Below are 286,722 nucleotides of genomic sequence, written 5' to 3'. Positions count from 1 at the left end.
CCAATGGATGGGCAGAAATAGGCCATGTGTGACAACAGAGAAGCAGGCACGTAGCAGAACCATCAATAGATAACTGAAGCCGCAGGAAGCAGTCAGCATTCAACTCTCCTCTCTGTACTGTGTTTCACGAACTCACCCTCATCACCCCCAGAATTCAGCTCGTGCCAAACCAAACCAACACAGCTTTCACCACCTGCCCATAAGGTACTCTGGAATGCAGCTCCTCAGAGGCCTCACAGAGTCTGGTCAAGGTGAGTTTATGATCAACGTCCATTGACTTTGTGCTAGTAATACCTCTATATATTCTCTCTCTAAGTGCTTCCTCCCTCACTTCCCATCGCTCTCCGCCTCAGTTTTTAAGACATTACCAATTTCTCATCGGTAGGTTCTCCCCATTACAGTAGATTCTCATCTTCACCCATTTACATTTATCTTCAGTTCAAAGCAGTAATCATTCCAGATACCTCCAGCTCTACGTGAAGCAACCAATCTTCTATACTCTGATATCTTCCTAACCTCAGCCAAGAACAAATCATTTAACACCTCCTGAAGTCATGTCTGTTTTTTCAGGTTTGCAACACCTTTGACTGCTCATGGTAGCTCAGTACACTCTATGATCTCCAATTAAAAACAGTTACATAAAATGAAACAACTGCAGCTAGAAAAACTTAGCAAGAGACACGAAAGAATAACAAAACAGTTAATTTTAATTAGGGCACTCACCTGGAATATTCAAAGGATTTAAGGCCTTTCTGAAACGAACAGAATATGGACTCTGTTAATCACGAAACTGCAGCGATGAGTCCTGGGAGAAGGACACCCAAACCAGGTCAGCCATAGCTCCAGGGAGTACTTCCCCACTAAGAATCCCCAGGTGGAAGCACCTCCCTCCATCTTTTAAATAATGAACGAACCATCTCGTTAGCACATTGCACAACCTGGACAGCTCCCTGCTCAGTGTGCTGCCTTCTGTCCATCCCACTCCCCAGACCCAATGCTCCCTGAGCACAGAAGCACAGGTGGCTCATGGGGAGGAACAGCAGGTGAGGTTTTATCCAAACATCACAAATAAAGCACTTTTGTCTCAACAGATCTGAGTTCTCCATCTAAACTGTTTTGGTAGAAAAGTCACGACTACTTCCAGGCACATTGCTGTTAGGAGTCAGATGTTTTAATAAATCTTATTGCAGAGAGAAAGGTCCAGCTTCAAAGGTACTTGACAGGTAATTTGGACTGAAAAAGATCCCCCTCTGTGATTTGCCCAGGCTCTCTTCCAGCTGCCACGAAAAGGTGAAATCCAGGCCCCAGGCCAGTAACAGCTGAGCCAGCTTCTTGCTGAGCACCTTGGTCCAACTCCACCTTTCCCCATTGCCCTCACTATGCGTGCATTGACCCAACTGGCATTGCCTGCCCTAGTTTCCACCAAACCCCAGCTCACCATAACTAGGAACAAGCAGCGCTAATTAAAGCAGAAAGAAGATCCTCTAAGGACTGAAGCATACCCCTCTTCCTAATTATTTAGACAAGCTCGGTAAAGAGAAATCCATTAGAGGCTGTTAATTCTAGGATGCTATCCCTGGCTCAGGCTGTCGATAAATCAGAAGTTATTAAGGGCCCCAAGAGCATTCTGGCAGAGCGGCACCGTACAATTGCCCAATGCTTAAATCTTCCCCCAGTCCCTTGGTTTTTGTCACTGATAGAAGTAGTGTAGGAGATGAAGCAGAGCTTTTATCCAACTAGATACGCATTTACATGGTTTTGATTTTTTGTTTTTCAACTTGGCTAGCATTCTGCACAGATGTTTTGCAAAGAAGATGAAAGAAAAGCTGTGGATGCCCCATCCCTGGAGGCACTCAAAGTCAGGCTGGATGGGGCCCTGGGCAGCCAGATGTGGTGAGGGCAGCTCTGCCCACGGCATGGGGTTGGGTGGGCTTTGAGGTCCCTTCCAGCCCGAGCTGTTCTGCAATTCCATGATTCTAAATATGCAGATCTAAGGAAGACAAGGAGTAGCCATAGGCAGAGCCTTCCTCGCTGTTTCCACTCCCTAGAGCTCTGTTTGTGCTGTGGTGAGAACGAGAGAAATGGTGGTGATGTGCCCTGGCTTTTTGTTTGCTTAAGGAGCTCCTGAAGACCTGGAAAGCCTTTCCCTCAGTGCACAAGCAGCACTACAAATAAGTTGATCTACTTCATGGCACTGAGAGGCTTTTAAAGCAACAGTTAACAAAGCAGATAGTTGACTTTTTTGTAAACTAAAAAGCAATTAATAATAGCAATTTACCCACATCCCTGTCTCTTTGGAGCCTAATACTTCAACGCTCCTGCAATTACTCCTCTAGATGAGTTCTATGGGCCTTGGCAATTGCTGCTGCCTCACTTCTGTGCCCTAGGAGCATCAGCTCAGCTGTGCAAACTCCATCTGAGTCCATTTAACGAACTGCATGAATCAGAGCCCTGCAATAAAGCCCAATTAGCAATGAGACTGAAGGGAATATTGATCCACTTAAAACCTTTTAGATGTTTCCCAGCTCTCAGAATCTGCTTGGTCACTCATAGCTGCAGCAGGCACCGTACACCCCTGCTATCTCCCTTTCATTGGCTTGCTAGGATTATGGTCCAGTTGAGCTCTGATTGCAGAGATCAGCTGACTTAGGCCTCAGGGTATGAGGAGTGCCCCCAGATAACCCTTGCCACACATGCTCACAGCCTCTGGGATTGCTTTTATCTAATTCAGTGAAAACATCTACAGCAGCTCTTGCTACTCCTCTGAGCAATGCTTTGAGGTTATCCAGGCCATTCTATAAATGCTCTGTGGGGTACCAGGCTTTGCAGAAGCTGGACAACAGCATCACCATGTGCAGCACACCCATGGAAGGATCTCCTGAACTCTGCTAACTCCAGATGTTCATAGTACATTACAAGATAAAGAGCCCCTGTGGTAATGAAGCACGCATTATTCAAATGAGGCATTTGATTAAGACTTTCAAGAAGCATGCATTAAGATATAAGAGGAATATAATGGCATCCTATCCAAAACACAGGGCTCAGTACTAGATGATCTCTCAATTCCATCACCATGAGAAAGAGAGCTCTCCCCCCACAGATTGCCCCATTTCACCCTGTTACACAGCTGCTCTGGGGCTGGTGGGAGGGATTAGGGTGTGAAACAACAAATGTCCTCCTGAGGCTCTTCTGAAATATTTTGCATGAAATATCTTCAGTTGACCTGCACCAGAGGGAAAGCAAATGGGAGGTGTTTCCCAGCAACTCAGAGCCCCTCTCTCATAGGGTGAAGGATCTGTGCTTCAGCTGAGGTCCAGCACTTGCATACAGCTGACAAATGCCTGTCAAGAAAGCTTAGAGCAAGCTGAGGTGACATCTGACAGGTTAAATATTGCTAATGAGCATCAGGTGTTTGCAGGGGAAAACTGCTCCTCATCTCAGATATGGTAATTACTGTAAAGATCTATTTAGCATTTAGATTGCTGAGGGGAAAAGGAGCTTGGAGCAGCTGATTCCCTTGGAAAGTGCTCCAGTGCTAAGTGGGGCTCCTTGAGCACTGCTTTTATCTGCAGAGACAGAAAGCAGACATGGAGCTTCAGCTCGGGATAATGAGAAGGACTTTGACATCATTTGGTTGTCCTTGTCAACAGCATTATTGCCTGCAGCCTCTCGCTAAAAAACACACACAACAAACCTCACAAAACAGCGTTTAAGGGAATCAGAACCCCAAAAGAATGGGCCATACTGCAGTGAAGCCTTGAGAGGAGCCATGGATGCCATCCCAAGCATCCGCATCATACCCTCACCCAAGGAATAGAGCCCTTTGCCCTCTTGCAGACCCAGCCACTTTGCTGAGCACATTCTCCCCAGTGGATATCTATGGCTACAGTACTCTGTGAGTGCAAGGGGTTGTTAGGGCCAGCAACCCCACAGCGTTTGGTTCACGCTCATAAATCCAAGTGTCCCTGGGCAGCTCTCTGCCCAGCATGCTGTGGTAGCAGCAGCTGCCAAGCACGGCCCTGCCGTGGGCAGTGGTGAGCAGCTCTGCTCTATCAGTTTCCATGGAAATGGCAGCCAGAGCAGCTGGTTTCCTCCAAAATCGTATTAAAACACAATTTTGTCCCAAGTGGATTATTTTGTTATCTTTTCTCTCATTTTTTCCTTTTTGTACTACACACTACATGGATGAGGTTGGACTTATTTTAATGACTTGGATCTCTTAAGCAGAATTTCTGCCGAGACATCAAGCAGAAGCTGCTGTTTCCATGTTCTCTGACTCAGAGAACACTCACCCAGTGCCATTTGTGCCATTTCCAGCACTCCCCGGCTCTGCCCTGCTTTCAATCACTGTTCAGTCACCAGTGGGATCTAAGCAGAAGGGGCAGCACCCCCAACCACGCACAGGCAGAGATCTCCACAGTTCTCCAAGACTCCTTTGCTGCTGTGCAAAAATGCTCAGAAGTCATAAGAAAGGCACTAAGCCCCTTGCAGGAGAGGGAGGAGATACACAAACTCATTCGCTGAGAGCTTCTAAATTGGCTGTTTTTGTCCATTTGTTTCAGGTGTGGGCAGGTTTTACCAGCCCACTCACAGTCACAGCATCTGAGCCCAGCAGAACAGTGCCAGCAAGCTCTGCTGTTCCCTGCCCCGGAGCTGTAGGCAACAGCAAGGCCTTTGGGAATTATATAAGGAGCAGGAAAGCCAATAGCATGGAGAGATCATGGAAGGGGATAAGAGAAGAATTAACAACCCCCACACAAAGGGCTGGGGAACTGCTGGGAACATAAACCTGGTGAGGGACAGGGACCAGGCATGGGAAGGGGAGCTCTTCTTCAACAGGAAGCCAGGGGAGCAAGAACAGGCTGACGCATACTTGTCTCAAAGTGGGTTTTATTCCAGGCATTAGACAGATTCTGGAACATGCTTTCTTCAAGAAAAGGGAAAAACAAATCTTTATCCACATAAATTACATCTGGCAAAGTGCAACTTACAACTGAGTGGGGGAAAATAAACCTTCTGAATTGATTTCTGTACAACAGCAGCTTCAGCTCCTCTTAAATAAACCACTGGTTGGTAGCACATGAAGTCACGCTGGGTGATCTGAAACAGTACCAGCTTTCTTATTATCAATGCAAACCTCTGTCTTCACAGTCTTGGGCCCATTTAGAAGAAACAGAAAAACAAGGGCAAGCAGCTGCTGATCTGAGTGTCTGAGACATAAACCACCAGGCTAAACCTGAGGGCTCCATTGGTTTTCTTTCAGAAACCCTACTGGAGTCATTCCAAACTGCTGGACCTTGGAAAAGCACAATGACATTCCTCCTCCTCCTCCTCCTCTTCCCTGCTAGGGAAGTGTAAGGCATGCCAGCAATGAGTTTGGATGGACTTTGTTTATTGTGAGAAGTTTAGTTGGCCGCCTTTAAAAGCAGCCTTTTGTACTGCATCTACCTCTCAGCAATTGCTAAAGTCCATTGACTTGGAGAAGGTGACATGGGAGAAGCCGACAGGAAGGCCCTTTGTGCTTCACCTCAGCTGGCAGTGGGGAGGTAACCTTCAGATAATATGTCCAAAACCTGGTAGATCTGAGGTGCTGGGAGCCTCAAAGTCCAGGTACAATTTGAGTTAGTGGTATCTAGCATCTGCCAAGCTCTTCCCTTTTCTTCCCCAGGCCAGAGCACTTGAATGAAAGCATCCAATCTTCTCCTGCCCAGCCCACAGTCCCACATGGAAGCCAGCTCACTCAGCCAGGTGGTGAGTGGCAGTGAGAGGCACAAACCAACACAGCCAGCCCAAGAACTGCTGCCCTGGGAGCTATCAGGAACCTGGACCAGCACTGGGGCCAAGCACAAAGTCAGGGCAGCAGCCAGGATGCCTTTGTCTCAATCTAACCAAAGCTGTTTGAACCAGGGCTGGCCCAGAGCTTGCAGGCTGTACATAAGCAGAGTTCTGTGGTCTGCAGCAGAACTGTTTGCCAAGGAGCTGGGTCCTGGTCCCAGTCTGGTTATGAAGAAGGAACTGCAAGAAAGCTGCACACATACAGTGGGATAAAGAAAGGAGGAAACAGTACCTGGTGGAGAAGTGAACACAGTTAGCTGCAACCCATAAGCTACCAGAGAGTGAGATGGGGGAAGCTCAAACAGTTCACTTAGGATACAATTGATGAAAATAACTAATCATTTAACACTTCATTGTACACAGAGCTTACATACGATACCCGCTCAATAGCTTTTCATCTGTCTTGCATCCTTTTTTTCAAGCCAGGTGTCTGAGAACTTGACCATTACTGTCTCCTACTCCTTAATGATACCTTCTAGAAGTAGCATAGTTCTTGTTTAAAATGCAGTTGTTAGCAGGATAGCTTTTCTTCCCCTAGTGGGTCTGTGAGCTTTTCCTCTTTCCTCGTTTGCTCTTTCCTGCTTCTTAAAGTTTCAGCCTCAATGGTTTGGGCCCAAAAGCATCTCTACAGGGAAAGAGAAGTCTCTGCAGCCAGTATCCCTGATCACAAACACAAGTGCAGCTGCAGCATGCTGCAAGCTCGGGGCCAAAGGGAACTGCCTCCTGAGGCAGGTCATTCAGCCAGCTAACTGGTGTCAAGATAGTGACGTGATGTCACAGTGTAGGTGGAAATGGAAAGAACACTCCTGGCACCCGAATAACTTCATTTCTTAAATAAAAAAACAACTGTGAAGAGAAAAAAAATCCTCCAGTTCTCATACAAGCACTTCTGAGCCCATGCAAACATATGTATGAAGAACAGTATCTGTTCTTTCGTCAACTATTTGGGGTAATATCAAGCTACAAGAAAGAATTAGAAAGGGATACAAACATGATCAAATGCAGTTGTTGTTCAGAACACAAACAATCTTCCTCTTCTTCTTTTATACCTGGCTAGAAAGGACACCAACAAACAAACGTATTCTGAAAATGGCCCCTGTATGGACCTTGGAGGATAGGGGGGTTGGCTTATAAAACTGAACTCCAAAGCAATGTTGTGGAGATTTATTTATTTGTATCCCTTTCTTTGCATTGGTAGGCATCCCAGCTGAGCAGTAACTGGGAACAGGACTGGGATGTGAGCTAGAGACACCACTGCCATCAGTATTTCCAGCATACAGATAAGTGACCTCACAGGGTAAGACCTACACTGTGGCAGGGGTGCAGTTCAGCTTCATCAACTCCCACAGTGTACCTCCTGGGAAGAAAGCCAGGCCTTGCAAGTGGAACAGGTCCAGGTCTTTTCACCTCCTCTTCCAGAGAGAGGGGGAAAAGCAAGCCGACAAAGGAGCTGGATCACTTGTCACACTGGGCCATCCCCAGAGGACCACTGCCTTTGGAGCGAGGTACTGTGGGCAGAAAAAGCAGTCAGGGAACAGCCCTGGCTTGCCTGGTATCCCAGAGTACCAGTACACAGAGACCATCAAGGGGCAGCTCCCCAGGAATGTGGTGCCCTAAACCCAGGTCCTGCTGGGCTCAGTGTGGCATGGTTGGTCTGCCACCCATAAAAAAACCAGAAGCAGGAATTCAACAGGGAACAGTCCCCTCCAAAATCCTTGGTTATGCTGCTAAAACAGGCTGGCCCTTTTCCAGTTGGCCAGTTAGCCTTGTGCCCCATTTCCCAGGCTCAGCTCATCTGGCTGTAGGGCAGCTGCTAATGGCAGAGGAAGGTGCAGACCTCCCACAGAGATGTTACAAACCTCCCCTAGGACTTGCTTGTTCCTTCCCTGCACCTCCACTCATCATGATGGCTCCTCTTCTGGCTAGTCCTCACTGCAGCACACATGCATGAATGATGCATGATGTTAAAGTGAAATGCCAGGGAAGACAAAGGGCTACCCACATTTGTAGAAGCATCGTCCAAGCTGTCAGACTGAAGGTCATGGTCTGGATGCAGAGAAAGGACCAGAAAGGAGGAGAGCTGCAAGGCAGTTCTGGTCACTTCGAGTATTAGGTTAGGTGCTCTCCCATCTCTAGGTGCTGTTGTGCATGGACATCAGCTACAAAGGAGAACTTAAAACAACAGATGGCTGATTTCAACATCTCTCCTCATTCCTCTCTCACCCACAGCTTCTTCTCCGAAAGCTCAAAAACACCAAGTGCTCAGCTGAAATGGTGGCTTGCTGATGGGCACAATGAAAACATTTAGTGTCAGACAAACAAAACCATTCCTCTCTGTTCCCAAAGTCTCATGCACAAAGAAACAAGGAGATCTCTGTGCTATACCATCATGTTGCTTGCAGCAGCTCCCACTGTTGGCCAGCTGCATCTCCTTGGCAAGGGTTGGTCACCACTCTCCCAGTCTGGTTTTCCAGGCAGAGACCGCTGACGAAGTGCTGAATGAAACTGCCTTTCATCTTCCACTTCTGTAAGGAGAGAAGTACACTGTTACTTCCACTTCATTAGGTAACTGTGCCTTCATGCTCGAAGAGAAATGCTGAGCATAAACCTCAAATACACCTCAACAAGTGCGGAAACTGGAAATTATGGGTATTGGCAGCATCTCCAAAGCACTGTTTTCTTGTATTAATAATATTTCAAGTTCGAGTTCATCTGGTTTATAGGGACAGATGTTCAGAAGTATGTAGAAGGCAGACAACACAAAATAATCAACTAGCGGCATTTTCAAAAGCATATTATATTTATAATTTCCCTGCTGTTCTTTGCCCTGTATCTCTAGGCACTGAGATCACTTTGAAAACCTGAAACTCTTACATTGTTTCTTTCCAATGGCATCTTCATCTGCTCATTCTTCATAATCTTATCTGCCCTACAAACATTTTTGCTTGTAAGTGCCCATCCTACAGCTACTCAGCACGTATCACTTTGCTTTCTGCAGTGCTGTCCTCTGGGTTTGCTCCCACAGGAACATTTCCACGTGGCCCCCACACAACCCTTTCCTGAAGACCTACTTTTTTGTGACACTTTCCAAGAAACAAAACATATCTCCTATCCTTGCGCTGCAAATTCTGCTGGGAAAAGGCAGTACCCTCCATCTCTGCTGGGAGAATTGGGACCATATATGGCATAGAGAAAAAAAGAAATGAGGCTGTGGATTTGGGATCTCTCAAGTGAGGCTGTGCCATTTCCCTCCAGTGGGGCACAGCTAGGACCAGCAGGTTTGGATTGAGTGCTACAGGCTCCTGGCATTTTTCCCATCACAAGTGACTCCATCAGACAAAAGTTGAGGGGTTCTGAGAGGATGTTTTGGCTAACAACTGTGACTGATGAGGAAAAAGAAACACCTTGGCAGCATTCATAGACCTGAAGTCTGTTGGAGAAATGCTACACAAAAAAAGAATAAAAAATACCCTGTGATATACAGACGATGTCAAAACCTCCTGACATTTTAATCCTTGACTAAGTAATGCAGCAAGCAGCTTAGATTGCCACATGCTATGTGTTCTAAGACAACCAGGTGCAGACATATATCGCTGGCAGCTTTCCTTCAGATCTACATGCTGGTCCAGCTTCTTGCAGGGCAGGGCAGGGCAATTCCAAATCCTCGAGTAATGTCACACTTTTGTACCATATAATCCTTCTTCAAGATTAAAAATAGGTGGAAGATCACTTTGCAAAGGCTGCTAGCCCTGAATGATGGGACACTACTAAAGGAGAGCTGTTTGTACAGCAGGAAGAAGCTGATTTTAACAGGCATATGGAGAAAGGTAGTGATGATGCAAAGGAAGACCCAAAACAGTCTGTGCTCACAGAGGAGCCTGCAATACCCTCACCAGCTGCTGCATCCCAATGTCTACACAGATCCCAGAGCCATCTGGTTGTCATCTGGCAGAAGTTTCCCGGCAAGAAGCTGAGGAAGAGTTAATACCATAAAGCAACACACTGCCTAGTGAGTGTTATCTTTGCACAATGTCCCCCTGTCCATCACCATTTCCCAGGGTCACAGACACCTCTGCAAAGAGCCTTTTGCCCTTCTCCAACTCTCTGCTTCAAAGCATACTTAATGAGCCAAGGGAAACTCTTCCTTGCCCTCCATCCTCATCCCTGCCTCTGCAGTCTTGCAAGAGACACTTTTTCTTCTTTCTTCCAGCCACTCAGAGTAAAACTGGCAGCAGTGGGAGACTTTCACATGATATTCCTCCAGATCAGAGACCCACTGCTGTGTAATCTCTCCACGATGAGCAGGCACCCACTGTGCTGCCTGCAGGAAGAGTCTACAGCAACAGACACAGCAAGACACCAGCAAATACTCAACGGAGCACAATTTCTGCTGCTAATGAACTATACCAAATCAATGAGCTTCCAGTGAGCAGCACAGTTTCAGTCATTCTAGGTTCCTCTGTTTCAGCAGAACGTGGTTAAGGACAGGGAAGAGGGGACAAACACTGAGAAGGTGGCAGAGTTAAAGGTGAGCCTCATCCAGGCTCTGGCAAGTGCCATGCACAAAGCTATTATAAAGCATACTGACAGTCAAAGCTAAAATAGGGCTCCTTCATTTCTCATAGGTGGTATTTTCAAAATGATGGGCTATGTCCATCCTGCATAGAAACTGTTTTGCTGCTCACCATGATATACCCAATAAGCTCACCTGAGCCTTTCATAAGACCTCGCTGCATGACTGTCATAGAATTGCCAGTGACAGACCAAGAGCTGACCCTACAGGGACATATTCCACCTCACATCCTTAAGGAAGATGGACAGTAGGAATGAGTGGAAACAGGAGATCAGGTGTTTGTCTCTCACCGTCAGTCCCCTCAAAGCTGGGCACCAAAGCCTAAATTACTCAGCTATATACTTATGGAGAGGCCCAAAGCACAAACACCTTCTGGGAGGGCTCAGTTTTCTGCAAAGACCACAAATAGAGCCTGGACAGGAAGCTAATAAATTGCAGTGATGGTCCCCATCTTTAGGAAAAATGGAAAGATGTATAAGCAATAGCTAATGCCTGCATACACAGACAAACTTTACAGGGAATCTTCTCCTCTCTTATCCACAGATGGCTTTGACTGGCCTGTACTTGGACCAAGGGAAGCTCTTGGAAGAGCTGGGAAAAGTTTTGGCTTGAAAATCTTCCTCTGTCTCCCTTCCATGTGCACATGGAGCCAATATAGTTTACTGCTTACAGCAGGTTTGGAGTGGAGACGGAAAAAGGAAACAATATTTTGACTGAAATACTGTCCCTCTCTCTACTCTCCTCACTTTTTGTAAAGGCTGTTGGACAGAAGCACTCGATGTGCAGTCAGTAAGAGAAAAGCCAGAAACAGCAAGTTCTCATCCACCAGTTAGTGAAATGTAGCCCAATATATGGAGATGAAAGTGTTTACAGTAGTATAATTTCTCAGAATAATCAAAAGGTTTTTTTAACCCACAGCAACCCAATCAGTCCAAAGTTTATTTCAAATTCCTGACAACAATCATGTAACCCTGGAAATGTACTGGAATTGACCAAGCTCAGGAAACACATCTGGGAAGAGCAGATGTTGTTGATTAGGACTGAGATGTCTCAGACAGAGACTTAAAGAGAACTGATAACTGAGCATATCTGCATAGCCCTGAGCAACCCGAAGCCGGTGTTGAAGATGACAAACTGATTTTTAAACAAGAGAGCAGAGAGAGTATGATAGAAAAGTTCATGCCAGCATCCAGTATGTTTTATCTCCTACTCTGAGCTCTTAAATTTGCATAACTAAGAACTGATAGAAAAATCTTGTTTCCTGAAAATTGCTTTCATGCTATGACATATTGCAAGGAACGTTTTATCTGCTTATTATCCTGAAGTTGCTGAGTAAGTTCTTCCAGAACGGACAGATCTTCACTCCTCTTCTCTGAAAGTCTGTATAAAGCTGCATTTGTTTGCACCCAGGTAATAGGAGGCACTGAGAAGCAAGGTGAGAAAAATTTCCCAATCGTGTCAAAAGGCACACAGCACTTCACATACTCATACATGCCTCACTGGAAAACCCAGTGTCCTTATTTTTCAGGCAGGGGTCACATTACTTCAGCACATTTTCATGAGATATTGCTGTTAATAAGATTTCTCAGAGCGCTTCTTGTTCTGTTGGGAAATACCATGCCAATGTTTCCGATCTTTATTCTGTTGTTTTAGTGTCTGACTCTCACTTTGCCTTCTATTTGTCCTCACTATAATACAAATTAAAATACCACTCCCACCATCAGTCAGAGCCAAAACAAAAGCTAAAGGCAATAATTTACTGTGCATCCAAGTAAAAAATGCTATTCTCCAAGTAACATTATGGATGACATCCATCTGCTTTGAAATCTAGTTCTGATTACGCACAACAGCTCTTGGCTGGTCTTATGCTAGCAGTGCTGGCTGTTGCTGTTGAATGATCAACAGGATCATGGCGCCAAATAGGTTTTGTTGCTGGTTCCCTTCAGCCCAAGGAAGAAGACTAACAGAATCAAAAATCATCTACATTTAAAGCACTGTCTATAGCATCATTCTGCCTGCAAGGCTCTCGAGTTATTTTGAGGTAATACTCTATGGATACAGTTCATAATACTTTAAAGCCTCTGCTAGAGTATTATATATGTCAGATGGACATGAAATTGTTGTTAGCACTCAAGAAAAAACAAAATTCTTTTCCCTGTGGACAGGCTTAATGTACACCAGCTGTGTATCATGGGCACAGATTCAGTACGCTCAAAAGCAGAAAGCAGCATTAGGAGCTCTATGGTGCTGTTGTAAAGATCTAAACAACTTGCTATGGTGACACCAACAAACAAAGCCATCACCTGTCTCACCTTTTGTCACAGATCTTGGCTATTGAGTGACTCAGCCATAAACGTGATATCTAAATCCAGGAAAGCCTGAACCCCTTCCACCGAAGACCTCTAGTGGCAGTGACACCAGAGATGATCAGATTTGAGCTTTCATCATGCTGCCACCTCCTCCTGGGATAAACACAAATGTGTTCACTCTCTTCCACTCAGGTTTCTCACTTGCCACTTGCCACTTATCTGAGGTAGCTCAACTCCCTTCCTTCATCCACAATCAGCCCCTCTGATTTTCCGAGAAGCTCAATTGAACTGAGGAATGGCTACGCCCATGTGTGGCTTGAAAAGACTGCTATGCTCCCAACACAGACACCTCACACACACCCATGGAGAGACAGCCACATAGTAAACTGGGGGAATTTGTTTCCCCCAACTTTGCTGTTTCATTTAGCACTTCAAAGTTTCCATAACGGTTGATATCATCCTGAAATTCAACTTTGTAAACACTGCGAGCTGGGCTTGGGTGACATGCTAGGTGGGGTTTTGCAAGTTGCCAGCTCAGGAAGGACAAACTCCCTCTCCGTCTTGTCTCTTTGTTGCCAGAATCCTACTTGCTAACCCAGATGACCCCTGTAAAAGCCTTTAGTTTCACCTCACACTGTAGATGGCAGTTAGCAAAGAAAGTCAGTTCCCAAAATGAGCGTGTAGTCCTCCCAGAAATGAGGCAGAGGAGAGAGAATGCATCAGTTTGCAAAGATGACTGACTTCTAACTAATTAAAATCCAATACCAGTATTAACAGTTATTACTGTTGTGTTTAAGGAAGGAAGATACCATAGCAACATTCCCCAAGAATGCAAAAAACTTGAGCACTGTATGTGGATCTCAATTTCTGAGTAGAATTCTAAAATGGGATTTTCTGACTTCTAAAGCAACCCCAAAATTTCAGAGCACGTTAACCCTAATTAGATTAAAAATTCACATGCTGTTCTTTCACTTCATCCCTACCTCGTCCATTCAGCCACAGCAAGATTTGGAATGGCAGCTGTGATTCAAATCAGTCTCTAATTGTTTGAAATGCTTAAACAAAATCCTCGCTTACAGTCAGTTGGCTAAATCATCTTCTAGGTCAAGTCCTTGATTTAAATGCAGTTTATTCACATAAAGTAATGGAAAACAAATCACATCCTTAAGCATGCATGCATGTCTTTATAATGAACCTGTATATAATCAACACATCGAGGCTCAATAAATCCTACACTCCAGCAGTAGAACGAACCTGCATGTGTTAATGTGGCTTAATGTCTCTTCTGGCTAATAGGGCCTGTACTCCACACCCCTCCAGGGGGCTCTTGTCCTTCCATGACACAGGAGGTGGGGAAAGAGATGATTTTGGCAGCTGCTAGAGTCCTCTTTGCTGCCAGGGAGGAAAATGCTGCAAGGCACCTAAGAGGAAGCTAAGTGACCTAGTTACATAGCAAGAGGATGAATGGTTACCAACAAGAAAAAAGGAGTAAGGAGCAGGCAAGCACAGCCCACCTTGGATATCCTTGCAAGGCTAATCCAAACTAAGAGTCTTCCCATTATATTCATGGTGACAATTCTCCAAGACTTTTCTGTATTAACCAGACCTCCAGGGGAAAGTTTACACAGGCATCCCACACATGGGCAAGACTGAATTTCAGTGCTTTCTTTCAGGAAGAATTAAAACCAGAGATAGATACAGCATTAAAAAAGTACTGACAAAAGAGGTGTTGAAGGAGACTAGAGTAGCAAGCTGAGCCTTCTCCTATCTTTGGGCTACCAAAACAATAGATGTGTTGGAAAACACAGAGCCAGAATAACCCTATATGATGGATAATTTGTTCCCTCTTGGTGTAAAGGGAAGCATAAAACTAGGGATGAATCAAGTCGTGTCCATTCACTGTCTGCCAGTGCAGTGTTGTCACATATTGTGTTTTGACCAGTCCTGATAAAAAGGCATATCACATATCTGCGAGAGCAACACGTCCTTCTCTTACTGAGAATACATCCAACATGTCCTTCTCTTACTGGCAATATACACTAAGTGTCCTGACAGATCAAAGATATACGTCTGCATTTTGATGGGAATACTGCAAAGCCAACACTGCTGCTGTGTATTTTTCCAGAACATACATTGTTCTATGCTAGCTGATATTTCTCAAATGAGTTGCGCAAACTCAGTTTTAAATGTCTGTTCACACATCCAAAGAAAGCATAAAGAACACAGTTCTCTCACTTCTAAATGGATAAAGCCCTCATTAATACACTTTAACTTTTGATCATCCCTGAAGTAGCTGGGCAGTTGGACCAGACCATTTTTGAAGGGCACTTCCAGCTAAACTATTCTATTAAGTAAACTAACAAATGATAGCACACACTGCTATTATGATACTCTTTTCTCAGGTCTCTCTAAGTATTTGCTGCTTATCTAACCCACCCTGATGCCGTGCTTCATCCATGCACTGAGCTGCCTGAATGTGAATGTATCCACAGAGTGAGGTGGATGCCACTGGGGTGGAGCTAACCACAGTGCAGATAGCCTGGGCAGGGCAGAAACCCACACACTAGTGTAGTCTGCAGTCTCTTTGGTCACAGTTAATTGCATATATCTACACTTATGAAGCACACCAGAGAGGGAAATGCAGGGATGGCAGGGACTCTGACACGCTTTGATAGTACTGGGTTTGCACCTGCAGGATGCGCTGCTGTAGGAACACTGGTACGTGACAATGAAGTGATTAACAAAGGTGCACAATTACCTGTCTGCCATCTTTTTGATTGCAGGCTTCCAGTGTGATTTGAGAGCCAGTAGAAAAGGAGGTAATGGAAAGACACTTGTCCTGCTGTCTAATTAGAGGGTCACTGAATACCCATTCCTTTGGAATAAGAAAAAAGAAAGGTTCCATTATGATCACAGTGGTGACAAAATGAGGGAGAAGTTTTTTTCTGTTAGTACAAATATCTGAATAGTTACTTCAACACTTATCAAAGGCTCCCTGGGAAGACTGCGGCTGAAGTCCTCACCTGATTAGAAGTTTATGCTCTGGCTTGACACACCATGACTATTTCAAAACCTACAGCGGGCTTCTCTGACCTTTTGAGCTACTTGATTAACCTTGGATACCTTGCAACTCCACGCTCTGCAGCTTTGAGTCAGGACTACACTGCATAGAGGACACCATACTCCTGATTTACATGATGTGCAACTGCTTCTGTGTATTTTACATAACGAACATATTCTATAACAGGTAACTGAGACCCATACATTATCAAACGAAGTAAAATGCATGCAACCATATTCATGGGCTAATAAATATCACCAGCACACACAAAGCTCAGACATCTTCTCTCATTTGATGGTTGCGTGACCAAATCAAATATTCTTATATATTCCCCAAAGAAGAAACACAAAATGCAGAACACTTTGGAGATTTTAAACAGTAATGACATGGAACAATGAGTAAGATTAAATGGCATGTTGAACACTGGCTGCAAACTGGTTTCCAACAGTTAACAGATGTGAATATGTATTTTCTGGCATAAAATATCCTGCTGTGACACTTATCTCTCTCAAGCTGCTTCTCTGCTGCTTAGACTACCAAAAGAAGAGACTGAGCATAAATCCTCAGCTGATATATACCAGCACAGCTCCACTGTTAGAGGAGCTGCACCAAATTACTGCAGCTGAGGTATTGTCTATTTAAATTCTGCTTGGGCATAACACTCAAACACATCTGCAGAATGGCACAGTTCAAACCATCTGCAGCTACAGCTCAAGTGGTGGACTAAGGAATGTTTCTGACCCTGGGGAAATCTCCTAGCCTGCATGCCTGGGTACCAGCCAAGTACACCCCAGGACTGGTTCTCATAGGAAAGTCACAGCCCCAAAGGCTGGAGATGAAGCAGAGCCCACCATGCCATGGCCTGAGCAGTGACTGCCATGTGATTCAAACCCTGGCCATGAGTTTACTGCACAGACTAGTCAAGCCACTGAACATTCAAGTGTTATCTTTTGCTTCTGTCTGGGTGATGAAATCCTTCCTACCCTGTACCTAACTTTTGGTATGTTGAGACAGCAGAGCTCTGAGATGGACACAACTTATTTTCTTGTTTACTACTAAAACCACTAACAGAAAACCACAAATTCTTCCTTTATTCACCACTGTACAAATCCAAAAAGGCCAGAGATATCTTTTCAGTCACTGGTAGGTAATAAGCAGAACAGAAGAAGAAGCAAAGCAACAAGCTGAAGCCCACCTTACCTGAGTGACAGGTGGATTGTTCAATGTCCCTTTACAGCTTCCGATGCCAGCCAATGTATTCCCTGTGGTATCCTGTGCCCAAGACTCCAGACAATTTCCTCCTTGTCTAATTATCCCTGGAATCAAGTCTTTTTCAGGAACCCTTTAAGTAAGAACAGTTGTAAGGCACTTTAGAAACAGAGAAGTCGAAAGCTCTTAGAAGAGCACAACTGGCCCCTATTTGAAATACAGCCCCCTCTAACCACAAAGAGAACAGAGGAAGACCTTTTCCAAGCATGTCATCTTTTTGTTTTGTTTTGTTTTTTCTTTGCCTGCTGCTGCCACAGTTCAGTTTGTCGTTGTAAGCCACCCCCCAAATCTTCCAGGGAATTTTAGGAACTGAGAACTGACTCACTTCAGCTCAGGGTAGACTTTCTCCAGATACCACTGGAAGGATTTACAGTTCAGTTTGCGGCGCTGCTCCACTCGGTCTGCAACACTGGAAGCACAGACAGGTTGTTGCAGATAATGTAGTGAACAGGAGGAAAGGGGACAATAAAGAGCATTCAAGAAGTTTGAAGGGAGACTATATAGTTTTCCCCCTTGTTTATTCTCCCACTTAGCTGTTACTCGGTTTAGAGCACTAACAGTGTCCTGAAGTGAAGAAGAATAGACAGGCAAGAGGGAAAAATAAAGAAATAAATGCCTTTGGAGAGCAATTCTTGCACATGGTTCAGAAAGATGCCAGGGTCAAGGTTCTACAATGTTAAAATAACACAGTGCACCTAAAAGGTACTGTAAGACCAAGAAAGCACATCAGCCTCTGGGTGCTCCTGCAGAAGCTTCCCATGAAACTTAGACAACCATCAGCTCCTGAAAAGGCCTAGAAAGCATTTACCCTATGGTATACACGAATGGTTCATCTCTTTGATTGGTGCCCATTGATTTTTGGGTCACAAAGAACTCTAAAAAGCCTATAACAGTGTGTCTTATGTGGCCTGCAGATAGCTTTATCTAGGGTGCTGGAAGAAACAGTTCTTATAGAAGTGGGCTTAGAAGTTGCTGGAGACCAGTTACAACCAGATTATGTTTCAGCACAAGGTGTTTCATCATTGATCAGCCTTATAAAATGAGCAAACCACCTCACACACCCATCAGCAAAGAGGGGAGCACACCAGATAGCAACCTGCTCTGTCTGCCAGCTAGTTCTGTTGGGCCCTGGATTCTGCATGTGCATCAAGGTCTAGTTACTGCATAGCTCTCATTTCCAGAGCTCATACATTCTGTATTAGAAAATATTCTTATCCCCTTAAAGATGTCTGACATTTTAATTTCATTATAGATCACTTTGGCCTTTCCCTCATAAATGATTAATGCAGGGCTACTGGGGGAAAAATGAAGTGAATTAGAAGCAAACCTGTTAGTCAGACACTTGAGCTGTAACACTCCTGGCAAGTCAACAATTCAGAGCATCTCTGTTTCTTTTTCCCATATTTAGAGCCAGAGAAGATCCAATAACTACTTCTTGCTAGTAGCTGGCTATTTCTAGAGTCCTCCTAATGAGGTCTGGGAGCAGCTTACCTTCCATATGACTTGCCAATGGCTGATGGCCGGGCTTCATAGTAATACTGCTTGTACTCATCCATCCACACCTCTGCTGTGCGCTTAGTGTTCCTACATGGGAACAAGGGGATGCTTTGCTAAGTGCTGCTGGAGAACCTGCCCTCCTGACAAATAAGCACAAGGTGGGCCTGTCTGCCAGGAGGGAATTGGCAATAACACCAGACATGAAACCAAATGGGCACCACTGCCAGATTCAGACTGAACGCGTTAACTCTACAAAACCTTGTGGAGATGCTACTGCTCAGAAGATAAAAATAATAATACACATAAAAACCACAACAAAACAGACAGAGTTTACCATGGACTCGATGATCTTTAAGGTCTTTTCCAACCTGAGCGATTCTATGATTTCTTTCACATATAACCCTACTGCAGAAGTAACTGGTCTGACTCTCACCACCACCCTGCTCTCTTTCTCCAGACTAGAATGTTACCATGGAATAAGTCAGCTTGGAATGCAGCTCCAGTTATGACCTGATCTAACTCTCCTGCAGAAAACAGGACTAACTTCAGGCTAGGTCATGCTGCTCAAAACCTTGCCTGAATGAGTTCTGAAATTTCCAAATATAGAGATTTCACTACTTGTCTGGGGCTCTTACACCAGTACTTAACTGGTCCCGTCTTCTTTCTCTTCCTCTCTTCCCTGCAGTGGAAATTGTCCACAGGGCTTATCTCAGCATACACACAGCTCAGTAGGATCTCTGGACTCAAAAGCAGCTCAGAGACAACAGAGACATGTAAGGACTGCTGATACCCAGGCATGTGTCATTGGGCTGTATCCAGGAATGGCCAGGGTCTCTCCCTGGGGCACTGCTCACCATCTCCATTGTAGAGTGAGAAAAAGCAAGATGCAGCAACACAAACAACAGAGAAGGGAACACTGTGCATAGACCAACAGCAACTCATCTTCTCCTTGAGAACAGATAATCAGCCATAAGTTGTTCTCTGTCATCAGGGAGAAAGACAATAAAGAATTCTGCCCACCATCAAGGTCACCTGTTACTACCTACTTGATGTAAGTTAGTGCATTGCCTTCAGGGAAGTCATAGGGATGCCGTTTCCTGAACACATGTCCCACTCTACTGCAGGGAACAATCTCCAAGCTGCCACCACACATCCACACTCGGAAAGAGAGCTCTGAAAGAAACCCAAGAGTCATACAGTTGAAGCCAGATCATCAGCATTTCCAAAAAAGTAACCTCAGCAGTGTGCCTCTCTTGCCCCTCTTCTCTAGATGCAATTACTACAAAGTAAAACCAGAAAAAGTGATGCCACAGTAAGAGAGGCAACTCTCTTACTCTCTCTGCCCTTTGATAAAACAGAGGCAACTCCAGTCCTTTTGGTCCCCCTAAGCATTTCAGTGAGACACCTTTCCATTTGACCAGATCCTAGTGGCTCCTTTCAGGACAGCATTCAGTAACAGATCAAGATCATCCCCACACCCACTTTGCTTTGGACTTCTGTAACTCACCTACTCTGCATACAGATGGAAGAAAAATAAATTAAGAACTCAGTATACAAAGCAAATCACATGAGGAAGAAAATGAGTTTAGGAGACAAAGGAGAAAGAAGAGAACAAGATGAAGGCAAAGAAACAAGTCCTATCCCCCAAAACCTCCAGCTGTATCACTTGGAGTACCACCTGAAAGCAGAGTACCTTAAATACTGCTTGAACATGAACTGCAGTTGTCCTCTCCACACCAGATAAGATGCTAAGAGTACAGCTGAGGAGACTAGCATAAGTACAGGCAAACACATCACCCGAACCTGCAGCCCAGAGCTCCCTGCACACTGAATGCCATAAGCCAAGAAGCTCCTCTACTTCTGCCACTGGCCTCCACCCAGTATCCAGCAATGGTAGTGTATCATGATTATCCACCCTACAATATTACATTGCTCTTGTTCTGCTTGACTATGTCAAAAATAAAAATTGGATGACAAAGCTTTACTCACTTGGGGTCTCCCTGCTTGAATTACGGAGCTCTGATGTTAAGAAATTAAAAAAAGAAACAGTGCATCCAGATCTGTTTCTAAGCGTGCACACATTAACACCATCCCACCCTTCATCTTTCTCCACTGCTTTCCTCCACAGCTCCTGAGAAAGTTGTTTAAACAGCGTGGTGGTTTTCTCATCCAGTTTGATGGTTGGTTGGCTTGTGGGATTGTTTTGGAGGGGAGGAGGAGATGGTGCGTTTAATCTAAGTAACTAGACTGCAGTTTGTGCCATTCCTTACTAGCTGCAGTTTGTCTCTCAATCTTTCCTACAGCTTTGAAGAGAGGAAGGACTCAGAAACAAACGAACAAAAAAGAACAATAACAACACACACACACACACATACACAAAAAGTTAAAAAAAAAAAAGACATAAGTTTCTATCTGGTGCAGTGTCCAGCTGGCATTTGGTCTCCTCGAATGAGGTTCTTATTCATTCTGGCCCGTAACAAAAACAAAATTCTCAAGTTAGCATGCTTTATTTAAAGCAACAGCATGTCTTACTTAAAGCAATGTCCATTTTCCAAGAAGAATCCTCATGCTGTATTCATATCTTAGGCACGCAGACAGACTCTGCATGACCAGGTTTGCAAATGACAATTCTTTAACAAAGGGGTGAAAGGATGCAGACTTTTGGCACAAAATAGAAAATGGAGATCAAGCATACCATTTTAAGGAGTTTCATCCGTTTTTTGATGAAAAACATACAAGAATTTTTTTTGCTATGCATTTTCCAGCACCTGACCTTGCCCATATATGCTTTAAATGATTTTATTGCTGTGGCTTTTCCCCTTAATATTTGAAAAAATTCTTACCTACTCACATCCAGCTAGAAGAATACTTCAGCAGCTGATAATCACTACCTGACCATTCCTATGTACCTGCTCCTCCAGCTCTGTGCCCTTTAAAACCTTCTCTTACATTGTTTCCTCACAGGAAAAAAAGTTTCAAAGAAAAAGTTTATTGAAAATGGCCTCTGTGGCCATTCTCACCCATCCAGATTGTTAAGGGCTACTCTCTCAGCTCACTCAACAAAAGGTGACCTTATCCAAACAATTGCTTTTCACTCAAAATTGTAATGTGCAGTAAAAGGTGCTTCAGAACACAATCAATGGATTTCCTTGATCACAAAAACAACATTTCAGTTAAGTATGGAAAACATTTCTTTAAGAGTGGAACCTGAACACTCTAAATACTTTTTTTCAAGGAAAACAAACTGTTTTGTTGCGAAACTGTTGGTTTCTGCTCATCTGCTACAGAAGAGAAACAAGCTAAATGTAGAAGCCCCTGATGAAATCACTGCTTCATATTATGCTGAAGAAATGTTAGCTTTGGGGAAAGAAAAAGTAAAATATTTTCCCATTGCTATTATCACACTGTCATTGTAGCAATGCATGTCAGGAAAGGACCCCTGTTATACAGAGCACTGTGCACTTAGCTTTGCTTTTGTCAAAGAAGAGTCAAGGTGCAGGATGAGACAAGTGCATGAGAAAACATAAGAAACTTAATGGAAACTGCACAAGACACAACCAGCAAGCCTCAGCCCAATCCTACACAGCCTCGCCCATCCATTGCCAGGCTTTATAAGAGCTGTTTGAAGGAGGAAAATGAAGCAGTTCTGCAGAGGTTTTCATAATCTCTACGTGCAAGAAAAGTTGTGGGTGTGCTGGTAATTTACTGCCACTATAAAGCAGAGAGCTCTGCTTTAGCATCAGCTATGGCCACAGACAAAACGACAGTGCTAGGCTCCCTGATGGGCAGCAGCAGACAATGAAAAGCCTAAATAAGTATTCTTTCACCATCTTTGGGGTTTTCAGCTTTTACACAGGTGAAGCTCAGAGGCTGGCTCTGCAGCTGGAACAGGGCTGGTGATGGCAGGGAGATGAGTCAGGCCATACAGAGGAGTCCAAGGAACAAAGGAAAGGGGACTGTCAAGCCTAGGTAAATGCTTCCTCTTACTTCCACCTACAGTCCTTAGTTGATGTAATTAGAACTGCTGAGATCCTAATGCATCTGAGTCCTAATCCTAAATTCCCGGGGCTGAGCATCTCCTTTTAGTATCATGACTGCCATGAGATTGAAGCAGGGCCTCAGCAAAGTGAGAAGACAAGCACTCACTATTAGATATTTTGTTTAAAAAACTAGTACCTTGATATTGTTACCACCAAACATCTTATTTACGGGTCTCAGAGAACATTTCAGAAAAAAAAGGCAGCTGCCCTTGTTGTTTTCAGAGAAATAAGTTCTTCATCCTATTTCTTTCTTCCTAACTGGCCCTTCAGGTGCTAGAAGATAGCATATGAATTCTTCTTTAAAGGAATTTATTTCCAAATATGCAGTATTTATGGAAGCTGTAGAAACAGAAAACCTGTTTTGTCAGCATTAGCAAGAGAAAAATCTATGTGACTGAAGGGTAGAGTAAGGCTTTTGAGACTTCGGATCCACCTACATCATTTATATCAAATACCCCAAATGCTCAAGGACTCCATGAACTTCTTTTCAATGTTGTTCTTCCTCTTGTCACTAATCCCCAGTGACACAGACTGTCATGTGAAGGACTGGAGGAATATTATCCAAAAGTAAGCAACAATTTAAATATCAGGAGAGGCTTTTATTGTTATTATTCTCTTAACTTGTTTGTACTGTAGAAGCACTCATACAATATTGCATATGTATATAAGACAGCAATAGCCCTGGTAGTCTCCATTTACTTAGCACAAAGCTGACATAAAATTCTGTCCCGTGTGGCAATAGCTTGACCATGTCTGCAATCTTATATCAACATGCAGATCTTGAAAGAAGAGCTCTGCTAAATGATGAATACTGGGAAATGGTTTTGCATTAGTGTGTCATTCCCTTGACACCATAAGCTTACCAAAGTTTTCTCCTCCCCAGATGTCCATTTGAGTATCATATTTTCCCAGGTGGTTAAACCAGGATTTGTTAATCACAAAGATGCCTCCTGCTATGACAGGGGTTCTGGAAAAGAAAGCACAAGCCCATTTTATATAAGCTCACATACGTGTGTGCATACAGCACCGTCATTACCATCACCTTCATTTTAGAGGGGAGACAATTTGTCCAGGGCTGAGAAATCATCTCTCATTCAAAACAGGAAAACAGAAGTCTGCCGATCACATTCCTGCTCTGCTGAGATGCCCTCACTAGATCCTCCCCCATCTTTCTTTAGATGGTGCTGCAAGCATTACATGAATAATGCTGTGTCTTTTGAATTTACACAAATACACACAGTGTGAAGGAATGACAGAGGCATTGTCTGATGGCAGCATTCACCAACTAGACATGGTAGGCTTTGCTGCATGTACTGCTGGCTACTTGAGTTCAAAACAGAGACTCACAAATTATGTAAAGGAACAAAATGACACTTCTGTTATAAACAGGGAGCTGTCTGCCTATTCAGACAAGCACTGTGACTTTTTATACCAGGACTTTTCATGTTCTACATTACTCAGAACCACATACACAGCAGCAAGGCTGGCAATAACCACTGCAGCCAACACTATCTGTCCATGCGTGGACACACTTGCTTAGGAGAGAAGGTTAATTCTGTTCTCAAATTACTAGGTGAGACTAAGCTCCAAGCTCTGCTTTACATTTCCTGAGCTGATTGTTTAGCTGCTGCTTTCCTTAATTCCTCACCTAGAAGACAGAGGTAATTAAAAACCTCCAGAAAGATTTCTGAAAGCATTCAGAATGTTAAGGGAAACTAAAATCGAATACAGAACAGGAAGAAAGAGCTTGTTGAGATAGCATAGCTGCAAGCCAATTACCATATATAGTTGCTATTAATATAATATTCAGGGAGCAATACTTGAAGAATTAGGGATCACTGCATTACAAGATTTCTTCAAAAATAACATGAAAAGTTTCCCTTTATTAAGTAAAAAACATGATATCTTATTCTCAGCAAGACAACCCTTTGTGCTCCTTGCCATAATGGCAAAGGCTCAGTAAAGGCATTTGGAGGACTGCAGACAGTCTGTCAGAGATAGGTACCTTATAGACTGTGTTGGGTCTGTTCTGGACATCTTCTGCTCTATAGGAATCTGCTCCCACTTAAAGTGAAGGCTCCAGTCAAATCCTGAGAAGAAAAGAAACATGCCAGATTTGTTCTGTTCTTGGCTTTCTACTAGCTTCAGCCCCCACCTTTACATCACAAGCTACATCTACTTTCCTTCCTCAACACCCCTTGCAGTCTAGCCAAAATGGGAAGAGTTTATCTTAATGTAGCCAAGAAATTGCCAATTTTGTCTTGGCATCCTCTTCCCTCAGCAGCACAGGTCTCTGCTTAATTCCACATCCTCAGGAGAGCGTTGTCAGAGTGACACACACTAATTAGGGTTGTTGCATTTTGGCCAGTCTATTTTACACCTCTCCATCTGCCAGAGTTATTCAGCTTTAATCAAAGCACTCTGTGGAATGAAATGTTTTCTGGGAACAAAGGCTTGCAGATCATTTTAACCATTTTAACATCCGAGCCTGCTGTTTATTTATAATTGGCCTGTGGTGGAAAGCTGAGCACATCACAGCACTATACCACTACACCACTGCTGAGGTTAGCCACAGATGAGTAGCCTTCAGTGAACAAGCAATGCAGCAGTGAAACATGGCTACCTACATTTCCTCTTGCCACAGCAGAAGGAGGAGGGCAGAAGACACTACAGGCAACCACAGGAATACCCACAAGAGGGTTCAGCTGCTAGGAGAGTGGTAGTTTTCAGGAGAGGCCTGGCAGACAGAAGCAAGCAGCTGAAGTGGCTGTCAGACTCCAATATACATACAGTGTAGGGACCGGTTACAAACCAGACTCACACAAGGTAGGAGCTTCGTCTCTGGACTCTAAGCTGAAAGCAACCCCTGCCTGGGAAAGGTAGGATGAGCCCTAGGCAGTGAGTATGTGCTACCTGAATCACTACCAGGAGGTGAATTGCTCTCAGGTCTGAAAACATGCACACAGAATTTCAGGAGCCCTCTGAATCCTCATCTGTGGTAACATGCATGCACATGTAGCTTCCAAGGGAATGCAAAGGTTCATATTCACACGCTGTCCAAAAACATGCAGTCCATGTGATGCTGCAGAACCAGAACACTGCCATAGTACTTAAATATCATGCAGAGCAGACAAAGCATGGCAATGATGTGTGTCCATGCAGAATTTAATCTCCTCCTCATTGTTTTAGTGGTTATTTCCCAAGGTGCAAACTACATTAGACAGAAACAGCCCAAGATGCCAGACAGACCTCAAGGAATTTGAGAAGAGAGAAGAGTTCGTAGAAGTGGCTTTCACCTATTTTATTTGCTATCACCCTTCTTCCCTTACTGGAAACTGTAAAGAGTTCAACTCCTTGGTTTATGAACATGTGAAAGCACATGAGGAGTGTGTTTCACACTGCTTGGCCTGAGTGCCAGAGCCCAAAAATCCTGCTGTTCACTTGCTGATAGGAGGTGAATTGGCCAGAGGATACACTCATATTCTTCATCAGTTAGCTGAGCCCTGAAACTGCAAAATACTGATGCAAGCTCAAGAACAAAACAGTATTTGAGTTTTATTTCAACTCTGCAAAATATCTGACTTAGCAATTTGCAGAAAAAGGAGGACAGAAAACCCATCAGGAGAGAGCATCACTATTTTTTTTTTAAGCTGAAGTAGACATCAATTATTCCTTAAGCACCATCTCTCAGGCCTAGCTATCACAAGCCATTCATTATACCCACCTCCCCTCAGATCTGCTGATGCTGCCAGGTAGGCAAAATTATCCAGGCTGATAACATCAATGATTGGACTCACCACTCGAGTATAATCCTGAAAGGGAGAAAAGGGAATAAAAAAACAAAACAGTCAGGTCTGGAAAAGCTGCCAGGGATCGTAAAAAACAAAGCTGCACATGTAGCATGCAAATTTTTATTTGGCTTTTCCAGTATAGTTTTGACAGCTTAGCAGTGATCGATGTACACTATGTCCAAATGGAGAAGGTTGGGTATTAGCCAAGTGTACACCATGGATAAACGGAATGAGGCAAGGGACCCACATACCCAGAAGTGCTGCCAAGAAACAGCTCTATTTCCTGTCCAAGACACCGGACATGAATCACTGCCCCAAAGGTTTTGTGCTTGTTTTTGATATCTATTGATTTCTGCTCAACCATCCTTGAATTAACTCATTGTAATCAGACCAGAAACAATTGCAAGCTGAAATAAATATAATATCTTAAGGAACTAGGATACTTCACTGGCTGTAAGGGTAGTTTTACTTTGCAATCTTTTTAATAAACAGAACTTGAGATTGTAACAAATTATCACCACAGCACTGAAGACAAGTCTTTTGGCAGCTGAAATCTAAGATGAAACAGCTGGTAATGCCAAAACCAGCATCATGCTGCCACATAACAGCCTCCACAACCTTCCAACCAAACCTCCATATTGTGCCTTGCAGAGCTCTTTCTGCTCAGCCAGCATTACACAACCAGCAAAAGCCTGTTGTTCATGCATATTCCACTTGACATACATATTCCACATTGACAATTGCACAAAAAGTATATCAGTAAGGCCTGAGCCCTGCCCTTGAACCTACTCTAGCAGCACAGTGCTCCAGCCATTGCTCCAACCAGCCAGGACAAAGACTGGGATAGGGAAGACTGAAATGTAAACAAGTACTCAGATCAGCAAGGTAGGAAGCCTGCAATAGGCCCGAGGGCACAGGATTCATCCGTCTCAGACATGCTCAGCTCAGAGGGGGGAGATGGCACACACCTCTTTCACTCTCTGAAGCATGGGCTGTAGCCACTCACTGTTAACTTCACAGTGACTGTCTAAGAAGGTGAGAATGTCAGCAGTGGCCACTTCAGCTCCTCGCACCCGAGAACGAATCAGTCCTGTGATGGGAAAGGACAGCAGAAAAAGAGAAGGTTAGAAAGGTGAACAGCTGAGCCTCCTTCAGGAATTAAAATACTTCATGTGGACAAAACATGAGAAGACCAGGAGCTTCTCCAATACAACACCACTGGCAGGAGCGGAGAGCAGCTTTGGTAGGGCATCTCCTGGGGGCCACATCAAATCGAGCTCTCCCAATACACAAAGAATGACTTCATCTGCTGCTTCTGTTCATGCCACTGAAGTCTCACCTGGTTCCTGCCTTGACAACACTTCTCTTCCCCTCCAGCCCTTCCCACAGGTACCTTGCTGCTGCCTGGGCCATACTTGCTTGTTATATCTTACCAGAGCACCCTGCTGCCTCTCACCACTTCCATAGGAACACACTATTCTTTAACTGCCTTTCTTCCTTCTCATCTGTTTTCTTCTTTACTCTGCCCTGTGGTTAAAGGTGCTGCTTTGGCTCTCAAGTATCTCCATACTTTCTTACAGACCACCCCAAAACCTGGGATAACTTTCATGCACTGAACAGTGGCTCCAATCTCCCCTTTCAGATCTTTGCTCCAGGCCCACTGTACACTGACAGCTTTAGAAGTTAACCTGAAGACAGGACTTCCATCTGTGCCTATATCATAAAAATCTTAAAATGCTGTCCTTGTTCTAGCCAGGGCCTCTGGATAGCACTCATTTCATTTAAACTATGAATTGAGAGCTCTGAAGTCTGAGAGTTGATAAGCCACGTCCTCCATTCACAGGGCCTCCACATTAGGACACCAAGCCCTTAAACTGACAAAAACGAACCACAATGTTAAGAACACAAATGCAGCTGGCAGACAAACAGGGCCGCGTGGGCAAATCCGTTAAATCTTTATACCTACACTCACCTTCTCTACGGATGTTTCGTAGACACTTGACTTTAGGGATCTTGGTAAGGAGCTGGCAGTCCTCAGCTTAAGGAAGACAAAAAAAGAAAACATTTGGTACACATACACAAATTATCTGACTTCAGTAGAGAACTTCAATTAACTGTTCTCATATTTCCATGGGAGGGGAATTTCTGCTTCCACTTAATAGCAGCCTGACAGCCCCAGTTCTCCTGTTTGAAGTATACAAACAAGCACTGCTTGCCCACTGCCCACCTCCGACAGCTGAGCCTGTGCCTCACGACACTCCAGTAGGCCAGACCTCCATCCTCCTGCACTTAGCATTTCACAAGAATAATGGGGCATGTGCTGGCAACATGGCACTGAATGGATGGTTTTGATGAAACAGAGGGACTACAGGGAGCCAGAGCTGCAAAGTGCAGAAGTGCCAAGAGAGAATCCCATCACATAAAATGATTTCATCCATTTTCTTTGCCCTCAGCGGCTCATTTGGGCATTTCCCAACATTTGTTCTTAGGGCAGTTTCCTGCTTGATTTTATTTAATGTAAGCCAGAGAGTGTTGATCTGCTTCCCTGGAGGCACCATTACACTAATGCGAGGATGTCTACTGAGGGCTTTGCTGGTGGCTTGCCAGGAGCTTGTGCCATCCTTCATTTCCTTCGCTCAGGGAACACGACAGTGAACAACAGCTATCAGGTCCAGCCCAGCCATGTGAATGAGCACCAGGTCATGCAGGATGCCATCGGCTAGGCTGCCTACAAACTGCACTCTCTTTATTCCATATTCCTCTTTGTCTCACATCCTCTCTTTCCCACTGTCATCCTTCCACAGGTGTGGTGCTCTAAGGAGAATGCAAAAGCCAGCAGCCAAAGGGCATCTCCTGGCACGGTCCTGCAGGAGCATTTCCATTCTCCAGGATACATCTGCCACAAGGGAAAGCATCACACAACTTGGCTAAGCCACGATTTGAACTAAGTCCTCAAACAGGTACTGAAGTAGCTCTGTTCAGATGCCTCAGTAGAGTAACTAAAGAACCACAGATATCTGTTTGCCAGCAAGAAAAAATAAGAACTGGTAAAGGACGGGGCTTTGTGAAAATTCTTCTACCTATGGAAGAATTCTTCTACCTATGGAGCCTAAATGGAAGTTTGTGGCTGAGCCCTGTGCAATACTGGCACCAGAGATCCATTAGTGTTGATCTGGAACACTTTGGCCACTGACACGGTATTGGAATTTTCAGGTGCTGAATGTGAGACACTTACTACTCTGTCAGAGGTGCTCAAAAAACATCCAGCTCCAATAGTTGGCTGCAGCTCAATCCTTATGCAAATGAGACTCTGAAACCCTCACAGGCTTTAATACCTAATTTCACCATCCACCTCTACCATGCGTATTTGAATTATGCATAGAAATACCACCTCCCTTTTCCTTCTCCCTTGAAAAGAGACGTGATGGCATCTCTGTGAAAAAGAGAATAAACAAAGCAACCAAAAAGAGGGAGAACAGAAGGAAAAATAACAAATGCAAGGTCCATACTTACGATCTGAGCTGAAGTCATCTACCAAAATAATTTCCTGGATGAGGTTGGGAGGGGTACGGTTCAGGACACTGCAGGGATCCAGAGAAGAAAAACAATCTTTGTGAGTTGCCATATTAATGACAACGGTAGGACTGACACAAGTCTGCTGTGCTATGCTTCACAGCAGGAATACCAAACTCAGTAATGTGGAAGAGGTAACACAGCTCTTTGCACAAGGGTCCATCAGAAGCTGAACTGAAAGCAGAAACATCGCAGAAAGCTATGGTATCTTAATCAAACCTGAGAAGGACCCCATAACTAGATAGATGGTTACAGGGCCTTCCTAGAAGCACCTAGCCAAGGATGCTGAAGCATGCTCTCTGCCTCCTCAGAGTCAAAGAAGAGGATTGCCAGCCCTGAGGCAGCCAGGAAGCTATTTCTATCTGCCAGACTCTGGGCAAAGCTCATCACTGCTGGGAAGTAGAAAGAGAGGTGACACTTCCCAACAAGGAGTGCTCTCAGTCTTTTCTCACAGATTTTCTTCCTTAGGAAGAAAGCAATTTTCTCTGTCAATACTCTGGACTTCTTTTGGTTTGGGTTTTTTCCCCTTCACTTGATTGTTGTCTTTCTCTCAAACTAGCCATGACATTTGCTGAGGGCACAGACTTTTCCTTGAGCTGGGACCCCACTGTAGCCTGCAATGCCTCCAGAGCTGCAATTGGCTTGCGTCCACAACACCCAGGCTTTCACATACAAGGAAGGAAGATAAGAGCTTACACTCTCCACAGTGGTCAATACATTTTGGCACTAGAGTCACAGCAGCTTCATTCTGACCTCTTTGTTCCACTCATTTGTTTTAAAATACTTGAATTAACTGTTCATAAACTTTGGGCTTTGCACACAATGTCCAAGTTTCCTTGGATTTCTGCTGTCCCACTCTGTAAAATCACGTCTGCTCTGCTGTCTGGCTTCACATCCTACTCTATTTCAGATTTATGCTACTTCATACATCTCAAGAGTATTTGTATTTTGAGCTAACACATCCCTAGATGACAGAAGTTACATTTTTTCAAAGCTGAATCTCATTTGCTGCTCTTGCCTCATACTCCTTTGGATACTTCAGCATTGCATAGTGGGGTGGAAGGCAGGTCTAAATTCCCTCTTGCATTTATGATTGCCTCTGCTCCAAGAATAGCCATTATCCACATATTTTACAGACAAAGTTGCCCTGCACTGAAATTCTTGTTCATGCAGACTTAATGCAAAACATTAACAATCCTGACTGTCCACATCTTACAGCTTAACTACTGTAAAATGCTATTCTATACATTCTCTGGCTACCCTATTAGTAATACTCACATTTTCTCCGCAAGTTTTGGGTCTTCCAACTCAACATAACTGGGAAAAAGGCAATATAATTTGTTCTCTCTCCCTCAGTTGTTCACTCAGTCTCCCAGCAGAGAAGAAATATTCTTGAGGAGTTCACTACTTACTGTTCGACACCTAGTTCTGCTCTCAGCTCTGCAATAATTCGTTGTGGATCCTCGGAAAAGATACTTAATCTTCTTTGTACTTCGTCTTCCTTGTCTTTTTAACAAGGAACACAGCAGTCCTAGTATTTCAGTTCAGTGAGGTGCACAGATTGGCACGCTTGATTACTCTTAGGCACAAAATCATGAGGATTCCAAAATCCCAATGATAATCCCTCTTTTACAGCAGAAACAGAAACTGTTCCCCTCATCTCAAGGGCACCTTACCCTCCTTTTTCTTTTCTTACAACTTTCTTCTTTCAGTGTCAATGTCCCTACTTTGTTCCATGACACTAGTTCAACACTGCCAAGTTTCCCTTCTCTGCTGATTTGTCCATCTCCCAACAGACCATGGATGCCATCTCTTTTTCTTTTTTTCTCTGAAATTATCTCTGCTTAAGATTCTCAAACCTCTTCTGCTTTAAAGTAAAGGCTACTAGCCAGTGTTTGGCTGTGCGCCACTGCAAATGCCATAGAACCCAAGAATTCAGCCTTTGGGACCCCTCACCAAACAGGGATGTATCAGGAACATTTCTGACATTTCATGTAAGCAAGGAGTTAATCAGATGCACTGACTGTAAACCTCTGGCAGTAAAGACTCCAGTCACAGACAGAGGTCTGGTAGGAACTAAATGACCTTCAAAGTCTCTTCCAAGCCAAGCCATTCTAAAAGCCATCCAGCTGACCTGTTTTGTTTTTGTTTTTTTCTTTTTGAAGTTATAGTTCCTTATTAGAGGGCTGCTTCAGTAGCAGCAGAACTGCAGGTGAACAGCTAGATTCACTTTTCAGGGTCTTTGCTGGGGACTCTGGGATGCAGAACATCACATTCAAGAGACTGGTGAGACCACTTCTTGAGTGTTGTGTTCAGTTTTGGGCTTCCCAGGACAAGGAAAACAAGAATATGCTCAAGCACAGTTAGCGAAGGACAGCTAAGATGAGTAGAGGACTCAAGCACCACATGTATGAGATGAGGTTGCAAGAGCTGAGAATATTTAGCCTTAAGAAGAGAAGGCTTAGAGATATTGCAGTCACTATCCCTGGAGATACTCAAAACAAACTGGACATAGATGCCAGCAGTCATCTATGAAGTCATCTGAAGCTGATCTTACTTTCAGCAAGCCTGGCACTATGCACTGGCAACACTCATCTGCCCATTGGTACACATAACCAGCAGAGGTTTTGGATATCAGTTCCTCTCCTCATGGGTTACGGCTGTTTTGAATGTCATCTTCTCTACATTTTATTATCATAGCATCATCTGTTTGACTGGCTGCCTTGAGATTTTCTTAAGGATCACACTACCACAGCTTCTAAGCACCTAACCATTTATTGTCTGACCTATGATATAATCAGCAGAAATCTCCTGCTTTCATCCTACTAACAGCACTGTAGTTCCAAATAAATCTGCTAATTTTCTGAGCAGTGGCTCTATTTTATGGTTCAAATGAAAAGAAAACAATAAGGAGTAAAAAGGCAAAATGGGTTAATGCAAAATATTGGAAACACAGTAGCACCAGAGCTGTCAGACTGAAACCCAGCCTTCTAACCATGAGGGCAACTTGGAAAAGCCTGTTATTTATTCACAAAGTACATTTCTCTAAGCCCACAGGACTTGACAGGAGAAGAAGTGATGATGATGAATAATACATTCCTGTTAGTGATACCATGAGTTCAACCTTCTACCTGAACAATTCAATCTCCTTTCAGCCTTCACAAGCTGTTCCTGAACTTGCTTGCAGGCTTAAGGGACCATTTGAACAAAGGCTTGGTAACTCAGAGGGCAAAGGGCATTTCTTATGTAAAAAGGAAAAGGAAAAGAGCCTCCCCAGGGATGATGGGGAGGGGAAGGAGCAGCTGAGCACTGCTTTGTGGTACAGATAATTTCTTCTGCCTGGAGACAAGACCCTGTGTCACTATTTACCTGATAGATCTGGCTACTGCTAATACTCAGACATAAGGAGCTACTGGCACAAGATAGCAAGTGTCCTGTACATACAGCAGGGTCTGCGTGCAAAGCCTCAGGGGAGACCTAGTGGGCCATTAGGTTCAGATGCTTTTTTATAAGCTTTCTGCTCGAAAAACTGCACATTCTGCTCTCACCAGGATAGCCCCACCTCCTGAAACACATACCCTAGCAAAAGACTGGCTGCATATTTCTATTTAAAAAACACCCCTTCCCATAATCCTTCCCTCAGCTACATCTAGAAGCCCACACTGTCCCCCTCTGGTTCCTTCAATCTTCCAAACCAAGCCCACACTGACTATTCCCCACCTGTGGAGTCAGGCCCTGTAGCCCCTTTCCTACTGCTAATGATCCCATCACAATTACTATCCAGCAGCTACCTGCAGATACTCTCTTTGAAAATTGACCCAAGTCCCAGACCCATCTCTAGGACAGACACAAAGCATATAGGGGAGGTCCACCCACCTTGCTTGCCTAACCACTGGCAAATGTCTAATTCTGCAACAGTGCCCCCCCAGGGGTCAGCCCTCCTTGCTGAACTCACCTCTTCACCGTGCGAAGCAGTGTGGAGCGAGCCTCGTTGTGGAAGGTGATGATGAGGCTGGTAGCTGGCAGGTCTGTATCATAGCGTACAGAGGTGCACCTGCAACACAGAACAGCAGAAGTATGAGCCAAACACTTTCCACCAGCAGCTGCTGAAGCAGTATGTCTACAACTTCCAGAGGAGAAAAGAACTAATCGACCAAAAAACAGAAACAGCACAGTGGAGCTGCAGGAAGGGAAGCCTGAGCTTCCCTTTGAGCTTGAAAAGAACTGTGGCTGCTAAAAGTCAAAAGCATTGAGGCTCTGTTACCTAAACTCATCTCGCTGCATGCATTATAGATGAGAACACATGATTTTCCTGGGGAACAAATGCTCAACCCTGTGGATTCCATGAATTTGCCTGTGTTTCATGTAAACACCAGTTTCTTCATGCATAGGATGTGCACATGCTAAAGATGCATGAAGCTAGTAGATCCAGGCATCGATTCAAATTCTCTGGACACTGGGCATAACAGAAAGGGGAAACACTATCTAGCACTGTGATCTGCCTCAGGGAGCTGCTGAGGTTCCTCAGCTTTTCTTCTGAACATTAATACCTCACATAGCAACAGAAAGTAATTCTTCCTGTCTCCCCATCTCACTTTGAAATGTTAGGTATGTATATTCATCCACATACTCAGAATGAAGAATCAAGTTGCACCAAGACTGCTTAAACTCTGTGGACAACAAACACTCTGGAGAACAACTCACAGCTATGAATCTTGCTCTTGCATGTGCAAGAAATGGCAGATTTGGACTGACGTGTTCCCCTAGAATTGTGGCTCATTTTTATTTTTAACTGCTCAAGGCCATGCTTCGACTAGATACATCACTGGACAGAACACAATTTATTTCTTAAAGCCTCTTGTTTTACTTTATATTTACTGATCACTCTTCTATGGCTTTTACTAAACTGTAACTATTTTTATCATCATGCTCAATTCTGCTAGTTTAAAGCTACCAGTATTTTTCATTGCAATGTTTCTTTAAGGAGACAATTACATCTTACATCAATTTTCAAGCATACAGAGAAACCCTGACAAAAACTGAAGTGAAAAGCTTGAGACCAGACATGAGACATACCACATTTATTATTGTTTCAAAATAACTCCATGATTTAATGAATGTAAAATGTATTAAGTCACCAGCAAGTAGAAAAACAAGATACTGGTGTACATGTTATTTTAGAAAGATTTTCCAAGATCTCACTATTATTAGAGCATCACAAAACAAAGATGAAGTTTGTGCTTGTAAGCTGGGTCTACCTTTGCTTGGAATCAAAAGCCAGCTAGCTACATGGTCAGAATTAGCTTGACGGATGTAGACTCAAGTAAGTCCCACCTGTGCTTTGGTGCCTGAGGAAAATACAACAGTGACCTAGCCATCCTTGACTCCTTGAACTGAGCCACAGCCATTTTTGACAGAAGGAAGGGATTTCTCAAACTACATCTCATTTGTATCACTAGAAATAAGTCCTTACATTAAGACATCAGCACAGCAACCATTCTAATATTGCTATGTGACATGGTACTGAAAAACGACACCCTCATTCTCAAATTGAACCCCCCGCAAATAGGAGGAACATGATAACAGGTCTATCTACTCTGATTATATACTGCTTAGGGAGTCCCTATTACTCAAGGGAATTTTTGTAAAGCTGAGGCTTGAATTGGCCACACATTTCCGGGGAACAGTATGTATATATATATATATATGTCTTGAGACTGAAGTGCATAGGTAGGGTTTTCCACAGAAAGCATCCTCTGCACACTATCACAGATCATAGATCCAGTCAAATAACTTATCTTTGAAGGGAGTTGGTTTTAGGCTGGAACATGACAGCAGATTAACAATAACAAAGGACATGCACCACTGACTCTGAGTCACTAGTGAGCCAATCCTGAATACTATGCTGGGGAACAGGAACAGAAGACTTTCACCTCTCAACCAAGGTCCCAACCACTTCCATTCACAAAGCACCCTGATGGCTGTCAGTGCTGGCAGGTTCACAAAGCTTCATGACTCCTGACAACCTTTTGCAGTTTCAATCAAGTTAGATGTCTGGTTTCCCCTTCCCAGGAGTTAAGAGGTGTATCTACAACACTAGATCTGGGTTTCAAACAGACACCAGTGCTTCAGACATGCTTACTTTGCTTCTATTTTTTCTTCTTTGAAGTAGCTGCCTTGCACTATTCTATTACTATCAAACCTATCATCTTCAAGGTACAGTGTTATCTTTCTGTACCACAGAAAGAACAAAATAATTACCTGGGCACTGGTAGTAACTTATAGATGAGCTCAGTCAGCAGAATAAATTCACCCCCAGTGAAACAAGGACAGAACAAAGAGCACTTTGCAAGCCATGAAATATTCACTGTCTGAACATGAAAAACTCATTATTTTCATCCCCATCTCTGCAGTGTTCATCCAAACCATAACACTCAGCCTGGAAAGAACACACCAAATGAAATTTAGACAGCCAGTTCACAGCAGGTGAGAAACACCAAAGTGAAGCAATGCTGCAACAGCTGAGTACCTTGCAGATAGGATAGAGGCTCACTGAGAAAGCCTGAGGATGGGGTATTTTATGCAAAAAAACAGCTTCCAGTCAAGCAATTTGAGCTGCAACAGAAGGGCTCTGCTGAAACCCAAACACTGAAGTAATAGGATGGTGTCCAGACCTGAGAGAAGACATGCTAGAAGAGCAACAAATTGGGACTGAATTACCTAGGGGTCTCTGTGCATTTAAGACCTTTCCAGATTAACCACGAAACAAAGTAATAGACCTTGGAGAATCAAAACTAAAACTCCTTGGAGAACCAAAACTCCTTTGTTAACAGGGCAGAACACAGGAAGGCCCTGGACTCCCCACAGCAAGCAGCAGCTATGGTTCAGAGCAAGGGCTGCACAGTACCTGTAGTGCCTGGTGTCCCGTATGGGCCGGTCGCTGCTGAGTTTGTCACTCTCCAGCTGATTGAAAGCATGCTGGCGGTAGGGGTCTTCTCCAGCCTTCAGCAGCTTTGAGGACAGATAAGCCTTCTCATCAAAAGCCCTCTTGCTGTTCTTCTCTCCTTGGGGAGCCCTTGTCATCTAGAGAAGAGATAAGCATCAGGGAGAGCAGCTGATTGATGTTTCAACACCGGAAATGCATTTAGATGTATACACTAAGGGAAGGGAGGCCATTTGTGACATATTTGGAAGTGGGTCAGGTATGGGGGAAGGCAGAAATCTTGCAAATGTAATGTTACAATTGCCTTCACTGAGGAAAACTGCAGGCCTTGTTATCCTTGCAGACTTGAGTAGTTTGGGTTGAAAGTTGCTTTTCTGATGGCCCAGGCAGAGCCAAATTCTCTGCAGCGCTTGTTACACAGAACATGAGACTGCAGGCATTTGGAAGCTCTTCCAGACAGCACGGGTTTGACAGCAGCCTCCAGCCAATGTGGCTAAAACAATATTTTGAGAAAAAACATCTTCAGCTTTTCATCAGTCACTATTGCGTACAAACACTGTCACAGCTGATTCAGCAGGTTCCCCTCCGTGCCTGCAGTTTCACAGAGGTCCAGAATAAAACTGAAAATTGCATACGACTGTCCCCAGTCCCACACACAAACTAAAACTAATGGGTATCCCTCTCCACTCTCCAAAGACTTCTTAACTTTCCCTTCTCAGGTCACAGAGCCAGTGCAATGCCAGCCCTTGAGGACAATTGAGGGACACTGGTAGGGAAACTGGAATAATTTACACAATACAAGTTGTTTAACAAACTATCTGTGGGAGCAGTTTGAGAGATAAAATCATAAAGAAGCCAAAAAATGCTTCCAGCTTCGTATGAAGGCATGCTGCAGCTCCATAGAACTGTTGGAAGAGGCAAATTCTGGCATATCTGCAACTTGTAGAAAGTGGCAGACAATCCCCAGATCTCAAGATCTCTCTATGTAAAACAGTTTAGTTGTCTTCTAATATTAGGTTTGATCGTGCTTCTCTCTCTGCTTCAAGAGTCTTAGAGGGTGAGAGACCACAGATTGGTCACCAATATCACACAGCAGTTCACTTTAATCCATCTTAATAGGGTAGGAAACTACTCAAGAGACCCAGCACATGGCAAATTCCCAAAGCAGCAGGGAGTTTTGAGGTAAAAATGTCTCTGCATTCGTCTCTGAGTGCTGTTCTTCAGTTCAGACATGGACAATTGAATAAGATGATGGAAAATGGAATTCAGTGTAGGCAAGTGCAAGGTAATGCACATTAGAAGAAACAAATTCAACTACTTATGCACACTGATGAACTGCAAACTGACTGTGACCACTCATGTTACAAATCTGAGCAACTCCGTGGACAGCTCAGCAAAACCCCAGCTATCAGGCTGCAGAGGTGGAAGACAGGACAAACAGAGCGGACTAAAAACAGGATGGAGAAAACAATCATGAACGTTGCTATACAAAACCACTGACAGCTCAGAACTTGTGGCCAGAGCACAGATTTTTGTCAAGCCAGTCTCTGGCAAGAAATTATTAGGGGATGAAGAGAAACTGTAAGTTAGGACTATTCAGTTTGGAGAGAAGATAAATAAAGTGAGGGGGGATAAAGGATAGATAGTCCATAAAACTATTCCTACTATAGCCAAGGTCAACCTGATGCTCAGATTTCCCTTCCATATCATGAAAGAATGAAGAAAATGTCCCGGCACAGGAAACAAAGCTGCACTACTTTCAGCACCAAGCAAGCTAATCACTGCACAATCAAGATGCTGCATATGGATTTACTCTGTTTTAGGATCACACATGCTTTAGCAGACAACATGCCTCTCTTCCACTGCTGCAGGCACCTCACTGTGTACCTGACCCCAGCCTCCCCTGCCTCTTGGACTCTCCTTTCAGATTGTGTTTTCAGCACAAACAGGAAGATAATTACTTTGGTTCTTTCAAAAGCTGAAATGTTCTCATCCTTCAATTTACACTAAAAATCATGTCAAACATAACTTCCATTTCTCTTTTTCAACCCAGAAAACAACACTGACATGAAGCAAAAGCCCAGCTAACCCTGTGACTTTAAATGTTTTTGCGGTCACTCACTGGACCTTTACTACTTATCTCTGTCTCCCCAGGCCCCAGAAAAGCAACAGCTGGGTTTGGTTTATATTGCCATGAGCGCTGAACAAAACGCTGGCAACAGCTGCAAGCCTTCAGAAGCCTTGCCCTGCTCCCCAGGGCAGCCCCAAGCACCTCCCCTGAGTGGGGGCCATGGCCATGCCATGCTGCAGGCCCACAGGGGAAGAAGGAAGATGTAGGGAATGATAGCTTGGACAGCCTAGCTTCACTGCCCAGAAAGACACTGCAATGAGTAATCAAACAGACAATCTGTGGGCACCAAAAAGATAACAGGGCGACAAACAACAGCATACTGAGATTTGGCAGGACCACATCATGTCAGACCAATCTTACTTTATCCTGTAATGGAGTAATTAGTCTTAAAGGTGTGAATAAGAAGTAGATATGATGCATCATGACTTTGGTAAGGATTTTGATATGATCTTATAAGATAAAATTAGCAAGCTAGAGAAAAACAGCCTTGATGGAAGCCATCATCAGAGCTGAATTGCCAGCTGTTCATTGCCAGAGCTGGGGGCAATGGTGTGCACAGCTGTCAGGGGTTTGCTCTGGATCTAGGGTGATCAAAAATTTTCATGAATGGCTTGGGTCTTGAGACTGAATAGGCTTATCAAACCCAAGGGAAATTCAGCACAAGTGTCAGACACACTGGGAAGTCAGATTAGAACAGAAAATTAGCTTATGTTTCTCAGAAAACAACACATAAAATTCAATAAAGGCCAACTTGTATAGTTCAGCAGGACAAAACACAGAGGAAACGGCAAGTAAGAGTTATCAGAAATTACAACTCATTATTAACAAAGCAAAAGTAAACTTCAATAAGGAGAGGACAGCAAACGCTATCCTAAAGCAAATATGAAGCTTATCTTTAAAGGACTGACTTGCTTTCCTTCCCTAGAATATAGATGCTTGACTGCAAGACATTTATCGCTATTAATTCAAAACACACTTGACAGAAGCAGCACAGGTTCTCCATGAAATAGTAGACTGCCCTTTGCAAATTCCTCTAAGGTGGGCAGACTGACATCAACCCCCCTGCTTCCTCTCCCTTCACATTAACTTCTCTCACTTCTGGAAAACATTAATGTGAGCATACATGAGCTTTAGGTGTGTTAAAGGCAGGCTATGAACAGCTGAGTGCTGACTTAAGATTTTTACAAAATCAATGGGACAGCTCATTGCCACAAGCTATAAGGCTACGCACCCTAGATCCCCATGCTTGAGGCTGAAACTGCAAAAGGGAGTTATGGGAGCAGGAGAGCCCACTTCCTTCTGACTGATGCTCTGTGACAGACCAAAAGAAAAAAAATATCACTACATTAATGCAGAAGATTAACAGGCACTGGAAAATTGAGTGTCTAGACTAGGGATTAACAAAGTAGCTTGCACAAACTAAGGTTTGACCCAAACATTGCTGTGACCTCCAACACAGCTCACATACCAAAATTTCAGGAAACAGTGTAAACATTCTAGTCTCATTTCACTGTTTCTCTTTGGCACATACACATTTTCTATCAGTGACAGAACAGATCCAGTTGCTCTTCTGATGCTGAAAGCACGTTGTTATTTGTGTTTTGAGATGGTTTGGGGGGACCAGCAACTGTTTAAGCAGTGAAATGAATACCATAAGTAGGGTATTAAGGGAGAGGAATTAATGGCATGCACATCTGCAACAATTTGAGGGCCTCATTTCTCAACTAGCACAGTGATACACCTGTAGGCCTATCAGTTCTAAGACAGTAAGATTCTAATACAGACAGCACCATACACTTATGTGAATTGTTGCTGTCTGCCTCCATGTAGAAGCACACCAATTCCAACACTGAGAAAACAGCCACTAAAACTACAGCAGTTTGGGAACTCAGGGTCCTAAGATTTTTATTTTATTTTTATTATTCTGCAACAGTAGGCTTTGCCAAATTCAAAAAGGGTAACCATATTCCATGGGCCAAGAGGAATCATTACTCACCAGGAATAAGATTTGCAAACCTCTCAGAACTAACTATAATTAATCACTTTACAGTTACTGTGAAGTTAGCCTAACAGCAGCATTATATGACAGGATGTGCACTTTGCATCTCTTACATGTCTTTCTGGAATTATTTAGTCTAGAGAAGAGAAAGCTCCAGGGAGATGTTATGGCAGCTTTCCAGCATTTAAAGAAGACCTACAAAAAAAGATGGGAGACGTTTGTTTTAGAGCAGACAGGAAAGCATGGCACTGCTACCAGCAACCTGAGGAGTGCAGCAGAACTTGGAGATGACACAGATGGACTCTGAACGACACAGCGTTCAGAAAGGGCATGACTAGCAGCTGCAGCAGCTCCCAAGAAATTCCCCAGAGATCATACCTGCTAGGGAGCAAGCTACTGTTGATGGGCTGAATCTACAAGATGTCTCAAATGTCTATTGCCAGAGGCAGTTGTTTTAGAGGGGGTGCTGCATTCCCAGAGGGGGTTTATGAAACCCAGCATGCACACGGCTGTTATGCCTCATGGAATAGCCCATATACTCCTCTGAAAAATTGCACAAAATACTTCAAGAGAAGAGGCTGTGCCTAGCAGCAGTAAGGCCTATTTTATTCATGCCTGGTTTAACTGTGTAAAGCATTTAAAATGCGGTTTGGGAACCACGCTCTTAAAGAACTTCTGTTATGAAACATTAACAGAAGTGACCACAATTAAATAGAACCATCTTTTTTTTTTTTAGAAGTACAAGTGGTGACAAAGGAGCTCAGAAATTGATTTGAACGTTTTGTTTGTATACTACACAAACCGGAATAACAGAATGGAAGAAGTAAAACATTTTGAGTTCATCAGCTCCCACACCAGAAAACTGGTCACAAGAGATTTTCTACTGGCATCAGCCCTGGACTATCTTGAGGCCTGCTGCCTTTTCTAAACTAGGCTGGAGGACTGCTGGCGGGTCCCCAGCAGAATGCTTTCTTTAAAGAAGCTGTGGCCAATAAGCTGCAGTTGCCAGCTCCACGTCCTTCAGTACTGTGACAAACAGAGCTGTAGCCTCTTAGTAGTCTAACCCAAGGGACAGTGGGAGTAAGAAGCATGGAAAGCCTGCTGGGGCTTCCTTTTCAATGCTGCAATTTGCCCAAGATGCCTCTGCACTCCCTATTCTTTTCCACTGCTTCCTGGTGTTTATTCCTTTTGTACACACAGAGCCCATACCATGCTCTACTCATGTTTTAGCCCTGAGAAGCTCTTTCTTTGTCCCTGCTTCCACAGCCAGAAAGTCATGGGATTCTACCAAGCATTTCTGACTTTGTTTTTCTCTCCTTCCTTCAGCTTCACCAGACATTGAGCAGTTGACATAGAAAGCATCCTCAACCGTCTGGCTTGAAAAGGTGGAAATCCTGTATGGGGCCAGAAAGGAGAAATAAATATTTTTCTGTGTTTGGTTTCCACAGCAACCTTCTCCTCACACCCATCACTTCTTGGACACCACTCTCACAGCTCCCTCCAAGAGAAGCACAAGATGGCACAGTGTTTTCCATGTTTTTACCTTCAGTCTGTAAGCAGCAATCATCACAACCTCACATGGTGTCTATCACAAGTAGCTGGATGTTTTAAGTTACTGGTGTAAAGGATTTAGAAATGGGATGACACTGACTTGCAGGTCACAGCAGTGGGTTGATAGAAAAGGACTGACCAGTATGTTTCGAACAGACTTGCCATGGTTTGTCCTACCACAGTCTTTGCTTTCATGTCCAAGAACAGAGAACCTTTCTTTTAAGGCAGCTATGTGACCTCTACCTAGTGATCCCATTAGGCATCTTGTCACTGACTCTGAAAAGGAACATTCTTGTGATATTTCATCCTGACCTTGCCTGTCCTTATCGACAGAAGAGCGAAATGCTTCCAGAAAGAACATTTGATTGCCTCGCCTAAGTCCGAACAGGTATGCAAAGCAGCATGAAATAGCACCTGGATGACTGCCAGAAGTAACACAGCACACTAACAACAGCACTAAAGCACACAGTCTACATTCATTTTGCAGACAGCAGCCAAAAGAGTGCAAGGTACTTACTGCCATGCTGGTTATGAGCTCAGCATTACATCGTACATAAACAAGTCATTTCCACATGTAGGGACTGGCCTCAGTATGACCTAAACTAACTGCATCCCCATGAAAATTAAAGTCCATGCATAAATCACAATACCATGGCTTTCCTTCTGGATACAGTCCACAGTTTGCATTTGCCCTGATGTTATATTCATTGTAAAATGGAAACCTGAGAAGATGGAACTTATTTTACCCTCACATGACAAGTACATGATACTGATAGTTATGGTCTACTGCTGGCCAAGACAGATTTTTCCCTACGTTTAATAGGAAGTGACCTTTATAAAGCACATCCATCATTGACCCAGCTATGTAATCCTTGAACAGGTCTTGAACCAGTTAGCATAGGCTGGATCCTGCAAAGCTTTCTGGCCCAGCTAACCAGAAGCAAGAATACATTGCCCATAACTGGAGAGAGGGGACTTGATGCCCTGGGGCATCCTCCGGGCCTTTTGGTTTTAGTGTTACATAAAGCAACAGTGGAAGCCAAAAGCACTTCAAAGAAAGATGCCTCAGGGCACTCCCTTCCAAACAGCTCTGAGGAAATAAAGCTCTACAGAACCACGGAAATCCAGACCCCAGATGACAGTGAAACAGTTGCCAGTGCCTATTTCTTCTCTGAGGCTGAAGTCTAATGCACACAGATGTCCATTATGCAAAACTGAAAACATTATGCGAAAATGTTTAGTTTTAATATATTTATGGCATTCACATATATATAAACACCCACATGTCCAGACACACATACATCTGGCTCAGTATCCACTTGATCTTCATCTCATTCCCTGGAGTAGAGCCATTATTTTCTCAATTTGGTTAATTTTGTTGTAACATGAACACCACCATTTTGGCTGACAGAAATTCTTTACTCTTCTATGTTTCTCTCTAGGAAAAGAACAATACAAAGAAAACCCTGAATAACTGAGTGAAGAAAAAACCTTCAAAATGACTGAGAACCAGTATGAGAGAGGTGAGTGATATTTGTGAGGTTGTTTTTCCCAGGAAACAGCTCTAGTTTCCCAAACACACCTATTTCCATCCATAAATATCTATGATAACATCTGGTGTCAGAGAAAAGACAGACATGACAGCACACTCTCTGAATACATAAAGATCTAGGCAGTTGAAGCTGGCACCCCTACCACAACAACAGTAGTGTCAGAGATCCCAGTGGATAATTGGGGACATGGTGCCTCTGGGAATGAAGGTTTTCTACAGAAAAGTAATGGTCACACAGATACAAAGCTGTCTGCTTTCTTACATCTGTTTAGCATAACCCCCTTAGCAAATACCATCTGGGCTTCCCATTGTATATAGAGTTTGTAAAAAAGGTACTACAGGTTGTTGCACTTGTTCTTCCCAAAAAGTATCCCCGACTTTGTAGACATGTAAACACCTTAAGAATGCGCTGGTAATTTTGAACTATTAAAAGAAAGAAGTAGAAGCATTTTGCTATTTGTGTAAGTCTTAGATGCCCTGAGGACACTTAGTACCTGAACTCAAATTTATAGCACCTCATTCTATATCTATATCTTGATAATGCCCTCTTGGTTACCTGCTAGCACCTATGAGGCCAATAAGTCAGTTCAAATGGGAGTGGGCTAGGTCTGCATTAAATGCTTCAGCCAAATGAATCCTGCCCCTGTGTATACTCCCCCACCTATACTGTCTGCACAGACATGCGTGCCTCCTGTGCTGATGCACTAATCTATTCCCTTTGAACTCAAGTGACCTACATTCAGCCTTTTCCTTCCTGTGAATCACAGCCATCTAAAGTGACAGATGCAGCCACAGATATTTTTCACAGTGGAGAAAGAAACTTTAGACCTGGCTAAGCTGGCGATGAGGGGCAGTGCTGTGCTATTCCCCAGGCCAACAGAAGGCAGAAGTCAAGTGGCATAGAGAACAGGAGGCTGAGAAAAGGCAGCTGAAATGATAATGAAAACTGACCTCCCCCAGATGAAGCCAAGATAATATTTTTTTATTACTTTTTATTTTTTTATTTAATTATTACTGCTGCATACCTCAAGACAGAGGGGAAATGAAGCTACAGTAGCCCCTAGCCTTCTACAAAGAACATACAGCACAGAATATGGACAACATTTAAGAATACATCCTACATTTAAATACTATTTTTTTCTGAAAAGCTGTGTGAAAAGGTTTCCCCAACATTAGTGAAACCAAGGATTTAACTATTAAAAAATAAACAAACATCAGAAAGCCTCAACAGTTAAGCAAACAACACTGCTTCCCTGAAACATCTTAGTCTCATCTCCTGCAGTTGCTGCTTGCTTCTTGCTAATGTAGATAGCAGTGAACTAATTACTTAAGAGATGAGCAGAAGTCAGTGAGCACTGCTCACCCAAAGCATTAAAAGATTTAATTATATTAAGCTTGGGGCTCATTCTCTTTGCCTTCAAGATCACACTGTAAAACCTTTTTGCTAAAGCTAGAGAAAGAAAGTTGAAGTACTTCTTTAATCATTCATCCTTACTAAAGAGTCACAGATTTAAAACTGGAATCGGAAGATTAAGAATAAAATAGAGTGGCTTTGCAACTGGCCAACATTCACACTCCAGAGAAGTGCTGTATCATGTACAACTGAGACAGGAAGACAAGGGGACAGTTTGATAACCAGTCTCACAGCAAGAGATAGAAACTTCTACTGCATTTCTGTCAGTTCATCTTGCTCATTCACAGTTCTGAACATTATCCAGTTCAGAATCAACTCCCCCCACTTTAAATCAGCTTTGAGGGAGACCTTGTGATGTGCAGTCACTGAGATAGCTGCAGTTCAACGGACTCAGTCAGGTGGAGTCTGGCCTCATGGAGCAGCTCTCCTGCCTTTGTGCTGGCTGAGGTACCAACGCAGTCCCGTAGGCTGGCCCTCAGCCCAACTCCATTCAGTTAGAAATTGCACGGAACTCATCTTCCCAGGAAATAATGTCTGGGTAGGACACAACCTTGAGGAATTGAGTAATTTACCATAATGCTCCACGCAGCTCCTCATATTAGCTTTTGAGCATCACACAGAAAGGCTTTTGGCAGGACCTGATGGCTGGGAGCTAGCCAAGCCCAATATTAAAATGCAGCTTGTCTGAAAACCAACAACACAACTGGCGTTTTACAGAGTCACTTAGTATAACTTTGCATACCACTGCTGAAGCCTGGACTGGTTTCTTAGGGAAGTTCACAAATTACCTTCAGCTCACAAAGACTTGTATTTTGGAGGTTTGAATGTAAGACCTGTCCTCAGGAACAAGTACTAACGCTCTTTATACAGTGACAGTGTAGATGGTGTATATGCATCCATGATTTATTAGAAAAATTAGTGTTCCTGCACAAGGCAGTTCACTCGGATGCGCTCCCTACCATATATTCAGCTCTGTAGCATGCAAGAGTCTTCTAATAATGAAAAAACTCATTCTCTGTCAGTGAAGATTTGAGAGCATCAGGTCAAAGACATTTTGTTTAGAAGCCAGAAGAAATCCAATTTAATTGATTGATTAATTTTTCAGACACTGCATTACCCCAATTCCAGGGCTCAGCAATCAGTCTGAGCTGACAAGACCCTCGCAGCCGTGCTCTGCTCCTGCGTGGGTCTCCACCTGCAAAGACATTAAATTCACCTCCTCAACAGCAAATTTAATCAAGGATGGTGCATTCCAATGGAAAATCATGCAATGGGCCCAAATATGCCTGTCAAATATGAAAAACCCCCATGTCACACACTCCAGGCCTCTGTCACTCTACACTTCCATCACATTACTAATACCAGCCTCCTCAGCAGCCTGCTTTTTAATCACTGTCAACCAGGAAAGAGTTGGGTATATAAGGAAGAGCTGAGCCACAGAAGCAGGCACCACAAAAATACACACATCTGAGTCTCAAAATACTCTGGACAGTTTATGGCCAAACCATCATTCATGGAAACCCACAGCTCCCGCTGTACATCAAGTCCCACAGTCTCACATGGCCACTTGCCACATTCTGCAGGTGCAAACTGCATCCAAAAAACCTCAGTGATTGCTATGTGACCAGTCAGGGTCTTTAAAATCCATTACTGCATCAATCCCCATCCAATATAAACAGCTCTCTCTAATCTTGTTATGTCTGAATGTTTGTGGTCAGCAAAAACACAGCTACACAGAAATCTTGGCCCACAGCTGGTTTTCGGGTTGGCTAAATTATAGGTTTGATTAGGCAGATTTTAAGAGCTGTTAATTTTTGAGTTTGTTTATTAAAAAGTTTAGTCTAACATTTTTCTCCACTTACTCCACTAGGGAGTTTTTGCCCAAATGTCATTTGCAGCAGGTTCTCAGGAAGCCTACAGTCAGGTGCCACTTCCTCCACACAGCCAAGAGCATTCCTGTGAGCCCCCCCTGCTATGGCTGTTGAGCTCCATTCACTTCTTTGGAGAATATGCTCTAGCTCTAGCTACCTCCCATTGCCTAGAAGCACAGGGAGGTGTGCTTTTCACCACTCAAATTTATTTCACCAAGGAAATAAATGGCTCCAACAAGACATCAGCACTGCAACAGTCTAAGCATCTTGCTGAGGTTTTCAGCAGCCTTCCTGAATATGAAGGGAAAAGAAGCATATACATATAATCCTATCATCCATTCCATGAAAATCACAGGGTTACTTATGAGGATGAGCTCTGCTTTCTCCTCACTATTTTTATTAGAAGGCAGCACAAAGCACAAATGCTTAGTTCACACTCTGAAGAATGCAGCATAAGATGTCATAAATTACCAGTGAAATCTTGGTGACAAAATCCCCAGTCACATCAGCAGGACGGGATTTCAGCCACAATACAATATATAAACAGAGAGAAACACACAGACGCACTATTAATCAAGGCACTACTTTTCTGCTACATCTGCCCTGGAAAGGGATTGTGTTTAGAAAAAAATCCTAAATAATGTGTTGTTAAATAGCCTTCATTACAGAGATGACATGTACAAAAGTCTAGCTGGAGATTGTGGAGGTAAGCTCAAGGATAAATGCAAAACTGTTTGTTAGATACACAGAGCCTTCTAACACAACTCATTTTTTCCCAGATAGAAGAGGACAGAAATAATCTTCACAGGTCTGGATTGCTCCTGTTGGGTTTTAGTTTTTTTTTGGCTCCAAAAGGGATTGTGGAGATAAACAAACATGAACAAAAGAAACTTGCTGACAAGTTTGTTCAAAGCAAGTTCAAACAAATAATTCATAAAGCAAACAGTTGATCTGTGGTTACAAGCGTAGAGATACACAGCACTAAAGTTTTCACATTAAAAAAAAAACAAAAAAAAACAGAAAACCAACCACCACAATACTTGAAAGAACTGTTAGAGAGGGAACAAGATGAGAGAGGTCTATCCTTTAACAAGAAAAGAAGTGCAAGAAAAGGATTAGATTGCAAATCTGCGTTACAGACTGCAATAAGCATTCCTTACCACACTTGATTGTGTGTAAAAGGCACTCAGAAAAATAACTGGAACATAGCAGGATGATGTACCAACAGCACCCAGCCCATCCATTCACCCACTCAGCCTAGCTCAGGTAGTCTAGGGCGAACGCAGCTGAAGAGGTCTGAATAGCAACATACACTCCAACAGAGAACAGAACTCCTTAGCAGAGCAGCACCTACTGAATAAAGCAGGTTGGTGGTTCAAAATGAGATTTTTGATCTTTTTATTTTTGTACGTGATTTCTGATCTGCACAAAGGGTAGCTGCCACTCAGATGGCTGCAGCTGCAGGGTGTGAGCCAGAGCACACACAGCAGCTCTCATACCCACCAAGTGACACACACACTAGTCAGGATTCAGCTAAGGGCCAGGATAGGATTTCTCAGTTTTTCCTCCCTGATCAACAAGAGCTGCTCTGTCTGTGACGCCAGTGGTGAGAAATGTACTGAAATTCTACAGGAGCAGATCTTTCAGCATCTACCTACCTCACATGAAGGGCACTTCACTGTCTGTCAACATACACACTACTTACTGTAGCTCTCTCCCTTACCCCCTCTCCTTCTCGAACCTATATTAAAAGGGATATTGGAAGTTGCAGAGTCAAGAGCTCAGCTCAAAGGGCAATCCTGAATTACAAGCCTCAGCACAAAGCTACTTCTGATGTGCACATCCAATATAAGCATGAAGTGGCATGGCTGAACATAATATGCCAACTTGTGCCCTGATGCACAAGGCAAAGCTCCCTGGAGTTCAGTTACCAAGATCCCTTTTCTCCACAACCGCGTGCAAGTTATAATGGAAACATGCAGCAAGGCAAAAGCATCCAGACCACTTCCCTGGTGACTTAGTAGTTCCTATTCATTCAACACTAGAGATGGTATTTGAGAGGAACCAGCCTGCGACATGTGCCCCGAGGGAGCTGGAGCAGCAGCAGGCACAGAACTCACTGAACGACAAGAGGCAGAATCCCTCCACACACACACTGCACCATGCTCCTTTCAGAAGCATCCCCCAGGGAGGGCTGAGGAAATGAGACCTGCTTTCCAAGGCAGCACTTTGAAGCTGTACCACTGCTTGGCTAGTGCTTCTTCTTCAAAAGTCAGGCCTTCTCAGACAGATTTTCCTCTCCTAACATCAGCCTCCACAAATACAGTGGGGCTGTCATGCACCACCATAATTGCCCAGTATAAATACTGCTTATTTCTCTCCCGTCCTATTGCCTGGTCCTGATGTGCTTCTTGGTGACGTTTGTGGAGGGGAAGAGCTACCACAGTGGCAAATGCACTAGGGGTTCTTTGGAAGAATTCGCTCCACTGCAGTGAGAAACTCAAACCTCCTCTCCTGTTTCGCCAATGCTAAAGTGATAAATGATGCACATAACTATGAAAACAGAAAACAAAGTATGAAAACAAAGCAAAACCCAGAACCACACCATGCCAGGAAAGAAGCTGAGCTCCCTTTGCATTCTCTTAGGCCTTGAAGCCAGGCTTGCCACCGAATTTAGTGCAAACCAAATCTAGGTATTCACAAATCTGACGAGGTCAAGGTGTTTCTAAACTCAAGGCAGGACATTCCATCTCTTGATTAACCATTTCTGCTGTGAAATGCATTTTTCCCATTATTGCCTAGATGGGTACTGAACGTGCAGCCACAGACATGCACCAACTGCTCCCAACCTGCCTCAGGTGTGGAAAACAGTAGCTCTCCTATCTGGAAAGATCCCAAGGTACCATAAGCCTGCTGCTGTTTTCCTTCACAGCATCATTTTCTGCCTCTGGTTGAGTATGCAACCACCAGGGCAGAGGCTATAAAGCCCAAGCTCATAACTGATACAGGCCTGCTTTTCAGATGTTTGTTACCATAGCAATACCATTGGAATTTTTAGTTTGTTTTGCTGCCTTTGTTCATTGTTTGTTGTTTTGGTGTCTTATTTTTTTAAGCTATGTTCTCATCCACAGCAAACGAGCAGTTCCCAGTTGTGAGAAGGGAATTAACACTGGCAGAGTGCTGCAGACATGGCACAGCCTGCTCATGGGAGCAGGGCACATCCCATGGTGACTGCAGACCACTGCCCACATTGCTCACCCAGAACCTGTGCCCAGCTCAGCATCATGGCCTGCCCATGCTGCCATGCCTCCTCACTGAGCTTACGCCAGGACGATCAACAAACTGCTCTGAGATCACAGCTTCTCCTCTAAAACAGCTTGGTCAAAACCAGCTTACAGAACCAGCACAAATAAAGTAGAAACTACTTCTCCTTCATTCATAGGTTCATAGGTTACAGTCTACTTCAAAAGTATGGAGTGAACTACAGAACCTGACATACAAGTGCAATAAGAGTGTTTTCCAGAATCACCATTCCAATATACATCGTTTACCAGCATGGTTTTCAATGTATTATTTGTGGGCTACTCCAAAAAACCCACCAAAGTTTAAATAAGCTGATTGCCAGAAATCCACCCCTGACCCTCCTAGTAAGTATGACTGTGGTCATGTTCAGATTCAGGGAAACCCAAGGGAGAACTCTTCCACAAGTAAATAAATAAATAAATAAATAAATAAATAGATAAATAAATAAATAAATAAATAAATGAATGAATAAAAATAAATAAAATAAAATAAAATAAAATGAAATAAAATAAAATAAAATAAAATAAAGTAAAAAAATCCAAACTCTTGGTCCATTCAGGCAATTCTGGAAAGCTACCCCTTCAGCAAACAATGCCTTGAGTTCAGTGGAGCAGAAGAGCTAAACTGCTATTCTCTAATGAAGAGTATGCTGCTAAGCTAAACAACAGAAAACCATCTCACAGGATCAGGTCTTTGTAATGTGCATTCATTATAAAAAGTAGCAATTTTTGAACAGCTGTCCCTGTGATTTGCTAGAGCTCACCAGCTCTGCATGCTGGTTTGCTGTGGATAAATGCCTGGCACTCTTCTTGCAAATGAAGAGTCAGTCCTTAAACACAACACTGCAATGCTAGAGGTCAGGAGTTGATATAGGTCTGTCAGTCATGCAGAACAATAAAATAATTACATTAAACAAGAGTAGGAGGGTATCCTTCAAAAGCCTGCTGATCTTTAATCACAGATTAGTGAAGAAATCATGTTTCCCTCTGCAGAAATGGATCTTCCTACCAAAAGTGTAATTGTTAGTGTGCAATATAGTGTGCTCCAAAAGTGGCTGCCTTGCAGAGAAATAATTGACACAGGCCACGCACCACAACAAGGGTAATGCAACAGCAGTTTCTCTCCTCTGCATTAACCAGTGTTACACAGTTCAAACCCTACTGTGTGAAGTCTGAGATGTGAGAGGTTCTCTTTCCTCTTGACATCTCAGAGAGGCTCATTAACTGGGGAACATCTAACAATCTCATGGGTTCAGGTACTACAATTTGTGTTAGCTGTCACAAGCACACGTTCACTTACTGCAGTTTTAATCTGCAATGGAGTTGAAAGTACTTCTCTGTTTTTTGCTGGTGGAGCATCTGCTCAGATCTGAGCTGTTGGTGGGGACATTCAACTGCTCCATGGGGTGGCTAAAGGCCAGCAGTTGTGAGGGTACCAGCCCACATACTCCATGGCTCTAGGGAATAGGGCCTATGCAACTACAGAAGCCATGATACTCAGCTTGCAGCCAAGTAGGAATAAAACCCTTTGGCTCCAACTCCTGGTCCCTCCAACTCAACCATGACAGTGCTCTTCCATCTTTGTTTCCCCAGACCTATGGAGATAGCATCAAGACAGCCATTCAATCACACTGCAGCATGCCAAGCAGTTCAGGGATTTACCAACAATGATCCAATTTCAGATTTGCCTGTAGGCTTGTATCAAGCAGTTCCAAAGCTTAAGCACACTCTATATGCATAAGATGACACAGGGGGATGCAGAACTGAATCCTGAACATCTGGCCTGCCTTTTGACTTCTGGAAATGAATGGCAAAAAAAGCCAGGGCAGTTTGTTCCACCAAAGCAGCCTTGAAAGAGGTAGCAGATAGTGAAAGTTTCTTCTGAGTAGCTGTACAAATTCAGAATCCAACACTTGGATGTGTTACCAGCTCAGACATTATCTCCCATTAAAGAGGGCTCTACCTACTGCAAGTCAATGCTGCCCTGCTGATTTCAACAGATGCTATCCCCTTTTGGACAATCTTCGCATGGAAAGGGACTGTAACCTGGCCTGGTTTGATTTCTGTAACACTCTCAGATAAGGAGAAACCTAAGAGTAAGGAAAACAACTTGGTCCCAGGAGCCACCAATGACCTGCCCTTTCTAAAGGACTCTGGGGCTCGTACAGTAAGAGCATCCAAGGTGATCCTCTGCTCAACGAGGAGGGAATAGTGCCAACAAACCTCCCATGTCAGACAGACTGATCTAGTTTGGTCTCTTAGTTCAGACAGTTATTTCTATTTCCTTGGTAAGTACCATGAGGATTCTCTCTAACCTGTGGTTTTGCTCAGGAAGTCAAACAGCTTGTCACTTCTTCTGTACCACTCCATAGAGCAATAAGAGAAACATAAGGTCTCTCTGGATCACTACCTGAAATAAACCAGGAAAACATTTATTTTCAGAGATGATGGAAATCCTCTGTACTGAAAAAAGTCCTCAGAAGTTGCCACAATTAAAATATCATTACAGAATGCACTCACATCTGGGCTGCAACATGAACCTCAAGCCTGCCAATATACACACATACAAATCTCCCAGATGAATTGTTCAGAAACTGCACGTAGTTTCTGCATGAGAGGACACAAAAATGAGAGGAGTAACAGATGAAAAAGATGGCAGTAGCCTATTGCCCGTAGCATACGCACAGGCATTTTTAACATCTCACCTACACTCACTCTAAAGGTGGATAATTTTAATATTTTTATTTTTAAAATCTTCTTCCTTTTAAAGAGATATCCTTTCCTGGCACATTCCACTTTGCTGCTGCTTTTTATAAAAGGCCTGGATTTTATATCACTAACCAGCAATACTGTACAATTCTTCTGCTATAGACATATGATTTCTGGCAAGAAGTCGTCAAACTCGGCTAGTATGATGCCCATACAAAAATGGGCTGAAAAAGTTTTGGGATTTCATAGGTTAACAAAGCAGTCGACTTTCAGACAAAGCAGCAGTGCTTGTAGATCACAGGAAGGGTCAGCCTGTACTACCTACTGCCAGCAAATGGAGATGTGCTTCCAGACAACACTTCCTGAAATTACCACAAAGCAATTAATTGCCCCTGCCCCTTTGTGCTCCATGTTCTCAACCTCTAGATTTGGAGCCGTGGTGCTGACATGAAGCTGCAAGGTTAAGTCTTCAGTGGCTTCTGCAGCGTTCAGCAATATTAAACAACTTCTCTAAGATGCTACCAACAAAAAGAAGGATCACAACACTGAAGTCTTGCAGAATTACTACATTTAATTATTTACATTTTTTTATAGCAGGGTAGCATTACTCAGGCTGCAGATGCCAGCAGTTTGCCATGCACACAAGCCTGGGATCTTTTGGGGACTGCATCCTCCTGACTGTCCCTTCTCTTCTTCTGACTAAGACCAGTTGTACTTTTGGCCATCATCCCTGTGCTTTGCAAACAGAGGAAATCTCTTCTGGCCACCAGGACTCAACTAGTCAAAGACTAATTGATACCTTGGGAGATGTACCCAGGGACAAGAAAATGCAAGCATCACTGGTGGACAGATGAAGGGCATATCCCAAGAGCCAACCCATGTTTCCTGACATCTCAGGCACCACCCCTGTTGGCAGCTACAAAAATCTGGAGGAATAGCACAGCTTATGTTAACCAGCAGAGCAAAAGATAACAATAGCACATTCATACAGCAAAAGCAGCAGTAAGCAATGTCCCCAGGCTTTTAAATAAAACATTCTTGCTTCTCTCAGCAAGCTATAAGAACTGTCCATCCTTTCTTCCAGCGGAATGGCCCAAGAAGGATCTTTCAGAGGATGCAGTGATATTCACAGGACTGCATCAATGTCTTGCAGAGCTCTTGAGAAGTGATTAGCACCTCCTTTCCACCCCAGTTCAAAGGGAGCTGCAGAGAAGGACACAGCTGCAGGCAGATCTGGAAGAAGGTGCTTTCATGAGCACCCATATAAGACCTGCAAACCTCAAACCCCAAGCACCTATTTTAATTAACAGCTTCCATTCACTATAAGGACACAAAAGACCTTTTAAAAATGAAAATATTGTCCTATAGTTAAAAGTAGATAACAGTGTTCTCTGCCCAGCAACAGTCATTTTAAACTCATTTTTATCCTTTTTAAAGCCAGTAAAACAATTTTACATTGCTCAGGTCTCACAAAAGAAGCTTTGCTAGACAGGAGTTCTATCGATCAGTCATCAGTGCTGTACATGAGATTTCAGAGAGGAGTACAATAAGCTAGAGACTGTCAGAAGTTCTTGTCCATTCCAAACTGCTAGGCTGCAACTCTTGTCCTCAGACACGTGGCAGGTGGGAAAGACCAACCTGTCTGGGTACTCAAACTACAAGCTGGACACACAGAAAACTGCACAGAAACTGTTCCAGGGACTTTTCTGGACAGAAAAGGTACCACAGCCCACCAAACCTTAAAAACTTCAGAGTCTTTCCTCTTCTGATTTCTTGGCACCACAGACTTGAGAACAAGGAGAGGCAGAAACTCTTATTCTACCCTCCCTCATTCAGAGATATTGCTTTAAATTTCAACTTAACATCCACTAAACCTGAGAAATCTCACACTCAGTAAAACATTTCACAATCACCCAGAGAACAAAAAAGCTGAAGATCACAGCCTTTGCTTTCAGGAAGAGTCTAGGAGACCTGGAATACACTACAGTGGCACTCAGAGTCTTGTGGTTGCGCAAAGTTAAAAGAAGTCTTAGGAGCTGTTTCTATGAGAAGGTTTGTGCGCTGCTCCTTGCTGGGAGGCAGGGGAAAAAAGCAGCTCTCCTTAGCAAGCTTTTTACACCACGGCAGGTACCAGGGGAGGAAGAAAGCTAAAACAAACCTTCCACTGAGAAGATGGATGTTGTTACTGGCAATAAATAAATCAATAAACAAAAGTCCAACCCTCCCCTCCAGTGATTTAACTGTACTGGCTAGCTAGGAGAGGAGACCTGCTGCTCCCACTGTCAAGGATTTCAAATCACCCTTATGTGCTGTGGAGCCAGTGACCTGCTCCTGCATTACTTGCTGTGAAAGACACGTGCCCTTCAAAACCTGAACGTAAGTTAGTAATCCTTGGCACTGGAAGCTGCATTTCACACAGAAGAATCCAATAAGCAATTTTAATCTCTGATTCCTTAGCTCTGTGAACAACTTTCAGAGCCTCCTCTTCTCCAGGCAGCTGGAAGGGCATCACCTGGCCAGGTGAGCCAGAGGAAACGGGGACAGAAGCAGGGCACAAGATCCACTTGTGACACAAACTATGCTGTTAATTGTGAAATCGACATAGTAAATCTCTTCACCCTATCCTTTCCTTCACTAGCAGCAGTATGGGAGATGAGAACACAGACTGTTTTGGAGAGAGCTGTTATTAAGAATTTAAACGTGGCACGGTTTTCTGCTTTTATCACTGCAGATCTAGAAGCTTTGGAATATATAAGCTTTAAGCAGAAAGCTCTCAGCAGAGAGCAAGCCTTCCTTAGCTACCTCAATGCAAAGTCAGCAATTCATTAAGTAATTAAGAACACAATAGTGACAGCACAGCAATATCACATGGAACTCGATCCCTGTCTGCAGACATTTCACATGAACAGTAAACAACAACAGACATTTCTGCTGATGTAATTAATCTATCCCCTGCTCTATTAATGAGTGAGAGATGTGCATGTTTATGATGAATTCTTCTAATTAAGAACCCCATGCAAATGGAGTGCATCACCGCAGGGAGTTTATCTTAGCCAAGAACCCAGCTCAAGGATAGAACTCAGCTGCGTGGCCAGGTGAGCACAAATCACAGTGACATGTCCTTCTGCGAGGCAGAAGCCAATGAACCATCTCTGGACAGCTCTTTGCTGCTTGCCTCATTCAAGTCACTCGTTAGGAGGGCTTTCACCTCACAGCATGCAAGCTGTCACACTGAAGACCTGAGCACTGTTGATGCTGCATTCCAAAGACATCAGGAAGCACCATCCCCACAGGTGGAAGTATCCTGGCACTGCATATTGGTTGGGTACATTTGTCTGTTTCCCTTAATCCACCGCCCCTTCCCACAAGTGATCCTTCGCTATTCACATGTTCCCTGAAGCCACAGGGAAAGGGATGTCAGTCAAGCATCCAGTGTGAAAGACATCCACAGTGCAAGTCGGAGCCTGAGCAATCAGTGTAAATCAAGACTTTAACCTTTCCGAGCCTCACATTCTTGATCTGTAAAACATGCTCAAGGGTTTTCCAGAAATGTGTTAAGTGATGCGCACCAGACAGATATGTCAATACAAAAAAATATTTATTACAAAAAAAAGCAAAACAAAAGTGAAGCATCTTGGTCTTATTGTCTCTGGAATGTTTTCCTGAAAATAAATAAATAAATACATAAATACATACATACATGGTAAAACAGATGCTGCTACAATCTATCTAATATAGAAATACGCATTTGCTTTCAGCCTGTATGTCCCTATTAGATAGATCCTTGGGTTCATGCAATATCTAACTCTCAACTACTGTGACATTATACATTAAGACATAAGTGCAGCAGCCAGTATCCCAGCTCCTAGTGCAGAAAGCAGCTCTTGCTGTTTACTGACCTGCAGAAAGAAATCTGGCTGCCTAGCAGCTGAATCAGATGGCAAGAGCCTCTTTCCCAGGCAACAAAGAATATCTTCAAGAAAAATCATCCTCTACCCACTACTCTCTGCAAGACTACCATTAGGCCATGACATGCAGTCAGGTCTGTTGGTCATTTACCTCAACAGGAAGAGCTCCATTGACCACGATTCCCCTGCCTGACTGGGGACAGCCTGTTGGGTTAGCTCTGGAGGAGCAGACAGCAGTCCTCTCCTCCCAAATCTCACATCTTCCAATGAAGGAATGTGCAAAAGCAGACAACTCCAGCCCAGTGAACTTGGACCCTGCTCAATGATCCCAGCACCTTTAGGTTTCAGAGCATTCAGTCTGGCACAGTACAAACACTGGAGTGTTGCAAAACCAGCACATTACACTGTCAATCCCTGTGAAAGGATTCCAGAGAGCAGACTCTGTTGGCCTCAATCCAGCACTGTTGCCATCCTTTCTCTCTCCCCCAGCAACTGAAGACCCTTGGTTGAAGTTTGCAGCACATAAACTATAGATGCTGAGAGCTGAGCATTGGTTTCTCCTAAACACTGCACACGGAACTGCTGGTGGCTATGAGCACCCTTTGTGGGGTGGCACCTTGCTGCTGCCACACAGGGCAGATCATCCAGCTCACAGCAGAGCTCAGGGCTGGCACTGCTCAGCATTACCCACAGACACCACAGGGGAAAATGCCTGCTCACCCATCTCTGACTTCCAATCACCCAGCAGACTTTGTCCACTCTGCCCAGTTGATGTTAGTTACAAACCCCTCAGACAGGAGTATGCATACAGGAGTCACAGTGCTGTTACTGATCTGCTTACAGCAGAAAAAAACAAACAAACAAAAAAGAGACCCACAAGTGCCAGGAGCATGTTCCCGGATGAACGCGCTTTTTCTGCAGTGAGCCACTGGTCTGAGGCACTGGTTACAGATGTCACTTTACATTAAAGCCAACAAAAGATGAGGAGCCTCACTTTATGAGGGCAAAGCACAGGATTTAACTCTCTGAAGGTGGAGCTGGGAGTGTGGTAGGAGCCCCACGGCAGAGGCAGCCCCGAAGCCATGTGCCAGCTGAGCCGCCATGGTGCAGGGTGAGCTGAGCCAGCACTCAGTTTAACTATTAACATTGTTACACAGAAGAACCATTTATAAGCTTTCCAGCCTGTCTTTCCACTTCAACAGCTTATTCTCAAATGCTCCTTCCCTCAGATGATCAGCAGAGAGAAACACAACCTGAGTTGGCACGTGGAATAATTGAGGGGGGTAGTACATCCCTGACTCATCCCCTGTCACAGGGGGAATTTGTTCCTACCAAGCTGCCACAGCCCCGGCAGGATACAGATCACAGAATCATTAAGGTTGGAAAAGACCACTAAGACCATCTAGTCCAACCGCCAACCCACCACCACCATACACCACTTAATGATGTCCCCAAGTACCCCATCTCTCTCCATGGTTCTTGAATAAGGCCACCACCACCTCCCTGGGCAGCCTGTTCCAATCACACCAGGCTTTAGGTGGCCAGGTTGTATCTGGCCACAGAAATGACAGAGGCAAGTCCTGATATGCTGCCAAGACAAAAGGTGAAGCCCAAGCAAGAGCAAGGTGCCAGCAGCTACAACAGCAGGACAACCTGAATATTAATTGCCTCTGGGTAGCAGCCTGAATCCACCACCGAGATCCTTCAGTTCACGTTAGCACGCAAGATATTATCCAAGCTCTCTTGACTTCACTAGTATTTTATCTGGAGTTAATTACCAGAGGCTAGCAGATTTGAATAATGAATGTAATCTTTCTTTCCCTTCTTTCAGCAAAGTCTGAGGCTTAACCTTAACTCTACATCAGGTAATTTTATCTCCCAAGTCTCTCACCTCCCACCTGCGTGAGTCTTCTCCATCTCCTGCTGCGCAGTCCCACTGTGACCTGCCCCACAGCAGGTGTGATCCCTCATTGCAGGGTGCTGACCACCTGGCTCCCAAAAGACCCATCACCAGCTGATGGGCAGCAACTAAAATCCATCTCAATGTAGCTACATCACATACTCCCACTGACAGTGACATGGGAATTTTCTTTCGGAAGAAGAATACTTAACTGATAACTTACAGCAAGTCCTCATCTGACAGAAGCGTCTGCCATTCAGATTCAAAACTGGAAAGCTAAGAATTCCCTCTAATGATTCAACACAACCTTCTGGCAGCACACTTGCTGACAGTCCTTTGCCACGGTGCAGTGACAACCACAATTAACGCTTCACACAGGGCTGGCAAGTTAAATATAGCAGCAGGAGGTGTGTTTCTGGAGGAATTATAACCGTGGTAGTGGAAAGTGAGATAAAAAGATTAATGATGGAAGGCGGATCCCCAAAGCTTACTTACTCTTAATGAATGTGTCACAAGACTCGGTTGAGCAAATTCCTGGACATTTAACAAATTCTGTGTGCTGCATTATTTCCTGGTTTCTCAGATTTGCTGCTATGTAAACACAGGAGTTCAAACAGTCACCCTGCACGTCTGCTCACTAGCTCTGTTTCATTTACAATTCAGATGTTACAGCTTTAGATTCTGCTGAAGTGCAGCTGAAGGAACCAGGCACATCTGCGCACCGCGTTTTCTGAACATGCAACACAGAGCAGCTCCTCCAAGTGTCTCTGGCACGCTCATGAGTGCAAGTAATGCCTTACAGGAGTCTCAGGGTAATGGAAGCACAAAACAGCAGCAAGGGGACCCTTCTTACCTCACAGCTGCTGGTCCTGCCAGCCGCCCTTCCAGGAGCTCCTAGTCCTCCACGCATGATATGGGGACACAGTGCCAGGGAGCTGACACATCCAAGCAGGTCCTAGAGCAACCCCTGCAGATCCCACAAGGACAGGGGCACGAGAGCTGAGGGAGAGTTTCCTAACCCTTCTTCAGTGCTGTAGCAATGCTAACACCTGTTAATCCAACCCTGGCCCTTTGTTAGGGTGCCCTTTAGGAGAGACAAGGCAGAAGCAGAAAACAGACACAGGGTATCCTGATTCTCTTTAAACTCAATGCCACAGTTATAATCCTCTAACTAAGAAGAAAGAAGAGGAAAAATGAGACGGGCTGTGACAGGTCAGGACTAAATCCCTGTTATCTAGGACACCAAGATAGATAGGTCTCAGCTGCACACACATCCCACGCCTGTGGTGATGCCCCTGCACAAAAGCATCCCTACCAGTCTCCCCACAGGAGAGTGACAGCTGGTGAGCCAGCTGCCCAGGGCTGCCAGCAGCAGCAAGAGGGCTCTGCTGCAGGGGCACTGCCACACTGAGACCAATGTGCTACAAACCCCACGGTGCAGGGGGCAGCAGGGCAGGAGAGGTGCTTGCCAGGAAGCAGAACTGTGCAGCCCAGCAGCTAAACAGCTGCAGAGAGAATGTCACACTGCCTGCATGCCATTCGCTCTGCCAGGCAGTCATTTCCTTCTTTTTGCCAGGTTTCCCTTCAACTCCAGCACATCTGTACTGAAGGAGAACCTCAAAAAATTAAAAATAATTTACAATTAACATTTTTAATAACGCTAGATGCTAAGTGATGCAAGGTGATCAGTAGATTTTCCCTACTACCTGACATGACTCAATCCATGTCCTTCACTGCAAAGACAGCTTTGTTCATTGCCTCTTGAATCACCTCCTCCTGGCTCACCTGACGTTGCTGCATGAGATATATGCTTGTTCCAGAACCTGACATGAGCCAGCAGGTCTGTCTTTGCATCTCTTCCACACGCTGCCAAAAGCAGCTTTTGGTACGTGCTGGGGAAACCCTCCGAGGCGAGACCTTGCTCTGAGCATCTCATCCTCTCCCAACGAATTTTCCATGCTGACTACAGCCAATTCAGGAGGAGCACTAATTTTCCTGCCCTTTCCCATGTTACTCAGCCAGTACAGTCTGAAAGACTGGGAGTGCTTACTCAGCAGGCACAGCACAGCCGTTGGGCATCCCAGGGCACAGCACGGCCACACTTGGACCACCCAAACACAGAGTGGATGCAGACAGGCACAGCTTTGCTCAGATCTGCCCCAACAGGTGCTGAGGCTCAGTACCCCAGTGCCGGGCAAATGAGGATACTCTCTTTGTACCACGAGCCCATCACTGAGCACCGAAAGCCTGCAGTCAGCACTTGAGAAATTCACATTTTCCAACTTTGACCTGAGAAATTACTTTGGAAGACTACCTGGGGAACATTTTTAAGACTTAATTCTGTGGGTTTGATGGCTCCCACTTGCACTGCCATGTGTCACTGTTCCCAGACTCAAGAGACAAACTCAGCAGCTACCCCCAGGAGCTGCACAAAGGCATTACTGAGCAGCATGCTCTGGCACCAGATCCTTCGTTCAGGGCATCCATTGGTGAGACGGCTGGTGCTGGAGCTGCCATGCTGCCCATCAGCAATTAGCTCTGCCAGCTAGGTTATATTAACAGTATTACCACAAACCATTTATTTTATTTCACTTTTTAATGCCCCGCAAGGGCCCACAGGGACAAGTTAAATACAATTGTTTGCTGCCGTTCAGGCAAATGGCATTCCCACATTTCTGAGATAAATATAATAAATAAAATATGAGGCTGCTGAACTGTCACTGAGCATTACTCCAGCAGTGACATCCCCAGGGGAGCAGTCACGCAGCGATCCCTTTCCAGGGCGCCCACCCGCTGCCATAGCCGAGATCCCACAGAGAAGCACCGCAGGGCCTGAAGTGATATTTCATTCTTTGCATCAGGAGAGAATAATTAAGAGAACCACATCTCACTTCGAGCCCCAAAAGTAATTCAGCTTTTTAAAACTACGCAATTCACTGTAATTTGCCCAGGATCTGAAATGCCACGGTACAGACGCGAGAACAGAACTCATGGACTCACTCATCCAAGAGATGCGATTAATTTTTTCCCCCAGAAAGAGAAGCAGCCAATTGCAGAAAATTGCAGAAATCGTTTTCCAGAGAGCCCTAAGTCACATGAGTCAGCCCTACTCACAGGGAGCCCAGACGTGGGCTCCAGATCGTCACTCACGGGGAGCAGAGGAAACTGGGAGCCAGCTAAAGGCTGCAGAAGGCCAAGGGATGTGCACGCTCCTCTTACACAACTCTGCCATCGTTTATTAGCTCAAGTCGCTTGGCTTCCCGGGGGACCAGGGCCTTGCACAGGACAGCCGTCGGGAGCGGCATATACTCCCTGGGCTGGATGGGAGCAGAAGGCAGATGGGGGAGAATTTCTCCCCCGCTAAACGGTTCCAGAGCGGGCCCAGGCGGGATGCAGGATGGGATGTGGAGCTCTGCTATCCCGGCGCTGCATCTCGCACGGTGCCGAGCCGCCAGCACGCAGCGCCTGCCCGGGCAGCGCGGCACCGCGTCCTGCCCCACGGGGAGGGAGGGCACCGCAGCCCTGTGACAGCGAGTGGGGCACGTGCAACAGAACACACACACACAAGAAGCCAAACAACTGAAGGGGAAGCGGAGAAATAAAGGTGCCGGAGCAGCACGCTCCGCTAGAGCGGGGCTAGGGGCAGTGCCCGGCACGCAGAGGCGCTCAGCCCTGCGCTCGCTCAGCTTCGCCCGGCAGCGGGACAGTGCTCTGCTCGCGGCCCGGCCCGGCAGGCTGCAGGGAGCAGAGGGCACCGCGGGCATCCGCACGGCTGCTCCGAGCAGCATCGCGCGGCGGATAACACACGCGTCGGCTCAGGGAGACTTAGGAGTTTCCGCATCGGCCGGGAACGGCTCTACCGGGCCGTATTCTGCCCCAGGGCAACGCGAGCCCGGAGCTCCCGGCCGCCCCAGCCGGGGGAGCAACCCGCGCCGCTCCGCGAGCACCGCTCGTCCCGCTCCCCGCTGCCATGGTTACGGCGAGGAAGCCGGAATCAACCCGAAGAGCCCCAACTGCCCCCACCCGCCCCGCTCAGCTCAGCTCAGTCACTCACGCCGATGGGCACGGCGCTCTCGTCCCGCCGCACCTCCGGCCGCCCCGCAGCCCGCTGCCCTCCGCGGCCGCTACCGCCGCCGGCCGCCGAGCGCGGCTTGCTGTCCTGCCATAAGTAGTAGAAAGTGCCCAGGATCCAGGCGGCCGTCAGGATGGCGATGGCATTGGCCCTGATCCTCCTCATGCCGAGCGCCCCGCAGGAGCCGGGCTGCACCGCCACGCCGGGCAAGGGCGGCTGCGGGCGAAGGAAGGCGGCAGCGGCGGCGCGAAGCTCCCCCGTGCGCTGCGATGGAGCCGCCCCGGCCCGCCGGGTCCTAGCGCCGCGCCCCGCCCTCCCGCGCCCGCCCCGCCCCGCGCGGAGTTGTGCGCTTCCTCCGCGGTGCTGTGGGCTCCGTGAGGAAATGCGGTCGCCCCGCAGTGCCTGCGCAGAGGAAGCCCCCGGCCGGCGGTCTGCCAAAGCAGGGCCCCACCTCGAGCGTGGCCGTGCTGTAAGCGGCGACGCCGCCTGCGGAGAGCGGAGGCGGCCGTGCCCGCAGCAGCCCCGAGGAGATCTCGGTGCCGCCTCTGACGCAAGGCGTACGATGTGTATCGACGGCGAGAACGTTGCGCTGCTGACTTTCGCTAAAGCATGGGCTAATTCAATAAACGCCTCGTTCCCTGACACGGGTGACCCGGGAAACGTAGCTATAATGAACGAAATGAATCAAAACTCGCGGCAGCGCTGCCGTGCCATTACCGCCGGGCTCGGCTGTTAGTCCCGTGCTGGAGATGTTCAGCCTCATTTCGTGACGGACGAGGCAGAGTGGGCAGTGCGATGACACGTCCACATGTGTCTGAACCGTGAAGCATAAGGTCTGTCTGGACTCCGGTTTAAAGAAGGTCGCTCAGAGTTCAGGTAACACTGTTTAAAGAAATCCCAGCACAGGGGCTCGGGGCATCTGAACCGGGCAGATTCCTCAACTGCCCCTGACATTCTCCTCATCTGAAACAGCTTTCTCATGCTGATCGGAGGGTGTGCGTTTCCGACAACCGTGCCCTGCATCACCTGTCCCCTGCACATCCATGGCCTCAGCCACCACCACAAGGCACAGCTCCTCTTAAACGCGGCCTGGAGCCGCTCCGCTCCGCAGGCACCTCAAACAGCCCAGACAAACTGTGCCCCGGGGTGCGGCTCCGTCCTTAATTTATTCTATGGCCCAGTCAGAAGCAGCACAGGAGATGGATGATTTCTGCATTTAACAGAAAATGTGCTGCCTAGGATGGCACACATGCCAGTGAAGTACAGAAATACCTCCTGGCCTTCGGCTTCTGGCTGTTGTCCAAGCAGCACAGTGGCAGAGGGCAATGACCCAGGGGAAAGTGAAGGCAAAGAGCATACAGTTAGCTGGGAACTGGGATTTGAACTGCTTTGTATTAAATTGCACCATTAAGCATTCTTTTAAGCGCTATTTAAGGTCACCATGACCTTAGTTATCTTCACAAACCTTTTTCTTTTTAATTAAAATGAGAACAGAGGAATTCCCAATAAGATGTAATTAACAGTTCTCCAATGCACTTGTGCTTCTCAAGAGAAACGTCTGCAGAAGGCTAACCTTAGCCAGAGCATCTCCTCTGGCAGCCTGAAGGAGCCTGGCAAGTATTCAGAGGTGGTGACCTAGGAGTCGGTGCTGTTAACCCTCTCTGAGCTGAGTGACCCATCTGCTTACCACTGCAGGACCCACACAGCTGCAGGGCTGGGCACAGCTGCTGAGAGGACAGGGGTGTTATCTTCACCATCGTTCCTCAAGGCTGCTTTAGCAGAGTCAGGGCAGAACGAGGCGCAGAAAAACGCCATAGAGTCAGACACACATAGTGAGAACTTGACAGTGTAGAAAGAATAAATATTTAAGTAGAAATAGTTATATATTAATACAGGTCATTAAACTGGAAGATCCACTAACTGTCAGCCTGACGGGCTTTACAAGTGACCTAAGGTTCCATTCTCCCTTCTACCGTTCTTATCATCTTTTCTCATCCCTGACCACGTGCTTCTCTTACTTGCTGTATTACTATCTGATTTTTTTCTAGGACAGGGATTTATTTCCCACCTTTATGGTAAAGCACGTAACACTTCTATTGCGCTCAGAATCAATTAGCAATGAAATCCTTTTATCACCGTCTGATGACTATTTGCTCTCCTTTATTGGCAGCACATCATTGCTTTGACTGTGACCTGAACAGCAATTTAATCCTCATAGAAATTCTAAGCTTTTAAGGCTCAATACAGCTATCAGGTTGGTGTTCCTAACAGCCCTTTTAGCCACAGAGCACGGGCAGCTTGCAGAGCTCATCTGGCAAAGTGATGAAGTTCCAGTCTCCCCCTACAGAAGAATTCCAGACAAAAACACTGCAGTCTGGGAAGTAACCCATGAAAAATATCCTACCCAGTTTCTCACACATCCCATAAGAGTGGCTTCTACCAGACACAGCAGACTGGGTTCAAGTCAAGTGCACTGAAATATGCTTCATTTTCCTTAGAGCCACAGCAACATACTTATTTTTGAAGCTCCATCACTAGAAATAACATAGACAATTAACAGAAAACATTTCAAAACATTTCTGGCACTGAGCATGAGAAAGCCCGGGCTGAGGAGAGGCCAGGGATGGGAGCTGAGGACCTGGCAGCTCAAGAGGCACCACAGTGCCCTAGTCTGCCTCCTTGTCCAGCCAGGGTCCAGACCACATCCAGGGGGGAACTGGAGAATGAAAAAGCCAAGAAAAACGTTGGAATCTAAAGGACATCAGGAGCAATTGCCCTTCAGGGGCAGAGAAGCTTTCTTCTGAAGCTCTCCAAGTGCTGGAGTCTGAGGAGACAGTGCCATTGGGAGCACACCTGACATTAGGAGGTACCCATTACAAAACATCTCAAAGGGCTGCTAGAAGTAGTAGCATTTCTACCTGCTATTCCCTGTGAGATCTGTTAATGGACCTGCAGTCTATAACCTTCTGCATCTGTTGGCAGCAGAAAGAAACTGCATTAAAAAAAAATGACCCCTTGTTTTTGCTCATAATTACCTCCAGTATCTGAATGTAAGGGTTGGCAACAGGGAGCTGCCACTGTGGGAGCACAGCAGCCAGAAACAGTGAGAAATGGGGGAACTGCTTAAGCTACCACATACAGAAGTGATACTATTTCATTTGAGAGCCTGTGTGTCTGCAGAGATGCTCAGCACATCAGGGCAGCTTTTTCAGATGCAGAGATACATCATCACTCGTGCAAATGCGTTTCACACACTCAGATCCATTTTTCAGGCTAATTGGAGCTTACAGCAGACACTGACTGCATCTTCTGCTGCTGGCTGAGGACAAGGAGACTTCTCTCACAGGAGCTCAGAACCAGCATGAGCCTGACCGTTTCTGTTTGAAGGTCACAGCAAGATTAAAGGAATGTGCCATCTCCAGCAAATATGTATAATCACTTGTGTGTGCAATTCCCCTACAAATGTGTACCACGTTGCTACTTTTCTCCATGGGACAAAGATGGAAGAGGTTGTATGTGACAGTCATAGTCATGCTGCTCACTGGAACACTGAACACTGAACATATAACACTTATATGTTATTTCATCACAACAAAGCCCACACAGACAAAACCAGCCATATCAGCAGCCCCCAGTCCCAGGTTTTACAACTCCATGCAGAGCTCTGTGCAGCCTCAGCCTCCCAGGAGGCACACTGCCATCCATCAGCGTGACACCAACCTTTAACGCTCCATAGCCTTGCTCTTACTGCTTCAAGCTTATACTCCACTGTCACAGCACCTCAGCCACACACCGAGCTCTCACACACCGTGTCCTTGCTTAGCAGCCCCGATTCCTTTCCTGCATGGATGGGAGGAGCTCATCCCTACCCAGCACCTCTGTGCAGGGACACACAGCCGCAGGGAGCTGTGACTGCCTGAAGGGAGGTTGTAGCAAGGAGGGGATCAGACTCTTTTCCCAGGTGATGGGATGAGAGGTGATGACATGAAGTTGAGCCAGGGGAAGTTCAGGTAGGACCTTAGAAAAAATTTCTTCACAGAAAGAGTGGTAACGCACTGGCACAGGCTGCCCAGGGAGGTGGAGGTGTCACTGTCCCTGGAGGTGCTCAAGAAATGGGTAAACGTGGCACTGAGGGACATGGTTAATGGCATGGTGAGAATGACTGATGGTTAGGCTAGAAAATTGTAGAGGTCTTTTCCAGCCTTAATGATTCTGTGGAAAGGCTGATACCACGGGCACAAAGGAAACAGCAGAAGGAAAGCAAAGCTCCAAGGGCAAGCTAAGGAGAGCAGTCACAGAAGGGGAGGGGACACCAGGTTGTCTTTATGTCTTCCTAAAGGTTGGAGTTCTATAGGAAGCAGCTGTGGCTGAGGATAGGTGTCTTGTAGGGGGCATTTGGGTTCTGCTGAACTTTCAGTTTCCAGCCCTCAGAGTCTGATGCATCTCCATAAAGATAACCTAGGGCAAAATGTATTTCATCTGGCTTGGTTCTGTTCTGTTCTGTTCTCTCCCAGCATCACATCCACATCCATCTCCAAAGACTGTCATGAAGTTCCTCTGCACTGGGGCTGGCTCTGTCTGAAGATGGGCAGCTGTTCAGACCGTGGTTGTGGCGCCTCTACTTTCCCAGCTCTATTCCCCTCGAGGCCACCCTCACCCCATCCCTGAAAGAGGGCTTTGAAGCTTAACTCCAAAATCCAATTCCCATGTGCAGGTTTTCCAGATGTCCCTCCTCTCTGTGTCAACCCCAGAGCATTCCTTCTTCTTCCAGTGTTTGGAGTTTTGGATTTGGTTTGTTGTACAAGAGGGAGATCTGATTTCACTGAACTCTTCTCTGGAATGGGATAAAAGGAGAGAGCCAGGTTTCACCTCTCCCAGCTGGGGCAGAAGACACTGCAGCTAACAGTTTTCAGGGAATGACCTGAGACTAAGCAAGCCCTTCTGATGCTTGCAAGGGAAAACCTTCTTCTTCTTAGAGGATATAAATAACAATGTTTGTCAGAAAGGAGACATGGAAAAATATGGAGAAAAAAATGAAACGTGGATATTTCTGATGAGTGAGAAAGGAGATCTGTTTTGCTTTTCAGAAACTCCCAGCTGCCTTCTAGGGATCCAGGCTTTCAGGAAAGAGTCTTGGGACACTCTGCAGAATCAGTATTCCTCACGGGAGCTATATGAAGGAGCAGCAAAGCATTTCTTATATTGATAGCATGAGGTTAGGGTTTCCATGATGGGAAAGCCACAGGAAGCAGGAGCAAAAGGCTGAACCATGAAGACAGTGGTGACTGCAGCAAAGAGGAGGAGAAGCTCAGCCTCAAGGTCTGTCCTCCTGCTCCTTGGTTCCTGAGGCCCACCCAGGTGGGGTGGCATTCCAGCATCCAGTTCCTCTGCAGGTTCCTGTGTCTGAGGCTGTTGGGTACAGCAGGGCTCCAGGCTGCCAGCAGTGCATAAATGCATCCTGCCAAGAGCCCGTGGCAGGGATGTAGATTTAATGCCTTTTATTCCCTGTTTTCAGAAAATAAACGTATTTACTCACTGTATGTTTTCACTGCTGACAGAAAGAGGAGCTTGTTGATACACAAGCAGCCCTGCTTTAATATACCGACAGCATTAAAGCAGTACAAGTCCCCCAGGATGGACACAGCTGCTGGATATGAGGTGTTTATAGCACTGCAGTGCCAGGGGAATGAGCTATAACCACATAACAGCCTCTGTACCCACCCCCCACACCCTCAACAGCATCAAATCTCATTCTGGTTAGATAAACCAAAAAAAAAAAGACTATCAAAAATATCCAGCCCCGATCAAAGCAATAATTAGAAGTGTGCAAGCAAGATCTAAGCACGGTTTCAGCAGAGGCGATAAGGACCTTGGATTCCTTGTGTGTCCCCTCTACATCATTTCTGCAGGGCAGCAAGGCCAGCACATGTGGAGAGGGAGCTTCTGTCCCTCTACTTCACACTGTAACTGAAATTGAGATCACATCTCTCTGACACCATTCCCCAACACCTTTGGTTGTCATTGTCACCACAGTTTACCAGCAAATATAGGAATGAGGACAGAGAAGCAAGCTAGAGCTGAAAAGTGAGATTCTACATCTAAATGTCAGCATAGGTCATTCCTGTAACTCTGAAGATGCATTCACATCCTTTTGCCAAAATCATTCATCTCAGATCTGCCAAAAGTTTGGCTGCATTTCCCAGTGATAAGAGACTTGCTTAAAAGCACACCTCTCCCCAGCTCCTGTCAAGCTCACACAAGTAATAGCACTCAATTTTCTGCCATCCTTGAAAACACAAGGTGTGAAACACAAACTGTCTAGAGAGAAGTGAGCTCTCACAACTGACTAACGGACAGAGAAATTACCCTGAACCAACCAGATTGAGGCTTCCATCCACCACAGCACTCCTATAGCCCTGTCCTTGCCCTCATGGATAATTCGGGGCTCCATCCCTGTGTGCCTTGTACGCAGCACCGTGGGGCTTTGGAAACCTCCTTTCATCATGTTCTCCAGGCTTCTCCATCTTTCTTCTAGGTAAGAGCACAGTGTTGGAGGGACAGAAGTGGAAATGTCACCCTGGCCTTACTGGTATCTATTTCCTATCTTTATTCTGGCACTATTCCTTGCTCCATTGTTGTGTTTCATTTTCAAGTTAAAAAATAAACATATATATAAAAATATATATACACATACATATACCAGTGATGGGAATTTGTAGGAGAATAAGGCTGTTGAGGTTACTTAGTCCATGTTCTCTTCTAAATAAAGTTTTGAGGTTTAAAAGTTGAGCATTTATTTAGCAAGAGAAAGGTCGCCAGGGCTGAAGGTCCAGTTTCTTCTCAAGGGAGTGGGATTTTTGGAAAGGCACTAAGCTGCATGTTTCAAAGAACTCATTTGGCTCAGAGTTTTTTTCTTATTTATTTATTTAGGCAGCATCTGTCTGGAGGAGCAAAGCTTGGTGCTAAAACACAGTGTGAGGAGTGATGGGGAAGAGCACGTGCCAAGGTCACACCCGCAGCAGCAGTGATGGCAGCTGCACAACAGTGATATTAAACCTCCCTCAGATACAGGATATAAACACAGACACTTCTTAAGAGCAACAGCTCACAGAGAACTGCGTGGCCATCGTGGCAGTGGGTGACTGAAGGACACACACTGAGTGTGGGAGCATGGTGCCTGTCTATAGCAGAAATATTCTCAGCTTTATCACCCCAGGTTTGGCAGTGGGCAGTGCAGATGGTTTGCAGCTGCGGAGCTGCTCAGCTCACTGCTTGCAAGGAAGCAGTGCGACCCGTGCCAAGAAACAACGAGCACCAGGAGGACTAAAGATGATTATTTCAAGTGAGTGAAATGAAGATAATCTACTTTTATTGCTGTTTTTAAAGCATGATAGTTGGCATCAGCCCTACCACTTCTCTACTGATACTCACCACACCTCCTGGCTTCTCTGTCCAAAGCCGCTGCAGCATTTATACACTGCTGGGGGAAAGGGCACCTTCCAGCACCTCCCTACGAGGAGAAACCTCAAAAGGAGCAGAGCAGAACTGTAACACGAGGAGATGATGGAGCTAGAGCCTACTCACGAGGCAGAGAACAAAACTACTCGGCTTTCTGTGAGGGTCGAATGCTCAGCACCATCTAGTGGTCATCACCTGTGGCCGTCGCACACGGAGCACCACAAACGGGGTCTGTTTAATTTATGGCACTTTTCTTCTCCGTAACTTATTCGTCAAGAGACATGCAGCCCAGCCTGACATTTTCCAGGGCTCTATAAGGATTGCTCAAGCTGTAATCTCATTTCTTGGGCTGAGTTTCTTCCTCGTGAGGAGATGTTTTTCCTAAGGGATAATATCTGTAAAATGGAGACAGTCTTTTAAGATATCAGCAGAGCGATTAGAGATGCACAGCTGAACGACATCTAGTATTGCTGCCATTTATCACAGGGGAGCCAGAGGGGGAAAAAGAGAGTGTAATGCTGTAAAACATATGGAAAACATTATCCAAATAGCACAAATACGACATAAAGCTGCATACACAAACAAAGCTCAGATTTGGGCTCTCCATAGCCCTCGCTAGACAAACCAGAATTATGAGCTTTTATGCTCAGTGCATTTAAAGGAAGTCCCACTCTCATTTTCTCAGCCTGCCATCAGCAGAGACGCTCTGCTTTTATTTACAGCTGAACGTCCTGGATGGAGCCAGAGAACAAATTAAAAAGGGAGAGCAAGACAGATCTTCACCAATGCAGAGTATCACTCAGCATTTCCCAAAGAACGATCCATCAGAAAGGACATGTTAATCAGCATGAAACAGGTACATGTCAGATCCCCACAGAGCACACCACAATGAGAACGACTTCTTAGAGAAACACTTTTTGCAGAGGAGGCCTGGATACACAGCTCTTCCCTTAAGCCTACAGGTCCACCTCAGCCTTTCTCCCAAGTCTGCCACATCGGTGCTAAGATGCATAATTGTCTTCTTTCTTTTGCTCCTTAATCACCACACAATCTTCAAATTTTTAAGCAAATAAAGATAGAAGTCCTATTTTATATCATCTATAGCTGAAGCTGGAGTTCTGTACAAGGAAATGGTTTCTTGTTATCAGAAGATGACATCATTACTTTACAGTAAAAGCCTCAGCCTTATTTTATGGGGTTTTTTTTTCAGTCTTCTTTTCTTCCCACATCTTGGAAACAGAAAGTGGGATAAGTCTTTGCATTTCCCTCAAAATGCCTCTCCCTCCTCCAAAGCAACATACAAGAGTGGGGAAAAGCCCTTCTATCAACTTACATAAGGCAACATAAATGTGAGAAAGGGCTTTAAATATCCCTTATTCCCAAAGAAACAAAGGATATTGGGGAGGGGGGGCAAGAGGGGTGGGAAGAAAGTGGGAGATGGGACAGTCTGCAACAGACCAAGGGAATGAGCAAGGCCATTAGGGACAGGTGTGAACTACTGTAGTATTACCCCATATAAAAATACACCAGCCTGCTCATCTGTGAAGTCACCTTTTAGGACTGTTGTTTTCCTGCTTGGAAAGCAGTCTTCCTGGAGTCCTGAAAGAAGATTGAAGAGCAGCACTGGAGCCTGACACAGACAACAGGTGCCACTCCATCGGCACACTGCATGCTGCTGAGGGCAGTGGTGGCTCCTTGTCCTCTGCCTGTGCAAAGTCCCAGTCCCCAGAGGCATTTAGACCCAGGACCAGAGCAGTGAGGTACTTCTCAGGGGTTATCATATGGCCTTTACAAAGGAGGAAAAAAAAACACACTAAAATCTATAAAATGAAGAAAAACAAAACAAAACAATAATACTGTTATTGAGAGTGCAGAGTTCAGATTCTCTCTGGGGAGGCAGAGCAAGAGAAATACAACAGGAAGACAGCTTCCATCCCCAGCAGTAATGAGCAATGAACAGAAGAAATGCAAGGAGCCCACAGGGATATGCTGCCTTAGCCCTGTCAGTCACGGAGGGTGTCAGCTGAGACCTTTAAAAGCTGTCGCAGGAAATCGAGGCCCTCCAAATGCCAAGCTTGTCAGCAGCATAATTAACATGTCATGTGTGGTCTGTTTGTAAGCGTAGCACTTAGTGCAGCTCCAGCTCCAGGCTGTGGAAAACGCTGCTCTTCCTGGCACTTCCTGCCCCATGGAATTATGCCAAAGGCAATACACAACCAAGAAGAGGAAAACTGTAGCGTTTGGGAAGATGGAGATCAGTTTGCATCTGCTACAGAAAGGCAAACCAACACACCAAAGGTACTGGTGTTCCTGCAGCTCCAGAGGAGCATTTCTGGAAACAGAATCCAGTGACATGCCCAGAAAAGTGCTGAGTAAGCTGTAAGTGCCAGAGCAGCAAGAAAGACCACACGGTTTTCCAGCAGCATTACAAACATTGAAGTTATTTTGTTGTTATCCCCTGGAGTGGCAAGATTTCTGGGGTAAGCCCACTGGATTTTAAGAATAAAAGGAAGAAGGCTGTAGCCTGATGGGTCCTCTTCCTTGTCATTCCCCTTCCCCATGGCACAGCCCTCTGGTCAGATTGGTATGGCACAGACCAGCTTCAAGCCTAGAAGGTTTGCACTTAAAACTCTCCAATAGGTCTTGGGGAAAGGGCTTCTAGAAGGTTCTTAGCACAGTTTTGGCATCCCAGGTTGCCTGTCAGTTTACAACAGCAGCAGATCTCATCCAACAGAATCTGCATAGCTTCAAATGCTTTTTATCTCAAACAGGCTCTGCTACAGGGGTGGTTTTCACCCCTGATCTATGAAATTTCTTGAATTATCTGATAGTGTAGAATTTCCACCATAAACACAGCAAAGCCCATGATTCTGTCCAAAAGTTATTACGAAACATGTATCAACTGTACTCACAGCACGAAGTATGGCAAGGGTCTCATTGAAATTTCTTTATAGAGGCTTGCAGAAATCAAGCACAGTCTCATTCAGAAGTACAATCATCTCATGCAATCAAAACCATCAAAACTGATTTCAAAGAAAGGGGTATTTATTTTTATAAAGTTGTATTTTAACTAAGGTCTAACCCCAGGCGAAAACCACAAATACTTAAGAAAGTCAAGACAGCAGCACATTTTTAATAACAACAGTAATAATTAGCACACACTGCCTTAAGTTTTCAAAGATTTTTACAAAAACCTTAATTAATGAATCCTCACAACACCCTTGTGAGATAGGTAAGTACTATTAGTCCCATTTCAGAGACAGGGAAACAGGCATGGAGAGAGTATGACCGATCATCACCACAAATCAAATCCAAGCAGAGAACACCTGAATTTCTATTTTCCTGCCGCACATGATCTGACTTCTTAAAAAAAAAAAAAAAGCTGGTCTGTAAATAGACTTTGTTTCTTATTCTGTTTAAGACACTTGGTTGAGTTTCACTCCAATGTGAAATGGTACCTGCCAAGAGCTACTCATGATAAAAAAAGTGGGATTGGAAAAAACAAAAAAAAACACTTTTTACAGACTGTGCTGCTGGAAGCTGTTTTAGAGAATTACTCAACTTAGATGCTTCCACACTGCCAGTGTCAAACAGTATCACTTCTTCTCAGGCAACAGGAAACTCACTGAGGCCTATTGCAATGCTGCAAAAACCTTGCAGAATCTCAAAAAAAAAATATATGTATAAAAAGTAAGGTTTCTTTGCTGCTTCCAAACAAGGAATCTCTCTAGTGGGGTATCTTCTCCAGGAAGAACGCATGTGAGTACAACTGCACTGAAAGCAAAGAAAGATCTGTTATCAGGAGATGCTGGTGGTGCAGCCAAGGTGCACATCTATTTCTTGAAAACACGTTCACATATTGTACTCTATGTTAAAAGAGAGGGTCTGGAGGCACCAGACATCTCAGGGATAGAAAATAATTCCCAGTAATCAATTAGAACAGAAAAATTCCCTTAGCATATCATTCCTGCACTGAACTATCCAGTGACAGCCCAGGATTAAAAATTTCAAACCACCCGATAAAATTCAAGTCGCTGGATCGACTCTTTGTAAAATGCCAGCTCTCGCAGACCCACCACTGCCTGTTCACAAAGCCAGGCTCTGATGTTAGTGGAGAAACAGAAATAAAAATAACCTTTCCACCTTCAGTTACATATGTCCATTAGACACAATCTTAAGTCCAGGAAGTTAGTTTCACGACAGCTCGATCTGAAGATCCTCCCCGTACTTTCGGATCAGCTTTGTGTGGTTGTGGTCCACCGACCACTGCTCTGGGAGGTGTTTGGGCTGCATGCTGTCCAAGAAATGCTGCCGCCAGCGTCTCTCCAACTCCATGAGGGAGCGTAGGCCTCCTTTAGCACAACACTGTACCACCTTCAGTCCATGTGGCACGTAGCTCTCATTACAGATCCTGCCAGGACAAAAGCAGAGTTTATTTTCACACAAGCCCACTGTCAGAGAACAGTCTCAACTAAACGGAGCGGCAAGATGCTGAAGATGCCCTCAGCTGCAGGGTTTAATTACAGCCACGTGGCAAGCTAACCAGGAGGGAACCCAGGAGGGAGAATTAAACCTTGCTTCAGTGCCAGACTGCTTTCTGGAACACAGCTACAGTGGGAAGCCCAGTTCTTTGAAATGAGAAAGTGTTATTCTTTTATAGCAATACTAAATAAAGCTCTCAAAGCCCATTACATGCTCCTCAGGAGACAGACTGCAAATTTCCAAGGCAAGAACAATATGCTGCTCCAGAGCCTTGATCCTGCCCGTTGGATTCCCTGCTTGGATATGTACTGAGATGTAACATTGGCACATTACAAACAACAGTGAGCTTAACAAGGCGAAAATATCTTTGTGCAGTGAGAGAACAGATATTAGTTAAAGGATATTTGGGGATGCTGAGAGAAAGAGAGGGAGAGGAGACTTGTGGTATGCTTTGTCTTTCAGTCTCCCACTCCGATTTGCCCTTCAAAAGGAGTATAAAATAGTGGAAGGGAGGAGGGGTGAGTAAGAATGGATGGAGATGTCTGGAAAATAAATGGAAAGGGGAAAAAAAAAATCAACAAGGGCTGCAGTCCACATACCACTGCCAGAGTTGCAGGGCAGAAAAGACAGTAAGACAAAAACACAAATAAATCCAGGATGTATCTGTCTGCTTAGAGACTCACAATACAGCACAGACAATTACTTTCTTTCTCTCCTTGATTTCCAGTTAAGTTTATCAGAGTACTATAAATCCAGACTCTGCAGGTTTATGTAAGTGATAAAGTTTTGTTTATAGAGGCTTATTTTTCCTGTGTAGAACAACTCCTAGTCTCAAATTCAGAAATTCTTTAACTTGACATTATTTTATGGAAGGTACTTCATATCCCAAGGAGACCAGCAATGGGTCTCATCTTTTTTTCATTTACAAGGCTTAGATGTCATCATGTATGAACCTCGGCTCTGCAAATGCTGCTGGATTTTAATTTGTTTTGCTTTATTCATATTTACCCAAGGCTCTTTGTGCAGACTCTCTTTCCCTGAATTTGCCTGCTAACATAAATGACTAAAATGTTACATCTACAGTTGGGTTTGCTGTACCTGGTTTCCAGACCAGCTGCTTCCTGCAGCATCTCTGGGGTCACTGCTTCCACGTTAAAGAAGTCCTTGATGCCTTGCAGGAGTTCTGCCTTCCGAGGGTCTGGCAGGCTGTCTGCATTCAGCAGAGCTCGGGCCCCCGAGCGCACCTGCCTGCGCAGAGGGTCCTCCAGCAGACGCACTCCTTCCTCAGAGCCAATAGGAGCACCAAACTCCTCAGCCAGTTGCTGCTTGAGATGGTTGTCGTAGTAATTGGAGATGGCGTGGCAGGAGGTGCAAAGCAGAAGCACGTCATGGGAGTTGTGGTCCTTCATCTGAATGGGGAAGTGCCTTCGGTACTCATGAGGAACGATGTTCTTCCTGGAGAAGAAGAAGACAGTTCACTACATTTGCCTGGAGCTGCTACTCTCCAGCTCCTCCTCTGGCCCACAAAACTAATGACACTGTAGTACTAAAGGACAACTAATACTATAGGTCCAGGAAAGCAAAGAACACTAGGGTCAAGACTCTCAATGCACTAGGAGGATCTGCAACTCCTCACCTGTATTTCTCTCCATGGGTTTTCTACGTATCTCTTTTTTTCCCCCATGGTGACCTCACAGACTTCAGGTCACATAAATCTTTCAAAAAAATCTAAGAACTGAATACTGGAAGGAATAGTGCATTTATTTTCAGAAGACGATGCCATGGGAACAGCATGTGTTCACAGACTGCTGCCCACTGCAATTAAAATTGCAAGACTTACATGTTCTCTCTGTGGGCCAATTCCTCCCTCAGTAAGAAGAGGGAAGGTTAGCCTGTTCAGTGCCAAACTTACCCAGAGGCAATTGATCATGGAGCATTCAAACAACAACAGACCATCCAGGATGTGAACAAACACCATGTTTCAAGCAACTAACTTCTTGATACCCAACTAGATGTGGACTTCAGTCCTGTTTTAAAAGATGTATTTTTCACTTATCCCACTAAACAACTCACCGGATATAGGACTCCCGTTTGCCACATACAACACACAGGTTCTCTTTAACCATCAGATAATAATCAACTTCAGACTCAGGACGTCCAGAAGGCTCAAACCGCAGCTTCACAACAAACGGGTCTGTGCTAACCAGATCTGAAAGGGGAAAGGCAAAGAGAGAATATTCAAGACAAATTGGTATTTAAATCTAGGATAGAGATGCTAGAATGAAAGAGACATTTAGGACAGCATTTCCAATAAAAAGGATACCAAAAATTCACACCCTGTGAAAGAAACACAGTACAAAAGAGCTGTATTTCAAGCACCAACTGGAAAAACTGTATGCTTACCTCCAATCCCCTTGTCCAGATACCACTGAGCTTTCTTGCGATCACAAGTGCACAAGGGCTGTCCATCTGGTGCATGCAGGAAGCAGTTGTCATACAGAGGAGATTTTCTGTAAACAAGAACAACATTGCAGAAACTGTAATAGCACAGCAGAGTTCTCTATAGTGATGTGCTCCATACTGAAACTCAAGCAGCCACCTCCAAATCAAGCATCAGCTACCCAAGCCCATACTTCAGTGTGTGAATAAGATGACTTGTCTAAAACTCAGTTTGAACACCAATTACTTCATTCTTCCAAGAGCAATGTAAAAACCAGCCAGCCAACCAACCAACACTGTTGGAGCACTGGGAATTCATGCAGCATTTGTTCAGCTCACTGTACATTCACTCAGTGGAGCTCGATCAACTAAAAAATAAATTGATATGCAGTCTAGCTGAAGGATTTCTGCTTCTGTCCATGATTGTGGGTAGAAAAAAAACCACACAATAATGATATGGGAGGAATCTTTCCACCACACATCAATGATTCAGCTCAAACACCATCATAATGAGAGCACATTCAAACTAAACATTCTTATAGAAATGAAGAGAAGAAAATGACTTTTGAAATCACATCCAATCTTACTACAGAACCAGTGTGCTGGAGATACTATAAAAACCAATGAGTCTACAGATTTATCATGAAATCAAGCATGGTTAAAAACAATAAATAAATAAACAAGCAAACACAGCAAGATCTCTGTCTAGCTTGGAATGCAATTTTGTTTAAATTTTAATCTTTCCCTGAGGTGTAGCCCTTGTGTTTTCTGTGACACAGGTTCCAAGTTTGAAAAAAAAAAAAACACTCTGAAGGGACCTTCATACAGCACAATGTTGTTGATGACCAATAAAGAAATCACTATTATTGACTACATTACGATGTCTCCATTGCCAATCCAATAAACTTGAAAAGGAGAGAACAAATACTGAAATGAATGTTTTTTTCTTCCCAAATAAAGTTAGTCACAAAAAAATTCAGTTCCTATATCCACGTGATTCATTTTATTAGAGTGCATCTAAACAAAACCAACCTGCTAGTTCTCCTGTCTCCTACTGCACTAAAAGACCTTGAAGAACCTCTCCTGCTTTAAAAACCTCTCCTGCTTTAAAAAAAAAAACAAAAAACAAAAAAAAAACCAACTGAACTTGCAATAGCAAAAGGCCATAGGAATTTAGGATTTGTCCTACAAAACAGCTTGCTGGTTGGAGATCATAAATGCAGCAACAGCTACCTCTGCAAGGACAAAGTGGAACCATCCCCTCCTCTCTCCCTGGCCCACGCACAAGTGCAGAGTTCTGACACTGCTACAGATGGTTCTTCCTGCACTGCCTGGCACCTCGCATCATCTTTCTGTTCTGTTCATTCCTGACACCTCTGAACTATAGCAGCTCATGAGGCAGACCCTGTTCACAAGATCTGCTCTACCCAGTTGCCACCTTCTCCCTGGAGGAAACAAGGCACAGCTGTTGGGCAATAAATGTCACTTGAGCAGCCAACTCCCTCTCCTGCTGAGACTGTTCCCCAGCTAATGCCTTCCTATTATAAAGGAAGGAAAAAACCAAAGATATCCTCTCAGTCTTCTCACAACCTAATACAGATCTGAGTACTCCTGTCAACTTCCAATAGAGGGAAGCTGAGAAAACAGAAATAGGATCTGGTTCTCGTGACTGTTGGAACCTGTGTCTCCCTCCCTAGCTTGGATTGTCCTCTTTACTTCCTGCTCCGCTCATTAAATATCAATCAGTTTTCAGCTGTGGTTCAAGAAGTAAAATTTACTTGGAGACTTACCTTGCAGAATATCCCACACCCAGAGGCTTTCGCTTCTGCCTCCGAGGATCTCTCACTTGCTGACTGCCAGAGGAATGGATGTTCGACAAAGATTTCCGATTCTTTGCTTTCTGAGGAGAGCGAGCCTCTCCACCCTTCTCCTCTCCTGTGCTGCCAATTTTTCTTCCTTTAAATGGGATATCCACCAAGCCTTGGCATTTACTCAATACTTTTTCCCAAATAGAAGCAGAGTTTTCACCTTCAGACATAGCAGGAAGGCAGGCAAATCCCAGCAAATGGAGGAACAGAGCCACTGAAATCTGGGCATCCCTAGCAGCATAGAGAACCTGCCAAAAAACATAGACATTGACATACTGGCAAATGGCAAACGCTCCCAAGCACCATCAGTCTTTAATACTAGACCCCACAAAGCCAGGAGCTGGCTTTTTTTCCCTTCAAAACTCACACAAAGCTCTGGCAGTTAAGTGATACTTCTCATACCACCACACATGACACATTTTAAGGTCAGTCAGACCTGAAATGCCCACAGGTGGCCCCACACACTGCCTAAGATTCAACGTAATTATTTGTCCTGTCACTCCCTCTACTGGTCACTGATTTTATAGACATTTGCAGCATGACTGAAGAACGTGGGCAATTAGGGAAACCACAATAGCATGAAGATGGTGAACATGGCTTTGGCTTTCAGCATTTCTCTGGTATTGTACTGACTGCTATATATACCAGAGGGAAAAAAATAAAGCAAGGATTTGGATGCACTTCAGGGATCTTGCCTTAAAGATCTTCAAGAATTGAAAGAAAGCAGGGGTCAAGAATTCAGTGAGAATTACAGAAAATCACCCTCCTGGAAAGGAAGGGAAACTCAAGCACAGAGTCCATAACTGACTTCAGATCACAGATGCACATGAAGCTATTGAGGCAGAACTCAAAGAAAGCACAGATCTCCATATTACAATGCCTTTCCTCTCACAAAAAAAGGTTCCTTTCCCTCCCAAAACACTAAGTCAAAGTGGAAGACACACCTGATCTCGTGTCAGCTCTTCTGCCTCCCAGTTGCTGCAACGCATACGAGGAGACTTGTCAAGCGGGCAGTTCAGGACTTTTTCAGCTAAAGACTTAAGGCTAAGGCAGTTGTGAAGTAGATCCTTCCTTCAATTTTAACATAGAAAGTGAAACAAACATATTAAAAACATAACTAAACACTCATGCAAATTCAGATGGCCTCGTACAGCCTGATTCTGCCAGAACACAGTGCACTTGATGCATGACTCCCACTCAAGCAGCGTATAACTAGCTGCCTGTCAGCTTCACAAGCCCTCTCCCTCCCCTCCACAAAAACGTCCACCTTAGATTTGGCAATAATCTAGTGCCTGCAATAGGCAACACAGGCAAGGTTAGGAGCTGGTAACAGTCAAGGTTGAAGTATTCTGCTCTGAACTACCTGCTTCCTTATAGAGAGATCTAGCACTGAGCAATGGACTGTCTGCCCCACGGATTCATAGGCTGCTAAGCAAACAGGTGGGCCAGGAGACATTTTTTGAGGAGTGCAAGAGCCAGGAATGACTCAAGAGGAACCCTGGTATCTAGGGACAAGAAGTCTATCCTCCACAATAGAAAGGCACCATCAGGTCAGCAAAATCATGCCCCACGTCACTAACACCACTCATATACCGAACATGAAGAACACTCAAAGTAAAACATTTTATTTTAGGAGGGATGAGGAATGACATCACAACTGTAACCTATAAATGGAAGCATTGACTTTACAAAAGAATATTAAAACTAGTTTTAGTCACTTTTCAAGAAATACTGTTGTCCAACAGTTCCACTTACACGCCACTATCACATCTACCTCATACCAGTAGGCAGTGTACTCAACATCTGTATACATGATGATCACTCTAGCTGCATTATATCACAGTACTTGGACTTTACATGGGCTGAAGCACGATACTCAGAAAAGCCTTTATGGGTATTATGTGAGAAGACCGACACAATTAACATTCATGAAGATTTCATTTTCTTTCAGAATACAAGCATGATGTGTTCTTGGGGTGCTGCTGTCAATGCTCATGCTCTCTGAGAGAGTGCACCACCCAAAGATCTCCAGACCTACCTGCCTGGCACCATCCAGCACATGGAAACTACCTTTTAAACATTTAAACAATACAAACCATGCACTAGAAACATCTGCCTGTCTTCAGATACTCACCGCTGCCTCATGGCTAAATACCGGAGATCCACGCTCCCTTTGACTAGAAGACTATAATCCTGAAGTAACTTGCAAGCGTCTTCCCAGCATCCTACTCCTACTTTCAGTACAGCATCATCTGCCATGACGTCCAGAAGAGTCTTTGGAACAGGTTGTCCACCGGCAACAAGCCTGGGCAACCGAACAAGAATGCAAAGGCCACTGGAAGAAGCCACCTGTAGGAGGGATACGGGACTTGCTTTTCCCTCCACAGATACCTGAAAGAAAGACAAAAACCACAGGCTGGGTTTCAGCACTACTGGCAATGCTGCAGCTAAAATAAATTACAGAAGAGGCCGCCAAAGACAGGAAATACTTGTCACACTATGCAGTCAAGAGTTGTTACATGTGTCTAATTTTTTTTCCCCTGAACATTATGTGATCTGTCCACAGCTTATTACTGCTGTCCCGCAGCAGCTACTTCTTGCCACACTCCTACAAGAGAAATTTCCCTCCTCAAACCCCCTAGCTGAGCTGGCAGAAGACAGCAGAAACATTCCTTAATCCCTGCCAGCACCAAGCCACCCACTACGTAAGTGCTCATGGCAAACACATTGTTTAACTGTGGTTATACTGATTAATGTGGTGTGAATAAATTTCCAGCCAGAAATAATGGCAAAGTCGAGATTTTAAATGACTCCAAGTCTGCACTGAGAGCTCACATAGGTGAATGCACAAGTGGAGTCAGAACCCTGCTCTCTGCGACAGCCAGTGAGCTCTATCTATTATCAGTAGAAACCAGAAGATGGTATCTTCTCATATTTTCTTTAAGAAATAGTTTCCCTGGAGCATAGCTGGACTTAAGACACCGTAAATCCAAACCACTTTTAGAAAATCGCATTTAGAGATGTACAGCTCAAAAGCACTCTGTATTTTGTATGAGGTAACTATCACTGCACGTTTAGAACCAGATTTATCACGACAGTTCAGCGAACAAATACAACTAGTGAATTAACAACGTCCCACCAGCAGGTTTCAATGGTAGGACAATGACCGTGAGTGGATACCCGGCCGGCACCACGAGCATTCTGGCAAGGACTCGCCCCTCCCTACACGATTTCCTGCGGCAATCTGCACCCGAAAGGAAGGCGCTCCGATCACTCACCCACTCGCAGTCCATTCCAAGCACCGGCCACTTCTGCAGCTCCTTCTTCAGCAAAGGCTCCACCCGCTCCCACTCCCGCTGCTCCGACACTATCACTATGTCTGAGCCGAGGCTCTTCTCCACCCAGGAAAGGGTGCGGGGTGCGAAGAGGGGGAGCGGATCCCTTTCCCCCGCCTCGCTCGCTGTCCCCTCCGGCCGCTCCCGGGCCGCCTCGCCCCGCGGGCTCCCGCTGCGCTCCCTGCGGCGCTGGGTGGCCTTCCACAGGACCAGCCCCCCCGCGGCGATGCCCAGCAGGGCCGCCAGAGCCACGGGCACCGCCGCCTGCCTGGGCATCCTGGAGCCCTTCGCTTCACCGTCTCGAAGCGGCGCGGTCGGGCGTCAGCATGGCCTGCGAAGAGAAAGGAGACAGACGGACGTTAGAGACGACGTAGCGACACGCGGTCCGAGCCCCGGGACACCCCGCGGCACCCGCGCCTATGGCAGGGCGAAGCGAGCGCCGGGCACGGGAAGCATCCCGGCAGCGCCGAAGCCCCGCGGCCGCCGCTCAGCTCGGCAGGGCCAAGGCCGCCGCTCCTCCGGGCGCCCCCGCAGCGCCCCGGTGCGCTACGTTCTGATGCTCGGGACAGCTCCCGGGACGCGTACCGCTCCCCCTCGCTCCCGGCCGGCCACCGGCGCCCGCCGCCGGCCCAAACGCTTCCCCGCCGGCTCGCTCGCTACCGGCGTCTCCGCGGAACGGCCGTCGCCGGCTGCAGGAACTCCCCGCGGGGCGGCCGCGGCGCGCACCGGGACGCTTAGAGCGGCGGACGCTTCCTCTTGCCCGGAGCTGCGGGCGGCCCGTGGGCGCCGCCATGTTGTACGGCAGCCGGGAGGGCTGCGGGGAAGCGGCAGGGAGCGGTGCGGTAGCGAGGAACGGGAAGCGGTAGGGGAAGAAGGGAGGAACAAAGGCAGGATGAGAAACGGGAAAGCGGGTGGCAAGCTGGGGGGGAAACAAAGGGGAAAATCGCGTACAGAGGGAGAAGGGTTTAATAGGGGAATCGTTGCCGTCGAAGCTCGGCTCGGGGGGAGCACGTGTGGGGAACCGCAGAGATGTGAGAGCGACTCCCACCCGGTTCGCTCACCCACACAAGGAAGAGGAGCTCCTCTCTCAGAGCCATACCTGGCCCGTGGCTTCTCCAGCCAGCGTAGCACAAGGTGCTGGGAGCTGAAAAGTAGTCCAGAGAAAAAAAGCTAACATCTGGAGACGCTACGCACCTCAGAGACCTTGTAATCCGAGGGACAAGAAGAAGAGCCAGAACCCCTCTGTGACTGCGTTGCACAATGCAGCTACCCTGTCACCCTCTAGCAGGGCATCTGTAAGAGCTCTGGCAGAGGCTCAAGAACTTAGAATAGCGACCAAATCTGAACAAAGCTGCAAAGTTGGTTACAAATAAACTGACATCCACCCAGAAAACTGAAATAGACCAGTCTTGCCTCTTACAAAGTGTTTATTTTAGTTTCTAAGTTAATAGGAGTTTCGTGTAAAATCATAAAGGATGGGAAAATAAAATATCCTAGCATTTATCACACAGTGAAAGGCTTGCAGAGAAGATACGATGTAACACCCAAGCATAGCTTTTGAACAATGAGATTGTATCCTTGTCTGCATCTAAAACCTTTGTTCTTCCTGGTATCACTGACATTGAGTCCTGTAAAACCACAAGTCTCTTTAACAGCTTGTCTTACTACCTACATACTTGATTTATTCAAGTATAAATGTTAAAGTAAAAATAAATGGAAGTAACTGATGCATGAGTGTGTTCTGGCAGGAAAAAAAAAGTTCTCAAAGCCTGATGGGGGCATTACAGAAGAAAAGAAGGTAACCAAGTAAACACCAACTACTGGCGTAGCCTTACTTATGGGGAATGGGAATGTGTTGCAGTTGGTAACTGAAGCTTTTACATGGTAAACAGCAAGATTTCCTTTTCCTTCTCTCTCTGGAACCTGATCTGAGATCTTTCCAGTGACTGCTGTCAGAGGACTCATTTTTAGCCTGATTTCCTAAGGAAGTTTGTTGACTCTTCTGACTGTGGATCCCCTTTCTTCCTCCCCTTCCTTGCCAAAAAAAGCATGTCTAAGCCATTGCCCAATTCCATCTAAGTTTGTACAAAGAGAGAGAACTTTCAAAGGTAACCGCTGTGAAATGCAAAGCCAAGCCAATGAGACAGACCCTAATAAAACTGCCACTTATAAAATGGCAAGCATGCGCAGACACCGTTTAATATACATCAGAGAATCCACACAGCAGTGCCACATCAGGACAAGTCCATAGGAAACCAGGCTTCACTTGTTCTGCTGATCACAGAAAAAATACGTACTTTTTATAGTCCCATTAGCTCATCCTTTAACAGAGGGAAGAGTAGAGTAAATGACTCACTGTTCAAAGGAAAATCAATGATAGTGGAATATCAAAGGAAAGAGGCTCCAGTCAAGACTTAAATTGCTGTTAGCAGACAATGAGCAGAGAGCTGCATGTAGTCCCTTCTAGCTCATTAATAACACTCCATTTGGGGCTCCATCCCAAGCTACACAAGAAAGGCAAACTCACATTTCAACTCCTAATGTCATTTATCTTCCTTGTGTCGATGCTAGTAACCCCATGACTACATATTCAAACAAGTTATTCTGAGCAGGATTTGTTTTAATAAGGCTGATACCAGGGAAGTAGTAGGACCACTTCTTTTGTCAGAAGTCAGAATGAGATCAGTTTAAAATCAACTGTCAAGCCACATCCTAAAGGCTCAGTTTCACAATGCAACAATGTGGATGGAAGGTTTAGTCCCTGTTTGAAAAAACAATTCTGCTTCCCTCTTCTGCTGCCTCACTTCTACAAACATGGGTGCCAGTTTGATTCAAGGTATTTAGTGAACAGAAAGCTAAGAGCAAAAAATAGAGTTTTCTTTGGTTTAGCTCCTTAGACTGCTCACCATAGAGCCAGATCTCAGTAAAACTACATCCAAAGCCAAAAGATGAATCAGCTGCAACTCAGTAAGTGCAGGAATCTGCCAGAGTTTGCATGTTTTGCAAAGACTCTGCTCTCAGAAGTGGGAGCTGCCAGATTGATCCCATGAGGATGAGTTGTATTAGTGTGAATCATCATCAACATATTTCTTCATTAATTGCCTACTTTTTCACTGCATATGTAGGAACAGAAAGGAATTTCACAATTCTGTTTTTTTTAGAGCTAATGGACTTACCTAGTGGCTAAGTTCCAGAAGACACAGTAAGTTGGCCCCAGCTCATGGCTGTTGAGAAAGTGACATCCTCTATATATCCCAGAGTTCTGCTCCCACTCCTGACTGGCCTGTGCTGATTTTGGCACTCAACAGGACACTTTCATGAGCCAAATGAACTTCACAAGGTGGTAGACAAACAGGTCCAATGTGTAGCAGCATCAGTACAAAGAAAGTGACAGAACACAAAGCAGGAAAAAGCAAATCCTGCTCTCAGGAGCTACAAGTCATTACATTGGCTCAGCTGCATGTTAAAGCTACACCTTAAGCTGAACAGCCCCAAGGGGTGATGTTTAGGAGCATGGTGCTTGTCCTTCCCACCTTTCAGCTCTGTGAAATGAATGAACAAGCAAAAAGAGAAAAGCCCAGAAGCTATTTCATTTCTGCTAGAGGGAATAAACTCAATAAGCTGATTTGTTTTTTTTAAAAAAGTTATGATATGGTATATAAATTTTATGCCATATAAAATATGATAAAATCTTCTTGGCTCACTCTCCTTTTCATAATATCCCTCCATACCTCTCCCACTCCCAATAAATAAACAGATAAATAAAACCTGTTCTCAATAAATAAAAGCCTTTAACCCACCCCATCTCCCTCTCTACCTGTCTCTCTGGTGCATTTGTAGACTGACTCCGTGGACATCTAACTACCCGTAACTTCTCCATTTCCACTGTGAATTAACCAAAGCCATTTGAAGGCTCAGCAGAGCTCAGAAAAAGTATTTAAACTTCACTGTCTTTGACCTGACACAATTAAGCGTGCTTCACTTTAAATCTTATTTTACCTATTTAGCCTTCCTTCCAAGTGTTCTTAGACAGATTCTCCTCATGCTGCGTCACAGAGCTGTGTGCTTGGTCTTCTGCTTTTATCCTCCCACGTTTCTTCAGACTTATCTCATCTGAAATACAAGTACCATCTCTGTGCAGATGATTTACAGATCTGCTCCTTTCCCCAGAGCTATCTATCCAAACTCAAATCACAGCCATTTTCTCTCTTCTGTGGATGACTACCAGGAAGCTATAGCTCAGCAAATCTAGATGCGGTTCTTTCTCTTCCCTGAATGCCCTCTACTTTGTGTATATCTGTGGATAACACCACTAGTCTATCATCCACTTCAAGCTTCTGTGCCAAGTTTTAGCTCTGGTTGAGACGTCTCCATAGATCCCAGTACCCAGGGTATGCCTAAATTTACACTTTTGCTACAAGGCACTGTAATACAAGTCCTTTGATCCATCCGCACAACTAAGATCTTTGCTTAGGTCTTTTTCTTCCATACCTGAATTGCTTCAAACACCCTTCCCTCCAGCATTAACCAGCACAGCTCGTAACACAACAGCCTTTAACTGCTGTAAATGCCATGATTTGACAGTACAGTAAAGCTGACTGTTGTCCTCCCATTAACGATCAAATACACCACAGCCATCAAATGGAAACCACTAATGCAATTTTAACTCATTCTGCCAATTTAAATTTCATCAGTAGATATGTTGATGGGATAATTTTGTACCAGCAGACATTCGAACAATACCAGGTACTGTCGGTCCCTGCAGAGGCAAAGCTCTGAAGAATGGGCACAAACTGATGTGAGAACAGTGTGACAGCCTGGTCATATCTGGTCTGGACTATTTTAGCAGTGCTGAGAGATCTGGCTGTACATGGGTCTAGAATTAGCAATCCTGAAACCACAGCCTAAGATTATTTATGTAGATAATTACTTTGACCACATCTCTTCTTTGTTGCAAGCATTCTGATAGTTCCTTGTTCTGTACTGTATCAAACATTATTTACTCATCTACATTTCCAGTGGTCTCTACAGAAAGTCACTCCCTGTTCCTTAGCTCCCATTTCCGTTCCAGTTGGATCCTCCTTTCTATTGTCCACTTGTTAAAGTTACAATCAAAACATTTTTATGCTTTATTTCATGCTGCATTCGAGGTGCAGAGGAGACTACAAACATCCTACAAAATTCAGCTGCTTAAGCAGCAAGTACAAAACAGACCCTGAACTATCCTGCCAAATCTGCAGTTCGGCCTAACCTGGGCCAGTTTGGCCCCCAGTATTCAAACAGTCCCAGTACAGCTCCTACACGAAAACATGTCCCACAGAACTTTGTGGAAGTTGGTTTGACTAAGTACTGTCCATGCCTCAGTTCCATTCCAAGCTGCAGAAGTTTCTCACTGAGCTAGAAAAAGACATTTCATTGATGCCACTCCAGCATGATTCAGACTCATTGTGTGCACATTTTGATGAGATTACAGCACTCAAGCACTAACACAGCAACATGTTCTTTTCAGAGAAAAATATTACCACAGCACAGGTAACAATAATTTTCTTAAGAGTTCAATATTTTCAAAATTAATTCAATCAAGGGAATCAGAATGCAATGCAAAAGAAATGCTTTCCAGCACTGTCTTAATCTATATGGCCTTGAAAGTACACTGCATTTAGCAAAAAACAAAAACAAACAAACAAAAAAAATCCCAACCAAACAAAAAAACACAACCAAGCAGTCTGCTATTGGTTTTCTTTCACATTCTGACAACATTATAACTTCTTTCTGACTCCTTAAAAACATGATTAAAAAGTCTCAGTGAAATCTTTCCTGAAAATCCTAGCAGTGGAGTTTTAGGAAGTAATTTTACTTATTTACATTTGACCATGCAAGTACACAGCCTTCCTAGAGACTAGATCGAGTACATGAAGGAAAACCTCTGCAGATTTTATTATGCCATATCACAAATGAAAGGTTCTCACATCTGTTTATTTCAGTATAGAAACAACAAATACCTGACCTACCCAATACTTCAGGAAAGGGGAGAAAATGAGCCACATGTGACAGAAGTGACAGCCACATTATGTAATATATTTCTGGAAGGCTCTCGAATCATACAGTGATGCAAGCTGCCTGGGAACTACAGTGGAGAGAATGGAATACCAACTGCCAGAGTCAGCGGAGAGTCTATAGGTAGAAAAATACAGTATCACTAAACTATGCTGGGAATTTAGAAATAAACAACAGTTTCTGATGTAATTGTAGTGCTGTCAAATTCCATAGCATACAAGCAAAAGAACAACAAAGTAGGATTTATACCAGTACGATTCACCTGTGCCTGCAGCCAGGGTAATAAACACAAATCATGACAGACAGGGCCCTTGTCTCTCTACACCAAGGCTTGCTACATATCTTACCTTGCAATAGCTGGCTCTCCACAGCTGGAACTGAGCAGCTCAGTTGCAGGAAAGATTAAGTGTTCTTGGTTTCCACTTCCATATTAACATTGTTAACCATCATCCCAACAGAAAACATTTAACAGACTGTGTCTGGATATTCCCCTTATATGATTATTGTATCTCTAATTAACCTTTAAGTCCTGATATTTACACCTATTGATATAACATGAGGAGAAGTAGAAAACAAGAGGCATTCAGTGATTTTAGTTCTATTAGAAGCCAAAAGTTCGTTACTTTGTTTTATTATATATTAAATGTAAGGTGATAGTGCCGCCAACTAAACATAACTTACAGGTGTTTTTTTTCTTGTCATTCTAGCAAAGGAGAATCCCAAACACTTGGCTTTCCCAAGTGGAAACTGCTTAAGCTCCTGCTGAGAAGCTGCCCCTGAACATGGCAGTAGCCCAGCAGCACTGGGTGCTGCTGCCACACCAGTTTACGTCAGGAAAGGGTTTGGTTTGTTTGCTTTAAAGTTTGGGGACGCGCAGTTCCCAGTGGGCACAGTGCCATGCAGGACAGGCCAGGACAGTCAGGCCAATTCCTCACCTTCCCAAACCAGGGCTTCCCCGGGTGCTGGTTCTCAGGCACCTGTGGGGAAACCCAGACCTGAGAGCTTCGTGCTGCAGCTGTGGGTCTGCATACCTCATGTAGGTGGGGGCCTGCGGGCCACACCTCACAGCAGCCACTTGCCAGCTGTTGCCCTCAGTCAGCATCAGAGGTTACACATGGAGGACACAGTCCGGTGAAGGGTGAGAACACGGTTTTTCTCCTCACAAAAACATAGGCGAAGGTGCCATGAACCAACGAAGTACAACACAGCTCAGTTCCACCTGTTTAACCGGCTGTCTTCTAAGGGTTCTGCTGTTGTTGAAAAGAATGAGATTCACCGGTGCTTCCCCCGCAGCAGAGTGCTGAGAGCGTGAACAAGGGGCATCCTCCTTTAAGCACCATTTGAGCTGGGAGGGGTGGGCAGGCAGCCCCACAGAAACAAAATCAACAAGTTCCTGCAAACACGCTGCTGGAAAACCTCACCGAAGCTGCTCAGGGTTGGGGGAGGACGAAGCCCAGTGCCAGGAGCACACGCGGGGGCACTTCCCCTCACTCCCCTCCAGCTCCCGTTCGGCCGCGCCGCGGTTTCCCCCACCCCTCGGGCCGGCAGTTTCTCGCCTCCTCCGGCCGGGATGGCTTCCAGGAGGGACGCGATGGCTAGCGGGGCTTAAAACGAGGAGCGGGGAGCGCGAGCCGGGCCCGCGGCGGCACCTGCCCGATGTCGGTGGAGAGCCCCGCGCGCAGCACGGCCGCCAGCCTCGAGGGCTGCGAGTTTGTCGGCGCCCCCCCCCCCGTGCCGTTACGGAGTTAAAAACGTTGAGCGACGTTAGAGCCGGCCCGGCGGCAGGGAGGCGCGGGCTGCAGCTGAGGATCAGCTGCTAAGGGGAGCGGGGAGGAGCCAGCGGGATCAGGAAGCGGCGGAGTGTCTAACACCTCTCTGCCATGGCTGGCTAAAGAAAAATCATCATAACCATAACAAGGGGGGAAGCGGGGGAGGGGAGGCGGCGGCGGCGGGGGAAGGGGCGGCGGGGAAGGAGCGGCGCGGCGGCAGCATGAAGAGGCGCGGCCGGGGGGGCAGCATGCGCTCCGTGGTGGGGTTCCTGTCCCAGCGGGGCTTGGAGGGGGACCCCCTGCTCACCCACGACTTCCAGCGGCGACGCCTGCGGGGCTGCAGGAACCTCTACAAGAAGGACCTCCTGGGCCACTTCGGCTGTGTCAATGCCATTGAATTCTCCAACAATGGAGGCCAGTGGCTGGTCTCAGGTAAAACGGGCGCTCTCCCCGGCCCTCGCCCCTACCCCCTCCTCCCACCGCCCCCTCCCCACGAAGCATCCTCCTCTCCGGCCGCTCCCCTCGGCCCTGGGGGAGCCGCGGCGCCCGGAGCCGGCCCGGAACGGTTGCTCCCCAAGTGGGGACCTAAAATGGTTGACAGGTTTTAAATTCGGCTGTTATTGGTGGGGAGGGGGGCGGCCCCGGACAAAGTTTTTCCGTGAGTATTTTCAGGACGCTGGTGGGGGGGAGTCTGAAGGGTGCCCTTTTAATTGCCGGAGCCTTTGGGTTTGCCCCCCCCCCCCCCCCCCCCCCGTTTTAAATTTATGTATGTGTACGTATAATTGGGGAGGGGACACAAAAGTGCGGGGGGGGGGGAACCGAGTGACATCACTCAGCGCCCGCCCGGAGCGGGGTCAGTAGTGGTGGCCGAGGTGTGGGGGACAGTGGGGCGTGGGGACTGGCACCCGTAACCCTCCCCATCTTTTAGGGAAAGAGAGCAGTATTTGTTTTGTTCCTCCTCCCCTTCCCGTTCAGGGTGCTGGGAGCAGGGAGATTATGTAGTGGTGATGTTTTCTTTCTGGGGAGGGGGGTTACGGCTCCGCTGCTCCCAGCGGGCTGGGGGAGGCGGGATGCTGTCAGGTGAGGGCGGCGAGGGTTTGGCATCAACGGCACTGACGGCAGAAGGCTCCAGGGTCCTCACCCCCGTTCCCCGCCGGGGAGGGGCTGCGGGGCTCGGCAGCTGCCCGCCTCCCCCTGCCCCACACCCCGGCAGCGCTCGGCGCAGGTGCTTCTTCCTCCTTCCCCGCCTTCGGGCCCGCGGGGGTGACGGCGGAAAACGGGCAACTTCAGGCCGGGGCCTGGCCGGCCGCTGCAGGCCGCGTTCTCCTCGGGCGGCTCGCAGCGACAGGCCGGCAAATCGAGGGCCTATCCCGGCCTCGAGGGGTCGCAGTGCTCCACTGGGGCGACCTCCCCCCCCCCCTTTCACTCCCCTTCCCGATGCTCGGGGCCTCCCGCGGCCTAGGCCCGCCGCTCGCTGCCTTGCTGTAGGACGGCCTCGGGGAATCGCCCGGTTCCTGGGCACGAGGCCTCGGCAGCTTTGTTGGGAGCAGCCCGGGCGTCGCGGTGTTGCTGAGACTCCCGTGGGTGGGCTGTGAGCAGCAGCAGGGCTGGACAAGTGGGTGAGGGCACGGCTGGGGTTGTGCGCTGCCTCATCCGTGTCTGCTGGGCTGGGCGGCATCTGGCACACAAAAGGTAGCAGGGATGGCTCCGGGAGGAATGTCGGGATTAGTGAAAAGTTGGCATGGCTGTTAACAGCAAGGGTGAAATAAAAAACACCGAAGCTTTCCCCTGTGAAGTCAGACAGATGTACTAAGACCTTCCTCACTTTAACTTTCAAAGCTTTTTCAGTTACGAAGGATAGGTCTAGTGACTTCTGGAATAAGCGTTACTCTTGGGGAATTTTGTATCCTGGTGCATTCACAACTTTTTAAGTATGCGTCTGTTTGTCATGTGGCTGTATGTATGTGCACTTTTGCACTGGGGGAGTACCGATCCATCTAAACTTTCAGATGTGCTAGATCTGACATACTGGCTTGTACTGGTCCTTCTCCAGCAACAGGCAGTTCTATGCATTTCTGTTCTAAAGTGCTATGAAGAGCATGTATCTTTTTCTTTTACACGATAAGTGATAGACCAACAGAGTTTTCAGTTCTTGCTCAAGAAAGCCTTGGGAGACACTTCAAGTCTTGTCAGACATCACTGATGCACTTAGCTATGTTGATGCCCATTCTTTATGTAGAAGCAAACAAAGCTGAGGGCTGGAGGGGACTTCAGTGACTAGTTTTGTCCAACTGCCTGAGTCAAAATAGGTGCAACAAGAGAATGAAGGTGGTTTTCTCATCAGGTGGATATGTAAAGAAGCAGTGATAAGAGGAAGACTTTCAAGCTGTGTCCAGTTCTCAATTATTAACTTCTTTAAAGGTTCATATTATTTATAGTGAGTGGACGTCTCCCTCATTATACAGGAGATGGTGCCCTTCTAAATTGGTATGATGACTAAGTAAATGTTCTTAAAAAAAAAAAAAAAGTAAAAGGGGAGGGAGGAGGTAGATGAATGAGGACACTTTAAGTTACTTGTTAGCAGTGCACAAATTTGGGATAATTAAGACCAGACTACCTTAAACCTGACCTTGCACAGGTGCCCTGAGAAAATGAAAGGTTCTAATTACGGTAACTGCTTTTGACTAAGTTTTGCCTTATCTGTGACCACAAGACCTAGAATGCTTTACGTGAAATAGCAAAAACAGTCAGGTGCTTTGTTCATCGTTCAAGAATAAAAAGTTAAAAGGTAAAAAAAGATCTTTTGATACTGTTAGATATTGTGCTTTGTTTATATTACACTCAAAATACTACTTTTTAGGATCTCACTTAATTGTGAAATGCTGAGAAACAGCAAAAACAATGAGAAGGGGAGCTCAGGAGGAAGATAAAGGAGGGGGTATAAGCTGCCTGTTATCTGCAGATTTTGTGGAAGTGTTGTTTCAAAAGACTTCCAAATGTAGATAGAGCCTTAGAATAGATGGCATGTGGGTCTGTCTTCCCCCAAAATAGTCAGTGTGCTGAGGTAAGGATGAGATGTTAGATACTTCCATCTGCGCTTGTAGCAGCTAAGACAGTTAACAGGGATATCTGAGTGTGTGAAAAGGAACAGTGCAAGCAGTCTTTTCTGTTGTTCAGTTTTAAGTAATATGTATATTCTCAATGTTGAGGAATCTTTCTCAGCTAATTGACTTGTTAATACTTTAGATCTCATTGGAGCTGTTTTAATGAAGTACGGTGCAGTCATACTGGCTTTACTGATTGCATTTAAATGCTAGCCTGTTTCCAAGTTAGTACTCATCCATATTGGCTGGAATACTTTTTTCTTGTGTATGTGTCCGACTTTTAATTTTTTTTTTCTTTTGGACATATCTCTCAGAAGCAAGTCTGTAAGGCTAATGATTACTCTTTCAGTAAACATTTCAAGCTGCTTAAACGGGGTTTACATTGCAGATAGTTTTCCTGTTAGGATTTTGGAGTGAACTTCAGTGTAGACAAGCTTCAGCAAGCCTTTTGGAAGCATGTTTAGAAGTTTTTGGTATCCTAACCTCATTAAATCTTGTGTTAGTGATTACACATTTAATAGTAACAGATTTTGTTTCTAACTGTGGTTTTGAGTAGCACTGTACTTTTTTTTTTTTTTTTTTGTGCCATATTCCTATGTTCTGGATGCATTTGACCATTTTGGACACTATAAAAAAAGTTTAGGTCAGCAAATTAGGTGGTATCTGCTGGCCTATAGGCTTTTTGTTCTGCCTGCATGGAACTTAACAGTTTCACTTTAGAGAAGGAGAGAAAGAGAAACACTACTGTTCTCAGGCAGGAGCCCTGTAAGTAGGGTCAGGCGTAAGGAAATGCATTTATGAGAAATGAAAAGAGGAAGTAGATACTCAGGAGACAATGTAAGAAGTAGGGAAGGCCTATCTGTAGAATGACACAAGGGAAGAAGAGAGCTCTACCCCAAAGAAATGTCTAGCTGGGACTGAAATTGTTAAAACTAGCTTCTGGATGGAGTTAAAAGATTTAATTGGACACAGTGTCTCATTGCAACTTCTTATATACTAGGTGGTGGTATTTTTTTTCCTAACATTTTGAGAAACACAGCTGTCAGCGCATGGAAAGTAAATTCACTATGCGACGATAAACAGCTGACTTCTTCCCTCAGATATGCCAAGCATCTTTCTGCAATTTAACTTAAAAATCATCTTTATTTAGTCTGTCTAATAAGCTTACTTTCCCTCATCCTCAAGTATGGTGGATGAGTCTTTCTGTTTGTTTAAATGACTGTCATTTTTAATGTGTGCTATCTCTTATAAACATAAGTATCTTTATCAGAACCTTCCCCTCCCCCTTCCTACCCAAAGTGTACTTTCAAGATAACTCCTTGGAAATGCTGTAATCTGAGGCTCATTTAATCCATGCATGTGTTCTTTTTCTGTCTCTCCACCTCTTTTTTTTTTTTTCCCTCCCCTCTTGCAAGATAACGTAGAAGTTAATTCCTTCTCCATGATGATAAATTTTTAGGGTTGCAAGCAAGTGCTGGTAGTTCATCTGTCATTTGGTTGCCAGGTAAATCCAAAAGAACATGAGCCTAACGCAGCAGGCACAAAAGTAGTGGAATATTACCTATGAATTAAGGAAGTTGTGTATCAAATATGTTTAAAATAGAATTGTTTCTGATCTTAGCCTCTTTATATGGAGTTCTGAATGAGAAGTCTTGGATCCAGTTACTATATAATATTTTCATTAGTGTCTGAAAATTAAAAAAAAAAAAAAAAAAAAAGATTTACCAGGAAAGGCGGCAGTAATTTCAGAGGATAGGAGTTGAATTTGAAATTTAACATGCTACCTGGAAAAAAAATAGCATGCAGCTTGATAGGGACCAGTGCAAAATATTTCAAAATGGTCAACTCTTTAACTGCACTATGGAGGCTTGGCAGTAGTCTTGCAGAAGAGAATCCAAACATGAAGATAGACCACATAACTAATGCTAGATATGATACAGCACGTGAAGTAATCATTCTGCTCTGTTTAGCTCTGGTGGGGCCTCAGTGCTCCATTCTGGGCATTGAATTTTGGGAAAGATGTGGCCTAATTAGAAATTATTCATAGGAGATTGAGGAGGTTATGAGTAGGGATCAGAGGCATAGGAGAATGAAAGCCTGGAAGAAAGGATTTTCTTCAGGCTGCAGAAAGAAATGCTGGATAGAGAGGCAAGTCTTAAAACATAAAAACATATAAAAGTGCTTTAATTGTTGTTGCATAAAGTTGTAAATTTTTCATTCTCCACTGGGAATAGGACAAAAATTCTGTCATGAGTTATAGCAAGGAAGAATTTAGGGTGTGGTTTGATCTTAATGTGCTGTAACTCATGTCCACATCCAAGAGGGGTGGCCTTTTTTTCCCTCTTCCCTTCATCCCGTAGTTCATTCACTTTTCTTCTGCTCTCCTTTGTAATGTGGCACTTGTACGACTTAAAGTCATAAACAAGTGTGACTGAAGTGTCTGGATAGGGGAAGGAATAGAGAGGTCGTTTGTTTGAGGGTTTTTTTTTCCATCAGGAGAACAACCTGAAGGTGTTCACTTGCTGGCTGCAACACTGCTGCTTTTGAGGGAGGGAAAACAGCTGGGTTGGGTGCACACCACAAGGGGGAGTGGGATTACATGCCCGTCAAACTGCACCCTTGGGCTAGCTATTAGGATAATCTGCCTAATGGCAAGGATAATGAAGCACTGAAGCAGGCTGCCTAAGGAGGGTGAAGAAGTGTACCGCTGGAGTTGGTTGTGTGGGTTTTGTTGTTTGTTGTGTTGGTGTTTTTTGTTTTAAGAGCAAACTAAACACACATCTGGTAGGAATAATTCAGGTGGTCTGCCATTTTGCCCACAATCAACAAAGTGATCAAGTTCTTGAAATGCCTTCTATACTTCGTCATTCTTGCAGCTTCTTGAGCAGATCCAAGCAATAGGCATAATCTTATGTTCCTATTCAGAACTGTTGCCCACTTGTCATGTAGGTTCTTCAGTGTCTGGGCCTGAAGAGGCATACAGGAGAAAGTACTGTAATGATCTTAAGCTTTGTCCACAACTGATAAGGTTAATACTCTTAACCTGCAGTTGAAGTCCTTAGTGGTATGATTTTTTAAATACTTCTCTCTGCATGTGAGAGTTAAGTGTGCTTCATGAACTATGCGGGTCCTGTTAAGGTTAGATTGGCTTTCAGCAAGGACATGTGCTGGCCTCCTTCAAACTTTTGAGGAGAACTGTACTAAATCAGCTCAGGTAGACCGCTGTGAGAGTAGTATTCTCTTCCAGAATTAATTGCATGTGAATTTACTGATTGCCTGTTCTGAAGGTAACTCATTCAGGGAATATGTCAGGGAAGAACTGGCCCAAAAGTGGAGCAAAATTGGAATGCTTTGAATTTGGAACTGTGAAGCCAGTTAAATGTTTGTTCTTAAATAATCCTAACTCATTTGGGATCTGTTTGGTTATTTAAAGTAGACATGTTCTACTTATGTTGTGTCTATGCTACTTAAAACTAGCCAACCGTCACCACTGACATGTTTTTTTTTGGAGTGTTGTTCTTGGTTTTGTTCTCCCAAACTCTTGGGGTATGCAGTAAACACAAACCATTCCAAAGTGAGCAAACTGTGGAGGGGTTTTTAATTATTCCCTGAGGTCCTCTTTGGGTCGACAAGAAGCAGAAGATTGTCAAGGGTGAACACAATGTTTACTTACTTAGGGGTCTATTTCAGGATATCTGTCCCAAGATTTGAAATGAAAGCTTTATTTTTAGTTATGTTCTATGTCTGTCCCACCTGTGTCTCATCAAGCCAGAAAACCCTAAACATTAACAAAGTATTCCAGTGATTTGGGGTAGGAGAAGAAATGTGTATTTATTCTTCATAAATGTATTCTTGTTATTTATTTTAAAAATAATAATAGGAACACTCTTCCACATTGAGAGTAATGTGGGAAGGTGATAAATTTTCCAGCCTTGCTGACCACAAATATTTGGCCTGAGTTCTCTTCCTGTCTAACTTCCATTTTACATGTAGAAGCAGGTATGATCTATAATGACCACAGAAGTACTTGGCTAATTAAGTCTTTTAAAATGTAGTTCCTTTCTGAGAAGTGGCTGTGGAATAACATTCTAAGCAGGGTCACGCAGACATTTAAATTGTCAGTCACACAGACCTGAATGGGAGCACTGAAGAATGGAGAAAGTGAAGCTTTTCTCCCTTTGTGAATGTCAAACTTATTTCTGACACTTTTATAGTTACATTGTCCCAGGTAACTTTCACAGCAAATAATTTGGGATTTCAGTGAGCAACTTTGTGGCCCAGTAGGAGGGAGCTTCCAATATGCTATTTAACTCTTTGGCTTAGGAGTGCTAAAGGATCTAGAAACCCATAAAACAGTTTTTTATTTGTACCCACGCCTGCAAATACTTGCAATTTTTTTGCATTAGCAAACTTTTGAACTTTGTTCCAACATTATTAATGGTATCATAAGGTAAGAAAGCAATGCTGCTGCGTACCAGAAGGTGATTGCCACTACTGCTCTAAACTTGTAGGTAGGTTGCATTGAAATTCCGTGTAGTTAAACATACTAAAATAATATCCTCTTGAAAGTGGATGCTAATATTTTGTTAAGTATCTCTTCCACCTTCACTTGGCTTTCGTAGCAGATGTCGGAAACACCTCTGTTCTTTGAAAATTTCTGCACTTAGTTTTCAGACCGTTTGACATCAGGAGCATGAAAATTACAAACTCATGGATAAGTAGGACTTAATTTCTGGAAAATCCCTATGGAGGGCCTGGTCTAAGGTGCTTTCCAATGTAGCCTTTTTTTTTTTTTTTTTTAACATGTAGTAAACCTATTGCAATTGGTGTATGCTCACTATCATGTAGTTATGCTCAGTTAATCTGGTTTGGAGAGTTGTTGCGGAGTTGTCACAATTTTGCACAGGGGTTCCAGTGCTTCTGGGAAGAGTTGGTGCACGTGTGCACTAAGTCCACCATGAATTGAAGTTATCTTAATCTCCATTCACTGACCAGCTGTACAGAGCAAATGCTGTAGGCATGAAGTTTCCTGTACTTCTCAGGCTTGTAGCTTATGTTCCATAATGCGTATGCGCTTTGTGTTGGATGAATCATAGTTCTTTTCTACACAGCCATCTCCTTCCACATCTTATTATTTTCTTCGCTGCCTCCTTGTATACCTGTCCTTGTGCCTCCATCCTTCCTTTCCTCATTTTCTAACAGATTTTTGTTTCTGGTGAAACTCGCCTGCAATCAGAAATATTTCTGGAGTAGCTGAACTGGAGGCAGAAGGCAGCGCACTTCCAACTCAGTCTACGTTAGCATTTTATTAAGCTTTTCTGTCTTCCCAATAAAGTGAGGCTGCTAAGTAGCTGTGCTGTTGGGTAGCAGGATGTGTAGACTTAAAGCAGTGGTTTAGCAAATTGACTTGCTATGGTAACAATAAAACTGTTATTATGTTTTGCTCTGAGATGTCTTTTTTGCAAATGTCTTGAAAGACAGCAGGTGGAGTCTGATAGAAGCAATGTTTGTTTTCTAGCCTTAAATGTTGTTTGTCAGGTGGTGATAACATTATGACTTGGCTGTTGGCAGCTTCAGAAAGTGACCACTTTGAGTGTGACAGTCACCTCTTTATTTTAGTGTGGCTGAAGTGGCCATGTATTTCACCAGTGATCTGCTCTGTGTCCTCATTATTAGTTCATCTGTGATCACTGGAATACAAGTACACGCTTTCTTTCCTGTTTCTAGACAGAAAGGAATCTAAACTCATGTCGGTTCAGATTACCATAAATTATGAGTTTTTCTGGAGCTATCACATTTGACTCTTCTCATTAGTTATCAAATTCATTACAAATCTTCTTATGATGTATTACTTGTTTGCACTGCAAAGTACCAAATCAGGAAGAGGAACACACAGTATTAATTTCATGGAGCATGGATAAATGTAACATGCAGCTGTACTGTCTATCAAAATGATTGTCATAAAATCTCTTGGGAGACTTTAAGGCTGTGAGACTGTTAACTTAAGGGATATTTGATATAACTCAGTTCTGTGGAAAAAGATCCTAATAGCATCATCTGGTGTGAAAATTTTAAAGAAATCTGAATAATGGTAGTGATGAGTTCTTTCTGCATTTGCCTCTTTGTGGAGTAAAACAGAAGAATTTCAAATTCCTTTTGTCTCTGTTTTGTGACTTTTTTCCTTCAGGATGGGAATGCAGAAGGCATTGAGGTTATGTTTTTAATTGTGCAAAGAAGCAGTAAAATGTTTCAAGTGAAATAAGCAGATTTCTAGTAGTGCTTTTAAGTTGAGATGCCATTCTTTGATTTGCTATTGAGAGGCAGATAATGATAATATTTTGATTTCAAGTTGAAGCATCTTTGAGTTTTACAAGGCATCCAAAATTGATGTTTAGCACTATCAAATACAATAGAATCTTCAATTTTTCACTTCCTAATAAGCCGGTCCTTAATGCAATTAAAGTGTGAACATTGTCTAATACTTCTTTTGTTTGTTTACCAGATAGAGAAGAAGGCACTTTAATGCATCTCTGTGTGACATTCTGAACAGGGAACTTGGTCTTTTACAGTGAGGGTGGTGAGGCACTGGCACAGGTTGTCCAGAGAGGTGGTGGATGCCCTGTGCCTGGAGACATTCAGGGCCAGGCTGGACCAGGCTCTGAGCACTCTGATGTAGCTGTAGGTATCCATGTTCATTGCAGGGGAGTTGGGCTAGATGACTTTTAAAGGTCCCTTCCAACTCTAAGGATTCTATGACTCTTACTGCAACTAGGCAAGCTATTAGAAAAAGCATGAAAAGGTATGAAGCAAGAGGGATTTGAACTTCTTCGGTTGTCCTCTTTGTTAGGAGTTCACCTCAGATATGTCTGTCTTAATATCTAGAAACGTGATGTAACTTGACATGCTTAAGGTTCTTGAATGCTTTGATAAAATCTCTCTATGGCCATGTGTCAGTCCCATAACCTTTGCAATAGGGACTTTTTAAAAACTGTTACTGGAGATAGAGTTGTTGGTCAGAGAGGGGGAAAAAAGAATGCCTGTTTCATGAATAGCTTAAGCAATAATCAGAGAATGGCCTGGGTTGAAAAAAGCATCAAAGATCACCTAATTTCAACCCCCCTGCCATGGGCAGGGTCACCAAGCACTAAACCAGGCTGCCTGAAGCCACATCCAGCCTTGCCTTGAATGCCTCCAGGGGTGGAGCATCCTCAACCTCTCTGGGCAACCTATTCCAGTGTGTCACCACACTCTGAGTGAAAAGCTTCCTCCTAACATCTAACCTAAATCTCCTCTGTCTTAGTTGAAAACCATTCCTCCTTGTACTATCGCTATCAACCTATGTAGAACCCAATAAGAAGTTGATATGGAAGCATTCTGCCAATATGCATATGTTAATTTGGCATGTAATTCATCTACAGCTTGCTACAGAATTTTACATGCCAGTAAAATCCTGAATGTCCAGCTTGCTAAAGCCTGTCAAGAATATATTGGCAGATAGCAGCTTTTTATTCCAAACTTCCTGCTGATTTCTCTGCTATTGTTCATGTTAATTGAATACCTGACTGCATAGCGTCTTTATGTAAATGCTTATGTATCCAAACCATTATGATGTATGACAGTTTTTTTTAATGCTAAATTAGGGTTTCTTCTATGAGTAACTGCAGAATTAAATAATTTGTCTGTCACTGTTTTACACGTGACTCAAGCAGTAATGTAAGTTTCTTGCTCTCTTCTAGGAGGTGATGACCGCCGGGTCTTACTTTGGCATATGGAAGAAGCCATCCACTCAAGAGTCAAACCAGTTCAGCTGAAAGGAGAACATCACTCCAATATCTTCTGTCTAGCTTTCAACAGTGGCAATACAAAAGTGTTCTCTGGAGGTAAGGGGGAGCACCCTGATTTCAGTTAACCTGATTTCAGTCACCCTGATTTCATTGTGGTTACCTTAGAGTAGAAGCCATAAGTGAGGTCCTGCCCCATAGTAAAGTGCTTTTCCATAATCCCCTAGAGTTCTGGAAGCTGGCATTAATCAGGTGAAGGTTCTTTAGGGACAGGGAGGGCTTTACCTAGCACACCATTCTCAACTTTATCACGTTTCTATTTTTTTTTAACCCAAATCCTGTTGTAAGGGCATTCTGTTGCAAACTGTCATGAGAGTCCTGGGTTCTGTCTTACACTTACTTGTGCTGCAAGTCATCTTTGTCACTCCTTAACTATGCTCAGAGCAGATCCTGCATCCTGTCTGGCACTCCAGCCTGATTGTTAAAAAACCTCTGCTGCTACTGATTATAATGGACCCTCAGTTGGCTATTGCCATCTGTTGGTGGGTCACTTTTTCTCAGATCTTATTTCAGTTCCTACTGGGTAAGTGTCTGCCCTTGAGATTTGCTGACACGTTAAAGTCTAAGTGACCTTGATATTCTTGGACATAGGTCTACATTTTAGCCAGAAGTTGAATTCAGTCTTTAGTACAAGGAAAGTAGATGTGTATTTGTTCCATGGTATTAGTCCCTAGAATTTGGGTTTGTTTTACCTTTCATTGCTTGATTTATTTATTTATTTTTGAAATGTTGAGGTAGGATGAAGAGTTGAAATGACAGGAAAAGGAGAGGCATTTAAATACTTTAAGACTGTCAAAATGCAGTTGGCACCCTTTTCTGCTATAGTTCTGTGATGTGATTGTTGAAGGAATAGAGATTTTATCTCCTATCAGTGTCTGTCAGCATACAGCTAGACTTATTTTGACATTATCAGACCAGAGCATTTCACTGCCTCTTTGTTACCAAGATTTTTGAACTGCAAATCAGTGCCTTAAGTTTATTCTGTGGACATGTAAATGGTGGAAGCTTTCCATACTTTAATGGTGTGTTAAAACCATAGTGCCCCTTAGAGGGGAAAACAAAAAGTTGAGAGGAAGAGAACATAACAAAGCTTAAGATAGCGTTGAATTTCATGGTGAAGTGATTCAGATATATTGAAAGTTGAGGCAGAGAGGACCCCAATGATGTTGAATAGTGAACTCTGTCTTCTTATTTTTGACACTGCTCTTTATTTTATTGAGAGAAACAGCAGTTAGCGCTGTCCTCAAATGAATGTTTCTGTTAGAGGCCTGCAGTTATTCCAATGAAATAATTTTACTTTAGTTTGAATTTAGACAAATGGAATCTTATGTGAATATTCAGGAGATTAACTGACAGGTGAACTGTGATAAATCTTGCTGGAGCACTGTGATGATTCCTTCCCATTTCTAACTTACTTCTCTCTCCACTGGTCCATTCTGTCAGATACCGTTACCACTGTGGTTAACACCTGTAGTTATAGATTTGTATCATCGATTATAGTATATTATTGCTAATCTGACAAATTAGATGAGCTGTGGCACAGACGAACTGGCTGTACTCATCTCTTTCTGCTTCTCCATGTACACATGCTCCACCTCTGCCAGAAATTATTTCCATTGGAGGAGTCAGGAACTCTTTCAGCTGCTCCATCAAGATTCACAGAGCTCATCTGCCAGGATTGCAAGTCTGACTCTTGGATCCTCTGTAAAGAGTTGCTTTGCGTGGCCTACATGTACCATCTGTTATCTCTCTGTCAGTAAAATGAAGCTAACTATTTATTCGCTCAACAATGCTGATTTTCAAGAGGCTTGGAAGAAGTGCAGATGCTAAGATCTGTTGATTTCCCTCTCTTCCAAACGTTACTGAAGTTGGAATATGACTTCCATGATTTGAATACTACAAAAAATTAGAAATTAAAATATGGGAACTAGCAGGGCACATTACTTCATTCATTCTGTAAATCGTGTTGCCAACAACTAAGAGCTTGGAATCTGAGGACTTTTCTGTCAAAAAAAAACCTCTTGATGGCTAAAGAGAAAAGATTTTTCCACTTCAGTATAAATTGAATTCCATCCAAGGAATTTCAAACCTCCTTCCTTTGAAGGACTGTCTGTGTAGCATGCACCACATCAAACTGTTTCAAAAATGGAAGGCAGGAACTGAGTGGATGGTAGTTGCATGTCATCTCAGGAGAAAGAGATACCAAGAAAATTCCTATCCCTTCTTGATGCACAAACACCGGGAGCAGAGAAACATGAGAAGTGAAAGATCTCTTATCAAACTGCTTGAATTTTTGTTTTAATCCTAGGTATATGCAAAATAGAAATTACAGGAAACTTTTTTTCTCCAGAGCTCTGTTATGACAGTTTAGGACACCTGAACTGTGCTCCTCTGTATGTGGTCTGTACTATTTCATCCTCATAAGTATAGTTGAAAGGAATGGTGGATACTTTCTGTCTTTTCACTCATTTTAACTACTGTTATCAAAAGCAGAGATAATATATGTCAGAGTTAAATATAAAATTACAAGGGCAATTTCTTAACTGGAGAAACTACCCTATGTTATTAATTGATGACATTCATAGACATTAGTGTAGTTTTACTAGCTGTAAACTTTGCCTATAATGTGTAATGGTCTCCATTGCAATTAATGGTGAAAGGATGCTTACCTGTAAGTGATTTGTTTCTTATACCATAGAAAAGATGAGCTACTGCATTAATCCATTTCTGGTACAATTTAACCAGGGCCTGTACAGAGAGCAAGTAGGTATAGAAAAGTTTATTTATATATAGAAAAGGTATAGAAAAAGCCTTATTAGTCAGAGAAACTTTCTCATATTTCTTCTGTTGGGACAAATGAATTGAAAGATATATGGGATGAATGGAAGTTGCATCATTTGAAAACTTAAAAATTGTAATAGATAAAATTCTGCTCCTTCTATACTTCTGGCATTAATGTACACTGGAAAAGCTTCACAACTTGATAGCACAACTACAAAGATTTACAAAGCATAAAAACATGATTGTTTACTTTCTGTTTTTGTTGTTGTTGTTGTTTTTATTCTTCTGAATAAAATGTGTGTTTCTCTAAATATTTTTAAACAGGAGCTGCCAGATTAGTTAAACTAATATTCAGTGCAGAAACTGTGGGGAAGAAAAAAATTTTGTTGCTATACCTTGAAAAACACAGCAGAATCCACTGGAATTACTTTGTAGCTGTGATCTTATTCTGCATGCATGCGATTAGTTTCCATTGTATTCAGTGAATGCAATCAAAGAAAAATGACATAATTGTCTGCATACTTGGCTTGGTTTTTGTTAATACAAAAGAAATTGCAATTCATGCTGTCACATTTGTGCCTTCTCAAAGGTTGCCAGACTCTGGAGGCTGGCAGCATGAGCTGGCATTGTTTGACGTGTGCCCAATGCATTTTGCTTATGGCACCTTTTTTGCACCCTCCATTACCTTCTTAGGAAGCATTCTCTGAGCAGCAAGGAAGCTGCATTCAAAGGTGAGAATTAAAGGTGTTCTGCTGCCTTGTAGTATATTCTTTTTACTACAGATGTCCTACTCAAGCTTAAACTGAATGAAGAATGGCCAGTAGCACGGTTCAGTACAAGTATTAGTTAAGCAGTAGAAAATGGAATCCATTGCTGAATTTGATCGTGACTGGAAATGTCACATGGAGCTTTTCATGAAAATGAGCACAGGGCTGACCTCTTGGCAACAGCACTCGTCTTTTCTATGCTTTGGTTTTGATTTCAAAATAGAAAAAAAAAAAAAGTTAAATTCCTGCTTTTATTTTTCTTGACTTCACTGAAACATGATGTTAACTGTTTACATTTCTCTTTATAGGCAATGATGAGCAAGTTATACTCCATGATGTTGAAAGGTAAAAACAGTTCTTGTTTCTACTGCTTCATAAGCTCCTCATTGGAGACATTATTTTTGCTGTTTTAATTTAATGGTCTGAGTGAAGAGCATAGTTTTAATTTAACCCCACAGCATGCTTTTTATTTATCTAAACTCGTATCTGTAATAAAGTGTTCCTCTCCTCATTTATTAATTTAAGTACTTGGTTTCTGCATAATTTTGACCTTGAAGGAGAGTGATTTGTTAGATACGTACGCCCTCCCACAAGCAGCATAGTAGGTCTTATGTAGATTCAGAGCCAGGTTATTCTGGCATATATACAAATATTCTGACACATAAAAGTTTGTGGGTTTTTTTGTGCTATGATGTTTGGTTTCTTTTGTCTCTTCCCCCCCAAAAAACATTAAAAAAATCACAAAATCATTAAAAAAACAAAACAAGAACAAACCTGAAAAAGTTGAAAAATTGAGCCTTGATTACTCAAGACTGGACTTAATGTTTGAAGTAGAAAATCTGGAAGATACAACTTTGATCTGTACTTGTAACTTCTGTAGATATAAGCATTACCATTTAAATAACATGAACTCAAGAAAATGAAGTATAAAGAAAAAGAACAGGAAGAGAGAAATGCTAGAGCAGAGAAATATAAAACCTTAAATGTTCTTAAATTTCTTAACCTGGTTAATGTTATGTGGACATATTCCTTGCTAGGTTAATCCTAAGTCACTGTACATCTGCCTTCCATCGTGCATAATACCTACTTCTCTTGTAAATCTTGGGTGAGGGTTGGACAAAAGTAACTTTGCCTTGCTCTTCTAATGCTTTCTGAAGATGCTGTTTTGTGTACTTGTCAGTAGGTGGCTATGTTTGTTTTAATTAAATCTAGACATTTTATTTATTTTATATATTTATATATTATTTTATATTTTATATATTTATTGGAATTTTAGATACAGATGTTTGTTACATATTGTGGCTCTTCAAGCTTCTATGAGAACTTTGTTGTTGACAATTTTCTCTATAAAATATTTGTTCTCCTCTTTCTTAGATGTTAAAACAAGTTTTTTTCTTTATTTTTATGTATTTTTAATGTGCTTTTGTTATCAACTTGTTTTATTTATTTATTTATTTATTTTCTGTAGCTGGGCTAAGTCTAGTTCTAATCTAATATATAACTTCCCTCTAAAACTGTTTGCATGATCTTCTGAATGGAAAGATCATTTATTAGTCTGACACTAATTCTGATTGGATTTGCCAGAAAGCTACTCTGTTGTCTTGAGTTATGACAGCTTTATACTTAATCCATCAACTGCTTTTTCTTATAGATGGCTGTTACTAGCTTTTCTGGTCTTTTTCTTAAATGCCCATGAAACAAAATTAGATCTCTCACGAACAGGAGCAATTTACCATATTGACAAAGCACTGATTTTACACGTTATCATTTTGGGGGGGTTTCCAACAGATGTAGAGATTCTGTACGGAGTGTATCCCCCAAACGATATTCCCTTGTGCTGTGAATGAAACTTAGACACTTGGGTGACTTATTTTTGTATTTGTTTGTTTTTTTCCATATGAGATAAAAACGTGGGTCTGATTTATCCTAGAGGACCAAGTAATCCTATCTGAAGAGCCAGCTGGAAAGTTGCTCTTTTGTGAGCTTTGGCTGGACTTTTGGGTGATACAGAAGCCTGCATTAATGAATCTACTTCTGTAATGTTTTCCTTACCAGCCTAAGCACTATAAATATAACAGGTCCTCAGACCTCTTTCCCATTACTTCCTCCCAAGAATAACTGTCGTTTGACTTCTTAGTCACACTATGCAGCTTTTCATTGTGGTAGTTGTTGGTTTCTTGTGTTTGGCTTATCCCAGTTAAACAGAAGGATCTTTATATAAAGATAAATGTACCTTGTCACTATTACCACATAGGCAAAACTGTAAGTACTTTTTTTTTTTTCTGAAACAATTACAAAAGAAGGAGGGATCATAGTGTGTGTTTCTTCCAGCACTGAGACCTTGGATGTGTTTGCCCATGAAGATGCAGTGTACGGCCTTTCAGTGAGCCCAGTTAATGATAACATCTTTGCCAGTTCATCAGATGATGGCCGTGTTCTTATCTGGGATATCCGAGAGTCTTCCCATGGAGGTGAGATATTCAGAAAAAAGATCTTTGATGTGGAAGGAACTTGGGCTCATGGGCAGGGCATGGAAGGCAAAAAAGCTGTATTTATATGGATTAGCAGAGCAGAGAATGTTGGAGAATCACAGAATTGTAGAGGTTGGAAGAGACCTCCAGAGGTCATGGAGTCCAACCCCCTGCCAAAGCAGCTCCCTAGCCCAGGTTGCACAGGTAGGCGTCCAGGCGGGTCTGGAACGTCTCCAGAGAAGGAGACCCCACCACCTCTCTGTGCAGCTGTGCCACTGCTCCGTCCCTGCACTGGGAAGGAGTTCCCACACACATTTGTGCAGAACTTCCTATGCTTCAGTTTGTGGCCATTTCCCCTCGTCCTGTCACCACACAAGAAGAGTGAAAACAATGCATAATTCTTGTGACTAATTTTAGGCAAGCTGTGGCTTTTACAGTTCAGTGTTGCTATCCTTAGTGACTTCACAAAGTATCTGCACGTAGCAAAGGGTAGCATAGAACTTGGTATGGAATAGGTTTTAACTTGAGTAAATGAAACAGTGTTTCTTCAATAGAAAACACATTGCGAAACTTGAAACCAATTAGGAATGTGGGTTAGGCATTTGTTTTAGAACACTGTTTTTGTATATAGCCTGTGATAAAATTTTTGCAGGTTTAGAAAGCTATTATTTTGATTTGAAAAACTTTCCAAAGCTAATTGCACATTTCCCCATGACACTAGTAATTGTTTTTGTCTGTTTTCTGGCTCTCTTGTGATGTATAGGCAAAAGGTGACAGAGCAATATCAGTTTATCTGGAAAAAGGTGTTCTTGCATGTATGTGGAAACATAGAGCACTTATAACAACTAAGACACCAAATTTTTACTTCAACCGTAATTTCCTAAAACAAAACTGAATACTATTGATTTATATGACAAACCTGCAGCTTCTCAAAACATTTAATCTGGGTATTAGTGGTTTGCTGATTTTTTTGTTTGCTTTAGTTTTTCTCCTGAGAATCTCAATTTAGATCTGTATTTACATAATTTTGGAGTGGAATACTTAAGTAATTGAATACTTCAGTGTATGAATGTGCCAGTAATTTATGTATTCACCCCTTCCTAAAGAACACAGAGTTGATAATTTAAAACTGAGCAATCTGCAGGCATACAGAATCTGTTTCCTTTCCATCATAGCTAAAATCAAATTGCATTTCTTCTATAAGATGACTAAATACAGCTGCCTCGATTCGTAGGTTCTGTTGGTTTTGCAGGAAAGTTATTTGTGGCTCTTTGTATACATTACTTAATTGTTAAACTTGCTGTTCATCTGAACTAGTTTTGTTTTTTTTCTAGGGCTAGTGAGTTTGTTAACATATGGAGATTTTAGTTGTTCCCCTTTTTGCCTAGGAAGTGAAAGCTGAAACAATATGCTTTCTAGTCTCATATCAGTCTTCTAGCCCTTGTGACATGAGTAGCTCTTCAGTGGACAAGCACAAGCAGAACTAGGTCTTCCTTGATAAGCCTCATCAGAATACTCACAATAGATAGCTTGTTGATGCTCTCCCTGCGCTGGATATGTTACTATTGTACAAATAAAAAGTTAAATACAATAAAAGTATGTCTAATTTTCTGAGTCTTACTGTGAACTCTGATTCTGTTGTGCAGACCTTTTTGTCTCTATCCCATCTGATAGTTTTATTGATTCTTCCAAATAACAGCATACACACTCAGGTATAGGACATTTAATAACAATGTCCACAATGTTTCTTCTCTGGATCATTCTCTGAAGCTTATTAGTAGCTTTCCTCTTGCTCAGAAATCCCTTGCTATTGCAATGGAGTGTTGTTTATCCTTCAGCCATTGCTTACCCTCCATAGAACTCCTTTTGCCAGTCCCAACTGCCTGTAACTAAACTTATGTTATACCACATGTGAAATTTAGTTCTGATTAGAACTTCTTTATTTTCCCTAAGTAAGAGGTTACTTACTTTCTCAAAAAAGAGCTTAATTAGTCTGATGTGACTGTTCAAATTGATAAATCCAAGTCTTTCATTTCTTCTGTATTTTTCTATTTTAATAATATCCAAGTGATTAGACCTGGTGCTTAATGTGTCTTCCAAATTAAAAATGGCAAAATGTTACTTGTTAGTTTCTCCTGGGCTCTGCACCATAAAGATCTGTTAGGAGAGCTGCCTGTTGTCGACAGCTGGTGGAAGCGGACACTGCTCGAATTCATCTGCTTGAAACAGTTCAGTATTATAAGCTAACGTCTGATCTCATCTAAGGTTTTGAAATTGTATGAAACAATGTTAACCCTTCTTTGTTACAACTTTAAACCTTGCTACTATTTTACAGCTGCTGAGACTTTAAATGAAAATTCTGCCTCAGTAGAAAATGGAGTGAGATAAGTTTAGCTGTGGTATGTTTGGAGTTCTTTGAAGTAGTCTTAGGTTCTTTGAACCCCCCCTATTTTTCATTAATGAGGCACTAAGCCACTTCAGTTTGGCTGCTGTAATATCTCATTAATTTGTCAGGCTGAAAGGCATCTTTTGATATGTTAGACCACCTCTGTGGTTCCAGGCTATTTGAAATACAGATGTGAAGGTGTAACAGAGCATAAGAAAAGGATACGGATGGGGGCAGGACTGTCTCAGCTGTTTGCTATGCAGTAGTTTTAAGGTATTGGAGTATTTGGGAGGATTGTCCAAAATGTGTTTTAACTAGAGATCTGAGTAAAGAAAATGATATATATGCCGTTGGAGGTGCTTGTAGGGCTAAAAGTGCCTGCACACAGTGACCCAAATAAGGGTAATAACAGTCTCCTAAGCATGTGAGCCAGGCGGCGGTTGCATCAATCAGTGAAATGGCAAAGACTGGCATAATCTTGTTTCTGTGTTGAGTGAAAGAATGGCAGCATGCCACAGAGGATGTACGCAACAGAGACTTAAGCTATAACTAAAACTATAAAGCTAGCAGAAGAATACAGAGGAGGATGATGAAGTCAAGGCTCTTTCCCTGCCTGTGGAGGCAGCATTTTGGTGGAATGAATATGGTAGAGTAGCAAGCCAAGCACAGTCTTGTTACCCTAAACAAGCTGAGAGAAAGAGTCTGGATAAGCATGTTTTTAACTCTCTATATGAGCAGCAAACTCAACTATTAATACTTTTAATGTTAAAGGAGCTCCGTCTCTTCTTACATACTTGTACAATTGCTGAATAACATTTTAAAGAGGCCTCTCTTTCACCAGGGATGTCAATTTGCTTTTAGAGTGTAGTGCCATGTAACTTACCTCACTTTTTGTGGTACTATTCTCCTATGTAAGCAATTGCTACTATATTTACAGTTTTGGGTGATCATCGATGTCTGTGGAGGCTTCCAGACATAACGTGGTCTTTGCTAGGAAGCTTTCAGAAGTCCCCCGTGTGATCCTTCTTAGATGACCACATGGTCATGAACCTTAAAAAGGCTGTTTTTTATATGGCTGTTTTTTAGCTCTCATAAAATTTAATAAGCAAAATGATGCCTTGAAATCCAGTATGAAACTTTCTGTATTTGTACTAAGTTAATATACATGTAGGTGGAATTTATAACCTCAGTTCTTACATTGCTTTAGATTTGGATTTGTCAGCTTCAGAAATTGTTTGAACGTGTCTCTATATCTTCAGATCTTGCTACGCTGTTTCCATGTTGAGCTACCCAACTCACTGCATCCAACAGCTGTATGCTTTGTTTGTTCTTATGTCTGAAATTACAATTTTTTTCTACAGAGCCCTTCTGCTTGGCACACTACCCATCAGCCTTTCACAGTGTGATGTTTAATCCAGTAGAACCCAGATTACTGGCTACTGCCAACTCTAAGGAAGGTGTGGGACTCTGGGATATTCGTAGGCCTCAGAGGTAAGTTTTATCTGTCCTGCTTTTAGGCTGTGTAGTCTTTTTCTCTTAAGAAGTGATGCTACTATTTTTTATTTGGAGCGTATGATAATAAGAAAAAGATGCAGAATATAGTTAACAACAATGTTAGTAATGCTGAATTAAATTATTTTATGCATACTATCTAATATGATTCCAAGTGGGGCTAGATCTTCAGTGTTAAATTACCTGGCCTTATCACTGCAAGGTTAACTCAGGCTGTTGTCTCATTCTTGTCATTATGTATAGCACTGGTTTGCTAAGAATGATGGAGCACTACATAGCTTACAGTTGTTTTTTTTTTTTCTACACAGCTATATTTTCAGTGGCTAGAGACTATGGATAAGTCAGCTTTTTGCACAGCTTCTGAGAGTTTTATGTGACTTCCTAGATACCTGGGTAATCAGTTTGGCTGCATAGGACAAACAAATTTACATTTTAAAAGAATAAGTTTACAGTATGAAGTGTAGTTAGACTGGGTTCTAAAGTGGACTTTGCAATGGCTGATACCAGAGTTTGATATGTAAGCAAATAGTGCTTTTTTTCCTCCTTAAAATATATTTTTGCAACTTTTGCATTTGCAAATTCACTGTTATGAATGGAAACATAAAATAATTGCAAAGAAGTGAAAAGATAGGAAAACAGTAGGTTTTTTTTTTACAGTACAGTAGGTTCAACTGTTTAAAACTTTCTGTAGAATACACCTAGCTCTGTTTATCAGCAAATTTCTTGGAATATCTAGAAGATGTGTATCACTAAAAATAATGGTTGAGTTTGTACTGTACAGACAAAACAGAATCAGTATCATATGAAGTTATAATTGGCTTAAAAAAATTTCAGAATGTTTAGACATCCATTACAACAGTAACCAATTATAATGGTTTCAGGGGATTTTATTAATCCCAAATTGTAAACAATAATGATTTTAGTTGAGTTTTGTTTGTTAACCAGAATCAACACTTGCTTGCTGATGCTAGTGGCTCTAAAACTCTTATTTGTAAATTTTGCCAGCACTCCTGGTACCTGTTGTGCATTCTGCTATTGCATTTAAGTTTGATTAAATTAACTAGAAGGAAGGTGCTAGATCTAGCCAAATATAAAATAATTATAATGTAATTGAATTGGTAATACTTATTGGCAATTAGTTTGCATTTCTTCAGTTTTAGCACATGTACAAAAGACTTGCTAACCTCTGATAAATCTGAATTCTACTGTCTTTTCTTTGAATGATAAAGAAGGGGGTGAAAGTTTTCCTTAAGTTACAGCCTCACTTGAACACTTTGTATAAATTAAATGGATGGAAGTTTGTATACATATATTTGATAGACAAGAACTGCTTTCTTCTGGGTCTTAATCTGATCAAAGTAAATCTTTCTAATTAAAAATCTGTGTTGGTAGTGAAACATCATACCTTGTAACAACTGTGCTGAAGTTCCTGGGTGGGTAGATCGTGCTGCTTTTTCCATGTTCAGGGGAGTGTTTGCAACACCTCACTTTACAGATGGACATACGTGACATATAGCAAGGAGCTGATCCTTAAACACTGAATTGGCAGCATTTCTACCTGCTAAGTATGTGTAGTGCTTTGTGTCTAATAGGCACAGTGTCTGCAGCCTGCTCCCTTCAATAGGGCTGAGACACTGGAAGAAGAATAATAAGAGGCAAACTGTCCCTCTTACATTAAGTGATATTTAAAGTCTTGGACTTGGACTCAGCAAGCTGTAAATTAATGCAGGTGAAAACAATTTACTTTCAGCTGTCATCTTCTGGGATGGGAGTCAGCTTTCCTCCTTTACATGACCAGAACGTATGCTCAAAACATGTTGGAAAGGGGATCTTTGGTAGAAAAGAAAGTGGTCTATGGCACTCTGCTGTCACTATAATTTGATTCCAAGAAACTCTCAGGAAGGAGGAATCTTTGGAGTGGGCTGTCCATGTTGTGCTGGTTTGCTGCCAAAGCCAAGTCCTCAGATTTAACTGAATTAAACTATCTGCAGGTGTAGTTCACTAATTGTGGAACTTTGATATATAACATATTTGGGGCCAGTTCGCTTTGTCTTATAAGGAAGCAATTTCATAATGTGTAAATCAGTTAAGGAATAATCCTCATTTCAAACCTAATGACAAATGGAAGCCAAAATTCAGATTTTTGTCAGCAGCTCTTAATTTATTACCATCTCTTCTAGAGAAAATATACTGTGAACTTGATAGCATTTTATTTATTTGTAAATATAATTAAGAGTGAAATAGCACACATAGTGCTGTAAGTACTTGAAATAGACCTTGCATAGAACTCAAGTTGCTATGTTTGTCGATTTCTGTCTCTTTTCTTTGTATCTGGTAATACTAAAAGATACAAAGTGCAATTTCAGGTAAGATAAGTTCCAAAAACCTTCTGACAGATAAGAAGTTTAATAGGGATAAGGGGCTAAACAGCTGTGATGCTCTCCATAATCTCAGAAACAGGAAGCTGCTCGTGTACGTGCATGCTGGAACACTAGCATAGCAAGAAGGGTTCATCAACTGCTTTTCTTGTCGTCAAGAGAGTCTGCTGGAGGTAGAAATTCAACTTTTGTTGTTGTTTCATATAAGTATAAAAGAAAATGTAATGCTGAGTGAGGGAAGGAAGAGAGGAATACAGACTTTGTTGATGCATGATGTAGAAGTACTGACTGGCTGGGATTGTTGTAGTGTAGCATGTAATTATAGTTATAAAATTGCTAGATAGTCATGGGAAGGCATAGACCTATATTTTTTAATTTCCATTTCTGTGCATGAGGAGTATTTGTGAGGACTGTTGTATGCCCTGAGCTGTTAAGTGAACTTCCCTTGTTGTTGTTGAGATTGTAGGAATTATTCAGCCCTGTTGTTCCATGCATGGTTCTACAGATATGGCTAGGCCAGGTAAACTTAAGATGTTCTGTCATATTGCGTAGTAGTGGGGTTATAGTCTGAGGCTGAACAGATAGAAAGGTGCAGTAGTACATGTGCTTGTAGAGATTTGCTGTGTGTTACCAAAATAGTAACTTGTGGTGAGTTCTGAGTTTGTGCAGCATTCTGGTACAGGGAAAGCGAGACTACAATAAGTAGTTAGTAATTTTGTGCTGGTAAAGCAGTTTGTGTAAATGCATGATTCAGCTCTTGTTTCCCAAAACTATTGTTCCACTTTCTGTCAAATATTAGATAGAAGCAGAGTTAAATTGTTAGATGCACTACTTGATTTTCTTCCTAACTGGAGACTGTTCTGGGGAATCCTGCTTCTATCCTGTTTCTACCCTGCAAAATCCAGAAAGCAAATGATAAGCCTAGAGTTCTGAGTACCTTGCAGTAGTCTTCACCTAGTATGTACTACTAATACTCTTTGCAGATACAGGTGGTGTTTGATGATCCCACGAGATTCAGCTGGCCTTCACTCATTTGAATGGGGTCAGGCTTAATGTGAAACTTCAGTTTTTAATCAGCAGAAGCTTCTCAAGTGAGGTATAGTTTAACTTTGCTCAACTTGAAATGATGTGCTGTCAAAAAAATAAAAATAAAAAAAGATCATTTGTTATCTTTATAACATAATGTGGTTGTTGATAAAATGAGGCTACTTGACTGTACAGTTTTAAACTCGGAATAGCTCTGAATTTTCAGAGATACTGAATTTAATAGTTTCTAAAAGTCATCATTTCTGGAGGTTTAGTTTGGTCAAAATATTTCACCATCTCTTACTCCGATTAGTGTGTTAAGTAAGATTTAGAGTGTCTTAAAGCCAGACTTAGTTAACTTCTTTGGTCTTCAATTTAGAGAAGTAAAAATCCTCTTAAAGGACTTTTGAGCTCATGATTTCTCATAGTTTGTAGAACCAGGCATCCGTGCTGATTATATAGTCACTAGTCATATAAACTGAGTAATCACATTCTAATGACTTTCTGCAACTGCAGCGGTAGGATTATGCACCTGGAAGTGGTGAGTTCTCCACTTACTGTAACCAAAATTAGAATAACATCCACAGAGAACCCCTTGATACCACATGGATGGAATTGCAATATACGTAGGTCACTCTGAAAGTAATGCCTCCTATTTATTTCCACAGAAACTGTAGCAGCTACGAAGAGCACATGTACACTGTTCGATAGAGCAAATTCTTAACTACAAAATACTATTCGACATTGTCATCACCATTAGGTAGTAATGGAATATTGGTGGGAAGGTTCAATCTCTACTGCCATACCACCACCATCTGCCTCTGATCTCATGGGCTAATGTAATAAAATAGGAGGCGTTACCTTCAGAGCAGCCCTCAAAACTAATTAGCAGCATTCCTCTGAAGAATGTCACCTCAAAAATTGTGCTGATAAAATCCTTCTTCTCATTTGTATTCCTCTTTCTCCCTTCTGACTGAATATTAATTCAAGAGTAGTCACAACTCAGTGCTGAACACACCTCTATTATATACTATTTCCACAGATCTTCTTTTCATTTCTTATGTTTGTTTATTAGGAAAGTTGAAGGTATGTTAAAATTGGCAAGTTGATAGTGTTCCTGTGGTGACAGAAAATCTTGAAGGCAGCAGTGATTTCCAAGTAGTTTAGAGAATTCAAATACATATATCAAAGTTTGCTAGAAACCAATGAGCTACATCTACTTATTTATCCTCAAAATCAGAGACTGTTTTCTTCACAATAAATGTCTCTTCTCCATTGGAGTTACATTTGAGAATTGGTTGTCTTGCCTGCAGTTGCATGCCTTTATCCACTAAACAACTCTACAAATTACAGTCTTCTTAGGGTTAAGGAACAAAAAAAAATCTTGATTAAGAATGAAGTTAATTCAAATACTATGAAATGGGTTAACTTTCTGATGGGAAGCTGTGAGTGCTTTGTGTTCTGCTGTAGTGAAGAAGAGAATTGAAAACTCAGTTTTTCTTGGTACATATGGGGAAAAGTTCACTTCAAAAAGCAAAAAAATATATCCTGATTTGATAAGTCTTGCTGCCTGAGGCAGGTTAATTTTTCATTTTCCCAAAGCTCACTCACAGCTTGGCATCTCTTTTGTCCCAGGTAATCTTAGTGCAGCAGCTGAGAGTCTTGCTGTCCCTACACTGGCATTAATAGGGTCTGAATGTGGTGGGCTGGCTCACTGAAGACAGTGTGTGAAGCATTTTTTGAGTTGACTGATTCTCCAAATACTGTTTTTCCTTTTTTTTTTTTTTTTAAGTGTGCTGGTATTGCTGTTTATTCACATGCATGTTGAACTGCAAACAATTGTATTGTTTCATCTTTTAAGATCATGCTGAAGAGCTTAAAGATGTTCTTAATTAGTGAAGCTGCTGTAAGGCACTGGCACCACTAGATGGGGTCTAGAAGCTGTGCTTTTCTGAGATGGACAAGCCACTTCTGTGTATCATACAAAGTTCAATGTAGATATGTATTGTTACGTAGTTGCTGAGATCAACTCAGTAAATCAGTTTATATTTGTATTTCAAGCAGGAATTTTGCTCAAGATATTTTTTTGTTACTCTCATATCTTTTTTTTGTTGTTGTTGTTCCCCTTTTTCCTCCATTTCTCCAGAATTAAACTGTGTGGGGTTTTATTTTGTTGGTTTTTTTTTTTTTTGTTCCCTCTCCCTGGAAGGGCGATGATTAGCAGAGATGATGAAGGAGTATTCCTTTTTCTATGCTAAGAGCTTTATTAGATTAAAATACTATGTACTTCTATGTATGGAGGAATGCAGAGTCTCTCTGTACTCATATTAATCTGGGGAAGTAGAATTCTTGTAAGTGGTCGACACTGGATTGACATATTGACGTGTAACTGGAAAAGGCAGGTGATCTTTAGGGTTCACAAGTCCTTTGTTAGGTATTAAAAAGAAGTAGTAGCTCTTGGAACTACAGGCAATTATAGAATAGTTCTTCATAGTTTAGTTAGATGCACATCAAGCAGACCGTCTTTGCCAAAGAGGGCTGGGTAGTACCTACTAATAGAGGCTTCTGGTGGTGGTGGGTGGGAGTAAAAGAAGGAGGGAAGAAAGGGAAACAATGGGTATTTGCAGTTCTGCCTATGCCACAGGTGGTATATTTAGCCTGTGGAGCAGAAAAGAGTTTTGAGAATTTGTGTAGAGGCAGGGAAGACATTAAAGGTTGTAAAACCATCATCATAATTGAGTCCATAGATACAGATCTGTAACAGCTGTCAGTTTTAGTTTCCAGGCTCATACCTGGTCCTGGTATTATTTGACTTTTAAAGATGATGCCAGAAGAACAAAGATATCAATTTATTTTTTGAGGAACGTTCATGTACATTCTGAGTGTTGTTTGCCTTTCTGAGTTACCTTCTGGAGCTTGCAGTAACAAGTAGCTGTCACCTCCTTTTATCTGTATGCTGCCATAAAGTCTGGTATGTTGACTGAAATACACTGAGCTTCTGGAACTGTAGGTGTGGGATCCAGTTCAGTTGTTGGTGGTTGTGCTACAGGAGATGTTAGTCCAGGGGTAGCCATGAGCATTGCTTCTGACAATGAATTTAGTGAGATTTGGAGTTCTTGGGGGGCTAAAATTGATAGAGTGGGAATTTTCTATTAAACTGACATCTTTGGTTGTAATTGTTTTATCCTTACAGATTTTTATAAGAGAACACATGACCCTTGCAGGAGTGGGATGACAGGAGTTTGTGCAGTTTTAAGGGTTTTTTTAGACTGTTTTGCATTTTGACCCTGCAAATAAAGGAAGGAAGCCTGTGATGCTACTGATAGATTGTAATTCTAAGGCATGTGCATTACCAAAGCCCCTGTGGATGGAGAAGGAGGAGTCCTCTCTCTATCACTGAATCTTCAGCTACCTGTTTGAATTATTTCAGTGCAGTAATAACATACTGTGTGTTGCTGTTTTGAGACCTCTGCCAGTCCTGCTTTGAGCAGAGTGCTATATTAATGAGTGGAGGAAAAATGTGTGTTTCTTGGCAACCATTTTTCCTTGTCAAGCTTAACAGTTAATTTCTTTCTTTCCCTTCTCAGTTGAAACATTTTGTTACGAATTTTGATTAATTTTATACTGCCTAAAGAAACTAATATAGCTAGGTTACAAAATAAATTTTAAATTATCTTTAGACACTCACCAATATAGCTCAACATATGACCTCAGATAGTTAAAAAGTTATTTATCCTCTCTCATAATTCAGGAAATAGAACTCGCCTGTGTTTTTCAAATCCTAGTCTGATTTGCTTCTGTGTTCTTGAGGCAGCTCAATTAATTTTGTGTCTCAATCTGAAATTTGTAGCTCTCCTGTCCAGTTCCAGTTTAGCGTTCTTGCTCCAGGTGATATAAGAAAGTAAACTTAGATTTCCCCTGCCCCCCTCTCCGTTTGTTTTCTGTTATTTCTTTAACATTTTATTTTGTTTCAGAAAGTGAATTCACCATTGGTTACATTTGTGAAGAATTATTCTTTTAGGGAAGTCTTTGAAATTTGTTGAAGGAACTGTTGAATGGTAATGGTATGGGGGGTATTTTCGTGGGATGCTTTTTGGATTTGTTTTCCTCATTGCAATCATAAATAAAACTCTGAACAGTTTGCCACAGATTTTAGGCAAAATCAGATGATAGATTCCCCTTTCTAGTAGGGGACCAGTGAAGAAAAAAGGAGAACTTTCAAATAAACCTTTCTGAATTTGCTCAAAGATAAATGGTTGCAGTTATTAAAGCTTTATACAAGTGATATCTCTGCTGAACAGACCACATCCCTGCACTTGCCCTCTTTGTGGTTGCCACTTTGAGCCAGTAGAATTTTTGACAACCGTTTAATGTCTCCAGATTATCAACTTGAGTTTTGGTCTACTAATATTCAGTGTATTTACTTATTTTTATCAATTGCTGTTGTTCAGCTTTAAATTCTTTGATGTTGTTCTCAGACAGTTTCTCTCAGAATGTATACTCAGTTCTGCAAGGTGCTATTTCTGAACAGGGTGAGTAATAGTCTGTACAATTTAGAGATCAGAAAAAGAAGAATAATGAGATGACTTAGATGGTTTGCATGTGATACTGGACAGTTGCTCTTTACTTTGGGTTGTCTTCTTATTTATAATCTGGCTAAATGTTTTTCTTTTCTTGCAAAACTATTTTGCTACTAAATCTCATTTATTACTTAAATTATAGTAGCACCTAGATAATTCAAGTGGAATGAGAATAGGGCACATTTGTGCCTGCTGACTCAGATCTGCGGTGAGGACAGGGGTGGGCTGGTGAGAATGTTTGTGAACAGGTCTGCAGTAACACTAAAACACTAAGTAGAGCTGTAGGAGAATGGGAAATGCTCAAGCAAACAGGTTGTTGTTGTCATATCCTAATGAATGCTTAATTGCTATAATAGCCTTAAGCCCTAAAAGGATAAAAGCAGTAAAGGTGAGGGGGAGTATACTTCATGCCCGTGCACTGTCATCCTATTGAAGATAATGAAATTCTTCAGGCTGTGGGTTTTTGTTCATTTGTTTTTGTGATTGAAGGTAGAATAAAGGAAAACAATGCTTTCTGGAGAACTAAGAGCACTGGTGAAGGGGTGTTAGTGTTCAGCTTCTCCACTAAACCACACAACCATTTGCTGTTAGAAGGTCTGCCTGGTCTGGATACGTAAATGTGTTGATGTGTAATGTTCATAAGGTTCCAGATTCTGAAGCCAATTGTCAGATAAGAATCTCCCTTACTTAAATAATAATTTTTGCTCTCTTGGCTTGAAGAGAAACATCAAGTTCCTGTTCACTTTAGAGTTTGCCAATCTTTTTAGAGATTCCTTTTTTATATGAATTTACATGTTCCTGAGCCTAACAGTTAAGATTAGAAAGAATGACATGTTCTTGAACATACAGGATCTTCACCCTAAATTCCCTCCTTTTCTGATTGTGGTGGATGCAAGTGATTTTACTTGTGTGTACTCTGGGGATAAGCCTCTCCTTTGTCCACCTGTGTAGTGACTCCCTTATAGATGGCCACCAGACTGGTCAGGCATGATCTTCACCTCGTGAAGCCATGGTGGTTACCTTGGATTGGGTTCTTCCTAAGTGTTTCACCCAGATTAAGTAAGAACTGTGTGGGTTTCTATACACGCATGGATTTTCTTTCTTGGAATAAAAATCCAAACCTTTCTGTATTTTTCCAAGACTCAGTCTGCCAAGTTTTTTTTTTAAGTTGGAAGTTCCTGGATTTAGTGGTTGCAGAAATGCTGACAAACACAGTTGTATGCAATCATATGTATTAGTTACAAGCATTCAACACATTTTTTCCTTTTACGGTCATTCTTTCATTAAATTAGCTTCACACACTGCTGTTTGTGATATACCAACGCTTTCTCACTTCCTTCCTTCCCTCCTTCTCCCTCTTAAATGACTTTTATTTCCAAAGTACAGTGTCTGTACTGCAGTTCATTGTTGCATTTGTAGCCTATAAACTACGCAATGATTGTATTTAATGATTCTATTTAATTCTGTCACGCGTGCATCTTTTCTTTTAATTCTACCTGGACAGTGATCTTCTTTCAATTCTAATGGCCACTGTCTTTCAAATTAACTCTTGAATGTCCAGGTTAAGCTTATGTTACCAGTCAGACAACTTACCTTCCCAAAAAGGATTAAACAAGGAGGGAAGACGAGGAGAGAGGAACTCTTGTTTCAGGTATAGTCTTTTCCTGCAGAGGAAATGTTTAAGTGATGCAAATTCTGACTGCAGTAAGACTACTTCTTCCCTTGCCCCACAAGCTGCCAGTAGAAATGGATTTATTTACATTAGTAGTGCTGCTTTTGGATTGAAAGCCTTCCATTGTTTGGCTGAGCTGGTGTTTAGTTAACACTTGAGTGCTGCCTGTATGCAGCATATCCAACTGTGGAAATGTCCATATTGCATACAACTATCCATTCTCTCCCTCCTCAGCCTCCCTCCACCACCAACACGTGTTTGTACTGTAATGCCTCATCCGTGGACTAAATATTTCTCTTAATCACACAAGATGACCTTTTAAAAATTCGGAAGTGTACACATCACTTTCCTTGTTGCTTCCCAAGCTGGTAGGCAAACATTAACATTCCACAGCTACCTGGGCAAGCCATATTTGGAAGCAGTCTAATGACAGGAGAAGCCTGGGAGTGGTGTGTGAGGATGACGCCTGTGGCACAGAGTGGGTGCTGCCCATCTTGCTCAGACGTGCCCTTCTAGGATTGCCTTCAGACTTCTCAGCAGCTGTCCTGGTGCATCTTTAAGATGAGTGTATTGCTTTTAGTCTGACGTATCAGATAACGCTTTTTGTTACTGTAAGAAGGTGTTGATTTCTGACTTTTCTTTGTTGGAACATGAAATAAAGAGCAGGCAGAAGTGGCAGCTCTAACACAAGCAATGTATCCAAGCATGTCTGTAGGGCCCCACGTAGTCCTGACTGAAAACAATCCTGAAGTAGCACTGACTAAAGGTATGAGGCAGCATTGTGACACCATCTGAAAAATGCGGGTAGTCATTTTACCACTGAACATGTGAAGTGCAGCTTTCCTCCTCTCCCTGCTGCTCCCTCCTCAGAACTGCCTTGGTTCTGGTTTTGATTTGTTGCAGATTGTGGAGAACCTTGACTGAGGCATCCTCTTGGGTATTAAGAAGTATTATTAACAGTTTTAATACTGTAAAAATAACTTCCCCAGCTTTTTTCTTGGAGGTGATGGCTTTTTCCTGCAGTTTTGACAGAGTCAAAATATACTAGGAGATGTCTTTAGAAAAAAAACCTCCTAAGACAAAATGATTGTTCTGTAATCAACTGAACGTATAATGGAAGATCATTAGGACCTCTATTCTAGATACTTATCATGTGTGCTGCCTACAGTAAAATACAAGGTAAAGAGATTTCACGTGTCTTATGACCTCAGTTTGTGAGCTGGGCTTCTAGCTTTTCCACCAGTGTGGACCCATGAGTTATTTTCTCCATCATACTTCTAACTGCATCTCTTAGTTATTCTCTTCTAAGATCAGAGATTGAACAAATGCTTCTGCTATGTTTTGGTCAGGAAATGGGTGTTTGAGGGGGGAGGTTGTTGTCACTTTTTTCTCTTCATCCTCACCTAACTACCCACTGCCTCATTTTCATAGCTTGTTAAAAGTAAATGCTTTCTTTCATGAGCTCTGATTGGAAAAGTTAAGTACAGAGAGGCAGACAGGAGCAAGCAGAACACAGCAGGTTGGGAAAAACAGAAATCTCTTGTTTGTGCTTAGTTCAGGAAAAAAAGAAAGTCTGATTCTGGGGGCATAATTGAGACAAGTGCAGAAAGTCATCAGCATGTGTCACTCTTGTGTGTGAATGGTAAGTGCCAACTTTAGCATTCCTTTCTCTACCAGACAAACTTAGCCTGCAGTCTTTTATTTTTATCTATTTTTTCCTTCGAGACAATTGTTGTGGTCAAGGACAGCGCAAATGATTTCCATTACAAGTGTGGCTGAACTGTATAAAGTAGGCCAAACTATCAGGCTTTTCAGGGGTCTTAACTGTGCAGCTTCTTAATACTAGACTTCTCATATTTGTAAATGATCATAACTTCTGAAGTTCTGTTCTTTCTTACTTCAGTTAATTTCAGAAGTATAATGCTCTGTTAGAGCTTTATTTCATGGAAGATACTGAAACAGGATACAAAATTCTACTTCAAGAAGCATTTTATTTCATAGCTTTGGCTGCTGTAGGAGCCTAATAAAAACATCTAGGTGCAGAATGGAAGCTAGTTTAATATTACACTACTATTACCATAAAATGTAATCTCAAAATATTTCAGACCAGAAATAATAATAGTAACCATGGCAACTTTGCTTAGAGGTTTGGAAGGATATCTGGGTATCTGGTAGTCTTGCTCGCTTGCCTGAGCTGCAGTTAGGGCTGAAAAATGGTGATCCTCATCACTGGTGATGAGGAAAAGGGCCTGGGTTTGGTTTTAAGAAGCAGTTCAGTGCAGCACCACCTCTGGCTGGTGCATGGTCATTATGGTGTTCTCCTGTAATGGAGAACTCACTTTTTTTTTTTTAATAGAAAAACATCTTTGGTTAAGAAACGTCAGTATGGGCTTATTTCTTCTGCTGTATTTTTGTTTTTATTTCTGTGATGCTTTTGAAAGTCTAGTTAAGAAGCTAGAAATTACTTGACAGAAAACCTCTCTGGGTTTAAAAAAAGAAAAAGCTAAAAACAGGCCAACCATATTTTTTATTTTTGGTTGAAGTATTTTGAGTTACTGTTTCTTTTTTTATTTTTTTTATCTTGATGGATGTAAACTAGAGCTGATTGAGGTAGAAATCTTAAATCCTTGTCTCTAAGATTACAATTCGTAGCATTTTCCATTATTTTCTATTACTATTCTGGTGTTTTCTATTACTTTCTCATGTTTTCGTAAAAATCCATAAATGCTATTAAGAGAAGCTCAGCAACTTCCCCTAGGAGAAGGGGAATGCACAAGTGAAGAGGGCAGGACTCTTCCTGATGATACAGACATTTACAATAGATCCTCTTGAAATATATTAATTCCACATCTTATACCTAAATGGCAAAGTTAATTGCTGTTGAGAATTGATTTTGTACCTACTAACTAAAACATAACAGGTTAGTGGCACCTGAAGCAGTTAGCTTGTGAATTTTCACTGTTTTCTGCCCCAATGGTCACATGTGTGCTTAGCTTGAGTGTGGGTGAGCACACTTACCCTGCTGTGACTGCCATGTGTTACAGGCCTGCTTGCTTTCGTCTCAGGTTGTTCAGCTTTTGTATGACTTCTCCCCTGTAGCAATATGAGCTTTTGAGTGCTCAGCAGGAAAGGGGAAATGAGTGGGATCAAAACTTAAGTCCGTTTCTTTGTACAGTTGCTGTCTACTTAAATCAGTTTCTTGTTGTGGTTTGTTCCGCACCAAGGAGGTGAAGGTGTCACCTTCTCTATCAACAGTGGGCTGGTTTATGCTGATGTGAAATGAAAGTGACCAAGTGAGAGCTGTCTTTCCCTGCTAATGGGCAACTGGCTCTGTCCCTTCTCTTTCCCACCTACTCAGGCTCTTTGATGGGCTGGCACAAACCAGCAGTCCAACAGGAAAGCTGTGTGCCCTATTTTCCTGTGTTGCTGAGCTGACTTGGTTCATAGAACTGTCCAGTGGCACAAATAAGTCCTACAAGCACGTGACTGTGGTTAAGGCCCAAGAGGAAGGGAGTGAAATGAGCAGGCAAACCAGTACAGCTGTCCTATGTTTTGTTTTACATTTTATTTGAACCAGGTTTCCATGTAGCCCAAATCTGTATTCATCAGAAGTTAAACCTAGATATTTCACTGCTCGTTACAAGACAGTAAAATATGTTAAGAATTTTTGTTGTCCTGCTTTTGAAACTATTTTAGTTGGCTTTGAAAAGGTGATTTCTAGTTCTTTGGTAGCACCCTGGCTTTGACTGTTGAGTTCACAAAGCGTGTGTGTGCAGGAGTGGTGTGTTTCTAGTGCATTTGTTAGGTGGAGTCTAGCCTCCTGTTTTGTTTAACTCTAGCTTATTATGAACAATAGTTTTTCTTAACTTTACGGTATCTCATGTAATGATGCATGCTTCAACCTGTGTGGAATGTGCCTTCTCATACAAGTGGAGTGACTCATTTTTCACAGATTTTGAGGCAGAGGGCTACATCAGAAAACATTATGTATTAACACCAATGAATGACCTTCCTTCTAGAATCTTCAGCCAATGTTCTGGTATGCCTTGTCTGGTCCAGAAGGTGTGTAAAAGTCACAGCTCCTAATATGCAAGATTTGATAGAGATCGCTCAGAACCTGGTAACAAAAAATACAGATTCAGTACTTCGCAAGGAATTTTCAGTGATCTACGAAGGAAAAGAACAAACAAACCACAAACTGACAAGGAAAATACCTTCATTCTTACACTCCCTCTCCATGCACATAATGATTTCAAATACAAGGATTAAATGCCTTTGAGAAGGGAGTTATACAATGCAAGTTGAATTCCAGACATGTTTTGATTAACATTAAGTTCTTGGATGGGACAAATTCCATATTCTGTTGTGATTTTAAAGGGAGAGTTTAGGAAATGATGACTCTTAGTTTTTGTCTTGTGTTTGTCAGTAAGAACTGATACAGATAGTCCAGCTCTGGTCGTGTAGCCTTATATGGAATAAGGAAACCAGCTATTTCAACCATGTGAGATTTTTAGGTAATAGTGTCATGTGTTAGCATAATTGTCCTGCCTATTTGTAGATGAAGCAAGGCTGAGATTAGCTAAGTGTCTTATTTTAGCATTTTTTGTAATAATTTGTTAGTAATGTGCCTTTTTTCAGCTGGAACTGATCTTAGAGTTCAAACATCCTCTGATGCTCTGTAGAGATGTAAATAGGAGTGGAAGTGAGATAATAGTCAGAGAACCTGCAATTGGAGAAAATACCATCTAGTGCCCGAATAGAGGATAAGTTTGACTTGGCTGGATTAGAGCACTGTCTGAATGCAGAGAGCTGGGGCAGAAGTACAGAAACAACTGTTTAAGGACTATGGTTACTATATGAGACTTTGCTCCTGTGCAGGAAATGTGTTTAGTACTATTCACAACCTCCAACTTCAGTCTTCTGAAGACTATGCGAGTCTTAACATTTTGAAAGTTTGTCATTCAGGCTTTGAATTAAATTTGTTCAGGAATTGATGCTTTGTAGCAGAAGCTACACAAGATTAGACTTTACGGGGCCTGTTTGTTTGAAATGACTCAGGAAAGTTAGAGAATTCTGTCTGTAAGCAGCTCAGTTCAAATGTCCAGCACATCTCACTTGTTTCCTCATTTTTTTTTTCCCCAGTTCATTACTGCGCTATGGTGGAAACCTCTCCCTTCAGAGTGCCATGAGTGTCCGGTTCAACAGCAATGGAACTCAGCTGCTGGCACTGCGTCGGCGCCTGCCCCCTGTCCTCTACGACATCCACTGCAGACTGCCTGTCTTCCAGTTTGACAACCAGGGGTACTTCAACTCGTGTACCATGAAGAGCTGCTGTTTTGCAGGTGATCGTGATCAGGTAATAAGCAATGCTCTCCTGAGTCTACAGAGCTTTCAGGAGTGTTTGAAAACGCCCTTGTAATGGTTGTTTGGTTTTGTTGGTTTTTTTGTTTAGTGGTTTTTGTTTGTTGGCTTGTTTTAATTGATAAAACAGGAGATGCAACATATATAGGGTTACTTCAGAAGTGTTTTGCAACATAGACTCTGAATGAAAAAAAAAGTATATTAAAGCATGTGATAAACTTTACATCTTGGTTTGAGTGCAGTAGAAACAATCCCACTGAAACATAAATATTGCAAATTTTCAAAATCCTTAATTTTTCTTTCAAATTCCCTTATTTTCTCTACTGCTGGATCAGATCATAGAACTTTATTGTCCAGCGTTCTGCAAGTGGTGATGCTGGGGGGCTATGTAGGAATAGTTTGCTCCTCTACTGAGGCAGGACTCAGTTCCTACTAATAGGTCATTCATACAGTGACTAACAGCAGTTTGTATATTTCTAGAGCTGAACGTTGCCCTTGGACAGCTGTATTTAATAACCACTAACAATGTTTGGAGACGAAAGATTTATTTTCAAAACACAATACTGCAAAACTAAGATCTGAAGATTTCTTTGCTGTCATCAATAAAAATCCTGCAGTCAGAATTCAGTCATTAATTCTGTTGCTGCTGCAGGAGGCAGAGTTGAGCTTTTTTCACATAACAAGTAGCAAGCATATTTGCGTCACTGAACTTAACACTGTGACACGTGGGTATGGGAAGCCTTTGTGCTGCATGCTGTTTCAGAGTTTTACATGGGGTTTTTGGCAGGAGAATGAAAATGCAGTACTGAAACCATCTTAAAAAAATAGAGATGTTTGCTGTAAGGAATGGCTAACACATGTAATGTTGAAGGAAAAAAAAAGTTGATGATTTGGGGTCCATTGTTTGGTAAGTCTAAAGATGGCACAGTTTTCTCCTTTGGAAGTCAGAGTAAGCCTGTGTACACTCTGACAAATAGTTTAGCTGCCTACCCGTTACTGAAGGTCTAGAAAAAAGCCTTAGTGTCTGTTTTGTTTAAGCTATTTCCTTATGGGTACAGAATTATTTGCTTTAATTGGAAGAATATGGCTGTTTTGTATCAGGTTGATGCTGTGCTTGGGAAGCCTGCATTTTTTAAAAACTTGATGTTCTTTTGTCTTGATGGATCTTTAGTTTGGATAAGTAGCAGTACACAATGGTACTAAAAGTTGGAAATCAGAGCAAAAGGAGCTCTACTCCCTTACAAGTGCTATAAGAAGCTAATGGGAAAGATGAGATTTAGTACTGGAACATTAGAGAGTTGTGATCTGATATTTAGATACTGACTTGTACTCATCATCCAATGGGAGCAAAAGAAAGATAATGAATCAGCAGGAAATACCAATGTGTGGGCCAGTTGTATACATCTGAACCTGTGCAGTAATGCTCAAATTCAGCTGGCTAAGTTTGTCAGCACTATAGAGGGTAGGGTCTTAGATGCTGTCCTTTACAGAGAGCCCAATTCAATTTACAGGTTTGTCTAGGAAGGAAAGTTAGAGCTGGATCCTACTGAAGATAGATAAGCTGAATAAGAAAAGAAAACAAAGCAATGTTTTTTGAGATTAGTCCTTCTATAGAACTTGTGTTCATCTACTTTTTGGTCAAATTTATGAAAATGAAAGAATACATACAAGAACTGCCCCCAAAATCAGAATTACTAATAATAAGAAATCTGTTTCCAATTTAGTCTGGTTCCAGCCCGCTGCCCCCCCGTTTTAATATTGCTGTCTTTTGCCTTAATAAAGAAAGTCTTTCATTTGAGATCCATGTGAAGTCCTTACTGAGCTTCATAGAATTCCTTGCTTGTATTTCTGTGTAGGATCAAAACTGTGTGGGCTAAGGTTCTTGTGCAGGGATCGTTTGAATGGTTGTAGGGGTAAGAAAGTTGAGCTCAGATTATGAGTGTCACTTGTAGTAGGAAAGATTCCTCAGAATTTTTCTCTTGTTGCACCTATGATATTATCTGTCTTTTGATTTTTCTTTTTATCTTTATTAAATGGATAATTCAATCTTTTTTAAGTTTTGAACTTAGGTTTTAATATTTCATACATTGTCTCTAGTAGTTTAAAAATACGACTCCATTGTTCAGGAACTATTGTGTGTTTTCTGAACAGTTAGAGTCAAAATCCAACTTTATCAGATGAACTGTATTTTAACCTTAATGAGAAAAGTCATATCGTTAATTCACCAGTGCTTGACAGTCATAACAGGTACTCAACAGTTTGAATCAAGCTCTCCTAACTTGCCACTCCGAAGGAGAGCCTGCATCTAGTAGATTTGCAATGATTTGCGTATCGCCTGCATAGCACCCATGATGCAAATAAGATTGGAACCTCTTAACCATGAATGAAATACCAGAAATGCTTTAAGGAGCAAAAGCCATGGAGATTCACCTGTTAATCCCAGTGATTTATTTAATTTTATTATTATTTAAGTCTGGAGCAACACAGTCTGAAGTGCTTTAGATGGTTTTAGTTTTTACAGGTATGGGAAGAGGGGTACAGCACAAGCAAGGTAACAAAGGTCTTTGAAGATGAAGAGAGGATGAACAGCTTTGCTTTTTTTTGTCCTTGCATAAGTATTATTGCCATTGTCAAGTTGATTTGAAAGCCAACAAATAATATATGCAAATGTTTTCACTAGAAATGCCCCAGTCTTGTTTCCTCCTATGACCAAAGCATGAGAGGTGATGTTTAGTTGTTGTTTTGTTTGCAACCATTTATAACTGCCTTCATTTGCTTCTCTCTGAACTGTCTTTTGTCCCTGTTGAGTGCAGTGACCTCATTCACATGCCACCAATTTTTCCTTTTTTTGTAGGAGAGCTCTGATGTTAGCAGATAAATGAATTCAAAATAGTATGCTGTTGCTGTATCCAGGAGCTCACTTGAGTCATTCAGCTGTGAAAAGAAGGATGGATGAGATAGGTTAGATGGATCGTGTATGATGACCAGAGTGTAATTTGACCATCCTTCTGATAGAGGCATACAGGCCCAGATTCTTAAAGCCATTTTTTATTCATCTAATTCCAACTGATTTTACCCTATTGTACACAAATGTTAGTTTACATAGAAATCATGACACGTGTGAGGATCTCAAGTTATATCAGGAGGACTGGTGGGGAGCTTCCATTCTACTTGTCAGCATCAGAGTTTGGGAAGCATTAGTTAGTTAGTGAGGATTTTTAGTTGATAGACTAGAATGGAAAGTATCTTCTTGGGTCTGAGGGTACAGGAGGTGTTATGGATCTTCAGGTACTCATATTTGTTTTTAAGTATAGGAGCCTTGTAATGATGATGAAGGGGAAAAAAAACAAAACATCCCAAAAAACGCTCAGAAAACCCCTCCAAGCAAAAATAGACTAGAGGCTTTTCTTGCTAAAAAAAACCTGTTGTCTGTGTCACAGTGACAAATGCTATCTTTCACTGTGGTGTGTTGGTTTTTTTTTTTTTGTTTTGTTTCTTACCTGTGCAGTTAATGTGGGACCCTCTAACACTTGTATCTGTAAAAATGCCTGCTTTGAAAAAGGTGGAGAGAAATAACTTATACCCTGCACATCAAATACTGTCTTAACTCTGGCATGCCCTCAGACATTACATCACCACTCAGCCTTTTCTTTTGACATTACACTGGTATAGGAAAGTTTCAGGAATGCACCACTCATGGCACTGCAGACTGCTCCAAACCCTGTAAACTTACAGCCTTCATTATGTTCTAGTCTGTGTACTAAATAGCCCTAGGTAGGGACAACGGAGTTTTAACACAACAGAATTATTCCATGAACATAACCTTCCCAGGAGCAGAATTGTCTGCATTGGTGCCAGAGGTCTTACATGGTTGTACACTGCTTATCTAAAGAAATAGAACTTTTCTTTTGTATTCCTGTGTCATTTAAGGACCATTTATCTTTTGAAATAATACTTATCAATATCTATCTTGAAGAAGAAAAAATCTTTTTCGAAAGAGTGCATTTTGTTTCCTATACATAGAAGACTTCTTAATGAGGAGTAGCTTAATGCAGCCAATACTGCTTAATATGCAAAGCAGTCAATGTGCGAATATTTCGCTATCCTTGGACAAAAAGAAAATTTGTGTCTTAGTCTGCTTAAGTCAGCATCTTTCAAGAATTAGTGATGAGGTGGTATTTTGTTTTTTCTTTATCTAATCAGTAGGTTAAACCACAGGTATATGCATCACATACATATAAAATAGTTACATGGGTAATGCTACGGATTTATTTAGTTAGTTATTTCCCACCAGTTTGGGTGATTGTCATTTGGGAGGCTCTTCAGAGCCTGGGCCTTGGCAGAAGGGGCTGGGAGTTTCCTCTAGCCCTTCTGAGTCTGAGCACCTCTTCCTCCGTTCCCTGGGGCATCCTCCCAGCCCTGCTTCCTCTCCCCCTTCTCTTCTGAATTCCCATAAGCCCATAGTGGATGTGTCTAGACCTCTGGAGAGTAAGGCATGAACTCAAAGGGAACATTCTGGAACTGAATTTTGGAATCCTGACTAGAAAGACAGAGGTCTGCAGGCATAGGTGTATCATGGGAGATATGCACCTTTGTAGTATAGCTTCCAGGATTGGGGAGAAGAAAGGGAAGGGAGAGTGTGAGCAGAATGTATGTTTAAAAATGATGAGCAATAGGGACTACACTGACAGCGTTTCTTACTGAGCTATGAAACAAGGCCACTCAGCCTATTCTAGGTAGTGAAAAAGTGACTGTAAATTCTGGATCATCTTGATGAGTAGAATATTTGATTTAGTGTGTCTTTAAAAAAGGAATGTAGCAGATGGCTGAGAAGAGCAAAGCAGAGCAACTGGGGGACGTGCAGTTTCAGCTACCTATAGAATAGTCCCCTTCATATGTTTGGATAATGCTGTTGCTTTCTTTGGAACATAGTATTTTCCTTACCCTAAAAATCCACAGTAAAAGTTTCAATGTTGCTTTTGTTCATTAATAAAATTACTTGTTATGGCCTTTCTGCAGAGCAAAAAAAGGTAGTTGTAAAAACGTTGATGGATTGTTCCCAGTGATGCTTCTGTAAGCATTTAGAGCTGCCCCTGACAGAGTTGGCTGCTCCTAAGACTAAGGATTAGAGAGTGGGAATACAAAATCTTGGCTTTGAACTTTGTGTACTAGAAGCAATTTGTATTTCTCCACTCTCCTGTGTCACAGCTTTTCTTTTTCCAGTTCATGAGATAGGCATGCTTCGTGCTGAGGAACAAAGCTACTGTTGTAAACTGCTTTTGGATGTACCTGCCTGATTCTTAGGCCAAGATGGAAATCTCTTAAGCTCTCTTTTGTGCCAGTTTGAACCCTCTTGAACAACAGCCTCCAGAAGTAAAGGTTACAAGCTGCTCCCCTGGCTTTCATGAAAGAATATGGTTGTTCTTAAAGCAAATGTGTTCCTTAACACCTCAATGCTATGAGAACTAGTTGTGTTGGACACAGCACAAAGGATAGGATTCAGGTTCCAGGATTTAACACAAAGAAGAATATAAAAGAAACATATGATTCAGAAAATCATTTATCTATTGAAAAGGATAAGTTTTCCGAAACACACTGAAGTAGTAATTTTCCCCGTTATTTCTCTTCCTACTTTTAGACTTTATCATTGAGACAGTGGCAAGAGATGAACTACCTGCATAGGTGAGGCTGTTCTTAGCATCACCCTGCCCTACACCATGATAGCCTTGCCTAAGGGGAGGAATTTCTTAGCAGAGGACAGTGAGAAATTCTGAGGTAGAAGAAGAGGCAGTTGGTCTGCTGGGCTGCAGTGTGAGAGGGCACACCAGGCAGTGTGGCATCGAGAAGAGAGATCCTGTGTGATACTTAGGCTGTGTTTGAACCCTGTGCAAGCCAGCAAAAACAAAGTATGGGAATTGTGCTGATTGAGGCCACTACTGTGTTATGAAAGGGGTGTAGGTGAGAGTGTACCTATTGAGGAGGGCAGCAGATAGTCATCAGAGCAGCTCTTCAAGCTGTACTCAGTAGGAACTCTATACAGTAAGCTTAGATTCATCAGCATAAAGAAACAGCATGACACAAAGATCAGGACATGAAAAGAGACAAGTATTTAGTCAACTGGCTTTTGTTTACTTCTTGATTGCTCGAGGAAACGAAAAATGCTGTATGTCTGCTCTGTGGGAAATCTTTTTTTCTTGTACTTCTGGAATTGCCCATCTTAAAGAAATGGCATTATCTTACGTGTGTGTGTGTGCACGCACGCACATATCTTGTTGCTTTTTGAATAGAAAGAAGTAGTTTTTCTTTCTTCGTATAATCATTTATGGAAAATACATTCAAGTTAAATCTGACCATCAGTTGTGTATGTGTCCTTAACTTGTCTTTTTTTCTGATCAGTGGGCACTCTTAACAACAGAAAGATGATTTGAAAATAAATCTGAAGGCTTTTGATTAGCACTAAGTTTGCATTTTTCTGCAAAGCTCTATTCAAATTGTGAATTAAATGTCAGTCATCAAAGAAAAAAATGTTGGTCCTTTTGAAATGCTTTATGCATCTTGCTTATAAATGAGACTCTTCTGCCAAAGAAACAGCTGTATTTGTAAAAATATTTCAAATTCTTTCATCAAACATTTTTCATCTAAATGTGTAGTGAGACCTTTATTTATTGACAGAGATCTGTAGTACCTATGCACACAGTTATGAGTTGGCCTTATTTATTTATTTATTTATTTATTTATTTATTAATATGGAGTCTGCTTTCTAATCCACTTTGAAATAGTTTCATGAGAAGCAGATCATAATGATTTCGTAGGCATTTTGTTTGGTTTAAGGATCAGTTTGTAACCTATTCTAGGGAAACTGATTTAGTAGGGATTTGGGCTAGATGATCTCCAGAGGTCCCTTGCAATGCCTACGACTCTCATTTGGCCTTACTCTTGCTCGGTGGTGGTATGATTATGGTACTGTCCTTTGCTCAGTGCCTGCTTACAAGGTATCACCTGTGTGACTGTTTAAAATAATTTCCTAATTCTGGAGCCCTCAGGTCTTCTATCAAAATTGAAACTGGACCCCAATCTTTAAGGTTCTTGAAGTCCACTTGATGCCACAGAGCACAAAATAGCCTAAGTCCTATTTCTTTAGGAAACCTTTCTCCCTTGGGAAAAACACTCTGCTCTCACATTCTTCAAAAGTGCTGGTTGTTATTTTCATCTCCTGGATAAATAGTTAACATTTTTTTTCAGACTTTGTTTCAAATCAGTGCACAGAGAAGATGTCCCACGTGTCTCTTATGCTCAAGAGCAGTTAAGACTTCAGTCTAGCAGGCTTGCATCCCTGCTGTGAATTGTATTAGAGGCAAATATGGAGGCCCATATTTCCTGCCTCTTAAAAGGGGCTATGCAAAGCACCATCAGAACATCTTCCAATTTGGATGCCTCTGTACTTCTTCCTTAGGGTGTGAACTTTGAAGTACTTCAAGAAAATAAGGAACATCTCCCTAAAAGCCTGTGAAAAATATCTAATCTGATATTTCATGCTGAAATTTCTGTTGGCCCCATTGGGAAAGCAGCAGATACACTCAGGTGAGTGGGAATTGATGTGTAAGCAGCAGCATGGAATTTGAGTCTCTCAGGCTTCTTGCTGTCTTTAGGATGAGTGACCGTAAGTTAGGCATCTGTAGACGTATAGCTTTTACAGTTTGATGTTTCCTGTTAGTTACTTGAAAGCATAGTTATCTCCTCTGTACTGTTAGCTATGCTCTCGTTCATCTGTATATATAATGATCTGGTGATATCATGCTTTTCTGTTGTGCATTTTAAGACAAGTTCTCCTGAGTTCTTATTCTCTACTACATCAGTATGCCCAAAGGATCCCAAAGGCCCACTCATATTTTTGGAAAAATGATCCATGTCTTCTAGTTCATTGCATAGGGCCAACAGCTTAAAAATACCTCTGATCTTACTCATAAACCACAGGGAATTTTATAGGAATGGGAAATGTGGATGTTGCAAATTATAGAATAAGGCTAGATTAAGACATAATTTTATTGAAATACTCCATATTCAGCATTACCTGAGTAAATGTAGCCTGTGGGATTTTGAAAACTTTCAGAACAGCAGTGGTAAGGATAAAAATAAATTCCCCAGAGTGCTAGTATTGCAAAATACAACACTAATGCTACTGTTAAGAGACTGTAGCAGCAGCAGATTAGACCTCTGCTTATTCGTATCAACTGTTCTAATCTCCTTGGGGAAAGAGAAAATGAGATGCATTGCAGTGGAATGAGTGGGAAGCACTAGTCCAGCATAATACTGCCAGATTCTGGATGGTAGTTCATTTTAAGCATTTCATGTGTACATGAAGCTCAGCCTGAATTTGTTCTTTCTCCAGCAGCAAACCGTAACCACGCCTGAGCGTTTTCTTCCTTCTAAGGCAAACTTCTGAATCAGCAGCTTGTGGTCATCTGGAAACCTTTTCCTGTCATTGTTACTAACAGCTAGACATGGAAGATGATTCTTTAAAAAATAATAATAATAAAAATAACAATAATAAAAAATAATTAGTAGCACCTGGTTTTCTCTCTAATCTTATGTTCATGTGAATATTGAATGTTGTCTTCTGACGTCCTTGTCAGATACAGCAGCAAAAATGCAGACAATGGAACAGGTGGTTTTAATATTGGTTTCTTTCCTCAGACATCTGAGCATCTACACTCCTGGCTCAGTGTCTGGTCTGATGCAGAATTCAGCACAACACCAGTTTTCTGAGTTACCTTCTGCTTAGTTTGTCATCTGAGGGGAGAGTGGAAGAAGGGCAGTGCACCCTGTCTGTGCATTTATTCATCTTTGTGAATGCACGTGCTTCTGTCTCTTCTAGCTTGCCTCTGTGATGTGATTATCTGAGCTTTTGTTCTTGAAGCAGGTTAGCAAAAGGTACTCTCCTAGGAATTACTCTTTGTACATCCCCTCAGGACCAAAAATCATTGGACACAATTAAAGGGGATTCTAAGTATATATGCAGCATGATGTTCTTTCATCTTCTCTACTCCAAAGCTCTCTTCTTTCCTTTCTCTTCCTTCCTTTTTAAAAGTCTACTCCCTTCCCTCAGGATTTCTGTCTCATTAGCAAGGGCTTGTTGAACTCACAGCAATTATTTCTTTGAGTTCTCCAGTAGTATCGACTGACTTTGTAATTTCTCAATCCTTATCCTACAGCTTTCAACTTGTGTGGGAAAACTGTTGACTTATTGGTATATTAATATTGTATACATGAAATAAAGATTTTCAGAGAGTTTTAGAACGTCAATCTCGTATAGGAGGCTATATCAGTTAATTCTTCTGATACTTACTGAGGGCTCTCTTAATTGCAAGGTTAGACATACAGCTTCCTCACAAGCTGGGCTTTGTTCTTTGATTCAACATAAAATGCAACGCTGATGCTGTATTCATTCACCTTCATTGCCTCCTAATGCATTTCAAAATACTTTGAACGTATTTGTATTTGGTTTTTGCAAATGTTATTAAGCTACAAGGGCATGACTAACTGAAGGACCCTGTGTTGCATTTAACAGAGAGAGTTATGCTCTATGTGGAGTTAGCCTTCTGAATGTGGTCCTGGGCAGCCAGATCTAGTTGACCCTGCTTGAGCAGGGGCATTGATGAAGATGACCTTTGGAGTTCCCTGCCAACCTCAGCCATTTTGTGAATGTTTGAGCTATTGTGCCAATTGTGGTGTTTTTGTTTTTTTGAATTAAGCTCTCCAAATTGTGCACCAGAATTCATGCAAGTCCTTGTCCTTGTGCTAAACTACAGCTTATGTCTCTGTCTGCATGGCAAAGATTGTTTTTCTGTTGGAATTTTTATGAAGTTGTGATGTACTATAAAATTTCCAGGTAGGCATTTTCCTAACGCTGCCTCTGCCCTCTGCAACCAATCCAAGAGAAAAACATCAAAACACTCCCAAGATTTTTTAATCTTTTTTTCATTAAGTTTTATCAGAAGAGAACTGGAGAAGTCACATTTTGTAAGTTGTGTCTCAGGGCAGGCATTTTCAAAGTCAGATCAGGTAGCTTAGGGAGTTTTCTAGTTAAAATTATATTTGCAAGGATGGAGATTCCCCTGCCTTGCTGGGGCATTTGTCACACTCCTGAATGTGTTGTTCCTTAGTGCTCAGCTGGAATTTCACTTGCCGAGACTTGTGACTGTTGCTTCCTAAACGATCACTGCACACCCTTGAGGATTGTCATCCCTGACTACTCTGTGTTCTCTTGAGCACAAAGATTGTTGGGTTCTGTTTTGTCCCTTTGCTTTCTCATCTGACCAAATAAGGCGAGTTCCTTTAGCTTTTCTTCACAGATTATGTCTTCACAGTCTCAGCGGTCCTCCTCCACTCTGACCTATTTATTAGTGTTGCTCTCGTGTCCACTTGGGTCCCCCCTGATCCAATACTCAGATGTGGCTTCTCAAGGGACAGATAAGTGGAATAATCACTTGTATTGACCTCCTGGTTACACTCAAGATAAGGCAGTTGAAATACCATTAGTCCCCATTGCTACAAGAGCGTGCTCATCTTTTTTTCTTTAAAGAAAGACAGAATATCCTCAATCAGGAGTTTTCAATGGGCAGTGAGTGGTATGCCAGATTTTCTTAGACAATTGGCCATTGAGTGTACAGGACATACAGTGTTTTCATCTGAAAATCAAAGGATGCTCTGCCACTTCTATGCCTGTCATTGTTAGGCTTGTTTGATTTATTGCATGAAGTGGTAAATTGCTCTCATATGAAGGAGTTAGAACTTTTCTTTAATTATGATTGTGGTCATAAATTCGAGATACTGAGCATTTTAGAAGTTCTTGTTTATCTTAACGTTTCCTAGGCAAACTAGTCATTGCTTAAACTGCAACGCTTTGGTAATAAATACCAACGGTTGGCAACGTTTTCATAACTTTAAGCAAGACTGTTTTTTTCTGTGAAGTATTTTCTGTGTAAGAAAACTTATGAGAGCTGCTTTCTTTCTGGTTGCTGGGAGGTTGCCTATGAGCCTTAATTTGTGTAGATCTGGCACAGCAGCTCAGCCTGCTGTGGTCTAACATTTACAAGCAGTCAAATGAAAGGGGAAGCACGTATTCCTGGCACTGTTAAGTCAGTTTGGCAGAGGTTAGCTGCCTAAGTGCTTGAACATGTTGACTTGCAGAAATTACTTTTTTGGCTTGGAAAGGAAGGTTCTGTGAGTGATGCAGAACTAGTGCACACAAGTTTCTAATGGGACTGTGTTTGATCAGTGCTTCTTACCTACCAGAAAATGAGCAGAATTGCATTCATAAATGCTTACTCACATCCTCACATCCTAAGAATGGTTGGATTGTGATAGTTGGAGGCCAGAGAAGGAACTTTAGTGGCTGGTAATTGCATTTTTTGTGGCTGGAAAAATCCAAGCTCTGTGAGAATGTAATTAGCATCACAAACAGAATGTATGCAAATTTATATTAGCTTTCTCCTTATTGGTATATATTTTTATTTGTTTCTCAGTCCTGTGTTATTCCAGGACTTGTCTTCTCACTGCTTGATGATACTTTGCCTGATGAGTTTATGTAACTCAGGAGGATGAAAGACAGAAACCAGTTATATTTGTGACAAACAAAACAAAATTTTTCTCTTATCCAAGGTTAGAAAGAACGTGATCTTGCTCTATTTGTTTCTTTTTCTTCCTTCCCTCTTTTCAAGAAATAATAAAATGAAAAAGCATCTTTTTTACTGCATTGATTAAGCAGAAGCTGGAAGTCTGTGTAGGATGGTAGATATACTCCCTCTGTACAAGTATAACTAGAATTGGTATCTGCCTGTGTTTACATTATGTGCTATCTCACCTCTAATTTGGGATTTACAGTTCATTGGAAAGGAGATATTTGAAGACATGGCTCAGTTTATGGCCTCTTTGAACTGAGGGGCATAAGCTTTTTTCCACATGAGATGTCAACCGTTACTCCAATGCATGTTTGTATATTAGGTGGGGCTATTTCAGATTGAGTAGTGCCTAAATCTTTGATCTGTCCATAACTTCAGCGTAACTGTAATCAGGAAAAAATGTGAGATTCCCATGTGTTCTTTCAGACTGTTCAGTAACAGTGTTCAGCTTTGGTTTTGTTCAGTATTAAGAGTATCACCACCTTGATGATTTCTAGTAGACTGCCATGAGCCATGCATGTTGTGCTTGTGTATAGCGGATGTGCTGGCTCTCTTCTTAGGTACATGTTTGAAGAAGTTTTACTTTTTAGTTTAGGAAGTGAGGAAAAAAGGACAAATGGCTTAACATTAAAAAAGCTTTAAAGAAACATTTAGAAAAAGACAAGTGTTGCAAGCTACAAGATCCAAGTTTGATCTAGGCTTGTATGCATAAAAGCCAGTCATTATCTATAACTTTATGTAGCAAAGAAGCCATTCTCTTTGGGCAGTAGGTGTTAGACATGTGAAGCATACATTTGAACTTTGATCTGTTTACAGGCATGAAGCATTTTTCTGTTGCACCTTACCCATGTCTAAGGATAAGTTGATCAGTGAGGTGCAAAAAATGAGAAAATCATCTTGTTTTCTTTCTTTTTATGTTTGGAGAAACCAGATAAAAAATGACTTAATTCATGTGTTACCTTGTAGTAAACTGCTTTTATTTCTATTCTTAACAGTACATTCTTTCGGGCTCTGATGACTTCAATTTGTATATGTGGAGAATCCCTCCAGATCCAGAATCAGGTAAGTTTTCTTATTTCAGAAATTTGAGTTTAGGTTGGGAATGTGTCTGACGTACTAGTCTGTGTTTTGAAAAATTGCTGTTTTCACTCAGCCACTAATTCTAGAATTATTCAAATGATACCTGTGAGGGTAGTAATAGGCAATGCTATGTGAATCTGTGGTGCAGTAATTTTCTCTTTATTTCTGTTTTAATATTATTATCATTCAAATCTTCTAGATGAGCTTATAAAGGGAAAATGCTATGGCTAAAGGCAGATTCTGTCTTTTCTTCCTCCTATCTTCCAACTCTGCTTCTTCTAAGTTGAACTGAGCTCACTGAAATACTTATGGTCTTGCTAAGAAATTTGATCCCATGAAAAAACCTGAAGCATACAATGCTTCTGGGTTTCCAAGAAGCTCCTTACAGTTCCAGTATATTGGCCTGTTTTTTACAGTGCATCTGTCTTCTCTTTGTCCTTTCATCCCACCCCAAAACCCTCACACTGAATTCTGTTACAGAGCAGTTATTCTCTTGAACTTTCTGAGTGGAGGAGTACTGTTGCTGGTAGAAATTACTGCTTTTGACTATTTTTGACCCTTCCCAAGCTGTGGCAGACGCGTTAAGAAAGCAACAAGCAAAATCTATGTAAAAGAACAGTAGAGCTGATACTGAGTAAATAAAAGCAACAGTGTGGGATGTAACAGTAGTGTTACAAATGCCATCCTTGGTCAATGCCTGATTTCCTATTATCCAGTAATATTGTAGGGTATGGCAATTCATCATCCGTTATTATCTCTGGACCATACAATGTCAGCATCTCTAAAATGCTCTTTTAGAGTGGTATTGTATTGTATTTTTATCAAATCTCTAGGTATACCTGCTATTGTTTCTATTTTTAATGACTTTCACAATTTTAAATTATATGTTTTAGTGGTATTAAGGACAACCAAGTGTTACTTCATGATTTGAGGTACTCTAGCAATAGTGAAAGCAAATTACAGTCTGCCTTGGAGATAAGGGAAAAGATCTTGTTTTGTTTTGAAAGGCCATTCATCACCACTGTTTAATCAAAGCTAAGGGGATATTAAGCCTCTAAAAGGTTTGGTTAGTGGTAGAGTTTTGAGCAAAATGTCATTTGAATTTTGGATTGGTTACTCAGTGAGCATTTGGTGTGCAGTCCAGAAGTTCAGAAGATGGTTCTGTTAAAAATGCCTCTATTGTAGGCTTTATAAAAATGTTCCTCTGCTCAACTTTTAATTTTTATGATTTCCTTTTTTTTTTTATTATGGAATTTCCTTCTCTTTAAAACAAATGTTACGCACATTTAAATATCATTTATCAGTAAATTTTCGTTTGAGCACTAGAGAATTACGTTTTATGCATGTTACTGTACTTATCCTGACTGCATTTGTAAAATTAAGATTTCTGTGTTCTTCTGACTTTAATGCTCCTGAATTTTTTTTTCCAGATAACTGCAGATGACAAACTTTTTGTCTGGGCTCTTTGCACAAGAGTAGTAGCTAGAATTACTTCAAAATGATGCTTTTGTTTGTGATTAGATGATCTTGTAGGTCCTTTCCAACCTAATGAACCTATGATTCTTGTAGCTTGAGGGAAGGGTGTCAGTAAACTTGCAACATTTCAGTTACAAAATCAATTACTTAATGTCAATTGCCATCAGTACTTCCTTAATAGGGTCGGGGGGATCCTGTTGTAGGAACTTGTGTGTCTTAAAGAACTCAATTTTTTTTACTTATTGAAAGTTTAAGAGGCTCATGAGCTTTGTTTAGATGGACACAGAAGTTTGGTTTCTGAGGCAGATAACACATTACCCATCCAAGTCGCCTGTGATAGTCTTGTTGAAGCTCTTCTTCACCCAACTCTTGAAGAGTTGTGCCTGTTTTGATTGTGATAGAACTTCCTCTTTAAAATCTGATCCTGTGGTTCATAATACTTCATCTATAGAGTTTGCTCTGCTTCCTTCTTGAAGAAGTCATCTTGCTGTCAGATGTGGAGATCTTATACCTTCAACATTAGAGGAATGTTCCTTATTCTCATCTTCTAGCTTAAATTAGGAAAGTACTTGGGTCTATGATATGAAGGAGTGGAATGTGGTTTTCCATTTAAATATTTCACAAACTAGACAGGATGATACAATGTCCTGTTGGTTGCTGTTTTAAATAAAAATAGTGCCCTAATTGATGTTTGTCTTCCCAGTTGAATTCAGACACTGTGTTACTATAAATATTTATGGTACAACTCCCTTAAATTATGTCATTTATTAGTAAATATCAACTTATTTGCGTAAATCTTTTTAGAGACTGTCTTTAGGAACAACTCTGAAACATATCACTGGGTATGTTCAGGTATAGCTATAGCAATGCTAACCTTCAGATAGCAAATAATTACAAAAAAAAGGTAAGGAATGGAAAGAAAGACACCTGTCAAACAATTGCAAGTTTATTTCATGTTGGAGGAATCCAGTTACCTGCTTTGTAAGCTTGCCTGGAAAATGAACAAATTCTACAATTTTTTTTTTGCAAATAGTTACAATTCAGAGATGTCCTACCCATTGGCTGCTTTGAGTTGTTCCCTCTCAGGTGGAGATTCCTCCAGTGGTTTTGTTCAGACCAGTTTTTTAAGACATGATTTATGTGAGAACTGCGGGGAAGAAAAAATATTCCCTAAGCTGCTTAGGAGGTACTTCTGTTGAAGAGTCTTGCTGTCTGTCTCTATCCACAAGTTTAGATTGTGATGCACAGGCCAGGACTTCCAGTGCCAAAAAGGAGTTGCTTTTAAATCACCTTTTGTCCTTTCTTGAAAATAGAATACTTTGTTGGTTATTCCGCTTCCTTCTCTGCTCAGCTTTCCTCTATTGCTTCAGAAGTAATTGCTAGTTGTTTGGTAAGTCTGTTAGCCAACTTCCTCTTTAAAATACGTATCCCGTTTTCTTCAGAGGCAAAGTTTCTAGCAAAATATATACGTTAGTCTGGTAGAAGAGAAGCAGTCCTGAGTTTCCGTGGCATTTATCTGACTTCAAGGCAAGCTAGAAATGAGAAGTGTCCTGATCAGCAAGCCTGTTAAGCAGCACAAACATTTCAGACAGTATTAGAACAAACTCCCGTAAACATGGTTTCTTGGTAAAGAAACTGTTCAAGACAGAACTTGACATGTCTTGTGGAGTAATGGAGGGTTTGGTAAGGCTTTACATTCCTCACTCACTGCTCTGAATCATCTTTGTAATTCCGAGCTTTTCTCTCTTGCTTTTGATATGCTCTAAGATGCTGTGTGAGGTGCATGATAATTTTTTTGTGATTAGAAAAAGACAGTCTGCACTCCTTCAATTTACTCTGTCAGGCTTTTACCAGACTTTGCAAAAACTACTAAATCAGAACTGCAAACTGATTAAAAACCTCTTTCTAATTCTGTCTTTGACTGCAGCTACTAGTAAGAAAGGGCCTGTCATTGTGGTACAGTTACTAAATTAATTGCATTAATTTTTGTCAAAAATGTTGCAATTTTTTTCTTCCCTTTTTCTTGGTCATTGTAAATGCAGACTGCTCTCTAGATTAAAGAATTCAGCAACAGTTGAACAGGGTTGTCTCATTGGAGACAGCTTGTGGTTTCAGGTTCCTGAGTTGCAGGCTGACAGATGAAGATGAATAATAAATGGTTAGTTGCTTCATTATGTCCAGTTATTTTTGAGATTTTAGGTATGCGCACACTTAGGGTAAGTTTTCTGACCTCACTCACAGGGGAGCATGCCCTGGAAGCTTGGTATTTGTTTGTTTTTTTTCTTTCAATAAATGTATGTGTTTGTGAGCAGTGATCTTAGGATCATTTTGCTTTTAGGACTATAGTTTGTCTCTTCCTTCAAGTCAGTGCTGAAAGCAGAGTGCTATGGGACATTTGTGCAGTGATTGCAGCAAGTCTGTGGTGGGGCAGAGCCATGGGCGTCATCTCTCTTGGTTCAGGAAAGGGATCAGAGTGGAGAAAGGGTGTGCCAAGCAAAAATAGCCTCTACTGCTACAGCTTTCCACATATTCATTAGATGTTTAAATTGGGTTTTTTTTTTTTCTTTGGCTTTTGGATGCTCTATGGAGGTCTGAGATCACCACAGGGTTGGCTCGAGGCCTAGGTGAGGTGTAGTAGGGATTGCTGGGAAGGGCACGTTGTCCAAGGTAGCTGCTGACACCAACCCACCACTCCGTGTGCTTTCATTGACCCTTTCACCTGGCCTGAGTAGCGGTGGGCAGGTGATGAAGGAGACAGCCTGCAGCTGCTGGTGTTGGAGCTGCATTCTTATGGAGAGACACTGCCTTCTGCTTTCTGTAGGAACAGCAGGAATGTTCAGCCTCGGTGCCCTCCTCAAACCATCCCTTACCTTGCTGAGAAGAGACGTATTTTTGGCCAGCCCTTACTGTTCTCACCCTGTCTTTGGTGTGACCGAAGTCAGTTCTGCCTGTGCTGCTGAGAAACCTCAAGTTTGCTCTGGCTGTTTCCACAGCTGGAATTGGGTTTCTGATCCTGCTAGAAGGGACTTTACAGGGGCCTGTGCTTTCAGGGCAGCAGTGTTTGTGTTTAAGCCTCTGCACATGTTTCTGAGGAGCCAAGCCATCTGTTGGCATGGTTGTACAAAGCAAATGGGGGTGTGTGAGCGACCAGAGACTTTTTGAGGGGTCTAAATGTAATCTGCTGCCCCAAAGGCAGAGGTCTTGTATGCTATGAATATTTGTTTGACTAGTGGAAGAGCATGAAACAATGTAGAAGTTCTTCAGCATGCAGCAGTGCTGTTGCTCTCTCCCATGAGCATGTTGTGACCTCATAGGATTCAAATGTGGGGTTGTGGCCTATGGTCTAAATGTGTCCTGCATTGTTATTAATGAAAACCAAATTATTTTTATGTTAGATTTTTTTATTGCAGTGCCAAATACTGCAGTCAGATGGTATGCTATGGCACACTGGCAGCTGCTATAGATATCTGGATCTTCTCAGGAGCTTTCAGCGCTTTGAGTAATTCACATGGCGTGTATGAAGTTATGTATTACTCTGTGGAGCATCTTTCTACCTTATATGAGCAACCAGCACGGCTGCTTTTGCAGTGTCCTAGATAGAAAGGACTTCTCTTTAATGAGGTCATTTAATTCCTGTGTTACAGTGGAGATTGTTCCTTATCCCAGGAAATTCTCCAGTGCTTTAAATTTTTAAAAAATATTTGTAACATTGCAGCTTCCATTACTTCAAAGACTGCTTCACATTCTTACAGGATTTCTGCACTAGAGCACTCTTCGTAATGATCTCTTCCCTCTTTTCCTTATTCTCCAAATAATTCAGTTGTTTATTTGGTTTAAATACTGCTACACGTTGTGAAACTTATGCATAGGAAGTCAGATTGCTGCCTATGTAGCTTGCTCTCACTTTTGTCTTACTAGTGTGTGCTTGATGTTTGTTTTTAATTTGTTGGTGTGTACCATCAAACACGTTCTCAATTTATGAAACAACAGCTCACTGTCATAAATATGCAAAGCTGCATAATTAGTAAGGTTTAATTAGCATAACAATTAAAACACAAGATAGTAAAGCTAGCCAATATGTAATCCCTTTGATAACTCAGGGGATATCCACTACTTTCAAGGCACTATACAGTTGTTTCCTTCTGTCTGTATTGTAACATGTAGATATGCCACTGTGTTACCATGGAATTCTTGTCATATGTGTGTAGAAGAAGGAACTTTTAGAATTATATGTTTAAAGATGCCTGCTTCAAATTTGAGCTTTAACGAGTGGCTTGTTCCAGCTGGTCAGATAGCTTAGTAAGATATTATTTGGAGAACTTTTTGAGACTTTGTATTGCTCCTCATCAGAGCACCTAATTTGTAGGGTTTAGGAAGAGGGATTTTCTTGACATTTAACTTTGTGCATCACATCAAAGAAAAACAAAACAACATCAACTAGTATGGCTAGAACACTAAGTAACTAGTCAGAGCTTAAAACCTTCTAAAGTCTGCATGCATGAGCAGCTAGTGAAGAATTTTAAACTAAATTCTTTAATAATAACATGTCAGCTATATCTATGGCTTCTGTATAAATACGCATATACAAATGTGTAACTATCTAGGAATATAAAAGCTGTCATGCAAACTTAGTTGCAGGACCTGTGCATGCTGTTAAATTCAAAAGCTAGCCCTTGTTCCACTCCAAACAAATGTCAAAAACAAATTCTGAGTTTTGTTGGGATATCAGAGGTGAAACCAGGCAAATAAAAATACCATTTTAAGTGAAGATAGCAACATCAATTTGATTATTGCCATTCTGGTTACTGCACCACTAACCATCTTGGTTCACGTGATGGTTTGACCATTACATGCTACCTCATCGTAGTCTTGCTTGAAAACATTTGAGGTGGTTTTTTTGCAGCACAGATAGACAGGAGTGTCTGAACTAATTCTCTCAGAAATATGGTTTGCATTTTGGGTGGTTCTGTGAGGAGCCAGGAGTTGGGCTTTATGATCCTTATGGGTCTTTTCCAGCTCTTAATATGCTGTGATATTAGAGTGGAAGATGGCATCAGGAATTTGAGTGGCCAACCTCATCTTAATGTACAGATGCAATTTATTTTACTTTTTTTGCCAGCAGACATAAGCAGACTGAGCTCATACTGTGAGATGGCTAGGAGCTGTATGGCTGCAGCTAAGGGTCTGCTGAGCCAGGACTCTTGACAGACCAGGGGCATTCCAGACAAGCCTGAACATGAGCTTGTCAGCCACATAGATGCTCATGTAATAGGATATTAACATCGCTGAGCTACTATAATGTGAAAAGACCACTGAGAGTATAGTGAAGAAGGCTCTGCATTAAGCACTGATTTATAGATTTTAATGAAATGCATATGAGTTGTTAGACTAAAGGCAAGGTTGCTCTCCAAAATGAGGTGCTGGGGCAGTCTCATACATTCAACACAGATTACTGGGGTGTTGTGGAGTCAGTGCTTTTTATTTTAAGTGATTGAAACCTTTCATACTACTTGAAAAGGCAGAAACATCTAAGCTTGTGATTCCAATCATAAAGTTCATGGAGACTTTTCCTGTAATTGACAGTTAGTTGTTTTAAGGGGCTTTGTGGAGAGGTTCAATCAAGTTCCCCGTGAAAGGAGCGAAGCATGTTCTAGGACTGTGCTTCCTCTGATTTTACGATTAACAGCTTGAAAGGAATAATCTTTAATTTAGGAAACTTCAGTATTAAAAACAGAAAGGTTTGGAGTTCTTTCACACTGACTGAATTTAAAAAAAAGGCCTGTGGAGAGCTGTGTTCTAGATGTGGCACGCTGTGTACTCTTCATCCAGTGCTCTTGGTGAATTTATAAACATTTGAAGTTTCAGAAGGCAGTTCTAACATTAAATAACTACTAACACTGTCCTGCTAGATAAGTAATCGTGGGTTAATTCACACTTCTTGATGGTTCCACAGGAGCTCAATGACAAACTTAAAAATGCAGCCCAAGTTATGAGTGCCCTAAATTTGTATTTCATTTCTGTTAAATTCTTTCTTTGCTTGTTGTTCCTCGAATTTCTGACTTTTCTGTGTCTCATTGGGCATATTTGTTGTTTTCTACTGAATTCAGGCAGCTAGAGTCCAGGGTTGATTAAAAATGATTTTCAGCATTACTTACAGACTTGGAAACATTTCCTAAGCAAATTGTCTCTTTAGTCCTAAGGCCCTCTTTCCTGGAACATTTGTCTGCTAGGTCAAGATAAACACATTGAGAACTGGACTTGATGTAACCATGTACAGTTGGCTTGATAGATGCAATTGGATTGGCAACTATGATTTGGCTGGAAAGAATGCTGTGGGAGTAGGGCAACTTGCCATCAGCCACAGATGTGGTCATGAACGTCTGTTGGGGTGAGTGGAATGAAAGGTTGTGGGGAATCTGAAAGAAAGGAAAAGAAAATCAAAAGAGCCCAATCTGTCAGGTAATGAACTATTGCAGGTAGCTCTGTCTCAGGGCTTCTAGTGAATGCATGTTGAAGTTAAATGGACGACCGTCTCCATTTCAAATTACTTCAATTTTAAATCAGCTTTAAATGTGGACAAAGCTGATGCATAAATTTTTGTTTGTTTTGTTCTTGACTTGGTCCTAATCTCTCACCATCTCTCTTTCCTTTTCAAGCACATTATCTTTCTATCTCAAAGTGATATGACACCGCAGTTTGGGCTGAAATAAATGATCTGAGCAAATAGGTCTTTACAGCTTGTGGAAAGTTTTCTGTTCATAGACAGATCTGAGATTATTAGGTGTTGGCTGAGTCCTCGCTTCTGAATCCTTATCACAGTTTGTACACATCAGTCTGATAGTTAAGAGTGTACTTATGAGTGGAAGGCATGGAGTACTTCTAAGAGGGAAGGAAGAGCTAGATGCAAGCTCCAATTCTTTATCATTTATGTAACCTAAGAAGTAGAAAGTCGTACAGGAACATCTTTTTTTTTTTTTTTTTTTTTTTTTGACCATTCTATCTCGCTGTTATACCGAAGTGATAAAGCAAGCCTTTCTTCAGGAAGCATGTATTGTTGGAGAACTCTTTCTATTTCAAAAGGCAGGTTGTTCAGCATTGGATTTAGGTTTCAAACCAGCAGCTATTTCAGCTGAAAGATCTCCTCTTGAGTACAAAGGAGAGCCATCAACTTACAATGTCCTCACAGCATTTGAATTTGTAAACAACAAGATTGTTTGCCTCTGAAGTGGTTTTCAGCTTTTACTCCCTGAACTCTTTAAGTCTTGGGGTTTTTTTTTCACTTATTCTGTTAATCATAGCATGTTTATTGAGTCTTGTTAGTTCAAATACAGTGATGTTCTTTCTAACATATCTACGGTTTATTTAAGTGAATAAGTTATAATCTGTGGATATATATTAAAAAGCAAAAAAAAAAAAAAAAAAAAAGCAACCAAAAATAGCTCCCTGATGAGTTTCTTCCTTTGGTGTACAAATTTAATAAGAGTCAATAACCAGGCAAAAAAAGTTGTTTAGCTTGTTTTGAATTTTATTGTTACTGCAAAAGTATTGCACTTCTGCTAGTTGCCTGTCCTGTTCAAAAGAATTATACAACCTCTGGTCAGATTTGTTATTTCAGGTCCATCTTAAGCTTGATTTACAGAAATATGAACTGATGTAGATGCTGGTTTAGAGAAGGCTGCACTGACACTAGCTGTAATGTGTTAATTTAGGCTGATAGTCCTAAAATGGACTCCCCTAAATTCTTATCCGTTGAACTAGAGTCAATTATGACAACAATGAATTGCTAATGTAAAAAAAATACAGCTAGTAGAAAGATGACTTCTTTATTTGTCTTTGCTTCACATTCACAAATTGAGTAGTGTCATGCCTTAGGCAGTATGGTTTCACTGGTGATTTCATAAAGTATGTATGTTGTTCTTATTCACACACTTGTCATTGTTTGTTTAGATGGTTGAACTAAAGCGAACTTCCAAGTCCTAATTTACAGGAAGGATGCCTTTCATCAAACTTGCAGCTTTTCAGAGGGGCATTACTCATAAAATTGGAATTCTGCAGCCAGCACAGGCCTTGAGTATGGCAGAAAGCTGAAGCACATTGTCTAATATAATGACTTAATATTATGATTATGAATGAAAGCAATGTGTAATGATTAATTTCAGTTGTTTTTGTGTTCCCCCTAGGTGGCATTGGCAGGGTTGTCAATGGTGCCTTTATGGTATTGAAAGGTCATCGGTCAATTGTAAACCAAGTCCGGTTTAATCCTCATACTTACATGATCTGTTCTTCTGGTGTTGAAAAGATTATAAAGGTAAGATTGTCAGAAAACATGTTCTTGCAGTAATTCAGGAAGGAGTGCTTTGTTTTGCTCAAATCCTTCACGTAATTCTTTTCCCCACCCACTCTGCCTTCTCACTGTGTTCTTTTTTAAGATGGTGTGTCTCATTGCCTGGGTAATGCAAATGTTTTATTGGGTATTTCAACTTTAAGCTCCATTTCAGTTTTGAAGGTATCAGAGGTAAGGGGTAAGATCAGGATTTCATGAGTTTGTACTTCTGAAAAGAATTTCTTCTTCCTAGCTTCGTTCTTTGTTACTGAAGTACCATACAAAGTTAGAGTTTGGTCACAGCCATAATATGTGATCTTTTAAGACATCTGATACCGTGTGTGAAAAATTTGATACATTCTCCCTGAATGGGGTATAGTTGAGCCTTAGCATAGCCTGACCTGAACTTGGTCCAAATACTGCTTCAGGGACCCCTCTGTAGGATTTCTGTTCACCACTGCATTAGATCACTTCACCGTAAAGCTCTGTGGCTTCCAGACACTGTGTATACTCTCTGAATTCTATAACAATGTACTGTATTTTCAGAAAGGTTGTCTTGTTATATGAAATGTAAAGAGATGGCAAAGTTTGTTATGCTCTGGATTTTTCTCTTTTCCTTAAGGGAGGACAGCCAATACTGTGGGAGCAAGGCAGATTTTCTTTTTCCAGTTTTTGACAGTAGAGGTTGAAAGTGGAGAGGCAGGGGATTATGATACTCTAATGCACTTTGCATACTACTGCTATAGAGATTATGCTATAGAAATTATTATATACACTTTTTGTCTATCAGTGAGATGAAAGAAACTGTAATGATTACTTTTTAAGTAGGACAATGAAAACTAACACTGCTTCTACACATTTGCTGAGTGTTTTCATAAAGGTCTTCCCTGTGTATGGCTATAAATGTGGTGATTTGCATCTCAGTAATAATAAAAACTTCAGGCAGCTGCAAGTTGACTGAATGAACTTGTCCTGAGAGGGATTATTTTAATGGTCTGCAACATACAGACCAGAACTGGCCCTAGTTCCTTGGGACAATGGCCTGAAGCCCAGTACATCATTTGCTTTACTTCCTTTGGTATCTGATCCTAGTTCAACTTTTCTGTCTTCTACTGGTACTTTAGTCTGCTTTTCTGTTTTCCTTCATCTGTCCCTCTGACAGGTTTGTATGCAAATACCTTGATTATAAACCTATCAAATTTGGGTTCTGAACAAAAGTGTGTTGAATAAGTGTAGCAGCACACTGATCTTTGAATTTCCAAGCAGCCAGTCTGCCCCTGTTTAAAAGCAGTTTGTCCAGAGGAATTTATTTGCTTTGGGAACTTGATTTGTGCAGTCTGAAGCCTTTCTTTTGGATTTTTAGATTTGCTGACCCTTCACCCTATGGATCCTTCCTGCATGAGAGTGCTTAGACTGTTGGATTAGCATTGGTATAAACATCCCCTGTGCTGCTTTTGTGTACTTCTGCCAGGGCTTTGTTTTTGGTGTTGGGGTTTTTTTTTGCATTGTTTTGTTGCTTTTTTTGTTTGTTTGCCTAGTGATTAAAAGGCCAGTTCGACTGAGGATCCTGTCACAGATTGTGTAACTCTTTGAAAGACATCTCCACTTGAATGCCTCCTTAAAAGGGAAGCCTGTTCTGTCACAGTATGAGCAATGAAACTTGTGTGGCAGCTTTGAGCAACTCAACTCCTCAGACAATGCAAACTAGAGAAAAATCAAGGGAAAGGTGTATGAGGTTTGACAGCCAGAACTTCTTACCCTTTCTTGTATATTGTGCCTTCTTTGGTGATGAGATTGTTTTAAGGCTCCTATCTTGTCTGACCTGCGTGACTTTACTGCTTACATCGTTGTGATAGTAAACAGCAGTTTGCAGGTTACTGAGTGCTGGTGGTTTCTTTTTCATTTCAGCTCCTTCTACAAATAGGTTGGAGGATAGTATCAGCCACTAGCAGTAGGGAAAAGCTAGGTAACCTAATCTAGGTGCTCCTGCTCCCGTGGGAGCATTGGACTAGATAATCTTTTGAGATCCCTTCCAATCCTTGGCATTCTGTGAAAAACAGGAAAAATGGCACCAGCAATTCTGAGAGACTGTAGGGTCTACCTAGCACAGTAATGCAGGAGCAGCCTGAGGAGGAGGACTTTGAGGGAGCAGAGGAAAATGCAACGGCAAAATGGAGATGGGTTGAGGAGTGAGGAAGTGAGGAGAATGCCTGAGAGGGGAAATACATGAGTAAAGGTGGTGGTGACTGGCAGGAAGGTGAAGGAATTCACAAAATGAACATCTGAGAAACCAAAACTGGGTATCCAATGGGAAAGGGTTTACTGCAACCAGTGCTGTTTACTGCATTGAAAACAGCTGAGCACACAAGTCCTTCCTGTGTATGGCTGTCTTTCCCTCTCACAGTTGCTTGAGGTGCTCATCTGGAGAAGTGGAGAAGACGGGAGGAAGAGCCATAAATAAAAACTGCAGCTAGTATTTCTTTGTTTTAATCAGCTCCTTCAGGAGTGCATGTCCTTCATGTGTCTTAGAAGTCTCTCTGGAATTAAATCATAAGAGAACTTCATAGTGATTGTTTGATATTCTATTCCCTCTGTTGTAGAAACTGATGAATTAGAATGTGGATGCAAGTGGTTGGTATGTCTGAGCCCTTAATTTTTAGACTACCTGGCCTAATTTTAGTACTTGTACAGCTGAAGAGCTGATAGCACCAGCATCAAGGCATGATACAGACAAGCCATTCAATAATGCCATGTGCTTCTGCCAACACACTTGCTATTTTAATGCTGATGGCAGATGAGACACAAATTCATCTCAGGCCTGGCCTCACTGAAATTGATAGTATTCACAAGAATGATTTTGATCTTTTTGGTAATGTTTTTTGCTTTATTTTAATTTTGTTATAAGGCACCTGCAGGAATATAATTAACTCAGTAGCTTAGGATTTGATTTCTGCTAGTAATGAGAATACAGTGGTTAATTTGGAAAGTGTATATGTTCAAGAGAGGCTTTAGAAACCTAAAATGAGATTCAGAAGCTTTATTAATAAAGGAGAATTAAGCCCTGATTCCAGATATGTGCTGGATACATCCACCCTGCTGAATTGTTCATTGCCCTCTGTTTCAGAGACCCGAACCTCAGAAACACAGTATGAGAATGCACAACTATGTACTAAAATTAACACCTTGCAGCAAGCATTTACCACTATGGCAAGCAACACAAAATAGGAAAAAAAAAAAACCCTCTTTTTTTCAGTTAGGTGTAGGACATTGGGATGTGCTGGCAGGAAAATGAATTTCATTACAGGAGGAATAAAGGAGACATTCCCTGTAATGTGTGGGGCTTAGGAGTGGGCCACAGTGAGCAGTTAGAAGACAGTTCCAGAAAAGATAAAATGGATAAAGTTATAGAGTTTTTTAGCAATAAACACTGTTTTGTGTTGGAAATGAAATACTTTGTAACAGTAGTTTGGAGGACAACTGTTACAGGACCCATTTGTTTAACAATTATCAGTATTGTCTGAGATAGCAAAGTCTATTTGCCCTTGTTGCTATGGTGACAGATGAATGTCACTAGCTAACTGCCTTTGCCTAATCAGATAATCTAATGTAGCTGGCTTTAATTATTCCCATGCTAACGACATAGCTACTTCTTTTAAAATTTGGGGCTTTGCCACCGTGGAATACAAGAAATTAAAAGACGCTTTCTGAAGCATCTCTGCTGAAGCAGAGAACTAATTTTGTACTCTCTGTTTCTGTTATTGTTCCTATTTTTATATCTGTACTTGGGGCATCAGTGACTAATATTCAGCTCCTTAATCCTCTGACAAGGGAAGAACTTCTTGATAGATAGTTGCTTCAGTGAGATGATCTGCCAAATTATTTTTCTGACTTCCTCACATTCTTCCCTGATGTGGCATCAGTCAGAGAATAAGAAAAAGGTAGAAGTGTTCCACTTAGAATAAAGCCCATTTCAGTTGCTACCAATTTAAAGAATTCTCAGTTTTGCTGAGGGAAGATACTTAGCCTGAAGCCTTTCTGGGACTTCGGCAGGTCCTTTCAGTCTCTCACTGCAAAATGTCTAAAAAGCAGGGAGTTGGATCTCCAGTGGCATCTGATCCTGTACAAACAGGTGTTCATGGGGATAAATCCTGAATTCCATGACTTCTTTTTTTTATATACTCCCTCTTGAGAGGAGGAAGGAGTCCCACTGTGGACTCTTTATTTAATCTGTCTTTTCAATATTTAGATTTATCTTTTCCGATGTTTTTCAAAGGAGGAGGAAGATCTGTTGGCAATAACAAGGATGTGGAATCTCTTCATATACTTCTTTTTTTAATGATGAAAAGTATATAACGTATATAAAACAGACCTTTCCTGGTGTGATTTCAGTGCTGGCAACCTATCTGGTTCATACAGAATCCAAGAGTTATCTAATCCTCTTGCTTAAATAAATGTCTTGGCAAAATCCAGGAGCTAAAATGCAGGAGCAGTGGTGTTGCATGCCCCAAAATCCATAAAAACTTGACCTCATATTAAAAGTACATACTTTCCAGGTAGAACTGTACCTGAAGGAAATCCAGCAATCTATCATTGGAACAGGAACAAGAGGAACAGGAAGCCCTTCCCTTTACAAGCTAGAAACCAGCAATAGTTATTATGGCCATTCTACATTGAAGGTGCAAAAACATGCATGAGATGAATTGGATGGAAAACATACTCAGAACAATCATTTTATAAAAACTAGTGATCAGTCTAACACCACTAGGTCTGTCTGTTTGAGAAAGCCTTTTTGCTTGTCCAGGAGTACAGCATGAAACATGAAAGAAGACATATGTTTCCTAAGTACAAAAGTGTCCCATTTGCCTGCTGAAATGCCTGAATTTGGGAGAATTCTAGAGTGTAGGTTACCTTTGCCTTTTAAATTTGACCACACTGAACAATTGGCTACAAGATTATTTTGTTTATTTTATATTAAAGGAATAAGGTATTGCTGCACGCTAGTAAAAACTGAATACAGAATTACTGTCATTCTCGTGGCATCTTTTATAATGCTTGTCACAGTGATTACATATGTTAACTATGCATCTGTGAAATGAGGGCGATTATCCCATTTACAGAAGCAAAATACTGTTTTTGTTAGTGGTTTTGTCTTCTTGAAACAAAGGTCTGGTTTCTGTTGGGAAAAGATTTGGATTTTTTTGCCAAGTTCTATCCCAGAAGACCAACCCAGTGTAGACAGCAGGCACAGAGAAGGTTTGTTTGCATGATAAAAACCAAAGCATGACTGAAATCAGATATTTTATCAGAACACTAAGGCAATTTTGTGGATAAGCTGTGCCTGCGCTGAGTGTTGTGGTCAGATTAGCAACGATCTAGCAGAAGAGTGGGAGTAGTTGTCCAATGAGTATTTTATTGTATCGCCCTGAATCTATGAATAAAATTGAGAAATGTAAGAAGAACCATTATTATGTTTGCTATGGATTAGCAGTTTCTTAAGGACATTGATGGATCTTCTCTTGGGCCAAAAATATTTTTCTTTTTTTTTCTTCATACTCTGAACACTGAGAGGAGGCTAGGCTGGCAGTACAGTCAAGGTTGATTATACTGCTGAAATCATTTAATTTTGCAACCTTACTACCTCTCCCCACTTCAAAAATAGCTTTCATTAAAACTCTGCTCCTTCACCTTTCCCCACTAAACCTGCTGCTCCTGCATCTTGAGAGGCTGTTGGAGGCTTTCTTCCCTTCGCAACTGTTCTCTAAAAGGAGAAGTGCAAGCCAGCCTTCTACCTCCTTGTATTCAGCTCCCTGCCTGTTTATCAGGTGGGATTGACTGTGGGGCTGGATGAAGTGTTGATCTACATCACTGGCACAAGCAACTCTAGTTTCCTGGGAAACAAGTGCCTTCATTAGTGCTAAGACTATATAGCAGGCAACAAACTATTCTTACAGTTAGTGAGTAAGCATCACCTATCACATAAAAATAGAGTCCTGTGATTTGGGAGAAATTATTATGTGCTGAAGTATTGAAAGTGTGGATGTAGTGAGGTTTCTGGATGGATGAAGTAGATGCAGGAAAAACAAATTTGTAAAGGAAAAAAAAAACCCTCTGGAATACTTGCCAGTGTGGGTTTCAGGGGTAAACATTAATAATTACCAAAAAAAATCTGCAACTTGCTGTTGTTCTTAGTGCTTGCTCTACTGTTCTGTTTCAAGTGCTTCGGTAGTTTATGAATTCAAAGCCATGTGTTTTGCTTTGTTTTTGTCTTCTGTTACAGATCTGGAGTCCGTATAAACAGCCTGACTGCACGGGGGATCTAGATGGAAGAATTGAGGACGATTCGCGTTGCCTCTACACTCACGAAGAGTACATCAGTCTTGTGTTGAACAGTGGTAGTGGTTTGTCGCATGATTATGCCAACCAGTCAGTCCAGGAGGACCCACGGATGATGGCCTTCTTTGACTCCTTGGTACGCCGAGAGATTGAGGGCTGGAGTTCTGACTCGGACAGCGACCTCAGTGAGAGCACCATCCTGCAGCTCCATGCGGGGGTAAGCGAGCGCTCCGCTTACAGCGAGTCTGAGTCCTCTGCCTCTCTGCATCACTCCCCACCCCACGTGGCTGAAGAGTCTGCTGAAACCGCCTATAACTTAAGGGCCTTAAGATCAGCTGAATCCCCCTCAGCCAGAGAAGACGTGGCTTCCCGTCAGCAGAGGCTCTCTGCACTGAGAAAGTATCAGGATAAACGTCTCCTGGCCCTCTCCAACGAGTCTGACTCTGATGACAATACCTGTGAGGCAGAACTGGAAACAGACCTTTTCCCACGGCCGCGATCCCCGAGTCCCGAGGAGAATGAGTCCAGCAGTTCCAGCAGCAGCAGCAGTACGGAAGATGAAGAGGAACTGAATGAACGACGTACATCTATGAGGCAACGCAATGCGCTGAGGCGCCGACAGAAGGTGCAAAAGGAGGAAAGGACTAGCACTAACACAGGGAACGTGACCCCTTGCATAGGTGAGGATATCTATGATTACCCCCAGATCAAAGTAGACGATCTTTCTTCTTCTCCAGCTTCTTCGCCGGAAAGGAGTTCAGCCAACAAAGAAGTTCTCAAAGGAAGGACCTCTCCTTGTTCGGACAATGAATCAGTGGAGAGAAAGATTTATAAGGCCTACAAATGGCTTCATTATTCTTACATATCGTATTCAGCTAATAAAGATGGCGAATCCTCCAGAGGAGATGGGGTGAATGATGAAGGGAAACCAGGAACTAGTGGAAGGCACAGTACAGCACACTCGCTAAATAAGGAAGATGCTAGGAACTTGAGTTCAGCAGTTCCTCAAGGTTCCCCAGTTCTTTCTACTGAAAACCACAACAAAGAAACTTTAAAAGAATGTGGTTTGATAGAAAATTCTAGTAATGGTCAAGCTCATGAATGTGACAATCAGTGGCGAATGGAGGGTCAAGAAAATGCACCTGAAGACACTACCAGTGGAGGTACGGAGCGTTCTTTTGAGACTAAAAAGCTCAATGGAAAAGCTAATTGCAAAGGGCTAAATAGTTGTACTGAAGAAGCTTGCATTCAGACTGCAGGACTTGTGGAACAGAAAAATAGTCAGAACTGTCAACCAGCATCAAGCCATCACTCACTGGTCCCTCCGTTCTCTGCTGTTGCCATCTGCAGCATGTCTGGTCACTGCTCCAGAAACCAGGCTGATGACAGTGAGGAGAGGAGCCTCGATGCTTCCTGCATTAACCACAATAATGGCCACTTGCATCTTCGCCCCTCGTGCTTCAGCAATGGACAGAGTTTTGGAGAGCAGGAGGCTGTGATTCAAGGACTACAGGTGCACTCAAATGCTGATAATGGCAACCTTGAACAGATGGGTGTGACCTTGCACAAAGACTGCTGCCTGTCTGAAATGGTCTCCAACAGCTACAGTGTGAGCACAAGAGAGGATACTGCTGACTTGCATCCTACAGGCAGTGAGAGCGCTCAATCTTGCGGAGGACTGAAAAGACACAGAGTGGAGCTGGAAGATGCAGATTCAGAGAAATCATCCTTAGAAAAGAAGTTAAAAACATGATAAATACAAATGTCTGTCGTAGTGTGCACTCTCTCAAAAAAAAAGGAAAAAGGAAAGTATTAAAGGCACATAGAGCTTGGATCTGAAACATTGCGTTTGATTCTCCATTCCATTCTTCAGTGGGTCTGTTTTAGATTGCCAATGGTTCATGCTGTATAAAAATCCAACTTATTCCTTAATGAGACTGAGTCTAGTGTACCCATACAAGGTTCTGTTTAAAGTAAATCCTTATTAAGATGGTTGACTGAATTATTGTTGTGTGAACATGTGTCTTTTGTTCAACCAGCCAACCAGGATGACCGCTTTAAGTTTTAATTGTTCTTCTTAGAAGGAATTTTCCATTCTGACACTTATTACACGTTACAGACTGAAGAATGATTGAATTAGATCACATTGGTGGTAGCTTGGGTTGTGTTTCTTGTTGAGGAAAACGAGCAATAAACCTTTCTGGCCTCTTTATTCTACTTCAGACGCTGAAGAGCTGCAGCCCTTAGGGTGGATGTTTTCAGAGCTTACTAATACCTTGAGAGATGATACTTCATAAAGCCCTTGCGTCTGATACAGTTCAGTGACTTTTTTTTATGCCAACAGATAAACTGTAGGAAATTAGCCTCTTTCCAAAATCAACTTCAGACTGTTCCCATGGTGACATTCAATTTTGTGGGTTTTGTTAAGGAAAATAACAGAATAGCACAGTGTCATCATTACACTGAAATGTGATTGTTTGGCAAGAGGGTATTATACTGCAGGCCTCGCTCTAACCAAGGGCTATGCAAACTGAGGTGCTGAGGCGTGCCTTTCTGCTCTGAATGCTGGGACGTACCTTGGCTGTGCCCATGCCTTGTTTCTGCAGGGCAGCAGGCTGAAGAGGCAAGAGTGGAAGGACAGAGATTGCAAGTGACACCAGCTAATGGCAGCACACAGTAAAGTCTGAAAACTGCTATTAAAGCTTTCTTAGCTTGAAGGTGGTTGGCACAGGAGGTCAGGGCTGGTTTTCTACCACTGTGGTGCCAGCTCTTAAAACAGCAGCTGGGGAGACATGAGGCACATGCAGGAGGCCCCCAGTGGGCAGCCCTGTATGAGCATGCCAGAGAGCAGCAACAGTAGCTGCCCGGGGAGCTGCATCCCTCACTGCCCAGTGCCTGTTTCCAGTGGAGCATCCAGTGAGTCCTCCTGGCCCTGGTAGCCCTCCGTCAGTGGAGCTGTGCTTGCTTTCCTGGCAATGAGGTAAGAGGATTCAGTGCGTGAAGGGAAAAGAAAACTGTGTCTGAAGGGTGTGAAGGCTGTGCCTTGTAGTGACCCCAATAGTTGTTATAGGCTCTCAAGCTCCGTACTGACTTAAAACCAGTGCATCTTAAGGAACTGTGGGTTTTTCCTTTAGGCAGGTCCCTAGCAGTACAAGAATACCAAGTGGTCTCAGAAGAATTCTCTCCCATAGTCAGCTGCCTGGTATGTGAGGGAGGGTGCAAAATAACCTGTTAAAATCTGAAGCTCTCCTTTACTTTCATCGTAAGTGATGCTAGGAGGTAAAGTGATGGGAAGAGAGGGTGAGTGTGAGTTAAAAACATGTTGCAGCTACTGTGTGTGATGGGCTGGTTTTCCCATGCCTGATCAGCTTCTCTAGGTGAGACCTTAGAATAAACATGTGGTGCAGTATTTGAGAAGTGTGTAAGGAGGCTGGTGGGATGTTTCCAAGCACCGTTGCAGGTGACAATAATAATGAGTTGATATATTGCTCCCTTATTGACAAAATTGTTCTGTAATGGCTATATTTTAGATTGCTGCAATCAGGATTGCTGTAGGAGTGTTTTACTTGGCTATATAAACACCTTATTGTAAATACTGTCTTCTAGCTAAAATCTTGTTTGCTGTGTCTTTTTCTTTTTTTAAGAAAAGCTCTCTTTATATCGGATTTTCACAGCTAGTGCAGTCACTTCTCCTGCCCTCCTCTGAAGAATGCCCAGGTTGCTAGCGAGAGCATCCCTGTTCTCCTTGACACGGCCATGGCTGTCTTTCCTCATCATTTCCCAAACACCTACCTCGTGGGCTCACTTTGTGGTTCTCCTCTTTGCTTCTTTAATCAGCACAGAAGCTTCTTGCTTTGGCTGGTCATACTCAGGGCATACAGGTTTGCTGTGCTTCCCTAGTGCAGCCTCCCACATTGCTGCATGCCTGTTGTTTTTGGTTTCTGTAGAACAGGAGCAGGAAGGTAGGTCGCAATCTTAACCTTTTGTTCACAGGAAGTTTCACTGCATGTAAGAATTGTAGCTTCCAAATCAGCACGTTCACCTTCTTGCAGAAATAAATAATGTTATCAGTACTGAGCAGCTATGTTATCTGGAAAAGACAAAAAGAAAATTAAGAAAATTAAAAAAAAAAATAGAAAAAAGATGTCTGCTGTAATTGGACAAGATGGAAGAAGTTGTACTGCTCTTTGGAGGCTGTTTTGCTTCAACGCTGACCCATGTGCAGAGCTCTGCCCCTTCCTCCTGTTCAGTTGGGGGCTGCTCTGTCCCAGCAGTTCTCTGCTCACCAGATCAGAGTGCTGCTGGATTCCTCTCTGAGGTGAGCAGCTCAGTGAAGGTGGTGTCGTGCCATCATGGGTGGCTTTTTCTGATAGACAGGGCTCATGTGGAAAGGTCTGGCTGCTTGAGAAAGGGGATCACAGGGTTTGGCCATGGGTGCCACTGTGACAGTGCTCTGAAGGCCAGTTGGCCTCTGTTGGAGTACTAATTGGAAAGGGCACCTTATTTCAGAATCTAATTTGCTCTTAAAATTAGATTTTTTTTCCCTAAACTTCATAATAGAAGACTTAGAAGTGATTGAAACCTAATGCTAATCTCTGTGTAAAAGCTTTGTCTCTTGAAAGTTGGAAAATCATTCTTTGTGAAAAACAGCAAGTAGGACAATGTGGTGAGGGCTGCTTCTGAGGTGCTGACTGAATGATTCTTGTGTGAACACTTGTCTTTTGTTCAACCAGACAACCAGGGTGACTGCTGTAAGTTTTAATTGTTCTTAGAAGTTTTTCCTTCTAAGGGACTAAGTTAAGCGATTATTTTTCTTCTTTTCAGAACAGTTTTGCTGAAAGGAGGTGTTATCACATCCTAGTGAACAGATCTCTCATGGCCGTCAGAAACTGATAGGGCTTGATGTTGCTATGGTCTTGGGATGCTTTCATTTTGCAAAACCAAGACAAGATTTTAATTTCTTCATTGAGTTGGTTAAAATCAGAGAATAGTTTGGGTTGGAAGGGACCCTTAGGATCACATAGTTCCAAACTCTTGCTATAGGAAGGGACACCTCCCTCTAATACCGGGTTGTTCACAGCCCCATCCAGTCTGGCCTTGAATGCTTCCAGGGAAGGGGTGCCCATGGTGCCCCATGTTAGTGAGCTCTCCTCGATGACAGGGATGCTGTTGAAGGGTGCAGCCTGTTAGCAGCCAATTGCATCGTTCAGGAGTGGGCTCTTCCCTTCTTTTGTCCAAAATGCAAACTGAGGTAGTTCCAGCAATGCCAGAGCAGGGCCTTGAACATGTTTATGTAGGTTTATAGTCAGTGAGAGCATGTCAGAAGATGCTCTTCCTGCCTTTGCTATGAGCAGCAATTTTTGGTCCATAGAGCATCAGGGAGACACTGACCTGGCCCTCTGTACATCCCATTTGTCATTAAAGGACAGTTCTCCTGTGTTGCCAACTGGGCAGAGTGCATATGATTTAGTTTTCTATTATTTTCCAGTAAATGAATGATTCCTCCCTTCTGAATGAGGACGTGAGCTGCTGCTCATTCTGGGATATGGCTGGAAGTTGCCGATTTTCAGTCTCAAATATTTTTCCATTCAGGGTTAGTGTGAAGCATAGGCCTGTACCTACACGGTGCTGGAGTTGCTGCGTGGATGCAGATTGGCACTGGTGCTGCTTTTAGAGCACATCTGAGTCGCTGCGTTGCTGAAGTGGGTGGTACAAATGAGTAAAACCATTTTTATGTGTTCCTATGAATAGTCAAAAAAAAAAAAAAAAGTCAACTGAATATGAACTTTGTGACCATGTACTTCACAGCCAGTGCTGGCTGTAGGCACAGATATTAGCAGGGCTGCTTGTTTCCAGGCAGACTACCCCTGGGACTATGTTACTGTGAACTGCTGGTCTGCAGGGCTCGACAGTACAAACCATGGCTGCTTACAGCAGTGCTACCAGCTGAAACCACTGCTTCCTTGGCATTCTGGTGAGTTGCATTGCAGACATTTCAAAATGGTCAAACCATACGTTCTTTGGGAAAGCCTCATGTGTGTGTCCTGTTTCCAGGAAAAGGATTGAAAGGGCCAAGTTCTGCTTTTTTTTTTTTTTTTTTTTTTTTTTTAAGGAAAATTGGCTTTGAGGAAAGCCTAGCCCATATTTTGGAGGAGCCCTGGCTCAAGCTCAGCATTTAAGTTTAGATCCTAATGGGATGAATTCTGAACTCTTTAAAAATACACAGCTGAGAAAGAAGCTGCATGAACTTCAGGAACAAATTTTAACAGGAAAGGCAGAAAGGAACCAAAATGTGTTTAAAACAAACAAGCCAACCATATCCCCATACCCTACACACCCATTAATTCCTGACTGAAAATTCACCAGCTGCCTCTCAGTCTGGCTCTTAGAAACCAGAACTAAACAAATGGTTCTTAGTAGCTTGACAGTGGTTTCCCCCTCTTAGCTGGCTGATGGTGTCTTTTCCTTATGGCTGTCTGGTTTAGCCTTGTAGCACTTGGGACTTATTAACGGAAGATCTGTAGAAGTAGACGCTTTTAGTTCATGTTTGCCTTTGAAGGAGGTTCTGGGGCTTTGTTTCAGGGTGATTTTTATGCAGCCTGTTGAAATGAGGAAAGAAAAATAGGGAGCCCTTGAAGGTGGAACAAATTGCTCTGAGACGAGTGCTGCCTCTCACTTGCTCTTCCCCTTCCTGAGAGTTCCACTTCATACTGAGGAACCTAATTCCTCTTTCTTCCCTCCAGACAAGGGCCTTGAAGGGCTTACAGTGCCCAGGGAAATGGCAGGAGAAAGTGAAACTTGCAGTACTCCACTCCAGAGACATTTCCTGTCTGTGATGGTTGGATCCAGAATTCCTCACTTGGATCATGTCTTTGAATATAGTTTTCTCCAAAGCATGAGGAATGTCTTGATTCGCACTGATGCAGCCTTGTGGTGGAGAGAAAGGCAGGTGATCCAGCCTGGAATGGAAGGATGCCCATGCTTCAAGTTGTACATGAGCCCTCCCAAAGCTCTCAACATTATTGGGGTTTGATGGCTGGTTCTGCCATGCTCTTTACTTCCGTGCCCATGGTGATAGAGAACAGCAGCAGCCCTGTATTTCTTTCTAATTCAGTGCAAGAATGGGCGGCTGACTCAGTGTGCCCTCTGGGGCAGATCTCCCATTTTCCATAAAGAAGCTTTTTTTAGCTCCTACATGCTTCAGATGATGTGGAAGTCTTATTTTTAAGCTGGGAAAGTCTGCAGCAATGTTTTGAATTCCTGAGTCGGTTCCTGGCTAGGATAATCTATCCGAGGAGCAGCGGGAGCAGTTAAAGCCTTAGATGGAAATATTAGTTTACCTACACATACTTTTTAATGTCAAAACTGTGGCAGTTTGTCACCCAATGGAGGGGCTCTTTAGCTTTCATCTATCATATATTTTTGCCAGTCAGGGTGCACTTCTTTCCTTGTCTCCCTAAGGATATGGACGCAGAAGGTGCAGGCTGTGTGACCCCACATCCCAGCAGCTACTGAGCACATTAGGGTGGGACATCACCTTGCTGGAGGTGCACAAATTGCAGCAGGCAGCAGGAGGAATGGCTCAGTAATCACTTAGCTGCTATCTTAAATGGAAAATAAGCACAAATGGCATGTCAGAGTGACACATCTTGATGTCTCACGTTGCTGGTCCTCAAGTACCTCTGATGTTTCTCCACATTATGCTGTTTCTGCAGGTAGAATTTGTTTCCTGCCCAATGGCAATTCTATGTTAGTCTTACTTTTGACAGATGAAAAATATCACAGAACTCCAAGTTAGCACATTGCTGAAGTTTAAACCAGACAGAGTTCTCAGCTGTTCACCGTAAGTTACAGTTCCACTGACCAAATAGGAAGGATTTCATTTGTGCACAGCTGGGGAAAAAAAAAGCAAAAACATTTAAAGAGCTCACTGGGTGAGCAGGAGCTGATGGCTTCATGAGCAACTGAGGCTGTGAAGGTGCTGCAGGGATAAAGCTCCTCTCCTGCACAGAGGTGCCCCTGCGCTGGTGGAGAGCTTGAGGGGTTTCTGTGGGTTTGCCCTCAAGCAAAACCCCATAGGGAGCAGCAGAGCAGTTGGTGGGAGCCAGGCTGGAGCTGGACAGGGCAGGTTGGAGAGGGCTCTTCCTAAAAAGCGTTGCCTTGGTCAGGAGTGACTGACCCAGCAGGGAGGAGACCGGCAGTCTCTAGGTCTGATGCCATCAGGACGTGAAGACAGTTTCTCCAGGGCTGCCTCCTTTCCCTCCAGCCCCGACTTAGAATAGTTTTAGGATGTTTTCCTAGAAAGTCTCAAAGACGCACTGAGGGAGATGGGTGCCTTGCAGATGAATTCAGGATCAGGGACTGTGAATGTGATAGTAAAACAGAAATTTATAATTAGCAAGCAGTGCAAGAAAGGTTCACAGCAATAAAGATAATTTAGAAATGAGGGAAGCCTTGCAAGGCCTGGAGCAGGCAGCGTGCAGGTGGAGGCCCCAGGGAGGTGTCTGAGCTGCTCCCATGGGGGCAGTGAGGGAGCTCAGGCTGGGAAGCACCACGGAAGCAGGGTGACCTACTTCTAGGTCCACCACCTGCTCATAGCATGATGGAAGGATTGATATGGACAGGAGATAAAACAAAAGGGAGAAAATACCACTGTGGCTAACTAATACATAGGTGAGCTGACAGCATAGAAAGCAGGCTGTGTTGAGCTAGGCATGTGTTACGAGGCTTCAATTTCAACTGATGGATATGGGAGCACTAGGATAGTGAAAGCAGTGCCTCACCTGTGGGAAATCAACTCAGCACAGGCTTCAGCTGTCCATAGAGAAGGCACAAATGTGTTTTTGGCTGACCCAGCTTGTTTTCTTTTCACTGTGCATGACCATGCTCTGCTCTGTGAGCAGAGCTATGCCAGAGCAGGCTCTGCACATGGAGGGGCATGGCTGCGCTGATGCTACCACTGCAGGCATTCCTCCCCATAACTCAGCCCAGATTCCCACTGGAAGTTGATGATGCTGCGAACAGTGCTCTGCAGAAGTGTGCCTGCATCAGCCTGAGGTGCCAGAGAGGCAGGCAGAGAGAGGAACTCCTGAAAAAGCCCAACCATTTCAAATGCCATCTCAGCACATCTCCTGGAAGCTGCACTGAGCCTGTGAGTCCCTGATCTAAGGCACAGCAGCTGGTGAGTCCTGCCTGGAAGTAGATGGATGTAAAAGCAGTGGTTCCCCTGTGTTCAGAGACAAAAGCCCCAGTTGTTAGTTGTTAATTGGTATTTTCAAACCTATTAACTCTGACAGTGGAGGGTAGCCCATGGGGGTTCTTTGAGGTGACAGATGGAGGCAGGATTCATTCTGTCAACACGGGTCTACTTCCATGGTAGTATCCCTGCTCTCTGAGACACTGTAAGCTATTTCACTGCACAGTCATGGTGATGTCTGGGAAGTTAGGCACCAGGTTTGTTGTTGTTCCTCTCAGAAAAGCAGCTTGAAGATTTTTCTGCAGAACATCAGATATTAAGATGCTACCTGAGCACCTTCAGCAAACCCAACAGGGCTGAGCCCAGTTCTCGTGAAGGGGGAGCTGATTCCAGCTACCAGGGAGTTCACTGCTGCATGAAAAGAGGCTGAATTAGTGTTAGCGAGAGAGCTATGGATGTTCCTGGAGAAATTTTATTACACGGACACAAAGTGCTGACTCTGGGGCTCAGCCTTTTTTCTTCAGCTCAGTAATGTTTCCCAGTGGAGCTCTTTGTAATGAATAATGCCTCCGTTGTTTTTCTTTTCTTAAATAAATCGAATTATTTTTTCCATGCAGGAAATGAAATGAAATTATAGGTATCACTCATCCATCCTTTTAGAACTCCTGTAATGCTAACAATGCTATGTCCTGTTGGTGAAGGCAGCAGCAGGCTTGGCCCTGGACATTAAGTGAAAGAAAATGGAAGTACCTGATCAAATTACTCAGGTTCCCAAAGAAACCGTTCTTGGATGATGATAATTTCCCTGTCTTCATCAGTCTGTGTTGTTCCTGAATGTGAAATACCATGGTGATGGCAGAGCAATGCTGGACTGAGAGATAGGGCTGGTACGGGCTGTGGGGGTGTCGGGGCGGCAGGCTGCAGTGCCTGTCAAGGTACTTGGTAATACTGTATGGAGCTTGGATTCTTATACAGGCTTGATGCACATCAACACACATCCTGAATTATGCATGATATAGCATATCTGTGCCACTGTGGTGTTAGCCACCCTCCCTGCCAGATGGGGAGCTGCAGCTGCCATGCAGAGCACCTGCGGTCTGACAGCCCTGCAGCCTCCCCCTCCTGTGTCATGGGGCCTGGCTGCTGTCCCAGAGCAGGATCCGGCCCTGCCTCAGCAGGGGAAAGCTCGGGCTGTAGGACAAGGGGCTCCTGTCCCCACCTCAACCAGCCCTTCCTGCTGCCCTGCACCCCTGGAGCAGCAGGGAGCTGCAGCCTGGGGCTCAGGGAGCCCTGAGGCCGCAGGTAGTCAGGGCAGATGGTCCTTGGCCATGCAGACCAACCCAGCTCCACATGAGCTCTGGCAGAGCATGCAGCTGCTGTGACACTCCCTCCCCAAGCAGGGGGTTCTGCTTTCATAGCCACCAGCCCCAGCAGCTGACCTGCCCTGAACCCAGCTGTTAGTTTTACATTTTACATCTCTAGAAAGCTTCCTAGCCAGAGACCTTGATGTGCTCACACCCTGCTGCCACGTGGTTACGTTCCACCAGCAGTAAGCAACGTTTCAAACAGGGAACAAAGCTCCTGTGGTGTGCAGAAGTTGTTCACCCTTATGAGACCAGGCCCTCTCAAAGCCTCTCTCTGATATTTGTCTTTTGGAACCCGCTAACTGGAAGGTGGGAGGAGGGGAAGGATGAGCCTGGGAACCTTGGCCAGAGGACTGAGCACAGTAGTGAACCTCAGTCTCCCCTGGCTGTGGGTGCTTCCCCAGCTGTGCCACAGGGCTCCTCAATGAGCTGCTAGGATGAAGCCTCAGCTGCTTCTGGGCTAAGGGATGGCATCAGTCACCCTAAGCAGCTCTGACACCTCTTGTCAGCAGCAATTCCGAGCTTACCAGATAATAAGACAAAAGCCAACGCGTGCCTGGACTGCAGCATTGTGTAGCACAGGTTGGTGCAGCACAATCCTGCAGGGTGAGCTGATGCTGGAGGAGGGCAGCACCTGTCCCAGTGCAGTGGCACTTCCTGTGGCCCCACAGCAGTGTCCCCCTGGTACCCGTCCTGCTGCGTGCACCCCTGCCAGCTGCTTCCCAAGCGTACTGCTGTGTGAGGAGAAGGGGGGCACTGCAGTGGAGTTCTGAGACCCGCACGTGAAATCACTTTCCCTATCTGACGCTGCCTCTGAATGGGATTTGGCGGGTCAGTGCTGGCTGGTGTGTGCGGGGTGGGAGCATTTTTAAATGGATGTTGAAAACTCTTTTGTGGAGAGTTTCCAGCCTGCTTATTGCTCCAGGTGGGAGAAGCCTGGAAGAAAGCCACATGCATGCAACAGTCTAGACATGTTTGATTTCTTTTTGGAATTAAAGAACAGAAGTCCCATAATACTCCTTTTTTTCCCAGCATTTGTACAAGTAGCCAATATAAACAATTCTCTCACTGCCCTGAAATTTGGAGTTGCTCACAGGATGAAGTGGTGACCTGCTGAACCTCTGGGAAGAGTAACATTAGCCTCCGTCTGGTCTGCAGCCTTCTGGCTGAGCTCTGACGCCTGCAGCCCGGCTGCCCCCAGGGCCGGCGCTGACGTGTCCCCGGGTTGCTGTGGGGTTGCTGTGGGGTTGCTGCTCCCTTAAAAGGAGAGAGATGCACAGTGAGATCGCCGAATGCAAGTACTGCCCCTACATTTAACACAGCTGTTCCTCAGGTGCAAGTTTCCCAGCTCTGCTTCCATCCATGTGGAGATAGCGGTCCCTTGTCATCTCTGAGGCCTAACCCTGCTGTCCCAGGAAAGGTTTGACCACAGAGTATGTTTTCCATTCTGCCCTGAGCTGCTACTCTGGATGGATTTCCACAAGTCTCCAGACACATACTGGTGGCTGCAAAGCCGCAGGCTGACTTGAAGGCAGCAACTGCTGCTTCAGCAGAGATTGCCTCTGAGCTTCTCTGCACTGACCAGTTTTCATTCAGGAGCGATGGAGTTTCTTGCCTAGAGGGAAGGCCACGAAGCAGCTGACAGCTGCTCAGGTTGGGCTCCTTACTGTGGGAATGGATCACAAAGGGACAAAACTGTATTGAGTGAGCAGGTCTGCTCAGGACTCAGCATCCCTGATGGCTCATGGAGGAGGACCAGGTGCTGATAGGTTTGTGGTGGCTGTGAAAACAATCCTGTGAAATCAGGAGGCTTATTCTTGATGACCAGTGGCAGCAGCCAAGAATTGGGGTGTCCATGACTTCCCTACAGTGGCAGGCATAAGTGCAGGGGACACGAGGAAGTCCTAAGTGGGTGAAAAGGTTGTTGCCTTTCAGCTAAGCTCTTGTCCTTGCCTCTTTAGGGTTTCCAGATAAAGATCATGCCTTTGGGCCTGGTCATGAAGCAGCCAAGCTGATAACACGTTTGTAGTCTTTCAAGCCTTCTGTGTTCATTCTGATCTAATCCCTGTTTCCATAGTTAATTTTACCTCTGAAATCCCATCACAGCCTCTGTCACAGGCTCTGTTCTTTCTCACATCCCTCCTGAGGTGTGTGCAGCCCCGGTCACTATGCACAGCCGCTGCACCTACCACAGGTGTGGGCCATTGTCTGCCTTGGGCTCAGGGAAGCAGCTTGGGGTATCCTGGCCCAAAGGTGCAACCCCAATTTGAGCAGCTTCTGCTGCTGTCATGGCTGAAAATTCCTCAGTATCTCTCGCTGAACTTCATTTCCTGTTTCTCTCTGGCAAAGCTCCCTGTTTCCATAGTGATGATTTATTCCTTTAAATAGTCCTCATTCAAGAACAATATCAGGGTCCTCCTCTGTTGTTGGTTTAATTAAAAATAACCTACTTGTCTTCTGGCGTTGGCCTTGGCTGAGGCTGCTGGAGCACAACACAGGGGCATGGCTCTCTGAAAGGGGCAAAGCCTCAAAGCTTTCCTCATTGCTTTTCATCCTCCTCTCCTGCTTTGGAGGCCTCTCAGCACCAGTAAGGGTAGATAGGAACATCAACGTGATGTGACCTATGTGGGATGTGGGTGCCAAATACACCTCATCTTGGTCTCAACGGTGACACAACCCAAGGGGAGCATGGCCCCACTGAGGCTGTGCCCTTGGGCTTTCCCTGCAGTGAGCAGGGAGGTTTGTGAGAAACAGGGAGCCTTGTGGAAGCAGTGTGGCTGTGATGAAATCATCTATGGAGCATCACTCATCGGGGCAGCCCGGATGTTCAGCTAGGCTGCCAAAAAGGGAGCCTTTCCCATTCTCCCCAGCACTTTGCTTTTCTGATCCAAAAACTCAGTGTTTCTCAGGACCCCTGTTGCTTTCCCCCAGAAAATGAAGGTAGAGCTTCTGGTTTCTTTGCTTCATTTTAAATGCCAGTGCTTATTTTGTTAATATGTTTACCTTCCAGATTTCCTCACATGCTTTAAAAAACAAGCTCTTTGGAGATTTTCTAGATAGAAGCCCATTTGTTTCATTGTTTTTTAGGCAGCAGTAACAAACATGTACTCAGAGCCTGGAGTTCAGACCTCAGAGTGGGGGAACTTTGGCTTTGAGGAAAGCTTTCTGATTTGCTGCAGAAATTTTCTGATCAGGAGGCACTGACTTAGGCTGGGAAAGGAACAAAAAATTATCTATAAAAAGCCAAAAGGTTTACAGTATAGATTCTCGGATGCTTTTTGATCAAGCATCCCAGGTCTCCAGCAAGTTCAAGATGATGAATACCAGGCAGTGTTTCCTTCTGCAACTACTAGTCCTTTTAAAGCAATTGCAGCACTTTTTGAATGAGAGATGAAATTTGTCCTTATAAGGTGGAAAAGCTCCTTGTTGTGCTCCTGGAAGACTGGAATGCAAGGATGGCGAGGATTGCCTCACGTGAGCCTCTTATCTGAGAGATTTGTGATAAGACTGAAGAAGTTCTTGTGATACAAGAAGAATTTCCCCTTATGTCGAGGAAGCCAGAGATGTACAAAAGGTACAACACAACACGCAGGGTGAATTATGAGGAGGAAATGATGTAAGCAGGCCAGACTGTTCGGAAGTCTGCCTGCTTTGCTTGAGTGCATCCTATTTTGTTCTTTGAAGGACTTTGTTGACATCAATACCACTTACCTTTACGAACGCTTGACTGGGAACGTGATTCTGTTGGCTGTAGGGCAAAGTGACAAAACTCAAGGCCTTTACAGACCCTCACATTGTGCCATCCCTATTTTTGACCTTTTGCTGATGCTAAGTTGGGGGATATTAGGGGGGGACTTTGACAAAAGCCTTTGGATTTGTCAGTTACTTGTAATTTCCCTCGGACAACTTTTCCTGAAGGTAGCAATCTCCACTCCTCCTGCTGTGTGTGCGTCAGGGGGGATACACTGCAACATTGAAACAGCTCATTTGCCTCCTAGAGGACACCCACTGCTCGCCCAGCAGTGAATTTCTTCCCACATTGCCTTTCTCCTGGTGTTAGTACTCAGCCAAAACATGGCTTATCCTGCTCAGCACTGCCCGATGGAAAAGCCAGATGCCACATCTCCCCTTGCCTGGCCCACAGACTGCAATGAGAGCAGTTCCAAGACCGAGGCTGTGAGGGAAGGACCACAAGCCCGCCAGGTCTGAGGGCAGCGCTGAGCCAGGGGCACTCTCTGTCCAGGAGGTCACCAAAGTAAAGCCTGGGTACCTCAGAAGAGGTTATCTGTGCTATTCCCTTTGGCTGATTATGAAGCTGTGCTATGGCAGATGTGTCTTTTCAGACAGGATTTATTTATTTATTTTTAATTGAAAGTCTTTGTCCTTCAGGAGGAGCTTAGAACATGTTTTTAAAGAATAGCCCTGGGTTATGTTATCAGAGACAAGGGCCACTAGAAGTAGCATAATGGGGTTCAGAGTGACTTGCTTATTTCCAGAACAATGGCCATTGTTTTGGTGTAGCTGAGGGTACTTTGGGCCCTTACCAATTCCTGTTTTTCCATAAACCAGGAGGAAGAAAAATAGAACCTGACTCCCTGGCTGGGCAGAGCTGCAGCAGCTTTTGTGTGACTGAAATGTGGTAAAAATGTGGTCCAGTCTCAGGCAAGCAGAGTGAATGAATAAGAAAGTGTTAGTGGAATCGTGCTTTTTTGAACAGAATTACCTGATCAAGATTGGCCGGCTCTGAGCAGGCGGCCAGACCAGATGTCCTCAGGGGTCCCTTCCGACCTAAATTATCCTGTGATACTAAAGAATAACAGACCTGTTGGCCCGCAGGAAAATCAGCCCTGAACTTCTATAAACACTAAGAATCAGATTCACGCTCCTACTGCTTTCTTACATTATAAGCCTAGCACTTGATGTGGCTTTTTGGTTTCATTTTCCAGCAGTCCACGTGGCAGCTCTGGGCTCCCAGCAGCCTTCCCAGCCCTGCTGCTCAGCCAGTTCCTCCCACCCCAAAGCCATGTGTCTGCACGTCCTCTCCGAGGACAACACTCTCAGCAGGAGCTTTTTCCAGGCCTTCCTGTTGGTGCTGGAAGGGAAGAGAGCAAAAAGCAAGATCTGAATTTTACTCAGCAGGGCTGTGTATGGAAGGAGTGCTGCTTCTGCTCTTCCAGGGGAAGTGAGATGTGGGAACTGGCCCTGCTCCTTCTTTGGGGCACCTTCCCAGCTTATCTACAAGTCATCTTCTGCTTAATGAAAGGGATGGGGCAGATGTGAGAGGATCAGAGGATGATAGGATGGCTTGATTTGGAGAGGATCTCAATGACCGTTCAGTTCCAACCCCCTACCATGGGCAGGGCCACCTACTAGCTCAGGCTGCCCAGGGCTCCATCCAACTCATCTTGAATGCCTCCAGGGATGGGGCATCCACAACTTCTCTGGGCAGCCAGAGCCAGCACCTCACTGCACCAGAGGGTGCTAGCACACCCAACCCATGGCTGTCTTCAGGGGGATGCCACAGCTTGAAACACCATCCCTGCTGGCCACAGAGGGCTGTGGGGTATCCACACTGCTGGTGGAGATGGAGCATGGAGATCCTCCTTTGTGGGGACAAATTTGCTGCACAAAGATCTGTACTTCAGCAGAGCCAGGCTAGAGAAAAGTGGCAGGAATTTTCCAGCTGCTCGCACCCATCTCTAATTTTCTCCCATCAGTGCTCTGGCAGAACTGAGGCCTATTGATGTTCAAGAAGCTCTTGGAGCTAGTTTCTTCTCCCAGGGTGTTCCAGATGTACACAACACACTGTGAACATGCTCCCTTGAAACCTACTGGATTGGCTGCATTTTGTACATGGGAATGTACATATAAAGTTACAGCTAAGTAGGTAGAAGAGAGAATGCTGCTGTAAACACAAGGTGTGCCCTCTCCTGTAGCTTTATTTGGGAATCAGGAAGATGCCAGCCTCAGCCCTATTCTGTAATGGTAGCTTTGCTATTAGTTACACACAATTTGGACCGGGCCCAGGTCCTCTGTCTCTCTTTTCTTAATTGCTCTTTCCATAATTACCACTATTGTTGTGTGGTATTGGCTGTTGGTCTTTTTTTTTTTTTTTTCCCTTGTGAAAGTTTTTATTGTTGGAGTGCAAAAGCTATGATGCAAATGAGTCACTCCCAGAGAGTGCCCAAGGGCTGGGGTGCGACTGCTGAGATGGGGCATGCTGCAAAATAAGGAGGCTTAGGGGGCTCCTTCTAGACCAGCTGCCATGAGAAAAGATGCTCTGCCTCCACCATGTTGCATGCTCTCCACATCTGAAAGGCCTGGGCAAACAAGGAAAATGGCCCTGGAGAGGAAACTCAGCAATTGCACAGTGCTGACAAACGTCCAGAAAAAGCAAACCACAAACGCGTGGAGAAAACAGGGAGTCCTGAGCCTTCCACTTTGTTTTTCACTTGTGGGGATCTCAGGTGTCACACACAGAGACCAGATGTCTGCAGACAACATTATATTTTTAGCTAAAGCAGTGTACCTTGTGGCTAATTTGCTGCTTTAAGAAAACAGCACTGGAGAAGGGTGAGGTTATTTATGTGTTCAGTGAGACCCAGGCAGCCTGCTTCAGTATCCCCATGGCCCCAGCCCAGGCCTTGAGCAGAGGGGACGTGGATGCCACTACACCAGGAGCTGTGCTGAGCTCTGCAAACTATCAGCAGATGTCATCTGGGGATGTTACACAGTATCAAGGGTATTAAGACATGCTTCATTGGTTGCAAGTGGATATCTAGCAGTGGAGAACTAGAATTGTTTATCTGAGAGAGGATTTCTGCTTCCGTACCTGAGACTGTCACAAACATTAGGACACATTATAGTTGCCATGATTTGCTTTGTCTAGTTCTGCAGCAAAGAAGAATACGTTTCACAGTGTTTCAGTAATGATATTGTTTGTTCACTTTACACCTCTGGCAGCCCTCTTGACTTTCTCACGGATTTGCCCCTTCAAAAAGAATCTGGCTCTATAAACACAGAGGCAGACTGTCTCACAGCAGTTTTCCTTTCATCTGGGTGTTGCTGTAGAGAAAGAGGGATTATAATCTTGAGCTGCTACCCTTGGGATATGTATGACTCCTTACTTCAGCCATCCAGTGAACCTTTCTGAGCTTTGTGCATTGTTAGCTCAGCTTCTCTATCCACAGCACCACGGTACACTGTACGTAACCTGTGCAGTGACTGTTGCAAGAGGAAAACCCTTGATGTCTTCAGCCCCAGGCCCTGTGCACTACTGTTGGTTATGGGAGACTTTCTGCTGAGACTTTCTGAAACTCTGCTCCCAAATACCTTCAGGCTAAGTTATCACAGGAATTACTGCAGTAAAAATGCCATCTGAGATGAGGTCATAAAAAAAAAACAACAATCAAAAACACTAGGGATGGGCAATGAGGAAACAGAAGCCAGACTCCAAACAGCAGAGGTGGCCCCTTAGCCTCTGCCTCTGGCTGCTGGGCCATGGCCACAGAGCATCAGTGGGGCTGCAGGCTGTTGCAGCCCAGGCCCTGCGTTGACTACAGGGCCTCAGGATCCTCATTCCCTCAGCCTGCGAACGTCCCTGGCTGTGTTTCTCACGACCCTCTTCACTTGCTGTGGTTCAAAGTTAGGTTCACAGAAGGCTCGGAGGGAAGGCATGAGCAGGGAAGCACTGTTTAGTAAAAAAAACAACAGAGGCAAAGCACTACAGGGAGCCCCAGGCTGGCACTGTTGGCCCTGGAGCCTTGTCATAAGTGAGATCACAGGTGTGTATCATGTGAGAAGATGTAGAGGAGGGGGAAATCCTTCTAGAGAAGAGATTAAAGGAAGCTGAGGAGAATGTCTGATCTTCTTTACTGCTGGCTGTGCCCTGTGCTGTTGGTGCTGCTCACTGACATTTTCTCACTTGCCACAAGCCATCTCCAAACTCCGTTTCACAGCTTTGGATATGGTGCTCCACAAGTATCACCTTTCTGCAGCGGACCTGCTGCAAATATGAGGGTGTGAAATTTGCTGCTGCTTTCTGAATGGAGTTTTCTGATGAAGGAGGTGACTTCGCACTGTGTGGTTTGATTTGGGGTAGCTGAATGTTATTGCTCCCACTCCACAATGAAAAACCAACAGAGAAAGTGGACCAGTTAGGAGAAACGCATTATGAACTCAGGATGATTTCCTGTGGACACCAAAAATCCGCAGCTTAGCTGTTTATTGCTGATCTCCCAAGACAGCCCATGGATACTAGGCTACAAGAACCCTGTGTCCTGATGACCGCTGCTAAAAGGTAAGAATTAGTACTCCCATTTTTAACAGCACTTACATCCTGTTTGACAATGAGGGTGAGGTCCCTTCAGTCTTATATATCTACTTTTTCTCAGCTCTTTACATCACTGTGGCCTAATAGCTGAGCTCTGATTGTAGATGCATCTTTCTGCCAGCAGTCAGATATCACTGTGACCTGACTCACTACTGAAATAAACATTTTATGCTAAAAACATGAAAGGTGAAGAGGCCACAGGAGTCACATTTGAAAGTCATATCTAGGAGTGAAGCATCTCATTTCAGCACTTGGCATTGTGATAGTGAATTTTGCTGTTGGCCTTAACATTGGATGACTGCATCTTTCTTCATGAGGAAGTGGATTTAAAGCAGTTTTTGTCTGTGTAAATGTAAGTAAGTGTGTGGTTATATTTTTTTCCCTGCTCACCTCAGTCGCCTCTCTCAGCTGACTCCAGCTTCTGCTTCAGCTCTGTTGCCATGTGTTCTGCACATGGACATCTTAATGGGACAGTCTAGGTCAGGTTCTGCATGCCTGCTTTTACATTTTACATCCCTGCCTTTTCCCAGCAGCTGTATTTACTTTTCCAATGTCACTAGTCACTTCACAACCATGTCATGTTGTTTCGCAGTGCTGTGTTACCCTCTGAAGCAGACTGTGATACAGCACTATGAAACAGCTGCAAGAGCCCCTGGAAGGTGACATGGGTCCCATCCTCCAGACCCACGGCATGATCTGCTGTCCAAGAAATTCAGTCTTATCTTATAGCTCTTTGCCTGTTCTTTAAAACCTTTAGCAGCTGGTGTGCTTGAGTGTTTAGCTGTGGCAGATCCTTCAGCAACTACAGCAAATAGTTTCCTGCCTTGTGCTTTGCAGTAAACTTTTACATATTTGAGGTCTGCTACTGCATCTCACTTCAACTTTTCCTTCTCCAGACTAAACAAGACCAGTTCTGCCATTCTCCCCTCAGAGCTCAGGCAGGCTTCCCAGACCTCTGAGCCTCCTTGTTACTTCTCTTTGGACTCTTTCCAACTGCTGTTCATTTGGCTCCCAAAGCCAGAGCACTCCATCCACAGCCCTATAGATGCTAAGGGGAGCAGAAGGTGGTGGCCTCGTGTCCCATTGACACTGATGTATATGAGCACTTCCAGGCATGAGATTTCTGGGAAAGGCCTGAGAGCAGCAATGGGATTTGGCAGCATCACATTTCTATCATCCACTGCCCTCTGTAGTTTTCTGCACTTGGCTGGAGCCTGCCAGGAAGGTCATCCCCAGCTCGGGGCAGAGGGGGGTTCCCCAGAAAGCAGCCTGAGGGGATTGCTGTTCCAGCACAGCTGCAGGTGGGGGAGCACTGCTGTTTTCAATCTCTATTCTAGAAGGTTGCAGACCTGCAATTACTGAAAACATCAAAGCAAAGGGAAAGGATTTTAAGCAAAGCTTTAAGCTGGGGGCTAAACAATGATAGGTCTGAAAGGTCAGCAATTCTCTCATAAGAAAAGATTTTCTGTGGAGGTGACCTGGAAAGAAGCTTATCCCTGCACTTGTCTTCCTGCTACCATCTTACCATTGCTCTCTTTCAAAGGACTTCACTGCACTTCCCTCCAAAGCCTGACAGGTTTGTTGCACTTATATTTGGGCCAGGCAGAGGAACTGTGCCAGGACCATGGAATGGGACATCCTTTCTGACAGAAAACCAAAAGGTCTGAGCAAACAAGCCCATGAAGACCTGTCCCTCAGTACAGGACAACTGGCAGGTACAACACAAAAATAAGAAGCCCTAACCATGAGAAGCTGGAGGTATCTGTGCCCAAACCATAGCTCCATAGGTCAGGTACCATCTGAGTCTATCCTCAGTGTACCTATCCAGCACCAGCTCATCAGCTGCCTGAATTAAGCAGGCTTTGCTCACGTGTGATGCTCCTGTGCATGCCTGAGCAGTAAGCATCTTCCTCTTCAGAGCTGAAGGGAGGAAGCAAAGGCACGTATGTAACAGTCACATGTGGTGACAGAATGACACATACAGTATGAAAAGGTTTTGTACATAAGTTTCATTTAGGTCCCTTCTTCCTTTCCTCCAAAATGCAGCATCTGTGCCTTGGTTGTTCCTTTTTTGCCTTACTCCTGGCTATCCCTAGATGACCAGCATGGACACTGTTATTCTGTGATACTCCTAAAAATCATAGGTTTTACCCAATCTTTGGGCACCAGACATCCTCCACAACAAGCCAATCAAATTTAAGCACTAAATCCCAGAGCAACAAGGTTTTTGAATTATCTGCAGAATATAAATGCCTTATCTTGGCTGTGAGACTTCCCTGAATAAAAGCCTGCTTCCACGCAGCCTCATGTGCTGCTGCGCAGTGTCCCAGCCCACCTGCTGGGCCTCCTTACAGAAGCTTATGCAGAGAAAGCAGGTATCTCCCCAGGGAAGCTCGTGACCTGTCACTAATGTGCTAAGCACAAAGCAAAAGAGCAGCAGACGGTAACCAGCAATGCCCTTGGCTCCTTCCTCTTCTCGTGTCCTGCAGGCAGGAGAAGTGGGGTGTAGGGCCAGCTGTTCCCACGGTAGCTCTGCCTGCTGTGTGGGAAACAGCCCTCCCCTCTTCATCGAACGACAAGGACCTTGTTGGAGACCTGTTTGAATGATGCCTGAGGAAGTCAGCAGCAATCTCGTACCGAGCAGAACTCGAGGGGACTAAATGAGGAAAAGCAGAGTATGGCTGTGGCTGCAGACATCTCATCAGCAGCACCAGTTTCTGCTGTTCCTGTTGCTGCTGAGCAACCCCCTCCCAGTGTGAGCAGTTCTGTTCCCTTTTGCAGGGCTGGTATTCTTCACAAGGGCACAGTGTCAAGTGGATCCGGGAACTAGCCTGAGTTTACAGCGTTTATTTATTTTTCTGCACCCCACCACTACCCGTAAGTTCACCAACTCTGGCCAAGAACACTTTCAGTTTTGTTAACGAGCTATTGAAAAAGAAAAAAACAAACAAAACAAACAACAACAACAAAAAACCTAGGGATAAAGAATGAAAAATTTAAGTATTTCCCTGAACTCCAGGGAAGAATTTTGTGAATTGAGGATCAGGAAGTATGAAGGGGAGACAGTTAGGAGAAGCTCTAATAATACACAAGCAACAGCGCAGTTCTTCATTTCTACATGTTTTGTTGCGTTGAGGCTGTGCATCCTTTGCGAGGAGAGAGCATAGGGCTGCTGGCATGGGTTATCAGGAGCATTTTTCGGCTCGTAGCGCTCCGGAGCTGCAAGGAGCTGTACCTTGCGCAGGTAACACAGGCGCGTTGTGAGTGCGGGACAGCGCTTGGAGCACAACTCCCGGGATCCCACAAGGCTCAGCAGCACAGAAGAGCACAGCGCGCCTTAGGAGACGGACCTCCGCGGCGCTGAGCGCCGCGCTGCAAATCGCCGCGTACTGAACGGCAGCTGAAGCTCCCTGCATCCCAGCGACGCGCACCCGCGGCCGCTATTTCCCCCTCTGCCGGTCCGGCGCTCGGTGCCCCGCTGCGAGCTGCTCCTCCGCCTCCCCGCACACCGAGCCCCGGCCCGCTCCGCCGCCGCGGGGGAGGCCGCCGAGGGCGGGGCGCGGCCGGCCGAGCCCGCCAATGGTGGCGGTCGCGGGTCGCGACGGACGGGTAGGGCGAGCGATGAGCGGGGCGCCGTCGCCGGGAGACGGCCAATGAGAGGCGGGCGGGGGCGGGCGAGCCGCTCGGCTCGTCCCCGCGGCTGAAGCGGAGGGGAGGGAGCGGGCGCCGCCGCCGCCTGCTCGGGGTGAGCGGCCGCGGGCCGGGCACAGCGGGCAGCGCCGGGACGGGGCAGGGAGAGAGAGCGAGAGTGCGGGTAGACGGACGGACGCACAGACAGACAGAGAGCCGCCATGGATCATCACTACGACCCGCAGCAGACCAACGACTACATGCAGCCGGAGGAGGACTGGGACCGGGACCTGCTCCTCGACCCGGCCTGGGAGAAGCAGCAGCGGAAGGTGCGCGGCGCGCGGGCCCCGCAGCGCGGCCGGGCGGGCAGGTGCCGAGCGGGGCAGCGCCGCGCTCCCCCCGACCCCCCTCCCGCCGCCCCCTGAGGGAGGGCCGGGGCCGCAGGTGCGGCGTGGGGCGGCGGGGGGCGGCCCGGCACCGGGAGGGGCGGCGGCGGCGGGGCGGCCGCTCCCGGGCGGCTCCGGCGGCGGGAGGGTGTCTCGCCGAGCGTTTGAATGGTGTGGGGTAGGGCAGGGCTTGCGCGGAGCTCATGTCCAAAAATGGTAACATTCGGCCTTTTTTTTTTTTTAAACTTGCGGGTGGCGGCGGGGAGGGAGCTCGGAGGAGCGGCGGCCTCGCTCCTTTCCCTCGTTGTTTCATCCTCCCCCCTCCTTACGCCCCGAAACGTTTCTGTCGCGGCCGCTCCGTCGTGGAGCAGAGCGCGGCCGCCTGGCATTCACGCTGGGACGCGGCGCTCGGCGGTGTGTGCGATAGCGAGATGTACGGTTTGCTCCTGGAAGGAGCTGGGAGCAAGCGGGGACGAGGGACTGCCGGTTCTTCTCCAGCGCTTTGACTTCTCCAGTATGCCCCTCGGCTTTCAGACCGAGGGTTTTCGGGTTCTCCTGTGTGCGGCCGCCAGAGCTGGGAAGGCTTTCCCCTGAAGCCCGATGGGTTAATTGGCGGGGAGAGCCATAGAGCTACTGTCAGCGGTTTCCTCGCTTGGGGAGACTTTGCACGGAGGGGGGAGGCAGCATAAGAGTAAAACGTATAAACAAGGATGTTTAATGGAGAAAGAGCTCATGGCTGTGAGCTTATGTTTCAGCGAAGGAGAGGAATGCAATCTCCGTCTGCAAGCGCTGGGTGGCTCATCTGCCAACCCGGTTGTGCCCCTTTGGGGAAAGAAGTTCCTTCCTTTCCAATAAAAGCTGCCTGGCCACAGCCCGTATCTCTAGTCCTACCCGTGAGACCTCTGTCTCCACGTGTCCCTCTGTGTCTGGCCTGTGCCACCGGGAACAGCTCACGGGGCACAGGTCAGGATGGGCGGTGTTGATCACAGCCTGCAAGTGAAAATGGGTGTCATGCAGTAGGGTTTTCCCCTTCATGGGGCGGTGAGGGTGATGAGAGAATTTTTTGTAGAAAGAGACACTGATGTGATTATCAGAAGCAGGTGTCAAACCTTTGGTCCCAAAACACTAGTGGTATGTGTCTCAAAGGCCACGTTTTCTTTAAATTCCCTCCTTCCAGGAGATGTTCAGTCCTCTTGATCCTATCACAAGAGGGGGACAGAGAGCTGCTGTATTAACTTGGGTTACTTGTGCAGAGGGGAAAAGCCAGGGGAGACTGAAGGTATTCACTGAAATAATCCAAGAGAGTTTCAGTTTGATGGTCACCCACTGCCAGTGAATGTGGTGGGCACAGTGACTTGAACAGCCTGTTCAACGCTGTTTCTTTTGCAGTGTGGTCACTGGGTTGTTTCTCCTTCTGTGGAACAGCTGAATCTGTTCCGTGGTGGGTGCAAATCCGTAGCTTGGTCATGGTCCGTTCCTGTGGGTAGGAAGGTGGGGTCTGGCTGGACAGCCTGTCCCTCTGTGGGGCCGCCAATGGGGCTGCAGCCTGGGCAGGCTATGTGGGTGTTGGATGTCCTGGTCCCCTCGTCTGAATGCAACCAAAATCCCTGCTGGGGCCTTGGTGTTTGCCTCCTTCTGAGAACAGGGAGCTATCAGTACCCACTGGGCTCAGTGCAGTGTAGTAACACTTCATGCCAGTGAAATTAAATTGCTGCAGTAATTGTGGTCACGTGTTTGTTTCTGTGTTTGTGATGGATGGCTTACCAAAGTGAGTTGTAGATATTAGTGCCTCACAAATGTTCCTGTTGTATCTCTCTGGCTCAGTCTTGGTCTGTTTTAGTAGGCTGATGTGTTGTAGGTTTTTCCCCATCCAAGGAACAGATAGAGAAACTCTGAGAGCCTGTCTGACTGAAATAAAAGAGCAGTGAGATTCTAGAAGAAAATTGTGTAAGACCCAGGACTTCTATGAGCGAGGCTCTGTTTCAAGTCAAGAAAACAGTAGACCCCAAAGCTTCCATACTGGTACAGGGAAAGAGATGTGAGGAAATCTGTCTGTGCAGGGATTTAAGTACTCACAAATTATTGTAATACTGTGATTTCACTGATGCCAACTGGTGAGGGACTTGGAAACTTTGGTGCTTAGGAACTGGGAGCAGAGGTAATATCCCTGTAGTGGTAGTGCTTCTGATCTGTGGGAAGCAGCTGAGCTTTGCTGCTTGTCTCAGTCCAGCCAGTTACATCCCAGGTTGGTGGGGCCCAGCAGGCTGGGAATCGTGGCTGCTGTGCTACCCTGCCTGCCTTGTGCAGCTGGGATCAATTGAGGCTGAGAAGCAGACAGGCTGGAGATGTTGCTCAGAGAAAAGAGTTGAATCTGTCTCCCTGTCCCTCAGCTGCGTAGGCTCAGTGGAGCTCGTGGCAGACCTCAGAAGCAGGAAGATCTGCCGATGTGTGTTTTAGCAGCGTGCTCAACAGGCACCTTATGCTGCAAGGAGAATGAGGTTTTTGAACTCTCAGGGAGCTGGTGTGCTCTTCACTGCTTGCACTGAGGGTACAGCAGCCTTGGCTATTTGGGATAGCACTTGAGATGTGGAGGGACAGCACTGAGGTGATGCTAGCACTGCTGGAACCCAGGGTCCGGTGTTTCACAGGTCAAGGTGGACTCCTGGTTCTGCTGTGCAATCATTTCATGGACTGGTTGCTCAGAGTACACTTTGTTTAGGGTTTGTTTTAAAGATCTGACCTGAAATAATATACCCAAACTGCAGAGCTGAGGGGCAAAAATCCCCTTTAAATACTGAATTGCTTTTTGACTTGACAGCTGTTGACTTGGCAATGCGAGTAGGAAGTAGTGTTTGATTGCAGCATACAGAAAACAGCCATATACAACTTCAGCACTGGGAGGAATGGTGGGACTGCTTTTCTTCAAAATATCAGTGAAAGAAACATGCCTTGTGTGTACCCAGCCCTGCTCTGCCTCTGCAGGTTGGCACTTCTGTACCAGTGTAGCAGCAAATGATACTGTTGCTTGAGAGAGATGAAGCATTTGGTTTCTTGCTGCTACTGAAGCAATGATGGCACAGGGAGCCCCTCTTCTGCCCTCAAGGAGTGCTAAGTATAGTTATTCATGAAATTGCTGGAATTCCCCGGTGTGAATGACGATTTCCCAAACCTCTCTGTGTTGTGAGATATGTCCAAAGATGCACGAGTATGTAAAGCTATGGCTCTCATGGCCCTGCTGTGCCTGCATCCAACAGGTCTCACTGCTCCTGTTATGATTCAAATTTTGCTGTGCTAATCACCTCAATGTCTGATTGTTAACGACAGAAAATGCTCGTTAAACGTAGCTCAAGTCCCTGGTAGAAACACCCCACCTCCAGGCTTGCTCATAACAGGCTCTTACCAAGTGAGTGTGACTAATAGCTGGCAAAATGTAGATGTTGCAGTCACTGATTCATTTCCCCTTGATCTGAGTGTCTTCCCTTCCAGATGGCCAGCTCTGAGAAGAGTGTCTGGGCTTCTGGGCAGCTGTGGTTCTGCTGTGGGCCCACGTGGAGCTGTGATAACTGCACATCATCACCTGTTGCTTGTTAATCTCCCTTCCAGTGCCACCACAGTTTCAGCATTAAAAAAATGCATATTGTTGATGAAAATACAGTTCTGCCCCTGGGCTCCCGCTGCATGATACTGATGATAATAGATGGGTCATGGTGAGGATGGTCTCTGTGGTGTGGGTGTGCTGTAGGAAAGATGGCCCTGATGCACGTCGGGATTCTCTATGCCTTGCTCAGTGCAGACTGATAACCAGTGCAGAAGCAGAATGGCAAAATATTTAAGGCTGCTCCCTCAGCTGTTTTACAGTCATACAGGCAGGCAATATAGGACACCACCTATCTGTTATCTTTCAGGTCAAGCTTTTGCTATTTAACATAGGTAGCTTGTTGCCAAATACTTGCTCTTCAACGCTATGCTCAGATGTTGCTGTAGGGGGTCTCTGGAAATATCTGGCTCTGTAGATCAGCTGCTTTGCCCTGAGTGTGGGAGCTGCCTCCTGCTCTCTGTGGTCAGGTTTCCTCAGGAAGCGAGGTTTGTGGGTTTTTGACAAGAACGTTATTATTCATTGCAGCTTCCCGATGCATGGGGGATGCAGGCTTTGCAGTGACTTCCCACCTATTCAGCATCCTGATGAGGGAAAAACCGAGGAGCAAACAGGTGTGGGTTGGAAAGAAGACTGCACCTTCTTACATCCCAAGGAGCCGCAGGTGTGAAGAGATGCTCACCAAACTGGATTGAACTGCTTGTCCTCCTTGTTCTCTAGGGAAGGGTGAAATACCTCAAAGGCATTCAGCTACCATCCCAGTGATGTAAAATGTGTCTGACTGGGGAACTTCTTGCTGGCTACTTCAGGCCATGGGTTTAAATTCTCTTGTGTGATTTTGAGATTTTGAGATCAGGCTGTTGATGCAGAGACCTGAGGTGCTGATGTAACCTTCCTTCTTGACCACTTGTGGTGCTGCCTGGTGTTGCTTGGGACATCTGCTCTGCTAGCCTGCCACAGAGAGTGTCTTTAAGCAAGAACTTCAGTTTTCTTGACTATCTGGAGAGAACTCGTCCCTTCAGAAGGAAATGGGGTGGCATTCCCTTGCTATGAAGATCAGCTGTAGTTGTAAGAACGTGCATCAGCAAATCTGCTCAGTAAGCAGTTGGCTTTCATGAGCACTTATATCACATTCTCAGAAGCCCCAGGTGAATGCTGCCTGCTCATAGCAATGCTGAAGTGGCCACCATCAATTTTAACGAGCCCCAGCTGCTGCTGTAGGCATTTTGCTCTTTGCATGTGAGATGCAATTTCACAGCCCACCACATCCCATGTATTTCAAACGGGAGGAGCAGCAGCATTCAGTCAGCCTTCCCAGCCAGATTCTAAACCTCTGCACTTTTCTCTGCAGCCTCCTTGGGACCTACTTAAGACTTTGTACTGGAGTTCTTAAGGCCGTCACAAATAGAGGTGACGGAGAAGGTGAAACCTAGCAGGAGGTGCAAAGGAGGATGGCTGAAAGTGCTTCCAGCTGCCTGTGCATTATCACTGCTGTCTCTGACACCCGGGCCATTCCCTGGGGCACAGTTCTGCTAGCATTGGATGGCTTGGCTCCTGCTGATGGTAATGCATGGAAAGCAGTTGCTGTAGAAAAGAGACTGGAGCTCTGTCTGGGGAAACCCTGGGGAGCTGCTAAAGTACAGCAAATAGAGTGGAGTGGACTTAGTTTAATGTGTCTACCCCAGGGGCTTGCTGGATGTATTGCTGTGATTTCTAGTGGCATTTAGTACAGCCCAAGCAGTGGTGTCAGAGAGGGAGGATGCGGAACAGAGTGTAACAGAACTTACTCTACTTTGTTGTATAAAAAAACCTGATTTCTTGCCATGTGTGACTACCAGAAATGTGATGATTACCATAAGGAATATATTTAGCATGACTTCTACAAATCCTGTATTGCAGTGTAAAGGCTTCCCATCTCTCAAAGCTGTAGCTGAGCTCTGAAGGGGGGAAGCATGGATGTAGTGTACTTGGCAACTGCAAAAGGTGGAAAAATTGTGGTCTTAACAAGAAGGGCTCAGAGTCATCTTTTCTTCCTAGAGGTGTAAGATTTGCTCCATTTTTTGTGATACTGGGGCTGAAGAACGTTATACAGAACTTGGATCTGTTGGGGTGAATTGGTGCGGAGTCTGCGATAGACTGAGGGTTTGTCAGCAGCAGGACCTGACACACATCGTACCACAGAATCTGTGTTACCTACATCTGCAGGACTGTCCACTGCTGCATTTTGACCTCTCCTGTACTATACATCAGTCTTGCCTGGTTCTGAACAGTTGCCCCGATCCGTGAGACACAAATGGGGAATTTGTGGACCAACCCCAAAAAGTGAGCGAACCCAGTAGCGTTAATATGATTAGCATATGAGTTAGCTTCCTGTTCCCTGCTGTCATCTTCCCTGCTATCATTCCTCAATGCATCAGGGCAAGAACTTGGCCAATAGGATGTTTGTGGTGTGGCCTAGTGCCAGTTTAACCTCTTACCACCCTATCAGACAGTAAAGCAGAACCTTTCTGTTCCTAATTTGGTTTCCTGTCATTGTATCTTTCCTACTCAGCTGGCAATGTGTGCACCCTACTGGCAAGGCCTAGATTGGGCCTTTGCAAGCCAGCCCTCTTGCCAGTATTGCAGCTTACCTGAGATTTTCACCTGCAGTTTTTCTGTCATCTTCTTCTATGTGTATTGCTGCTTCGGAAGTGTGTCAGCATGATCAAGGCTCTGCAGGGACTTTCTTTGCCATCAGTGACTGAAACAGCTCCCAACAACAGGACTGGGTTATGCATGATTAAACAGTGAGGATTTGGGTCTCCCATTCAGATGGCCCTTTGATTTGTTGTTCTATCTACATGGACTGAAAGCCTCTTGGAAATGTGTTCATCCCTGTGGTGTGGCCTTTCCGTTGCATTGGATTTGAAATTATGCTGTTAATGGGGTGTGCTGGCAGGTGAAAAGGCCATGCCTTGGCTATGGGCACTCGCTATAGTTGACACTGCTGACATGAGTCTCCCTTTGTCTCCTGTTGTTCACACTGGGGGGATTTTAAGTAAGCCTTTGGATGCCTGAGATCCAGCACTTCTGGGCAGTCTTACAGGAGCACGACAGTGTGGATAGTTTGTAGGCAGATGATGCTGCAGGGGAAACTTCAGCAACTTGCTCCCCATCCTCCTGGATGGTCTGCGTGGTCAGTGGGAAGGCAGGGATGACTTGTACCATCCAACTGCCACTTCACCTATTGGTTTGTCTGTACATCCATCTCATAGCTGAGAGGTGCTGCTGGGTGAGGAGGGACTCAAGGTAGTGGAAGAAGTTGGCTTGGAAATGTCATCTAAGCCCTCCCTCTTAGCTGGTGGTGGGTGTTTATTGTGCAGAAGGGCCTGCCTGGTTCTGAGAGGCACTGCTGTCCTTCAGGGCAGCACATCTGATGGTTTGTGCTCATTTTTAAGGGGACTCTTGCAGGATCTCTCATCTCCGTGCCAAGCGGCGTGCTGTGGATGTGCTGTTTGCTCCACTCCTTCCATTAACTGAATGCTGGATTGCTGCTGTGCTGGAGAATTTTCACACAGAAAATTCATACTTCCTTTTACAACTGAGGACAACTCTCCCGTCCTACGGAGGTGCTGATCCAGATGGCAGTTGAGGAAGGACTCTGGTTTTTCATGGCATCAGGCAGTCAGAGCATTTGTGTCTGCTCCTTGCAGCGTATGCTGCTGAGCAGTAAGTTGCTGCTGCTGTAAATGGAAGTCGTGCTGTTATATCCTTGCTCAGGAGCTCGCCTGTAAAGGCCTCCAAGAGATGGGCAGAGAGAGATCCATGTATGGTGTCTGCACCCAGCAGAGCACTTTCCTTCATCATGGAAAGTGCTGTGCCTGTCCCAGGGCTGATTTCCCTGGCTGGGTTCCTGCGTTCTGCAGTGGCAGTTTCTTGTGCTGCGCAGCATGGTTACCTGCTGTCCCCTCTGGGTATTTTAGCATACCCCCCAGTAAATCTGCTTGTTACGTGTTCCCAAGAAAATGTGAAAAACACTTTAAAAAGTCCACAAAAAAAGTAAATGAGTCTAGTTCTCAACTGAACAATGCCAAAGAAAAGGCACTTTGTTTATAGCTGCTTAGTTCATGTCTGTGCCAGGTTTTATCACAACGGAAAATACTTAATTTCCTTAGGAAAATTTTGATGGCAGCCAAAAGCAGTTGCAGCTCTTTAAATGTTTTCATGCTTCCAGGTGAGTTTCCTACGTGTTTTATCTGGTTTGGGAGATGAGGAGATCTGCAGCAGGGCTGCCATGCTCCCCTCCCTCCTCAGAGGAGTGCAGTGGGCAGAAGGGTGCAGGAACACACTTGTTGAAGCCTTCGCCTTCCCTCTGGCTCTGCCTGCGGTGTTGCAGGGTAGGAAAAAGAGCAAATGTGCAGGAAGCATTGCTCTTTGTTGTATGTGGCCTTACACACATAGCAGCAGTATGCCTGCTCACTGTGTGCCCTTTGACAGTGCTGTTTGCACGTGGTTCTTCTGTGTGGAGCGGGCTGGGTGCAGGCAGTGCAGGGTTGTGTTCCTCTGCACACACCAGCTTGCCACCAAATGGCCAGTGCGTGGAAACCTGCTGTTTCCTTGCGCTTTGTTGGGCCGTTGGGGAATGCTGGACAGGGATGAGACTATTTCCAGCTGTGGGGAGCCAAGTGTGAACTCACCCTGGGCAGGATGCCCAGCTCTGCTGTTTGTTCTTGCCAGAAATCCTCACCCTCCAGCCAGCGACACCAAACCAAGCTTCTGCCAGCACTCTGCCAAAAATTTCTGCAGAGAGGAGGAGGAGACCAAGCAGTAGGCAGGAGGGTGCTGGGGAGGCACTCGGGGTGGGTGGGCAGCACTGGAGGCAGCTTTGGGTGGCACAAGGGCCTGCTCTGTCTGGGCTGGGTGGAGAGAGAACAACAGTGATGAGGACAGAAGGGGTCAGCTCTCCTTCGGTGAAGTCCACACATGCCTTGTATGGACTTTTAGGAACTGAAGAGATAAAAGAATGAATGTAGTTTTTCCAGCGCTGGCAAAAAGGAGATTTCTAGCTGTTGCTTCTGATGAATGCTTCTGGCTCCTGATACTCTGGATGTTTGCATCCGGCTGCTTGGTTGGATCTATCCGGCCTCTGTGAAAGAGTATCTAAAATGCCTGTAGTCACAGTGCTGCGTGCTGGAACAAAACATCACAGGCATGATACTGTCTCAGCAGACCAGCATGCGAGCACCTGTCTGCAGCTTGTCTTCTGGGCCTGCTCACTTGGAGGCACTGGAGCTGACGGAGCTGGCAAATGAGTGGGGGACCGTCTGTTCCTGTGAGCACACCTGCAGCATTAATAACTTCAGTGCACCAGCTTATCATTTAGTGACGTGTTACACTATGCCTTGCTGTTGGAGCCTGTTGCAAATGGGCTAGCCCAACCAGCTCCGAACAGCCTTGCATGGGTGGACTGCTGAAATCTGAAAGAGACTTTCAGCCCAGACCCTGAGCAATATTTCCCTCTTCCTCCTAATAATGTCTTGTTTCTTTAAAGCTGTTAACTGGCCATAATCCAATCATTACTAATGTAATTAGTGAACTGCTTACAGTAAGTAAAACACTTGAAGCCTAATACCCTCTGCTGCTTACAGAGCTTGGAACAAGTTTTGCCTGCTGTGCTGTAAGAGGCAATGACCGCTGAAGGTCTGGAAAGGGGTGTGTGGGGGGGGTGCTGGTGTGAACCTGGTGCTGTGGGGTTTCTTGCAGCTGGTGGGAGCTCAGATCCCATGCAGGTGAGCCAGCAAGCCCGCAAGGTTGCTTTGGCAGAAGCTGGGAATGCTTTGAGTCCCCTTGACCTACAGGGCTCTTGCTTAGCACCGGCTCCTTGCTTTGCCCAAAGCAGCACAGGGAGGCACAAGGCTCACTTCTGTCATGTCAGAGGAATCTGGGCTTCGCACAGAGGCTGCAGCTGGCACATGGTGATCTCCTGCTGCCCCTCTGTCAGCCAGGAGCCTTCTCATTGCAAGTCCTGCCAAAGAGCATGAGGCTACTGGCAGCAATGAAGGTGTAATAAGCAGTACTTAATGCTAGGCATTTTTTACCATGTAATAAACTAACCTTGTAGCAGGCTCAGTGCTTCCTCCAAGACCGAGTAAAATACCCAGCTGCCAGCCATCAGCCAGCAGGCTCACTGGACTCAGCAGCTGAGTAGGGGATTCATTTGTAGTATTTGGCTTGTGATAAGGTCAGAAAAATGAGGAGTCTGCTCAGTGTGAAGATGTTGTTTAAAAACAACAACAAAATAATGTCAAAGTTTTCATTTTTGCTCTTCAGCAATCACCTTGCTGCTTTTTCTGGGCTTTGTTCCTACCTGGTGCTGGGGAGTTGAGGTGCAATGAGATCTCAGCATCCTGGCTCCCAGCAGATGAAAAGAACTGAGAAAAAACCTCTGTGAGTTCATGTTGTGTGCCATGGATTTAGCTTTGGAGGGTGACATAGGTAATACACTGGAGTTAGATAGTTTTGTTCCTGGATTTCAGATGACAAAGAGAGGTGTTATCGGCCCCCTAGATCTTGTGTGTGCTGTCAATCTCTGGTGCTGCTGTCTTTGTACCTGCCTCGCTGCCCCAGGAGTCTGCTATTGTCACTGCATTGTGGAATACTGATCTTGTGCTCAGTGCCACCTGGTTAAGAAGGTGAGGAGCTCAGAGACCTTTCTGTGGGCCCCAGGGTGGTGCCACAGTTGCTGGCTGCTGGCCTGAGCAGCAGTCTGCCTCCTTGTACTCCTTGCCTCTGTTTCTGCATCTTCTTCCCATTAACTGCTGTGCTTGCTGAGGAAATCTGAGGAAAGGGCTTTTTCTTTGTCCTCCTGTACCTTGCACTGCAGATTTCTGATTGTGGCTCCCAGACACTGCAAAGGCTGTGAGCAGTGACAAGATAAGAATTGATTTTAAATGTTTTCCAAAAGCTGCTTATGGCAAATAAAAGTTGCTTATCTGTTTGTGGTACTTGCTTCCAGCTCTCTTCACTCAAATGAAAAAATACTCTCGGCTCCTTCTTCTGTTGTAGTACCGTGCACTTGATTTTGTTTGGTTTAGGTGCTGCCTTGAACTCTTATTGACTTGCCCTGCTTGAAGGCTTCACGTTTCTCTACAGGGGGAGATCTAGAAATGGATCACTTCAGAGTTGTGCTTCTGTATTTGTCATCTTTGGCTCCAGATGTCTGCTGCTTTCAGTGTGTTGCTCCAAAATTGCAAGTGGAGATATGCCTCTATCCGTACCCTTCCAACTCAGCTAGGCTGTACAGGAGTATGCTGTAGCAAGCTTCAGATGTGATGTAGCCATAGACCATACACTGAATACACAGAAGCATACGGGTTTTATTACATTTTGCTGAGTTTAAAGCCTCAGGTGGCATTCCTTCCTATCGCTTTTTGTTATATTCCCCAGTCCGTAATACTCCCTCCTCCTCTGCTCCCTCTTTCCTTACCCCACCTTAATTAACGAGCTGGGAAGGGAAATCTGTTTTCTCAGCTTACTCTGACATTTTATTGAGATACTTTATGCTTTAGGTTGAAGATTGTTGTTCTGCTTAGGTAGGTTGCTGACTTTCATGGTCTGATACATTAACAAAATTATATACTATTGGAAGGCACTTATGAAACCGTTTTTGTTAATAAGTTTTTTTTATAGTTATCTTCATCTCCTTCATGTAGGGAGTAATTTAGTGGTTTCATTTTTCTTCAGAGCTCAATTTGAAGTCTCTGGTTGGCAGCGAGCTCTGGCAGCGCCACACCAGATGAGCCCTGCTCTGGATCTGAGCAGAGCAAGCTGCAGGCAGGCCTGAAACAGGGGAGTGTATGCCATGGGCACATCTAGGGTGCCAGAGTGTGGGGTTATGGGAACACTGTGTGTGTGTCCTGTCCAGAGAAACAGCTCTCCAGGAGTGAACAGGCGCTGGGTACAGCACACACTTGTAAGAGCTGTCCTTTGGACAAGTGTGCCTCTATGGAGGGGCAGGCTGCTCTGACACTAGAGCACAGCACAAGGCACTGACAAAACGCAGTTCTGCTTGTGTGCCCCTCTGACCTTCCCATACAGTGGATTGGTAAGTCACATTCTCATATGACTTCTTATCATGTGAACCCTTAGCATGGTTTTCTAAGGGTGCTTATTTGTCATGAAATTAGAGTGCACTGGAACAACTACCCTTCCAGTACGAACAGCGCAGTCTGTAAATTGTATTTTAGATAGTTTGACAGGGGTGAGGTCAGGTATCTTCAAGTTGACAGTCCCTGACCATTCCAAAGACATGACAAAATCTTAACTGTTCGCACCTCATTTATTTAACTTCTGCATGTGCAAATGTTGAGTGCTGTCAAAACTCGCTTGGAGCAGGACTCACTCCAGGTTCAGTTTCACAATTTTCTGTCCACCCTGAGTGTTCTTACCTGCGTCAACTGCTATCATCTGGATGCAAATTGCCAAAGCCAACCATGAAACTAGTTTCTCAGTGATGTGGTATTTGGAGCTGGAGCAAATACAGAAGCTTCTGAATAGCTCTTATTATGTTGGAAGGCAAAGCAGCACATTCTCACTCTTTAAGCCCTGCCCAAATTCCTTGAATTTTTGCAGCTCCAGGTGATAGTTCTAGTCTGCATGCGAAAAGAGTAAGCTGTCCACCAGCTCTCCCAAAGTAGGAATGCTAACTAAAGCCACCTCTAGCCATGCCATTTTTAACCGATTTAGCTGTGGAAATAAATATTTGTGGGTCTGTGTTCTGACCATCACATTATCTGGTTCCCCGAGCATTGAGCCTGGGCTGGGCTGGGGTTTGGCATCTGTCTCACTTTCTGGTCTGATGCAGTGTTCCTTTTTCTTGAAATGAGTGCTTAGTAGCTGATTGAAGAAACACTTTGGAGCAGATTCTGATCTAGGAGAGAAACTGCTTCTGTCACCTCTGCAGGAACATTAAGTGCCTTGTCTTAGGCCCTGCGGAGCTCTGAGCTCTGTGTTTCACATGGATCCTGTTGGTGAAGCTTTGAGGCAACAAAGCTTCCTTGTCAAGCTTGAAAGCTTGAAGCCTGGAGCCTTTGCCATGCTCCTCTGCATGCAGGCTTCTTCTGTGAGCAGGTACCAATAGTCTGATCCCCATCTTAAACGAGTGTCAAGGCTGCTGTAGGAAGTTTGGGAGCAAAAGGCTGTGCCCTAGGTTGGCTCCTTCTGCTTTGAAGCCAGCCCTTCCCTGTTGGGAGGATGAAACAGGGCTGGCTACAGTGAGCTGAGTGGGAGCCTCCTGCAGCAGCTAGAGCCAGACATGGTGTGCCAGGTGCTGCTTGATGCTCATGCAGCATATGCTATGGGGCCCTGGGCAGTGGCTGGTGCCTGCTGTAGTGTGTGACAATCACTTGATTGCTCAGCGAAGAAAGGGCCAGGACAAGTGTGCCCTTGCTCTTTCAAGCCCACCCCCTGGCTTTTCAGCGTACTGGGATGGGATTATTTCTTCCTGGCCCACAGACAAGATCAGTTTGAACCTCCTGCTGTGGTGTCTTAATAACCCATACCCCTTTCACTGTGAAGCTGCACATAAACTAGCGTTGTTCTTTGACGTGGTTGTGGCTGCTGCCCAGTCATGTGCTTGGGTAGAATGGGACAGGCACCGTGCAAAGCTGGCTTCCAGGGGACTGGTTATGGTGGAAATTGCATTCATTCTTCGTAGCCTTCCGTTGCATGAGCGTGGCTTTCCAAAGGAGATGGCGGCAAGCACTGAGCTGAGGACAAAAGACCAGCCAGCCTGTGGAAATGAGGTTTCTCTGTTCCCACTGCAACTTTGTGCTGAAGCGCAGCTGCTAGCAGGAAGAGGGTTAAGCGCTCCTATCACATGGAGAGGTTGTGTTTACTGCATACTTCTCATAATCAGGGCTGGCATCCAAATCCGGAAGAAGATTAGCACTTAACCAGAGACCCTGAAACAATATGTTTCATGCTGGTATTCCTGTGAAGCTGTGTGTTCTGCCATAAGCCCCCTTGCAGAGACCTGTTCCTCCAGCAGCCTTCAGAGGAAGCTACGGGGACAGCAGAAAATGGATGGTTTTAGGAACAAAGGTTGGACTGGGCTGCATTCATCTTAGGTGCAAGCTTGAAGCCAGTGAGGCTTTGCCAGGAATTAACTTATTCCATAATAACCTAATCTCTTTCAAAAGATGTTCTGGAGATTTCTGGTGGGAACACTGGCCTCCTGGGATAAATGAGAATGGTGACATTGTTCAGGCGTGACAGTGACCAGTTTGGGAAATGGGACCGTGCATTGTGGCCATGAGGGTTTTTATAGGGTGTTACTTGCACGTTTGGCCAGTAAGATGAGTTCTGGGTTCCCATGGCATTGAGTGCTAGATGTGACTACTAACTGATGGTACTGCTTCTTAGGCTGAAATTGTTATATTTTTACTATTTAAGGCTGTCTTAAATGAGCTAGTCCTGGTCTGAACTGTATTAATGCAGGATAAACAGAAAACCACATGGACTTGTAGAAATAATCCCCAAATCTTCTCATTAACACGCTTCTGGTGGGTATCTTATGGTATTTGTAAGTTAGCTATTTACAGTCACTACTGTCAGGCTTGTGGGATGATGTTTAGCCCTGGGATGAGTTTTTACTTTTTCTGAAACAAGCTTCAGAAATAAACAGTGTGCCTTGGCTCTTTGTTTTAGGGTGTCATTTGGCTTCCACGTAGTAGCTAACGCTGTTATCTCTCATCTGAATGCCACCTTCCTGCATGCGCTTTGCCTCACTCAGAGGATTCCTTAGTGAAGAAAGCAGATGACAAACATCATGACAGTGATGACTTATAGATGACATGGAATCTTTGTCAAGTGCTTTGTTTCTAACGTAATGTGACGCAGGGTCTGCTACTTTTATTATTCTTGCTGTATGTGTCCATGCATATATTGCAGTACTAATAATTTAGGTGTTACGTAGGTAAATAATGAAATCCTGAGTGTCTTATATCTGAGAAGAAGCTAGGGTGTGCCAAAAGAGGAACAAGACTAGAGGGCCATGAATTTTACAGTGTACCCATAAGGCACAATCACCATGCATCAGTTGTGATAGTAAGCTGAATTGCAAATGTTTTGCTTAGCAACTGTTGTAAAGGAAAATTGTCAGGCAAGGGCAAAGTCAGGAGTGAGTATGGAAGGCACTCCTTTTAAGTGGTGAGCTGTACGCTGACATATTACTCTGACTAAATGATTTGGTATTTTCCTACAAACAAGTAAAAATATGGGCACTTCTGAATATGTATCAGAGCAAATGCAATCGAATCCCCTAGTTGTGTGAAGTATCTTGTGACTTTGAGAGTTGTGTACATTTAGGCAGCTTCCCAATGCAAGGCTGCAGGGTCAGCGAGCTTTGCCTGGTGTTAACTTCTGTGGCCCCTCGTTGGGAAGGAGTGAAGAATTTGAGTGGTAAGTGCAGCCATCCAGATGTCTACTTCCACATCTCCCGCCTGCCCTTGGCACTGTGATCTTAACAAGGCGCTGTCATAGGAGAGACATATGAGCAGCGGCTGGGTATCAGGATACAAATACTGCCAGGGTAAGGGCATATTCATTAGGTGTTACTTATTCATTGGGGAAATGATTAAAGGCGAAAGAGGCCTGTGTTGAACTGGCGTGAAGATGCATCTCAGACTGTATAGAGATCCTTTCTGCTAGGTTGTCTTTTATAGAATTCTTGGCACATGTTTCATGGACTCTTTTTGTTGAAGAGAAAATAGATGGAAGACTAAAAGTTCTGTAAGGAAGAGTTATGATATAGCTTTGTATTGTCTGCCCACCGTGCTTGGGGTTAAGGTTTTGCTTTTCCTAGCAGCCCAGTGTTAAGGCAAGGTGTCAGGTGTTTTTGTTGCCCTCCTAGGCCTGGGATCAGTTGGGAGCAGGGCACTGCTTCCTGAGTGCAGGTGAAACATCTGGGGAGCGGTGTTTTGTGGGACTGACAACGCAGCTTAAATGGAAGTTCTCTAAGGTAAGAGCTCCCAGGTTTGATCTCGAATGGCCTACCAGGAGATCAAATTTTAGCAACATATTGTCTCTTCTGAAGATTTCTTCCCACGTGAATTGAATATTTCTACAGAGCCTGTCCTTTGCAGTGGAAGGACACTGAAGAGAGCGTCCTTCATCATGATGGGTTGTGATAGTCCTATGAGCATTGGTGCCAATAGCTCTGGTTTGGAGTTTTGTCATTCAGGCTGCTCTGTGTTTTTGTCATTCTTTAGCAGGAATCCTCATTGCTTCAAGCCACAGTAGCTCACAAACTGAAGTGGATTCCCTCCTGCCTCACCTACCCTCAGCTGACATATCTTAGGGGTTTTTTCATTGTAGCTAAGTTTCTGTTCACCAGGCAGGGAACTTGGCAGGTGCTGGAGCTGTGACAGGCTCCAGCAAACTCTGCTAATAAAGGAATCAGCTGACCCATGTCAGGAAGCATGGGTAAGAGTTTAGAGACCGACTCTGGGAGCTGAGTTCTGTGAACAGACGTCCGTGGGCCTTGGCATTTTACTGAGTGCTTCTGAGAGCTTGCTCAGGTACAGAAACAGCAACTGAGAGAGCAGCTATGGGGAAGGCATCCTCGTGGTGCTTGTGCATCTGACTGCACCCACAATGACACTGTGGGTTCTCAAAGCGATGTTCCAGGGATTTGAAAAAAAAAAAAAGACCCACCCGTAGCCTAAATTAAGGCACTGTTGAAGGACTTACAAGGGTTTGGGATGGTAAAACCATGAACAGCATCATAGTCTTGTGGGAACTCCTTTCCTAGCACTGGTTGTAGAGAACATCTCCATAACCTTACTGAGTTCAACTTCAGTCCACTGCCAGCACTCTGCTTAGATCCACATGTTTTTCCAAAATTGCTGTAGATGAAAGCTGAAACTGCCTGGAATTTTGTTATATCTCTGGCTTGAATAAATCCAGTACTACTTACTGAAGAAGCAGAGATGTTTGAAGAAGGAGCTGAAACGTCCATCTCAATGACTATGTGGGATCAGAGCTTCTCTTGTCCCTGGGGAAGAAGATCCAGTCCTGCTGTGATAGCTTTATGGCGTGGCAGATTGTTGAGGCAGCTTGGGACTCCTGCTTTAGAGCAGCACCCCATTTCTTGATGAGTGTCTCCTGTTTTTACTTGCAGATGATATGTGCATCAAAATTGGGGCACCTGCAAGCGTTTCATGCGTGGTGAAAAACAAGATGAGCCCATGTCCTGGAAAGTTCCTTGGTGCAATTAGTGGCCACAGATACTTATGTGCAAGCCAAAAGCAGTGGGCATCCTTGTGCTTTGTTCTGCCTGATGGACCAGACCACAGGTTGTTTCCTGTGCTCGGGGGCTACAGCTGGGAGTTATGAAAGCAACCTATGTGAGCTCGGGACTTTGTGGCTAAGTAATGTGCAGTTCAGGTGAGATCAGTGCTTACTAGAAAGAAAAAAAGCTAAGGAAGGCTATGGGTTAAAGATATGATTCAGTTTAAGGCAAATAGTGTATTGTGATGGTTCGGTGTTTTTCATGCTCCGTTTTATCGAGGCTGCTTTTTGAAGCAGTGCGGTTCTGTTATCCGCCCAAAATGACTGTATCTTTGTGAGAGTAATTCAAAGTGTTGTAGCTAAACTCTGGTGAAAAGCAGCTCATCCTTTGAATGGTTTCATTTCTGTGTATGGCACCTCCCCACACAGCCCTCAGAGCTGCTCGTCAGTGGTAGTTCTCCTCAGCAGTTAATGTGCAACCACTGTGTCCACAGAAAGTCTAGATTTAAACAATTATTTCTGTACCTTGACAATGTCTTTTTCAAGAGCAGCAAGGGAGAGGCAGGAAAAAGGTGATTTACTTTGTACTGGCTTAAAAAGGCAAACAAACCAACTGTAAGCCACATAGTATAGATCTGACCTTCACCGAAGTCAAACTCTACATAAAATCTGCCATAGGTGTATGGAATATCATTCCATCATTCTGCTCTTTCCTACTGAACTGTAAAGCAGAGGTAAATTGAACATCTCAGATGATTTAAGGAGTTTGCTTACAAAAATGCTTTGTTCTCACTCCCTCATTGTGCAAGCTCAGGACCCTGCTGTGCTCCATGTGCAGGAGAGCACGGAGTGGAGCACTGTTACTCCAATGTCTGTAATCACTTTTATTTTTATTTTTTCATGCCATTTCTTCTTCGCCTTTCCTAGCAGCCTCACATTTAGGATGTTGCTTTTCCTTAAGGAGGTGAATTGATGAAGGCACTTCACTGTTTTGTCTCTGTTCCTTTTGAGTCAATTCGGGACCCAGTTAGACGTTTCAGTAGTTCCAATTCAGCCAATCCTTGGAATTTTATCACTGGTGTCTTGTTTGTCATTGTTTCTCACCAGTCCAATTGAACCTAGTTCTTCACAGCTAGGCTCTACGGACAGGTATGTGCTTTCATCTAGATTTCTGTTCTATTTTTCTAATAATTGAATGAAACTTGGCACGAGTAGTGCCCTGCTCTGTGATGGAGGCCTTTTTATGCCTTCATTTTCTCTCTCTTATTTAGCTAGCTTATCATCTGGGAGAGAACATCCCTCTTGTCGTAAATATGACTGTTTACTTTTGAAGTGTCAATGATGATACGATTCAACAACATCAGGGAAAAACAGCACCAAAGGAAGGTGCTGTCTGTATGCTGGCTGCTGGGGGAGCAGCAGGATGAGGAAGGCATTTGCACAGCTTTGCTCCTTATTAGGCATCGCAGAGTGCTCACCGCAGAGCCGTGCAGGAAGCCAGCTTCATTGGTTCTGTTGCTTGCTGAACAGTTTGCTATCAAAAATAAATAGCTTTGTGTTTGACTTCAGGGTGTGGTATTTTCAAGAAGAGATGTGACAAAGTAGCAGTGTAATGCAACTGTACATAAAAAAGTGTGTGCCAGCATTACAGCGTCTTCCAAGAATGGCATACTCCATTAAATTGCTGGAGGTTTGCTTGTGAATGGCCAAGGGCAGCTGATGCTAGGCAGTGCTAGGAGGCTAAGGTGACTTCCTGAAATAAAACTGAAGCATCTGTGGGCTTTGATAGTAGCAGGGAAGGGGAGCAGCCTGGATAATGTGTGAATCCAGTGCCCTTAGAAGCCTCACTGGTGCGTGGGTTTCCCTTACTCCTCCTGGAAGGAAGGCAGGGCCCGTGATGGGATGGATGCTGGTTCCAGTCACTGCTGGCCATTTCCCCTGGAAAGGCTGCTGGGTTGCTCCTGGCACCACAACTATGTTCTTGGTGGGACTTTGCTTGTGTTGCTCAAGTGGAGTGCAATTTTTACAAGCTAAATGCAGTTCTTTGTCATACAGAGAGGTGGGAATTTAAGCTTCTGTGTTGACTCTATCACATCATGTGTCAGGAGACAAAGCTGGAGTAGGGTATACCTGAGGGACAGGGAAACTTTCCTAGTGCTTGCACCTGGTGTGAACCAAGCCTGAACCTGGAGGTAGAGCCGCTGAGGCTCAGGGGTGTGCTTCTTGCTGCACCTCTCAGTGGGATGGCAGTGTTCAGCCACAGAGCAGGGTGCAGCCATGGTTGTTTTTTTGTGTTTTTTTTTGAGTTAAAGCATGAAAAACCTTTTGGGAAGCATCATTACCTAGCATACAATTACATGGCTGCTTGTGTGCTTCTGCTGGACTGAGTTGTGTAACTGCGTGAGGCAGCACTGATCCTTTACAGAGCCTGGCTGAGGAGGTGGCTCTGAATCTATCCCCTTGTGTTTGTGTTTGGAGCAATGAGCAAGAGCTTTTGCACCATGACTTCACCTGCAGGACTTCTTATGTGCCAGGGAAATGGCAGAGGAGCAGCTGCAAAGCCTGGTCTCAGCCTCTGAGGCTTTGTGAGGATGTGTCCTTCCTGAGGTGGTCATGGTGTGGGTAGGGCTTCTGGGGGCTCTGCTAACCCCAGTTGAGTGGGACAGAGATGAAGAGCAGCATGTGGGCCCTTTAAGAAGGAATTGGCAAAAGAAGGGCTCAGTATTTAAATTTAGTGCAGACGAAGAGGGAAAAAATTCCCTGCAGCATCTGGTTTATATTAGTACTCTCTGCTTTGGTGGAGGATGTGTTTACAGTGAAGCTCTTGTGTGCGTAGTGGGGGGGAGGTTGTCTGTGCTGGTTGCTTTTAGGGGATGCTGAGCCCCCGCAATGCCTTGCAGCTCTCCTGCCTCCTCCTGGGCTCCTGAACCAGCCCTGTGCTGCTTGGAGGTGTTTGAGCACAGCTGCCTACCAGGGCTCTGCAACAGTGCTCACTGTGCTGGCTGCTTCCCATCTTGCTCAGCCCAGGAAAGGAGGCAAATAGTCCCTTGGTTGTGAGTGCTTGTGAGTGGTGGCTGGCTACAGAGGCTGTAAAGCTGCTGATGCATCTGTATGCTGGCTGCTGCTGTGCTGTGATGAGAGTCAGTCACTTCTGCCTTTGGCTAAAGGTTCCTGCTCAGCACGGGAGGTTAACAGAGCTTCAGGATGACTGGGTTTTAGCTGTGGTGAAATTTCTCTTTGTGCTTTCTTTTTTGAAGCATGGTTTTGTGGTCTTTCTCTCGAGTGAGCCACGTTCCGACAGGAAGCCCAAACATAGCAGTGTTAGTTGACTTGCAGCATGTTGGGAGAGAGGAGAAGTCTGTACAGGTCTGTGGAACCTGTGTGGACGCTCTTTCCACCCATAGCCTGCACACCTCACCAAGCATTGCCTGGGGGCTGGCAGCCCCTCTGGTGGTGTGTTCTGAGTAGGTATTGTTGGAGTCAGCAGTGAGCACCTGGGCTCTGCTTAGCATGGAGGTTAAAGATTGTAATACCTTCTTGGATAATCATATAAAAACTTTGTAAGAGTTCATCATATTCTAGAACAAAATAAGTGCATAGTTTTAGACATAGAACAATTGAAAAAATAATTCCTAGGACACAGTGATCATTTCAGTATCTGGTATTTGGAATTTTAGAGAATAGATGCCATATGCTTCCAGGCAGAAGGAGGAGGAATGGAAAATTTTGGATTTATGTTCATGTACAGTGTAGATTTTCTTATGGCTGTTCTCTCCAGCTGCTGCTGGACCAAAGCCTGTTGCCACCACCGCAAGTCTGAGATTAAAGCTCATAGCAGAAATAAACTCTTCCCCGGCTACTTTTGCAATTTCTATCATCCAAGAAAAAACAAAAGTGGTCTCTATCTGCCCTTTTCCCTCTTCCTGTCTTAGGACAAGACAGCAGCAGTTTCCCTTTTGTGATTTTCATAATATTTTCTCTTTATTATTTGTCTTTGCTGCTTTTAATCCTTGCATAACTCCATTCCAATCAGTGCCCCTCAACCATTAATTATCTGTTACAGCTAAATGCATCTCCCTCCAGGTGAGTCAGAAATTAAATTCTGCCTCTGCCATCCTCTCCCAGCTACTACTGCCTTTCGTTTCATCCCAGTGGTGGCCTGCTGGCAGGGTGTAGAAAATACTTGCATTTCTGAACCATGTTCTTGTGGCAAAACTGGCAAAGCCGTGCCCCATTCTCATGGTGATTGTTTGGGAAAAACTCTGGTACCTAGGGGTGTTCTCAGCCTGTTGGATTTGAGGCACTGATCCTCCCCATGCGGTCAGTGCAAAGGACCTGTCCTTCTTGAAATGCTAGGGAAATGTTCTTTGACCAAAAATGTGTATGTGCTCAATTGCAGAATTACAGCTTTCAAATGAAAAGTGTTTTCCATGGGGGAAAAGTCATCCTTGGTTTCTGTTTGTTTGTTTTCAAAAGCCACGTTCTGGAAATCCCAAATATTTTGGCCGATTTCCTTGCCCTGCTACAAAATGCATCCAGGTGTACAGCTAAGTAGTTCAGATGTACTTGTGGAGTGGTTTCCAAGTGAATTGAGTCTCCCACAAGGTGCAGTTGCCAGACCTGTGTAACATACCGTCCTCCTTGGTGGAAGAAGCCTCTAAGCAAGAGTTCCTATACAGTGAAAGAAAGTGGGAGCATGATGTGCCAGCACTGCAGCTCCTAAAGGCATTACAGTGCTGCTGCCAAAGCAACATCTGCAGCTCATGAGAAAGTATTCCTCTTACCTGCAGGCCTTCTTCTGTACAGCAGGAAAAATGTCTCTGATCCACTCTAGCCAGTATCTCAAATTATCAGAGCTGTGCTGAAATTGGATGGTAGCACTATTTAGTTGGAACATAGTGAGGAATGTAGTTAGAGATGAAGTGGAGCTACAGAAAGGAAGAACCAATCCTAATGATTTCAAGGTGACACAGAAGTGCTTAACCAAGTTTAACTTGTGGGTCTGAGAAGGATTTTACTGAATGTCTTGGGTTTCTCATCTTCCCATCCTTCTCTCTTTCCAAAGTGATATTTGCCTTAATACATAGCACCATTAGAAATTCAGCATGGCTAGTAGGAATCATCTTAACACTCTTCTAGCCTAGGCTGATTAAAAATAGTAAAGACTTTAGCACTGAAGATAAAGATTTTTCTTGCTGAAAATACCTGATTTTTCTCAGAGAATCTCTTCTCTCCCAGTGTTCTGTCCTCTGGAAAACTCCTCCTTAAATAAGAAAATATTATTCTATTTTTTTTTTCATCCCTTAACCTGGAGTACAGAGCTTTAGAAACTGAAAACATTTCATACACAGTACGATGCCTCCTTCTCTGGCCTGCTGAAGAGTGCACCTTTTGTACCCACGGCCTTTCCTATAAATGGCAAGACTCTGGGTATGCGTGGCACACAGGGAAGAAGAATGAGCGCTGGCATTCAGCATCCTGTTTACATCATCTGTTTGCTCTTGTGGTGAGCTCCTTGTCCTCATCTCCTAGAAGGAGTAAATGCAGGAATGTGAACTTGTCTTGGTTAGGGCGTAAATCACTCCCCATCCCCTGCTGCTCTGGCCTGCATTGCGGCCGAGCTGATGCTGGGCCCTGCTCGCGAGTTAGTGCCTGGCCCACTCTACAACGTTTGGGCTTCTTCCGTGGGGCAACTGAGGTTGAGGATCTGATGTTTGTAGAAGATCCTGGACTAAGGACATCCCAAGTTTTCACAGGGAACTCAGTTTGCTGGAGCAGCCTTCCCTCCACTCCTCCTTTGTTCCCTGGAGAATGCTGTTTGAGGCCTCTGGTGCTTTAATGTAGAAAAGCAGAAGCAGCAAATGGTTCCTGAGGGGCAGAACTGGCAGGTAGCTGTCTTCAACTTGCAGTTCTTCCGGGCAGTTTGTTTTCCCCTATGTTCCCATAGGTTTTCCTGTCATCAGGGCAGTGAAAATCACATTGCTGGGTTTAAAAAGGTAGATCCAATTCATCCTGTTAGTAAAGTATTGTGCCTATCAGCTTTCAATAACTCCCGTCTCCTTTGGGCAGGGCTGGAGTCCCCACATTTGTGGTTCTGCCGTTGGCCTGCAGAGCAGGGCCTGTTTCAACCCAGTGGAAACGTTCTCCTTGGCAACCCTTGGGCCAGATGCAGGAGGTTTGCTTTGTGCTTCTCAGGTCTTACCTAGGACAGCTGCTGAAATGATCAGTGTGGCTTCCTGCTATGTGTGTCTTTAAGCCTCACTTCCTTTTCTCCTTTTTCTTAAAAGTTTTGGAAAGGAAAAAACAAAAAAACCAGCATAGCAGAAACTTAGGGTATCTGGTTTTCTAATAGCTCAGAGCTACTGTGCTACCAAGAACTGAAAATGTTTGTTAATGGTTCAGCTTGAATAAAACATCAAAGGATAAAAAAACATCCTTCAATGATTCTGCTTCCCTTTTAATCCTTGATATCAATTCAACATCTGTGTTCTTTTTAAGAGATCTTCCTTCTTTGATAAACTACACAAACAGCTTTGAGACAAATAAAATAATTGAAGTCAAAATTTATTTAAAAAAAAAATTATATTTTTTGGCCATCTGTTGAAGAAAACTAAGAGTACATCCCCTTAAAGCCAGGTCATCTCTTGCTTTGCTCCCCAGGCTGGAATCCTGGCAGCTGAGACTGAAAACAGAGCATCCTGAGGGGAGCGGAGGACAAAAGTTGTGCTGGCCTCAGCCAGGTGTTGTGTTGTGGAAGCCAGCCCTGGCTCCATCTCTTAATAGTTGCTGCTGTCTCAGGATGTCTGAAACACTGAACCACAGCAGCCTGGAACAAAGCTCCTGCTGTAATTATTCCCCTATCATAGTTTTCAATCTTCTGCTTCCTTTTTTTTTCACGCTCTGCTTTAAGCTCTCCATCCTGGTTTGAGCACACATGCTGAGAAGACCTGGCCTGACCTCCCTTGCCTTCTTGCTCCACTGTAGCTCTAAGCCGGGTTCCTGTCTCTGCTGTGTATTCTGGTACAGCTCCTGCCTCACACAGAGCTGGCCCAGCCTGACCTCCCTCAGTGCTCTCTGTGATGCCCTGGGTTGGGAACCCGGAAACCTCTATGCTAGTTTGTATGGTGATGTCCACATGTACCTGCAAGGGCTCGATGCAGATCTGAAATCACACCTTAGCACAACCAGGGTGTGTGTGTGCTGTGTGAGCATACAAGATCCCAGCGCCTGCAGCGTGTACAGGGGTAAGGTGGTAGAAACTTGTGCTGTCACGCAGGAGCCCTAGGGCCCATGAAGAGATGAACTAATTAGACCACTCCTTGCCCTGTGATGCTTACTGGGGAGTAACTTGCTACTCAGTGCTAGTGTAGACAGTTTTATCCTTGCTTTTAGATGACACATTCATGCCTCAACAGGGAGTGTATCTTAAGATCCCAGAAAAGACCATCTTCATAATCTCACCACCCACAGTAACTTTAGCATTTTGGTATCCAATTAAAAATAAGTCACGAAGCAATTCAAATTTGAATATGACCATTACTTTAATAAATATCTCTCCCCAGAATGTAGAATACATAGACACTCATATGTTTGGATTTTTCTTGCTCTTGGCTGTTTCAGTTGTGATTTAAATCAAATGCTGTAGAACCTACGGCTGTGTAAATGTGTGTACCCACCTAGGAGTTGCAGCCTGCAAGATATGCCTGAGGTTGGCTCCCAGTAGTTCAGTGAGGCTTTGATCGTCCTCACAGCGCTTGTCTGCCTGCTGCTGGACGCCTGTGGATTGAATGAGCCCCACGAAGAACTTGCTCCTTGTGAATGAGGTGTGGAACTCAACACCGTCTTGATTCTTGAGAGGCAACAGCTGTAAGAAGTGACAGTTACTGCTGCTGCTGCTTTGTGTGAGCAAATGAAAGAGCTCATCTACCTAGGAGTGTGCACAAAGGAGCATTTCCTCCTGTTCACAGGGTCTGTTGGTGAATTGCCCGTTGTTCTGTTCTTTGGATGGAAAGTGGGGGGTTCCAGCTCAAAATTCTCAGTGCTCAATTTGCATTTTTCTTCTTTTAAAAGACATTTAAAGCTCAGGGAGATAGAGTGAAAACTTTATTTTGTTTGGTAGTGTCTTCATGTAAATATTCAAAATCTAATCTACACCCAGATCATTTAAAAACTTCCATCCAGTAATAGCTGTGACATTCCCTTCTCTGGCCTGACATTTCATTTCCCTCCAGAACAGCTGATAGATCTCCAATAAAACTCCCACGTGGGCTTGCAGTTATATTATGTCTAAATAGCTGCAGCATCCTTTTCCCAACCTCGATGAAGAAATCCAGTCACGCTTACATTCATCCAAACAGACACAGCAGATAATTTTCATAACCTATCACTGACCATCATGCCCTTCAGTTTACATCTCTCCTGTAGCTCCTCTTTCTTCACCTCAATCAACCTGAGGTGCCTGTCTTTGCTTTCTGTTGCCTCTCCTGTTCTCGGTTAGCTGTGCTAAGAGCTCTCGCATCTATCAGCCTGGTGCCAATCTCTGTAGCCTGCTTGTTACCCTTTCTGGCCAGTATTTTATTGCTCTTGATTGCCATGCCTCCCACTGAGGAGGAACCTGCTAGAAACTGCCACAGTTTTGCAGTTTTGTTGTATCCCTTCCAGTTAGGCTGCCAGCACCAATAGCTAGGACCAAGTGCGAGCTAATTGCAGTGTGGCAGGAGATTTTTTTGAGCAAGGTGGAAGCATAAAACCATAACCACGTGAGACTGTGTGGAAACCAGTCCTGGGGTCTTGTGTAGGAGCCTGCTGTTCAGATGCAGTTATGTAGCTTGTGATTATGGGTACGTGAATTATCTGTGGCTCTTTTCACAGAAGGACAGTTGGGAATGCTGCAGTTCAGATCACTCTCTTTTTGGGATTAAATCTCTTCTGCCCTGATCCTGGCAAAGAGCTTGACGAGCAGTAGGTTGTGGGTGTGCTGAGCCCTCTGCCAAGCACCCTGACTGATGTTGTCTTGTGCTCAGTTGTGCTGCATCCCCTCTGAGTCCTGTACAGAAAGTGCTTTGGAGTACAGAGCAGCTTTTTGCTATGACTCTTTGTATCCTTGAGCACAGAAAGATCTCTGCCCATAGTCGTATGGGTGCATCAGAGTCATCTTGACTTAGGAGCAATTTTTTTACATTTTCAGTAATCCCTTATGAAGCAAGTGTAGATTTTTTTTCAAAAAGAGAACAATTTTTTTCTCTTCTTTTCAAAAGACCTCAATTGAAGATGTTATGCAAAAAGAGAATCCTCTGGAGCTGGCAGCTGTGTTTCACAGCTGTGGATGAGTGTGAGACCCCAGAGCGACAGCAAGTTTTGTTGGGCAGAGAGGTGATGACCAAGGGAACAGGTTGAAGCAAAGGTGGTGGCATCTGTGCAGATGGCAATATTGAAAAGGAAGTGGAAAAGGAAGACGCTGCTGGGCACTAGTCTAGGTCAGTTTTTTGCCTCATGTTTTAGCCTAGTGCTTGGGTCACCAGTGGTAGGGGTTGAAACCCAAATATGCGCTATTGGGAGCTCTGTGGGATACAGATATCATTTCTGATTCCTTGCTCTTTATCGGGGAGCCCAGGCTTCACATCAGACATCTCTTTGGAATCCATTTCTCACTGGAAGTGATGTAGATTTCTGACTGGTGATGGTGAGCATCCTGGCTACAGAAAACCAGACGGTTTCAAGTTTCTTCTTCCCTCCAGTGCTGCAGTCACCAGCATTCTGGTGACTAAAAAGCAGCTACTTGTGCTTATTCTGCAGCGTCTGTACAGAGCAGCAGGCAAATACATTGTTGCTTCAATTATCTGACCTGTTTGCTTAGCTCCATATTTAGAAAGTCTGGATAGATAGAGATGAAGCTGTAAATTCCCCTTCCTGCCTTCCCTTTCATCAGCAAAGTAAACAGCCAAAAAAGAGCCTCAGAAAAGGCAACACCTGGGAGTCCTCCCACCAAGCAGCCGATTCGGGCAGCAGTGGGTTGGCTTGCAGTGCAGGGCAGTCCTACAGTGTGAGCCTGGGCTGCATGAGACCTTCCTAAAGCCCCAAGTCAGAAATTACCATAAGCCAGTGTACACACGGGCTGCCTCTGAGAGAGGTGCCTCTTCATGCTGACAATGTGTTTCCTCACGCCACAGGTGTGAATCAAGCCCTGTCAGCTCTTTTCTTTTGGTTGACAGCTCAGTTTTCAGCTCTCTGCACTGCTGGCTTTTTGGGCTTCATAGAAGCTTAGTATAACCCTTTTCTTTTCCCTCAGCCTGCCCCTGGCACAGCCCGAGTGACATCCCACACTGAAATTGATGTAGGGCCAGAGTAAAGTACCTGAGAAACTTTGTGTGGTTAGATTTTCAGCGCAGGCCTGCCCTTGGGGTGTAAAGCTGCTCGTGCACACTTTTGTCCCATCTGGCCCAGCTCCGTGCTGGGTGGCTGAATTCAGCCTCCCCTGGGTGAACAACATTGCTTGCAGTGGTTTGCTGTTACTTTCCAGTCCATAAATAGTTGCATCCCAGTGCTCAGCGAAGTAAAATGATTTCTTTCAGTATATTCCCCACATGCTATAAAGGATCTGGGAAGCTCAGCATATAAAGTGCAGAGACCAGCTCTGTTTAATTTTTGTTATGGAAGAACTTGAAGCGAGTTGACATTTATGAGCAGATTTCTTAGGAGATGGAAGAACATAATGAAGAGACTTGCTAGTCTGAGCTTCATATTAAAATGTAAAAGACTGTACCTCTGGCTAGTTGATCTCACTGTGCTAGTTTCTGCATGGTTTTTGCACGTCTCAAGACTTCTTGTAACTTCCTATGTGTCTGTGCTCCCTGGTAACTCTGGGATAAAAGTGCTTGTGCTTTACTGCTCCGAAATGCCAGCTGAGTCATTGATTTAATGTCCAGGAGCTCTCAAAAGGCAGAAACAAATGCCTGAAATGGTGTGGCTCCGTAGCAGAAGTGGAGTTAAAGGCTCTGGAGAAACAAATGTAGAGAAGAACAAATATTTACTCTGTGATGGAAGGGAAGTGCACTGGATTGAGATCTCTGCCCTCATCACTTTAGCCTGTTCTTAGCTAATAAAAGGATTGCTCTGACTCCAGGGCAGTTAATACCATGCCAGAGGAGAACCAGCATGGAGGGTACTCTGTGGGTTTTTTTTTGTTTCGTTTTTTTTTCTCCTTTCTTCCAGGGGAGGGAGGAAAGGCTCTGAGCTCTGTGTTTGCCTGAGCATAAATGAAAAACTCCCACACTGACTATTTCCTTAAGCTTCTTGCAAGTGATTAGCTGATTCACTGCCATCGTCCAAAAGGATGTATTGATTGTCAGGAGGATTTTGTTTTCCCTATGTTCCTGTTCCTAGGTCTTCTGGACAAGGAAAGGTTTGGTGGTGAGCGTTATGTTCCCCATGGGAACCTAGCCTGGCTCATGCAGGTGGAGTCAGGACTGGGCTTTTCCTGCTTTGGTGTTGTTCTCATCCTGAGCTACAGAGCTGGGTTTTGAGAAACTGCTAAAGCTGTGCGAGCTTGGAAGCAGTGACTGAGCTCTGTCCTTCCAAGTTCAGGGACTGTTCCCCGGAGCTGGGAGATGCAAGTAATTTCTCAGGCAGTCACCAAATGGTTCTTTAGGTGCTGGTAACATTCTGTACAATGTAATGACACCTCCCCTTTTCAGTACATAGTACTTCAGGAGCAGTGTGAGCTGTGTTTCGTCTTTCAGCCACACTTGGAACTCGACAGCTGCAATTAGATCAGAACAGGACATTATCCCTGATGAATGTACTAAAATCCTCTTGTGGAGGTGGTGAAAAAAGGCTGAGAGTTTCTGTAAGGATTTTTTTCTGAATATATATATATATATTTTTTTTCTTAAGAGAATGGGCTAACCCCATTGGAAAGTAAAATTCTCTTGTGCAGCATTAGTCTCATTGACCATCAGATCTGTAATTCTGTAGGTCAGCTGCTGTCCTTGGAATGCTTCAACACAAACCAAGCTCTTTGAATCACTTGAAGAATGGACTCAGGGTTAATGCTGAGAGGATTTATCAAATGTCGTTATTCTTTCAGGAGTTTTTAGGTGGCATTAAATGCAGAGCAACTTGCAGAGAAGCCAAGGCTGTTTGAGGTTGGAAGATGAAATTGGATAGTATGGCCAAACAAAAGATTCAGCCTTGAACAAGAAGCCCTTTGGGCACTCCCTGGAGTTGCAGTGAGGTTTGTGTAGATGATCTCTAATCTTGAGAGTTTTCTTCTGGCAGATCACAGACAGTGTTTGGTGTACCTAAAGCCATGGGAAGACCACCAGCAGTTCTTTAGGTGTGAAGGGGTGGCTAAGAGAAAGGAGCACCACAGCTATCAGAGAGCAATAGCACCATGAGGAAGAAACCATGTGAGGCTCTGGGATTAATGCTAGTGATGGATAGATGCTGAGCACAGGAGAACTTGGGCTGGGAAGCTGGGAGCTGTTTCCTGGCCCCTCAATCCGAACAGTTCCCATGAATGAGCTCATGATGGTCTCATCAGTCTGGTCAAGGAGAAGGAGATAGAGATTGAGGTGCTATGGGTTAGGATCCTGTTGCTTGATACGGTGTGTTCAGCTTCCAGGCTTACCAGGATGGAAGGGAGCTCTTTGTGGAGCAGCTGGAACTGCTTAGAATTAATTCCAGGGCTTAAAGAAACTTTGTGTGCAGCAGTTTTCTGCTTGCTCTTAAAAAACTGTTAGTTGTTATTGGGTGAGTGCCTCAATCCTTGTTCCAGACAATTTCATTCAAATAAAATCCCTTGCAGCATGTAGAATGCATTGCAAGAACAAGCAGCTTTGTCTGAGTGGCGGAGTCCTGTATGGTGCCATGCTGGGCAGGCACTGCAGTAGCTCTGCCTTCAGACCAGGCAGCAAACACGGCTGTGCCTGCGGAAGCCCAGGTGTGCTTGTCTGGATGCAGGCAGTCAGAGGAAAAGCATTTGCAGCTGGTTGTGTTGATTTTGTTTTCCAGCTGTGCCTGATGTATTGTGTGAGTATCCCGCTTTCCTTTCTAGTGGTCCAAAAGAGAATCTTGCTGTCATTTCCCTTGCAACACCAGAGGAAAGCCTGGACCTGTACTCTCAGCTTACAGCCTGTTCAAGACCTTGCTTTGCAGGTACATGTGCAGTAGTGTAAAAGTGTGCTTCTTGGTGACCATTAGTGTGCCAGCAGCTCCTTCACAGGAGCCAGAGCTTTGTGGGCACATTGCAACAGCAGAACTGGATTGAAATACTTGATGAAAACTTATCCCCAGCATAAGCACAAGGAGTGAGGATCTCTTGGTGGCTGAGCTCTGCTTCCCTTGGAGCATGGTGCTGGCATGCCAGTGAAGCAGTGCTCCAACAAATTCTTTCTTTGGTTGCTTAAGCCAAACCTCATTGCTGTCAGAGGGGAGGCAAGCAGTGCTCACTGCTCAAGATCAATTATATCTTCTCTGGGGCTGCTGTTCCAATACAACAGGCTCTTGGCTGTGTTGGGAAGTTTGTACTCATCCATGGACTGCGTGGAAGAGGGATTTAGCAAGTAGAGAAGTGAAGAGCGTCTGGAAAGGTCAGATAAAGCTGGAATGTCACTGTCGCAGCCACACAGAGATAAAACTGCCCATTTATTATTCTTTTTTTTACTGTCATTTGTGTGGTTGTGGTAGCTTTGACATTTACACTGCTAAAATTGCACAGAGGCTGAAGTGCCTTATGTCTGTTTTCCTTCAGCACAGAGCTTACTAGAGTTCTTGTGAGCAGAAGCTGTCTCTGAACTTAAAATACTGGCTTCCTGTCTTGATTCCCCAAGTTGCAGGAACACTGCGTGAACCACTCAGGTACCAGAAAGGTACAAATTGTAGCTTATGGATGGGAGCAAGGGGAGGCAGGGAGCAGCAGCAAGTGCGTGTGCACACATGCTTCTTCTTTGTGCATCACTTCATTGCAAGCATTGAACAAGAAACAGACCTTCAGGAGATCTGTTATACCCAATCCGTGGAAAGATCCAAGGGCCAAGAAACACAGCTCTGTCTGCATCTCTTCTGAGGCTACCATAGAAAATATACGGTGTGAGAATCATATGAAGAAAATCCACATGGCAGCGTGTTCTCATGCTGCTATTTGGTATAAGTGGTTTTCCACTTCTGTGAAATTTTAAGTCGCAAGGTTAACAGAGTATTTGTTTTCTCTTCTTTGGGACAGAGAACCAGAAGTGTGAAGATAACCCCAAGCTTCTGCACCTGCAGACAGTGAGGAAAAATATCTGCTGCTTAGAGCAGTGGAGTGACTTCATGGCTAGAGAAGGCAGTGGCTGTGCTCAGCACTGCAGTTCTGCCCTCGCTCCTGGGGACTCAGCAGCTGCCTGCAGCCGATTGCTGCCGCTGTGACTCAGGGAGTGGGGAGGAGGAGATCTGGTGCTAGGAGGTGGATGGGGCGAGTGGGAGGTTTCACTAGGTTTCCCAGAATAACAAAAAGGATCCTGTGCAGTTGCATTAAGCGAAGTCAGTGAAAATGACTCCAAACAAGACTGCCAGGGTTGCAAGACCCAGTGGACAGCAGAAATTTCAGCTTTCTTCTCCTACTCCCACCCTCCCGCCCCCCTCCCGACTTCTCTAGCACATTTCTTCATCCTTCTTTAAGCTGTCTGTCACGTTTCCTTCCAATTAACTACTTGGAAATAAGATATTTTATTCCTGAGCAGTGTGTGCAGCAGATGCAACATAAAGCAGTTTTCTGCTTACTCTATTTTGACAGATGTTGCTGCGGGTTGCTCTGTGACGAGTACTCTTTGTAAATCCCATGACTATAAATGCCCATTTTTATTAAAAGCATTCATATTCCAACTTGCTTGTAGAATGGCCTAATGCATCCACATGAAGCTGCTGTTTCCATATACTGTTGTACTGTTTGTGGTGCTGGGGAGTTTACATATGACCTGAAGGGTACCACATGAAATGGTGGGGGTGGCTCCAGCAGTACAATTAGGGGGCTGGCTCTAGGCTGTACTTTTCCACCAGGGTTCAGGGGACTCTTGTGCTGATAAAAGTCATCTCAATTATGTGATCATCATGCCAAACTTTATAATAATGCAAAGTTTAGGACTGTGGTTTGGTTTTAATATGTTTTTTTGGCAACGTAGACCCTGTCACCCCCTTCTTCAAAATGTACAAAAAGAGGTCCGGTTACGCTGGGCTTATCCATGATTTAGAGTAGAGCTTTCTGTTCTGCTTTAGGCTGATAGGTAAGAAAGTTCGTACCTACCAGCGCAGGTGGTAGGATGAAGAAAGTAGTGCCAAAAGGATGTACTTCAGGGTGCAGAGCCTGTTCACAAGTAAAGCCACTCTTGTTTGGAAAATAAAGAACAACAACAAACCACGCTTCTGTTTCTCAGGGGAATAACAATAAAAAGCAATAAAAGGTACTTAATGGCTTACTCTTTTTTGAAACTTCCAAATCTGGAAGGAAATCGGACCATCTTGAAAATGGAGATCCCAGACTTTCACAATACGTGTTACCCATCCAAAGAGCTTTTGCCATGAAAATATTTACAGCTGCACTTTTCCTGTTCTGTCCCAGAGACCCAGTGGAGAGCAAGGCCAGAGCACAACAATGTAAAGCCCAGCAGCTGTTAAGCCATACTTTTCCTAGGAAAGATTCTGCTCTACGCTATGGTGTAAGCATGAATGCTAGCAGGTTAACACAGGAAGCCCAGCTTCTGGAAAAGTAAGAAAAGCCTTGATGCTCTTTGGCATTTGGGGTGGTCTTTCTTTTGAATTTCAGCACATGATGTAAGCAGTGGTGAAACATTCCTGAATTTTTTGGCGTGCAGTTGCTTCAGTGTCAGCAAGGTCTTTCCTGCTGCAGTTACGCAACAGCCAAAGATGGCACGAGTGCTGTGGTCTGCTTTATTCTCCTTCTTGGCCCGTTTTTGCCCAGTTTCCTCTTGCAAAGGCTTGCCAGACTCTGTTCCGTACAGTAGCTCAGCAGGAGACTTGCCATACTGGGGGAAGCAAGCAGTTCTCCACTGGGTCAGTGAGTTGAGTTGGCTCTGGGAGCGCATCTAAAAGAGAGAAGGAAGATCTGCTTTTCTGCGGTAGGACTGAGCTTTTGAAGCTGCTTAGATTTTGAGTAACCTCACCCTTCTATTTAAGGAGTGATTGTGGGGTTATCCATCTGTACAAAGGAAAGGGTTTGCTTGGTGTCCTGTTCACTGTGAAACTCATTCATTAGTCCTTAGACAAACTTGTCTGCCCATAAAGAGCTAGTTGGTGCCTTTTATTCTTCAAACTGTTCTTTTGTTTCAAACTCCTGCATCTCCAGTTTGGGCTCTTTCATTCCTTGGGTTGAGGCCATGACACACTGAGTGTGTTTTATATTTGAACGTCCAGTGATAGCGTTAACTTTCCTCTTTCAGAATTAGTTTTGCTCTTTTGAGATAAGTTCTGCTCTTATGTCTCTTACAACTTTAAACACAGGCTTGGGTCTCATAACCGACAAGCTGGTCTTGTTGCTGGGCAGTGTCCATGTGCTTACTGCTCAGAACAAAGGCTGAAAGAGTACAACCACAGAAAATGTGTGTTGTCATCACTTGTGGCAAAGTTCATTTCTCTCATATGAGAGGTCCTCTTATCCTGACCACTTGAGGTCAGCAGGCATTTCCCAAAAGGGTGTTATTTGGTCTGAAAGCTACTGGCTTTTACCGTGTTGTAATTTGGACTTCAGTCCCTCCTCCATTTCAGACATTGCTGCAGTGGTCCTGCATCATGTGGCTGATTATGGAGCAGCTGTGATCCCTCTGCCAGAGGCAGTCAAGCAGTGAGGTCTGGGACTCTGCTAGGAGGTAGCATAGGTAATACTTACTGTTAGCCTATGAAGGACCTGTGCTTCTGTTGAGATGGGTGGTAGTGCTTTTGTTCAGAAAGCTTTTGCTTCTTCACGTAAGCAGCTGTTGCAGCTGCAGGGGGCACATGGAACAGGCTGGCAGTAGAGAGCCTCTGCTCAGCAGTTATGGGAACAGCAGCAGCAGGACCTACGCTACTGGGATGTGCTTTGCATAGTTGAATTCTCTGCCTTGGAGGACTGGAGGGAGTTGGCAGAAGAAAATCATAATTGTTTTTAGTGCACCAAGCTAGAGACAAAGAGATCTGGAATACTGTTTTCCTTTTACCTTTGTGTTATGTTAAAGTGTATCACCTAACACCGCTGGAGTCCTTAATAATGTGAGCCCTTAGCATACCGTAAAAGTTTCGAGGTGATGTAAACCAAACACGAAGTTCAGGGGCCCTTCCAGAAGATCAGGCACCCTGGAGCCGTGAAGTGGCCACATCTATCAGACTTCTTTTGCCACAGCAGCACACTGCAACTCCTTTGGGTATTTAAATGCTAACACTTGTGTTCTGCAAAACAAAGAAAGATGATAATCTAACTGGTGTTTCTTTCTGTATCACAGCACACTGGCAGCCCTTCTTTGGTACTGAACTGCTGTTTGGCTTCTGGGAAGATTACTGACTGCTTTTTTTTTTCTTCTTTTTTTTTTTTTCTTCTTTTCTGTGTTTTAGACATTTACAGCATGGTGTAATTCTCACCTCCGCAAGGCTGGGACACAGATTGAGAACATAGAGGAAGATTTCAGGGATGGTCTTAAACTCATGTTACTTCTGGAAGTCATTTCAGGTGAGAGAGGTTGTGTGTGGTGCTCTCTAGTGTCCTTAGCATCTCTGTTCTGAAATCTGTCTTCCCCTTTTCTCATAGAACGGGGACAGCAAGGGTTGTAATGCTGTAGATTTTGCTGGAACAAGAACAGCTGCTTTCTGATTCAGAACAAATTTCTCTCTAACGAATATCTTGTCTCCAGCAGTGACCATGAATGTGCTTGTGGAATGTGTTCCAAGCCTCATGGCCTGTGCAGGCTGCCCATTGCATTCCTGCTCCTGCCTCTCAGCTTTCCTCCACCCGCCAGGAATGCACAGCCTCTTGTGAAGGCTCAGGCAATGTCTCTCACTCTTTGGCAGGGCTGATGAAGCAGCTCTGGAAAGAGTGTGGGAATGCTTCACTGGCAAATCATACCAAAGCCACATGACAGTGGGAATAGGATGGAAGTTATTGAAAGAGGAAAGTCAGACCAGTAAATCTTCTGTGTCATTCAGTTTTAGCTGTGACTGAAGTTTTTCCATTCTAGTTTCAATCTGAGCTCAGTGCTCAGGCCTTCAGGAAAAAAAAAAATTAACAACAAAAAAAAAAAGAATGCAAAACAAAATTCCGGAAAACTATCTGAAATAAAAACAGTGACCAAATTTGGTCAGATTTGTTTTAACTCCCTATCACAAGTGTCACACTATTTGACAGATATCATCCTGAACTAGGATTATTTCATATAAGCAATAATTTCTATTGATGTGCTGATGAAATAAGTACCTTACAGTACTGTGGGAGGCGTCATGGGGGATAAGAGTGTGAAACTGGGGCTGTGTGTTCACAGACCTTCTCCTGATGGCTTTCAGTCAGTAAGAGCAATCCTACAACTTGAACCCCTGATCTTTTTGGTGTGTTTTGCAGTAAAATTGTCATGAGAGAGGCACTCAGACTACCTTCCCTCTGCTCCTTTTTTCCTAACCTTCTCCAACTCCTGCAAAGATGCTGTCAGTGTATGTACGCTTGAGAATTTATGCATATAGGATGATAGTTTTGAGTTTTTGCCCATGCTGGTAGTTTGGAGGGATCAGAGTTCAGAGCGTTGCTCCTGCAGCGCCTGTGAGAAGCTAACAGGCAGAGTCCTACTTTTCTGTGCTTTTTTTGTTGAACTATTCCCTTCCAGAGGAGGAGCTGCAGTGAAGTACTCTAATGGCTTTGGTTCTGATTGCTGAGCCAAAGATAGGGAAGGGGAGCATGAATGGAGGATGGTGAATGAGTACAGCAGGCTGGCTGCTAACACAGCAGATCTCATGCCTCACACTGCTTAATACCCTCTCCTCATCTCCAATCCCTCCAGTGCTGTTGTTCTGGTGGGAGCCCATGCTCAAGTGTGACCAGCGGACAAAGGCACAGAGAGCTGCTGTAGGCCTCAGGCCTACAAAGCATCCTTCTTTCTCTTCTTCTAGAGCCTCTTTGCAGCAGCTGGCCCCACTGGTACCCCCTCTGTTCCTCACCTTGGGAAGCAGCAACTCCTGGGGAGCTGCCTGAGGGGAATGAGTTCCCTCCTTGTGCCTTCCCTGCTGGTGAGGGCTTGCCTAGATGCTTCTGCCATGGCTCCTGCTGATGGCCTGCCAAATGGGGGAGGCTCTGGATGGTTCTTAGCCCTCTGGTTCAGCCTCTGGCTTTCCCCTCAGCTCTTGGCGACCTCCACACCTTCCTTTTCCTGTGTTTTGGGGAACTGTGGAGCTGCTGACAGGAATTTGGCAGGGGTGGGATACTGCGCTACTCCTTTCCCCTAAGCCAGCTTAGCCATGGGCAGAGAGCAACAGCCAGAGGAGCCATCAGCCATGGGAGCATGGAGCCAGCCTGGCCAAGAGCCACACAGAGCCAAGTGGTACCTGCTCCTCAGCAGCAGGCCTGGAGGTGCTCCTGTTGGCTCTGTGCTGGGAAGAAACAGGTGGGCCCCACAGAAGGTGCCTGATATGAAACACTTTCATTTTTCACTGTGTGTATTTCCTTCCCATGACAAAGCCATTTAAAAAATAATGCCACGACACTGGAAAAGGCTGAGCCTGTGTTTACTACTTCAAAATAAAGGTATAAGGCTTTTTTTATTTCCACCAAACAGAAGGGAGGACTAACTGAACTTTTTTCCTAAACAAATTTGCTGTAAATAACATCTATGTCAACAGTTCCTTACATTATTTGGCTTTTAACGAACAGCCTTGGGCTAGTACATGAGGACAGGAGAATGGAAGTGAGTAGGCCATTTCCATTGTCTCAGCTGGGAGAACTACTGAGAAATAGAACAGTAATGAAAGCAGATGAAAGTAGAACATACTTCTAGCAGGCTTGCGTTTTTAATGGTCTACTTCATTAATACTGCATGGCATGGAACCATATGAAGCTTTGCTCTGAAAATCTGAATTCGTAATAGAGTTCAGGACTGAAGGCAATAGCCATCGGGTTTGGGGACTTTCAAAGTTCACAAATATTATTCTAAGACAAATATGCTACTGCACTGCTTCAGAGAGGGAGACTGCAGTTTTGCAAACATCACTGGGTTCTCTTGGATTCTGATTTGGTCAGTAGGAGAGACTGTACCCTCCCCAGCCCCTGGAAGAGCAGGTTGGTACCCTTCCTTTGTTGGCAGTGCACATTATGTGGCCACGAGGTGAATGGGATCAGCTTGTTGTTCCAGATGAAACTGTATCTCCTTCATTTTTCTGGTTTGCAGTCACATCAGCTGAAGAAAATGGTTATTTTTTTTAGCTGACTCGAACAATTTGTTGACATTTGGCAGCATAAATCAGCTTAAGTCTGTTCTGAAACTACATTTGTAAAAATGACATTGTGAAGCTGTCACAAAAAGTGCTTCTACTTCAATTTACAATGACTGGCATTATCCAGATGGAAAAAGAAAGCAACACACCATGACGTGTACTTGATGGTCCATTAAAGTGAAGGAGATTTTTTTAATCCTAAGAAGGAGCCAGTACTGTAAATACATTCAATTATATCATTTTGAAAATGAATCTGGTTTTATCCTTAAGCCTGACACCAGCCTACAGTAATAAAGGATTTTCTTTTCCAGACTTTTTTCCTTGTGAGGGCATGGCTGTGGCGATAATCTGTTTTTCTCTCTTGTAGCTTTTCTTCGCTCCTTTTGTTAGGAAGCAAGTCATCTTTAATATGGAAGAGCTCAAAAATGCTTTTCTTTCTCACCCTTAAGCCTCCAATAAAACTTTGGAGTCAGCTCACGTTGGTATAAATATTCATGCTCAGGATATAGCAGGAGGCTCTTGGAATTGGATCCAAGTAATTACTTGCCTAGACTTGCCCACTTGATCTCTTTTTAATTATTCCATGCCTTCTTTTCCAGAATGCAAACCCTTGCATTTTGTTTGTTTGTTGTATTCTGGAGCCTTGATCTGAAACCCAAGCTGCTCTTTGTTTTCTGGTTATGTGTGTCACACATAGGTGCCTCTGATGCCCTGTCTGTATTTCCAGTAGAGGTTCCTCTGAAAAGCCCACTTGTCTGGGCTTTAATTTGCTTACCCTGAGTATTAGGTTAATGTGAGTAAAAGCAGGCCACGGGGGCAGTTCCAGGCAGCCAATCAAGAATGGTACCACTTCACTTCATGCAGCTTTTTCAAATCAAGAAGGTCAAGAAAGTGCTTTTCCAAGTTTTCCAGCATAGTTCCAGTAAAGATCTGCTGTGTGCTCTGAGACTCACTCCCTTATCCCAGAGCTAGGCTGCTTCCCCCTCTGCTTCATTATAAGCATTTTAAATGTATACTGTTATATATAAAAGCATTGCAAAGAGTTAGAAATACACTGAATACATGTAGTGAAAAGGAATTGAGGTGGTGGTCCTTATAAAGCTTCTCACTGCAGAAGTAATTTTTATTTTCTAGTAGGTGCAGTTGTGACCACTTGGTGGAAAGGCTAGAGAGATGTAAGGTCTGTATCCTGGCTGGGGAAAAGAAAGCGAAGTACAAGCTCATCCAAGTATTTGACAGTAGGGAATTCTGAGGAAAAGATATTTGCTTTGTAAATTGCGTGTTGTAAAGACTGGAGATGAACTGCTGGCTTGTCTTCATGGGGAGGGGAAGTTAACTTCCTTTCCAGGCACAGTCAGCTGTGGTTAATGGTACAGAGGTTAATTTTTCTATGCTGGGCTCAGTGAGGTTTTGAAAGATTTCTATAACGACCTTTGCAGCTCACACACAAACCTACAGTGGAAAGAATTTAGTGTTGACAAATCCTCAATTACAAAATTATCTGGGATCTGCTTCTTCCTGGGGGTACTAAGCAGTACGTGTGGCTGTCCTGCATTCACTGTCAAAAAAAAGATGCAGGGAAGTCTACCCTGTGCCTTGCTGAGCAGTGGAAACTGCCAGGATGGCAAAACATCCACAAGAGAGGAAAGGCTTCAGAGTTGTTTTCTAATACATTTTTTTTCTCTTTTCTTCTTAGGTGAACGTTTGGCAAAGCCTGAAAGAGGCAAAATGCGAGTGCACAAAATATCCAACGTGAACAAGGCCTTGGATTTCATTGCCAGCAAAGGAGTCAAACTAGTATCAATTGGAGCAGAAGGTAAAGAAACCAGCTGATTGGTGTGGGCCCAAGCTGTGCCCAGATAGCTCTATGCTCTACCATGTTCTTGTAAAATAAACCATGGCAGTAAAAAGGGGACATGTTAGATCATTGGTAGGTCACAACAGACTGTGAAACTTAATTCCCTCTTGGCCTTTATTGGTCACTTTTCTTCTTTTCTCCTGGTTCGCATGACTCATGGAAAAAAGTGAGCTTTCTTCAGGATGTTTCTTTCTTAATTGAAATAGAGCAGCTGTTCATACTTACCTTGTTGCAGACGTGCTGGGAAAGAATCCCCTATTACTCTAGGGCGTCCCATAGGTCAAAGCCAAGGGCAATACCCAACACAGGTAAAGGATCCCTGAGACTTCAACTCTGGAGTTGTGCAAGATTTTTGTCTTTCTAGCAAAGATGACCAGTGTTTTGCAAATGCAGGTAGATTTGCAGGTTGGTAAGATGGTTTGCTCTTGACTTTTATAAACCTTAGTAATTTGTAATTGTACCTGGATTGTGTTTTTATGACACTCATTTTCTTTTGTCTGACCTTTGTCTGAGTTCTGCCTATGGACTCCTTCTGTGGTATTTCTAGGTTCTGTGGTATTTCTGGGTTTGCCTTTACAGTGACCATGGAAAATGAGGGGGTTTGTTATCTCCATCTAACAGATGAGAACGCATGGTTTCTCCATGGAAACTCTTGACAGCCAGGAAATGAGCACATATTACAGTTCTGGAGGAACATTCATCTTCTGGCAGAGCTGTAGGGCTACAAGGCTGAGATCTGTCTGTTTGTAGCCCAGGAGATCAGTGCAATGTTGGTCTGCTGTCCTGAGATCTGGCCTCTTGGGCACACTCTTGGGGTCAGCTGTGGTCCACCAGTTCTGTACGAGATCAGGCAAAATGCCTCAGCCACTGGATGTGTTTGTGTTTGCCTTACCCCTTTACCCCAGCTTAAAGTTGTAATGTTATGAAGACTTCAGAGTAATATGCAGATGCTTTTTTACAGTGTTTAGTGTTTAAGAGATGGATGTAAGAGAGAAATAATTTTATATAACTTGCATGCAAAACTTCCCTTCAGTTTTCTCACCTTTTCCCACAACAGCAACTGAAGTGTTGCTTTTCCTGAGTACTGTTTATATAAGCACAGAACCACAGGTTACAGTTATTTTGTGCTCTTGCAAAAGGTATCCAGTGCCTTGATTCAGTATTCTGTACCAATATGGCACTCCTTTGTAACTAGAAGTTGGATGTGAAGACATAGGTCACCTGCCTGAAGAGAGAACAACTGTCATCTGGATCTTGGATGTACTCCTTATGGGAGTCTAGAGCATGTGTAAAACCTAACTTCACTGCTCTGATGAGTTTTTCTTTTATTTGTTTTATGGTTCTGGTTTCCCTGGCACTAGTTGGCCTTTTTCCACTACTTCCTCTAGATTTTTCTTTTTTGATCTCTGCTCCTGTATCAGCTATGACTACCCCCCCCCCCCCAGCACTTACAGATCATTTACAAGTAAAAGCCTCTGTGACCAACGATCTCCAGGGCCCCATTACTCAGTACTGACTCACAGCAGTTATCCTGTTTAGAAATAGGCGCAGTTTTGTGATAGCCACTGTGATTTAATTTAGTCTAAACTGTGATCCCATCTGCTGTGCCAAACCTTCCTGCTTCTCTTTTGTCCTGGCGCCCATGCAACTGTGTGGTGAACCAAATATGGGTTTCCTTATACCCCCCAAAAGGTCTGTCTTTTAATAGATCACCTTGATGAATTGGCTTTTGACAGCACTGAAGTTTGGATTGATGTTAAGTTTTTGTGTTTATACAGAGCACTTTGATGTGAGCTCAAGCTATGCAAGCATGATCCCAGAAGGGCCCCCAGCCCAGTACATGCCTTTGCTCCCGAGCCTAGCCCAAACCACTCTGGCTGTCAGCAGGAGGCATAAGCCTGCAGTGGGGTTTCTGCCCACTCCATCCAAGTGCTGGGTACCTGGTAAATTACACATCAGCTGTAAAAATGGATTTTGCTTTGAACAGTGTGGCAGTGGCTCCGTCCACTGAAAGAATTATAAGCCTTCCTTAAGCATGAATACTGTGGTATAATATTCAGGCTTTAGGAAGACATTGTACAGTAGTAAAGTAGAGAGTAAAAGTCGATCAGGCAGTCATAACACTGTGCCAAGAAAATGAGCTGTAAATGCCTCAGGCAGGCGGGACTGATCCAGGAAGTTTTCTACCCTAAAGGAAAACTAGAGTCTAGTGGCAACTGTGAGGGTACTGGTTAGGGCAGCACACTCCTCACCTTGAGGGCACTCGCTCCATGTCTGGGTATCTGTCTGCCAAACAGCAGTTTTGTGTGAAAGATCTGCAGCCCAGCCAGAGTTCACAGTATACACTAGATAAATGGCATTGGCCATCAATGTCCTGTTTTTCCTTTTTTTTAATTAATTTTTTTTATGGTTAAAACATTATCTCCAGAAAGAATCCCACTGGGAGACTCTCAGGTCAACTTAAGCCTTGAGAAACTGTGTTTAACCAGACTTAGTGCCAGAAAAAATGTTTCCATGGCATTTTTCTTGCATTTTGTCAGATGAAGATCCCTCTATACTACTTACAAACTAAGCTTTGCAGCTTTGTCCTAGTGGATGAGAACCAGAGTGAAAGAGGGTTTCTTACACACAGCATGTGTGGGACATGTTCTGTGTCCACACTAGGTGAAAAGCGAATTAAGCAAAAAGAATAAGCACTGAGGCTTAAGAGCTGCTTTTTACAGCAGTTGTGATGTACAACAGATCTGTATAAACATGGATCAGGGAGTATTTGAGAAAATTTGAGAGTCTTCTGCACTCTCAAATATTTCTTAGTCTGCTTTTACATCTCTTTTTCATCTGATATCTCAAGAGCTACCTTTTGGTGTAACCAATTCCATACTTGCATCAAATGCTCCTAACAGATTGAATAGGTTAAGTGTTTGACCCTGAGACTGTTTTATTTGCGCCTCTAATCTGCACAGAAAGTTACTGATTTCTGAGACAGACGTAGCTCAGTTCAGCATAGAGATAACTGCTGGTCCCTCTTCTCACCTGTGTAAGTGAAAGGAGAAATAAAGCATAAATATTTTAACAATTGCAGAAGTCATAGGTGAGCAGAAGACTTCCTGAACCATCAGGCAGAGCACGCATACATCTGGCAGTGGAAAGGAAGGAAAAATAAGGTCTCTCCGTGTCAGTGAGTGAAACGTAGCTTTATGTTTGCCCCCATCTCCTGCCCACTCACAATCAGGGAATTGAAATGCACACTCCCATCATTAATGTCTGGCAGGACCATCCCTAGCAACTTATCTTTAATTCCCAAATTCTAACATTGTCCTCCAGTTGTTGATCCTCTGCAATGCCTTTGCTCTGTGGGGTGGCCAGGTGCTGTGCTCTCATGGACAATTCAGTTGTAGCTGGACTTGTGGTGAACAGTTCTGTTCTACCTGCTCAGGCCAGGGGTAGAAAAGTAAGCTTTGTCTTTTTGCATTTTTCAAAATGAATTCATGAATTTGAGATGGCATTTTAAAAGTCACATCTGTGTAGCAAGTCAGTCTTGCTCTTAGGGAGTGAATATTTTTCAAGCCCTTAATTGGCTGTCAGACAAATAGATGAGAGTGCTATAATTTTTGCATATTTCGTTTGTGATCTTCGGAACAATAGTAGAGACTGGGTGGAAGCATATTCACTGATGCAAGAAATTTCCTTCCAGTGGATGCAGATGCCTCATCAGCTTTAGCCAGCAACCAGTCCACCCCCAAGATGAATGTAGATCACATTAGTAATGTGTACTTGCTGCTACTGTTGGCGGAGGAAATTCAGAGAATGTTTGCAAAGGTCCTGCATAGGAAGAATGCTTAGAAAGCACGGTCAAGCAGAAGATACTGTCTGCTAGCTTTTTAATGGCATACTTGAACTTCCTCTGTTAACTGAGTGTTGCTTACATCAGAGAGAACAAAGAAAGTATCTTCAATTATACAAGTGTTAGACTGTTTTACTTTTGTAGCGTTAAGTTCAACCTTTTAAGAATTTCTGTGGAATTTCTTTCTCGTCATCACCAGGAAGCAGGTGGCTTTGTGCAGACCTGTTTTTCACTTTTGCTTCTTGTATTCACCATATTAGAAAGAGACTGGCACCAGCCAAAGGGCATTGAATGAATTCTCAGGAAAAACAGGTTGTCAATGGGGAATGCAAGGATGGGAAACAGAACAAGTCAGGGCTAAAGAGCACGTGGATCTTTCTGAACAACCTGGTGGGTTTTTTTGTAACCAAGTTGCTGGGAGAAGTTTTCTAGCTCTGGAAATGAGAGATGTTTACCTGCTTCTAACAAAGAATAACAATTATGTCAACTCTATTTAAAAGAAAGGAAGAAAAAAAAGCAAAAAGATAAAAAGGAAGACAAGGACTAGAGATAATATAGTAGGTTAAATCTGCAACCCAAGATGGATCACTCACTAATCTCACTCACATCAGTATCTGTTTCGTTGGTGGTGAGTTTTCTATTTGTCAAGAAAAAAACAAAGTGATGGAAATACTTTGGGCTTTTTCCAGAACAGCTTTGGTTTAGTGCAGTGCCAAGGATGAAACTGACATGGGAGCAGGGAGTGGACATCTTTCTTTTGAAATGAATTATGCCAAGAAGAAGACTGGAGGAGAAGGGCTACTTTCCACCTTAACTCCACCAGCTAACTTTATAAAAATGGAAATTTGAGAACGTGACTATAGTACTAAGTTCTAGTGCCACACTCACAACTTAACACCATCTGGTTTTATGTAGTGTCTTGACCTTTATTTCCAGTTAAAATACATGGGACAGTAATATCAATTACCTGTTCCAGTTCACTGACTGATATATTAGTGTTCATAAACCATTTTCAGCACTGAAGCGTTGCCATCAGATTTTAATCTAGTCCATTGAAGGAAAGAGATGAATTTACTTTCAGATCTTAAATAGACCCTAGGGTCCTCTTGCCAGCTGCTGTGTTTTTTTACAAGCATTGCTTTTTATTCATTTGTTTATTTGCTTTTACTTGAACAAAACAAGCTGAAAACATGGATGCTTTCTTTTATATTTTAGTTATGCTAAGGCAGGTATTTTTGGCAATAGTAAGGATTTTTTTGTTATGTTGATTGTGGTGCTTCACGGGAGGGATTGAGAATGCAAAAAGTACAGAACTGAATATACTCACCATCACTGATGTTTCCCTACATCAGTCCAGAAGACAACTCCCTGACCCCAAAATACCTGTAAAAAATCGTTTTTTAGAAAACTTATCAACAAGTAACATTTTTTCATGCCAGAAGTAACTGGCTCTTTTGTACTGCACTGAGAAGTTGGTTGGCCATTTAATAAACCGATGCCCCACCAAGCTGTAAGTGCAGAAGCAAGTGGGCACAGAGGTGTGCTGGAGTAGAAGCTTATGTCTGGTTTTATATCTTTGAAACTTGTAAATCTCTAATGCAGATGTATATCAAAGCACAGCAGAAGTTATCCTTCCAGTTTGCACTGGAAATTGCACCACAGGGATCATGAAATCACAAGGCAACTTTACTAGAAAATTTCAAATATTGTTATTTTTGTGACAGAATCCGGATAGGGGGCAGCCAATACCAGACATTTCTGCTTGTCCCAGCATGTGATGTGTTTCTGCTTAATGGAAGCAGTGCACAGAGGTGTATGCAGTACTACAAGAATGGTTTCTGGTGGTGTTGTTAGGACTTGGGTTATTCTAGCTCAAAGAGTAGGTTACTTCTAACCCTTTTCTTACAAAAAATGCCTTTGTAACAAGCTAGTTGCTTGTGACACATCCATCTACTGTTCAGGAAACTATCAGAGAATGGCTAGGAGAGGATGAATAGGTTATTTTCACAGAAGACTGTAACATTTTGTAACCTGAATATAGAATCTGCAGCTGATTGCAATTTGAACTGTTTGGTGCTCATCTGCATGCAGTAGAAACCCCTTTCTGGGCCAGCATCCTCCCAGAACCTCCTCTGGAACCTTTGTCCTTAGTCCCTTCATACCTCACACATGCAAGCAGTTGTTTTCTAAAGCCTCGAAGCTTGTTGACCCTGACTGATTTATATTGTAGATTCCAGTGAACAATAAAACACAATCTGCTTGACATCTTAGTTCATAATATGGTCTGATCAGCATGAGGCTTTGCTTCTTCTTCAAGCATGATGCATTTATTATGAGAAATGTTCATTTGTGTCTTTTGGCAATTACATGTCTGAAAGAAGTCCTACACAGGCAGTCTGGATCATTTAGGTTTGGTTGAAATGAAAATTTGGTATTTCTTAGTTTTATTTAGTTCATGCTACAAAACCAGCTCCTGTGGTGAATTGTACTGTTGTAGATTGGTCCTTATTTCTGTGTCAGTGGTTGTTTTTCAGTAGTAAATGCAAGAGAGACAATATAATTAGTGAGTACTACTGCACAAGTCTGTGCTGCACCATCAGAGTATGTGGGGAGGCAGAAAAGAACAACTGATTTAACTGGAATTCTGTTTTTTCCTTCTGCAAAAGGGAAGGTTTCCCAGTGCTTCCATTTTACTGGAATGTGCACTTGCAACTTGATGCCTTGTATTTCTTAATTTTCTCTTTTTTTTTTTTTTTGTTTCCCCTCCAGAAATTGTGGATGGCAATGTTAAGATGACTCTTGGAATGATCTGGACCATCATCCTTCGTTTTGCCATTCAGGATATCTCAGTTGAAGGTAAATCTCAGTTCTTTCCAACTACAGTTAAGCAACAAAAACCTGGAGTAGCCACATGGCTTTGCCACTTAAAAGGCTCAGAATGTGCTTGTACGTGTGTCACTGAGAGATCCCAGGAAGCTGCCATTGTGGTCTCATTGGCATTTCTGACCAGGCTTAGATATACTGAGAAGAGTTTTTCAGCTTCTCATCTTGAAAGATAATTTAGGAGAAGCTCAAAAAGATGGCTAGGGCAGGAAAGACAACTTTGATGACGGAATCTGATGTTATTCTTGCAGCCTAGTGCAAAGACTTGCAGTGAAATTGGACCTTTCTTTTACAAGTTTTACATATCTAATCTCAAAATACAATTTCTTTATTACAGAACTTTGTTAAGAAAATATTAATAGCAAAACTATTCCAGAGCACACTTCATCAAGGAATTTTATGACAAATGAAGTTAAATAAAGTGTGATTCAATGCTGTCTCCACTAAAGAGAAGTTGGTCATATCTAGCATATGATTTAACAAATCTTGCTTTCTGAGAAAATGGATTAATCAGTGTGCATTTTTTCTTTCCTTAGAGACATCTGCTAAAGAAGGACTTTTGTTATGGTGTCAGAGGAAGACAGCCCCCTACAAAAATGTAAACATCCAAAACTTCCATATCAGGTGAGAACAAGCAAGAACTCAGCTTTACTATCTGGGGTACTTTCAGATGTCTATTTGCTATTTCAACAGTGTTCCTGATGCAACTTTATTTTTGTGAGAGATCTATATTACACAGTAACAAAGTAATCCAGAGGGGCACATAGGAAATTAAAAGCAGAGGTTATAAGAGGATCCAAGCACCAACATCCCAATTCCTCATTCCAGTTTCAAGTGCTGCTTTTGTAAATTCTGGAGCACCGAGTCCTCCAAAAGCATCATATGTGTAACAGGCTAAGCAAGACAACTTTTACTGTGCGAAAACTCGTAACACCTTAGGAACCTTGAGGCCTTATTTCATCAGAAACTTCTTAGCATAGCGGAGTTGGAAAGGGATTTTCTTGTTCTGCTTTTAATATCTGTAAACTGACAGGTTGTTTAGTGAAGATTATGTGTAATAGTGCTTTTGCCAGCACGTCTTGGAGAACTGGTGAACCATAGAAATGGAAAGCTTTTTTTGAGAGAGAGAGAAGGGAGTGAGAGAGAGCTTAAGTTCTGTGCACATCAGTCAGTCATTGCTGTAGTGGACCTTGCTGTGGACTTGCCATAGGACTTTTATATCTGAGTGCACAAGTGCCTCTGAGAAAAACAAGGAGATCAGTGTCTTACATCCCTGATTAGCTGATGAATTCTTTAGGTTCAGTAAATTGTATGAAGCAGTCCTGCCAATTGAAATGAAGAATTCTGGTTCCAATTGTGCTCACAGGTCCAGAGCAGACTGGGAGGTAAAAAGCATTGGCTTGTATAGTGCTGGTTATAGCCATCAGTAGTCATTCCCTTTTCAGTCTGCCTTTCACTATGGCCTTTTTTCAAGCTCTGTACCTGTTCTTGCATGCTTCCCAGAATAGTAGATATTCAGAGTGGAGAGCTGGCATAAAGGAGGTGACAATGCAAACAGCAGGTCCTAATTGCAGCAGATTCTTGTAGGGCTTGAAATAAATCCTTTCCAGCACTTAGTGAGACACTGCTAGCTAGAAACTAAACTGTGATTGATCATCCTGGTGTCTCGGTGCCTTTCCTCATGCTCCTGCCCATCACCATGTTTTTCCCTGCCTGAGCCTGCTCATTTTGCTCTCCTCTGTTTCTCTCACAGTTGGAAAGATGGCCTTGGTTTCTGCGCTTTAATTCACAGACATCGTCCAGAGCTCATCGATTATGGGAAGCTACGAAAGGTACAACTCTGTTTGTCATACCAAGTGCTTGGCCTGTGTAAATAAAGAGGGGGGAGAATTAGCTTGATAAGCAGGTAATTAGAGAACTTCAGCGTAAGCTGATGGTTGCAGGACTAGGAGGGAGGAAGGATGGATGAATCAGTACATTCAGGCTTCTTAGTGAAGCGTGAACTTAATGAGCTGCCTGCTTGACTTTCCGTGCTTTCAGACTGCCTTAAATGAACTGCACGTGCTCCAATCACAGCTGATTAGCAAAAACTGCTGAATTCAGTCACACGAAATGGGAATCTAATTCTGCACTAACGTCACAGGCTAGCCAGTCAGATCAGTCTTAATTTTTCTAGGAAGAACTGGATCAAAACTGGTTATGTGGTGATCAAGTGCAAAAGCTCAGTGAGGTGCCCTCTCTGGATGCTTGTCCCATGCTTCCAGCTTAACACTGCACCATATGCAGTGCTGGATGTCCCCTGGCACGTAGATGCCAAGCACCAGAAAAGCATTTGCCTTAAAAATCAGTTTTATTTTACAAATTGCCACTGGAAACACAGCATCTAATTGCTCCAGAGTTTGCCTCCTGTGTGTCTTGAAAACAAGACTGTTCAGTGAATGATGAGAATAAGTGTTCAGCACTTTGTGCTGCCAGCAGTGTTCTGACCAACCTAGCCACAGCAGAGCAAATTGGATTCATAGCCTTCTTGCGTTCCCACTGTCCGCTTAGATCCTGTTTTACTGCATCTGTGCACACAAGTAGAGTAAAATGTCATCAAGAACATTACTGATGCTGGCACGCAAGAAGTTTGGCCATCAGATCTTGGGGGCTGGCTGTTACAATGTGCAGTCATGCTCAAAACTAGCTGGGGAAATAAACATAGAATCCTATCACTAATAGATCTGGGCTCTTGAATCACTGTGCAAATGGACAATATGTAAATGGTTTAATCAAATTAGCTGCATCCTTGAGGCAATGAATTATACAATGCATCATCTTCCTTCCAGTAACCTTTTAGATCTTTACTATGTTGCAGAGCAGTCAATTTTATTATCTGATCAATTTTAGTGTTTGGAGTCTGTGTGTGATGAATAAACAGTGCGGAAAGGCTCTACATGTTTACATAAAGAGCAGCAATAAAAAAGGGAATTATTACAACTAACTGCATTTTCAGTGGCTGATCTTTGGAAAATAAAAGCAGCTAAGCAACACATCTGACAAACACAACAGAATAAATGCCATGTCCATTACCAACTAAGTTCTAAGCCAAGTCCAAGCAAAGCTACAGTGAGGGAAAAAAAAGAAAGTTTTTTGTCAGTTTATCTGTGGGCTTTTTAAGGTGAAAGAGAATGTAATTGTCCTAATTAAAATCAATATTGATGGAAGGGATTTGTCCTCCTTGGAGTAAGGTGAAGGGAACCAGCTGCGTTTGTGCTTCCCTTGCCCTTATCATATCCTTCATCAAGTTCCTTCTGCCTTCCTGTAGTCTTCTGACTTACTGTGTCATTTTTGTTTATGTTCTGCCTAGATTGCTCTAAAGGCATGAGACTGAATGCATGTTTGATGATTACAGAACTAAAGTCTTCTGCAAACAGCTGGGAAGAACTTAGCTCGAGCCTGGCCTTTAACTCTGGTTGCAGTTGGGTGATGGCTCAAACACCCCCTTGTACTGCAGTCCATCTAGAAATGTGGTCTGTGTATTGCTGTTGGATGCACTTCTTACAGCTATTCCTGAAGATATGAATTTTACTAAAGGATTTTTTTCCCAGTGTCTTCAGCTCTGGCAGATACAGGAAGTGCTGACTCTCTCTTGATTTTCCTCCATCTCCTTTCCTGAGTGCTAGCTAATAGAAGATTTTTTTGTCACACTGCAATAATTGTCATGGCAACCTTGTGTGCTGAGGGGACTTGGGACTAACTGGAGGAGGAGAGATGACTCCTCATGTTAGGGTTGTGCTGAAAGAGGAGGAGCTGTGGTTGTCTTTAGTCAGCAAAAGCAGCGAACATGCCAGGTAGGCATTTGTTTAGAGCAGATTTGCAGTCTGCCACTGTTAAAACAACATAATTCTTATACGGAAAACTTTACCTCTCCTGGTTGTTGACCAAACTACACCCTTCAAGTCACTGCTCCTCTGTGTGTGTCCTTGTCTCTATTTCTGTGTTCACGTAGGTAACTTGGGAACAGAGGCACCTCTGGAGAGCCTCATCTCAGTCAGTGCTTGCCCTGTGAAAGGAATAGGGATGAGTTATTCTGCTTTTTTTTTTTTCTTTTGCTCTGCTGCTTTTGGGTCACTAAAGTGTGCCTGCAACTATGGTGCTGGACTGCTGCACTGCAAAGCTCCTAGAGCTGCCAGGACAGTCTTCATTTTCCTTTCCCTCTGCACAGGGAGTCAACTGAAAGGAGGAATTTGAAATAATGAATAGCTGGTGTACAGTGGTGTGGAACTGAAAGCAGTGGTGTTCAGAGGAATTCCCTGGGCTCAGGGCCCTGTTTTAGGCTTGGGCAGGCCACAGGGAAGCCTATGTCTTGCAGCAAAGAACATCACCTTTGTGATGAGCAGCTCTGCAGTCCATGAGGGGGAAGGTTTTCCCACAGGTAACAGGGCTTTGCTTAGTTTTAGATCTCTGCTCATCTGTGAGTGAGTCTTGGCCTTAGGTAGCTTGCTTTCAGTAGCATTATCTTTAATTTAATTTCTCAAGAGACTATGTGATCACATCTCTAGTGCATATGAAGTAGAAGTCAGCTGGCATCATCAAGATGAATCTTCATAGTTTCCCACACATTAGGACTTCCAGCCCTTCCTCCGGGAGTGCCCAGGACCAGTAAGTTTTCCCATCAGGAAACCTCTCCCAGCTTTCAGCTTATGATTTCTTTTTAACCTTGGCAACATTGCTCCTGGCGTTGTTTCTTGCAGACTGATAGGAAAGATATCCGCAGTGAGCTTGCTCCTCCCTTTCCTCAGGAGAGGCCTCTGACCGCTCCTCCTCAGGCAGCTTGTGCAGATGGGGCTGTGCTAAGGAAGAGTGTGGGTTAGTAATACCAGGCACTCTCTCAGAGGGTTGCTAATGTTGTGGGATCATGGTAGGCATGGGTTGAAATGAAATACGTGGTGATGACAATGCTACAGAAGCAGAAAATGGCATGTGGACTGTGGGAAGATTTCACTCGAGTGAGAGAAAGGCAGTTAGGTCTGTTTCCTCTAAGACTAAATGGAGCTAAGAGCCTGTCTATGTGTGGTAAACAAGGTATGTCATATACCAGTCAGTCTCAGCTCCTTGGATAAGGGGTTTGATTACTCTGTGGATTCTTAGTGGCTTCTCCACAGCATGTACAGAAGACAAGTATGCTGACGTTGAACTGATGCCACTGTCTGTAATTCCATTGCACAGTGTGGTTTCTTGTGGCTGGGGGATATGTAAAATCTCCTACACCACTGAGGTTTGAAAAGGTGGATTTAGATTTATCTGATGAAGTCACCACTGAAAGGATACTATACAGAGATCAAGTTCTATCTGATGCTGAGAAAAGATGGCTTATTACCATGTGTGACAGCTGCTGGCCTCATCACAGTATGCAACATTTTCTCACTTAATATTGACTTGTCCCAGTAGACTAAGTATGAATCAGTGGTTGTGTTTGTTTGGATGGCCTCTGCCTGTGGTTTCCTTTGGTAGGTGAAATATTGTTGTCTCCTAGTGACATTCATCCAAATGAACATGAATTGGTATGGAATGCCAACCTAAAGCACGCATTAATTCCTGGGGACTTACTGCAACTAACTGCTTTTCAGAAGGGCTCGACTTCCTAGACTTACGAAGCTGTACTCCAGGGGCTACCTAGTGACCAGTGCCTTAAAGAAACCTTCCTGCATTCCCACACTCTGTCCGCCTAGGCCTGCCTAACTTGTGTTTCGTGCTGCCTGGTTCAAATAGTTTCCTACTGACTGAAATTCAGGCACAGCTGAATCTTCCAAGTCAGTGTGCTGAGTGAAGGCACATGCTCTCAAATAGAAAAGAAACGGAATGCATGTGCTAGTTTAGGAGGAAGGTTTATATAAGAAGATTATACTTTTTATTTCCTAAGTTTTAAGGTGGGACTCATTCTGTGTGTCACAGATGACAATATGGAGACACCCCATCCTTCCACCCTCCTGAAAGCCTCTTAGCAAACAAGGTGATTAAATGCAAGCAGTTTGGGAACAACCCTTCTCCAGCAGGAACCACTTCTCTCAACAGTAGAAATGAGAAGTGAAGTGTCATTTGTCATCCATGGAATTTTAGAATAACTAAGTATCACAGATATATAGGAATGTAAGAATCGTGCTTGTGTGAGGGTCTCATACTGGTTATTAAATGTCTTATTGCTGATAGTTATGTTTGAATGCTGGGAGCAATTTGCATAGGTCTTTCATTTCCAGTGACATCTGCATTTCACATTCTCATGTTCAGCTGTCTAAATCTACTTACCTTTGTCATATGACTCATGTCACACTCAACTTTGTTTAGAATTTGATTACTGTGTATTGATATCTGTATCTGAAGTGCATCCTGCCACAGCAGAAGGTTTATATATACAGAAATAGAAATCCACTAAGGAAATGGCAAGTCCTGTACAGTGCATGGGGAGAAGACTAATACGCAGACAAAATGGGTACTTTTATATTTATTTTGTAGGGATTTGTTAAAACATTTTTCTTCCTCCCACTCAACTGGCGTTCAACAAACTGTGCTCTAGCTAAGGACAGCACACGTTGCAGATGTTGTTACTATTTTAGTATTGCTTAGATGTTCTAACAGATACACTGCTCTGCAGTTCTTTAAAGTGGGAGATGAAAACCTAATGTAAGCACGAGATCTGAACGTGTGATACGGCCGTTTACTATCAGGATGATGCGAAGCTAATGTCACTTTAAACGAGGTTCAAGACAAACTGTATTATTCCTTCTCATTGTGATTGCAAAGATTCTATGTTATTATCATATCATAAGTCTCCAGGCTGTGCTTTCCAAAGAAAACTAATTATTTCATCCTGCTACATGAGGAGTTGCACGTAATTTTGCCTGGACAGTTGAGTTACTTGAACTAAATCAAGCACAATTGCTGTGAGAGAAATGTTGTTATGAGTTGAGAGAACCTTGTTATGAGTTGATGCTGATTCTCTGGCTCTGTTTTTTTCCCAGGACGATCCTCTCACTAATCTAAACACAGCCTTTGATGTAGCTGAAAAATATCTGGATATCCCCAAGATGCTGGATGCAGAAGGTAAAGTAGAATGCAGTGGGCATTAAACTTGCTTTTTCTCAGGGAACTTTCCACTTATTTTAAGTGGATTTGTATTGTACAAAAATTCTGTAACCAGACTGCTCCTTCCATCATTACTAAACGTACAGGAAAAAAGTTACAGACGTATAATTAATCACATGTTCTGCTTCCTACTGTGTCCCTCAGTTGTCCCAGTTTGGTACCTTTGATGATTTTAACTTGGGACTGATTCATTAGGAAGAGATAAGTAGCACCTGGCTGTGTCCGCAGCTGACTAAAGCGTTCCCTTTCAACAATCAGAATTAATACAGAGATGATGAATGGTGTAGGATTGTGTTCCTTTTGGTCCAGAATTTTTTTCCTTTCTGAGCTTTTTCTGACACTGCTGTTAACCTTCCTTTTGGGAGTGTAATCTGAGTTTTATAAACTACTACTTCTTTTTGACTACTTGAAAGAGTTGGACGTGAAGATCCCTCACTGAATGGTTCTGGAGACCAGGGGAGAAAGCCATGTTTTTCAAAGGTGCTTTTGCTACTAACTGTAGCAGCTTCCTGAAGACCACTTGGTTCAGCAAGTATCACTTCTCTGAGCCTCGTTAGGACGAATTTGGCAATAGACTTAGAAGACTGTAACTCTGAAGTATAAGCAACAGCCTAAAATAATTCACTGGTTTGGCGGCTGTTCATCTGATGCGAGCTGATTTCAATGGTAGAATCTGTATTTCAGGATTGGTTTGGACAGGAAAAACAATTAAAGGATTTTTTAAAGGAGATGAGCAAGGGAGAAAGGTGGGATAAAGAGACTGAATCTAGTCAACCTGTATTTCAATAATTAGAACGTTCATGTTCTCAGGCAGTGTTTTCCATCCCCAAGAATGAATTGCTTTCCCTATGCTCATTATGCTGAGGTCACAAAGAATCATGAGGTTTCTGGAGTAGACTTGAACACTTCCTGCCATTCTGTAGGATTAAAGCCACCCCCAAAATAAGTGAATCTAGCTTCAGATCTCAGCAAAGCTAACAGTGATGAAGAAGGTCACTTACAGGAGCTCTGATTGCTCTTTCTTGATCAGTCTCCTCACTCACAGACTGGGGCTAATACACATTCCTCTACACAATTAATTATGATCTCTGGAGGTGCTGAGTTTCTCCTGGAACAAATGGGAGGACATTTTGAAATTCAAATCATCATTGTGTTGAAATGGAAGACAAGGGCACTGAATGGAAGAGAGAAAGGATCTTTCCTGAAGAACAGCATGAGGGAATTGCAGTATGATACATCTATAAAAACCATGCCAACTTGTTGCTAGTTTGGGTTGACTCAACCAATCATTTGCAGTAATTTTCTTAGGACAGAGATGTGCTCTGATTTGGGACATGCTGACATAAGACTGCATTATCCTAGCCAGACACTGGGAGCAATTGTTTCTTGAGGTTGGGCTGATCCTGACTTCTGAGAGAGACATATCTTCTGGGAAAGGCTGGGAATCTCCCCAGAGTTACTAAGACAAGCATATACTCCAGCAGGCCTCCTGGAGAGTTGTGGTTCTCCCCTTCCTTTCCATTCCTTCCGTCAGTTGATTGTGCTCTTAACGTGAGGTTTTTTTTGACAGACATTGTTGGAACTGCCCGTCCTGACGAGAAAGCCATCATGACCTATGTTTCTAGCTTCTACCACGCCTTCTCAGGAGCCCAGAAGGTATCGCAGGATCCCAAGCTCCCTCCACAGAGCACACCTGGTGCCGTTGCTAATGTCCAAACCTTTTTTTCTTTCTCTCTTTCCTCTCTAGCTACGGGCATCTTTATTATGTTTTTTGGTAGAGTTGGCTGTTGGTTCAAAGTGGTGCCCCAGACACAATAGTTGGAACAAGGGAACCAGGAGTCCAACTTCCATGTAGTCGATGTTCCTGTTCCAGTGGCACTTACAAATGCCAATGCCTTGGTATGCACAGCAATGCCTTGGTAAAGCCCAGCAAAGCAGGGAGCTCTACTTCTCCATTTGCCTTCAAAACTACTGCCCTGATGGCTGAGGATCTGCAGCCCCTGTTCCTGGGAAATCTGAGCTAGGACGTTTGGTTTCAAAAATGGAGACTGCAGATAGCTCTGCTCAGCAGGTCACTGCAAGCTGACCCCACTGGAAACAATGCTGATATGTATTCACTTGGTTTTTGTTTTCTTTTTCAAAGATGGGGAAACAGAGCTGACTTAGTGGTTTTATGTAGGGTTCAAAGGATATCCGAAGTTCCGTCTTTTACATTACATGTGCTGCAGGTTCCCACACCCTAGCTTTAAGGTCCGAACCTGCTGCTTTCTCAAGTTGTACCATAAACTGAGTCCCAGTTCATCTGGGTCTTACAAAACGTGTCTGATGAGTACTTCTGTGGCAAACAGTGCTGTTTATCATGGCTGAGATGCCTGGTTTTGTTCATTTAATTCCTTTTAATCTTTCCTCACCCACCATGCTGGAGATGGGGCAGTTGAGTCCTTACTGGTTTTGCCTTAGCCATTTTCCTGTTGGTAACTAGTCACTTAAGGAAAAAAATTTGCAGGTGAGACCTTGTAAACATCTCTCACCAAAACCAAGCAGCCACCCTTACTTCAGTGCTGTAGGAGCACACAGTGCATGTTGAAGCAGAGCAGACACTGTGGGAAGTGCACTGCATAGGAGGGCTCTGATCTCTACAGCTCCCAGCATGCAGAAAGGCCTTGGGCAATGGATGCTGAAACCTTCCAGCAGCTTTTTTATATCCTTCGACCACAGCTGTGAAGGTGCAGAGGCCGGATCCTCAGCTCAGGACCCTCCTGGACTCAGGGGAGGGAGCAGGGGTGCCGCTTCGAGCCACAAGCCAACGCTGCTAGCCACCTTCTGATCCGAACTCCCAGCTCTTCGCATGGAAATCTGTTTGGCCTGTCCTGCAATGCATGATGGGAAGTTTTCTCCCCCTCTCTCACGCCACCCGTGACTGTTTTGTTTTATTCTGTGTGCTGCTTCTTACTTTATCCTTTCAACCTCTTTTCCTTCTCTGCACAGATATTATAGGCACGCTAAGGCCGGATGAGAAGGCCATAATGACCTATGTTTCATGTTACTACCACGCCTTCTCAGGGGCGCAGAAGGTGAGACTTTACTGCTAACAACCCCTCCCCATCCCCACCGTGCCCACTGATTCTCTCCACCGAGGGCAGCTCCAGCCCCTCTGCCTGATGCAGCTCAGCAGTCTCAGCTGCGCCTCATCCAGCCTTGCGTTTGGATGCATGAGCTCCAGCCTTGCTGGAGAAGTACTTCAGATGTCATTTCAAATACACCTGAGCTGCTCCTTCTTTTCAGTTGTCATGCCCAGTGGTGGAGAAAGCATTTTGATTAAGTTGACATACAAAGAGGAATGTCTACTCTGACAGTCAGCAATACCCAATTAGTGACTAGTGTGCCTCACCCTGGCCAGGTGATACATCTCCAGAAGTACCATAATCAGATCAGCCTGGTCCCTTTGTGCTGCCTGCCTTCTGTTCACATTCAGCCCTTGATAGATCAGGCTTCTTTTCTGAGATTGTATCATACCAACTGATCATACAGCAGTAGCCTCTTTTGTAGCACTTCTGTGCTCTAGCCACAAAGTCCATTCCTACCAGGCCTTGAGCTTTCCTAAGCAAATCCACTTCTTGATTTCTTTCTTCTTTGTAGTCATTCTCCTCCCTTTCCCAGACCACCTGTATTATATATTTCTCTTTCCCTAGCTTTCCCCATTCCCATAGCTTCAGTCATACTTCCTCTGCTTTCTCTTTATTCCAGTCTCTTTGTGTGGACATTTGTCCTCACAGGAACCAAGCAGTCACTCACAGTCACATTCTTTGGATGAACTTCCTCCAGAACATCTATTTCCCCGCAGTCCTTCGAGTAGAAGAAAAGTTCCAACCTTTCATCCCAAGCCATAGCTTGACTGGGCTGCAGCCTTTCCACAAGATGATCACTAACTTCAGACTGTGGGCTTTGGAACAATAAAATCCAAAGTTCAAGACCAGATCCTTCTCATTATAAAAACTATGTAAAATCTCCTTATTTCCATAACTTCTTTATCTCGACAGGTCTTTTCTACCTGAGGCACAGTCCATGTTCTGCCCAGCTTGAGGGCTAGCTTGACTCCAGAAAGACTCCATCTCTTTAGTACAACACAGTGCTAATGGTTTGATGTTGATGTGGATACCGTGCCCATGCTGGCTTTCAGGGGGCAAACAGGAAATAGATTGCAGGGAGCAGCTCTTCAGGTCAAGCTTTTTGTTCCCTGCCTTGTTTCCTCTGTATTAATTATGATGTCTGCTTTCCAATGAATTGGAGTTAGATCCCACAGCAATGTAGCACATTTGCTCACTTGGCATGATTTAAGTAGGCATGAATTTTCCTCTGGGATCCTGCTTTGTAAATAGATCAGAACCCTTAACACCAGGCTACAAGCTCCATTCAGCTGATACTTGCCTCTGACAATTGTATCTTCTGAACTCATGCTGCTGTGGTAAGGCCTGCTGTTTGCCAGGTGCCCCTTAGGGACTCCTCCATGCTTAACTCAAAGAACTCCAGATTAAGGAAGGAGCAAACCACAAATGTGAGGAGGGTAGTAACCTCCTGCAGAAGTGGCCGTGTCCCTTTTCAGTTCCCTTCTTTTCTATCTGTGCCCATTCCACCCTTTGGAAACCTGCTTAGCAGGTCCCATGTCCTCAGTTTAGATGGATGCTAGGTCTGCTGGGGTAAAAGAAAACGATCTTCTGCTACCTCAGGACCTGAACCAAGTTGACAGGGTGAAAACTAATGATGGAACTTCTTAGTTATTAAAGCTTCAAACCCATGTAGCGTAACTTGTTTATAGGGAAGGTTATAGATTTAATCATTAATTAAATTTTTAGTAGGCCTGATGGTCCAGCACCTTAGCAGTGACCTGGCAGGAAGGGCACATCTCCTTTTTGGAGCTCTCTAGCCATACATTAGTCAGCTGCTGAGTGACAGATTCAAATCCCAGGGCAGATGCAGAGTGATGACTGAGTGCAAGCCCCAGCCCCAAGTGTCTTGTAACATGTTGCCGCCTCGTGCACAGTTAGGTGACTGACTGTGATATCACTCCATTTTTCATTCAGATTTTTCATTACTGCCACCAGTCCTGAAGGGGAAGTCCCATGAGCCGCTTTCTGCTTCTTTCACTCTCTTGTACCGAGCCTTTGAAGGTACAGGGTCCCCAGCCTGATGTGTGTGTAGATGGCTGCTTTTTCTTTATGCCATTTTGTTATATATACATATTTGTAGGTATACTTGCTTTGGTTGGTTTGCTTGTTTTCTAACTGCTTCTGACTTTCACACTAAATGCATGATCGTTTACTACTGGTGAGCTTAATATTTTGTAAACCTGATTTCCGGGGGTGAAAATATCTAACTAATGTTTTACCATTTTATTAAAAGATTATGTTTGGCATGCAGTATTCTGGGATGGTTCTCTGAGGCGAGAGGGCAGTGGGCAGGCATCATCCCTATGTAGTGCTCTGTGGGAATGCCTCTCTTTACCATCCTTCTGTAAGAAGAGATCTGGAACTATGAGCAAGAGACACAACTCCACTTCTATCCTAAGCAGTTCAGGTCAGGGTTACAGTAAAGACAAAAAGCAGAGAAGTTACGGCTCCTTCTGCTGTTCTTTGGCTATTCAGATTTCTATTTGAGCCCACCCAGCAGGACATGCATATCTCACAGCAGTGCAATATCGAGCAGAATGCCCTAGGTTTGCCTTCCATTCGTGTTGTCTGGCAGAAAGTAGTAATAATGTGTCAGTGCCATGCTGTACCTAAGCTAGTCAGATCACGCGAGTCCCTGGTGACTACAGCAATGCAGGCATCAGACCCCAGGATGGTGCTGTCCCATGCCTTGTGGGCATCCTGACTTGTTTGGACCCAGCCCGAGCATCCTAATTGCTTCAGCAGTATGGAGAGCACTAAATGACTTTTTTCATCCTCTAAGGAAGATGTTGGAGCAGATGCCATGGTCTTATGTGGTAAATACATTGGTGTGCAACTCTTCTTTTACCTGAAAGCGTTTTGTTGAGGTTGTCATCTCCACAGATCTGCTCACTATATAGCAGTGTGAGGTCACTTGGAAGTGCTGGAATCCTTTAGTCCTGCCCTGCTCTGAGCAAGTCAGTGTAACATTTTGCTTATGATATTAATGGTCGTGGTGACCACAGAGCCTTTCCTGCTGCTTCTGCAGGACTCTTGCACAGAGCAGTCTGGAGTAGGCAAGAACCCCAGAGAAGCTAGTGCTGGTGCAGAAGAGGAAGAAGACTGGCCTCTGCATGTCAACCATTAGGGTAACACAAATAATGTCGTAATTGCTGACATTCAGAGGGCTTTTGTGTTTGGACAGATGTTCAGCACATATATACACACACAATCCTGGCCAGCTGGAGGAAATCTATTGTCAGATAGATGCCAATGTGCAGATAGATGCCAAATGGGATCCCTCCTGCACAGCTGGCTGCTGCTGCAGTGAGCTCCAATGGTATAAAAAAGAAATGGAGAGTTAAGAGCATACAGAGGGCTCCTCTCCTGGGAAGACTGGGATAAACATTTGTCACTGCAAGTTCCCTGCAGCCACTAGGCACATCATGGTACGGCTTTGGCACTGTTTTTTTTTTTGACAGATCATAGTCTATAAAGCCTGTAAAGTTTTCTCCGGATGCCAGGGGGCTATCCATTAAAGTGCAAACTTTTGTTACAAACAGATCAAAGTACAAGCTTTCATAAATGCAACCATCATTTACACTTTTTTTCAGATTTTTTTTTAAATGAAATTACTTTCTCACATACAGTTTGCTCTGATGTGTTTTTAATTAGTTAATATCTGTGTATCTGCTAACTAACTGACTTTAATGAAGGAGCAGATCACCGAATATACATTTCTAGAGCTTCTTAAGAATGGCTTAGATCATCATATCCCCTCAGATCTTGGCAATCTGTATGTCACTATATAGCTTGTGACTTTATTGCTGTTCTTGCTGTCTCACATCAGCTGCAAAAATTAGAGGATTTTATTTTTCTAACAGCCTTGAAGATTGAGTACACAGATAATAAAAGGCCTTTTACAAATAGAAAGAGGTTGAAACTTACCAACTATAAGCTCAGCAAAGCTTCTTTTGGCATTATTCCTACACAGAGTTTTAAGACAGGGCACAGCACTAACAACTGACCTGTTGTAGTGCTGGCATGTGCTCTCCTCTTCATCTCTGTGTGGCCTCTGTGGCTCAGTGAGGAGAAACTCCTCTGAAGGGGTCCCACAGGTAGCTCTAGCACCTACCCAGTCACCAGGGCAATAGCTGTGCTGCAGTAAAAGGGTGCTGAACAGTCTCCTGGCATCCATCACAGGGTCGCATCCCCCAGGGCTTTACAGCATTGCACTTGCCAATATATTGATAAGGGGAGTTGCACAGATCCACAGATAACCACTGTACAAGGATCAGCCTGCAGTATATTGGCTATGCCAGATACTTTTATGGCACTCTGGGGCAGACTGTTCACTCCTGAGCTCATAGCTGGGATTTTTCTGAGCATTGCTGTGTTCCACATTCATGTTTTAACATGTTCTCTCTGCAGAGAGACTGGTTTTGGTCCTATAATGTGAAAAAAAAAATCCAAACAAACAACCAAACAGCTAAGTAGTAACAACAGGCTCTTTTATATATATGTGTGTTTACTTTGAGATAGTAAGCAGAAAGACTACCAAGAAAGTGGGAAAAAAAATCTTTTTTCATCTGAATCATAAAAACCTGAATACATGATAGGTGTCATGCAGCAAGATGCTGGAGGACGTGGTCCTGTTATGGGTGCCAGAAATACAAGGAGTGCTGGAAGACATCTTTGCTGAGTTGAATTTAAGTTCAAGGATATCTAATACTATATCTTCAGAGCAGATGTAGAACATTTCCGAAGTGTGATTCACCTGATCTAGTGAAAGGTGTTCCTGCCCATAGTAATGGAGTTGGATTAGGTGGTCTTTAAAGGTTCTTTCCAACCCAAGTCATTCTGTGGTTCTATGCAGATAGGTATTATGTTCCATAGGTAAGTAGAGAGACCCACCAGGTTGACACCATGCAGTTCCTGGAGTTGCAGCTCTGCATGTTGGTGAGAGGAGTGGAAGCAATGACAGAAACTGTTGTTGTAAAGAGGTAGCTGGGGTCCCTTTGTCAGGAAGCAGACAGTGAGGCATTCTTGTAAGAGCAGCTTCTGAAAAAATATAGAAAAGTGGTTGACTCATAACACACAGGGCTGGCATCACCTAAGCTCAGAATCTCTGAAGGAATGCACTCTCCTTAGGAGGGGGATAAAAACAAAGTGTTACAGAAGTTCTGATGACATGCAGAGAGGTCAGGACAGATGTGCTGAAGCACAGACTGCAAGAGCCAAGATTAGGAGACCTTACCCACAGGTACGTAGCAGGAAGCTAAGCAGCAAGCTTTGGTTTATAACTTTTTCACACTTTTCCCTTTCTCCTGTTTTTCTTCTCTTTGGCAGGCGGAGACGGCGGCAAATCGTATTTGTAAGGTGCTGGCAGTCAACCAAGAGAATGAACAGCTCATGGAAGACTATGAAAAACTGGCCAGTGATGTAGGTGTCCGTGGTGCTGTTGGTTTCTGGGTGGTGTTATGTAGAGAGGAATTGCATTTAACACTTACAGCTAACCCTGGGCAGTACTATTGGTCTGTGTTTTCCTAGAAAATTCTTTCTTTCCCTTCTAGCTTGAGAAAAATGAAAGGAAAGAAAAGTTGGCTCCCGTGGAGCAGTTTTAAGTTTCTCAGTTTATTAGGAGCAGTCGCAACAAAGATAAAATTTAAAGAAAAATCATGCTGTTTTGACTTGTTTTGCTCAGGACTACATATACATCTTAGGTATCTTTCATACAAATTGTATGCCAACATAGTGCAGAAGTCAGGAGTTGGATCTAAGAAAATGGAAGTTAAGAGAGAACTGGGGAAAGAAATGTATGTTTTCCGATCATTTGAAAGAATCTGTGTACCATACAATCTGAGGCTGCATTGCTTAATGGAGAAGGCTGACAGACTGACAGCCGTGAAACTCCAAAAGTGTCCAGATGTGTTTGCATTATGTTTGTGGGAGCTAAGTAGGGAGGGGAAGATAGGTGAAACGTAGCCCACAAGCCTGTTTCCAGCTTGGTTTTAAAAGCGTAAGACACTTCACTCATGCTATAGACTGATTGTTGCCACCTTGCCAGCTCTGCAACTCAAAGGGCAATGCTGACTTATAAGAAGGCATAACTGGAGGCAACAACTTGCTTTCTCCTGTCAGACATCTCTGAAGCTGATAAGACTTACAGCATCCTCTAGCTGTGCAACTGCCCAGCAAAATTCTCAGGCTTCAGTGCAATCTAAGGACATTGTTTGGTTCTGATTGTGTGAAAGCTATAACTTAAGCACATTGGACTGGCAGTGCTGCAACAAGAAGTACTACTCAGTGTGGTAAGAAGTGGGCTACTTCTAGGGAAAAAAAAATATATAATTCCAAAAAGGCTGAGAAGCTTTTCTTTACTAGCACTGCTGTAGTCAGAACCTTTCTGATAGCAAACAAAAGTGGATGGTTCCTAGTAAGATCAGACCAACACCTGCAGTTTTAACACAGTTTCAATTCAAGGCTTCTTGTCATTGCTTTTTTCAGCTGCTGGAGTGGATCCGTCGCACCATCCCCTGGCTGGAGAACCGAGCACCAGAGAACACCATGCAAGCCATGCAGCAGAAACTGGAGGACTTCCGGGACTACCGCCGCCTGCACAAGCCCCCCAAAGTCCAAGAGAAGTGCCAACTTGAGATCAATTTCAACACCTTACAGACCAAGCTACGGCTCAGCAACAGGCCAGCCTTCATGCCTTCCGAAGGGAAAATGGTTTCGGTGAGTGGGCGTAAATTGAGTGTACAATACCCAAGCTGTTTCTAAAAGATGAAACTTGTTTATGCCTGTTGGTGGGCAGAGCAGTGCCCACCTTCAGAGTGAGTTATTCTGTGGTAGGAACTCTACAGAACAGAGTTCAGTAAGTCCATGATAAGAGAGGAGCAATAAATCATTGCTCTTCTGTCTCTAACCCAGACTCTGAGGTTATTCACAAGTTCCATGCTTGGGTTTTGCTGTATTTTCACGTGCAGGAATGTTTAGAGAGGTGCTCTCATGCAGACAGGTATATCCTGATTACTGATAGGCCTGCTTATCTTAAGTCTGACACTCTGTCTTCCTGACCTGTCTGCACAACCCTCTGAGATTTGAACCACGTAGCCCACTGGGAATAATTCTGAAGTACTTCTACTCTAACTTCTAATCTCTAGTTTCTTTCCATGCTTCTCTTTCTAGGATATAAACAATGCCTGGGGTGGCCTAGAGCAGGCTGAGAAGGGCTATGAGGAGTGGTTGTTGAATGAGATCCGGAGGCTAGAGAGGCTGGATCACCTGGCAGAGAAGTTCCGGCAGAAGGCATCTATTCACGAGTCCTGGACAGATGGTAAATGCCAGCCTACATGCTTCCTATTGCCTGACATAGTGCTGTCAGTTATGTAGGGAGGAAGAGGTAGATCATATATGGGTTCTTCTGTGAGATTCTCCTTTTCAGAAGTTCACTTACTACTATTTTAGAAAAAAAAATTGTGAAAATCACCTTGAACTCTGTTCTGCAACAGCATTCCCTAACTGACAGAGTGAGATTCTTGGATAAAACAGAGCTACAGAGGAGAGAAGAGGTTGCTGTACAGTAGATTGCTAAGGGATTTGATTTAGTACTTGGGTAGGGATAGTGATAGGAGGATGGTTGGACTAGATGATCTTGTAGGTCCTTTCCAACCTTATGAACCTATGAACCTATAAATGCTGCAGTTGGCATGTACAGGACCAGCATGGCACAGTTTGCACATAGTGAGATGAGTCCAGTATAAACTGTGACTGCAGTGGCCTGAGCTGCATTATTTGCATCTCTGCTGGTCATGGCAAACTCATTCTCAGTGGTTTGAAAATTGCAATTTTCCAGCTCTAGACAAGTATGTGTGAGAACAAGACTTGGACAGAGTGTCTGAAGTGGGGAAAGTGCAAAATGGAGGGCCCCAGGGCTGTCTGGGTGCATGGGAGCTGGCTCTGGAAGCACTGGGTCCAGTCCTTCATTCTCCTGTCCTTTGGCTCCCTCCCCAGGTAAGGAAGCGATGCTGCAGCAGAAGGATTATGAAACTGCTACCCTCTCGGAGATAAAGGCCCTGCTGAAGAAACATGAGGCCTTTGAAAGCGACCTGGCTGCACACCAAGACCGCGTGGAACAGATTGCTGCTATTGCACAAGAGCTGAAGTATGGCACTCCAGCATACATCTGATCCCTGATCCTTGGGACCAGAGAGGCCTGATCAGCTTTGCCCTCTGGACAGCCACAAAACCATTCCCATGCAAAAATGTTGGGAAATGCGAGTGTTTCCAAGCTGTATCTAGGATACTGCTCTTCAGTATCCAGACACACCAGAAAAGCAGGCCAGGAAATGGTTGACTTGTGGGTGCTGATGAGCGGGGAGGCAGAATTACATTCTCAAGCCAAGTTTCCACTCTTTTCCAGCTTGTTACACTGCTGTGAACCCTTTCCTAAAGAGGAAACCTGTCTCTGGCCCCTGCTGGGTTTCAGAGTCTAAGCACTGTTTGGCCTTTCCAGGAAAAGAAGGAAATAGCAGAGGATAGCGTGTACTTCAGAGACTCCCAGTTGGCTGTTTTATCAAAAAAAAGTGAAGGAAAAAAATCAGTTGTTTCAACCCATCGTGGCCTCTGTTGCCACTGCAGGTACTCTGCCCCAAGAATAATGCACCATGTGCATCCAGTTAGTATGTGCACCAGGGGCTCCTTCCAGTAACTCAGTTCCCTCTGGGCTTTTCCCTGGCTTAGAAACCTTCAGCTTCACACCTTTTCTTGGAGTGAGGAGTGACCAGTCACCAGTATAAATGGTGTCTCATCAGAGTGGAAAGTTGATCGCTTGGGAGAGCGCAGGGAGAGATTTTTAAGCCCTGTATGTTTTTTTGGCAAAAACAGTATGAGCAATTTGGCTTTCATTTCATTTCCTATAATTAAAAATACTTCCATATTGCATCAACCTATCTCAAGTTAGATACTGTCTGGATTAGACCAACTCTCTTGGCCTGAATGACTGTTTTTCTCTGAAAAACAGGATTATTGGATCAAGATTGTTATCTCCTTTACCAACACAGATTTACAGAAGTGTTCCCTTTACCACTAGAGGATTGACCTTGGAACAGGAGGAGAGTTCAAGGCAATCCTCCATGTCAGTAAGATTAAAACTGAGGCAAGTTAGTCAGCAAGCATTAGCTGACCTGCCACTTCCAAAGCAAATGCTATGTGCCAGACAAAACAGCTGCAGCTGTAATAGTGACAGGGAAGGATGCATCCTAAGTTGAGAGAAAGGTGATTTCCTTCAAAGTGTGAGAACAGAAGGCTCTGCCATCCTTCTAAAAGCCATCTCCCATCTTAGCAAAGACACTACTCCTTGAAATAAATATGGCTGGGCTCTTTTTTTTTTCCCCAGAGATGCACTGCCAGGGAGATAAGAACCGTGACCGCTCATACCATGCATGTGTGGGGTCACGGACACATTTAGGTCCCCAGCACAAGTGATCTGGCCTGAGTGCATCATAAGCAAGACTCAGGAGCAGTTATTTCAGCTGCAGTGCTTGCTGTGCTGCAAAGTAGATCAAGGAACTGATCTGGATTAAAAACTCAGCAAAGAAAAAGTTATTTTTATCCCAAGACAGTTTCATGACTAGTTTTCCACAAGACTGCACCAACAGTTGTGCCCACACACCTCAGGAGGGGCAGTACAATGATGGGAAGAAATGAAGTAGCAGGAAACCGTTGAAACCTGTATTACGGCTTAAGAGAAATGCTCATCATATTGCCCAGGGTCATTTGGTAGCTTAGCAAGTTATTCCACCTGCTCTTTCATGGGTGACATTTCACAGTTTGGCTTGTCTCCCTCTGCCTACAAGCTTCTCCCTCTTTCATCATGTGCAGAACCAAGAGAAAAATGCAGTGCAAAACCACAAGATTCAGTCTGCCCCTACCCCCATGATCTCCTTTTCCAGCCATGCTCTTAACAGCCCTTCTTCCAGGAATGCTTGGCTACAGACATCATAGCCAAGCACTATCTATCTGGCATATCAGAGAGAAATCTGCATTGTAATTCTGGAATTGCCCTAAATAAACTGTTGCTGAGGATTGCCACCTCTCCTATGCAACTCTTAAAACAATCTTAAGTGGCTTCTTTGCATTTGTAATAAAATAATTGTTGCCTTTTCTCCTAATATGTATCAGGTACGTGCAGGTAGCCAGCCTATGAGTGTTCTTAAGCAGAATACAGGGGCATACTGCTGTTTTTAATCTGCTTATTCCCAGCCCAAGTAAAGACTTTACTCCCTTCCCCCACTGCCAAGTTATTCCCATCAGGCAGCCAAGAGCAGCCTTTGAGTGGTGGTTATTTTTCTTCCTGTTCTGTGTTGTTTGATGTGCCAATGTCTCCAAAGCTAGATACTGCTGTCTTCCAGGCGTACTTCATTTGCAGAGACCACAAGCCCTCAGTTTGCATGTATCCTTAAAGCTGATAAAGATTTCTAATGTGTTTATCGTTCTTCTTCAGAAGGCCTTTATTTGGTGTTTTGTTCTTTTTCTCCACCCCTCACAGTGAGCTGGACTATTATGACTCTCCGAGTGTCAATGCCAGGTGCCAGAAGATCTGTGATCAGTGGGATAATCTGGGCGCCCTAACCCAGAAACGTAGAGAAGCTTTAGAGGTGAGTCATATCTCCAAATGGACCTTCGGGATTACACGAGTAGGTCATTTGTGGGAAACAAGCTTCAGTAGGCATGAACGTCCTGTTTCAGCCCTTTTGTCCATTTGTGATAATCCCAGATTGTAATCCAGAGCTACATCTCAGTATATTTAGCCTCCTTCTCTGTTTCCAGCTCAGTTACAGTTCCATTCATTTGCTCAGGCTATTGAGCAAATAGTCTGTGTTTGTAATTTTATTCTGCTTCAAAAGACTCCTTGTTTTGTTTTATTTCAAAGGACCTCATATTTTTTCCTCAGAGTGAGGAAAAAATCCATCCTGTGTGTAGTGTCTTAGCAGAGAATTCTACTGTAGTGCCCTCCTGAAAGTACCAAGCAGGCCTGAAAGAAAGGAGCAACTGAAAAAACCCACATACCTATGTGATTTTTATTCTTTAACCATCTTCCCTGATTTTCTTTCTTTTCTTTTTGTGCATGCTTAGAGGACAGAGAAGCTACTGGAAACTATTGACCAGTTGTATCTGGAATATGCCAAACGAGCTGCCCCCTTCAATAACTGGATGGAAGGGGCCATGGAGGACCTGCAGGACACGTTCATTGTTCACACCATTGAAGAGATCCAGGTACAGAGCAGTCATTTGCACCAGCCGTGCTGGGATAGAGGGGAGTCAGAGGTCTCCTGAGTTCCTAATGGTGCTGGATTTTTAGGTCACATTTTGATGATGTTTCTCTAGAGAATGAACCGTAGCACGAACAACAAAAAGGACTATTTTCCTAAATTCCTTCCAAAAACTCCTATCAGTAGATATGAGCCAAGTTCTCACCATCCTAGCTGAGTACGAAAGAAGTAAAAGTGGATTTTTCATTGTGACTCCAGTCTTATTTCTGAGAGCTGGAAAGTTGAAAGTATTTTTTAGGGTCTTGCATGTGCTAGGTTATTTCTTTTTTAAAATCAAAATGAACAAAAATCAATGCTACTGTCTGGTTCTGTGGATCAGTTAGCTGATGTAGTGTTATATTCAGGTCCTTTGGTCCTATGTGATGTGTCATGAGGGCAGCTGTTAAGCTGTCAAGTGGGTTTCAGTGCTGAGCAGAGGAAACATCAGGATTCTGCACTTTGTTAGTGGATTGCCATTTGAAGCTGAAGATTCCTTGCCTCTTGCAAGACAACAGGGACATTTCCCCTTCCGAAAGGGCGTAAAGAAAGGAATTTGAAGTATCTATAGGTAATTCTGAGACCTTTGAGTGCAGGAATTATCCTTCTCTGGGTTCTAGAGGGGAGTCTGTTTCTTCTGCTTGATGGGCTCCTGAAAATAATCCAGGTATTCATTTGGATTTAGCTGGTTGCAGTGAACAGCCAGGATATTCTTACAGTTGGCAGTTGCTGCACTATTACTGCAATTTCCTCCTGACATTGTGCTTTCTCAGGACCTTGTCAGTTTGTCAAAACCTGATGAGTGTTTTGCAGGAGTGATTGACAGCAATATAGCATCAGTGAGACAGTGAATGGGAAACCAACAGCGGCCACAAGGCAGTTGGGGAGACAGAGAAGCAGTAATGTAGCCCTAGTCTGGTTTGAGCTCTGTTGCTGAAGGGTTTCCACATCCACTTCTCTCTCCTGAATAAAGGGGTTCACTAAGTCTTTCATAATGCAGAACAAATTTGAACAGCATTTAAACATTTCCATCATCTCTGTGTGACTGTAGAATATTTCCCAGGTCTGCCAGACTTGAATTACATTTCTACAGCCACTGCAGCAGCTGCAAAGTAATGAGTCACCATGTAAGGAAGCAGTTTTACAAAAGTGGTTACAGGGTATGTGTTGTAAGAAAGTGGTCAGTTTTGAAGTTTATCTTCATTCCCTCTTCTGTCCACACTGTTCCTTTCGTTTTCCCTGCATTATCTCTCTCACATCTGTTTTGCTGCCTCTTCCCCTGCGTTTGCTTCCCTAGTCTTGATCTTCCAGACTTCTGGGATGAAGTATCTTAAAGGCCCGTAGAAGCAGAGGGAAATGAGCCAGGACCAACTGGCTCGTCAGCTGTCCATGAGCTACCAGCAAGCATGCCCTCACCTTCGGTCTTTGGATCACAGTTCGGGCACCACAGCCAGATGGGGAACAAAAAAGGCCTGTTGTGTACAGGGAGAGGGAGCAGTTTTCAGCAACAGGAGCTTTTGTTGCCTGTGCAGGTTTGCTGTGGTCTGAAAGACCTTCATCTAGTTCTAACTTACACTGACCAGACTGGATCTGACTTTATTATTCATCTGGAGTCACCTTTGTTGTAGAACTAGTACATATCTAGTAGGAGAAGAACAGCATGGTTCTTAGGTATAAGAATAATAACAGTATTAGGCTTGTGAGATATGGCCACTTTAGAGTATTGCTAGTTCAGTTTTCCATAGGGAGACTAAGAGCCTGTCACACAGCAGTGTTGGAGAAACAGTTACCCTTAACCTGTGAGTCAGAATCATTCCGTTGTGTTTTGGGATGAAATCTCTGTTTCTGGTCAACGCAGAATAGAAACAGAGAGAGGGAAAAGGAGACTTCTTTTAACTATTTAAAACAACCTGTTTAGCAATGCTGAGAGATACTGGAAGTCTGTTAGAGTAGCCTGTTTTGTATCCTGGAAATGTGCAAGCTTTTGCAGTTACTTCAGCAGGGATATATTTGTTCAAGGGGCTATTCAGTGACTAATGCTCTTTTTTGCTGCTCCCTTCCTTCCACAGGGATTGACCACAGCCCACGAGCAGTTCAAAGCCACTTTGCCAGATGCCGACAAGGAGCGACAGGCCATCCTGGGAATCCACAATGAAGTCTCAAAGATTGTCCAGACATACCACGTCAACATGGCAGGAACGAATCCTTACACTACAATCACCCCACAGGAGATCAACGGCAAATGGGAACACGTGAGTTCTTTACCACACTGCAGTTAGCGTGGGGAAGGCTGCTGCTCAGTCACTCGGGCCTCAGGAAGGGGATTATTTTCTCAGTTTTTCCCACACTTACTGCTGAGCTTTTGCACATTTGTCATATGTTTTTGGCTCAAATGCCATGTGCTTGGAAGGTGGAAGAGACCTTGAAAATAAACGCCTATGGGTGTCAGATCTCTTTTTGTTCTTTGTTTTTAGGGAAAGATGTGAAATTAAGAACTTTGAGATTATAAGTTCTCAGTAGACCTGAAAAGCAAGTGCAGTATGGGAGTCGGTGTCCTTCTCTACCATTCAAGCCTTCAGACATTGAGCCTCCAAAGACAAGGAGCCTTCTGATGCTATAATACTAACAGAGCAGTTACTCTCAGTGCCAACCTGTACTGTTGGTTCTTACCACAAATCAGTGGCAGACTACAACTACTGCATTTAAGCAAATATCAGGCACCAGAACCCCAAATAGAGGATGAAAGCTGTTTTCATGGCATGAGATGAACTTGCAGAATCTATCCTGCACTGGAAAGGATTCACATTCCATGAGCCTCCCTGCAAGGCCTAAAGCTTATGACTGCCTTTTTTCAGAACAAACACTCCTCTCCCTAGTCTTACAGGCAACCCCACTGATAGTGAATCTCTGCACTTCTCCAAAACCTAACCCTAACCCTAGCGAGCACCCAGGTCCAACACGCAATCCACTTGGGGCTTCCCCAAAAAGCTGCCAGGATTAAGTGCTTCTGGCAGCCCTCAGCCTTTTTTAGCAGCCCCTTCATAAACCCACTTGCAGTGGGACTCTGCACTTTCTCTGTTTCCCCTTCCTTGCATCAGTTTCTACAGCTATTATTCATTTGCTTTGATACGTATTAAATGCACACTCTTACCCTTTGCTGTAGGTGCGGCAGCTGGTTCCTAGAAGGGATCAGGCCCTAATGGAAGAACATGCTCGCCAGCAGCAAAATGAACGACTCCGTAAGCAGTTTGGTGCACAAGCCAATGTCATTGGTCCCTGGATTCAGACCAAGATGGAGGTAGAGCTTTTCTCATTTTCATTCTCTTTTCTGTGATTTTCACTGATTCTTTTATTCTGATTCTCCTTTTACTACTGACGTAGTCGGTACTTCTTGAGATTACAAGGGAAACTTCTATTGAAAGTATAGGGAATTGGTATCAGTTACTGAAGTGCTTGTACTTTTCTTCCCCTAACGCTTTACTAAACAGATACAAAATGCTACTTAGGATGGGGAACACTGATATCTTCATAGAGTTGAATCTATATGCAGCATGGGAAGGACCCTGCATCAGAAGCATTTTTTATGGAACTGCTTTCGTGGCGATTCCACACAGGTCTTGGTACACATGAGAAAATGAATATATCTAGTGTGCTGAACATCAGTAGAAGAGAAACGTTTTTAATAGAGATCTTCTCTCTTTAGGTAAACTATGAATTAAAGTAATTGCAGTTGGTAAGATGAAAATCATGAAGTTGTTATTGATGGTAGGAGATATAAAGAAGAGAGCAATTACAGAAATATTACTGTGTGGAGGTATTAACATGGCTTAACATTTAACATTTTTGCTGACACTATCTCTGCTCATCTAAAGTAACTTCTCTCCAAGATATTTTTGTTTTGATTCCTCATCTCGTGTAAGCATGAAGTAGCTGCATTAAACATCAGCCATGTTAAGGCTTTTCCTTCTGACCGGGTCTAATTCCTTTGGCTTTGCTATTGCAGGAGATTGGCCGCATTTCAATAGAGATGCATGGGACTCTGGAGGACCAGCTCAACCACTTGCGGCAGTATGAAAAAAGCATTGTGAATTACAAACCAAAGATTGACCAGTTGGAAGGAGACCACCAACAGATCCAGGAGGCACTTATCTTTGACAACAAGCACACCAACTACACCATGGAGGTAAATGTTTTGCAGCGCCTCTTCCCAGCTGGAATGTAGTGCTAGCAGATCAGACATCTTGTTCTGCTGTGGTACCAGCTGCAGCCTGTTGAGGCAATATGTTGTAGCTCTCAGGAAAGTGGAGAGCTTGACAGAGTGACCAAGCATGCAACATCATGTCACTGAAATTTTTTTCAGCCTTACATTGCTTTATACCAACCCAGTCCATTGAACTTCCACATACAGATAATAGAAATAACCTAAATAAGATCAACAGTGTTGCTTGAAAAATTGTCTGGTCTTGTTTCTCCTGCCACCTGGCTGTAGTGGCCTACTAGCTGGGATTAGAAAGCCCAGACAAGTGTTGGTGGTTTTGAGCATGGAAAAAAGTCCAGCAAAAGCTTTGCAGAATAAGAGTCTGGCTTTCTGCTGACAACATGAAGTTTCACAGAAACAACCTGAATTCAGCATGAGTCCAGCAAAACACAGATGGGCTTTGAAACTTTCCTTTTGGTTTCTGGCCAGCTCTAGCCATAGATGTAGTAGAGCACCAGTATATTCCAAGGATTGTGGTTCATTTACTTTGTTGGTTCATGTGAGGAGAATTTTCTGTCCAAGTAGGTCCTAGAAACATCAGGTTTGACTATCTTTTGTGTTAAAGGCCCTCACTGTGTTGAGCTACAAGGGAGGACCTTTGTAATAGGACTTCATTATGAGCAGAGAGTGGCCTCTTCAATAGTTTCTGCAGTCAAAGTTCACATTTTAAATGTCCAGTCGGCTCGCACTGCAGATGAGAAGGAAGCTCTTCTGAGCAAACAGATTGCTTTGTCCGTCAGGATCACTTAATTTGCAACAAGTAGCACATTTGATCAAGTAGTCTAAGAGGCAGAAGAGCTACTTTTAAGTTTTAAAATTGTCTTCTCTTTTTTCCAGCATATCCGAGTGGGCTGGGAACAGCTACTAACAACAATTGCTAGAACCATTAATGAAGTGGAAAACCAGATTCTGACCCGTGATGCCAAAGGAATAAGCCAGGAACAGATGAATGAGTTCCGAGCCTCTTTCAACCATTTCGACAGGGTAAGTCAGCGTTGACTGCAGCTTGGTAAGCTGCTAGCTTCCATGTAGACTGCACAGTGCAATAAGAAACAGCCACTGTGATAAAACTAGATCAATAGAATATGTTTCATTCTTAAAAGTGCCACTCCTGTGGAGAAGGGAGACTGCCAAGTGATCATTAGGCTGGAGGATATCTGAAATGCAAAGATCCCTAGTAAAGATGAAGTTTGAAAATATTTGAAGGCTTATTTAGGAAATTACATTTTTAGCTCAGCTTCACTATCTTGATTTATGAATACCTTAGGAGCAGCCATCCTCCACTCTGATACGCCATCACATAAATCGATACTGCAAAAAACAGTATTGCTCTTATATGGAGCAAACAGGAGGATCTGTGTGTAGCGTGACATTGCATAACGTAGATAAACCCTGATGTAAAGCCTGCTTTGCCTTACTGTGGAAACACACGTCAAGGCACTAACAGGTACAAAAAGAAAAGATTTCCACAAAGAAAATCCTTCCCTTGATTATCCACCCTCCCTGCGGCTCTTCCTTCTGCAGTGAGAAGCCATCAGCTAGCACCCTTCCGTCGACTAAGTCAGAAAGCTTTCACACAGGGAGGCAGAGACAGCGTCCTAATCCTGACACCATCTCAAGGCTGGTTCTGTGGGCTCAGTTATGAACCCCCTCAATGTCATTTGGAAATTCAGCCTGCAGGTACTAAGTCAGTGATGAACGTGTAGGTGCCCTCCACCATTTGCTGCACAAGCCAGACTGTTTGAAAGGTCTCCAGCTAATGGGGCTGCAGCCTGCCCTCTCAGAGGTTGACAGCACTTTCAGATTGCTGAACTTATCTGAGCCACTCTAGCTTTTCAAAGGAAAACCAAAACCATGCTTTCCTTCCTTAGCAGGCCCCAGAAAGCCCTTACATTTTATCTTCATGTTATTTGCCTTTTCCTCTGCAACAGTCTGAATGATAATGCAGAAGGAACGTGTCTTTCCCAATCTTCAGCTATGTATTTGAGTTATGAGGGCTTAATGCTGGCTTCAAAAAGCTGATTGTTTGATGAAAGTCACATGGAATTGGCCCCACAATCCTGTTTGTAGCTTCCTTTCTATGGCCAAAGATGGTGGCTGCTGGCAGGGGCTCTTTAAATGCCACGGGCTGTCCTGAGCTAAAATTCTGTGGGGCAGATGGGAATTCTCAGTTCTTATGTTGTTTGTGATCATGGATACATCCAAACGCTGGGGGAGCAGGTAATAAGCAAGGGAAGGAGCAGCTGCCAAGCCATATTGTGCCATGCTGTACAGTAGTGCTGTTTTCAGAGCTGAGCACTTCAAACAGCTTGCTAGTCAAAGTTCCACCTTACGTGCAGGTCTCATAAATACAGCAATAACACTGCTCCCCTGAGCTTCAGCTGTTTTTCTTTGTCTGTTCCTGGGATGTCCTGACAGCTCAGCTTCCTTGGGTGCATTGCCAAACATACCTGCCCTCACCTACTCCCTTGGTGGGACTTTTGACTAAAAGAATAAGGCAATGCTTCCCACTGCCTCTTCCTGCTTACCTGCACTCCAGGTTGCTAGCAAAACATGGGGCTTCTGGCACTGTGGGTAACAAGCAGTGATGCAAGTAATTCACTTGGGAGATGGAGTCCTTGAGGCTTCTGAGCAATGACTGTTTTTATCATTCAAACACTCTCAAGATGTGATGAGCTTTTTCAGAAGGAACTGTTCCAAGAGCATTTTTAGCACATCCTGAAATGTCATTGTGATATCTAATATTGTGCACTTTTTATTTTTCTTTCCTGTGTTTCTATCTGCATGTCATTCTTCCTCTCCCTGTCCTCTCACCCACTGCATGGTGCACCTGTTTGTTGTCTTTCCACCTCCCTTTGATTTTCTCTGTGTCTCCCTTCCTTCTGCCCCACACCGTCACCCCACTGGCACTGCATGTCCTGCTGCCTGGCACACCGCATAACCAGGACCACTCCGGCACACTTGGCCCTGAGGAATTCAAAGCCTGTCTCATCAGCTTGGGTTACGATATTGGAAACGATGCACAGGTACTGAATGCTAGTGGTGAACACAGCCAGATATTAAGCTATGAAAAAATAACTTTTTTTTTCCCTTTCTTTTCTTGTTTGTCTTAATCTGTCATTGCTGTTCTTGTGTTCAACTATATATACATCACTTTTCTGTTCTACTTTATCTCTAAATGTACCGTGGTATCTGTTCCTTCTTAATTCCATAATGGTTTGTCTTGTGGGAATTCCTTTTATGTATTTAAACTGTTCCATTTACATCTGTGTCACGTAACGCTCCTCTTGTCCATATCTCAATGTGTCTTGCTTATTGTCTTCCTTCTGCTTTTTCATCATCCACGTTTTCCATCTGTGCTAACTATTCTGTGTCCAAAACAACTTCTATGTCGTGATATCACAAACTGCCTTTGTTACACTGATTTTCATTGTCCTGTGAATACTTTTTTCCACCTCTCTTCCCTAAAACCCGTTCTCTGTAATGTCCCATGTGGGGTCATTTCTCTCTGGACTGGTCTTCCTTTTCTCTCTTGGCTTTTCCCATCTTGGCATCACTTTCTGTAGAAGAAGACTGGTATGATGGATTGTGAAGATTTCCGAGCCTGCCTTATCTCCATGGGTTACAATATGGTAATGTAGAGCCCTCTGTCACTTCTGTTCAAAGTGATTCTTATAGCCACCTTCAGAAAGGCAGAATGTGTAGTGAGTGAATCAAGGTAAATGCAACCTTATTTTCCAGCAATTGAAGTTCAATCCAGTACTCGTAAAACTGTCTTGCAGCAGTAGCTGAAGATTAAAAAAAATTGCTATCATTGTCTTAATTCTTTGTATTTTAAATAAGAATTATATTTATCAAACTGCAGCTACAAGTGGAAGAAACAACAGATTTTGTTTTATTGGTACATGTGCTCAACATAGTGACACACAAGCTCCCCAGACCATCAGCTGAACTCTTCTGGAAGCCTGATTTCTGAATACATTCAAATGTAGCTCCTCTCATTCCTGACATTTATTTCACATCTCTTTGTTCATGCAAGTAGGTTCAAGTTCCAGTCATCCTCCCTGTAGCTTTTCCCTTACCAAAGCACTTGCACTTTTGCGTGGCACCTTGAGAGTCACAATAACTAATCCAGAGAGTTTCACCTGAGACTGATATTCATCAGAGGGCAGGAGAAAACCATGGTGCAAAAACATTGATCTCTACTCTCAGTATCTTTGCTCCTGATATTCAGCAGAGCAGTGTTCTTCTCTACCTTATCAAGCCAGTGCAAACACAGATATTTTCTGATGTAGTGTGTCAATCTGCAGTAACATTTGATTAGATACTTCAATTAATCTGGAAGGTATACTGATCTAGAGGTGTTAGAAAAGCATATATCCAGGAGAATTCTCAGCTCTGCTTTCCTCTCCTCCTGACCTGGGGGGAAAGGAATCCCACAGATGAGAATAGATAATATTTTGTTTATATGAAAAAGACAAAAAAATAAATAAAAACTTACAGAAAATCAGAAAAGTCACAACACAGTTTTGCCTTCTGTAGTAAACTACTCTGCAGAACCTTTCTTGTAAAAACTACTTCCCTGAGCCTCTCCAGATACAGAAGTCCTTCTCTCCGAAGCCTGTCTTGTTAGGATGAACCAGATACCATTCAAGGCCCCAGAGAGGTTTCTGCTGGTAGATTCTGTTCTGGCAGTACAAGAGAACCATGAAAGTTCAGGAAATAAAAGGATTTAATTAACGAGGATCTTCCAGTATTGCTAAAGACATCTAGCAGAACATCTATTACAGAAACAGCTGCATCTTCCCCCTCAAGTTTGTATGATATTGTTCCCTAGCAGGAGCATTATCCTAGAGCTAGTTGGAGTTGGATGCTATCTTAGAGCACAGCTGAGACTACTTCATTGCCAAGGAAAAAAGAGTGGGAAGCGTTGGCATACAACAGCCAGATAAAAAAATACTTTAATAAAAGGTTGAAGTTGTTTCTGTTTGACTTTGCTTTCCCAGCTGTGAGCTGTGCTGCTGAACAGTTTCTCCTCAGTTTCATGGCACTGCTGCCCAAGTGTCCAAGCTTACACGACTCTCTTGTTCCCCAGGGAGAGGCAGAGTTTGCCCGCATCATGAGCATTGTTGACCCTAATCGCATGGGTGTAGTGACGTTCCAGGCCTTCATCGACTTCATGTCCCGGGAAACAGCAGACACAGACACTGCTGACCAGGTGATGGCTTCTTTCAAGATCCTGGCTGGAGATAAGGTGAGGCTCTACGGTCTTCCTTCCAATCTGTGTTGTTCCTGTTTTCCTTTTTCTCCTGTCTGCAAGAGAAAGTGTCGAGGGAAGCACGTTTCAGCAAGGAGGGCATTTTCACAGGAACACCCAGAGTAATACTTCAGCATCGTCCTGTGATTTTCTTATTTTCAACCGATTCAATATTAAAATGTGCCCTTTTAAAATCGTATAGCTTGCAGATACAGCCTATCATTAATAATTGATATTGATTGTATAATGACTGTAGTGCCACACGTATATCTACAAAGATCGTCTCAAGTTTATAGCTGTCAGTAATTAACAGTTTTTCAAGAACCATCTGTTTAATCTATCCATACATTTTAAAGTAACAAATTGAAATGAAGTTCTTAATCAATTTTTTTAATGCAAGAGTGAGCAGCATAGTTCTGGTGATCTGCTGACAGCTGAACAGGACTTTCAAGTGCCTTGGCAGGCTGCTCATTAACACTCTCAGGCTATAATGAGTTATCCTTTCATCCAGCATTAATTTCTGAGTTTCACTAATCACCTTTTCATAATGTGTAATGTAGAAACCCATGATGTCCACCTTTCTCTAAGGCACAGTACCTGACTGAAGTCAGTTCTATTATTTTTCAAGGCCTGAAAATTCCAGCTTATCGTGATGGGCTAAACACAGAGAAAGGAAGCTTTGGGGGATACAGTGTTATTTACTAACTCATTTATTCCTTACAGTACATTAAACATAATGGTCAGTGTTTAGCATGCTCTAGCAACTATAACATGAATCAGACAGTATTTCATTATGAAGAAAAATCTCCTACTCATTCCAGTCATGAAACTGAAGGCATGAAAAAAGACACAGAAAGTCAAAGGAGAGAGAGTTGCTCTGAGTCCTTATTCAGAGAACTGCAAGCAAGTCAGTTAGCTAAACACAACCTACTGGTTAGGAAACAGGCAGTTACTGTTACTAGCTGCATGAGAAGAAGCCAAGCTAGCCTCACCTCAGCCAAATGAGTCTCCAGAAGCCAAATTTATGTAAGACATTTTGCTTGCTTATTAAAAATGTCTGCTGTGAAAGACTAGAATTATTAGCAGAGCTGTGAAAGCTTCCAGAGGTGTTCGCTCATCTGCTGCCTGCAGCAGTGCCACCAGCTAGTGCTAGTGGGGCTGGCTCCTTTCCACACTGGGAGGAGGGAATGGCAGCTCCCAAGCAGCACAAACTGCTGCCCGGGAGGGGCAGGATCCAAATGAAATTTCTGCTTCTTCCTGTTTGCCTTAAGCCAGACCTCCGCTTTCAGCAAGAAGGTACAACCATTTATCTGAACTCCCACCAGCTCTTTTCTTCAGGTGTGCCGGCATATCTCCTGCAAAAACAATCCTCCTCTCCTCTGTAAGAGTGAACAGCAGGGAGAGCAACTGCATTTCCCTCACAGGTGCATGCCCAGCGAGCCCTGTGTATGAGTGCATGGTACAAGCCTCCGTGCTGTGGTCAGCCCCCCAGTCTGCTGCCCTGTGGGGGCAGGGAGCGGTGTCCCCCGATGAAGGTCTGTGTTTTGAAGATAACGTTTGCTCTGTCCTGTGTCTTCATTGCAGAACTACATCACTGTGGATGAGTTACGGCGGGAACTGCCTCCCGATCAGGCTGAGTACTGCATTGCTAGGATGGCACCCTACAATGGCCGTGATGCTGTACCCGGTGCCCTGGACTACATGTCTTTCTCCACGGCGCTCTATGGCGAAAGTGACCTTTAACTTTTTTCTGTCCCACCACACACTCCCTCTCCTCTCCCCGTCCAACACACCCTTCTTTCTCTTTGCAAAGCAGCCTCTGCTCCGCTCTTTTTTGTGTTTCCCTGTTTTGCTTCAGATAACAGATCACGTTTTTAAATGGGGGGAGGACATTGACATGACACCGCCTACCTTGCCCTTGGAATGACAGTTTACAAAATTATTTTGTGCAAAAAAAGTTACGTTTTAAAAAGAACAGACATATTTTATTATAGAAAAAGGTATTTTTCTCCACCAGATTGAAACTTAAAAAGAAAATGTTAAAATATCGCACCAAATATTTTTTGTTGTGACATAGAAAGTCGAGCACAATGTTACATTCCATCCTTTCCAAAAAGAACCAAACAACAACAAGATGCCACTTGTTCTGTTAACTTTGACATTCGCGTTCGTCTCTTTATCACGTTTATCTTCGGAGGGGGGAAGGCACACAAGTGCATGTGTTTGCTGGTTCACTCATTTCATGAAAATATTTTATGATAAACTTTTGAAATTGCTGTGTTTTCTAGGGAAAAAATAATGTACACAGCTCATGTTTTCATATTTAATTAAAAAATACAATATGCCTCCTATGTTTATCAGTGCACAACATTTTTTGTTGCTGAGAGTTGTCTGGTTTCAGATGAAGCTTGAGAGTTGATAACTTTGATATTGCTTGTCACAAACCATATTAAAAATTTCTTGTGATAACAAATCCAGACTTTATTTATTTGTATAGTGAATGTTCAGTCCTCTTTAGTTGAAACCACATACAGGAAGAGACTCAAATGCTTTTTAGTTGAAATTACAGTCCTTTAAATATCAGCTTCCCACCCCCTCAACCTTCTCAGTTCTGTCAACTTAAACTGGAAATTAGACAGCTATCCAACCACTTTAAATTAGAAGTATTGTTTTTAATCATCCCTGACGCTCAAATATCTCTAGGACAATATGCTCGTTATTCCTTTAGAAACAGCACAGAATGAATTACGGAGCTATGCAAACAATCACTGCATTTTGAACTAACTGATGAAGGATTCCTCTGCTACTCCATGCTCAGCATTGGATAGCTCACTGCTTTTGATATTTACTGGCATCATAAATTCTCCCAGCACGAGACATTCAAAAGAAACCAGCCTTCAGAACAACTCTCATGGGACCTTTCATGAATCAAAGTATATGCAAATGCACATGCCTGGAAATTAGCAGAGGGAAGGGACTAATCCCTGTTGTCTCAGATTACAAATACGTTTCTTGCTCTCCCACAGCTTTTTTAGAGTTGTGGATTGAAGGATAAAAATCTTCATTAGCGCTTGATGATATGCTTCAAGCTTTTAGGTAGAACCACATACTTAAGAAAAAAAACACAATGAACAGTAATACCAAGAAGTGAGGCAAATAACCACTGGAGTATTGAGTGAGTGACCGCTATATAGAGAAAAGACCCATGTTATTTTAAGACAAAGTGTGCTGTGGGCTGTCCAGCTCCCCTGGTGTGCTAGCAATATGAGTGGAGCTGTGTGTGTCCTGAGCAGTCCCAGTGGCAGTGCCCTGCTAGTCTGTACTTAGAGATCTCTTAGAAGTCTTGGCAAAAACCTACGTGAGCTGTGCTGGTGTTTTTACTCTTCAACAGGATTCATGCAAAACCCCAACTGAGCGCGAGCATTTCTGGGTTTTTGATGTGGAAAGCAGACAGGTGGCTCTTCCCTGCTTACAGCACAAACTGTGGCATCCTGTGGCCTATGGCAGTGCTGGCACCACAGAACTGCGTCCTCGGCTGAAGCTATGGTGTTAGCAGCATCAGAAAGGGCTCACCTGTGTTTCTGAGAACCTAAGTATAGCTCAAAATATTGGCAAGAGGTGTACTGATAATTCTAGCCCGTGTGGACTGGTATTCTTCTGCATAGCCTCTGACAAATTGGCCTGAGCTGATGTCACCCAGCCTTTGACCCTCAGGTTGGAGATAAAGCCCCCCTATTCCCACAGCACCCACGGAGGAGCTCTGTGATGCTGCAGCACATTGGCCTCCTTCACATGCAGCACAAAATGCATCTTGCACTCATGTGGCCTAACAATCTCTGGCAGTTACTAGGCTGAAATTTGAAAACAGCTTTTTGTATTAGGATCATGGCTTTGCAGCTAATGTGTCGCTCTTCAGCCAAGTCCTGACATCAGCCTTGATTAAATTCCTCCCTGGAAGCAGCTGTCGGCAGCTCAGTGACTGCCCCTTCCCCTGCCAAGAGCAGAAGCAGCAGACAGCGTGTCTCAGGCTCACATCTCCCATTCAGAGATGAACTGATTGTTTTCATCAGCCTGTCAGACTCCCCGTGTTCAGGCATGGCCATTGGAATAACGCTTTTCCCAGAAATTAACCATTGTTATTTCATGGCTGTTGACATCTTCAGCTCTGGAGATCTTGGTACCTGCCCTTGCACATGACTGCATGATGGCCCAGGGACAAAAACACATCAGTGCACAGAAAACAAGGAGCTTTCCTGCCTGCCAGAATGTCAGCCCCATCTTTAAAAGCTTCTCAAGTGTGTATTGTGTCTGCTGCATGTCTTCAGTGCTGCCAGCATCTGGTTTCGGAACAGAGGAGCAGAGCCAAGAGGCTCAGAAGACAATGAAAGGAAACTGGTCTGCAACCTTGAATGAACTTAGTTTCAAAGGAGCATTCATACATCCATAGAGGATCGGTCCAGCTGAATCAGATCGGCTGGTTTTATCAGTGAACTAACAGGGAGAGCAAGGAATAATGAGAAGACTGTAATGGCTGAGAAAAGGAATGGTGTGCATTAAAATCACTTTCTTCAGAAACCAGAATGGAGGTATGATTTTCAGACCATAACAAGAACGTTATTTGTACTAAATTACTTGCATAACAGGTGCTGGGTAGAACAGATAGTAACAGACCTTAATCCCAATGAATTAATCAAATTGCTTAGTTAACTGACTACCAAAAGAGTCACTACTACCTAAGACCTTAAAATCCACAGCATTAGCCATAAGCTGCTGGGAAAGTCTTAGCATAATAAACCTGGATTAGCAAAGGATAGGGCATACCCTACGACAAACAGGTAACCAGAGCATTCCCCAGCATGCACTGAGGAGAGGCGTTTGATGTGCAGTCAGAAGAGAAGTCAGCCATTGCAAGGGGCAGAGCTGGCCAGCTGGCTCTGTTCCAGGAAGGATGTCTGTGGGGCTATTTAAGGTGGACAAATCTATCAGCTTAAGCCTACCGAAATGGCAGGAATAAAATGAATCGTTTCTACGTTCTGTGGACTTACAGACACTATAGACTACCCACCTCACCAACCACGTCCGATTCCTCTCTTTTATCTGGACAGCGTACAACAGTCAGGAAGTAGTTCCTTGGTTTTGTGCTCTGACTTACGCTTTGATTTCTGGAATATACATGCATGAAAATACATTGGTAGTAATTACAATACCGTCTTATCTCAGCAAGTTCATTCACATCTTCTTGCTACTTGCCAATAGTTCACAGCCTAGTGACCATTGTGCCAGGTGTCACTGGAGCAAAATAGCCAACATGTTCACTAGCCATAGCAACACCTCTTGACAGAAACAGATACCAGCCTGTTTCTCTCAGACAGCCCCAAGCCGTGGATCCCAATGAAACGAGGGCCTGGTTTCAAAGCCACAGGTGAGTGTCTCGTGCTACAACACAAAGCCCTCCATCTCTCACTACTGCTTCCTGGCAGCTCAGCACATGGGTATTTGTGGTCACTAGGTGCCCCCCACCTGCCCCCGTGCCCTGTGCAGGGACCTGACTCCAGGTCTTGGGCCCTATCTCAGACTCTGGGCTCCTGCACCCCTGAAGTGGGTGCTGCAGTAAGGACAGCTCAGTTATGTCTCCAGCCAGAAGCCATTTGCCTGTGGTCTTCGGGGAAGACTGTGGTGAACCGAACCCAGTTCTGTCACATTCCAGTTCCAGTGCCACAGGCATCCTCCAAGGAGCCCACGCCTTCTCCCAGACCATTCCCCCTAGTACCCTAATGGCTGTTGTTGCTTTTTGTGTGGACCCTGTGGCTTTGGTTGTACAGGTTTGCCTAATAGCAGGAGCAACTTTTAAACTGGAGGGTTAAGCATTTTACACACTGCATTTTATGCCTTCTTTTTTTTACTAGGCACACTCAACACTGCCATCACTTAAACGAAGAATTCCTCTCCTGCTGCTTCTTAGTTGAATAGGACATAGTCTTTCATCTGTGGCACCAAACCATACATCCCGCTTTCTGCCACAGAGAAAATAAAATGTCTTCTTCAAGGAAAAAAAGAAAGTAACGTGTGTACCCTCGTAATGAGCAGATTATGTTTTTTAAGCATGCTGAATCCAGCTGAGTGTTTGTTTGCATTTGTAGGCGTGCAGTCAGGGCTCTAATAGTTCCCAGTGGGCTCTCCTATGGGCTTCTCAAAATAACTAGGGAACTAACATGCAGCTCTACTGTGAGAGTTGATTTTGCACATGATAACATCCAGAAATACTACCCACTTGCTAGAGGCAACACTGCAGGCTCTTCGAATGCTGTACGTCATGCCTTTTGCTGCTGTGCCACTAGTGCCCACAACCAAGAAAGGGAAAGCGGGACTGCAGTGCAGTCAGAGCTCTGTTCCAGACACACCGCCACATTCTTCCCCTCTGACACGATCCAGAGGGCAGAGATGAGATGCAGGATTCAACCAAAATGCTTTAATTGGGCTTCCGGCATGACTTATCTTCATTATTGCCAGTAACTCCAATCCTTATAACTCTCATACCATTCCAAGACTGCCACCTAAGGAGCTTCTTTCTGCTTCTCAACTCCTTACACAGCAGTTCAAGCATGCAGACGCACTGAGGCTGGTGGTACTCTTGCACTATTCCAGCTCTGCTATCTGCACAGAGTGTCTGCACAGAAGCAGCCTGGACAATCTTAAGAAATAAATTCAAACAGCCTTACAACTGAATGTTGTGTTTAAAGATGTAAGGCAGATTTCCCCAGCTATGACTGCGTGCTTTTTTAACCACAGACAGCTTTGTTGAACTGTCAGATCACACCTTTTTCGCATCTATCGGCTTGCAGCAAGGCCAGCAGCACCCCGGGCTGCATTAGGCACACAACAACACCGGGATTTTGCTCTAGGGGCGGGCAAACACTGGCACAGATTGCCCTGGGGCTGAGGGCTCTCCTCCCTGGACATCCCCAGCAGCCATTGAAGTGGAAGCGCAGGCCTAACGCAACCAAGAGGGGCAAAACAGGTAAAACACACTATGCAGCATCTGGATGGCAAGAATTTAACAAGCCCAGAGAGGTGGTGGAGTCTCCTCTGGAGACGTTCCAGACCCGCCTGGCCGCCTACCTGTGCAACCCGGGCTAGGGAGCTGCTTTGGCACGGGGCTGAGCTCCACGATCTCTGGAGGTCTCCTCCAACCCTACAGTTCCGCGGCTCCGTGACCGCGCGCAGCGCCTCACACCGCGCGAGAGCGTCTCCTGGCGGCGGTTCATCGGCACTGCCGCCACCCGTTCCGCCGGCCCGCAGCCCCAGCGCGCAGAGCAGGGGGCCGGGGCGCGGCCTGTGCCCGCCGCACGGCACGCCGGGACTTGGAGTCGGACGTCGGCGGTTGCGCAGCATCCGTCGGGGGCGCGCGGCGTTGCTGGTCTCTCGTAGGAACAAGGCAGCCATTGCCGCCGCGGCCGGGAAGAGCGCTCTCTCTCCTCGCGGCCCGCAGCACTCAGCGCCCGGCGACGGTGAGCGGCGGCGCTCTCTCCGGGCTGGAGGAGGCGCGGGGCGGAGGGCCGCGGGCGGGCTCGGCGAGGCCGGGCCGCGCTTAGGCCGCGGGGCGCGGCCGGCCGCGGTGGGGTGGGGGAGGGGAGCTGCCGGGGAAGGCCTCGGCGGGCAGCGGGCGCTCGGGGAGCGGAGGCGCGACGCCAGCAGGCCGCGCGGCGGGGCGGGGAGGCCGATCGCGGTCAACCGAGCGTTGCGCGGAGCCGGCGGCCTACCCCACCCTCCTCCGGCCCGGCCTCGCTGCGCGGCCGCGGGCCCGGCCTCCGCCCGTGTTTTTGCACCACTACGCCGCGATCCCCCGTGTTGGCGCACACCGAGCGCGGCCTGCTGGTCTTTCTTAGGCGGCCGGCCCCATCCGGCCTTTCTCTGAGCCTCATCTGCTCCAGCCGTTGTTTTCTAGAAGCGAAGAAACGAGCGGTAGTCACGCGGTCGTTGTAATCGGGCATATCCCCGTTGTTCCTCAAACGAGTGCCGTTGCCGGAATGCCGGTCCTCGCCGTGTTTTCAGGCACGCAGTTACGGTTATGTAAGCGTGGCCTTCCCCCGCTGACCCTGTGTGGCGAGGCGCAGCTGACCCCGCCTCAGCTGCTGTGAGCTCGGCAGGGTTGCGTGGCCCTCGCGGGGGACCTTTGCCTTTGTGGCACGGAGAGCTGTCATCCCGAGCCCTGCATCCCCCACAGGTTACACTGGTCCACGTAGGTGCAGTCGGCCATGCTTTACCCCCAAGCAGAAGGCCGATGTCCTCTTTTCTGGCACAGTAAGACAAGTGAATGAGCTAATCGTCAGAAGCAGCCTCATGGGTGTTAATGTGGAATGTGAATCATGCTGACCCCAAATGCTGTACCTAGTGTCCTTCCATTGCTAACCTGATGTGTCAGCAGGATGTTCCATCTGCTTTACAGCCCAGTAAGATACAAGCTCACACTCTATTTCTTCTCCCTAGAGCTTATGTTCTTCATGATTTGTATGACAGCAAGCTCTCCAACTGAGCCAAATAATTAAAATTTTCTAGTCACAAGAACTTAAACATTTCTAAATCACGTGAACTTAAAATTTGTTCATGTGCTTTCTAGTTAATTTTTAACTATTTGAGATCAGTAAACCAATATTACAACAAGAAGGAAGCGTGCTGTCGCATCTCGAGGTCCTGAACTGGAGGTGCCTTTGTGCTGAAAAGATGATATCTTCAAGGCAAACAACAGAGCTTCCAGAGGAGATCTCAAATGATCTATCCTGGATCAGCAGTTAGTTATCAAAATCTGAATATCCAAAATTGCCCTTCTTTTTGGCATTGTTGAAATCTTGTGACAACTAAATGCTTCTTCATAACTTGAGAGACTGTTAAAAGCCGAATTGTATGGTTGGAGCAAATTGAAATAATTTTATCACTGCCGTTTATTTTTTGGACACGAATATAACTTTTATTGCAGTAGTCCTTTCAGGTGAAAGCAAGAGCTTGGGATTCTTTTATGTTGCTATCCCAATGATTGTCTCTTTTTAATTTTTTTTTGTGTGTGTGTGTGTGTGTTAAAACTACTGTTGGCCCTGTAAATTCATCTTAGAGTTTATATTAGTTTGTTTTAAAGGTCTGGAAGAAAAACCTCTCTAGTCTAGCTACTAGTGAAACCGTTATTTCAGCTGCCAGAGGACTTTGTTATATGACTGAAAAGAGCAGAGGTGAGAGTTCTGTACAGGTTCTGCTGAAAGTCAGTAAGACAGGAGTTTCTCACGTTTTTGGCTATAGAGGAGAACTAGGTTTTTAACGCAGATAATTTGAGGATAATAAAATCACATTCCATTTATCCAAGCTTTCTGAGGTGCGAACGTGATCTTAATCTATTTCAAGTTGGTTAATCTGGTAAGCAATGATGCTTTTTTTCTGTAGCATCACACTTAAGATGAGTGGCTGCCGTGTCTTTGTTGGGCACTTAAGCTCCCGTGCTCGTGAGCGCGATGTGGAGAAATTCTTCAAAGGATACGGACGCATACGAGAAATCCATCTGAAAAATGGATTTGGATTTGTGGTAAGTAATAGCTTACTTTCTCTTGCTTGAAGGCACTATCTTTGCTAGGGAATACTTGAGGGAATTGTAGTTCCAGTGGGAAATGGAAAATATTGATGTATGTTTCGAGTTGCTTTTCAGATGGTGTGATTAGTTTTCTCTCATTCAGTTGCATTTTTCCTTATTTTCTTCCAGGTTTTGCTCAAAGTCTTTGAACTGTTCTAACTGCATGAAATGCATTATGAATCAGAATGCATTCTTCTGCGGGGTTTAGATTTTATCCCTTATTTCTGAAGACTGGATATATGCTCTGTTATGGCATCGTAAAACTCAGCAAAGTCTTGACTTGGGAAGTTCTTATAGCTTCCCTTCTATTTTTGTTTGACTTCTTCGAGTTTCTTTGGTCATATCTCTAAGTGATGACTTGACACAAAAGCAAGTTAGTTAGCTAACACAAGTGTGTAATAGTTGCTTGCTTGTTGGACTTAAATAGCACAGCTTTAAGTGTTATGTGGTCAAAGGTAGGTGTGTCACCTATCACACTATCACTGTGTGTCTCTCAGACTACTACATGAAACACAAAGTTTACTAGATCTTACTTTCCTACTGCAGCTTTTAGACCTTCTGGGTCCCTAAAACTATTGTCCAAATCTTTACAGGCTGGCTGAGGATCACCCTGCTTTTTATCTCCTGATAATACAGTGCCATTCTGTGATGCTGTGTTCCAGCTGGGAAGCTTTATGCCGCCCTCATACAGTAACATGCTCTCATGCCAATCATTCTGCCAAGATCATTCCCTTGTGAGAATCTATGGGAAAAGAAAAAAAAAATTAGTCTTTGCCTACTTATGCTTCACATGAATATTACTTCTTAACTCCTACACATGCCAGTTCCTGAGTGCACCGCATTATGAGGTATTTCTTTTTGCTTACTGGCAGTCAGCTACTTGCCCCTTGAAGTCTGGAGGTAAATGGCTGCTCTGAAAGTTGAGCATGAGCTTATTCAGTCTGTCCTTGCCACGTGCTGCTGTTTCTCCATCTCTTTTCCCTATGTGTTTCTCCTCTTTTTTTTTTTTTTTGTTTTGGGTAGGGCTATTGGCTTATTCAGGGAAAAAGTCTGTTCAGCTGCTGTACATGAGTCAGCCAGCCTTCCTTTCTTCTCCAGATCTTATGTAGTGGCATTTTCTTTTCAGATCTCAATGATAAGATTGAATAATTGTCCCATAACTGTTGGAAACATTTAATTGTTTTGATGATGAGGAATATGTTTTCGTGCATCTGAAATCGGCTTTCCCCAGTGTAGCTTGTGCTCTTTGCTTTTTGTCCTGTGTACCCATGTGACTGTTTAGGTATTAGAAAACTCTGACTAGATCCCCTTTGACCTTTCTCTTCACCGGGCTGAACGTACACAACTCCCTCAACTTTTCTTCCTCTATAAGATTACCAGCTTTGGTGGCCCTTTGCTAGTCCTGCTCCAGTTTTTCTATGTATTTCTTGAACTGGAGAGATCAAAACCGGACACAGTGTTCAGGTGTGGCCGAATAAATGCCAAGTAGGGCAGAATAAGCACATCCCTTGATCTTCTAGTGCAGCCCAGGACATGATTTGTTTTTCTTGCTGTGAGGCCATGCTGCTGACTCACACTTAGCTTACTCTCCATGAGGATTCCCATGCCCTTTGCAGCAGAGCTATTGCCAAGCAGCTCAGACCCCAGCCTGTACGGCGTCTTGGGATTAGTGTCCCCCAGGTGCATGACTTTGTTTTACCTTTGTTAAAGCTTGCAATTCTTGTTGGAACAATCTTTCAGGCTATCAAGATATCTCCTTGTGGTGGTTTTTCCACTTGGCTTATCTATATCTGCTCCTGGTTCAGTGTCACCCACAATACTGGTGAGGGTGCATTCATTGCTGTCACCCAGATCATTGATAAAAACATTGAGTAGTATTCACCCTTGATATACTCTGGATGTGGTTGTTCAACTTTGTTTTGGTTATTTAAAAATCTGCATTTATAACACCTTTCATAAAAGAAAAAAGTAACTCTTGTTTAACACTGTTGAATGTTAAAAGTACAAAGCTTCTTTTAGCCACCTTGATCTGAATCATTTCTTGATCTTTGAAACCAATTATATTTGCTTTTTCTGTAGACTTCAATAGAGAATGTTTTCAAGTTTCAGGCCATAGAGCCAGTATTCAAAGCTAGTTAGATTTGCAGGCATTCAGTGCTTTAGAAACTAGCTGGAGTCAGTGGGAGATGTAGATGCTAACTACTGCTGTTCTCAAGTGATGGGCCTAAGTGATTTTCCCCAAGATAATGTCTGCATCATTTTGCAGGGTTGTGCCACACTTGGTAGTGAAGCAGATTTCAGTGCAAAATGGAGAGGAAAGTTGAAGCCAGTATTGCTTCTGAAAAGCTGTTTGTAGTTATGCAGATGCTTTCTTCAGCTTGAGAAGCTCTTTCTCTGCTGTTCGTTGCTCTTAAGCTGCAGTTCTGTGATTTTATTTTTTCCATCTATGAATTTTCTGTTGATTTAAGCGGTCTCTATCCAACTGTTCCTATTGCTTTCTTCCCTTTCTCCCCTTGTCCTAATGAGGTATTACTACAGTTGCTCAGCCACATGACAAACCTACCTGAGAAGTTGATATATTTGAAAAAATAGCAATCTTTTCAGCCCAACCTCCTGCAGCAAGTGTGCAGTTTTTCATCTGGATAGGTTTCTTGACCTAGTTTCTTGCAGAGCAGTACAAGCAGCCATGCCAAGAACCAGTGGGCTGGATAGTGGGCAGGGTCTACTCAAGCTGACTAAAGCAGCATTGCTGCCAAAAGTGAAGCAGCAAATTCCATTGCAACAGTATAGGGAATTGCACGTCACAGCTGATCTAGACCCACTGATTGCCAGTACTGAAGAAGGATTTATCTTTCTTACTCATCTTACACAAGCACCATTTTTCCAGATCACTGAGCTGAATTAGCTTAGAAGAAAATCAGAAGGGTTTTTTCTTTTTCCTAGCTTACTGTTTCTTTGCCAATTCAGTAAGAATTCTTCAGAAGGTTTTGGAAGCGTGCAGTTCTGCTTTTGGTTGCAGTTGGCTCAGCTCAAGCTGTTATATAGTACTTCCCTGCACGTAGTGCTGTGATTTTAAGCTGTATCCCTTAAAATCTCCTTGCTGATGCCCAAAAACGTATTTTAGAGACTTCTGTAATAAACCAAGTGTTTTTTACAGATCCCACAAATAGTTGTACTGAAATAGCTTTGGGAGGCAGAAGGAGTGTGCAGGGTGGAGGTAGAAGAAATGTCTGTAGATGGAAAAGTCTTGGATTTTCAGGTGTAAATGTATTAGGAGTCCAATTCCTTGTTCAAAGTTCTTGCTGCAGAAATTGAAAACTTATAAAGAAAGCATATTTTCTAGTATACTTTGAGGGGAAAATGGTTGTTTGTTTCCATGTCTTTTGTAGGAATTTGAAGACCACAGGGATGCTGATGATGCAATTTATGAACTAAATGGGAAAGAGTTGTGTGATGAGAGGTAAGCTTGACTGTTTTCCCATAGGTGTTTTGCATGTAGATATGGCACATTAGCTCGTGCCCACTCCTGTTTGTTGTGGCTCTAAGAACACCTTCCATAACTTAGCTGAAGAGGTGCATTTGAATCTGTTGACTTCAGATAATAAGTTGATGGTAATCCTCATATTGTTTGGAGTGTTGCACTTTGATTGGCAGGTAGGCAGGCAGTAGTGATTGTAAGTAGGTCGCTCCAAAAGTAATGCCTCCTATTTATTTCCATGGAAACTACAACAGATGCAAAGAGCACAATAACAAATACTGTTTAACAGAGCAATTCTCAGCCACAAAATGCTGTCATTCAGCATAGCCACTATCATTAGCTGCGTATTTTGGCCAGTGTTTAAGCAGAGCCTGCATGTCATGCTTACAGATATCTGCATTAGCAGATGGGAGGTGGCCCACTGTCACCACTGCACCACCCACCGTCTCACTGTGCTCACATCCATTGGTTGGTCTTCATAAACATTCAGCAAGTGTTGATGAGTAGCAGTGGATGCAGTTTTTCTGCGTGGAGGAATTCACTGACACACCCCTCTGCTGCCATCTGTCACAAGACAACAAAATGTAATGGAACATTGGCAGGAAGGTTCAACCTCTGCTGCCGTACCACTGACTTCTGCCTCTGATGTCATGAGATGACATCATGAAGCAGGATCATTACAGTAACTTTTGTTTTGATTGTGGAAACTGGTTTTAGGTTATTAGGTTACTAGAGCTCTTTTTGCTATCCTTTTCACTCTATGATTAATTTTGGGCTCTGTTTCAATTAAATTTGGTAAACCAACCTAAATTACAGACCTGTGACCGTTTTCATGAAAGTCTGAGGGAGATGAATGCAGCAGGAGAACAGTTCTGCCTCTTTAAAGAATGCTGATGACTGTATTAAGTATTACTTGTCAGGGCAAGACGCTTCTTGTTGGTTCACATTTGCTTCCAGTTAGGAAATATTTCAGTCAGTGTCAAATACTTAAAGTCTGTGGTTTTTTTTTGTTTGTTGTTTGTTCTGTTGTTATCATAAGGGTCACAATTGAGCATGCTCGAGCCAGAAGAGGAAGGGGGAGATTCGCACAACGGTTCAGTTATTACTCGCAGAGTGGATCGAGGTAGGTGGTCTGGACTGTTTCCTCAAGCAGAAGTAGTGAACTGCAGTGCTATTTTGTACTGGTGGGAGAAGCTAGGGATCCAGTTCTGTTTTCCTTGTGTTGCTTCATGAAAGGGGAGGTCCATTATTTCTTCCAGCTGAGGGGAATGTGCTTGTTAAAGCAGTTTAACTGGCTCATGGAGGTTCACAAACATGTTTGGAAAAGCTCCCTCTCCATGTTCTGGGCAGTGTGTTGATCTTGCTTCCCACTGTTGCGTAAATGATGTGAAGGGATAATGCTGCAGGTGAGTTGGCTGACTTAGCACTAAATCGAGGGAAATGTCAGAGCTGCTCTACTGAGGCTTCCGTCGTTAAAAGGAACTTACAGGCTAAGTCGAGTGATTGCAAAGCAGTAGATCTCCAAGGTATTTTCTGTCTAACCAAGCTGTCACATTTCCAGTTGCACGGTTATCATAATGCTTACTTTGACACAACGTACGAAAGGAACCACACTTCAGAAGCAAGACTAGGTTTTCAGATAACTAGCACATGGCAGAAGCATTTCAATACCACATTTGGTGACTGGACAGGTTCCCTGCTGAAGGAGAGCCTCTGGTCAACAGGGGATTCTGAGAAACTGATATAGCTCATATCTGGAATACCTGTAGTGGGCATAGAGTATTCATGGAAGTGTTTACTTTCAGTGAACTGAGCCAGAGGTGAATCTTGTGTCGTGTTGTAATGGATTTCGTGACGTTCATCAGATTCACATAAATTCCTCAGAAGAGCTACACTTCACATGTCTGTACTTTGTCTGAAGTAAATATGCGTGAAATAATTTACTCTGTAAAAACATTCATGACCGTGAGTAGCATTTGAAAGATTTAACTGACAAAAACCCTCCACATTTCTTTCAAGGGCAGCCAGTTACAAACCAGTGTCTGGAACATCTAATTTGCATATGCAAGTATGCTAATTAGATTATTTTTTCTTTAGTGTCCGTAACCTTGATGCGGTATAATTGATCTGAGGTCCAGGCTAAAAGTGGACTTTTAAAGTAGGAAGTGTGATTGAAGGTCGTGGGCATCTGACGTTGTAGTCATGTTCATGGTGTCAGACTGCCGATGCCAGACAGGAAGAGACTTCGGTTTGCAATAATGGAAAAATGAGACTGAGCCTGCCAGTTTTGGGACTCTGGGACCTCTGTTTAAATGCCCTGAAGATCTGGATGTTCTGAAAAAAATTGGGACACTTTGAGGTATGCACTGAAATGAAATTGCCTGTGCTTCAGTGTACGAATCAATACACACAATTTAGGATTGTGTTTTTATGGGAGGAGAAGAGAAGAACAGTTTGCTGTAAGGTCAGTGTTCTTAATTCTTAAATCTTTGTAGCAGTGTGAAGTAGTGCTGTTGTTAGAACCCCACATTACTTCTCAGAAGGCTGCTATAGGTTTGCCATAGCTCTCAGATCCCTTTGGATTCAGAACGACGAGGACTGTAGTCAGCAATGACCTGCAAGAGCAGTGTATCTCCAGATGTCTTACTGTTCTTTTCTGACTGAATATTTTTAAGCCACGTTTTTGTTTTTGAGAGGGTCCTTGGAAGTATTTCTACCCACAAAAACACAGAATATAGGTCATGGTGGCATAAATAGCTGTTGACAAGTGACTTGGCATTTAGAAGCATGAATTAAGATGCCTACCCAAATGAAACAAATTCTCTTTAAAGTACTTTCATTTTAGCAGGCGTTCGTTTCAGTATCTGTAGAAAAATGACAGCTATAGGGACTGCAATTATATAAAATTCATCATCAACATTCTTCTTATTCCCCTAGTTACAACTCTGTCCTTGTAGTGCACTCTTAGTTATGTCCTTGACTAGGGAGCATCAAATCTGCAGAGCAGCAGCAAGGGAAATACTTGACTCCGATCTCACAGCAAAGTGCAAAAGCATTTCATGTCTGAAGTTCTGAATTCCTTACACTGGAGGTTTGGTGTGTTTTCTCTCTGAACTCTTCTAGCCGCTATGGACCCCCTGTTCGTACTGAACACAGGATCATAGTTGAAAACCTTTCATCCCGTATCAGCTGGCAGGTGAGTTGTCGTCTTACCTTCTTTTCTCACAACATTTTCCTACCCTGTAAGTAACTGCTCTCAGCTGAAATTTTTATTAAAGCCATCATAAATATTTATCATGAATAAAAAGTAGACCAAAAAGTCAGCGATAAAATCATTATTCAGACACTTAAATGAGTCTTTAGTTTCATAGCTGTGTAAATAGTTCAGGAAATAGGTTTTTATAGTTGAGGATCTATTTGTGCTTATTGTATTTGCCAACTGATAAAACTTCAAAAGACTGTAGAATTTTCTGAATTACTGAAGAATGACACCTGTGGTCTTCTGTTTTACAAAATATCTCTGTGATGTGATGCACAATGGAGAAGTTAGCTTACAGAAGTGAACGAACAAGTGCAGTTAGGTCTTGTACGTTATTAACCTTTGTATTCTCTGAGTAAATGGACCTAAGTAACGAACTGACAAGCATGGTAGAAAGTGTTGAATGGTCCAAGACTTGGTCTTGCAGGGGAGTCCATAAGAGGAGGCTGCTTTGTTGCCTGGAGCTCTGCTCATGTGTTCCATGAGAGCCTGGGTACAGATCAGTGGCAAAACTAGGTTTGTTTTTCTGCATGATAGGTTCAGAAAGTTTGTATGTAGCAAATAACTGAAAAACCAACTTTTGAGTTGATGCAATAAGTAAGTGGATTTCATATAAGTTACTTCTGGGTATTGGGTGCAATTATGCTTTTGAGTTTTTATTAAACAAACAAACAGAACAATGTTTGGAAATGATAGTAGGGACAAGAGGACTAAGCTAGAATAGAATGTTAGAGAGTAAATCCTACGATGCAGTTAAGTTTATAACTTGGAAAAGTAATGAACAATTTTGCAACATTTACTTGCAAATATTTATAATGGCTTTATATGTACTTACTGTTTTAGACTTGAGCTCACCCAGTACAAATTTCATAGTAATGAATCTGTAGGATTCCAAGTAAATGTTTTAATGACAGTTTTATGTATACGTATGTTACCATAAGAGACTTTACTTCTTGATAACTTGCTTAGAGGCTGTTTGAACCTAAAATGCTTATGCCTCATTTTGTTTTGAAGCTTTACTGCTTTCCTACTGACTTTAGCCTTTTAACTTCTTTTAGCTATGCTACTTACACAACAGATTCAGATATGTAATACATTAACAGTCGGGGCATTATTATTCCTTTCTAATCTCTGAGCTTCTAGCAGCCACAGTTGATATGAAACCAGGCTTTAAAACTTAAGTGCATCTTTTCATCCTTGGTGTGTGCAGATCTCTGTGCTTTGAGATCTTCTGTCTCCTTTAAAAATTACTGTGTTGAGGAGATATTAAAAAACAGCAAAACACCACCACAAAAAACAGCTTCAGATCAGCATCTCTACACTGTTGACTGTCTTGGCAATAGATAATTTCATTTGTAATAGAGAGTTTTGTCAGAATTCTCCTTATTTTAGTAAATGCATTTCTGCACTTTCAGAGCTTTCCTATGGCTCTCATTAGTTTTTGTGTATCTGTGTATTTTCAGGCAGTTGGGAAAATTAGATCTGTGCTACATAAGGATGTAATTTTAATATGTGCACTTCCTATTTATGGTTGTCCTATATTTATTTTCTTTTGATGCAAAGGACAACAGGGTATTCTTGTGCTGTTTAAGGTGAACCAGAACTGTAAACTTTAGGATAAAATTAGGCCGTTCCATTTTTGTTTTCTGTTGTTGTTAACTAAAACTAAATAACTTTAAGATATTCCCCTAATAATACCAGATATTCTGTGGATCTTGCACACTAATCTCTTCTGAGTAGCAAATGTGGCATCTTAATCATGTTGACATTGCTATCACAGGTGAGAATTCGTGGTGATGCTCTTTGGGCTCAAGATGCTGAGGTTGGGGTATTACTTCTAATGCTGCTGTGGGTTCACTTTTCATTTGCTATTGAAACAAAGTTTCTTTGTTTTAAGCACATGTGAAACAAGGGAAATACCTGCTAGCTTGCTTGTGCCAGTTTTTAAAATTGAACTACTGAATTCTAATGAGAAAGATGAGCTAAAACTAAGCCTTCTTATATCCTGTGGCAAATATTCTAAAGTTTTCCTTGGCTTTTTGTTTTGTAGTCTTTTCTTCCTCGAGCGTATTTCTAACCAAGTGTGTTTTGAACCTCTTCTAACAACCTTGATTTGGTTAACCCTCTTTTTTCTTGTGTGGAGAAGAAAGAACCAGAGATTTGGGGGTTTTCTAGTGGCTGGAATTAGGGTTTGGCCTGTTCTGAATTTTCCTTTTGGTTCCTATGACACTCCTGTTTTTTGGCGATCTAGATCTTGGTTTGCCTGGGTTTGATCTCGATTGGCTAGCACAGATCATCCTCGGGTTCTTTAGCCACTTCTGGAGACTATGTCCAGTGCTGTCAGGGCCTCTGGTACCTCCGTGAAGCATATTGCTATGAGCCATCAGTCTGCCTTTCTCATGTAAGAGAGTTCCTCTTGGCCAGCTAGGTATTGGACAAACAACTCTTTGCTTAAGGTACCTTCTTATGTCATCTGCCACTTGTGGCGTGCTGCGGTAAGTAGTCTGGGGCCGTAAAATGCCAGATACAGTTTGGCAACAGTACTGTTTTAAGTTATACAAATGTTTTAGATGTTTAGTGACCTTTTATTTTTGTACTTTACGCTACTGTGGAGCAACTAATGTCATAGTGCCTGCAAATTTTAGCCACTGTTAAGTACAAGGGTATCTACTGACACGACACTGTAGTGTGACAGAGTATAAGAGTGAAATCTAAGGAAAGAAATCCCCTTGAAAAATCACTATTTGTATACTAGTTAAACCTATTTGTATTTAATTTTACTGTGAAGTTGGGGGAGGAGAGCATATAGAATGAATTTGTTTAAGTGTATTACATTGTCATTTAACTGGGCCACTCATCCTCAGAGTGAAAATGTGCATTTAATGCTGTCTTGCTTCTTGTCTGGTGTGGTTCTAGATACAGTGTCTATGTTAGTGTTCTAAATATTGCACTGTCTCCCTAACAACTCTTCTTGTGACGTAGGATTATTTTAAAAGCAGTATTTTATTCAGCGTAATTGTGAGCGAGGGATTCTTTCAGTACATAGCTGCTGTTACCTAGATTCAGTTTCAGAAACTGGTTTTTCTAATATATGTAGAGAGCAAGTAAAGCATTATGCAGTCTTCAAGGAGAAAGTTCTAAGAGGATGTTGTCTGTTGCTATCTGACTTTTGTGTCCTCTTTAAAGCTGAAATGTTAACTTTTACTGCAGGACTTGAAAGATGTCATGAGAAAGGCAGGGGAGGTCACCTATGTGGATGCACACAGAAACAACAGGAATGAAGGGTAAGCTCACGTTTGTCTATAAATGTATGCAGTAACGTTAAGATGTTGAAAGCAAGATCATTATTCCTGTAATCCAAAAACAAACAACATGTTGATACATAGTCTGACTTAAATTGGCTGAAGTTTCTCCAGTTAAAAATAATTAACCTGTCAGTAAATAGGAGCTCAGAAGTAGTATTGAACTTCTCTCTTGAGAATGAAGCCAATGTCAGAACAGAAGGAGAAGGCAGAAGAGTCAGCCGCTGGGTTTTGCAGTCTTAGCTGCTTATGTATAATCATTCATGAACTAATTCTGATTTCTCAGGCAAAAATATCAACCAATCTTTTGCACTGTTTCATTGGGCAGGATTGTGAGAAGTGAACATAACCAAGGAAAAGTGATGAAAAACAGAGGGGATTCTTTTTATTCACTGTTAAAAATCTAAGTAGGGCAACAGGCTTTGCAAGTTTTTGTTCCTTGGACAGCTTTAAAATGCAGTTTAGTGGAGGACTGAAAGGTATTTCCACAGTTGATGCAAGTTTCGTTAGCTTCTGTGGTTTTTATCACATCACTGCAGAAGAGATTTACAGTAGTGGCCACGAAAGGTATGAATGGCTATGGACTGTCAGGGTCCTATTTCTCTGTCATAAGTTAAAACATAGATTAGAGTAGATCAAACATCAAGCTGTGAATCAGCAGATTTTAAAAAGCCTTAAATGTATTCTCCTTGCTTTTTTGGTTGCTTTGTAACTTTTTTTTTCTTCCTTTATGGTTTGCAGGGTTGTGGAATTTGCATCTTACAGTGATATGAAGAGTGCACTGGAAAAATTGGATGGCACTGAGCTGAATGGACGCAGAATTAAACTGATTGAGGATCACAGAAGGCATAGGTATGTTGCCTGACTTGTCAAAGTTCTGCTGAGGGCATGGATTTGGGTTATTTAATGCCAAAGTTTCATTATCTAATTCTTTGGCCCCAAGCTAGATAGCACAGCAAAGAGCCACTTTCCAGCAGTGTAAATAGATTTATGTAAGAGCTGACTCACTGAAGATAGGGTGTATAGAATACTTGAGTACTTGAGGATGAGGGTAAGAATTTTTAAAAATAAAATATAACAATAAAAAGATTAGAAGCTCTGAATTTAGTTATTAAAATCTTTTTTATTTATTAGAAAGCTGCTTCACAGACCTGTGAAATGCTTCTCATCAAAAATAAAAATAGATTAGCTGCATCTCTTTTAATTAAGTCTTTTCAAAATAAATACCACAGATAGGAATTTTCATTTCCTTGCTTTTGTTGATAAATGGCTAAAAATTGTTTGTCTACTCCAGGAGAGGCAGAGGGTAGAAAGGGAGGAAGGCAGGCACTTCTCATTAGGCAGTTCTATTTAGTCAGGGGAGCAGAGCACGTTAAGACCAGCAGTTTCTGCTGTCCTTGGCCTAAGAAGATATTGTTTGACAGAACATAACATAAACTGTTCTCTGAAGTGTCTGCATGCGGTGCGTAGTGAGTGCAGATGTGCAGCTGGAAGTGCTGTGTGTACAGAGCAGTAGAGAATGAAACTGGATTTTGAGTACTTTAAACTTAGCAGGAGATTAGACTACAGTTTTTAATTGTTTCTCCAGAAGCAGATCCCGATCGAGGAGTTACTCAAGGTCTCGCAGCAAGTCCAAGTCTACGGGATCGTCGAGGTCTTACAGCCGGTCCAGGTCCAGGTCCAGATCAAGGTCCAGGTCCAGGTCTAGGTCCAGGTCTCGCTCTCGCTCTCGGTCCCGCTCTCGGTCTCGCTCTCGCAGCCGTACGCCTAAAAAGAGCTACTCCCAGAAGAGTCACCGCTCCAGCTTGCCAGCTTCTTCCCCATCTCCCTCTTCTTCTAAAAGAAAATCTCGTTCTAGGTCGAGCTCTGCTCACAGCCGTAGTTAACCTGCTCTGAGAGATGTATTAATACATTTAATTTGATTCAAGTTTCTTGAAGACTTGAGACAAATTACACGTGAGAACTGGGAGGGGGAAGAGTTAACATGATGAAAAGGTAACCTCCTTTTACATTGCCAAAGTGCCTGTCATCAAATAGGCCGTCTCTGTGAGGAGGGGCTGACAGCTTTCTCCTTTCAGTGAAGTCTGGAGTGGGAAGTCTTTTTTGTTGTTTATTTTTCCTGCTATTAGTAAACGTTTCTATAATAGATATATTACGTACACATAATGCTGAGGTAATGGGATGAGACAATACGCTGCTTTCGCCCTCTCCTGCCCCCAGATTCCCCTCCACCTTCAAGGCCTTTGACTTCCAAAATAGTATGTTATCTTTTGTCCTTGATACGGAGTCCAAGAAAAGGAAGTATAGATTTTATTCCCTAAAGTTCTGTGGCTACTTTTCTGTGCGAGTATGAATGGACCAGCTGAATTTAGTTTAGAGTTCACTTTTTTTCCCCGTTGCTTGGCTTAAGAGGCTGTTTTAAGTTCCAGCTTTAAATGACCTTGGTAATATGCTTAATTTGCAACAGACTTTCAGGAACACACCTTGGCCAGTTGAATATTGTACATTTGGCTAGTGAATCAGTACGATGTTAAGCAGTGATTCAAGCTGGATTTTCCTGTTAAAATGAGTCATACCATCCAGCTGTCAGGATTATTGCAAGTCCATTATACTAATTTTCCAGTAATCCACTAGTACGTGATATTGTGTGTAGAGGCCTTATTTGACAGGTGACTCCATAAAACTGCACAGAAATGTCAATATGCATGTCCATGTTTTTAATGTTTATAAAAGTGGCATAGTTTTCATACCGAGAAGTATGATGCTGAGTATTGTGTGTATGACTAGCAATAGTCTTGATGGAACAGGAAGTTATTTTAGTAACGGACAGCAGCAAAAAATCCCAGGTAAAGCATAGTCAGTTGTGGCAGCAAAAGTTAATCATGTTTAAGGGTAAGGAGGATAATTTCTTTAAATCTCCTGAATGCACAGTTGTTTTGATTAGTAGAAATTTCCACTGCAAATACTGTTTGTTCTTATAATTTGGAATAAGATTTTTTTAACTTCTGGATTGTTAAAGAAGGGAAACGTTTTTGGAAAAAATATGTGTAAATTAAACTCAAAAGTCTTACGTGTGTTGAAATGTACCAATCCTAGTAAAATAAAAACCTTTTTCTGGCTTACATTACAATGTTGTGTAGTGCTGTTACTTGGTAGCAGTCTTGGACCCCTGATCACAAGGAAACTTCTTGGAAGAACAAACAAGTGAAATGTTGACTAGAACACACTTAACCACATGTAAGTAATCAGATCTTCAGCTGGGAAGGATTTTATTGTTGTGACCATCGGTGGCACAGAAATTTCTTTGAATTGATGGCAAATAATAGTTATCTCTGCTGTCCTTGCAGATGTGTTTGTGTGGATGCCCTTGTCCACCGATTCAGCAGAAGGACCAGCAGCCAGACATGCAAAAGGTAATGGAGTTTTCCTCTAAGTAGATCTATTTGGAATATTTGAAACATAGTTCCAGGAATTCTTATATTACCCATGCTGCATTTCTTTTATCTAAGGCTTCAAGACAGACATTTTTACTATAGCAAGCCACTCCTCGTCAAGTTTGCATGTTCTGCCATCTTTTTATCTGAATATGCTAACACTTCAGAAAATCAGAAAGAACAAATAGAAATTACTTTGCAAAGGAATTTCACAGTGTCACTCTTGGGAAAGCTGGGATGTGCTCACTTGTCTTTATGTGTCAGTGTTGCTTGCTTTGCTAAGTTTGTTTCCTTACCAAAAACCTTCCAGAATGTCCATTGCCCAGCCTAGGACCTTTGAGATTGGCAAGCACGGTACGAGAGACCTTGAGTGCTTCTGACTACAGTGTGGTTACCTTGCATGTAGCATAGTGCAGAGACTGTGAATGTTACTGTTGATTTTTTTTTATTCTTTATTGTACATCATCATTCAGCTTCCATCGTGTTCTGTAGATTCTCTCAGCAGTGACAATAGTTATAGAATATAGACCAAATAATGCCCCTACCTCCTTCTGACTCCCCCTCTTCATATACCTTGGTGTTACACGCAAGTTCATGATTCTTTGATTGCAACAAGGATTGCATCTTATTTCTGAGCCTAAAGCCTGGTCTACCCATAGATTTGAAGTGCTGTGTATACTGATAAAAGTCATTTGCTTTTGAAACTTAAAATTTTAAGTTGTATGGTTGAAGTGATAGTGGTTTGTAGGTAGGAAAAGCAGAGCAAGTGGTGGTGGTCAAGGACACTGTTCTGTGGTTGGAAATCAAGCGGGCAGGCGCAGGCTGGGAAGGTGCCTGCAGAGAAGGCCAGAATCCCTCACTGAACTGATTGGTCTGACTTGTGCCATCTGTTGGCTGAACTTGCTACCACTGCTTGTGGAGTCATGGAACAGGCTTGGGAGGGTTTTGGTTTGTCTGAGAAGAGAAAAAAAATTTTGTGTAAAAACTGATGTGAAATAGAAGTGCGCTTCAGAGTACCGAGAAGTGTACAAGATAAGTTACCAGTCGTCTTCACTTAAGTGTGTTTGCCATCTTTTCCCACCTCTTGGAGGTTATATGGTTTGTATTGCCCTAAATTCTCCACCTCTTTTTAAGATGCTGCTCTTGGTTCTCAGCAGAACTTCTTACCCATCAGTTTCCTAACAGCTGTTTGTGGCCCTACACATCTAGACAAAGCTGGGCTTGGTTTAGGGCCAGCAGAGTGTTTGCAGTCAGCAGTGGAGGCAGGGGTAGGTAGCATATTCTTAGTACTGCTAGTAGTAGTTGTGCTGGCAACAGATGCCATCGTCATTGCCAGCCTCACCTCTTCAGCTCTTAACTTTCTCTTGCAGAAGGACATTTGCCATTCATGTTATGAGCCAGAACACACAAGGACTTCAGGCTTTTTAATGTGTTATTTTTATTAGTATTATTTTATTTTTAATATCATAGGTGGCATCTATTTCTCAGTGAATTCTACAGTGGTTGGGTGTTTTCGTGTTTATTTTTAAATAAATACAACTTTTGCATCCCTTAGGAGGTTTAACAGCCCCAGGGAGCAACCCCTTTCAAAAAGAGCAGCTGAAAGCAAGGCTAACTTATGCAGAGACACAAACTGAGCTGTGAGACCTCAGCCCCAGGTGGCCTGGCAGCAGTGGGCATCGCCCACATGGGCTGTGAAGCAGCCTGGAGCTGGGGAGTGTTTGGACTGAGGCTGACTCAGACTTTTCCAGTTTAAGTAGCCATCTCTCAGGTCTGGTTTGAATGGGAGCTGTGGTGCTGGGAATCTGCCTGACAGATCATGGGACTTAGTGCAGTTCAGCAGTCAGGGTTGGCACTGACATGCCTAGTAAAGTTGCACACAGGTAGGGTGCTCTGCATGTTAGCTAACGGTGGGGATGCAGCAGGTGCACTGACTCTGCATTTGGAGCCATTCCAGGCTTGCACAGAGAACCACAAGGAAAGGGCTTGGCCTACCAGGCTGGGGGCTTGGGTTAAAACACCAAATAACACGCTATAGTGGAATACTAGGTAGTGACAGCCCTGTAGGTCTGGGTAGTCTGAAGATGTACTGAGGATGATCAATGCTCTTGATGTACTGTGTGCCTACATGTGAGTGAGTGCCAAAGGAGAGGGGAGAGTGTAAGGTAAGAACCGCTCTTTAAGATCAACAAAGGGCTTAAAATAAAGAGTTAAATTGAGATTAAATGATGCTCTGGTGTGGTGTAGTGGCAGTTTCCCATAACCAGGGTTGAATCTCTTTCCCCATCTTAGAAAACCCATGTGCTGTGAGGGTATTCAGCAGTGACAGGATGTGCTAGAAAGATACGCATCAGTGTGCCTGGAGTAGGTGCTTCAGACCAGGAATTGCTCTCAGTGTATTAGAGTGTGTGTGTACATGAGATGCATCACTGGAGACTCTGAGATCAGACCCAGGGGAACCCTACATGCATGCTTATTTTCTTTTGCCCAACAGCTAGCACTCAGCAGTTCTAAGGCAGCTGATTGCTCCTTGTGTTTCAGAGGTCTTTAGATACTACTTTGTGGCTGGCATGGGTAAGATGTTGGTCGTGCTTTTAATGGTGTAAGCACCTGTCAGTCTAGCTAAAGGTGTTAAAATCTGCAGATGCTTCTGTAGCCTTAGTATGGAGTTGCAGATGCCTGTGGGCCAGAGGAGGCAGTGCTTGCAGGAGCCAAATGTATCCTTCCAGACTGCATTGCAGACATGCCCATCTCACCTGGGACAGTCCCAGCATGGCAGCAGGCGGTGCTTTAGGAATGTCCACATCTCTGATGGCCCTCGCTGAGGACTGCTGTGCCATGGACAGGGCTCTGCTCACAGGAGGCCGCAGGGCCTCGGCCCCTCTGCTGGCAGTGCAGCAGCCATTTGCAGCAAGCAGCACGGCCCCTTCGCTGCTGGAAGCTCGCTGGGACCCACCAGATGGTGCTGTAACACTGCCTCAAGCAAAGGCCCTTTCTGGAGGAAACACAAAACCCATCTTAAAATAGCCTTGGTGACCTAAACCATCACTTTTGTGGAAAAAAAATATATTTGTATACCGAAAATACATAGCAGCACCCCTGCCTAGAGAACTGGAAACTCTGCCTTCCTCCCTCCGTGTGGTTTCCGGCATGCTCACCTGCTGGGGGCGGAAGGAAGAGGAGGGGAGCAGGGCCTCAGTGCTGAGCTGAGGTGCGTGTTGCTCACGTGGGATCTGTGGCAGCCCCTGCGTGCCCGTTCCATCCCTCTGCCGTGAGGGCCCACGGGGTGACCCGTTTGTCACCCAGCTCCTCAGCAGCTCCTGAAGGATGCAGACACAGATCACAGCAGGCACCAGTGACCGATGGTGGGAAGAAGCGAGGGGGACATTGAAGTAAGATCCAGATATACTGAATTACAACGGTAAAAACCACAAACCAGCCAACCAGGAAACCTTCACAGGCTGTTCTTGAGAGTGGTTGCTGAGGCTCAGAAGTAGCAAGAGCTTGCAAATGCTCCTCTTCTGAACCAGAGAACTGCTGAGGAGCCAGCCACCGGCACCTTCCTCACCCCCACAGACACGTGTGCCTGCAGGAGCTGCCCAGCAGTGGGGCTGGCAGCCCCCTGCCGTGGTCCTGTGTCCAACCGGCGGCAGTGGTACTCAGTGGTGCCACTCTTTTCAAGCACGCTGGTGACAAAGAAGCTTCAGGCAGTCGCTTCTGGCTTGGTCTGGTGAAAATGTCTCTGGGTGTGTCTTCTGAGCTGATGGCTTTCTGCTTTGTTTTACATCCCTTGCCCAAAGTAGCCCTCTCACAGCAGGACAGCCATTCCCTGGAGGCTGCCTTACAGGCTGCCCAGGGGTTCTGTCACCAGGTGTGCCTTTCCTGTTCCACCCTTTCCAAACAACCTCCCTGGGGCTGCCTTTCTGCATACCAGAACCAGAACTGTGTGCTCATGCCAGCCTCTGCCCGCCTCAGGGCTCCAGGGAGGCTGTACCCTCAGGCCCAGCAAAGAGGCCCAGGCTTTCCCTCCTCCTCTGCCCTTCTATAGCATGAGACCCCTGCTGGCTCTCTCCATTCACCCCTGTGCAGAACTGGGGACAGCAGAGTGGCTCCCCTTCGAGACCAAATACTGCTGCCTAAGAGCATGAGGCTGTAGCAGCCAGAGAGCAAGCGCCTGGAGGAGAGGGCTGGCACCCAGGCCACCTGAGCTTGGCTCCTGCCATCTGACAGCATGGTGGTGAGCTGTTGGATCATTTTTTGGTCCTGAGAATGTGGGCTCGTCTCATCCTGTTTGTCCTTATCAGGACACCAGGGTACCTGCTGGGCTGAAGAGCAGGGAAGAACAAGGTAGATGAGCTGCCAATTGCTCTGCATTCCCAGGGATTTTTTTTTCTCAGGATCTGGAAAACTTTGGGCAAATGCGTGGGGCGTTCTTAACAGTCTGCTTCATTGATGCTAACAGACATCACTGCCTTTTCCTCAGCCCAACAGTCTGCCCATTTTGAGCTCTGTCCTGTGCCACTTCTCGCAGACACGCTGGCAGAACTGCAGCAGTGCTGCTCTGATGGCGCACTGATGGCATGCTGCCACCTTCCATGGGCCATCATCTGACACCTGTGTGGTGTCACTGCCTGCTCACAGACATCGGCCCCTTCGCATCCCCTCCTTTGCATCGCTCGCTTGTTTTCCTGCTTATTCCCAGAAGCAGGTTTATGCCATTTTCAGGTCCTTATTCTCCCGGAACAAGTGCCAAAACTGAAAGCAAATACTTGGGAATGTTGTCCTGGAGGTATTGAGAGAAACACTTTCCATCATTTCATTTACTGAAAAAAACACTCCGCTGTGGAAAGCTTTTCTTGTCTTCGGCACCTCTGGAACTTCCAGTGTCTTTTTGGGGCAAGACTTTTGCCGGGGCCCGCCCCGCTTCTCACTTGCAACCAAAGCACACAAAAAGAGCGAAGAAAGCAGAGGAAGTGGCCGCTGCCGTCCGGCGCGAGGGATCTGCCCAAGCTTCAAAGCCCTGCACGGGCAGGAAGGGCTGCAGGGCGATGCCGAGTGTGGGGCGAGGAAATGGCGGGGCCGATGGGACGCGAAAGCTGCGAGCGTGTCAAAGGCAGGACGGAAGTGTTGTAGGGGGCAGCCCTATTTTTAGCCGCCTCTTGCAGAACTTTGCTAGTGCTCACTGTAGTAGAAGAGCCGCTTCCCCTTTCCTTGATGTAAGTGGAGCCGATGGCGTTCGGGTCTGTTTTTATTTGTCCGCTCACGCAATAGCGCTGACTGTAAGGTCCCTTGAGCACTGCTGACTCAAAAACACCCGTGGTCACAGAGTCCTGGGCAAGGAGAACAGAAAGCATCTGGCACTTCCCTATCTCCATTTCAGGACTGTGAGAGGTAGAACCCGAAGCTGAGGCTGCAGAGCGTGACTCTTAGTCACATCGACAGGGGATTTTGCAGTTGGTGGGTGCAGGTTGCAAGGCAGGCAGCCTGCAAGCAGATTTGCTTTGCAAAGCATTGGAGTGGGGTTCCTTTATTTCCAGGCCTGCACAGCACAGTGCTGCCCTGCAGCCTGCTGGGCCGACCCGCAGGGGAGCGGGGTTTAGCACAAGCAGGCAGGGAGCACCAGCCCTGCACCTGCCTCCTGTTAACGTTCACAGCAACTGGCTCCTGCTCAAGGCAGGGTCCAGGCCGGATCCCACCGAGCTTGGCCCAGCTTGGCTGGTGCTGTTCTGCTCAGGGATAGGGTAGAAGGACAGAGTTGGAGACCCATAGAGCCAGCGCTCCCAGCATCTCATCCCCACAGTGGATACATGGATTGTCTATCTGCAGAGCTCATTCTTAAGCTGGACCAATTATGGCAGAATTATTAAATGAGAGGTCACAGTATCACAGAATGGCTTAGATTGGAGGGGACCTTACAGATCATCTAGTTCCAGCCCCCTGTCGTGGGCAGGGATGTGGATGGAGAAGTGCTTTGCACTGTAACAATTTCATTTAGAAGTGAGAAATCCTTCATATGGAGGTAGTGGGAGGAGGAGGTTATTGACAATGCCACTCCTGTCCCAAGGAATGTGCTGGAAAGTTGCTTTGGCCTCTAGATGGCAGCGCTATTACTCACACGTCAGGAAACTGGAAATACAGAAACGCTTTCCTTTTAAAAGCCGGACTCAAGGGCAGGCCTGAAGCTTGGGCAGCTCACACCAAAAGCTGCCGCCACTCAGCATTACAGTGGAACCCATCCGGGCTTGTTTTTTGTTCCCCGTCGCCTTGCTCAAAAAGAGGAGTATGATCTTGCTTCCCTCTGGACTCTGCTCTTGGTAATGGGCCGGGAGCTGCCACTGGGGATTTGTCCTGACCCTACTGAAGTCAGTCGGAGCTGCGGTGCTCGGCCCGGTCCTCTCAGCCGCACGCATCCGTGTGTGCCTCGGCCCGGGTACCACGAGGGTCCGTGCTGTGCTGTGGCGTGTGACCCGTGGGATGCGGCGAGGCAAGCTTCCACGCAGCCAGAGCCGCGCTCTGCCAGAGCTATTTGTATAGTAAATTGCTGTATTGTTTCAATTAAAAAAACGCAGCCAGGCATTTAATGGCTCCCATCTGCAGCCACTCTGAGTAATTCACTTCCCACTTTAAGGTTTGAATTCTTCTCTTTTAGTCGTGGGGACAAAAAGGGAGAGTTAATGTCCCTAATGTTGATAGATCTATCTTCGTGCTCTCTACTTTCAATGAGGTTAACCAGGCTTTTGAGGGAGAAGAGTCATAAATATTTCCTTGTGTGAGCAGAGATGCTGGCACCGGGAATCATGGGAATCCATCTCAGCCAGCTATTAACAGACTGTTAACAGACTGTCTTTCTAATTGACTTGAACATTACTTACTTGACCCCATTTCAGTATTTCCTGAGAGCTCATAGTCTTTACCTTTTCCATCCTGGTAATACCCTGGGAGCTAACTGCAGTGGAACCAGATTCCAAAGGTGTTGGGACCTTAGAGGCAGGGCCTGGGGCTTACACATCTGACCTGCGTGCTGAAATCCAAAGCAGTCAGGGCTACTGCCCCTCTCAAATCTCTGGCATCTTTAAGACCTCAACACCTACAGTACCTCTCCTTGTGGGAAGCGTGTGCACACAGAATGCAGACGACATCCGCAAGGCACAGAAATGTGGCGTTCTTTTTAATTGGTTGTTCAGGGAGGCAGTAATAATCCAGGAAGGATGTCCTCTTGGGGCCCTTAGTGAATAGCCATCCTGCAAGCTGGATGCTCCCCCAGTGCTCGTGCGCTGAGCTGCAGCAGCTTGCAGCAGGTCGGATCACTTGGCCAGGAGCACACTGCTCAGACTGTGGGCAGCTGTCAGATCACGGAGCTGTCAGAGCAGCAGTACGGCCTTCGTGGTGCCGAGAAAGAGCAGAAGGGAAAAGAAATGTTTAAGAAAAGGGGGAAGCAGCTCTTAAAACAGTTGTTAGGTTGGTTTTTGCGTGTGTGTGTGTGATTTTTGGGGGGAGGAGGGGGGACTGGGTTGATTTTTTTTTTGGTGCTTTAATAAAGTAGAAGAAAATTTATAAGAAATTTATGTTCTGATTTGAATCCTACCGATGCTCATGGGAATCCCTTTAGTGAATATTGGACCGAGTCCAAGAAAAGCAGGCCATTATTCCCCTCACTTCTATTTATCCATAACTGCGTCCTTCTGCATGCAGTCTTGTTAGATTTTGCCAGTAGATTTAGTCTGAGCCTCATCAGCAGGGGACCTGGATAAGAAACTGTGGTCAGCTGCCTCTCAGCTTCGAGCCAGTCTTCCTAAAAGAGCAGCGGTAACTTAGGATGCCACGAGTGCATGACAACGCAGCTGCAACCTTGACCTGTTAGGATCTCAGTCACCCAGCAGAGAGGTATGTGACTTCACTCTGTCATGCACTAGGCTGCTCTGCCAGCTGGATGATTTAAGCACACCAAAACCAGAACAGGTCAATAAAATGGTTTCTGGGTGAACAGTTCAGTGAAAATATCTGTGATTGGTTGTGGTAAAAAAATGCAAATTAAAAACCCTTTGGGATATACAAAAGAAAGACCAGAAAATTGCCACGTTGCCAGGACCAGAAGAAAGCCAGGCACTTGGAAGCTGCCCCTGGAGGAGGCGCTGAAGAAACGTGAAGATGTGGTGCTAAGGAAGATGGTTTAGTGGGCAACATTGGTGGATGGTTGGATTGGATGATCTTAGTGTTTTTTTCCAGCCATAACGATTCCATGACTCTAAGCAACCTGGGAGGATGGAG

At 43.8% G+C, this 286,722-nt stretch overlaps 5 protein-coding genes across 11 annotated transcripts; 3 read left to right on the top strand and 2 right to left on the bottom strand.

Annotated features, from left to right (window-relative positions):
- Positions 1 to 5,541: 5,541 nt before the first annotated feature.
- GALNT16 (polypeptide N-acetylgalactosaminyltransferase 16) lies at positions 5,542 to 63,465 on the bottom strand. Its single transcript, XM_065754561.1, has 15 exons — positions 63,283 to 63,465; positions 36,856 to 37,031; positions 33,904 to 34,002; positions 29,889 to 29,956; positions 28,348 to 28,413; positions 27,344 to 27,465; positions 26,309 to 26,396; positions 24,590 to 24,674; positions 23,448 to 23,551; positions 19,591 to 19,717; positions 18,539 to 18,631; positions 17,373 to 17,456; positions 16,979 to 17,120; positions 15,476 to 15,592; positions 5,542 to 8,360 (listed from the first exon to the last, which is right to left on the bottom strand). Exons 1-15 carry the CDS (start codon positions 63,463 to 63,465, stop codon positions 8,223 to 8,225), a joined length of 1,692 nt encoding a protein of 563 aa, XP_065610633.1. The 3' UTR covers positions 5,542 to 8,222.
- A 10,680-nt stretch (positions 63,466 to 74,145) lies between these two features.
- On the bottom strand, positions 74,146 to 89,104 carry EXD2 (exonuclease 3'-5' domain containing 2). 3 transcript variants are annotated; one of them, XM_065754528.1, is made up of 10 exons: positions 88,894 to 89,104; positions 86,882 to 86,995; positions 82,826 to 83,213; positions 81,682 to 81,938; positions 80,492 to 80,618; positions 79,470 to 79,795; positions 77,644 to 77,750; positions 77,314 to 77,449; positions 76,339 to 76,695; positions 74,146 to 75,169 (listed from the first exon to the last, which is right to left on the bottom strand). In XM_065754528.1, exons 3-10 carry the CDS (start codon positions 83,156 to 83,158, stop codon positions 74,953 to 74,955), a joined length of 1,860 nt encoding a protein of 619 aa, XP_065610600.1. In that variant the 5' UTR covers positions 83,159 to 83,213; positions 86,882 to 86,995; positions 88,894 to 89,104; the 3' UTR covers positions 74,146 to 74,952. The 3 variants fall into 3 exon arrangements, with proteins under 3 accessions (XP_065610600.1, XP_065610609.1, XP_065610619.1); XM_065754537.1 differs by lacking the exons at positions 86,882 to 86,995; positions 88,894 to 89,104 and adding an exon at positions 83,468 to 83,548; XM_065754547.1 differs by lacking the exons at positions 86,882 to 86,995; positions 88,894 to 89,104 and having other exon boundaries at positions 82,826 to 83,224.
- Positions 89,105 to 90,706: 1,602 nt separating this feature from the next.
- Positions 90,707 to 157,284, top strand: DCAF5 (DDB1 and CUL4 associated factor 5). Its single transcript, XM_065754517.1, has 9 exons — positions 90,707 to 91,140; positions 101,549 to 101,692; positions 105,510 to 105,546; positions 107,533 to 107,672; positions 111,420 to 111,549; positions 126,369 to 126,582; positions 139,264 to 139,330; positions 149,005 to 149,132; positions 155,425 to 157,284. Exons 1-9 carry the CDS (start codon positions 90,930 to 90,932, stop codon positions 157,231 to 157,233), a joined length of 2,880 nt encoding a protein of 959 aa, XP_065610589.1. The 5' UTR covers positions 90,707 to 90,929; the 3' UTR covers positions 157,234 to 157,284.
- Positions 157,285 to 178,201: 20,917 nt separating this feature from the next.
- On the top strand, positions 178,202 to 257,841 carry ACTN1 (actinin alpha 1). Of its 3 annotated transcripts, XM_065754670.1 has the most exons (22): positions 178,202 to 178,331; positions 212,830 to 212,944; positions 217,382 to 217,501; positions 224,157 to 224,243; positions 224,807 to 224,894; positions 226,024 to 226,102; positions 231,272 to 231,353; positions 232,966 to 233,051; positions 239,891 to 239,983; positions 241,049 to 241,279; positions 241,733 to 241,880; positions 242,558 to 242,708; positions 245,094 to 245,202; positions 245,681 to 245,821; positions 247,923 to 248,105; positions 249,017 to 249,151; positions 249,857 to 250,036; positions 250,949 to 251,095; positions 253,057 to 253,137; positions 253,678 to 253,743; positions 255,207 to 255,365; positions 256,953 to 257,841. In XM_065754670.1, the coding sequence occupies exons 1-22, from the start codon at positions 178,224 to 178,226 to the stop codon at positions 257,109 to 257,111; spliced, it is 2,748 nt and encodes a 915-aa protein (XP_065610742.1). In that variant the 5' UTR covers positions 178,202 to 178,223; the 3' UTR covers positions 257,112 to 257,841. The 3 variants fall into 3 exon arrangements, with proteins under 3 accessions (XP_065610742.1, XP_065610734.1, XP_065610726.1); XM_065754662.1 differs by lacking the exon at positions 253,057 to 253,137; XM_065754654.1 differs by lacking the exon at positions 253,678 to 253,743.
- Positions 257,842 to 262,734: 4,893 nt separating this feature from the next.
- LOC136060301 (serine/arginine-rich splicing factor 5-like) lies at positions 262,735 to 278,150 on the top strand. Of its 3 annotated transcripts, XM_065754701.1 has the most exons (9): positions 262,737 to 262,876; positions 263,314 to 263,438; positions 264,798 to 264,936; positions 268,371 to 268,441; positions 269,499 to 269,582; positions 271,583 to 271,655; positions 274,929 to 275,002; positions 275,762 to 275,872; positions 276,609 to 278,150. In XM_065754701.1, the coding sequence occupies exons 3-9, from the start codon at positions 264,811 to 264,813 to the stop codon at positions 276,904 to 276,906; spliced, it is 837 nt and encodes a 278-aa protein (XP_065610773.1). In that variant the 5' UTR covers positions 262,737 to 262,876; positions 263,314 to 263,438; positions 264,798 to 264,810; the 3' UTR covers positions 276,907 to 278,150. The 3 variants fall into 3 exon arrangements, with proteins under 3 accessions (XP_065610774.1, XP_065610773.1, XP_065610772.1); XM_065754700.1 differs by lacking the exon at positions 263,314 to 263,438; XM_065754702.1 differs by lacking the exons at positions 263,314 to 263,438; positions 274,929 to 275,002; positions 275,762 to 275,872; positions 276,609 to 278,150 and adding an exon at positions 273,970 to 274,213 and having other exon boundaries at positions 262,735 to 262,876.
- Positions 278,151 to 286,722: the final 8,572 nt, after the last annotated feature.

The sequence above is a fragment of the Cyrtonyx montezumae genome, unplaced genomic scaffold (assembly GCF_038088225.1).
Source record: "Cyrtonyx montezumae isolate F1298 unplaced genomic scaffold, pur_monq_1.0 scaffold_10, whole genome shotgun sequence".
In the NCBI taxonomy this organism is placed as follows: Eukaryota; Metazoa; Chordata; class Aves; order Galliformes; family Odontophoridae; genus Cyrtonyx; species Cyrtonyx montezumae.
Note: the sequence above shows the minus strand (reverse complement) of the source record. Positions and strands in the feature narration are given on the sequence as shown.

Coding starts and splice junctions, on each gene's coding strand:
- GALNT16 (XM_065754561.1), bottom strand. CDS start 63,465: ATGAGGAGGATCAGGGCCAATGCCATCGCCATCCTGACGGCCGCCTGG. Junction 34,003..36,855: donor CGGGACACCAGGCACTACAG/GTACTGTGCAGC, acceptor TCTGTGTTGCAG/GTGCACCTCTGTACGCTATG. Junction 23,552..24,589: donor GACCCAACACAGTCTATAAG/GTACCTATCTCT, acceptor TTTCTTTTCCAG/AACCCCTGTCATAGCAGGAG.
- EXD2 (XM_065754528.1), bottom strand. CDS start 83,158: ATGCCCAGGCAGGCGGCGGTGCCCGTGGCTCTGGCGGCCCTGCTGGGC. Junction 80,619..81,681: donor TATTTAGCCATGAGGCAGCG/GTGAGTATCTGA, acceptor TTAAAATTGAAG/GAAGGATCTACTTCACAACT. Junction 75,170..76,338: donor GCAGCTGGTCTGGAAACCAG/GTACAGCAAACC, acceptor TTGTCCTGGCAG/GATCTGTAATGAGAGCTACG.
- DCAF5 (XM_065754517.1), top strand. CDS start 90,930: ATGAAGAGGCGCGGCCGGGGGGGCAGCATGCGCTCCGTGGTGGGGTTC. Junction 101,693..105,509: donor TACAAAAGTGTTCTCTGGAG/GTAAGGGGGAGC, acceptor TTCTCTTTATAG/GCAATGATGAGCAAGTTATA. Junction 111,550..126,368: donor GATATTCGTAGGCCTCAGAG/GTAAGTTTTATC, acceptor TTTTTTCCCCAG/TTCATTACTGCGCTATGGTG.
- ACTN1 (XM_065754670.1), top strand. CDS start 178,224: ATGGATCATCACTACGACCCGCAGCAGACCAACGACTACATGCAGCCG. Junction 224,244..224,806: donor TCAGGATATCTCAGTTGAAG/GTAAATCTCAGT, acceptor TTCTTTCCTTAG/AGACATCTGCTAAAGAAGGA. Junction 241,881..242,557: donor TCACGAGTCCTGGACAGATG/GTAAATGCCAGC, acceptor CTCCCTCCCCAG/GTAAGGAAGCGATGCTGCAG.
- LOC136060301 (XM_065754700.1), top strand. CDS start 264,811: ATGAGTGGCTGCCGTGTCTTTGTTGGGCACTTAAGCTCCCGTGCTCGT. Junction 268,442..269,498: donor AAAGAGTTGTGTGATGAGAG/GTAAGCTTGACT, acceptor TGTTATCATAAG/GGTCACAATTGAGCATGCTC. Junction 271,656..274,928: donor CATCCCGTATCAGCTGGCAG/GTGAGTTGTCGT, acceptor CTTTTACTGCAG/GACTTGAAAGATGTCATGAG.